At 42.3% G+C, this 288,358-nt stretch overlaps 1 protein-coding gene and 1 pseudogene across 1 annotated transcript; both read left to right on the top strand.

Annotated features, from left to right (window-relative positions):
* Positions 1-4,322: 4,322 nt before the first annotated feature.
* Positions 4,323-4,430, top strand: LOC143640668 (small nucleolar RNA U13; annotated as a pseudogene).
* A 119,766-nt stretch (positions 4,431-124,196) lies between these two features.
* On the top strand, positions 124,197-269,552 carry LOC143388916 (arf-GAP with SH3 domain, ANK repeat and PH domain-containing protein 1-like). Its single transcript, XM_076842341.1, is given in 30 exon segments — positions 124,197-124,322; positions 124,954-125,011; positions 152,097-152,242; positions 178,939-179,013; positions 179,529-179,578; positions 181,544-181,673; positions 183,134-183,219; positions 191,779-191,854; positions 193,218-193,304; positions 198,141-198,149; positions 198,696-198,796; positions 202,856-202,925; positions 218,242-218,356; positions 220,423-220,471; positions 226,893-227,056; positions 228,465-228,598; positions 230,468-230,559; positions 236,315-236,501; positions 236,735-236,820; positions 238,363-238,478; positions 238,625-238,692; positions 240,185-240,292; positions 241,348-241,576; positions 250,181-250,351; positions 259,184-259,253; positions 261,321-261,379; positions 264,361-264,645; positions 264,648-264,863; positions 266,870-267,006; positions 269,478-269,552. Coding segments are annotated over 30 exon segments (3,375 nt in total).
* The last annotated feature ends 18,806 nt before the right edge of the window (positions 269,553-288,358 follow it).

Here is a 288,358-nt window from a genome sequence, read left to right as displayed (position 1 = left end):
CTAGACCTAATAGTCAAGGGATGTAGGAGATGGGGTAGAGAGAGGTGTGACCTCTTTCTCTGAGTCTAATGTCCTCCTTGTTACCTATCAGATTTTGTGTTGCCCTTACATGTATTTTCTGTGTGATTATGCATCTTGATTTGGGATATTATTACTATTTTTTATTTCTTTTTTGCTTTTGCTTCTCTGCATCCATACTTATGTTTATCCTTCTGTCCATCTTCATTTTCTGCCCTTGCCTCCTGCTTGCCTGTCCCCTCCTGGACCCAGCTGGTAGTCACGCTCCCCCAACCCTCTTCCCCCTAGAGGGTGTCATGTCCTTGGCCTTGCCTAATGGGTTCCCTTACCAGCTATGTCTATGATCCCTTGGTATTATTGAGTGAGATCAGTAAGTCAGTCAATCTGTGGCTATCATCCTTCCAGATTCTTCCAGGAGGCCATGGGGGTAAGTGAGGACTGTGGGAGGAGGGATGGCACTGGCCCTCCCATCAGCAAGGTGGTGGACCGTAGGCTTGCTTCCTGCAGCCAGCTGGGTCCCACTCCTTCTTCACTCTGTCTATGACCTTGCTCCCAAGATATTTGGAAGGGGAGGAAGGTGGACTTGAATCTTCAGGAGTGTGCAGCGCCTGGAAGCTTCAGCTTCAGAATCCCAGACTCAACCCTCTCTTTCCTTTGCAGACTGTGGCTTCAGAGGATTTTAGCCACTTGCCCCTGGAGCAGCAGAGAAAGCGGCTCCAGTATCAGTTAGAAGAACACAACCAGGAGCTGCAGAAGAGGTGAATCAGAGAAAGGGCCTGGCAGAGGGGCCAGGCAGGGGACTGAAGAGTGCCATTGGGTTATATTTAAAAGAATGGTGTGCTCAGCAGTAGAGTGCTTGCCTAGCACAGACAAAAAGTAACCATAAAATATTTACACTCAAATGCACCCAAAAATGTCACAGAGACACCAGCAGGGAGGTTTTATAGGTGATTCTTCATGCGCCTGGAGGAAACTTGCTTTCGCTCCCATGCAAGGATTTCTAGCAAACAGAGTGAAAGCTGCCAGCTTATTTAGAAGGCTGGGAAACCTGGGTTCCCAAATCAGTGAGCAAGAATTCAAGTCAATGAAATTATGGTCTCATTTTTTCTCATTTCTGGTTTTAGATACAAAATCCTGACAAGAAAATTTAATGATGTACTACAAAACAATACATGGCATGGTGGTGTTAGTTGGGTGCCACAGAACGGTATGCTTCATAGTAATCACAAGAGGAAATTTTGTGTTATGTCTCCTTCACCAGAATAGGAAAAGGTTATTTTTTAAAGAAAAAAATACATAATTAATTGGGCATTATCCCAACAATGCAAACATGGTTCAATATCAAGAAGCCTTACAGTCTAATCCATCACATTAGAGAGCTAAAAGGAAATAAAAGCATATGGCTAACTATTTAATAATTCAAACATTTAAATATTAAAAATAAAAATCTGCCAGGTTAAAAAGAAAATCTATCTATTTTGGATATTGAGAAACTATCTATTTAGATAGAAAAACTATCTATTTTGGATATTGATTATATCAGTATAATTTCAAGGACTATAACACACACACTCATAACAAATATTAATATATTATTAGTGGCACAGAATGTTAACTTGAGGCAGCTCTGCTCATGTGGGGCAAGGAGTATATAAAAAGTCTCTGTAACTTCCCTCAATTTTTCTCTGAATCTAATTTTTTCTCTTAAAATTAAAAAAGAGAGATCCATATATCTCAAGACATAAAATAAATAGTATCTACATCTTGCTCAGAAAATCTTTAAATATATGAATACTCTAAATTTATGTATACAAAATTAATACTTAAATGAAAATTTAGATCATTGAATTATTCTGACTATAAATGAAGTTAAATGTAATATATCCTTTGTTCCAGTTATTTTACTCATAGATTTAAGTTTAGAGCAATTCTTGAAAAAGTTTGGAAAAAAACATAGACATGATTGCTTTATTTTGGCATTGTTCACAGAAATGCCAGAATTAGAGATAATCAGGAGAAGTTGGAGACAATGTTAAGATAATTATACTGGATTTGTACAATTTCAAATGTATAAAATTGAATTATAGCTATATGAATTAAGCACAGTAGACTTATTTAGTGAGACACATTTATATTTATCCAAGTACATACATAAAACTCATTAGAAATCTGCATAAACAGAGAAGTGGGCATTAGGGATGAAGGATAAGAAAAAGGTGAGTTAGGAGAATAGCATGAGACAAAATGCAGAAATTCATGAGATGACCCCTGTGCACCTGAGATGAACACAAAAGAGAAACAACTACAAATTTATTTACCTAAATAAAAATCATTTCACCATTTATTAATCATTTTATCCTATTAGGAAAATAAAGTATATACATTTATTTGTTTATTATTATTGTTGTACTTAAGATGGAGAAAGAAAAGAATGAAAAGACTCTTTCTCAAGGTAACTCAGAGAGTGGGAAAGCAGAAATAAAGCAATGATCATGGATGACTTCTTGAGTAATGGTTCATCACCATTTTCTCTCATTAGAGTAAATATAAGAGGGAAAATGTTAGGAAATTAATAAAAGTATAAAATCACCCCAGAGGAATAATACACAGTGAAAATAATTCTTCTATTTATCTCTAGTGGCAAATGTCAAGGAATTATTTTACAAAGAAGCAAAAAGGAGGAGAAATATCTGAATTTTTTTGACGGATTTCTATTTCTATTTTAACTTGATTATGCAGCAGAAATGGATTTCTCATTTTGAAACCAACAAAGGGTGGCATTTTGGCCTTCTCACTCTGATCTTGTGTGAATTTTCTATTTGCATATTCCATCTCAAGTGCAGTATTTCTCAGTATCAAGGACTAGATACACAGCAGAGCTGTGCTGCTTAATGTATCATCTGTTCACAATGGTTTTGCATAATGGCTCTATGTTGCTTGGAGATGTGCACTTAATTGCAGCAATCCATACAATACTCTGTAATGCTCCACACATTAATTAGCTCTTCCACATATTGAGGGGATGCAAGGAGAGGGAAAATTCATCTAGATGTTAAAGGAGAATTCACATAGTTTTTCCTCAACTGATATGTCATAAAATATTAAATGACATTTCCTTTACTCTTAAGAACTTTTTGAAGAGTAAAGTATGAATAAATTCTACACATCTTTTGCCACAGTGGGAGGGGATTAGTTTATTTAAAACAAGGGCAAGCTGATGAAAAATTATCCTATCCTAATGTCAAATTTAATGCATGTGCTCTTTACCTTGGCTTTCAAAATCGAAAATTAGCATAGATATCTGGACATACTATCTTAATAAGAACATCATTAATTATAATATTCTTTAAAGATCACTGTAGAGCCACAGTTGGTTTTAATTTCATATTTAGAAATATCAATTTTAACTGTTTAATTTGATAAGGTAAACCATATAGAGAAAAAAAACCTATGATGATAACACAGAAATTCTTATTAAAAATTTCAAATTTATTAAAATTTTTCTATGCTCAATCTTTGTCAGTGCTAGATTTTTTTCTATTTTATAAAAATAAATTTTAAAACATATTTCTGATAGGATTTAAAATGCAAACAAGTAATATTAAAGATACACCAAGATATTATTGACATATAGTGTTAGCATCTCTTTGAGGCACTATATATTCTAAATAATTTTTTATTTTATCTAAGTCTCAAAACTATTTTATGATGTAAATATTTTAAGCAGAATTTATAGAAGGAATCTATGGCCTCAAAAAGGTTAAGAAACTTGATAGGGCATAAATACTAAATGGCACAAATACTAAATCTGGCACTGACAAAGACTGAGCAGAGATATTTAGTTTGATTCTGAGTACTGAAAGGAGAATAGCAATAAGGATGGTCAGAATCAAGAAGGACATAGATAAGTTTATATAACTTCCTGTTTTACACTAAAGTGCATACTTCAAGTGAACTTTTCAAGTACATTTAGTTTGAAATATATGTTAGAACTTCATACATGTCCATTGATAAATGAAATTGATAACTGAATTATAACAGAATGAAAGGTTCAGAAAAAATGGAAAAAATAGCAGAAAAGAAGTATTCAGACCATTCTTTTAGTTATTTTCCTGACATCCAATTTCTTTGTATATCATGAAGTTATGATATGATTATGATTAAAATTATGATATGATTCAATTTGTTATACTAACCAAGATATAATTGCATGGATTTTATGACCTATATAAAAAAGCATTAAACTTTAATCATTTATTTCATCATGACAACAATCTTTATTATAACATAAAAATAGAATAAATATACTTTTGGTTCATAAGTGTGATGATTATTGGGTGTTCATGTGGCTGGTGTGGGAGATGTGCCTTGCTCTACATCTTGTCACTCATCTGCACATTACTTAACTGTTGTCAAAAAAAGGCTAAGGAAGGTATTTTATTAGGTAAATTTAAACTCCTTCCTTCTCTCTTGAGTTCTTATTTCTTTTTAATAAGTGATATAATTCCACCTTACTCTGATCTCTCCTCCTGAGGCCCATGAGCCACCCTAGAAATTGTCTAAAAAGAACAAAAAGAATTATCTTTCTTATTACCTTCCAATACATATCACATACTGTCCTGTTCAATTTTCAATTTAACATACTGTCTTGTTCAATTTTCAATTTTTTTATTTTTTATTTTTTTTTTACAATTCTATACCAACTAAAGGATGAAGTCTAACTCTAAATAATGACAGATCTGACCTTTCTTGATCTCTTTACCCTCTTCACATAATTCCAGTATATTATATTTTCACTTCCCTGAACACAGTTGCTTCAAAATATGTTCAGGCCTCATCTCCTGGATGATAATTTACAGAATAGCCCTGAAAAACTACCCTAAATTGTTTAAGTATTGTATTTTGCACATAAAAGTGAACACAAATTTTTTATTATGTGGATTCACCATTTACAGAATGTTAATAGAATTTGTATGAATGTCAATGTTAATTTTTTCTTACAAGCATAAATACCAAAAGAAATTGATAAAAAATTCTTTAAAATTATTAAGGTACCAACTAATTATAACAAAACTAATGTTTCATTTACACTATTTTTATTAAACAGATGGAAGTCTGATGGCTTTGACAAATAGATAACATAGAAATCAAGATTCAGTGAGGGAAGGAGAGAAAGAGAGAAGCACACAGGCAACTTCACAAAAAAAGTAACTTTGAGGGCTGGGATTTGCTCACCTAGTGTGGGTGGAACCTGAGTTCGATCCTCAGCACCACATAAAAATAAAGGCATTGTGTTCTGTCAATGTACACTTACAAATTATATATTAAAAAAAGAGTAGCTTTGAGTACTAAAAAGTTAATTTTTAACCAATAAATCTCTAAGACAACATGGATCTGAAAATTTTTATAATTCTTACACTTTTTTTAAATTCTAAGTCAAGAACTTTCACACACACAAAAAGAATTCTGAGCTAGATCAACCACCAAAAAAAAAAAAAACTTTAAAAAAATGTTTAGGAAAACTGAGAGCTACCAAAGGCTTTTATATTGCACCAGAGCCAGTACAAATGTGTTTAGGACAGCAAATATTTTAGTATATGAGAAGATAAATCTATACACAACATACAGAATGAACTTCAGTTTCACATAATTCACATATTGTTATTGTTTGTTGTGAAGCTTTTAAGAAATACAAATATCTTAAAAGAAACAACTGAACCTTGCCAATATAGTAAGAATTCTTGCCAAAAATGGATGTATGTAGTTCTAATTCTTTAAGTATATTCTTTGCCAAAAAGAAAAGATGTATACTAAATAAGATTTATTTAAGATTTCTAAAGTTAAATAGCAAAAATGCAATTGAATAAGTGATATTCTAAAATTGTTGGCTCTTGAAATATGCATCTTTTTTAACAAATTGAATTAGGAATGATGAGATTTTAGAAAAATCTTATCAATTTTAAGGAAGCTAGCTACTTTAATTTAAGTGCCTTTTAACTCAAAAACTTGGCAACTCAGAGATGTCACATGACTCAATTATATGCATGTTTAAGAACTGTATCAATTCAACACACACTCATTCAAATGCACATTTTACTGAGCACTATACCAATATCAATGGAGGTCATAAAAGCATTAAAATACTGTTGCTATCATGGAGGATTTAATAGTCTAGTTGGAAATTCAAGACCCTAGAAATAACAGCAAACAAAAGGAAGTGCATAAAAATGTAGCTTAAAAGAGAGTCACAATATTGGTGGGTGCTTAAACAACATTTTTGGCTATGAATTAGCTTGAGTATGGCTTCATTATTGCATTAGCATTCTTCAAATATAATACCATGCATAAAAAGAGCATAATTTCATTTGGAAAAACAACAACAATAACAAAATAATGGAAAATAACTTTATTCCCAGAGAGTGTTATTAAGGTCAAAACACTGAATAAATGAATCTATACAAAGTATTCTTTCATGTAAATGCTAAAATTAATTAAAACAAAATAGTCATGTTTAGTAAGGGGAAAGACACCAGTAAGTTGTAAAAACATTAAAACTAACATGAATAGAGAAAATCATCAAAGAGCAGCATTTGTTTTCATAAAAAAAAAAAAAAAAACAGTTTCTCCGATTAATAATTATTTTGAGTTTTGGTGAGTGGGAAAAAGTTCCAAATATCAGAGCTAAGGAGGAACTTTTTGAAAGCGTCATCATTAGAGAGAAATGAGGAAATCACAATATGCGACTCTTTCGTTAGAAAGGTGTGGGGACTCATCTGCGACTCTTTCGTTAGAAAGGCCTGGGGACTCATCCAACCTGAAGGCAATGGAGGAGCCTCTGCCCTGCTAAATGAAACTCTCACAGCATTCAGATCTCACAGATCTTCTCTTTTCATTTTCATCCATTTTGCATCTTCTTTTTCTTTCTAATCTCATTTCCACTAGAATTTTAGCTTTTCCAATGAATTGTCTTACTCTTTCCATCTTACATATATGGTTTGGTTTCTTCACTGGAATTTTGGTTTTGCTTTTATTCTAAGATGCATTTCACTCGAATTTATTTCTTAGCTCTAAATACTACTCTCAGATTTTAAGCCCAGTTGAGCTAATTTTCTTTTTCTTTTTTCGCTTTTGATTTCTATATCTCCTATCAATATTTTTCTTCTGAATTTAAGGTCAGAAAAGTTAGGGGGTAGCCTCCATTCTGCTTAGTCTGAAATATTGACATTTCTTCTTGCAAGCTTGTGTTTTACTAGTGATCAATACAAAAGAGAAAAAAACAGCAGAAATAATAAATTGATAACTCATTGCTATAAAATTTAAGTTCAGTCTTAAAACCAGTTCCAAAATAAAAATATAGTGACAAAATATGTACAAAAGATTTGATTTAATTATCATATTTTAACTGACTCATGTTTTCATCTAAAATATTTTGAGAGGTTTCCAAAAAAATCAATCAAAGTTTACATTTATATTAACATCAGAAAACTCTTTCTCTCTATTTAAAAAGATGTCATCCACTCAAACTCATTTCTACCTCTAGTGTGGTGCCTTAAAGCCATCACATTCGATAGTCCTAAGAATAAATTTGGAATGCTTTCTTGGGAACTTTTAAATACTAGATATATATAGAAATAATTTTGGCTTTGAGCAAAGAAGCCTATTCTTTATTTTACTCTTTAGAGAGTACAATTAGTCTACATTGCTTTTCCCCTAGGATACTATAATTTTGGCAACTCTTCCATTCATTGTTCTTACCCAAGGTACACGTGGGCCACAGACTTTGAAATAGAAACACATGCTCCATTTGAAGGAAAAAGGTTTGTCTTAGTCTAGCCTCAGTGAAACTTACAAATGTGGGGGCTGCATCAAGAAAATTGGGCAAAAAACTTGAAAGAAAATAAAAACCATTCTCAGCTCACTAATGGAATGAAGAAATATATTTTTGTGTTTTATTTTTAAAATGGGGACTATCTCATAATCTCTGAAAACCAGCACAATGTCAGAAAAAATTATTGCTTGATAAAACCACAGCAACAATCACAGCTTACCAACAATAACTCTGAGGTTTATTTTTGCCCTTCTCTAATCCAAAGAGTCTCTCTTATTTTTGGAGCATAGTGCTGTCTCTGGCTAATACAAGTTTCCCTAGCCAGTGTCTCTCACAGGCAGGTAATCTAAGAATAGCAGAAGGCATGAAGACTGTCATTGTAGGTTCTTTGCATGGCTTCCCATTATACAGGAAAGTACCTCTTATCTTCTCTGGGACTCATTTTTTTTTCTCCTCTTAAATTACAATAATAATTAAACTTACTTTCTAGGGTTTCTTGGGAAATTAAAATAACTAATAGAAAGAGTGATGAATGCACTTGTTAAATTAGTTTTCTTACTTCCCTCTATTCTCTCTGTATTAGTCAAGGTTCATTAGTAAAACAGATTCAATAGATTGTTTGCATGTGTGTGTGTGTGTGTGTGTGTGTGTGTGTGTGTGTGTGTGTGAGAGAGAGAGAGAGAGAGAAGAAGAAGAAGAAGAAGAAGAAGAAGAAGAAGAAGAAGGAGGAGGAGGAGGAGGAGGAGGAGGAGGAGGAGAGGAGGGGTAGCGGGAGGAGAGGGGATACAGCTTTAGTTTTAGGCATTTGCTGAGATTGATAATTCTAAAATCTGCAGAGCACTTCTGTGGGATAGAAAAGAGATGATGATGTAGTTTCAATCTAAAGGAAGTCTGGCAGCTGAATCATGCTTCTTTAGAAGAACTCAGTCTTTTCTCATAAAGCCTTCAGATGATTGGATCAAATTATGACAGGTATTTTGTCTTACTGAAAATCTATTTAAATATCAGCCACATCTAAATAAATCTTCATAGCAACCTCTGTAAGGGAATTTCATTAAAATTTTGAGACTTATTCAAGCCAAGTTGACACATAATGTTAAGCATCACACTTCAATGTAGCAAGCAGTAACCACATTTCAAGGCAAATGCAATCCATATATTCTATACACTTGTATAGCAGAAAGTCTATTCCATTTTCTCAAAAGTAGGTGGGAAAATTCAAATCATAGGATAATGAAACCACCTTATCTTAATGTAACTAAATTTGATTAAACATTTTTATTGAACATTTTGGTAGATATTCCCCTCCTAAAATTAATTGGTGCATCCTTTATTACCAGAAAATAGGAGGAAGTATGTGTTACAATAATTTTCCTTATTTCTGTAATAAGCTTTCTTTATCTTAACAGAACCAGATAAAGTTTGGGAAGTCAGGAAATGTCTCACTCAGAAGATCCTATTTAAGATTGGGAATCACATAGGGCTATATGTTCATTACACTTTGGAGGTGGGTTGACAGAAACTAATATCCTAGTAAAGGAAAAGCTTATACATAGAATCTGAGGCAATTGTGAACCAGCAGGAGATGGGGATAAAGAGAAAAAAAAGAGCCTTTCCACCACTCCAATATTAAGAAAAGGAGTCAGAGCAGTGGGAGGTGCTCTGGGAAAAGCTACGAAAACCTGGATTTTCGTGAGGTTTCCTTCTTTGAGGAACCAAATGTCTTTTAGGACCTGTCTGCTTTGAGCACCACTTCAGTGACTTCAGATCATTACCCCTGCCCCAGGGTTTACAATTGTTACCTGCAGATAATATCATTACTAGAATTACAATGAACAACGTTCCTTTTTTGAGAGAGAGAGAGAGAGAGAGGGAGAGAGAGAGAGAGAGAGAGAGAGAGAGAGAGAGAGAGAATTGAGAGAATTTTTAATATTTATTTTGAGATTTTGGTGGAAATAACATCATTATTTTATTTTTATGTGGTGCTGAGGATCAAACCCAGCACCCTGTGCATGCCAGGGGAGTGCTCTACCACTTGAGCCACATCCCCAGCCCACCAATATACTTTTTTTACATTTTTAAATATAAAATGTTTAAATAATTGGAAAAGTAGGAATAATATGACTACAAATACCTGTGTTTCTGCTTCTTGGCATTTAGGATCTTAAAATTTAGGACAACATTGCTTCTAAGCCCTTTCATTAGGCAGAACAAGGAAATACATTTGAAAAGTCATGAATTCTTAGAATGTCAATTCAAAAAAATTTTTTATATTTTTATTTTGTCTCTAACAATGAAATCTGGGTTTATAATAACAATAACATGTAACATGATATATTCCAACAGGTTTGACTTTGATTCTGTTTCTTTAAATTTATTCTCTGTTCCATTATAGGTAATAGTTTATATTTATTTTGTTTTTTTATCATTACTTCTTTTTTAATATGAGTATAATATACATGTATTCCTACTTACTTTTCCTTTTTTAAAAAAATGTTAAAATATAGCTGTGACCCCTGCTTGTAAATATAATTATGGATATTTTCAAAATATGGAGATAAAAGGCATCCCTGCAGATCATTGAAAATGACTTACTTATTGCTGCTTATACAATTTAGTATTTACCTTTGGTCTAACAATTTAAGACAAAATTACTTGTTAAGAATTTGTTTGCTCACTTATATTAAAAGTAGTTATCATGATTGTAAGGTTTATAATTTTATGGTTCTACTTTTAAATTATGCATTGTTTATCTGTCTTTTAAAAATTTTACAGATTGTAAATCCAGGTTGCTTCTGGATTATTATTAAACAAAGTGAATTGGACTATTCATAATGAAATACTGCAGTGAAAGACTTTTATAACAGCATGTGTCTAGATACAGAAATAAAGCCATGCATACTGGAAGAGGGGCATTTATATTTTATATGTGTTTATTCACTGTGTCTTGGAACACTACTCACAATGTAGAATACTTTGTCACCTAAGGTGTTAGGATTTTCAGCACAAGGTAGAAGATAGCCATACAAAGACTGGTTGTGTAAGATCAATTTTGGGAAATTGGAAATGGCAAAACATCCAAATCCAGGCATTAGAGTCATAGTCTAGGATATTGGAATGAGAAAATTATTTTAAATCCTCAGTCGGTGTAGACACTTCAGCAGAGGGCTTGGAGTTCTCAGTCTAGTGCTGACACCTCCCTTTTGGTTGCTTTAGACTTAGGCCCAATTCATGCTTCTGTATTTTGCTTACACCATGTTATGGCCTGCCTCTTTTTGACTTCTTGCAATATCAGTGCCCATTGTCCATTGTGTGGTGCCACAACCAGCATAGCCAAACTAGTAGGTTCCAGTGAGGGACAAAGAGGGATGAGAAAAATAAACACACACACACACACACACACACACACACACACACACACATGATTTTTAGGCTTTGAATTATCTGTTGAGTATGATGATCCTGTGTTTCAGTCAGGATGTTGAGGAATGTCACTTAAGTGGAAGTGGTTCCCCTTAAGAGAAGCTGCAAGTATTTCTTCATTCAGCCCCTCAATAAGTAGTTTTTGAAGACTTACTATGTGCCAGACACTGTGGTGGGTCCTGGAAATATGGCAGTAAGCAAAACAAATAAAAATACACATCTTCATAGAGCCAAAATCCATTTGTGACAGGATGTAAACAAACTTAGAGGGTGGAAAAAGCCGTGCAAGTGAATGGAGAGGATAACCGTGTGGTTGCAGTTTTATATCAGTCTCACACATGACATGACTGACAATCATTTGTAAGCTTTCTGATTTCAGAAGTTAAAGCAATGCATTTTTAAATTTTTACTTTCTAAAAATTTTCCTTAGTTAAGGAGTCACAATGATTTTATAGTACTCCCCTTAACCTGTGGGTGATATGTTCTAAAACCCCAAGTGAAAACCTCTGAATATAGGTTGGTTATTTCCATGTACATTAATATTTATGATACTTTAATTTATAGATTAGTCACAGTAAAAGATTAATAATAATATGTAAAATAATAATAATAATAATACACTTTAATAGTTTGCACTTTGGGGCCATTAATGGTTACTTGAACATAAGCACCTGCAATATCAATTCTGTAATGGATATGGTTACTGAGTGACTAATGGGTAGGTGGCACATGCAGCATGGGTATACTATACAAAGGAATACTTCATGTTCTGGTCTTGCTGGAACGAGATGGAAGGAGATGGTGAGATTTCATCAAAATACTCAGAATGGAGCATAACATAAAACTTGTGAATTGTTTATTTCTGGAATTTCCTATTAATATGTTCAAGTTTTATTTAACCAGTGAGCACTGAAACTGTGGATGAGGGGACTACTGTAGTAAGAAAAACAGTGAAAAAGAATCTGGGAGACCTGTATTCCTCCTGAAATTCTTTAACTTGGAGACTGTGTTTAGCTTAGCAGGTCCAGAGGGTGACATCTCTCCTCTTCTGTAAGGTAAAATGTATCCTGAGATGGTTTCCAGAGGGAACTTTTGGTTCAATTATGTGACTAGAGATTCTTGACATCAAACATAAAAACCAAATCTTCCTTTTCTTTTGTAGGTTTGTGTGGTATATTTCCAGGAGCCAAAGTGGTGGTGCAGGGCAGCCTCTCTCTTCTCCACCTTCCTTCCTGGAAAGGGCATATGGGTTTGGGCACTTTGCTTTGCATCTCCTGGAGCCTTCACCAGCTGTTCTCTGTTGTATTCCCTCAGTTTGCTCCTGTGATGGAGCAAGTCCATTTGGGAAGGGTGGCTGCAAGAAAGACAGTAACAGGAGTAGAGAGGAACACTTATCTTCCCAGAAGGGTAGGTTGCTGGTCCAGCCTCAGGTTGCAGAGATCAGATTGTGTGCTCAAGTGTGTGTTCCTTATTCTCCCGCTTATCAAAGTGGCTTAAGGTAGAGAGAGAAATCGTAATGAGCTGGTAACTGGGTGGTGACTGGGTAGTCTTCACTGACTCTGGGGTCACATGTCACATTTACTAGAAAACATGAGCAACAAGTCAGTCTCAGCGTATTGTGATAATGTTTCTAGTTTCCTTCTCAGAGTAAGAGATTGTCAGTTTAATAAATAACTATGAGTATTCTTCTATTGAAGGAGGAGCAATACCAAGTAAACTTCAGTTGCAATAGGAGGTTCTCCTGAATTGAAAGAACAATGTGACAGCAGGAATTTCTATATATTGGGGATTTATAGGTACTTAAGAAAAAAGTAGATCCTTCTCCAGCTTGTAATTTTGCATGTTTATAACCACAATTGTTATTAAAATAACTTGTTTTGAGCTCTTGGGGACTTTCTTTTTGTATTTGGTATTTTGATCTAGGTGTATTGAGACAGGAGAATAAGATGATGAAATTAGGCAATCACCTTTTCCTAAACTTTATGAGACAAAAGATGATGTACATATAGGCATGATGAGGATCCAGGGAAGAGACTAGTTCACATTGAAATAATCTGGTAAAGTGGGCTGTCATTTGCCTTAATCTGAAGAAAAAACATTGTACTTTTTTGGTACTGGTTTTGTTTTGTAGTATTGACCCCATACATGCTATCCTCACCCATGCATGCACTCTATCACTGAGCTGCATACCCACCCCCAGCCTGATATTGAACTTATTATCCAATCTCAGTATTTTATTTCTTCGTGCAAAATTGGCAAATACTAATTATTGCAAAATCCATCTATTTACAGAAACTTTCATGTAATTCTGGTCTTATACCACTGTTGATATTTAAAGATCATAAAATAGAATTTCTTCACAGATTTGTTCATTATGTCTCAACCATCAAATCCTCATTGAAACACTTTTTTAAAAAAAAATTTGGGCTTCTTTGTTGAAATTTTCATACCAACATATGCTCACCATCAATTTATGTACTATATGTATATTTGTGCTTTTTACATAAAAATAAGGATTTTTTTGTCATTCTTCAAGAAAGAGCTTTTGCCTTGCCTGTAGTAGTGCCATTAGAAAAGAATTTTTGTATGTGTTTTGTTTTACATTAAGCATAATAATTATATAGGTATGTTTTAAATGAGTATATTATTCAAAATTTTTGTTTGTAATGGAACTATCTCTGTTTCACTTTTAAGAATCCGGGTTGATGTAGAATATTTTATGCAGCTTCCCTAAAGAGCAAAATAATTCAGACAGTATTGCACAAAACTATTCTGTGAAGACAATGCTGAAATTGTGTAAGTACAGCTTCTTCAATAGTTTGAATCATTAAAAAGTCTTAAATTAAGTGTTTATTTGAAATCTATTCCTTGTCAGGAATGCTAAGAAATTCAGAGGTCTCTGCTCTGCAAAAAGTGGCTTCTGAGTCACTGCCAAAACTGGCTGTGCAGCAGAGTCCCCTGGGCAGCCCCATCTCCAGAGGCTTAAGTTGGGGTCAGGGAATGAAGAGAGGGCCTATGCTGCTTGCCCTTTCTAGTATTTTTTAACTTATAAATAGTAAGAAGTTATCTATGAAGAAAATATACAACACAATCATGGCCATGAAAGGTTTATTAACCAGGCATGGTGCTGCATGCCTGTTGTTCCAGCTGCTTGGGAGGCTGAGGTAAAAGGATCAGTTGAGCCCATGAGTTCAAGGCCAGCCTGGGCAACATAAATCTTGTCTCAACTAAGCAAAAACCAAATATTTGCGGTATTCTTCTCCAGACCTGTGTCCTTCCTCCTATGAGGACTTGCGGTCTATTAAGCATCTCAGTAAAAAGATTTATAATTTTCTTCTAGATCAATAAAAATTTTTAATGTATTATAAATTTGCTGTAGCTATTATGAAGGCAATGTTTTTACCTATATTTTTTTCCTAACTGGTTATGATTAATACATACATAAAAAACATTTATTTCTATATGTTTATTTCTTATTCAGCTACTTATTAGTGCTTCTGTTTATCACTTGCTTGCTGACTGGAAATTTCCAGTCCTGCCTAAAGCCCACAGGTCTCACATGTTAATGTTTTAATTTCTCTGATTGTCTAGCTTACATGATTATCAGCAAGTCACTAAGTTGTAGGTTTTATGCTTATATTCTTCTCGGATGAACCAGGAAGCTGCTGTCCTCCTACAGAGGTTGAGTCTCTATGGTGGGTGACAGTCCCTGGCAAGGTAAATAAAACTCTCGTTTGATTTCAAATTCAAACTTACAGTGTTTCCTGGAGTGCCTCTCCATAACACTTACATTCCAGCAAATGCCACAATTTCATTCTTCTTTATGGCTGAGTAATAAGGAATATATATTTTTGTTACAATGTATTTTTACATATTAATTTATACAGCTTCATACATGTTCTTTTAAAATCCCAACATGATTTGTTTAAAAATTGAGCACTTTGTGTAAAAACTATAAAGTTTTTAGATTAATAAAATTCTAAAAATATATAAGAAGTAAGAATAACAGAAGTTCAGAGTAGACTAGAAGTTACCAAAAGCTGCAGAAAGAAGGGGGAAGAGATGGGAAAGGTTGGGAAAAAATAAAATAATAAACATCCCAAAGTCATTTTTAAATGAAGAAACTTCACCAAGTGAAGCAAAGCAATTTATTGAATAACTTTTTAAAAAAAAAAAAAAGAACAATTCACAATCCAGCATCACAAAAGTAGAAGAATAGGGCCACAGGATCAGGAGGCATTTACAAACAGAAAAGAGATGTGAGGTACAAAAACAACTCCACTAGTTACAAAGTCAGCTTTTCAGGTTGCAAATGGTGTTTGTCTCATTTGGTCAGTTCAGACCTCCCTACTATGGTTGGCTGGGACTCTCTGTTAAAAAACAATACTCTTAATTTCATTTCAATCCTCTAAATACTAAAATAGATTGCAAATGAAGGTTCATTTCACAGTAGCTTTGGGGGTAAGAGAGCAAGAGAAGGATGATGTGTACACAGAAGACATGGAGCCACACTATCCCTCAAAGACTCTCTGTTTACACAGGGAATTGTAACCAACAGATGCATATATAGCTGGTTCTTGTTGTGGTTCCCTGCTTAGATTTTGGGGAATCTCCAAACTGTTTTCCAGAGTTATTGTACTAGTATGTAGTCCCACCAGCAGTGTTACAAGTGTGCCCTTCCCCACATTCTTACCAGTATGTATCACTGTTTGTATTCTTGATCATTACCATTATGCTGGAGTAAGATAAAGTCTTAGTGTAGTTATTATTCATATTAACCTAATGGCTAGAGATGTAGAAGAGTTTTTCATATATATTTTGGATATTTGTATTTCTTTCAAGAAATTTCTGTTTAGTTCTTTTGCCCAGTTATTGACTTGGTGTTTTTTGTTTGTTTTGTTTTGTTGTTGTTTCTTTGTTTTTTTTAATATTTATATTTTAGTTGTAGCTGGACATGATAACTTTATTTTATTTATGTTATGTGGTTCTATGGATCAACCCCAGGGCCTCACATGTGCTAGGTGAATGCTCTCCTGTTGAGCTACAACCCCAGCTTGGTGTTGATTTTTTTGAGTTGGTTATTTCTCTTTGTTAACCCCTATCAGTGAATTAGCTGTCATTTTTTTCTCCAATTGTGTAAGAATAATATATTTTTGTATTGAGATTTCTGACATGTAAGATAAATATCTTTCATCTTATAATAAGAGAAGACACAGGGACCAATTATATACATATATATATATATATATATATATATATATATATATATATATATATATATGTATATAAAAGTAGTTTACTCTGAGTCTCTCAGTTTTAAGCAGGAATGCCTGACATTGGTATCTGGGATTCTGATTCCATAAATAGAAAAGAATCAAGAGGACTTGTATAACATGGAGGAAACTTTCATGTCATTGGAAAGCTCTCAGACAGAACTCTATTCCTTCAACTTGAATTCTTCACATGTGAATATCTACTGTGAGAAATCAATGTAAAATAGGTGTTAAGCAATGGTAAAGCTATTTCTGTAATACTGGACATACAATGCACAATTCTGTACATTTTATCTGAGTAAAACAAGAAATCTTTCTGATGAGGGCTGGTATTTCTGGAAAAGTAGACATTTTTAAAAAAATGATTGATTCTCCCTACTAGTGAGTTGAAAATTTAGCTTGTTAATTAAATATAATACTTACATCCTTTACTAATATGTGTTAGGTAATGGGGCTAATGAGATAGAAGGTATAGTTCATGTCCTCTAGACACTCTTGGTGGAGGTGGGTGCAGATTACTTAATTCCAAGATGCCATGATGAATGCTGTGTCAGAGGCAAAGATCTGTGGAAACAGTAAATGTTTGAAGCAGTTTTAGAAATGATTGGAGTTCATGTGTCCAGTCTAGAAGCATTTCAGAGTGAAAGAGCAGCACATATGGAAGCAGAATGGAAAGAGAAGGGAGTGGCTACTCTTAATTTGCATTAATATTATATGCTTTCATTCATACAGTATTTTGTGAGGTTAAGTTCAGTTGGGAAGTAGTAATTTTGTGAATAAACTATTTTTGTTGTTTTTCAGAGTGGCCAAAAACCACTTTTACTCTCCATAAAGAAAAACAGACACATGATGGTAGAATTTTTAATTAATAATAAAGCAAACATACATGCAGTTGATGATAATGAAAGGTATAGTACTATATTTTTTAAAAAGAAAATCTTAATATTGTAGTAAAAATTACTCAATTTAAAAATAGTAAATGAGAATGATATAATAATTGGAATAGAGTGAAATATATGAACATGAACTACAATTAGGGAGAAAAAAAGCTATTCATACTGAGCAAAAAAATGAGGGAGTGTAGCCCTTATAATTATTGGCTGATGTTTATTAATTATTATATAATTTTGTCCAGCCCAGAAGTAGTGATGAAAATTTGATTTGGCAAAGAGGAGGGAGGGCAGAGAGCATGGTGTCAGGAAACATGGTGAAATGAGATTGACATTATTACCTTGGTACATGTATGACTGCACATATGGTGCAATGATACATCATGTACGATCAGAAATGAAAAGTTGTGCTGCAATTTTGTGCCAGGAATCAAAATGCATTCTGATGTCATACATTCACAATTAAAATAAATTTTATTGATCATATGATCTTGTGTTAGCTAGAGTTTTTATATTAGTTTTGCAAAATTTGCACTTTTAGTGTTCTTTTTTATTCAGTTCACTTTAAAAGTTCACTTTTTAAACTTTCTGTTATATTTTATCTTCGCCTGGTATAGTTTTCTTTTAGAAATATTGTATGGAGCATAAATAGACATTGAAAATAATTTTGTTCTTTGGATGACTGTTTTCTTTAAATTACTTTCTTTGTAGAATGTTTATTTTAGATTTTTCGTATGTTACGGTTAATTGCTATTGACAGTTTTTATCCATTTCTAATGAAAAAGAGAATAACATATTATTAAAGGCTGGTGGCAAGATAATACACATGGAATTAATTTTAATGCCTGGCAAAAGCTTCTCAGAGTGAATTACTGAAGCAACAATGAGTATTATTATCACCAGTTATTATGTTATGGCTGCAAATAGCTATTTTGCTTCTTGACCTTTGGGTGACTGTGAGTTACAATATATTACATTGCCCTAGGAAGAAAATGGAATTTTATTCATTGAAATCTTTGAAATCTCCAGATGAATGACCTCATCGTAGTTACTGTTCATTGAAGGATTTTAATTTGGTAACTCTCCCCTTTTGGGACAAGAAATTTCTTTTTTTTTTCCTTTTAGACTTAAAATGATTTACAAAGATGAAGATTTGATCTTCTAAAATGTTTATGTCTGTTAGTGTATGTAAAGCTAGATATCAAATTGGTAAAATGTAATAAATTGGCTGTTTAAATAAATTTATTAAAATACCTAAGTTTGAAGTTATCTCTTTTGTTTTAGAACAGCCCTCATGTTTGCTGTGGAACATAAATCAACACAAATAGTATAGCTGCTTCTTCAATGTGGTTTTAATGTGTCTGCTTCAGATAAGTGTGGACAGATTCCTCATGCCACTGCTAGTGGTAATACTGCATGAGTATTTACATTACAGTACTAATCAACATTAGATTTAGGGCCACAATAGATATACCTGTTGCATTTTAAAAATGATGTAAGATTTTATATTACAAATATATATATAGAACAGTAGTGAGTTAGGAAAGTTCATAAGTCAGAAACCCTTCAAAAGTCTAGCCCAGAAGTAGAGATGAAAGTTTGATTGGGTAAAGAGGAGGGAAGGGAGGGCAGGGGACATGGTGTCAGGAAACATAGTAAAATGAGATAGACATTATTACCTTGGAACAAGTATGAATGCATATATGGTGCAATGCTACATTGTGTACAATCAGAAATGAAAAGTTGTGCTGCAATTTTGTTCAAGGAATCAAAATTCATTCTGATGTCATAATACACAATTAAAATAAATTAATTTTAAAAGTAGTGATGTGTGCATGAGTCACCTCCAAGATTTGTTCTCTCTTCTCTTCTCCCCTCTCCTTTCCTTTTCTTCTCAAGCATGCTAGATTTTTCTACCACTGAGATATATCACTAACCAATATCTTAGAACTTTGTAAACTTTATCCTTAGGGTTTTCAGCATTATCCATTTCATTTCTAGCATAACCCCTAATCGCAGGTATAAATAATGTCACACCTATGATTTTTTTAATTTGCTCTTTGAATCTTAAAATTCCCAGTTTAGCAGAATTTAGCTATTTTACCATTTTCTTTTAATTTATCAAGACCTAATGATATCCTTGAAGCCCCAGGAAGATAATTCTAGTGAGATGGGGGGGGGATAAATAGATTTTTAAATTGTTCCTTTTTCTCTTGTCTGTTCTGTTCATTTTTTTTTCTGCCAGAACTGGCCTAGCAGTCTGGTAGTGAATAGCTTTTATTACAACATGTCCTGACTAATCCCAATCCCTGAGTCTTCATGTACCATGACGATTCAATATTTACAACACTCTTTTTAGTTCTAATTCACTCATGCTTGTTTATTCAAAAGTTGTTCCCAAGAAGCAGCACTCTGCTTTGACAGCTTGGTCTCTAGCTTTGGTCAACAAATATGAAGCATTGTGACCCTGTCCCCTTTTAGGAACCTTATGTGAAATTCTCATATTAGCCTCACCCTTTATGGTGCATTATCCTTTGAGGATTTTGTCTTTTCTGCCATAAAATTAAAATCAGTCAAAGCTATTAGAGAGCTTCAAGTGAAGTCACTGGAAGATATCAGAGTTTTCTGTCATCGTGACTAACAGATCTGTGCCCTGAATCTTTCCATCCCTTGAAATAGGTTTCCTTTGACTGCATGAGGCCCCCTGTTGTCCAGGGTGGGTGCCAACTTTTGATTGGCACTTCTAGTGCTTTTTCTGAGTAATGAAAAATTTGCAAGCTGTTGGAATCATTGCCTACAGTTTTCAGCATTTATCATTTCTACCTCAAAAGGAAGAGATTAAGCAGATTTATTGAATCTAAGAGAGCTAAGCCCCCTCATGACTCCTCAGTATTCATTGTGTTAAAGAGGATTTTGAGTTCCATGTCAGTTGGAGATCAACATGGAAATGTAGCTACTCTTACAAAGGTCTGCTGATTCTGTTCAACTAGGTAGAGAAGAAATAGTAGTAGTCCAAACCAGTTTGGGGCATTTGTTAATTTCTTGCTTTGTTTTTATTGTCTCACAGAAGGGATGATTATATTCTCTAATTTAAGGAGATATTTATAAAATAGAAGTTATAAATTAATTGCTGATTTGCTCTGAGTTATAAAGCACAAGAAGAGCCCAAATTATAATAGGACTTGATCATTTTTAAAATAATTTTAACATTTAAATAATAGAACCTGTGAAAATTACACATTAGTTCTAGTTGAGATTATAAGTAACTTGGGATCATGAGACAGGACAATTGCTTGAATTCAGGAATTTAAGATCAGCCTGGCCATTATCATGAAATGCCTTCTCAAAAACAGAACAGAACAAACATGGTTCAAATAATTTTCAAGTTAATAAAATGTTTATAGGGCATACAAATTTGGAGAGTATATGAAAAAGTTCTGATACAAGATCTAAAACATTATTAAGTATGGAATTATATTTTATCAGTGTTTTTATATGAGTATGAAAATACCAATTTCATTACATTTTTTTTCAAACATAGCAACAGGAATCTAATTCTTCGATATATGAAAGCACAATCTAGAACATCAGTAAATTTCAGTCCAGGTAATACTTACAAAAATGAGTTACTCTTGGTGTTCATGCCCTGTGTAAATAAGAGTAAGAAGGTTTGATCACAAAAGAACAGTGGAAAAAAATAAATGTTCAAATTCCATTCATATTTTTCTTAATGTCTTTCTTGATCATATAGAATACAGGCTAACTTAGTAATTAATTATAGAAAATTTATCATCTAAATTATATTGTTTGAAGAAATTTTATATTAATTTTGAACCTCAAATTTTATGTCTTTGCAGAAGTAAGAATAATATTTTTAAATTAGTACATTGTGTTTTATATATGGTCACATGATAGCAAATTGGACTTGTTATAAAAACAGGTGTTCTTGTCAACTATTAATATCAACTCCTATTGTGTGCCCAAATTAGTGAATTGCACAGTGTTATTTCTATGCACTCATATAAAATACTTGAATCCTGACTGCTCTGCTTACTTTCATTTCTCTCCTCCCCTCTCTTTTTCATCCCCAGTTACCTTCCCTCTTCTTTAATATTCCCTCCATCATTTTGTAGTCATTCGTATTTTCTTCCCAGATTCCACATATTAGGGAAAGAATGTGATAAATTTATTTTTGTTTCTGATTTTTTCATGTTAACATAATGACCACCCTTTCCATTCATTTCACAGATTTTTGTCTTTGCTTTTTTTTAACCTTTTTATTTGGGGTTTTAAATATACCATTTCCTACTATATTGGGCCTTAAAATTTCTACTCAAAATCTAATATTTTTCTGATGTGTTTATGATTGCTTTGGCCTTTATTATGGATTTCAGTTTGCCTTTGGTAATTTTATATACTATGATTTGGGACAGGTTCTTTTCTGGCCATGTCCACTTGGTATTCTAAAATCTTATACCTGGATGCCCATAACTTTCAAAAGACATAAGAAATTGTTTCTTTTATTCACTGAGAAAGCTTGCATTGCCTGTAGCCTGTACCTCTTCTCCACTGTGTGTACCAGTGATTCATATAAGATGAATTGTGTCTAGTGGGTTTGGAAGTTGTTTACAATCATTTTAATTTTTGTTGATAGTGTCTAAATGTGATATTTCATGATCAACTTAAAGCTCAGATATTTTTTCTTTCACTTGATCTAGTCTATCGGTCTGACTTCAACTGGATATTTTTATTTGAGGAATTGGGCTCTTTATTTTCAAGATTTCTAATTGATTCTTTTCCAGAATATGTACTGAATTGTTCTTTCATGCCCTGCTTCGTTTTCCTTAATTTACTCAGTTTTTCTTTGCTTTATCTTTGAATTAATTCACTATTTTAACGATTTTTAAAAATTTTTTTCTGGCATTTTTGTCTATTGCATTATCTTTGCAAACAGTTTCTAGAGTTATAAACTATGAAACAGTCATGCTACATTGCTTTTTTTTTTCTTATATTTCTATATTGAAATTTGTACATCTTCTGGGATATATATCTTTTCCACATTTATGTGAGTGACTGCTTAGGAAATAGGTTTCCCTGGATGATGTGTACTATGCTATTGGCTAAATGTATAATGTTGAATTATTTTCCAAATGGTGTTTGTATTGTAGTTTCCTATTTCTTATCTGTGATTCATGAGTTGTGATAGTTTGCACTGTCAAGTAACAACTTTCTGTCAGTGTTGTGAGAGTAAAGTCATGTTGGTAGAATAGTAAATAGGGATATAGGCAGTATAGTATCTGAAATGCATTTTCTGTGGTGGTTCCTCCAAACTTGTCCATAATGTGCTGTCTGTAAATATGTCTGTAAAAAGAAAGGCTTTTTATCTCTGTTCTTATTTTTTATTTTTTTCAGCACCAGGTTTTCTTTTTTCTTTTTTTATTTGTTTTAATTAGTTACACATGATAGTACAATGATCTTGAGATATCATACATTTGAATCAGATGGGACATAATTTCTCAATGTAATGGCAGAATTACATTGGTTGTGCAGTCATGTATGTACCCCCGGGAATATTATTGTCTATTTTATTCTGCTGTCCTTCATTGCCCCTTCCCCTCCCATTTCCTTTCATCACTTCTCTCTTCCGAAACTAATGTGACCCACTTCGTCTTCTTTTTTCCCCTCACATCGTCATACTTGTATTCTGTATAACAAAGGGCGTGTCCTTCCCTCTTCTATGCAATTCCCATTTTTCCTCCTTTTCCCTCCCAGCTCTCTTCCCTATCTAGTGGTAATTTTCTTCTCATACTCTTCCTCCCTACCCCATTTTGAATCACCTCCCTTATATCAGAGAATGGAATTTGTTTATTGGGAATTGGCTAACTTCACTTAGCATAAATTGCTCTAATGCCATCCATTTCCCTGCAAATGCCATGATCTTGTTATTTTTTAGTGCCGAGTAATATTACACTGTGTATAAATGCCACTTTTTTTTTACTTATTCTTTTTTTATTATTATTAGTTGTTCAAAACATTAAAAAGCTCTTGACATATCATATTTCATACATTTGATTCAAGCAGATTATGAACTCCCATTTTTACCCTTTTTACATATTACAGATTCACATTGGTTACACATCCACTTCTTTACATACTGCCATAGTAGTGTTTGTTGTATTCTGCTCCCCTTCCTATCCTCTACTACCCCCCTCCCCTTTCCTCCCCTCCCCTCCCATCTTCTATCTCTACCCCATCTACTGTAATTCATTTAACTCTCTTGTTTTTTTCCCTTTTCCCCTCACTTCCTCTTATGTGTAATTTTGTATAACAATGAGGGTCTCCTTCCTTTACCATGCAATTTCCCTTCTCTCTCTCTTTCCCTCCCCCCTTCTGGACCCTGTTTAATGGTGATCTTCTTCTCATGCTCTTCCTCCCTATTCTGTTCTTAGTTCCTCTCCTTATATCAAAGATGACATTTGGCATTTGTTTTTTAGGAATTGGCTAGCTTCACTTAGCATAATCTACTCTACTGCCATCCATTTGCCTGAAAATTCCATGATTTTGTCATTTTTTAGTGCAGAGTAATACTCAATTGTGTATAAATGCCACATTTTTTATCCATTCATCTATTGAAGGGCATCTGGGTTGGTTCCACAGTCTAGCTATTGTGAATTGTGCTGCTTTGAACATCGATGCAGCAGTATCCCTATAGTATGCTCTTTTAAGGTCTTCAGGGAATAGTCCGAAAAGGGCAATAGCTGGGTCAAATGGTGGTCCCATTCCCAACTTTCCCAGGAATCTCCATACTGCTTTCCAAATTGGCTGCACACATTTTTTATCCATTCATCCATTGAAGGGCATCTAGGTTGGCTCCATGGTCTAGCTATTGTGAATTGTGCTGCTATAAACATTGATGTGGCTGTATCCCTGTAGTATGCCATTTTTAGGTCTTTTGAGTATAGTCTGAGAAGAGGAATAGCTGGGTCAAATGGTGGTTCATTTCCCAGTTTTCCAAGGAATCTCCATACTGCTTTCCAAATTGGCTGTATCAATTTTCAGTCCCACCAGCAATGTATGAGTATACCCTTTTCCCCACCTCCTTGCCAATACTTGTTGTTGTTTGACCTCATAATTTCTGCCATTCTTACTGGAGTGAGATGGTATCTTAGAATACTTTTAATTTGCAATTCTCACATTGCTAGAGATAGCATTTTTCTTGTATTTGTTGATTGATTGTGTATCCTATTCTGAGAAGTGTCTGTTCAGGTCCTTAGCCTATTTGTTGATTGGGTTATTTGGGTTTTTTTATGTTGTTGTTGTTGAACTTTTTGAGTACTTTGTATATCCTAGAGATTAGATCTCTATCTGATATGTGAGGAGTCAAGATTTGTTCCCAGAATGTAGGCTCCTTATTCACTTCACATATTATTTCTCTTGCTGATAAAAAGCTTTTTAGTTTGATATTGTCCCATTTGTTGATGCTTGATTTTAATTCTGGTGCTATAGGCATCTTATTAAGGAACTTGGGGCCTAACCCCAAGTGATGGAGATTAGGGCCTACTTTTTCTTCTATTAGTTGCAGAGTCTCTTGTTTGATTCCTAGATCCTTGATCCATTTTAAGTTAACTTTTGTGCATGGTGAGAGATAGGGATTCAATTTCATTTTGTTGCATATAGATTTCCAGTTCTCCCAGCACCATTTTTTGAAGATGCTATCCTTTCTCCATTGCATGCTTTTAGCACCTTTGTCTAATATAAGGTAGTTGCAATTTTGTGGGTTGGTTTCTGTGTCCTCTATTCTGTACCATTGGTCTACCAACCTGTTTTGGTGCCAGTACCATGCTGTTTTTGTTACTATAGCTCTGTAGTATAGTTTAAGATCTGGTATAGCTCTACCACCTGTTGCACTCTTCTGCTTAGAATTGCTTTAGCTCTTCTGAGTCTCTTATTTTTCCAGATGAAATTCATAATTGCTTTTTCTATTTCTGTGAGGAATGCCATTGGGATTTTGATCAGAATCGTTTGAATATGTAGAGTGCTTTGGGTCATATGGCCATTTTAAAAATGTTAACTCTGCCTATCCAGGTTTTATTTTTTTTAGATATATATGACAGAAAAGTGCATTTCGTACATACATGGACTATAACTTATTGTATTTACTATCAGAGAGAACATTTGGCTTTTTTTTTTTTGGTATTGGCTTATTTCACTTAATATAATAGTCTCAAGTTCCATCAATCTACCAGCAAATGCCATAAATTTTAGTCTTCTTTATGGATGAGAAATACTCTATTGTGTATATGTACTACATTTTTTTTAACCTTTCATCTGTTGAAGGGCACCTGGGTTGTTTCCATAGCTTAACTATTGTGAATTGTGCTGCTATAGATATTGATGTGGCTGTATCACTTTAGTATGTTGATTTTAAGTTATTTGGTTATATATGTAGGCCTGACTCTCCATCATGTTAGCCTAGGAACTGACTTCCTTAACAATACTTCTAAATTGCAACAAATAAAATAAAACATCAACTGAGTTGATAACTGGTTGAATGGCGTTTCCATTCCAAATTTTCTGAGCAATCTCCTTACTGTTTTCCAGAGTGCTTGCACCAATTTGCAACATCACTATCAAATTTTGAGTGTAACTTTCTTCTCACATCCTCTCCAGCATTTATTGATACTTGTATTCTTGATAATTGCCACTCTGACTAGACCAAGAATGGAATATTAATGTAGTTTTAATTTGCATTTTTCTAATTTCTAGAGATGTTGAGCATTTTAAAAATGTATTTGTTGATCAATTATATTTCTTTTTCTGTGAACTACCAGTTCAGATCCTTTGCACATTTATTGACATCTTGTGCCCACTAGGAGAGACTATAGGATTCAACTCAGGGGCATTCAACCCCTATCCTATCCCTGCACAAAACTCAACTCAAAGTACCCACTAGAAGAAAATATAGGCCAAACTCTCCACCATCTTGGCTTAGGAACTGACTTCCTCAACAAGACTTCTAAATTCCAACAAATAAAATCAAGAATCAATAAATGGGAACGTAACAAAGTAAAAAGCTTTCTCACAGAAAAAAATTAAAAGAAAAGGAACAGAAACCCTAAAAATGTAGGAAAATCTTTATTAACTGCACCTCAGAACATTAGTTTTCTATATGTAAAAAGAACTCAAAAAATTCCAGCTCAGGAGGTGAAAAAAGGAGGATCAAGAGTTCAAAGGCAGCTTCAGCTTCAGGAATGGTGAGGCACCAAGCAACTCTGTCTCTAAATAAAATGCAAAACAGTGCTTCGACTGTGGCTCAGTGTTAGAGAACTTGCCTTGCAGGTGTGAGACCCTGAGTTTGATCCTCAGCACTACATTAAAATAAATATATAAATAATAAATAAATAAATAAATAAATAAATAAATAAATAAATAAATAAATAAATTGTGAATATCATACATTCATAAAGTATAACTACCTATTCTTGTGGTGGTAAATTTTGTGGAGTTACACTGGTTGTGTATTTATATATAAACATAAGAAAGTTATTTCCAATTTATTCTACTATTTTTAAAATATTTATTTTTTAGTTGGACACAATATCTTTATTTACATATTTTCATTTATTTATTTTTTTAGTGTGGTGCTGAGGATCAAACCCAGGGCCTCACATGTGCTAGGTGAGCACTCTACTGCTGAGTCAAAACCCCAGCCTGTATTCTACTGTTTTTAATTACTTTTATATAATTTCAAAGCAATGACAAAATAGACATAGAAGATAATAAAAGAAATAAGGAGGATAAAAAATCACCATAAAAATCTATTAACTACAAATTAAGGGTTTTTTAATATTTGAAAAAAAATATAAGAAATCAACAAAAGTTGAAAAATAAGGTAGTAAGTTCTTTTTCATCAGTAATTTAAGTTCAAATAAACTATTTTGAAAAACTAATAAGAACCCAAAGTGTGACTAACAAGATTAAACCTAAAAATATATTAACTATTTCAGATGTAAGTCTACAGAAGATTCTCTTCAAATATAAGCTCACAAATAGACTAAAAACAAAAGGATAAAACAAATGTTACATTCAAAATTGTAAAGATGATAATAATTATGCAAATAAGAGACAAAGTATAATATTATATAAATAATATTATATAACATAATAATTTGGAAATCAAAAGGAAAGTGAAATCCAAAAATTTATGCATATGAGTTTAAAGCCAGATGAGCAATTAAGTAAGGCCCTAAGCAACTTAGCTACACACTGTCACAAAGTAAAATAAAACCCAGTTGCTGGTCAGGCGCAGTAACACATGCCTGTAATTGAAGCAGCTTTGAAGGCTGAGACAGCCACATTGTGAGTTCAAAGCCAGCCACATCAAAAGCAAGATATAAGGAACTCTAGAAGGCCATGTCTCTAAATAATATACAAAATGGGGCTTGGGATGTAGCTCAGTAGGTGAGTGCTCCTGAATTGAGTCCCCAGTACCCTTTCCCCAAAAATGGCTGTCAATGTGTCTCATTGGTTAACCATGTCTGTTATCAAAAAAAAAAAAAAAAAAAAGCAGCCTATACCACCCAAAGCAATCTAAGAATTTCATGTAATACCAATCAAACAATCAAAATTAGTTTTTCATAAACAAAATAGGTTATTTTAAAAATTCTATAGAATATTCTGGGTACATAAATAACTACACATATTAAAAATTTTAAAAAATGCTTCCTGATATAAAAATGATAAAAAGCTAAAATATTCAATCGATTTATGTAAACTTGGGGTTAAATAAGAAAGCCATAAGTAATAAAATTGAGATTACATCAATTAGCCCTCAACTTTATGGTCAAATGAAAAATATACTTACAGATGTATGATCATTACAACAACAATCAAGAGAGGAAATATGAAAATCCAATCAAATGTCATTTCCCATGATTGCTTGAAGGCAATTTGGAAGAAATTATATTTTTTAAATCTTTACAAAGAAAAGAAATTATGTAATATCTAAATTGATCAACTTTTAGTATAGTATGGAAAGTGAAACAGTCATTCACACACACACACACACACATACACACACACACACACACACACACACAAATACCAGTTAACTCTACTTATGAGAGTTGTCTACTGCAGCAAACTATACAGACCAAAAGAAATGGCATAAGGAATAAAAAAGTGAAACAAAGGAGCACTTGTTTGGAGGACAAATAAACTTACTTTTTATGTGATAAAAATTTTCTTCAAAAAATGTTACAAAACAATTTGAATGTACACTATTGACCAGGAAAATTAAAATATATAAAACAGTAAGTTCAATAAAGTTATACAGTTGTGATCACAATTACAAATTTGGCAAATATATAAAAGATAAACAGAATTGTGAAAATCTTTATGGTACATTTAAAACGCTAACATCTTACTTCTAGAAAAAGAGCACATTTATCTATATAGAGATGATGAATATGTCATTAATTCTAGCTATTTGGAAGGCTAAGGCATAGAAATACAATTTCAGCTTCATCCACTTAGTAATGAGTCTATTTCAAACTAAAAGTCAAAAGGGGCTGGAGATGTAGCTCAGTATTATAATAACTTCTGATATATGTGTGTGTGTATACACACACACACACACACACACACACACACACACACACATATACACATACATATACACTGAAAAGCAGTTATTCAAACTGAGGGACACAAGTAAGTATATGTAATATGATTCACATGACCTTATAATTCTTGGCTGTTTGTTATTTGATTTTATTCATCAGATGATCTTGTGTTAGCTAAAGATTTTTCATATTAATTATATAAAAATGGTCTTTTAATTTGCTTTTTAAATTCAGTAATGAACTCTTTAAATTTCTGGATATTTTATCCTCTTCAGGTATAGTTTTCTCTTGGAAATGCTATGTGGAGCATAAATAGACATTGAAAATAATTTTGTCCTTTGGATGACTGTTACCAAATTGCCTTCTTTATAGAACATGGATTTTAGATTATTCCTAAGGGAGTGTTAATTGCTATTGACAGATGCTGTCCATTTCTAATATATGTTGATGATTTGTTCTTAATTGGCATGGGCATAGGAAATAAAATAGCTTTAAAGAAAAAATGTTTTCTTTAATGAAGATAAGATATAGGTAGGTGGGTGATAAAGAAAAAAATAAGCTTTAAGATTCACACATGACTAGATTGCATTTCTAGATTTTCTAGTTGCAAAGTGTGTGATCTTAGAAACAATCCTTTTGATCAAATAAGTTTCCTGATACGAAAAAGAGAATAAATAAAATAAATAAAAATTTAAAAAATTAAAAAGAAAAATATGAGCAATAATATATTCGAATTGTTAGATAAATGTGCATATTAAATACATAGTAAGAAAAAAAGAAAGGTATTAAGTGGTGTATCATATTAAGAAATATCCAAATACAGATTATATCACAGTGTCACTATTAGTTCCAGCTTAATATATGCATAAATCACACAAGATATGCAAAGAAGAAATAGGAGAGGAGAGAGGGAATGAAGAATGGGAATGGCAGAGAGTACATGGAGTAAGAGAAGGAAAACCAAGCAGGCATATATAGATTGGGGAGGAAAGTTAAGTCATATACTAGAAGGAAAAGCAGCAGTGTACTCAAAATGGAAAAATTTGTGAGTTCCCACTTTCAAATTGAATGGGGATAGTGTAAAACTTCATCACTTTTTTCTGCATCAGTCACTGTTGGAAAAGAATTGAGGAGTGCATACCTGACAATGCAGAATTAAATTTTTATAGAACCATAAATGATTATAAAACCATACGGTTGGTCATGCACAAGTACAATAGTGAAACAGAAAATGTCACTACCTCCTAGAATGATTCATATATGGAAAACACAGCATGTGGAGAAGTAGAAAAGAGTACAAATGGTAAGAAGTGCTCTTCAAATCTGAAGCTTTCTAAGATGTCCTTTGAAATACCATGTCTCCTTCTAAGACCAGGATGTCAGAGGGAAGGATTTGGGGTTATATTCTTACAAGAAAATTTAAGGCAGAAAATTTGGCAAAAGCCTACATATACACAAAACTCTAAAACTTTAATAAATCATCAGGTAGGAACCCTATTTGAAAAGCACATTCTGAATCAGGTATTGTTTCGACATTTCCATTATTATCTAAGTTATTCCTATGATTCTTGTCAACAGAACACATTTTAAGTAGAAAGTAAAAGAATTTCCTTTTAGCAAAACTAAACACAAACCATTAGAACCTAGAGTTTAGGACATAACTAAAATGAAAGCTTACATCTTCTGATCAGGTCAGAAGATGGGAAGGGCTCAAAAGTTGAACATTTTCTAAATTTGGAGTAAAGAAGAAGTTGGAATCATCTGTACACAGAATGTAAAATAGAAAGAATCAAGATCACAGATTTAGAGATTACTTTTGAAAAGATTCAGGGTAGGGGAAATGAGACAGAAACAAAAGAAGTTAGCTAGGAAATAGTCTTTGAAATAATGAATCTGAGACAATGTAATTCATCTACTTTTAGCAGATCTGCCATCAAGAAATGGTGAAATGATTATTGGTTCAGAGATGATTAGAACCAGGAAGAACTGGTAGAATTGGGGAAATCTTAGACACAAATTTCTCTTTTCCATAACTATCAGTCATAGCAATCCATAAGGCATTGAGAGAATCATTCAGATGAGAAACAGCATTTCAAAATCATTGCATTTTTAAAAAGTCTGCTACTGTTTCTTTCTTTTTTTTTTTTCTTGTGTTGATGCCTAGAAATCAAATCATGATCTAGGGCTTTCTAGGAATGTACTCCTCACTGAGCTACACCTTCATCCTTAGCAATTTTTTATAAACAACACTTGAATAAAAATATTTGAAAAACTGCAAGATATATCAAAAAAAGCCTCAATTTAAAAGACTATTCTATAGTTTGTTGCTTGAAGACCAAATATTTTATTCTTATTTTTCATAGGAATGACTATGAACTATAAAAGGTTATGGATATCTGATAATTCTGTGCCTTTTCATTTTCATCCTTTGCCTTTGAAGACCCTTATCTGAATATTTATGTTCATTGTATCTTATTTCTTAGGTGTGGGACTTATGTCTTCTCCCATTAGTGGATTGAGAAATTTTAAGCTGGCTAAACCCAAGGATAAAGTAAAAGGTGATGCAGCAGTTTCCCACATGTTTATAAAAATCCAATAGTTAACTGTTATTGTATAAGTATGTATTTAAGCTGACTAGTTCAGATATTTTTCTTTGTTTAGAAATGTATCTGACCTTCTGCATCTTCATAATTTAATAAATTAAATAATTCTGATAGGTTTCATTTAAGAAATGTGGTGTTACTTTTTTTTCACGTTAGCCTTGAAATTGAATCTTTCAGTGCCCTTCTTTGCTCCTTTAATTAGAGATCACTGATCTCTCTGTCATTGTGCTGCTTTCCCTTAGTATGTATTTCCTTGACTGATACATTTATTGTAATCAAACACATAAACTCAGTTTTATAAAATAAACTCTATATTTTATTAAAGCATTATTTACAATTTTTGTTTAGTGCATCCCAATCATGTGACTGTAGTCAACAAAAACAAGCATGCACATAAACCCACAAGTAAAATAAGTTTTGATTAAAGCTAAAGCATGAAAAGTATATGTATATCAAATAAAGTATACTTTATATTGATTGGCAAGAATGTATGAGTGGTTTTGTCATGTTCATCTTATGTTGAATATATATCCCATTTACTTTTCAGTATCTTGGGATGTATATGACCCATGGAAGATAATAAATATTCTATGTTTATGTTAAACTATTATCTTCATTTTGAATAAAATATAAGATATTAATTTATTATCTTTTTTCCAAGCACATTGTTCCCTCCATCAAAATAATAGATTCCTTTCCACATGAATCACAAGGGAAGATGGAAGCAAGGACATTCAAACCAGGTAAATTTTATATGACACCTTCTCTGGAAATAACTACATTAAAAAATAGATACATTACCATCCTCCAATACTCAAATGTTTTCCCAATGTGATGGGAGGATTTGACCCACAATGTCAATGTACATGTTTCTATTCATGTTTTAGAAAATTTTTGAAGCATAAGAAAAAAATATTTCTTAAATAAATAACTTTAGATGATCCTACAATTAAAATTCCCCCATTTGAATTACTAAACATGTTAGTTGGGAGTGTTTTTTCTCCCCAAGAATAAAAAATACTAAGAGAGTGCTAGGCCATAGAACCAGATATTTGGTAGACTGAGGAAAATGTTTTCTTGAAGAGAGGACTTTAAGGTCAGTCTGAATCCACAACTCATCTCAACATAAATTTCAGTTCCATTATGACACACATTTCTTAGAATCAGTCTACCAAATCTGTGTTGTACATTAGGCACATATATATTTCAACTCTTTAAATAAATAGTGCTGTATTCTTATATATACATTTGCCATATTTTTTTTTTCTGGTAGGGGTGTATCAGATATCTTCAATAGCAAAATAGATTGCACAAATGGATAGAAGCTGCTCAAATTCCATCTTTCCTTCATGATAATGAATTCATTTAACAGGTTTATCTATAGTCTTTAATTAGGGGCATATTATGTGATTTTATTTTAATTAACTAATTCTTAATGATGTTGAGTTTTTTATGATTACTGAACTCTTAGATATCTAATACAAGTTCCTTGTATGCATTTTCTTTGCAATCCCCCCCACACACGCACAGAGTTTGTTTAATTATATGTGAGGAAATTATTTTCTTTCATTCTTTCACCTTGCACCCCTTAATGGTATTTGATGAACAAAATTTTGATTTTAATATTATAAAATTATGAATTTAAAAATATTTTGTGTTACTTTGAAAAGAAATAACTAATTTTTGGTTTTGTTGTTCTTTTTCCCCTTTTGTAATATTGGGAATTTAAACCAGGATTTCCTACTACTGAGCTACATCTCACCCTTTTATTACCCTTTTTAAATTTTATTTTGAGAAAGGGTTTTGCTCATTTGCTGTGATCCCTCGAATAATTATGATCCTCCTGCCTTAGCCTCCAGAGTACTGGATATTCAGTTTTGCACTACCACATTGATCTTATTCCTCTCCCTCTTTATTACATTAACTTTTGAATGCTTTATGTTTTCTTTCATATTTTTGTATTACTTATTCATAATTTATATATTCAATATTTATTATATGAAAGTGAATTGTTATGTGATATAAATGATGGTACAATACCATTATGGAAGGGGTCAGGGATTAAATCCAGGGGTGCTTAGCCACTGGGCCACACTATCAGCTATTTTTTTTTTGTATTTTATTTAGAGAGAGGGTGTCCCTGAATAGCTTAGGGCCTCATTCCTGAGGCTGGCATGAAACTATTTTTTAATACTTTATATTTTATTTTATATTTTAATATCTTTTATTAATAATTTTTATACTCACTACTTAGTATGTGAAAATGAGGTATTATGTAGTGATTGAAGAGTACTATTGCATATTTATTGGCACACAGATGTTTCTTTATTCCAACATCTTTTTTTGGAAAGATTGCCATTTTTCTTTCCTGCATTGCAATCTCTATGATTTATGATCATCTAAATAGCAAGGGACTCATTAAGAGTTTTATCTTGAGTTCCACAGTTTATGCATTTTATTTTGAGGGATTAACTGGTTGTCACAATTCACAGCATCAGTTGTTGGTTTCATCATGGTGTTTTGTTCAGTGGTAGACTTCATGTACACCAATGCCTATAGCAAATAACTTGGGTGTGTATTAGTCTGAGTGTAAAGGCAAGTCGAGATTCTTGTCATTGCACTAAGTTGTTTGAAAAACGGCAGAATCATCTTCATATAAACTTTACAGAATATATTCCCATCAAGTGAAACATTATGCCATATATACATACATGTTTCATTATATGGTATATAATTTACATGATTTTTAATTTCAAATTTTCCAGTGCTCTTTCAATTTCATTTGCTTTTTAAAAACTCCAACATTGACACTGATGATTCTTTATGTGGTATGTACTTTTTCAGTATTTGCTAAATTTGCTCTTTTGCATAGAATTTTCTTTCTCTTATATTTATAATATACTTTTTCCAAACTATTAAGATAAACAATTTGCTTATAATTTCTTAGTTATTTCATGGATTACTAATTTAGGTATATGTTTCTTTTTTAATCTCATCTTTAGATGTATCCCACTCTTTTACAGCCTAATGGAGGTTTAATTGGCACATATTAACCTGTACAGTTCTTAGGAATATACTTTTATCTTTTGACATATGTTCATACCTAAGAAACCAGAACCACAATAAAAAATATCATATACATTACTACAAAGTATTCCATAGCATATTTTTACATCTCTCTTTTTTGACCTTTCTCACAATCTTTTACATAATAAATTTGGTCTTATTGAGACCCTCAAGAACAGGACATTGAAATTATATAGATTCTTGAATTACCACAAAGATGAATACCATTATCTATTTGTTGCCAACATGAAGAAACAGAACAATAATGGTGCCCTGACAACCTCTTCGTGCTCTCCTTTTCTTACTACTCCTCCATAATCCTCAATGGTAAGTACTATTATTTTCCATCTAATACTATTAAAGCATTTTTAAAAAGCAAGCAATAAAAGAAGTTTGGCTCCCTCTTGACTCAATAATTTAAAAAGCCCCCTTCTTGTCTTCCTCTTCAACTTGGTCATTTTTCTCTTTCTTGCTTAACTTTCCTCCCATTTTTTTCTTATTCTTAAGGTCCTTATCAGTAAGTAGACCACTGCCTCATGATCTTTTCTGATGTGGAGCTTGGGCCATGTTTTGACTGATGTGAAAAATGGGGCCCAGTATTCTTACTGAAAAGTCCTGCACTGTAGAGTATCATGGCATTTGAGGGAAATTTTCCAAGTGGTAAGTTTTGCAATGTTATGACCAGTTTTTTCTAGGGGTAGAATTAATGGTTCATGGTGTATGCCTGAGTAGATAGCTCCACACTGTTCCAATGTGGACCTACCATTTACCTTTCCAAGCAGGCTTGGCAATTTCTGTCAAGTAACATCTCTGAGACCATTAGTCTTTTTTGTGTATGTGTATTTTTTCTACCATTCTGGTGAGTATAAAATAGTCTCTGTTGGCTTGAATTTTAACTTCTTTAAATAGTATAGCTTTATACTCACATATTTATTTATTTACATATTTATTTGTCATTTGACTCTTTTCTCTTTTTGGTATCTTTTAAAAAAACTTCTAATCTGTGTTATACTCAACTGGGACATTTTTTTCTCCCCCAAAATGTATAGTACTTCATATATTATGCACTATAAGCACTTTATTATAAAAGTTAACTAGTATATCTTCAAATATAGCTCTTACCTTTGGACCTTGGAGACACACTTAAAATGACAAAAGTAGAATTTTTTTGTACTAAGGATTAAAATCAGGGGCACTTGACTACTGAGCACATCCAGAGCTCTATATTGTATTTTATTTAGAGACAGGTTTTCACTGAGTTGCTCTGTTCCTCACCATTTTTAGGCTGGTTTTGAACTCATGATCCTCATGTCTCAGTCTCCCAAGTTTCTGGGATTACAGGCAGGTGCTAATACGACTGACAGAAAATTAAGGTTCACAGAGGCAAAGCCCTAGAAATTTACAGAGTGGAATCTGGGAAAGAATAAAGTAACTAAATCAAATATCTGTAATGCATATGAACCACCAGAGATTTTAGTTAAAACAAGGGCCCACACACACCATGATTTTATTAGCAGGGACATGCCCATAGGATGAAAATGATAGAGGTTGGGTGATCTAGTATACGTGCATTGGGGAAAGTTTTCCATATAGCCCATAGTGCTATCTGAACATGGCTTTATCCTTTGCTCTGCTTCAAAGTTTGGCAATGTCCAATGAGCATATTTAGTATTGGTGATCTCTATATTTTCTATGTATTTTGGAGGTAGTGTTCTAAGCATCTCTCTTTTCATTCCATGGTTTTATACAGGTGGATAAAGATAAAATTTAGGTTTTGTATATCTGTCTCTTGAATTGCTTCAGTTTGCAGGCCCAGGATGCCCTTCCTTTCTTCCTTTTATTGTCCTTGGAGCTGCATTTTCTGAAATTCTGGCAATTACTGTGAGCAATAACAAAATCATTGGGTATCTGCCATGTCCTATGCTAGGAGCCTAGACTATGTCAGTTTTAAAGGTAGCTGTTTTTGTACCACCATGTAATCTTGTGTTATTTTTTGTTGTCAGAAACAGCAATAGCTTGGTCACAAAACTTCTTTAATCTGAAGTACTAAGCTTTGTTGGAATAGAAACTATGTGTTATGGCCTAAAGAACTTTGCCCTCTTTGCTTAAACTACTTCTCATGATTTATACCTTAATAAAATATCCTAAAGCTAAACATGACTTTCTTTATTTGTATTGAACAGTTCTGAAGTATATAAGGGGTAATTTGATGCTGACATAAATGTGTTAATAATGATATTTTTAGTTTTTTAGATTGATGGGTTACTTTCTCGATTCTATCCTACTACATTGAAAGCAGAAAGTTTTGCTGGTTAGTGTGTCCATCATCTCTTGTGCCTGGAAATGTGTGCTTTTGGCAGCTTATTTTTTTATTCTGACACATAGGCAACAGATGGCTGAAGACTTCACCAATATTTTTGTCTTTGTCAAAATAATGGGCATTAAGACTTGCATCTGTCTCTTACTTCCTCAATTAGGTCATTTTTCCAAATCAGATAGACATATTTTTTAAAGTAGATATTTCAAAAGTATGGATTCATTAAGAATTATTAGTAGCTACAAGTGTGCTCAGAAAAGTAACAAGATTAAATCAATCAATTGCTTATGTACATAAGAAAATATATATTCATATTGAAATTAAAAACACCTCTAGTGACAATCATATAAAAAACAAAATATATAGGATAATTTTGAGAAAGTTCTGAAAAGTTAAAAATTGAAAATTAGAACACAAGGCTTGCTTCTAGAATATCTAGTAACATCTCTAAGCCCACCCCTCCTTTTTTTAGATGGCCTTACCTTTATAAAAAGACAACAGATATTGTGTTGTATCACTGTGGCACTGAGGATTTGGCCTATGTATGTTTTACCAGTGAGCTATATCACCAGCCCTTTTTGTTATTATTATTGTAGATGAGGTCTTGATAAGTTATTGAGATTATACTCAAAGTTGTGATACTCTTGACTCAGCCTCCCAAGTAACTGGGATTACATCTGTGTGCCACAACCCTAGAAGGGTTTGTATTCTTGATTTTTAAATTATTATAGTTGGATAAAGATAAAATTTAGGATTACAAATGTATAGTACTTTTACCATTTTGTGGGAGAATATGAAGGACACAGAGAGAGGATACAGCTCTCTACATCTTAGGATGTGGAACACCAATTATTAATTCACCTGCAAATTATTCAGCATTTAAAGGTTTCCAGAGGTTTGAGAGACATGGATGCAAGGGCTGTGAGAAAAGGCAACGAGGTATTTCAAAGTGTAAAGAAGAGGACTCTAAGAAAATCAGTGCTGAAGTACCAGGGTATGAAGAATAGAGTGCCTGAGGATTAATTGTAGAATTGTAGAAGACATATAAGAATGTAAACAATAGTGGATGCATTTTTAAAAAGATTTTCATGGATAGGACTTGGTCAAATGTTCTAACTCTCACACACCACCCACATGTCCACAAACATTATGCTCCTTCCACCTTGCCTTCATTCTACCACTCAAGCCCACACCAATTCTCCTTAATATTCACCTTCCTTGAAGAGAAACGTGTGTGCTGGTTGTATTCTGGGGATCAACTTAGGAAGAACTCCCTACCTAGTCTGTTGTAGAAATCAGATTGAAATGAAAAAGTTCAGGGCCATCTTTTTCTTTGTGTCTGTTTCTTGTGCATGCATTTGTGCACACATACAAATAACTAAAGTTTTCAATTATAGATATAATGGATTATGTAAACTTGGGAGTATTGAGCCAAATAATGGTAACCCTGAAGATATACATGTTCAAAAAGTGTATGGATCATACATTTCCTATCACACTGGTGTTTTACTTCATTGTTTACACCAGAGAAGTTTTTCTGTTTAATGTAGTATAATCTACTGAACACACCAAAATGAGTTTGTGTGTGACAGGCACAAAGAAAATTAACATATTGATATCTTGTTTACTAATAAATTTAAAGTAACATAGGTTTTTTTATCTTTTAACTTGCTTATTTTCAGTTTGATACAATTAGGCAAAAAAATAGATTCCTATATTATTTTGTTACTGTTTTTTATTTCTTTTGTTATATAAATTTAAGTTGTATTACTGGGCTTAGCAATATATGTAAAGAGAAAAATCAATTATTTAGCTGAACAACTTAATATATCTTACAGAAAGTGTATAATGTAGTTATAATGGAGTACCCAGACATGAATAAAACTAAAATCATATAATGTAAAGGAAAATATATGGGATTGTATGATGTGATACTAAGTGATGAAAGACACAAAAATAATTACATCTCTTATATATGATAACTAAAATAAAATTTTGTGAAAACAGAATATTGATTACTATATCTAGGGAGAGTTCTGAGAAATCAAGAATGGAATAAGAACATATGGATATTAGTAATATCTTTAAATGTATGTATTAAAATATTGCACTGAGTCCCACTAGTTTGTACACTTGATGTGTTAATAAAATCCATCATCTCACATAATTACTTCATTCTGTATTAAGAAAACTAAAATTCTACTGTCTTTGGGATTCTCAGAATGTTGTGTAATACTGTTAAGTGTAATATTTTAATACACACCATTATTTTTTATGCATTCATCTTATGTTTTCCTTTTTTTTTTGTTTTGTCTGTTTGTTTGTTTTGGTAAGGGTTTAATACACAGAATATACAATGTATTTTTTATGTGTCTTGATAATTTGACTTAGTGTGAGCTTTTGCAGCTTCATCTATATTATTTCAAATAAATAAATAATAAAGTTTGAATTCAGGATTTCACTTTCACTAAGGTACATCCTCAGTAAATTTTACTATTCATTTTTAAGACAGCATCTTGAAAAACTACTGAGGGTGGCCTTGAAAAAATTGCCATAATTTCCATTACAACATTCTTATTTGAAAATCCAGGTGAGGTGGTCAGCCTCAGCATCTTATTGACATCCTCTGGAGCATAGAAGATCCTGTCTCAAGAGAATTTTTTTAAGAAAACAAGAAGTTATACCTGTTTATATATTTGTATGTATATATACATACATCAAACTTATGGATTTACTTATACATATGTAAATATATATGGTAATTATATTTGTTCAATATTATTTATATTGTATATATACTGAGTTTTTTATATTCAGGGTTTTTAAAAAAATAATACTACAAAGACTAATATTTTTAATACTTTAATTAATTTATTTATTTTTGTGCTGAGGTTTGAACCCAGGGCCTCTCTTATACTAGGCAAGCACTCTATCAGTGAGCCACAACCCCAGACTCCACAATATCTTTTTATTTTTATTTATTTTTTTATATGGTGCTCAGGATCAATGCCAGTGCCTCACATGTGTGAGGTTAGCACTTTATCACTAATCCACAGCCTGAGCCCCAGCTTGTTTTTTTCTTTATAATGGAAATTTTGTTTTTATGAAATGACTATTGTGGAGAGCATTGTAGTTAATTTAGGAGTGTAGATCTTCATAAAGGTAAATTTCATTTCCTTTCATTATTGTAATGATTACTTTGGTTCATTAACCTGAGCAGATTGAGGTATTCCTAGAAAATTGACACAGAATACATCTGGGTGTGTCTGAGTATGTTTTCAGATAGTTGGGTCAGAAAGCAGTGGTGATGAGATGTCATGAGTGTTCATAGGACCATCCAGTAGATACCATTTGAATAAATGCAGAGGGGAAAACTGACATTGGCTTGTGCTCCAATCTTCTTAAATGAGTTTTTTCCTCTGGTGATGTCACCTGTGGACATCTGACATCAGATTCTTCAGTGTTTGAATGTGCACTTGCTCCATTGCCTCTACAGGGGTCTTTTAAGCCTTGTATCTTATATCATAGCTGCTTCATTGACTTCCTTGGTTAATGAAGCTTCCAATTTCTTGGCCTGGGTTGTTATGAGTTCCCCTGTTTTCGAATACTATAGGCAATAGTTTGGGGGAATATTCATCTCATGATCATTTAAGTTGATCTATTAAGTCTCCTTCTCTGTGCACATATGCTTTTATATATTCTATTAATTCTGAATTTTTGAGGATCTGTATAATACAGGCATATGCTCAGAAAAATATCTGAGTCATAAGATATTTTTAGTTTTAGTTGTTTGAAAAAACCCATATATTTTCATAATGTCAGTAATAATTCATATTTCAAGCAAAAGTGTCCAAGTGTTTTCTGAAAAAATTTATTTGCAATAACATCAAAACAATAAAAGGTTATCTGCCCATTGTATCACATGCTATAACTCCCAGCTACTTGAGAAGTTAATTTCAGAGAATCTCTTGAGCCCATTTGTTTAAGACGAGACTGTGCAACATAGAGAGAGGTCCATCTAAAATATAATAAAATGTTTAAGAGTAAATTTAATGAAACAAGTGAAAAAGTTACATGATAAAAAATTTAAAACTTTTTTTAAAAAAATAAAGATCTGCAGAAATGTGAAAAAAATCTCATGTTCATGGATTGGGAAGTCAAATATTGTTAAGATGACAAACATCAACTTACTAACCTAAAATGTCAATGGAATCACTATCTGAATCTCAGATGTTTTCTTTATGTAAATTAAAAGTCTAATTCAAAATTCAGATGGAATAACAAGGGCCCCCAAATAACTAAAACAATCTTGAAAGAAAACAAATAAATTAAAAAAAACCCTAAAACTTATAACAAAAACAAAAAAATCCTAGGAGGGTTTATTCTTTTTCTTTATTCCAAACTTGCTATAAATTATCAGTAATCAATACAGTATGGGGGTTGGGGATGTGGCTGAAGTGGTAGCATGCTCACCTTGCATGCGGGTGGCTTGGGTTCGATCCTCAGCACCACATACAAACAAAGATGTTGTGTCCACTGAAAACTAAAAAATAAATATTAAAAAATTCTCTCTCTCTCTCTCTCTCTCTCTCTCTCTCTCTCTCTCTCTCTTTCTCTCTCTCCCTCTTTAAAAAAATACAGTATGGTAGGGGCATAAAGAAAGATGTGTGGAATGAAAAAATAGAGCTGAGTATCTACAAATTTACCTCTTGGCAAATTAATATGAATGAATATCTGTTAAACAAGTGGTGCTAGACTATTAGTTATCTACATGCAAATAATTAACTTAGAACTCCATTCCATTCCATTTACAGAAGCCCAAAATGGATTAAAGACATAAATGTAAGAAATAATATTAGAAAACTCAAAATAAATATAAACTCAATTTCAGAGGATATGGGGACAGAGATAGTCAGTGATTCCTGATCTATCCATAGCACCCAAATGAGTCAGTGAAGAAAGAACTAATCTGAGAGGTGAGTGACAAAACCAATAGGAGATGTCATTTGCTTGGAAATATGGCAAGACATGAGTAAATTGAAAGTTAATTAGGAAGAATCCTAAGTATGACATGTGGTTGGTGGTTTGGGCTCTGGAGGCAGATATGGGTTTGAATTTCTAATCATGCCATTTAAGAGAACTATGGTCTTGGGAAAGTCACATAAATTGTTGACCCTCAGTTTCCTGGTTGGTACAGTGGTGATGATAATAATATGTACTATATAGAATAAAAATTAAGTGTGGATATATAAAGGGCTTATTGCACTGGCTGATACATTCAGTGACACATTCCAGTATGTGTTCAATATAATTATTTCTGGTTATAAGGGTTGCTCCTTTCTTTCATAATATCTCTTGCCCCTCTTTGTTGATTTAATGCCTCTATGTTACTTGAAGTTTCGTGCTCTGTTCTCAGCATGTACCAAGATGTCTTGCACTCTTGTACTCTCAAAGAACTCAGATTATATTTACTTAATCAGTCAGTAAATCATGCAGCCACCCATTATACAATTCAGTTTTGTAAAAAACTGAAATTTGAAGAATGTCATACTGAAATATGCATAAAACAAAGTTAGATATAAATGAAAAAAATATTGTCTAGACAATGTGTACAGCTATCAAATTTGTGCTTTAATATGGATGTACACTAAAAAGTAAAAAAGAAAAATTAACATTTATAAGGTACAAGTATTTTGAGTGATTTTAAATAGTGCTACTACTCTATAACTCTCTCTGAACACTTAATATGTGACTTTCATCATAAAAGGAGCACTGTTACCTATTTCAACATGGATCACATACAGGCTTGTTGAGTCGTTGTATAGCTCCTTGATTATTATATTCAAATCCCAGTATTGATCTTCAAGTTTGAAGAGAAAAACATGCTTCTATCAGTGCCAAGTATTATTCTGTCATATAATAAAAATACCCAGGCATGGAAAATAGTTCATTTTATTTATTTATTTTTTATTTTACAATTTCTTTATAAAACTGAGAGAATAAAAGAAAAAAAAGCCTCATAAAATTAACATGAATGCATTTATTTCCACATTACAACTTAATACTTATTTAAGGTAATTTGATATCTTATGGTTCACTAAATTAGAGAATTTTAATAGAGTATAATTAAAACATTCGTATATGAGATATTATATGTACATATGTGTATATATATACATTATGTGTATATATGTGTGTTTATGAGTGTGTGTGTATATGTGTGTGTGTGTGTGTGTGTGTGTATTATGAATATTATGCTAGGAATTCTTCAAAGGTCAAAAAACTGGATCTGAAAGCTTTAGAAGAGTCAATCTGTGCCAACAAAATGAATGAAGCTCAACTAGAAAAAGAGAAATGACCACTGGGCCCTGTTCACAGTGGACAGAAACCACATGTAAGTACATAAAGGGTAAGTTATGGGGTTATATCATATTCATCTCTGTATTCTCAGAGCTAGGATCATTGTTGCATTAAAAACAAAACAAACAAACAAATACAACTGTTCATTAGATGTGTGTGGTGGCACACAACTGTAATTCCAGCAGCTCTGTGGGCTGAGGCAGGAGGATTACAAGTTCAAAGTAAGCCTAAGAAATTTAGCAAGATCCTAAGAAACTCAGTGCAACCCTATATCTAAGAAAATATATAAAAATGGCTGAGATGTGGCTCAGTGGTTAAACATCCCTAGGTTCAATACCCGTGAAACCTGACCCCTTACCTCATTTGAATGGTTTCTCTCCAATGAAAGTGTTCAGCACGGGCTCTTCACTCTATTTTCCCGCAGAACCCTAAAGTCAGAGGAGCCATCACAGGACACAAATAATAAGGTATTTTTCTCTATCTCTCTTTGATTATTTCATGCCAGTCATGTTCACCTGGAGTGACCTTAAGTGTTTAGTCATGGGATGTGATAATTACACTGGTTGTGATCCATCAATGCATATCAGAAAGTTACTTTCAGTTAATTTTCCATTTTAAGTGCTTTTCGTATAATGCCAATGTAATGACAAAGTAGATATAGAAGATAAAAACAGAAATAGAGAAGAATCAAAATATCACAATAAAAATCTTTGAATCACAAATCAAGATATGCTATTAAAGAGTAGACAAAAGTATAATGATCAACAAAAACTTGCAAAGTTACAGTAGTAGTTTCTTTCTCATCAGTAATTTAAATAGAAATAAACTATTATGAAACACTAATCAGAACACAAACATGATGAGAAAGATTAAATGTAAAAATATGTTAATTATGTTAGATCTAAATCTATAGAAGATTCTCTTTAGATTTAATGTCACAAATAGGCTAAAAAACTAATAGATGAATGAAATATTCAAAATCACAAAGATGGTAATAATAATATAAAAATAATCAAAGAAAATAGAATTTTATATAAAAATAAATATTGCCATTCACTGGAATACAATAGTAGTAAATATCTGCTTAACTCAAATCATATTTTTCAAATACAAAAAGCAAACACTAAAATAACTCAACACCATTGAAAGCAAAAAAAAGTAATAGTAGGAGACATTCATCCCCAATTAATGCAAATGAACAAAATAGCATTAGAATAGTACTCAGGAATTAGAACATTTCAAAAACTATTATCAACCAATTAGAGTTAAAGAAGCAATCTTCCAATAGTATAGGAAATATTATCTCAAGAAGACCAAGTTCAAAGTGCAAAACAAATGATAGTAGTTATTAAAATATTAAAATTGCTTTCTAACATAATGTAATTAGTTAGAAATCAAAAGTGAATGTGGTAACCAAAAATTCATAAATATGAGTTCAAAGCCGGTTACAGTAATTTAGCAAGGCCCTAAGCAAATTAGAAAGAAGCAGTCTCAAAATAAATTATAACAAGGATTGTAGAGCAGGGACAGTAGTAAACTCCTGTAATCTCAGCTCTGTGATAGGCTGAGAGAGGAAGATTGGGAGTTCAATGGCAGTCTAAGCAAAACTGAGGTGCTAAGCAACTCTAAATTAGACAATGTCTCTAAGGTAAATACAAAATAACATTTGGGATGTTTTTCTGAGGGCAGATGACCCTTAGGTCAATTTCCAGTACCCAAAAAATAAGGGCTGTGGATGTGGCTCAGCTGATACAAAAAAAAACCAAAAAAACCACCCAAAGCAATCTAAGAATTCTATCTATCCAGTTTGCTGCTGGGCCTTCACCCTAGTGATCTTGCTATGGTTGTCTGGTTCATTCTTTGTAGTAGAGTATGCTGTGAGTTACAGGACTAATAACATTTTTATGTCTGCATGCATTTCTGCATAGCTCAAAATCATTTAATTGTATTTTCAACATTAAATCAACAAAAATATAATCACTTCTACTTGCATGCCTTCTTCTATTCAGTTAACTTGAAATCACCATATTTTGAATTTTGGCATCCTGTTTGCATTAGATGAATTTGTTGATTAGCTATCAAGTATTACAAACTTCTCCCAAACTGATTCATTAATTATTAAAATGATCAGTTTAAAAGTGCCCTATTTAGACTGGATTTAGCTGCATTATTCTAATTTCAGCAGAGATCCTTCAAGCACATGTTCAGCTATTTGACATGGTAACATTGTTTCTGGAAGAGAGATGGCTGTCCAATGTGGTCTTTTAATTCTCATCCACATGATCTCTTCTCCTTCAAAAGCCTAATATGAGCTTCTTCACCTTGATATGGTGGGGTGTACAAAGACAAAAACAGAAAGGATTCAATACATTTCAGACAAAGGCATAATACCTGTACATTTTCATAATCACTATATTCTACTGGCTGTAGTATATAAGCCACTTTTTATTTATGTCATGGCAAACACATTCTGCCTGTTAATAATAACAGCTATAAAAGAACATTGGAATGGCCTGCACACAGAAAAATAAATGAATAATTGTTTAACAATAATTTTACAATTTATATCTTTTTTTCTGTCAGATGACACTTGTCTGACTACTATAATTCATAAAATTTTCCCAAACTACAGAGGCAAATCAGGTTTGGGATCAGAATCTCTATTGCCTGCCTCAAATTCTCAAAAAATTTGGTAGGCCACAACAATCATGCATTTTTTTTAGGAATTTAAGAAACTGAAGAATGACATCTCTGCAATAGAAACACAATTCTTTTTAGCTATATATCCCTTCACTACTTTTTACTATTAAAATGTTTTTAAGAGAACACTCAAGTGTTTTGGTTTTTGTTTTTTTGTTTTATTGCTTGTTTGTTTAAGTAGGGAATTAATTGAGTAAATAGACTCAGGATATGTTTAAAAAATGAAGGCTAAATGATTTTTTAAAATTTCTCATCACGGCATAATAGTAAAAATATGCACAACACACAGTATATCTGCATATTCTTTCATTAATTCATTAATTTATCTTGGGTATTTGTAGTCTACTTATGATTTTTAACTTAAACCTAGACCTTTTTTTTTTGAACACAGTATCTTTATTTTATTTATTTATTTTTTATGTGGTGCTGAGGATTGAACCCGTGCCTCCAACATGCTAGGCAAAGTGCTCTTCCAATGAGCCACAACCCCAACCTCAAGACCATCAGTTCTTTTTTTTTTTTTTTTTTGATCTTAGATTAGCACTTTCTATTATTAGTTGTTCAAAACATTACAAAGCTCTTGACATATCATATTTCATACATTTGATTCAAGCAGATTATGAACTCCCATTTTTACCCCGTATACATATTGCAGATTCACATCGGTTCCACATTCACTTTTAATGAAACAGTTTCTTAACTTGAAACAAAAATAAGATAGATATAATGAGAAGACATTTCCTCCACCAACAGTTTGTCTGAACACCTGAGTAAATAAAAAAAATTATCCTTTTATTTTCTTCTCAACATGGCAAAACTGTTTTCCATAAACTCCCAACAGAAAGGCTAAAGTGGACAGATCCACTCAGCACCATATAAATGTAAAATAAAGATGTTGTGTCCACCTAAAACTAAAAAATAAATATTAAAAATTTTGAAAATTAATTATCATGTGATACAAAACTAAAAACCACTGCTTTACAGAAACATGATAAATGAGTTGCAAAGACACATAAGATATGTGCTTTGACTTTGGCCATTTAGGTTAACCAAATTTGTCATTTAGGATTTTTTAAACTATGAAAAGTACCTGTGGTAATAATCTAACAAACAGAAAAATCTTATTTTGAATAAAAGTTCTGGAGATTCTTGTTTGTAAGTGATTGATATTACAGCTTTATGCTTGAGGTGTATGAGCACATTATGGCAGGAGCACATGGCAACAGAAAATTAAAATAAGCACCGGGTATCAAAAATTCATTTCAAGTACAGACTGTACAATGAAATAAACAATTCTCACTATGCCTTACCTTGTAAAGATTTCACTGAATACAACACCTTGAGGACCAAGCGTTTAATACATGGACCATTACAGGATATTTATCCAAACCAGAGCATCTGCATTGTACCATTGATATGCTTTGGATAAAATAATCTTTGATAGGCATTTATGGCCATTCAACTCAGTTTAAAATTTTCAGAATACATCAGGTACTGGGCAGAGCTCTAAGTTCCTTGTTCATGAATAACAGACTTGAAACAAAGAATATAATTAGAGAAACTTATTACAGGAAATGTGTTAAGCAATGTGTTGTGGTGCATGCCATTAATCCTGGCAATGAAGGAGTCTGATACAGCTTGATTGCAAGTTCAATGACAGGCCTGGTAATATAGTAAAATGCTGTAATATATATATGTAATATATATACACACACACACACACACACACACACACACGCGTGTGTGTGTGTGTGTGTGTGTGTGTATGTGTATAATTTCCATGGTAAATTGATAGTTGCTTCCATCCCCAGCATTGAGAAAAAATAAAATAAACCAAAAAAAATTAGTGTTTACCAAGTTGTGGCTAAAGTGAAAAAATCCTTATGTCCAAGTGTTAGAACATAGATGAATGCCTGAGAATATTAAAATCCAAAGTGAACTAATTTGAGATTTCAACCAAATTACTAATGTTGCTAGTATTCTGAATACTTATTTCACAAATACAATTTTTAAAGTTTACATTGAAGTACAATGCACATATAAAAACACACGAAGCATATATATAAAGGTTCAGAAATTATCCAAAAGTGAACATAATTTGAATCAGCCTTGCTCAGGACAGACTAAATCATTTTCTCTATCTATGATCCCCAAAAGTATAGAGGTTCTTAACAACTAGCATAAAAATGCTTCAATATATAAATATAAAATGTATATAAATAAAGTGAATATTAAACCAGTCATCCAGATTTAATATCTGCTTATTACATGCCATTTTTACTTTTTCTACACTTCTAACCATACTGCTACATAGGCCAACCTCCCCTGCTATATATTTCTTTTTTGGTGAGGTCATATATACATCTGTTGAATGTCACAGATATTAATTATACAGTTTGACAAATAGAATGATAAAAACCTTTACTGCTTTTAAGCACTGAATATTTATCATTCCAAGAAAACTATTTTCTTTTACATGCAACTTTTTTGTTCCCAGAGGGATGGATATTGATCCATAATTTTATTTTGCCTGACTTTATGCAATATAATTTTAAATACAGCTGCTGAACTAAACAGTATCTGTGAGAGTCAGTAAGCATGTGTGTGTGTCAGTAATATTGACGAATGCTTTGTATTTTAAGGGTGTACTACAAATTGTTCATTTCAACATTCAGAAACATTTGAGTTATTTCCTATTTTGGACCATTAAAACTACTGGGACCATCAATATTCATAAGCAAATAACTATTCCATTCATCTTATTCTTTCTCAGTATTTCAATGACACAGTATTCCACTTTTACTGGTTGCTTTGAAGATTATAATTTTTATCTTGCCATATCTATTTAATCAGTGTAAATATTATATGAGTTTACTAAATATGAAATAAAAAACATATAACAGACTATTTATTTTCTTGTATCCCTTTTGCAACTACTATAAATATTTATCTACACATTGTAGACTTTCAAATACCTGTATCATTTTTGTAAAATAATCATAGATTTTCATAAAACAAACAGGAAAAATTAATAATTATAAGATTGCTAATATATGCCAGCCATAGTGGAATATACATTTAATTCTGGTAACTTTGGAGGATAAAGCAGGTGGACCACAAGTATAAATACTCCCTCTGCTACAAAGCAAGGCTCTAAACCAATCAGCAAATCCTTGGCTCTAATAAAAACAATATTAAAATGGCTGAGGAAGTCAGGATGTGGCTAAGTGCTTAAGTGTCCCTAGATTCAAAAAATGGTTATATATATATAAACTTACACACTGAGGTAAAACTTGACAATGATATAACATGTACAGAATTTAATAGGTAGTACTGAGAAATTATAATGTTATTATTGACATTTTCACTACAATATTAGTAAATATTTTGTTTTTGGTAAATTTTCATTCCTATGTGCCACATAATCATAAGTATAATTTTCAATTTCATTATTTATAGGCTTAGAAACCATTTAAAGAACAGGATGTATTATTTGTTATACTGATTGTTGTATATCATAGAGGATACTTTGCTCTCAGTTTTTTAAAGTATTAGAAAGTGAACTAAAGAATGATTTTAATGTTATTGAACACTACACAATAAGGAATATAGAGATTCCTTAATACCCCAGTGAGAATTCTAAGACCCATTCAAAATGAAAAACAGTTCTATATGGACATACTGAATTTAAGTCTTGACTCTCAGTTTATTATCTAAAACTGAAAATATACTTTAGAGAATATTCAAGCTGAAATTCATAACATTATACACATTTATCAGAAGCCCATGTTGGCTTTTCCATTTCATCTATTTTTTCCTTCTTTTGCACATTTCATTTTTAGTGACCTTAAAAATATCTACTTTTCAAGGTCTGTTATTTCTCATTTGGGGAAAGAACAAAATTAAAAAGTAAAAAGTAAAAGGAAGCTACATTTTAAATATCTTACTTTGACCATATTTAAAACATTGGTGGGAATCTCACAAACCTACAATTTAGAAAGAAAAAAAAACAAGACCACCAAACAGACACAAATACATCTACTCAACACAAGAAGTGAAAGAAATATGAACCAGCAAATTCCCTGTTCTCAATTAAGTAGAAGACAGAAGCAACAAAGAAATCTGCCAATCTTCAAAAATTAAAACATGTCTAATCAGGAAATTTTTCAGAATTAGCCCTATAGTTCTGAACATTGCAAATAATAAAATTTATTCAAATGTATTTTAGAACAAAATATTTTATAAAGAATAAGTAATGAGAAGTCAATTAAAGAATAGAGAGCATACTTCCTGAAGTCAAATTTTCAGGAATTTTGGCAAATTTTCATTCCTATGTGCCACATAGGTCACATTCTCAATAAGCAGCATTTTGTAAAATAAAATAAAATACTTATGAATTTGCCTGACCAAGCTGTTGCTGTTTGTGACTATACAGTAGGCAGGTTTCAATTATAATTTGCAAATATGTAGACAACTTAGAAAACCACTATTTATATTTGATACCTACTACATAAGCAGGATTCACTTTGGTCACATATCAATTTAACTTGCAAAAAATCCCTAGAGATTCATATTTCTACTTAAGGCAATAATCACAAATACAGCAGCTTAAAATAATAGAAACTCATTTTTTAAATAATTATAGATGTTTTCATTATCATAACACAGGATTAATATCAAAGTGTTAGCAAAGCCACACTCCTTCCAAAAGCTCTAGAAGCTCATTCTAGCTTTTAGTGGCTACTGGTATATTTTTCTGTGGTTGCAAATGTTTCCCTTCTCCTTGTGGTGATGCAGCCTTCAAAAGCATAAAGAGAAAGAAACTATCTTTATATATATATAGAATATGGTGCTGTCAGAAAAGGTTATGACATTCAAATTGTTTAGAATTTGAAAACCATAGCAACATATATGGCAGATCCTTCATTGAGTTTATTCTTATTTTTGCACAGTGTATTTGACAGAATTACACAAAAGAAAATTTCATGCACAGTGGATGAAGAAACAGAGGGGAAACTAAGCCAGCAGAATAAAGCTAGACAGGTTCACATTCCACAAAAGTGAGAGAGATGGATAAAAAAAGAGAGGAATCACACACTGTCTCAAAATGAAGAGCAGAGGACAGAACCATGTGCACAGTGCAGGTCTTATTTTCCTTTTTTCTTTGAATGCTAGAAACTCTCCCAATACCATGGATTTTTTTTATTATTCCAATGAATAATCTATTTTTACTTTCTGTCTGTTATTGATCAGCCTCTTGCATTAAATGTGCACAGTACTTATTTGAAAACTGGGAAGGGCAGAACTACATACATTTGTTATCTCTGTTACTCAAATTTTAAGACATTTTCCTTTATACTTCTATGGATTTATATATCTGAAGGTCATTTTTAAAATTTTTAAGTCAAAGAACACCCAGTCATCAAAATAAAACATAAAGAGGGAGTAAATACTTGCAGAATACATATGTAGCAAAAAGTTGACATGACAGAATGAATGACATGGTTATATTTGTGAGGGAAAAAAGACATACCAAAAAAATTAAAGCAGTATCAAAAATATTTCTAAATGCACTTAACAAAGAAGGAAATATTCAACTGTTACATGAATATACAAAAAGGAGTGTACATAACTACTAATAAAACAAGTTAATAATAATGCCAATTCACTATTTCATACTCACTAAGAAGAAAAACATGAACAAAAAAGCAAAAGATCAAATAAGACTAAAATTACAAACATGTTAAATAATTGGAATTGTCATCTTCTGTTTGCCATGCCAAATTTTAGAACGAGGTTGATGATTTATTCGGTACTATCTACATAAATGTGATAATATCTACATAGGCATAACATATAAGTCATCAATTATACTTTTTCACACCAAAATATTCTTAGAATGTTCCAACAGGGAGATGCACCACTGCTTTCACCACCAAAGAAGACTGCATTTTTTACCATCTTCCACTGTCCATGTCCCTTGAGTCAGGGCCCTACTAACCAAGACTCCCATACACCTGTGCCCAGTACCATAACAATGTCAGAAAATAGCATAGAGAATGTGGCATAGTTGAGAATCAGGGATCTGAAAGAGGAGACAGTGGAAGAAAAGGCAAACTGTACAGAGCAGAAAAAAATGGTTGCAAAAGACTAGGCAAATGGATCTTAGGAGGAAGAAGAAACTGCTGAGGATGAATTAGATGAGAAAAAGTGTATCCCAAGTAGGGGAAAACAGGTAGTATTATGACAGAATAAATTCTTATGCCAGTGGCCTCATATACAAAAATTTCAAAAACCAGGATGTAGTGGTATAATGATTTAATAAAACAAGTATGCCACACACCTGGCTCCCTGCTCATAGAGCTCTACTAGAGATTTAATACTCTTTCTTTTCTCTCAAGCCTTGAAATTTCTTTCCCTCAGACACTACTCATCAAACATACATTTGCTTGCTACACTTCCTGACCTGTTCCATCTGAATTCCCTCAGATTTTCTGTATTAACACATACCTACTGTTTTTTCTTCAGTCTATCCCACCAATCCTTATACCCAGGTAACCTCTCATAAATGAACTTTTAATGCTGCAACCCTGACATTTTGAGATATACCTCTTTATCCTGACTCCTGGATCACCCTCCAATTTGCTCCTCCAACAAAATATCAAGCATGATTGGTGTCTGATTTGGTTTCCTATATAATGAGTTACATATTCTACCCATTTTCTTATAAATAAATAAACAAATGGTCCCATTCGTGTTTTTTGTTTTGTTGTAAAAAAGAATAATGCTTTAAAAGAACTAGTTAAATCAAAACCACTAGGGAGACTAGAGGGTATGGTGAATGCAAGAAGATATGAAACTATTCTATGTAGCACAATTAATGTTCTATTTCTTAATACAAATAGTAGTTATGTAGTGTGTTCCCTTTGTAAAGCTTAATTAATCTGCATAGGTTTGATAGTGGTCCAGTATTTGCCTTGTTAAATAAGATCAAATTCATTTCATGAAAGGTGGTAGGAAAGAGCATAAGAAAGAGACTTTAAAAGAGTAGTAGAAAATGCCTTGGGGTAATGGATAAATTAATTGATTGTTAAGCTGGTTTTATGGATGTGTTTGTATACCAAAAGATGAATTTATACACCTTAAATGTGTACAAAAATTAGGGATGGGGATATAGCTTAGTTGGAAGAGCTCTTGCCTCATATGCACAATGCCCTCGGTTCAATCCCCAGAAAGACAGAAAAAAATGTGTATAGTAAATATATCAATAAACCTGAAAAAGTTGTCTTAAGTTGAGGTTAAAAACAAATCACAGTAGGGCCAGTGTTGTGTCTCAGTGGTAGAACACTTACCTAGTACATCCAAGGCCCTGGGCTCAATTCTCAGCATCACGTAAAAAGAATAAAATAAACGTAATGTGTCCAACCAAAACTAAAAAATTAAAAAATAATACTATTATTATGTGACAAATATAAAATTACTAAAGAAGAATATATATGTATTTATAACTACATCCTCAAAATTCCTTCAATTTGAAGCCTCCAGCAGATCTTAATTCATAATGATAATATTTTATTTTTGAGAGTTAGGTCTCCTCTGACCTTGGGTAGTCAAAAAGCCTGGACAAGAGGTGTGTGAATATACATTTTAATCAAATCCTGAAACTCTCTTCCTTTTTATGCTGTTTGACATCAGGGGAAAAAAATATGCATCCAGCATCAGATGGGAAACAATCATCTTCTTTTAGGCCCTTTCATGTTTGGTCTTCTTTCTCTTTATGAGGGCAGTGCCACTCCTGCTAATTGGTTTTGTGATTGAACCCAGTGCCTCATACATGCTAGGCAAGAGCACTACCGCTGAGCCACAACCCCTATTATTTCCATTTTTATAGCCAGGAAGATGAGGCTCAAAACTATAAGTTACTAGATGAAATCACATCACTAGTGGGTGGTGGAGCCAGCATTTAAACCCAGGCTCTGCAGTGCAGTTTGGGTTTGGTTTGTTTTTGGTGCTAGGGATCAAACCCAGGGTCATGCTAGGCAATCTTCTATCACTGAGTTGTATCCTCAGCCCCTTTTTTTATTTCATTTTGAGACAGGGTCTTGCTAATTTGCCAAGACTGACCTGGAGTTTGAGATCCTCCTGCCTCAGCCTCCTGAGTATCTGGGATTATAAGGTGTCACCATCACCACACCTCACTGCCAGTGAAGGCTCACTTGTCTCTGAGGTCCGTGCACATTGATTCCATGTTATTCTTCCCTCTCCTCCTCTCCTCAACTCCCCCAGAGGTTTTGTTCTCTGCGCCAAGGATCTCCAGATGGCCTAAAGTGGAACCTCTTGTAGTGGACATTTGTTATGTTTTGGTGTCTGGCAATCATTTCATCTTCCTCAAAGTTCCTGATTCCCATGGAATTCTGTTCCCCGTTGACTCTTGTCATGTGAGACAGAAATCAGGGTCCTTGCCTTCTCCTGATTAAGGGAAAGGGAGTGACCCAGGCTGGAATTTGAGTTCTTAGCAGCAAGGTCAACAGGCTGAAAGAATTTGGCACTCTGATCTATCCCAGTGGCGCCAACAAACTCAGGAATCAAGATTTCAAAAAGAATTTTCAGTCCAATTTTGAAAAGAAAAATCCACATGACAAATCAAAGATGAACAAAAAACTAAAAGTTTAAATGAAGATGGGGTCAGTGTGACTGATTTCCTTTTACCTTGGGCTCCAACATGGCTGGCCATAGCCCTGCTGGACACACCTCCCTGTGCACATTCTTTGTAGTTCAGGGCCACTGTCTTCCCTCACATTGTCCTCTCTTTGTGGTCTTCTGTCCTTCCATCCTTCCTTGCTGATGAACTCACCACTGTACTCCTCTCTGCATCCATTTCTTCATTACACAAAGGGGATCATCAGTAGTCCCTAAGTCCCCGTATTCTTGTGGGTGTTACATGAGCATTAATATGTGAACAGAACCTGACTCAGGTGACAGCCAACTCCAGCATCAACATCACCATCATTGCATAAGAGGACACCCAGCTGCCATGCTTCCCAACCACCACCCAAAGATTGGGGGTGGTGCTTACAGTTGGCTGGATGACAACTCATACTTACCTCCTCATTGTGGTAGCTCTCATCGTGGTGACTGAAACACCGAACAGAGACAGCAGGGAGGAGGAAAGGATTATTTTGGCTCATGATTTCAGTCTGTGGTCGGTCAGCTCCTTTGCTTTCGGCCTGAGGTGAGACAGAGTACATCATGGCTAAGGATGTGGTAGAGGGAAGCTGCTCAACCCATGGCATCCAGGAAGCAGAAAGAGAAAGAGAACACAGAAGGGGCCACACCGCCAGTGACCTGCTTCCTCCAGCCATGCCTGGCCTGCCTACAGTTCCCACCTCCTCCCAGTAGTCCATTCCAATTATTAATCCATCAACTAGATTAATCCATTGGGGAGGTCAGAGCCTTCATGATCCAATCACTTCCCCCAAAGTCCCACCTCTGAACACTGCTGCTCTGGAGGCTGAGTTTTTAACACTTGAGTTTTGGTGGAACATTGCACATCTATACCAGAACACTCATCCACATTTCTGACCACTCAAATCTCAACTGCAGACAGATTCCTGTCCCTCCACCTGCTTGATAAATATATATGTTCCCTGAGATTCTTGCTTAAACCTCCTTTCTTTTCTTTCTTTCTTTCTTTCTTTCTTTCTTTTTTTTTTTTTGTACCAGGGATTGAACTCAGGAGCACTCTCGACCACTGAGCGACATCCTCAGCTCTATTTTGTATTTTATTTAGAGACAGGGTCTCATTGAGTTGCTTAGCAACTCACTTTTGCTGAGGCTGGCTTTGAACTCATGATTCTCCTGCCTTTTCCCCCCGACCCAGAGCCTCTGGGATGACAGGTGTGCACCACCACACCTGGATAAAACTTCTTTCTTTCTATCTGCTCTCTCTCCAATCCATGTGTAGATATCCACAGCCTCAAAAGGTGTCCTCTTATTCCTGATATGTCTGTGAAGTGCATATCTTGTAGCCCAATTTCCAAATGTGTTGAATGTCTCACCAGTGCCTGACCCCTACTGTGAATATTACCAATAGTAGCAAGCAGCAACTGAATGCCAACCTTTGAGCTCACCACTTCACATGGACTTCTTCATTCCATCTTCTCAAAAACCCCATTTTACACATAAACACAAAACAGTGAAACAAACCAAGATAAGAGAAGAAAATTACTGTTATAGTTTGGATCTGGAATGTCTTTGTGTGTTGAAGGCTTGATCCCCAAGGCAGAGGTGGCACCTTCTGGAATGGATCTGACCTCATGAATAGATCAGTCTATTGGTGGATTCATAATTGAATGGACTACTGAGAGGTGGTAGACACTGTAGGAGGTGGGCCCTTGTTAAAGGAATAGGTCCTTAGTGGTGTGCACTTGGGAACTTTATGTTGTCCCCAACCTCAGCCCCTTTCTCTCTCTTCTTCCTGGCTTCCATAAAGTGAGCATCTTTGCTCTACCACGCAACTCCCCAACATGATGTTCTGTTGCCAAAGGCCCAAACAGAGCCAGCTGACCATGGACTAAAGCCTCTGAAACCATGAGCTGAAATAAAATTTTCTTCCTTTAAATTGTTTTTCTCAGGAATTTTGTCATAGTAATGGAAAGCTAACTAGCACAGTCACACAAGGTCATGAACTAGGGAACTGGCAGAGCCAAGATTTGAAACTGGAGCAGGTACTTCTGCTAAAAAAAAGGCAATCCAAAGGTCTACTTGTTAATCCACAATTCTGAAGTGATTTGAGGAAGAGTTGGCAGAACAGTGGTCCTTTGCTACTCGGTGACATTGTGTAATGCCTGGAGACATTTTTGATGGTTTCAACTGGTAAGTGTTGCTGGCATTTAGTGGGTAGAGTTCAGAGATGTTACTAAATGTCCCACAGTACCCAAGAAGCCCCCCACAGCAAGGAACGAACTGGTCCAACATGTTGATAGCATCAGGAGTGAGAACAGCTGCATTGGAGAACTCATTGTAAAGCGAGACAGTGAGTTGCCAGTGAAGAGTGCTGCCTTCTTAGGTGCCAACTCCCCCTCTCACCAACTGTGCAGGTCCCTATGCCTCCTGCTCCCTCCATCCTCAAGCCCAAGCCCCAGCCCAGCAAAGCTTCAGACACCTCCCTACAACCCACACTGCCTGCTCCTCCGCATAAAGTACAAACAGGAACTCATTATCTCCTTGCTCAGAACCTTCCCCTCCCTGCTCTTTATCATAGTTAAAAATACTGCCCTCCTCCTCCTCACAGGTGAGCACCATTGTCCCTCCTTGCGCATGCCCCCCCCCACCAGCCAACACACTGTGCCTGCTGACTGCCAAGACTCAGCTCAGCCTCGCCTTTCGGCCCAAAGAGCTTCTTCTACATTTCTTTTCTAGGCATGAGGCTGAAGTTGCTTTATACTCATCCATATTTGATTGTCCAGAAAATGAGTTTAATGAGGAATTAGACTAGGGAACCCTTAAGTACCTACTAACTCTTAGTCCATGAATCCAGGAAAATCTCATGACAGAACTTCAGATTCTCTACTTTTCCCTTAGCCCTCCTCTCCAGTGGCCAAGGTGGCTCTCCTCCAATCCATGGTTCCCTCCCCTCTCCTCCTTAGGACTTGTTCCATCTATGGCCCAGCCTTCCCTCAGCAACCACCCCACTCTGCTGGGACCTTCCCATCACCCACAGATGCTTGGTGCCTGCCCATCTTTAGTGAAGCCTCCACTCTTGCCTCCCACTTGCTAGACAGCCACATTTCTGAAAAGGGTTGTCTACACTTGTAGTCTCCCACTCACTCCTCAACCCACTGCAATCTGGCTTCCAATCCCTTCACTTCATCAACACAGCTCTGGTAAAAGCAACCAGCCTGTAGTTATCAAATGCAATGGACACTTGCTTTCCAATCCTTACTGGCTTGAATTTTCTGGGATCTTTGTGAGTGCTGGCCATTCCCTCCTTTTAGAATCATTGCTTCCCTTAACTCCAGGTTTTCCTTCTGCTTCTCTTGATGCTCCTCCCATTACCCAAGGGTGAAATTCACCCCTCAGCCCACGTCCAGAGCTTTAGCTCCTAGGAAAGGAAATACAGGGTGGTAAAGAGTCTGGACTCCAAAACTCTTCCACTCTCTAAGTGTTTGGCCTTGGGCAAGTTATTAAATGCTCCTGTGCCTCAGTTTCCTTGGCTGTATAATGGTACAAGCACTTTTTAATCTCATTGCTTTCCACTCTGAATATGTACCATTCCTTCAGATCATGCTGAACTTTACAGAATTACCTGACCATATTATCTGCTCATGCTCAGGGTCAACTCAGGCACACAGGGTGCCCAAGTGGGATCTGGCAATAGGTGAGTGGATGTTTCTCTGAGCTGCATTTCCCCAGAAGCAAATCCTGAGACAAGAAGTTAAGCACAGTTACTTTATTTGGAAGAACAAAAGACTGGTGGGAAGGTGAGTCAGGGGAGGGAGAAGAAGAGCAAAAGAAAGAACAAGTTAATGAAGAGGTTACTGCTGGGGGAATGGACTTAATACCACTAGGCATCCTCCAAGGAACTGTTTTGAGAGCATTTTAGAATTATTCCCTCTGCGGAAAGGGAAGCTGAGCATTCATCCACTGATTGGTTGGGTTTGGCCCTAGGCTGTTGGGCATTTCCAGGTGGGCAATATTCCACAGGCCTGAAGAAAGCCTCAGGCAGAGAAGGAAGGTTCATGTTTCAAGTGGACAATTCCTCTGAATAGAGGGCATCCAACTGCAGCCGCAGGTGAGTTCAGAGATGGGTCCAGGTGACACGGAACCAACCATCACCCATGCATGTGCTTGTTGCTCTGCCTAAGGGGCCTGTGCCCCTCATCTACCAGACAGGTCCTTGACACGTCATTCAAGAACACTTCTTGAAAGTGTTTTCCAGTCTCCTTCTAAACCCTACCACCATGTTTTGTGCAGCCACATGACACCCCAGACGTGCCTTTATGAATACTTAGCTCTGCTTTCTAAATGGAGTTTTCTTACTTGTCTTTCTTGGAGAACAAGCAGTTCTTTTTCATTTTTTGCAGTAATGTCCAGAAAAATTTTAAGCACTCTGTATGCAATTAACCAGTACTAAATGAATTCAAATTCAACTTGCTCTCAGGGTTCTACTCAGAGCAAATGGTCAATAAATGTGGTCCCTTTCCTTCCCTCTACCTCAAAGAGTTTGTCATTGGACTTAGGAAAGCACCCTGTGAACATTTGATGTGATAAATAAGGTCTTTAATGAACAGAAATGCTGGGGAAGCACAAAGGAGGGAATAATTAACTGGGACTGTACCAATGAGACTACAGTTACCTTGTCTGACAGGCTTAATTACTTATAGTTTTAACTTTCCAGGACCATTAATAGAGCCGTCTGGCTTTTCTTCCATCACACTGAGCATTCCCATTGAGTCTATCTGTGAAAGATCTAGACAGCTGAGGGACTGAGTCAATTGCCCTGATTCGGATGGGGGTGGAATCAGCAATTCTAGTCTTGTTTGCCTCTTTCATTCATTTGACATTTCTTTATTGAGGGTACTCTATGGGCCAGCACTGTTCTTGGCTTTGGGAATAGGCATGTACCTGCTGTAATGCACCTTCCCCATAGGGGAATGATAAATAAGCAGCCAAATAAATAAACTAGTGACAAGAGCTAGGAAGCAATAAAATAGGATATGAAAAGTGTGGAAGGTGGAGATAGGGATGTAGGTGCCAGAAACAAGATCAAATGGTTGAGAAAAGCTTCTCAGAGAAGCTAAATTATGAGTTCTGAGCTGCCTCCAAGAAAACCTCCTAGAGATTCTTCCAGAGGGAGCAGTGTCTGCAAATGACTGGGGCAGGACCCTGGGCTCCTGGTGCCCAACCTCGAGTGTGTCCTACCACTTCTGACCACTGAAAGAAAGTCTGCAGACAAGGGATAAAACTCGATCTAAAGCTAATGTCTATTCTTCACTCGGAGAAGAGTGTTCATTTCAGTTTTCACTCATCTGCATGTTGTTCCCTTTTCAAAGTGTGGCTTTCAAAGGAATCTGAAACACTTACAGCAAAACCACCAAGCTGCATCCTCCAGTTTATAAACCCCCCCAAATGTGGCATTTTCGTGGGAAACCACAATGAATCACTCCCGCTAGCTACCCAGGCTGGGATTGACTTTGGTTTTTCCAAACTTTGTGAAGCACCTCAAGGCTTATTAACACCCCTTCCTCAAGGTCCTGACCCTTAGGTTAAGAACAAAATCCCAAATTAAGTGAGGTTTGCTGAGTTTCAGATTTCACCAGAAAGGGGTCTGCTGCAGCCACTAACCTTTTCCTCTGCAGAAAGCATGTTTTAAAACGCTGCAAAGAAAAATGATCACTCAGTGAGTAGCAGGGATATGGTGCTCTAAGGAAAGACTATGGTCCCTGGCTTAATAATTAGGCACAGGTATGCACAATGCACACCCCACAAGCTAAAATCCTCCTTTCTCTGATATCTCTTAATGGCATTAAGAAGGAAAAAGCATGGCTACCCTTTATTTGTTCATTTCCAATGTGCCAGGCACTGATTTGGCTTCCAAATCAAACCTATGAAGACAGTATTAACCATTTCAGATTTGAGGAAACCAAAGCTCAGGAAACTGAAGTTAAGTGATTTACTCAAGAGGTCTCATTGGTAGAAAAAGGGAAAGGCCATATTCCAACCCAGGTCAGAGATCAAAGTCCACCCTATACTATCCACAATATTAGGGCACCATCCTGGCCCCAAAGGTCCTGCCTCCCAGTCCTGGGCAAAAATGAGGAACGGAGCAAAGAGGAAGCAGTGAAACCTGTGAGCGAGGTGATGCTACTTCTTTTAATGAAAACAGAGGAAACGGCCAGAGCGTGCAGGTCCATCCTCTGCAGGACAGGAGAGGGGTCGAGGTCCTTTCCTGGTGGCCCAGCCTTAGCCCGCCCGCAAGGCCAAGGTTTTCTGTGAATAAATCCCACCCTTCCCACCTCTGGAGGAGGAGGCAGCCGGCGGGGGTGTGGGCCCACGACCAGGACTCCAGGCCCCAGCTGAAGTCCGAGACCCGCCTGTGCGCGGGTGTCCAGCGCGCCGCGCCCCCGCCAGTGTGCAGGCCGGCCAAGGGTTAAGCGCGGCAGGAGCCCCTGGCGCAGAGCCGCAGCCAGGCCGGGAATGCTTAGTCAGGATTCCGATTTCCTGTTGAAGTGTTTGGATTTCCTGAAACCCGCGCCCTCCGCGCCTAGCGGGATAGTGCGAGCAGCTCGCGTCGCCGGCCTCCTCCCCCCCACCCCCCTTCCTGCCCGCACTCGGCTCCCGCGCCTTGCCTGGCCTCGCCGCCGCCGCCGCTGCCGCCGCCGCCGCCGCCGCCCGGCACTCTGCGCTCGGGCACCGGCCGCGCCTCCAGCCAGCTGGCTGTTCCCGGCCGCAGTCCGGTTTCCGACCCGAGAGCCGCCGCCGCGGGGCCCAGGGGTGCCGGGGCGCGGGTGTCTGTGCTGCCACCGGGAGCCGGCGCCGAGCCCCCGATGGAATAATGCCCAGCGGCCCGCCCGGTCCCGGTGAGTTGCTCACTCCATTTTAAGGTTAACTGATTAGCAAACTTAATTCCATCTGCCATGTTAGTGCCCCTTTGCCAGGTAATGGAACATGTTCACAGGTCTTGGGGATTAGGATGTGGACATCTTGAGGGCGGGTAAAGGAGGGTGCTATAGGGCCTCTAGGGAGAGGCTCCTGACCCAGTGGGTTCTGCCAGAGCTCTCTGTGCCAGGCTTTCCACAGGGAGTTGGAGTTGAGGATTCACTGCCCTGGGCATTCTTCAGGAGCAGGCCCAGTTGTTCACTTTCACTGGGGACACTGTCTTGTCTCATTCTGGTTGAAGGGTGAATTGAATTTATCAGTCATGCAAATCTTCCACCAGCTCACCTGCTCTCACATCCTCTCCCAGGAGGGATGGGGACGGTAGGGGGGTGGTCCCTCTTTTAAAGTCTGCTGGTGGTTCATTTTCTGGCACAGTGTGAAGCCCAACAATTGTGCCTTTTGTACAGCTAAACTCTTGGTTCCAAAACCATAGTTAGGTTGTTCTAACCTAAGCCAGCCCTGTTCCCAAACAGGCTACTGGCCACAAGAGAGATGAGTGAGTATGTAGTTCCATGAGACAGATCTGTCTAAATCTCTTGGGGGAAAATAACTGAGAGCCTGGCCTGCTGGAGGCGCTTGGTAGGGGCGTCCTGTACTCTGAGGGTGAGGGAGCAGCTATGGTGCTTTGTATAGCCACATTGTTGCAAAGGGGTAATTAAGACCAGATTTCTGAAGTCTCAGTTATTTAGAGAAAATGGGCTTCTGTTCCTGATGCTCCTAAGAAATAGTTTCTGGAGACTTTAAGCGCTTTGAAGAGCCACATTGGCTCTGGTGGCCTCCAACACACTGGCTTGAAGAGAGACAAGGTTCTTTACTGCCTGAGGTTCCCCTGCCAGCCTCTCCAGCTCCTGTCCCTTGAAAATGCCACAAACCAAGTCCCTCTTGTAGTATTTCTGGCATTTCTTCTTCCTCCACCACCCTAACTCAGGAAGCACAAAGGTGCATGGAGTTAGAAAAACAGAAGAGCAGCCAGAACCCTAGTGCTGCAGGACCCAGCTGGAGTCTGGTTTGGGATAAGGAAGAGTGCCTTTCAGGACTTCCCCAAGCTGTGGCAGGAGGGAGTTCTGTAGAAGCAGGCTGCAGGCATGGGCCGTGGGCAGAACAGGAAGGAGGGTACCAGGACGCGCCTGCCTGGGGTTCTGGGGGATGCTCCTGCTTCCCTCTTCGAAGATGATGGTGACTTTTTGGTCAGGGATTCTGTCTTCATAAAACCACTGGAATGTGACAATGTCGTGGACCTATTTCCTTGTAGTTTTAATTCTCCTTAGGAGTAGAAATGTACTCAGAGGACTCAACCAGTCCTTGATACTTCTTCTCCCCTGAGTTATGGAACTCAGGGGAGAAGAAGTATCATGGAAACAGGAAGGCTTCAATGAACCAGAAGATTCTGGGCTCCACTGCTGACCCCGCCTTTTCTTTTCCTCTGCACTATCCATGTCATCTTACCTGAGACAACGTAGGAAGATCCTACACGAGGATAATGTCACTTGGTACCATTGTGATTCTGATCTTGCAGGGAAACATGTTTGCTCATTGGTGGCCTCTCCTGTGAGATGGATACCTTGAAGGGTGCTACAGGATGGGGGCTGAGACTCTAGATTATTCCTTCATGCCCCTGTGCCCAGGACAGTGCCCGGCAAAGGGCAGGCACTGAGCAGGGGCTGAGTCGGGTGTAGGTTGCTTGGCCATGTTGTTGGGTTTTCCTTTCTTGAGTTTTAAGTTTTAATGCCTATCCATTCTACTTCTAGAAATTCTGTTTTGTTCTCTTTCAGATCAGTCCAGCCTTTAGTCCTTGGGTGATCTTTCTTGGTTTCTGTTCCAGACTTTTGTCTTTGTTTTAAACATACTGATGTTCACTTCCAGAGTGTCCCGTTGTGTTCATTGTAGGGGGGCTCACACCTCCCATTCGTGGTGTCTTCTGTGGTTCGGGGCTTTCATGGTGCTCTGTGCCTACCCTGGGAAGCAGAGTTGTCTTTGCTGAGCAGTTTTGTGCTTCAGCAGAGGCCCTGAGGATTTCCTGGGTCCTCACTGTTTGAGGGGCCCCACACTCACACCTTGGGGTTTCACTATTAACTCTGAGCCTTTTTTCTGCTCTCAAACCCCAAGGCAGAGCCCAGCTTTTTTGCCATTTCTCTGGACTGATGGGTGGAACAGTTTGGGCCTCTTTTCAGAGAAGACTTTGACGCCTGTGGGTCCTGGCTTTGTAAAAAGGTCTTAATTTCCCTTTCCTTCCAAGAGGCACCAAGTTGGAGTCAGACAGCTTAATCCATTCAGCCTTCTTTTAGAGACAGGACGAGAAAGAACATTCATAAAAATATAAGAATTGCCATTTTTGGAAAAGAACCAGGATATATGTGAGAACGCTGGCAATAAGAAGGCGGGACTCAGAAGAGCTTCCTGAGCGTGCCTGTGCCCGCTGCTAGAGGAGGCTGCTTCAGCTACAAGGGGCCAGGGCAAGCCTGTTCACCTCTGAAGCCCTGCGTCTAGCGTTGTGCCAGGAGAGAGGCAAGAAATGTTTCTGACTGAGGGAGGGAAGGAAATTTATGTAGTCCAAATAAGACAGATAGTGATACAAAGGACATAATAAGGTAAAGAAAAATGGCACCAAATTGAGACTCAGAAGTTCTAAGTTCCAGCCTAGGGACGACAGTGACTAGTTATGTGACCTTGAGTTGCAGCCCTGCATCCTCTTTGCACCTCATTTCCTCATCTGCCCAAAGGGGATGATAGTTTTATCCCAACTCATCCTCCCAGCCAGGTTTCCATGAGGGTGTGGACCATTGGACCCTCAGAGGGAAATGGGTCTTTCTTGTCTGCAAGGCCACTGGAATGAGATATCTTCAGGTGAGCATTTTGCTTTGAAGATTCCCTCTGCAGGGCCTGGGTTTTCAGGGAATAGCTGCAAGCGTTTGGAGTTCTCTAGCAAAGGGGCCGTTCTCTGGTGTATGGGCCAGTAGCTGGGCCCTGGGGAGCTGAGTTGGCTTCTGGCTCCTGTGATGTTCTTTCCCCTGTGAATTGCTCCAGCATCACACCAATGAGGGCTGAGCTGCTGCTGAGAGCTGTTGCATGGGGAATTACGCAGTCATAGTCCTCATGGTCTTTGACCTGCTGTTCCATGAGCTGCTTCTCTAGACAGCAGTTCTCATGCTCTCTCTGGTGGACTGTCCTTTGGTCAGCTTACTCTTTCTTGCCAAAGGAGATTTGGTGGATGGAAAACATTCATCAAAACACCATGGGAAAACGGGGGGCCTTGCGGTCAATAACAACAGCTAATATTTACTGTGCATCCATATGTGTCAGGCACCACCCTGAGCAGTTTCCCTCTGTGAACTCATCCAGTGCCCACCAAAACCCATCAAATAGGTGTGGTGTTTAGCCCTGTTTGAAATGACAGGAAACCAAGATGGCTACTAAGTGACAAGATTTTAAGCAAGGTGGTATGAATTCAGTATCCACACTCTTGACCATGATGCAGTATCGGCTCTGAAGACTTGAATGTGAATTTCATGCCCTAATTCCTTGGGTGGCTTGGTAGTCTCTGTCATGAGCTTCTCTCTTAACTACCCTGAGCTCCAATTTGCTCTTCTGTAAATAGTGAAAACATCTCACTTTTCTTTAAAGGTGTCAAATAAAATAATATATAAGAAAAGCAGCTTAGCAAGGGCCTGGCATGTAATTGGTATCAAACAAAAGTCAGTGTGCTCCAAAATGAGATCAGCACTCCCATTTGCGTGATCAATAGGGAGAAGAAGCACAGAAGAGCTAATTCAGTTTAAAGAGTTTTCACTGCACAAACTTTCTGCATGTCTTACTGTGTGCCAAGCACTTAGGATTGGGAGATGAACAAAATCAAAGTCCGTGCACTTGAATACCTTGCAATTGAGCAGAAGAGAAAGGTAACCGTTGGATACCTGGAATTGTTGGATGGATGTCAGCCAACTTACTCCACAGGAGAGCAGCCCTGGGTGTTCAGGGAGTGGGGAGTCATCCCAGTCATGTGGTGAGAGAATGTTGGGGCACCCAGGGCAGGAGTTCTGTAGGCAGCAGTGGGGAAGGGTGCCCAAGTCTGAGAAGAGCTCTCATGAAATCCTTGTGGTAGGAATGTGCTGCTTATTTGTTGGGATCTAGGAAAAGGTTTATTCAAGGAGAAAGCTCAAACTCTTGGCTGAAATAAAACAGCATTGGGGGTTTCTCTGGAGTACAGTCTCCCTGTGATTTCCTGTCCATCACTAGCACACAGCAGGTTTTTTATACCTAAAATAGAGCAGCAGCCGGGTGGAGGTGTAGGGTATTTGCAGATTGCACTCTGCTCTGGTTTGGATGTAGTGTCATTGGTCCCCCCAAGACTCATGTTCTGGAGATTGGTCCCCACGGTGACACTATTGGATAGTGGTGGAACCATAAAGAGTGGGGGCTGTTGAGATTTTTGTTTAGTCCCTTGGGGGTGTGCTGCAGGAAGGCAGTTCCGGAATCTCTTAAGTTCTCCCAAAAGGGTTGTTATAAAGGGAGCAAAAGCCTGTCCCACCCAGTTCTTGCTGCTTCCTGACACAAGATGTGCCTACTTGCTCTGGTATGCCCTCCCAATATTGCTGGCTACCATCTGCCATGAGACCCTCACCAGAACTGAGCTGATGCAGGCTTCATGCCCATGAACCTCCAAAACTATGAGCTTAATGAACCTCTTTTTCTTCATAAGTAACCTATGTCAGGTATTTTGTTCTAGTGACAAAATCTGACTAATACTCTATGGAGGGGAGTCGAGGAGGGAAGGTAGAGAGGGAAATCAGGATTGCTGGTCTGGAGATTGATGGATGTTGGCATGAGGAGGAGGGAGAGCCAGGACACCAGGCTTTTTGGCCTTAATTAAGGCTGCCTGAGGTCTGTGTCTCACCAGACTGTGGCCTTCTAGGCCCCCTGGCCCTACCAGTCTCTGCCTCCCCTAGAGTGTTGTTCCTGCCTCAGTGGAAGCGGGATGAGGAAGAACCAAGTTTGTGTCCTCTTCTTTCTTGTCTTCCCCTCCCACAACTGCAGCTCTTTGGTTTTCCTATATATGGGGAACAGGAAGTGGACAGGGTTTTCCTGGTGTCCTTCTCTCTTAGATCTGAGCTCCGGAAGAGAGAACTTTCTTCATGCCTGTCACTCATCGCCTTTCTTTGTTGCTCTTTTCTCCAAACCAAACCAGTCTGAGGAACTCCACCCCAGCCTCTCTAGCTCAGCCTCTTCTGTCCACTCCCCAGATCGTCTAGCCCTTTCCCAACTCACTGCCCTCCCCTCAGTCCATCTTCTAAGCCATGGCTAGAAGAAGCTTCTTAAAACTCCAGGTGGGCTCACCTTCCAGCTGAACAAGCTTCCATCTCCTTCTCCATGCCCAGGGCGGGCAGGTGAGGAGGAAAGCCCCTGGCCTTCCCAGTCACTCCTCTGAGGTCAGCCCTGGCCCTCTACTTACTCCCTCAGACAAGTCACCTAACTGCTGAACTCTGTTCTCAGGCTGTGAAATGGGCATGGACCACCTTGCGGAGAGATGGTCAAAGTGCCCGTTTTTGCCTACCTCCCTCCTCTCTCTCTCACACAGTTTCTTTCTCCTCTACAGGCTTATTCATCATGGTGAGTCCTTAATATTCACTTAGCCAAGTGTTGACCCTCTGATTAAGATGCTTAATTCATCTTTGATGAATTATTCCTTTATTCCTCTTTAGCTTAGGGTTGGAAAATCTGATTTTTGCTACATTTGAAAAAAACTCTTTCAAATTGTCCATAAGGACAAGGAGAAGTTGGGCCCTGGCCCTGAGGTTAGTTCACGTGGAGGAGGAAAGAAAAGACAAGATACGGCTTCCAGGCTTCCTGACACCAAGCCCAGCGCTCTTCCCGCTGGCCATCCTGCAACTTCCTGGGCAGGTTGCCTGGGTTCTGGGTTTATCATCCTGAAGCAGGGTGCAGGCTGTGCGGGCAGTGTTTATAGAGGATCATGAACTAAGGAGTTTGCATGAGCAGGGCCTTATGAATTAGTAAAGTAGACATGCAGTCCTCTTTAAAATTTATTTTTCTGGAAGAGTCTTAATGGCATAACATGAATGGGTGGGGTTTTCCCATCCTGGAACAAGTTGAGAGTTGGTTGGGGTAAGTTGATTCAGCAATGGTATTTTAAACTTGCAGTTTAAAGAAGGAAACCGTGTGGAGTGTCTGCAGATGGTAATTGTGTAGACCCAGGATTTGAGTCTGCAAAATGATCACGTCTTCAGGAGCAACTCTTTGGTGGTGTAGGTGATTGGCCAGGAGTTTGGCTCCTGGACTTGTGTGACTCCACTTGGCCTTTTATTTGCTATTAACTGACCTTGGGCAAGTTACAGGACTCTCTGAGCCTCAGTTTTGTTATCCATCAGATGGAGAGAATTAAGACTTCTGCTTTTAGGGGTGTGGAGAGAGCTGGATGAGTTGATGCCCAGAGAGCCATAGTATGGCTCCTGGCACACGGAGTTGGGCAGTGGAAACATTAGCTGTCCTGGGGATGGTGACTGCTTAGGGGTTGAGTCATGTCTTCTCCAAAATACAACTTGAAGGCCCCATTCCCCAAATTGTGTCAGATTGTGTCCTTATGTAGAAATAAAATTTCTCCAACAGAAATAAAATGAACATGGGGTCAGTGGTGTCCTGATAAAAGGGGAAGTTGGTACACTTGAGAAGATGGCCATGTGGGTGGAGTGACGCATCTAAAGTCTGGATTGCTGGCATCCACAAACCAGGAAGAGGCAAACAGGGAGTGTCCCCACAAAGCATCAGAGAGCTTGCCCCTGCTAATGTTTTGGTTTTGGAATTCTAGGCTCTAGAATTTGAGGGAATATGTTTCTGCTGTTTTCAGCCACCCAATTTTGGATGCTGTGATGGTGGACCTAGGAAACTCATATGGCAGCAATGACAGTGATGATTGTGATGATAATGACTTGGCCTCTCGTCTAAACTCTGGCCAAGAAGATAATCCCATGTATACATGTCTGACTGTAGCCAGGCCTGGGGCACCATTCTGCCAGTCTGGTGTGAACAGACCTTCCAGTTCTGTCTTCTTGACACATCTCCAGGGCATTTATTGAGGATTTCCTTGGCTGTGTTCTAGGAGCGGGCTGTTGGATGTCAATGCTCCCAGTCTAGAGGGTGAGATGGACACTGAAGGAAACATTGCTCAAAAGGTGAAGTGGCTTTTGACCTGCTCTGTGAGCATTGTAAAGGATGGGAAAGTAACAATGTGAGTCCTTTGTGTCTCAGGACAACATGGTGTGGTAGAAAGAAGGTGAGCCTGGCCATGCTGCCATCCAGGTGGGAATCTGGGTCTCTCTTAAGGGTATCTTTGGGCAGCTTCCTTTCTCTGGGGCTCAGTTTCAGTCACCCGTGCTGCTAATATCCACTGGAGCTTGAAATGAGATCTCACAGGATGAGTATGAGGCACCAGAGAGGCCCTGAGTAGAAGTGGCTGTTGTCCACTTTGCCCTGTCCAGACACTGGGCTCTAGACAGGTGCTCATCAGTGCTTGTGAAGCCTCATTATCAGCTCAAGGTCAACCCCAGCAACTTAGCAAGGCCCTAAACAATTTAGCAAGACCCTGTCTCAAAATAAAAAAAATAAAAATAAAAAGGACTGGGGATGTGGCTCAGTGGTTAAGTATCCCTAGGTCCAATCTCTGTTACCAAAAAAATTCCCCAAAAGGTAATGTTCTCAACCCCAGGCCATCACCCTCTTCCCTCATCCAGAACTGTCATCACACATTGTACCCCAGCCACACTAGCCTCCTTGAGGTTCCTTTAATACAACTTTCCATACGTGGCTACCCCAGAACACCTGCACTAACAAGACCCTCTGCCTGGGACACGTTTTGTCCTCAATTATCTATGTGTTCACTCCCTCAGTTCACTCTGCTCAAGCATCTGCTCCAGGAGAGCTTCCGTGAACACCCCATTTGCCAGTGTACACCCCCCAGCCTCAGCATCCTCATCTTCCTTAGCAAGTTTTTCTACAGAAGCTTCTTTCATCATCACATATGCCAGCCATTTACTAGTTGTTTGAGTCTGTTTCTCACCACCAGAATGCAAAATCCCTGAGGATAGGTACTTTTTTCTGTTATGATCACAATAGTTGCCCATATCTTGGAATAATACTGGTATGCAACAGAAACTCAAGTAAATACCTGCGTGAGGAATAAACACTGAAGTTCTGAGCTGGGAGGTGTGGGTAGGCATCCCTGGGCAGCAGAGAGCAGAGCAGGAGTGGGTTGGGAAGGGGCCCTTCAGCTGACCAGGGCAAAGGGAAAGGGCTGCTCTGCTCATGAGCTATTTTTAAGATGCAGAGGAGTTCTGCTTTTTTTCTTTTTACTCATTTTTCTGTGACATTTTCAGTAACTGGAAGGCAACAGGGACTTTAGAATTCCCTCTCCAATGAGTTATTGAGGCCTCTGGAAGCCCTAGCTTCTCACCGTCCTCCAGGGACCCAGGCCCTCTTCATATTGACAATGCATTATTCCCATCAAGTGCCACCTATTCAATTTCAGCATGCTCTTTCTGCCCCTGATAATGAGGCTTCACAAGCACTGATAAGCACCTGCACTTTCTGATGTTTTGTTTATGCCCATCTCTTACTATTTTGTGGCTTCCTAAGGGCAGATACTGTTATAATTTTATTCAAAATACACAGGATCTAGCACAGGATCTGTGATATAGTCGTATTCATCTTTAGATTTGGGGGTGTGAATTCATTAAATAATTCAGCTCAATAGAAATTTCATATGGAGATGAGGATTGTGTCTTAATTAGAATACAGTGGAAATAGCTGCAGTAACAAATAGTCCCCACACATTTGATGGATCACATGACAGATGTTTCTTTTTTACTCATGTGAAATTCTAAAATGGTCATTTCTAATTCATGGGTGACTGCCAGCGTTCACACTCAGACCTGGGCCTCTTCTATTGTTGGTAGTTCTACTCTACCCAGCACTTTGTCACTGTCTACATCCACAGGCAGAGGGAGACAGAGCTGGTGAAGGCACACTCACTTCTCAAAAGTGTGGGCCTTTGAGCCCACCCTCATTTCGGGCTAGAAGTCTGACACATGGTCATACCCAGTTGCAAAGGAGTCTGGGAAATGTCACCTGGCTGCATGCCCAGGAAGATGAGGAAACAATTTTGGGGAACAGCTATCAGTCTACTCCCCAGGTAGTGAGTGGGGGTTGAAACCCTGTCACATGTAGCTTGGTTGAGGAATAAGGATGTTTGGTTTGGAGAAGCAAAACTCCTGGCAGATGACATTTGTGACCAGGGCCATAGTTTGTCACGCCTAGAGACATGACACTGTGATTGCATTTATTATGCAATTGGTGTATGCAGAACACTCTAAGTGTGATTGTTGGTAGGAGGGGAGGAAGACGGAGGCAGAAGACCAAACAAACTTGAACTCTCTGTTGTACCAGTTACAGGCCCTATATTTGTGCTCTTGCTGTGCACCAAGAACTGTGCTGGTGCTTGAAGCTTAATCCTTACTTACAATTATTCCTATTTCATAAATCTCAGAGAAGGAATTTCTGGAGGACACACATCTAAGAGACAGAGCTAAAGTTTGGACTATGGCAATCTGGTGACAGAGTCTTCCTGTTTACCTGCCACACTGCATGTTCCCCATGTGAGCCTGATACCAGTTCTACCAGGTGGATATCACTATTGCCATCAAGGGAGTCATAACTAGAGTTAAAAGGATTGGATGAAGTGACCTTTTGAGCTCCAGCTAGTGTTCTAAATGCACTCTATAATTTCTCCTATGTTGCTGTCACAGTAATCCTAAACCAACCTAATGAAGTTGGTTTTATTAGCTGTATTTTAAAAGATGTGGAAACTAAGACTCAGAGAAGCTGAGACACTTGTCTGAAGTTGCCCAGAGGGTAGATGGTAAAGTGGCTATGTCAATTAGGAACTTCCAGCTGCGAGGAGTAAGACTGGCTTTCAGGACACAGCGAGGAGGTGCACTGACTCACACCATTGCAGGTCTGCCGGTGTGTGGAGGGTGTCAGTCATTCCAGTAGGAAACACATAGCACCTATGACTAGGATAATTCGAGGAGAATTTTATGGGTGGATTTTTTAAAATCTTGAGGTAAAATTGACATATAAGTGAGCCATGTGGAAGTATGTAATTCAGTGGCATGGAGTACATTCACAATGTTTTGCAACTCTCATCTCTTGTAGAGTTCTAAGTTGTTTTCATCACCCCAAGATGGAACCCTGTGTCCAGTAAGCAGCCCCCCTGGTCACCGCACTCCCAGCCCCTGCTAACCACCATTCTGCTTTCTGCCCTATGGATTGACCTATTCTGGGAGTTTCATACATATGTAAGATTTGGGGTCTGGCTTACACTTAGCATGTTTAAGCACAATGCTTAACATGGGTTCACCCATGGCGTGGCAGGTATCAGAGCTTCATTCCTTTTATAGCTAAAAAATTCCACTGTGTGTGTAGAGCCTATGTTGATCCATTCTCCAGTTGGTGGACATTTGGGTTCTTTCTGCCTATAATCTGCTGTGAGCCTTCATTTACAAGTATTTATTTGAATACATGTTTTCTATTCTTTGGGGCATATACCTGGGTGTAGAATTGTCAGGTCATCTGGTCACTATATTTACTTTCTGATGAACTGCCAAACTTTTCTAAAGTAGCTGAACCATTTTACGTTCCCATCAGTGATATGCGAGGCTTCCAGATTTTCCACATCCTTGCTGAGACTTGTTGTTTGCCATTTTCGTGATGGTGGCTGACCTCGTGAGTGTAAAACAGTGTCTCACTCTGGTGGGATTAGCATTTCCCTAGAAACTCATGCCTCTGAGCAGCTTCTCATGTGCTTATTGGCTCCACAGGGATCTTTGTGAAGGTGTGGGCAGGTGTAGGGAAGCTCCAGAGCTGGAGCATCATCCAGAGAGAGCGCGCTGGGGCTCCTATGTCACGCCAGTTTTGAGGGTCAGGGAGGACATGGTTCTTAGAACCTGCAGACAGCGAGGACTTGGTGGAGGGGCTTGGCTGGAGCTGGGATCTGGGTTGGGGACAAGTTTGCACTAACCTCCAGAGAGGCTCTGGGGCAGAAGAGTTGATGCTTATCCTCCCTCCCATCTCCTGTGGGTTCCTGCTAAAGCCAGAGGGTTGGGAAACCCTCACCGTGGTCCCTGAGGTCAATTGGGGTACAGAGTGGGGAGAAGAATGGGGGACAAGTGGAGTGAGATGGGCACAGTAGGATTCAGACTTAGTTTCAGTTCTTGGAGCCCTGGCTCTGTTTGCTTGGGATTCTTTGGGTCTGTCCTGGTTTGGTGGTCTCTCTGGATAGTGAGATTGGCTACAAGTGTTGGAGTTCTGAATCTTTATCACAACATCCAGAGAAAGAGAGAAACAATTATTTCTGAAACTTTTACCCCATCGAGAAGGAACTTTTCCAGAAACCTCCAGCCTTACGCATCATTGCCCTAAGTTGGGTCACATTATCCTTCTAAATGAATCAGTGGAGATGATGGGATGGTCTTGTGCACTGCCAGGCCCACAGCTGGGGAGTGCAGGAACTTGTTCTTCATGGGAGATGAGGGGAATCCCAACGAAACTGGGAATGAGGAGGATTGCTGGTCAGAAAACCCACAGTGCCACCTCCCTGGAAAGATCCTGCCATGTGACTCCAGGCCAGGCCTTCTCTTCTCCACCATGCCCCCTGGGGTGAGACACTGCAAGCAGGACCCAGGCCTTCTGGAAGCCTCTGCACTCTTTGCTGATCCTCAGGAGGGCTCCCAGCCTGCGTTGTCCTCTGGCCCACCTCAAGGAAGGCATGAACCAAAGCCCCTTCCATAGGAATGGAGAGCCTTGGAGACTGAGTTCAACCAGGAGCTTGGCTAAAGGGGCCTTTTTGTAGTTTGTGCAAAAGAAAGAATGGAATAAAAGGAAACTGTTATATTATTCCATTTATATATATGAAATGCCCAGAATGGGTAAATCTAAAAAGGGAGGAAGTTACCCTGTTATTTTGTGAGGGGTGATAGAGGGTAGAATGGAGAGTGACTGCTGACAGGTATGGGGTTTCTTTTAAGGGGATGAAAGTGTTCTAAAACAATAGTCATGGTTGCACAACTCTGAATTATATCAAAACCCATTGAAATGTACACTTTAAATGGATGGATTGTTTGGTATATGAATTACATCTCAGCAAAGTTGTTGTAAACCAGAGAAAAAGACTTGTAAGAGTCACTCTGAGCCAGGGACGGTGATGTGTGCCTGCAGTCCCACCTATTCAGGGGGCTGAGACCAGGGATGGCTTGAGCCCTCGAGTTTGAGATCTGCTTGGACCATCTAGCAAGATCCCCCTCTCAACACAACCAGACTCAATCTGCTCTCGTTTTCTTGCTTATATTTAAAGTTGAAGTTCATGCTCCTTTATTCCCTAATTAAACATTATTGTCATAGAGTTCTTTCCTTCCTCACCTCCCCTTTCCCCTTTCCTTTCCTTTCTTTTTTCTTCCTTCTTTCCTCCCTCCCTCTTCCTCTCCCCCTTCCTCCTGTTGCCTGGGTGCTCTGAGAGGTTCCAGGATGGATTTACAGCCAGTCAGTCCTGAAGCTTTAACTAGAACCGCCAGCTGAGCCAGGCTCTCCCTCCAAGGAAGTGGCTGCCCAGTGTCATGATGTCATCCTGAAGGCCGTGGCCCGCTAGGGCAAGCCTACCTGAAACCGCCTCCCTGGCCCTCTCTCCTTTCTGGCCCTCCCATGCAGAGCCTACAGGTGGAGAATCATTCCTCCCCAGACCACATCCTGTGAACCCCAAATCTAGCTAAGCCTGGAATTCGGTACTTCCCTGCCTGCAGCCCAAGCCCATCCCACCACCACCCCATTCCGCCTTCTTTTCTTCTGGTTGGGTTTTCTGATCCTGAGAAGCCTGGGTGTGGCTGTTGCAAACTCGGGCCCTCCAGCTTGTCCCGTGCAGCCGACTGCTTTCCTCTTCGTGTAGAAGAGGGGACTGCTCTTCCTGCCCACATCTCCCATGTCAGAATGAGCCAAGAAAACTGCTGCCACAGAGGAAACAGGCTGACGCTGGAATGTCCCAGCCCAGCACATGATGTCCTTTGTCAGGATCCCTGGAGGGGCATCTGGAAGCCAGCCAGCCTCCTTTCTGTGGGCCACAGCTGCACGCCTTCTGTTGCACTTCTGCAAGCCTAAGTGTGTGGTTATGGGCACGTGTGTGTACACAACTGCACATGCATGCTTGTACTGGGAGCTGTGGCCTTTGTTTTGGCTGGGGGGTCCCTCTTTCTTAGCTTCCCCCATTTTGACTGTGTACTGACCCGTTTGGGTTGTGGTCACTAAAGATTTTGTGTGTGATTACAGCCAGGGAAGAGGCCCATCAGCTCGGGCTGCCTTAATACCAGAAAGGGAATCTCTGATGCTCTCCGTGTCCTCAGGAAACCTCCTTGAAATTGTGGAATGTGGGTTTTATGACTCTTGTTTGGCTGCTGTGGCACCCGAGGCCCCAGGGAACCAAGGCAGGTAGCCAAGGCCAAATCTGCCCCTTGGGACAATGACACATCTACCTCAGACTAGGTCTTCAGGGTTCTTTGACATGTGGGGGGAAGAGGTTGGAGAAGGTGGGGAGACTTGGTTGACTTCTAAGAACTTTGGTTTCAGAAGGCTCCAGAAGATGGCGGGCCATCAGGGTAACCCCCACTGGAGATAATTGTCAGGCCAGAGTCTCATTGGGACCTCTGACACTGATTTGATGGTGTTGATCTTTTGGCACCTGGTGATGAGGACTCTGGTGGGAAATGTGGGTGGCTGGGCAGCCTTGGCATGAGGTTGTTTGTCTAGGCCTTCACTCATTCACTCACTCACTCACTCATTTGTTCATTCATTTACCACAGGTTTACTGGGCTAGGCACTGTGCCAGCCTCAGGGCTTCTTGTTCCCCAAAATCTCCCTCAGAGAAGAAGGGGTGAATGTCACATGGCTTTGCTTACAACTCTGTTGTGCCTGTCTGAGTGATTTCCAAGGGCCTTCCATTCTGGTGGGCACCCGCTGGCAGCCGCTCCTGTGCTGGTGGTGACGTTGAGTAGAACAGGGAGTGACCTCGAAACTTCAGTGCATCAGCGGCTCGCAGGCTCAGCATCCTTCCCAGGTGTTGCTTCCCACTGTACTTGGAGAAAAACAGCAAAGAGACGATATTTAAAACATGATTAAAAGGAACGCATCTGGGTTCTAGAGGAACTCTAAAAGAAGTCTTGTAGAGATTGGCTGATCCTTCCACATTGACAGGTGGTAACGTTTCTAAGAAACAGAGATGAATTTTCAGAAAGAAGTTTGGGCATTGGAACTGCCCAGCAGTGGTGTCCCAGGTTACAGGACTTCCTGTCCCACTCTGGGAAATAGAGTGACAGGGCCAGTATTAGGTCTTATGAATATTTCCCCATAGTGTAAAGGGCATCCCCAGTTCCCAATTTTTGCTAAATCATTTAGAAGTCTTCCTGCTGATCCCCTGGTTTGTTTTTATCTGATTCAGATAATGTATTCTGGCACCAAGGTATTTGTTGAGCACCTGGTATGCACCAAACCTTCTAAAAGCTACAGAAGTGAACACAACACTTTTCCACCCTTGAAATGGAACATTCTGATTTATTATCAAAGGAGAAAGGAAACTTCATTGTTAAATAAGATAATGTACTTTGGCTTGTTCCAGGAGGCAAAGGTTGCAACATTTTGAGACTTAGAGGCCCAAGGAAAAGCCAAGAGAAGCCCGAGTTTCTGTATTTCCAAATAGAAATCACAAGGTTTAGCTTAGAGCAGGCCTCTGAGGCTATTTTGATTATGCCAGTTTTACAGATGAGGAAACTGAGGTTCCAAGAGGTTAGGTGGCCTTCCCAAGCCTGGTTGGGGGATGGGAGGAGTCGGGACTTTAACCCCAGTTCTCAGATGCCAAAGCCCTGTCCTTTTCCTTCTGCTCCACTGCACCCTTCAAGTTCAGGATCCCCCCCCCCACACACACACACACATACCCCAATGCAAATCTGCACATTGGCATGGGTGGTAACATGCTCTTCGACAGAAGCACTAACTTAGTCTCTTGAAATAACACACATTTATCTTCTTATGGTTCTGGAAGTATCCTCACTGGGCCTTGGATATAGCAGACATTTGCCCCATGTGAGGTCTCACTGCCTGTCCACTGAGGGCTTCATCTTTCTGCCCTTTCTATCTGGTCTCCCATTCATCTTCAAAACCAGATGCTACGGTCCCCTCCCCAGTGAAGCCACCCTGCCCAGTCCTCTGCATTATTCTCTACTTTGTAGCATCCTCTGTCTTTGCAGATACCACCAATTATTGATTTACCTGTGTCCCTTGCACCAGAGGAAGGTGCCCAACTCACCTTGGCACTTCCTAAGCATCTGTGGAATTTCCTTAGGAATGAATGCATGTGTGAGTGAATGAACCTGGCAAAACAGAAGCTATTTTGTTTCACATTTTACAGTATAATGACTACTCATTAGATGTTGTTATCTCTGGACGAACAAATGAGGAATTCACTTCCTTTCTTATTAGAAATGCAAATATTTAGGGATTACAAGCCTGGGATTTCTGAGTCACAGATAAATCAGAGACTGTGTGGGTGAAACCTCATGCAGGTCCAGGTGTGCTTAGGAGACCCGAAGAGAGGATGTAGGCTCCTAATCTCTCAAATTTATAGACCTCTGAGGACTGCATTGGGCTTCCACCAGATGACATTTGAATGTTGCTTAGACATACTTTACTTCTTTGGATTCTGAGATGCCTTTGAGTACAAGATACATTATGGAGATCATAACAGGGTCAGGACAGAAAACACAAGCTGAATTCCATTGATAGGGAAACACATTCTGTTTTAGACGTGTTAAAATGTGGAAAAACTACCATCACATAACAGAGGAAATGAGGCAATCACAAAGAGTGTAGTCAAGTCCCCTCCCTGGGTGGTGGCTGCTGATTGGACCCACTCCTGGGAGGTCGGAATGAGCAAGGCTGGTGTGATTGGCTTGTCCAAGGTCCTTTTTTAGTTCTAACACTGGAGGAATCACATATGGCGGAGACCTCTCTGCTGAGGGTACCCCTACTTGGAAAGGCTGGTGGAATCTTAAAGAAAGAAGGGGCTTTGTGATTAGACCTCATGTCCATTTATTAGCTATAAGAACACTAGCAAGATGCTCATCCATGTCTTCGACCATCCCCTTCTCTGTGAAATGGAATGATAATCATTTCTGTCTCCAGGGTTGTCAGGAGATTACAGAAGTTATTGCTCATGTAGTGTCTCATACGCATAGTAACTATGATAGCTTGGTTATTTTAAAAAACTTGTTGCTTACTCTGTTAGGAATGTTGTGTCCTCGGTTGTAGGGAGTAATGGCTGCACCTGTGGGGGCCTGTGTGGACCAGGAAGCACTCAGCAATGAGGCGGCCTCCAGGGGGACCAGTCTTCCTGTGTCCTCCATCCCAGTGCTCTAATCCTTGGACAAGTGAAGGCCAGACACCAAAGTGTTCCTCCTAGAAGGTAACTCCCAGGCCTTGATCATTGTAACCTATTTGACAGTGACTGGGGCGGTGCTCAGTGGATACCAACAGGGTGGCCAACTCCGTGAAACATGGCCATGCTGCTGGCCTTGCCAACAGGCTGGTGAGTGCTGCTGCAGGTGTCCTTGCTAGTTTGGGTTTTCACCATACTAGCCGTTGCTCATCCCACAAGTGCCCTGTGCTTCTCACACGTACACAACCTCCATTTCCCTTCCCAGCAGGTCTGCATCAAAAGTGTCATCATCCCCATCTTGGGGTGGGTTTCCCCAAAGCCAGCCCTGAGGAAAGTCAAGAGCACTGGTAGATTATTTGGGAGGTGATCTGAGGAAAGAGGTAGAGGTGTGAGGAAGCGAGGCTGAGAAGAGAAGGCAGCCAGCGAAGGGTGTCCTGGCCAGCAGAGAGCAGACTGCATTCCTCTTGGGGCCTCTCAGTGTAGTTACCAACCACCCTGTGTGAGGGCTGCACCTGGGACCATTAGTGCCCTTCAACCCTGCCTACCTCTTGGTGTCTAAGAGCAGAGACTGGCAGGTGTAGCTGAAATCGGGACATACTGGCCTTTAATGACCTGTGCATCTCCAGGCAATATGTATGGGCACCATCTCAGTCTGCTGCCAGCAACATCTTCCAGAGGAGGACAAAGTTTCAGAGAACTGGTCCTCACTGGAGACCACCCAGCAGTCACAGGGGAGAGCGGGCATGGCAATACCTCTGCCCACATGCTCTCCTGCTGGCGCTGCCTGCCATTCCCCCCTCCCACATGGTGAACACAGGGAGCAGCCACACTGATGGCCCAGCATGCACACTGCTGGTGAACAGAACACATGATGGTTTGAAAGGACAGGCTATTAACATTGGGCAGCCCAGCAAAGCTGGGGCACCCCCGGATTTCACTTTGCATGCTCACAGCTTTTCCTGGGGACCCTATGGTGACATAGGCTGAGAGAAGCCTGCCCCTGGTGGTGTAAGGAGCAGATCGTGGGGCTAGTGGGCGAGCCTCACCTACTGCCCAGCCCGTAGCTCTCACTTATTCTAGGATCCTCTCTCTTCAAGTCCCTGACACTTTTTCTTTCGTATTCACTTACTTCTCCAAATTCTCAAAATGTGAAATTCAAAATGCTGAGGGTTCACTAAGCACCTGTGGTATGCAGGCTCTTGTGGCACCTGGACTTTGCCTAGTTCTCATCACCTGAGTTTATTTGGTTTAAGTCTGATTCCTTAAGCAAAGACTGTCTCTTTGTTAACCACTACATCCTTGACATTTCATTTAATAAACACTTTTTCCAATAAATAAATGGATGGATGGGGCTGCCTTGGGATGGATGATTCTCATTGTGGAAAGCTTTAGTGAATGAAAAATAGCATGAAATAGGCACTTAAGAAGTGTTCATGAGCAGGTCATGTGATGTGTTCACACCCAGGTTATACCACTCACAGCAGTTCATCCTGCTGTGTCTCTGTGCCTGGCCTCTGTGCACACTAGACTGAGAGCTCTCTGTGGCAGTGACCTGAGATTATTGCTCAGCCTCACTGTCTGGCCCGGTGCCTCCAGGAGTAGGAACAAAGAAAAGTAGTCACCATCATCATCAATTTATAATCCAACAAGACATTAGTTCTGGTCTTTGCAGCATGGGTCCTTTGCAAGGATCTCTTCTTTGGAGAGGGGAGACCCAAATTGTCTCTGAGTGTGACCATTTTAAACAGTCAGGAGGCTGTGGGGCCAGGCCAGGCTAAGGACCAGCAGCTCCAGCATTGTTAGGGACAGTGCCTCAACCCTCCTTGCCTTTCTTGGGGTGGGCTACTATAGGGTCTTCTCAGTATCCCTCTGTACATTAGTGTTCTGGGCAATTCTGGGCACTAGACAGCCACAGTGGCCCATCCCGAACACTAGCATGGTGGTGGGGCAGAGGGATTAGGAGAAATAGCCAGCATCCACAGTTACCTGGCCAAAGGTCACAATGCCTGACAGGCTGCATGGGTCAGGAAGCAGGGTTTATTGCTTGCTAATAGACAAGGAAAGTTAAGCACCAAGTAACTGGTACAAAATCACAGTGACCAACAGAGATAGCCCCAGTATTTACCATGCAAGCGTGGTCACAGGAGAGGAGGTTTGGCTCACCTATCCAGAATAATCAGAGAACAAAACCAAATGGGGTGCATCAATCAGAATCCATATTGCTTTGCTGAGCATAGCAGGTAAAGGTCTCAGCTTTGAAATCAAGCTGCCCCAAGTCTGCATATTGAGTCTGTCACCACCAAGCAGCTATTTAACTTCAGAAATGTTACATAATTGTCTGAGCCTCAGTTTCCTTGACTGTAACAATCAGACAATCATAGTTCTGGGTTATGAGAATTGAAAAAGATCATGATTATGGCTAGGATGGGGTGGTTATACAAAGAAATAGAACACACACACACACACACACACACAGAGAGAGAGAGAAATAGAACCTGTGTGTGTGTATAAGTTCTAAAATATATAGGTTATATTCTTCATTTATATATGAAGAGAAAGGTGGAAGGAGAGTAGAAGTTTTTTAATTAGGAATTGACTCATTCCTATAATACTTAAAAATGATGAGAGAGACTAACAGGTCCCATGATTTGTCATCTGCAAGCTGGAGAACTAGACCAGCTAGTGAGGTGGTTAAGAACCAGGGGAACCAATGACATCATTCCCAGTCAGTCTCTGAAGGGCCAAGAACCAGGAGCACCAGTGTCTAAAGGCAGGAGAAGATGGATGAACCAGCTCAAGCAGAGCAGATTCACCCTTCCTCTGTCGTTCTGTTCAAGCCCTGAGACAGACTGGATGATGCCCACTCACATTGTAGAGGCAGTTTCTTTAATCAATCTTCCAGAAACACCTTCCAAGAAAACCCCAGAAACAACATATTACAGGCTGCATGGGTACCCCTTAGCCCAGTCAGGCTGACCCATAAAATAAATCATCACAGGACTCAATAAGGGGTACTTTTGTATTAGTCCCACAGGAGTTCAGAAATAGATAGATAGATTGTTGGGCTAAGAAAATTAGAGAAAGTTTCTTGTAAGGGGTGGAATTTCAGTGGATCTGAGTTTGTTGGGCAGGGTAGAGTAAAAGGAAAATGCGTAAAAGTGTTTGGGGTGTTTTCTTCAGGCCTCTGCTTTTGTAAGCACAGCATCCACAGAACAGGAAAGAACCACACTGGTAAATAGGAAAAGTGTTTGACATTATCTGGAGGAAAAGGTTGTCTAAGCTGTAACCAGCTGCAGACAGATGACTCACAGGTTCATGGCATCCTCTATAATAGGATACAGTCCCAACATCCATGAGCCTTGGTGAATAAAACTCAGCACCTAGTGAGGATTGGCAGGAAAGGTGGGTTTATGTGCCAAAATATTTATGCCCCTATTCCTGCCAGGCACCAGTAATGGCTGTCCTGATGGATGCCCTGTAGGTCACAGAATAGAATCACAGAGGGAAAGCAGAAACATGGATGGTAACAAAAGTGAAGCCCTCAGGCAACTGATTCTAATTCATTCCAAAAGGTAGTTGCTTTAAACCTTCTATCCTGGGGCAGCAGGCAATGAGAGGTCATGGTGAGGAGCCTGTCACTCGCTTCTTTGATAGTATTTATTGAGCACCTAATCCCAATGCCAACAGTGCCCTGCCCAAGCCCCCGAGCATTGCCAGCGCCTCTTCACTGAGCTTTCTGCATCTCTGAGACCGTCCCCTGGCTGTGATTGGCTGGTGAGGGATGGAAGTTGGTGGGTCAGTGTCCACTTCCTTTCCCATTTGAGGTGTGTTCTGCTCTGTCTTTCAGAAGGTGCCAGGTGTGAGGGAGCCCAAGTGGTAACCTGTGTTTGCCTCTGAGCTTCACCTTGTACATGGTTGTGAGGATTAAATGAGGCAGTGGTATCTCCACTGCTGCTTGTCACCACATATCCATCAGTGCCTGGGAACCAAGCTTTGTGCTCAGGCTTCTGCCACATTATCTTGTTGATTCTCATAGTGACTGTACTGAGGTAGGTACCTTAATGATCCGAGTTTTAAGGTGAGAGCACTGAAGTATAGGCCTTTGTGAAATCCTGCCATGAGAATTCAGGTTAGCAAAGGAAGTACCGTCTTCACTGTTGCCATCATCACCATTATCTAGTTGGTGCCCAATGTTTATTTATTTATTCTAAAAAGGAATAAATGAATGTAAACTTTTTTGAGCTTGTGAACTTTCTGTTGTTCTTGGCTCTGTCTTCAGACAGCAAAGAGCCCCAGGCATGTGGCAGGTGCAACTTAAGAATTGGTTGAATGAAGGCATGAGGGCAAAGTGGAATTCTTTTTTCACTTACTGGTAATCTTCTGGTTCTAAGAGGCTCGTGTTGATCAAGATGTGTTATTGGTCTCACGGTTACAAAAAACAGTCTTAGAAATGAAAAGGCTTCAAACCCCCAAGCAGTATTTATCTTCAGGTGTTATGATCATGAATGATTTTCATTTTTTTTTTGCAATAACAGTTTTTCTGATGTTCTTGGATTACTTTCACAATAGTAAAGAAAGAATCCCGGTTTAGAAAACAAGCTCAGTCTTTACCCAGGTGCTCACTATGGAGGCCTGTGGGAGAGACCCTGGCACAGGGTGGATGCCCACCTGGCTGGTGTGGGCTGAATCAGGCAGCAGGGTATGAGTGGCTTTGGAGTCACATCTCACACAGCTCTTTCACACTGCATCTCTCTGGAGGGTCGCAGCAGTGTTTCGATGTGGGCTGGGCTTGTGGCCTCATTTCACAAATAAGGTGCCTGGAAGCCAAAGAGGGTCACCTGTGAAGGTGAGGTATTGACACTTATTTGAGTTCAGACCCAATGATAGTATTTATTGAGCATCTATTCTGGATACCAACACTGCCATGCCCAGCAGCCTATCTCTCACATGCACACACACACACACACACACACACACACACACACACACACCAAAACAAACCATTAAAGGAGTGGGAAAGAGGTGGAGGCGGCCCTGTGGACCAGGGATTCCCACAGTAGCACCCATAGGACCTTCTTTTGGAGAGGAAGCTGGTTTGGAGTTTATGAGTCAGATGACCTGCGTCAGAATGTCAGTTCTGCCACACACTGTCTTGGACATTTTATTTCTATTTCTGAGCTTTGGTTTTTTCTCTATAAAGCTGGCCCATTATCTGTCTTGCAGGACCTTTGTGAGGGTCAGCTTAGCATCAAGTGGGTGGACGTTCTGCAAGACTCACTGTGTCACTTGCCGGTGTAGCTGTGCTGGCCTGTACACAGCTCTCATTTCTTCTGAACTCTGTTCCTACTCATCGGTGTTCATTAATAATATTCCTGTGAGTATCAGTCAATAGTAAAAGCCTCAGCATCACAGTGGCTTGCTTGACTGCAGATATTTATTTCATGGTCACAGATCTGTGGGGTCATTATGGGTTAGCATGGCTGCGTCTTGCTGGTTCGGAGGTGCTCCACGTCTCCAATCTGGGGTCCAAACTAAAAGGTAGCAAGTGATAGGTGCAAAGGAGATGTGGGCAGACTTGGGGAACCACATGCCATTGTCTCTTCCATGTACATTCCATTGGTCAAGGTGAGTCAGTGGTCCAGTTCAGGATGCAGTGGGGTAGGGAAGTAAAGGACACCCGTCCCAGTGGGAAAACTAGACATCACATAACAGAGGGCAAAAATGTGTAACACAGGTTTGTGTTGGGACAGATCTGGCTGGAGGGATCTGGCCTGCCACACTGTCTCAGAGGTCCACTGGGGTGAAGCAAGCTGAGAGGTGGGCTGGGAGAGGCGTTGACCGTCCATGCAAGTGACAGCTCTTACCTGTAAGCGATGTGTGCTTGGTACAGTGAGGATCTGAGATCTTTGTTCTAGGAGGATTCTGTAAAAGCGGTACCACCCTCTACTTATACACCGGGCTGTACCGCACTGTGGCTTTGTCGCCAATTGTGAAGTCAGGAAATGGACATCCTCCAATGTTGTTCCTCTTCTGGCTCTCCTGAATCCAGCACATCTCCATATGGAATTTAGGATAAGCTTGTCCATTCCCCACCTAATTAAATGGTTTAGGTTCAAGAATATTCAGTCAATTACCATGAACATCAAGAGTTGAGGGAAGAGTATTTATTACTTATCCAACAAATGTTTATTAATGTCCTTTTGCCAGGTATTGTGTGAGCAAACAAAACAAATAGTCTATGTACTCAAATAGTTAATCATCAAGCCAGATCAATAAATATTAATCAGTCTTCATGTTAAAGAATACATAGATAGTCCCTGACTTACCGTGACTTTTTAATGTTGAAAAAATGTACCCATACAACTGTTCTGTTTTTATTAAATAAATTTCATGAGATATTTAACTTGTTTTTATAAAATAGACTTTGGGTTAGGAGATTTTGTCCAACTATGGTTAATGTGAGTGTTCTGAATTTGTGTAAACTAGGCAGGCTAACCCGTGATGTTCAGCATTAGGTGTATTCAAAATGCATTTGACTTAGGATATTTTATCTTAATTGCATTTATTGGGAAATAATCCCACTGAAGTCAAGGAGCATCTGTAACATTAAAATCTGAGGAAAATGCCATAATCTGATCTGGAAGGGCAGAGACAGTTTCTCTGAGGATATCACATTTAAGAAAGTGCAGGTGTTAGCTAGACGAAGAGGCAAAGAGGATGGGAGAGGAAGCCCTCGAGGCAGAGGGAACAGCGTGGGTGAGGGACCCGTGACACAGGAAGACCTGCAGCATGTTCCAGGATCTAAAAAAAATGTCCTGTGGCTGCAGCCTGAGCCTGGTGGTCAAAATGAGAACAGAGAGGGGCACAAAAGTCCAGGCATGTGAAATGATTTACATTTTTATCCTAAAGCATCATCGAGAAGCCACTGGAGAATGTTCAGCGTGGGGAGGAGAGACGGGAAGTGACACCATTGGATTTATGTTTTAAACATTTCATTCTGCATATCAATCAGTTGTAAGATGTGGGTCTTAATTGGATATGGGTTTTGAAAAACAAATGCCATTTTTTGACATTTATGAAACTAGTAGGAATGTGAATATTGTGTGAAAAATTGATGATATCAAGGAATCATCTAATCATCTTTTTTTTTTTTTTTTAGTGTGGTAATGGTATTGCAGTTGGCTTTTTATGGAAGACCTTATCTTAGAGATGCACACTGTGAAATTGATGTCTGAAATGATGTCCAGAATTTCCTTCAGAATTACAATGGGCCAGGGGAAAGGCTGAGGTGTGGTCAGGGTAGGATTGACTAGGGGCTGCTGAAGGTCAAGGTGCTGTCAGTGATGGCTGATGGTGATTGGGGCGGGGTGGTGGGATTTTGTGGTGCTCTTCTCTGTTTTTGTGTTAGTAGAAACTTTTCATGGGAGAACTGGTTGAGGGGGAGCAATGGCTGAGGGAGATCAGGTGGGAGGCAGTTGTAGTGGCCCAGGTAAGAATGACGGTGGCTTGGTCCAGGCTGTGGGTGGAAATGGAGAGAGTGAGCTTGAGAGATCTTTAGGAAGCAAAGCAGAGAGGTGACTTGGATGGATCGGATACAGGGATGCTGGAGAAGGTGGACCAAGAGCTTCTGGCCTCAAATGGAGATGCTATTCTGAGCACAGGATCTTGGACCTAAGCAGGTCCCTGGGCTCCTGATTTCTCATTGCCACCTCTCTTTCCCCTTCATTCCTCAACTACTGAAGCTCTTTGCTTATGTAACAGCTTTTATCCCAGACTTCCTGCACTCTGTGCGCTCAGCAATTAATTAAGCTTTGGTGTGCCTGCACTAATTACAGTCCTCTCCCGGGTTCAGAGGGGCTGTCCTGAGCCACACACGTTCTCCCGAATCTACTTCCTTCCTGGGGCTGGTTCTCTTTGCCGCGGGGGGAGCCCGTCTGCCTTCCCGTGGGCACACCGCTGCAGGAGTCTGTCTGTGGCATATGCCAGCACACTTTAATTTCATGTTAGGAGCCTAGGTCTAGAGAAGTTAATGACTTGTAAATTGTTCTCCAACGTAGAGCTAGGAATAGAATCCAGGAAGGATCCCTGAGCACTTCCTTGCACAGAGACAGCCATGGAGCTACCAGCCCCAAAGTTCTCCCTCCTGCGCCCGGACAGCCACCCAATGTGCAAAGACGTTCCCAGCAAGGGCACTGGCTCCAGGTGAAATCAAGGGCGGGCTGAGGCAGTGTCTTCTGCACAGGCCACTGGATGACCCTTGTTGCCTTTTCTTCCTGCCCCCCTCCAGGTGATTTCTGATGTGACGGCTGAGACATGAGATCTTCAGCCTCCAGGCTCTCCAGTTTTTCGTCGAGAGATTCACTATGGAATCGGTGAGTGCTCTCCAGCCCGTCCCACCCAGGAAACCCAGCCTGGGACACGCAGAGGGAGTCCTTTGGGGGGTTGAAATGAGAACTGAAACACTGGGACCTGACAGGAGATCTCTGGTGGGTAGGGCTGTGGGCTTCTCAGTGTTTTCGGTCATGTCAGTGTTGCCTCCTTTATTTGGAAGGAAAGGTGGGGCAGGGCAGAAAGGGTCAGGAAGGGCAACAGTCTCGCCAAGCTCTGGGTGCCATCCCTTCCTGGGAAACATTGTTTCATTCATTTGCAGCCATCCTGCCACCTTAGAATTGCTACATTCATTTCCCAGATAAAGAATGGGCTCCATTGCACTTAGAGTGGATTGCCCCTGATCCCAGGTACCCTGCCTTTCTATCTGCCCATTGCCTCCACTTTGCAACTAGGAACAGTGAGGCCTGATGTAGGCGCAGGCCTTGGAAACGGAGGACTCTGACCTCAGTGGACGGAGGTCTGTGTCAGAGGTAGTAAGACAGCAGGCTGGACAGGAAGAGCTGTGAGGCAGAGAACACTTGTAAACTCAGCCTCTCAAAATGGTCAGGGTGACATGACAAGGGCTTGGCTTGTTGTGGCTGGTGTTTCCAAGAAGTCATCATGGAATGAGGAAAGAGCTTGCTCAGTGTCTTCTGTTTCCTTATCTATAAAAAGGAGGTAATAATTGTGTCTTAGATTTTTTTTTGTGTGCAGGTTAGAGAAAAAAGTACATAGTAAAGAATCTTACATAAAACAGGCACATAGAGCACTGTAATTAGTTCAACTCTTAAGATGAAAATAGTTTTTAAGGGTGATTAGACAAGCAACCCCGTATCCTGAATGGGTGAGAGAGGTAAGAGGCTGGGGGGTAGGGAGTTAAGACTGAGGCTTTTGAGGTGACATAGCCATGAGGTGACACAGTCACAAGGTGACAAGGACCTGCTCTGGCTTTCCAGGAAAAAAAGAGGCTTTTCCTGCTTATTTTCATAGTTGGTCTATTCCAGGATTACACAAAATCATGTTTTGTCCATTTTGTTTGTTAAGTCAAAAGCTGAACACCAAATGGCATTAATTTTGCATGTTGGATTTTTAGGTGACATTAATTATGCTGTAATTGCAAGAATTCAGGGCATTACTGGAATTAGGTTTTGCTGTGAATAATGTAAAATATAAATGAAAATTGTCTTTAAAAATATAGAAAGTATATATTGTCTCTTGTCTTAAAAGTTCAGACATAAATGGTGCAGAGCTGCTCTAGAAATCTGTGAGACACCCAGGGTTTTTCTCTCTTATTTCTCTGCCCCATGGTTCTCTATTTCCAAGACAACCTCATGGTCCCATTCTAGCTGCTTTTGCTCTAGACATTTTATCTGCCAGCAAAAGGAAAGAACAAGAAGAAAGGTAGTCCTCCTCCTTTAAGGATGCTTCCTGGATATTACACCTGCTGTTTCTTCTTATATTCTGTTGGCCAGAATTTAGTCCTGTGGCTTTGCTTAGATGAAAAGAAGGCTTGGGAAATATAATGTTTATTCTGCGAGACTATGTGCTTACTGAATTGAGTGTTTTTATCATAGAAGATGAAAACAGATAACAGAGGCCAGATCTTTCTTGGCCTTGCTAATAGTTACTGAAAGTTAGCTACTGAGAGGACAACCTCTAGGGCCAGACTGCTGGAGTCCTGTGTCCTGGATCCGTGGCTCCACAGTCAGGTCACCTCAGAGAAGTTCCTTGACTTCTGGGTGCCTCTGCGTTTTCACCATTAAAAATCCTGTGGTGGGGCTGGGGATGTGGCTCAAGCAGTAGCACGCTCGTCTGGCATGCGCGGGGTTTTGGGTTCGATCCTCAGCACCACATAAAAATAAAAAATAAAGATGTTTTGTTCACCGAAAACTAAAAATTAAAAAAAAATCCTGTGGTGTAAGTTCTTCGTAAATTCTTCTGAACACTTGATGAATTTAGCAAAAGCACTCAGGAACGGTGCCAGGCCTATAGTAAATGCCACATCGGGGCAGCTATTACCCCTGCTTCTGTGACCTCTTCCCCTACTCCTGCTGTTCCTGTTACTATTGTTACCACTTCCCCTGTTACCGCTGCTTCTGTTACTCCAGCTGCGGCTATTAGTGCTGCAGCTGCTACCGCCCCACCCCGCCCCATTTGAAGATCAGCATCAGGAGAGGACCCTTGCGTGGGTATAGACACAGTGACTGGAAGGGACACGAGGTGAGTGTCTGGGTTCTGCTGATATTCCGTTTCTGACCTGGGTGCTGGTTTCTTGGGTGTCAACATTCCTTGAATGTTTTACTTGAGATGTGGACAATTTAGTGTATTTATCTCGTACTTCATGACAACCGGCTGTGCCGCTGGTAAGTGGTGAGCATGGGTGAAACCTTCACCTGCCCAATTCTGAAGCCTGTGCTGTCATTTCTGTTGATTGGCTGATTCATTCATTCATCTAACATACATTAATCAATTGCATATTACTTAGGTGCCAGGAACTGGGCCAGGTCACATAGGATACAGGTGTGTGTATGCAGTAGCCCTTTGTGGGGCTTTCTGTCTGCAATAAAAGAGGTGAATACCAAACAGATTGACAGCCACCAGGTTAGTTCCATGGGGGACACACTGGAGCCACAGAGGGGCACGTACACTAACCCAGCCCTGCAATCCCAGGTCTGCAAAAGTCACAGAGATGCCCCTCCCCTCTGGCTCCTTTGATGGAGAAAAATTTCCCCAATAGTGGGCAAGCTGACCAATGAGGGTTACATCACGGCAGTTTTCTGTGCCCGCTTGCCAGCACTGAGAAGGGTCAGCTCTGCTTTACGTGTGTCTCACTATTGCAGGTGTGAACCTACCTGGCATTCCATGGAGCAGGCCAGGGTGGGGCTTTGGCCATTCCTCAGTAGAAGAGAAAAGGAACCACAGCACTGGAGACTTCCCACGTTAGTCAGCAGGAGTGCAGGCCCTCTTGATGAAGATGACCTGCGACTGAATGAACAGTGGGATCACAACCCCTCGCAATGCTGTCGCCTGCCCTGGGATAACCAAGTCCGGGGGAGTAAGGGAATAAAGCTATTTCTATTTTTCACCCTCAAACCCAGAAAAGGCAAGCCTGTAAAGAATGGAAGCGGAGTTGAATTCCTAGCCCATGGTGGAAATGTTGGCCTTATTCTTGGAGTTTCTCTTCATACGCACAAATCCCTGTTGACCCTCCCAAGCCAAGCCCATGGGAAGCTCCTCTGTGCCTGCCCCACCTCCCCCCTTGCCTTTCCAAATGTCAAGGCAGACACCCTGTCATTACCATGCCGCCAGCTGTCAGCCCAAATTGAATTTCCCTGAGCCCAGCTGATGTCCCTGTTTGGCTGCAGGGCTGGGGTCAGGAATGCATGCGGCACATGGACAGGAAACGTGTCCCTGGAGCTGAACACAGAAGGCTGACCTCTCAACTCTGCATTTCTAGCATAGTTGGAAGGGTAAGGAAGCGTTAGCATTTCTGGATGTAAAAGAAAAAGATAATGCATTTTAGAAAAACAGCATTCAAGTTCCACAGCGAGAGCCTTTCAATGTAATTGAAGCTGTGTCAAATTCAACTGGACATGGCCCAGCTTTGACCAGTCCTCAGTTGGCTATGTTCAGGAAGGAACTCCTCCTAAACCGAGAGTGGGGAAACTGACCCTGGCCTTGTCTCCCTCTTCCTTCTTCCCTTCCCTCCTTCAGGAAGTGTCAAGCAGCTACTATGTGCCAGGTCTTGAGGGTAACCTGGGCCTGAAGGAGTCTTGCTGCAAAGCCTCCTCAAACTTACCATCCACTCATTTTTATTTTATTTTATTTTAGTTCATTTACTTACTTTATTTATTTATTTTGGTACCAGGGACTGATCCCAGGGTGCTTACCCACTGAGACACATCCCCAGACCCTTTTATGTTTTATTTTGAGACAGAGTCTCCCTGAGTTGCCCAGGGCCTTGGTAAGTTTCTGAGGCTGGCTTTGAACTTGCAGTCCTCCTGCCTCAGCCTCCTGAGCTTCTTGGATTATAGGCATGTGCCCCAGCACCCAGCCCATTCATTTTTAGAAAACTACACTCACAGATGTCTGTGGAGCACCTCACTTGCTCAAGTGTCTTAGACACAAAAGACACGTTTCCTCCTCTTTCTGGTTTTTGTTTTGTTTTGCTTCTGTGGTGCTGGTGAGGGAACCCAGGGCTCCATGCCTGCTAAGCAGAGGGCTCTTGCACTGAGCTGCACCCGCAGCCCATCCTCTTAATTAGTTTATACTTGATTTTTCTGAACTTGCTCACACAGCAGACACTTTCTGAGACCTACTTTGTGCCAGAGAGTGCCTCAGCTTCTGGGATCCAAGGTGTGCAAAACAGCTTCCTCTGTTATGGCACCAAAGGCCTGGACAATATTGTGAGTTCCCCAGGGCTACTGTCACAAGTGCCACACACTTGGTGGTTCAGAACAGCAGAGTTCACTGTCTCATTCTCCTGAAGGCATGAAGTTTGCAATCAACATGTCAGCAGCGCTCTGGTGTCTCTGAAATAGTAGAGGACACCCCTCCTTGCCACTTCCTAGCCTCTGGCATTTACCAGCAATCAGTGTGTTCTTGGCTGACAACCACATCACCCGTTGTCACATGGTGTTCTCTCGTCTCCTTTTCTATAAGGCCATGAATTGTGCTGGATTAAGGGACTGCCCTGCACTCTATTACCCCATCTATTTTCGGGGGATGTTACTGAGGTTGAACCTACAGGTGCCTTACCACTGAGCTACATCCCAGCCCTTTTTTAAAATTTTAAGTCAGGGTCTTGCTAAGTTGCCCAGATGGCCTTACACTTGTGATCTTCTTGCCTCAGCCTCCTGATTATAGGCTTATAATTATAGCTGTGATTACAGGCAGGCGCAAGTCCATATGACCTCATCTTAATTTGTATCTTATCTTGTACAAAGACCCTATTTTCAAAAAAAGGTCACACTTATGGGTACAGGGACTAGGACTTTCACGTTTTTGTGGGGCAGCATAGTTAATTACAGGCATGTACCATCTCTTGGTGGGTCACCTGCACCTTCTTTCCACTTACCTCAGCCCAAGGTAAATGCCTGGAGGGCAGCCACTCCCCCTTACTCTGAATGCTTCAGGTTTCCTGCCGGGGAAGTGAGACAGCTGTTTCTCATGTGCTTTGGCTGGGAGATACTTGTGTGGTCCTAGTAATGGGGAGAGCTCCTTCTTCCTCCTCTCCTTAGTCTGTTTCTTGGCTGGTGGGTGAGGGAGTCCTGGGGGAGGGGGAGCAGGTCTAGTGGTTAGGACAGTCCTGGCTGTGGTGCTTGCTGGCTGGGGGAGCCTGGGTACACTTCTATATCTCTGCTCTGGGCATTTCATCTATACTTACTCTTAGGGGTCTTGTGAGGACCAGGTGGAATCAAATTCAGTATTTGGAAGAGCACTTGTTCTGCAGTCAATGTTAGGTGCCCCATGGGCGAGTGTGCTGGACATACCAGGCCTCCCTGGGAGAGGGGCCTGCCCGCCTGGTCAGTATCATTCACTTGTGGTCAGCTACGTGGAGGACCACTCACTGGTGAGGACTTTAAGAGGCAGTGCAATCCAAAACTCAGGAGACCAGAGGGGCCCTCTATGCCAGGATCTTCGCAGAAACCCCTTCCAAAGAGGTGACATGGCATTCAGACATGTGAGAGTGCCTCTATGTCTTACAGCAGCTTTGCCTTCCCCTGCCCCAGTGCCTACCTACAGTGCAACAGGGTAGATTCAGAATAAAGTTTTCCCAAAGCCATTTTCTCAAGTGCAGGAGGCCTGATATATTTCCACTGGCTAGTACTTGTGAGTGCTTATTTTTAAAAAGAAATTATTTAAAAATTTTTAATTGTGAAATGCACATAACATAAAAATTATCATGTTAGCTATTTTTAAGTACAGGTCTGTAGTCTTAAGTAAATTCTCATTATTATGAAACCATCACTAACTGAAACTCTGGGTCTGTTTGTAGCTCAGTGGTAGATGCTTACTTTGCAGGTGAGAGGCCCCGAGTTCCATCCCTAGCACTGCACATATACCAATAAACAAATCCATGCAAATCAATAATTAATAAATAAAAAACAGAAACCTGAAAAAGAACCCCTTGAAACTGTCCATTAAACTCTGACTCCTGTTTCCTTCCCCCTCCAGCCCTGGATGATCACCATTATACTTCCTACCTCAAAAAATTGGCTATTCTAGCTACCTCATATCAGTGGAATCACACAGTTTTTGTTCTTCTGTGACCAGTTTCACTTAGAATGCTGCCTTCAGGTTGATCCAGGTTGTAGCATTGTCAGAATTTTCCTTGCAAGACAAAATGATATTCCATGGAATGTTTCTGTACCGCATTTTGTTTGTCCATTAATTCATTCATGGACACTTGTGTTGCCCTCACCTATTGTCAGTAATACTGCTATTCACATGGGTATATATAAACATTCATTTTCGTCCTGCTTTGAATTCCTTTGGGTTATACACTCCAATATAGATAATATTGCTGGATCATATGATAATCCTATGTATTTAATTTTAAAGAAAGCATTCTATCGTTTTTTTGTAGCAGCTACACCAATTTTCATACCCACTAATAATAGGCAAGGATTCCTATGTTTCCACATTTTCACCAATATTTATTGTTTTCTGTTGGTGTGGTAGTACCATTAGCCAATTGATTCCTAAACATTTATTTAAGCCCCACACATGCAGAATAACAGACATAAACAATTGTTGCCTGGATTCTGCTTTCCAGGCACTTAGAGTGTATTTTGGGAAATAGATAGGCAAACAGGTAACCTCAGCCCAGTGGGCTAAGTATGATAATATAGCCTTAGGAGTGTATTATGCCTTAATTACAGATAAAAGTGGTAGGAAATGTTGACTGCATTTTATGTCTTGGTGTGAAACATATGAGACACATCATTTAAGCAAACTTATAGCTTAGAGCCCTGGAATATTCGGGCCGGAAGGGGCTTTCCAGTACTTCCCAAAATAATTTTCTGTGATGATGGAAAAATTCTTTGTTTATAGTGTCCACTGGCCACATCTGGCTTGTGAGCACTTAAACTGGGCCTCATGAAACAGAAACACTGAATTTTAAAAAATTATTTTAATGCATTTACATTTATATTGAAATGAGCCATATGTAATGGCTACTGTGTTGTACAGTTTATTCTCTTTTTTTTCTCAGACTTGAATCTGCAGCAGAGCCACCTGGGAAGCTGGTTGGAAATCAGATTCCCAGGCCCCACCTCCAGTGTTTCCAGGACCTTAAGTTTGTGGTGGGAAGTGGGGGGTGGGGCAGGAAGGTGATCACCACAGGTGATTCCAATGCAGACGCAGTTGGGGAAATGCCAAGTCTTGTGGCTTTCAAACTTTTGTATCTGCGGAATATTTTCTTTGAATGGAAGCTTAGAGGAAAGCTCAGGGTATAGAACAGAGGAGGGGACAGCTGTTCTACTATAGGCTGGGCTGGAAGCCAGAGATCCACACCCTGCTCCTGACCTGTGGTTTCTAGTAGCACAGTTCATTCAATCTTGATCTACCACAACCTCATCACAGTCTTAAATCCTGTGAAATGCAAAATAAGATTTGGTTTTTCTAAGAAATACAGTCACATGCTGCATAATGATGTTTTGGTCTATGATGGAGTGCAAACACAACAGTGTTCCCATAAGAGCTGAACAATTCCTGTTGTGTCATAGCCCAGGGCATTACTCATATGCTTGTGGTGATGCTGGTGTAAACAGACCTATTGTGCTGTCAGTCATATAGAACGATGGCACATATAATGATGTCTAGTGCATAATATTTAATGGTGATACTGGATTAGGTATTTATTATATTTTTATTGTTATTTTCGAATGTCCTCTTCCTTATAAGAAAAAGAATTTCTTGGAAAACAGTATGACGTTATACCCGCAGTAGCCTCCTCTATCTTGTGTTTACCGCATTTCTTGATTGCATCAAGAGGCCACACCCCCAGTGATTATTGACCTATACCATTTAGGTTTGTGTAAGTTCACTCTATGATGTTTGCACAACAGTGAAATCGTATAATGACACATTTCTCAGAACTATCCCTATCGTTAAGTAAAGCATGACTTTCTAAGCATGCCAGCACCAATTCAAAAGCAACAATTACCTGTGGAAATGCAAATTGAAGCAGAAGCACAATTAGTGGCATTACTCAGCCATTTTTTTCTCTTGCATTGGATGTTAACCAGCCATCTCGGCATCACATGACGGAACCATAGGGTAGTAATTAAGAGCACAGGTCGTCTGACCTGGATGTGAATGCAGCCTCCACCCAAGAACTTATTGCATGGTCCAAGGCAAGTTTTCTCATCTGTGAAGTGAGTATAAAATGGGTATAGATTCCCACCCGGGACAATACATGTGAAATCCAGCTCTTGGTACTTAGCATTAATTATTATAACAGCAACAGAAAAAATAATGATGGCTAACACTGATCTTTTAACATAAGCCAGGAACACTCTTTCTTCTAAGCACTTGCTATTTATTAAGTCATTTGATCCATACTGCACCCCTGTGAGTAGAAAGAATCATTATTTCCTTGGTAAAGACAAGCTGAGGCTGATGGAGGTTTGGGAAATTGTTCAAGACTACATTGCTATAAATGGCAGACATGGAACTGAGTTGTAGATGGTTTGGCCCCAGAGCTTATGTTTTTTTTTTGTTTGTTTGTTTTGTTTTTGACTCATTGTGTTGTTATCCCAAGCTTTAAGGAGAACTTTTTAGGGTATGTGCCTCACTATTCCTTCCCTGGCTAAATAGCCATAGGTTTAAATCTCATAGCTTCAGATTTAATGTACAAATCAGCTCAGCTTCCATGCATTTGACTCAACTACCCACTCCCTCTAAAATTGCTGTTTTCCTTGGACTTTAGTGGCCCAGGCCCATCTGGATTTCTTCTTTGGACTCTGCCTTCTTTCATAGTCTTTCAGTGGGGCACATCTTGCTCCAACCAGCCCTAAAATGTGTTTGAAGATTTCTGTATGCTGATAACTTACAAATTATGTCTCCATCTGAAACTGTCCTCCAAGTTCACATCTTGATGATCTCAAATGACAAATTGGTGTATACATTTGGAAGTCTAGCAGGCCCTTCCAACTTAATAAAGGTTGAACATCCCTAATCCAAAAATGCTTCAAAATCAGAAATTCATTGAGCACCAACATGATACCACAAGGCAGATTCCATTCCACACAATGAAACTTGGTCTTATGTACAAAATAATTAAAAATACCCTGTGAAATAACTTCTGGCTATGTGTATAAGGTGTCTATAAGATATAATAAATTCCATGTTATGACTTGAGTGCCATCTTAAAGATATCTCATTATGTATATGCAAATATTCCAAATCTGAGAATATCTGAAACCCCAAACCTTCTGGTCCAAATCATGTTAGATAAGGAAGACTCAGCCTGAATGTCCAACATGGGTTGTTCCTCCATTCCCTCCCCTGCATGACATGGGGCTGTTTCCTTGTTTAAATCTGTCACTGGCTCAACATCTTCTGCTCATTGTCTGTAGCATGAAATTCAGATTTCTCTCATTGTCTGAGAAAGCCCTGCCTGATCCCACCTCTGCCTGCCTCTGTGCCCCCACCTTTGTTTGCCTCACCCTGTCTTCTAGAAGGGACACTGGCCTCCTCTCTGTTCCTTACTTGGCAAGCCCTGTCAAATACCAAGGCTTTGCTTCATGTTTGGGTTAGTCAGCTTTATGTTGCTGTGACTGAAATACCTGACAAGAACAACTTCCTAGAGGAGGAGAAGTTTATTTTTTCTTATGGTTTCAGAGGTGCATTTCTTCTTGGGCTGACTCTTTTGCTCTAGGCTCAAGGTGAGACAGAACATCATGGTGGAAGGGCATGGTGGAGAGAAGCTGCTCTATTCATGGCAGCCAGGAAGCAGAGAGAGAGAAAGAGGGGAAAGGGACATAGGGAAGATGACGCCTTCTACCTGAACCCACCAGGACAAACATTTTCTTTAGTTTCACCTCCAACATCTGGGGCACATGGTGGCAAGATGTTTTCTCCAAAGGGCTTGGGCAGTGGCTCCCCTTTGGCCTTGCTGGTTGCAGCATTCACTGGTCTCTGAGCCTGGCTCTCTCCACAGTCAGCATCTCTCCTTAGCAGACAGTCCACGTCACTGGCATCTCTTAATTCCTTGGGTGTCCACTCCAGCTTTGACTTCACCTTCACAGCTTCATGCATTGCCTTCTCAGGGGCCATGCACAGGGATGCTGACCCTACTACACTTTGCGTGGCCTCCCAGGCCTTCCTTTGAAAAGTTGTTGGACACCTCCATGACCTGCAAACTGTATTACAGAACCTGCACCACATGGGTGGCACCAAGTTCTTCTGCCAGTTCTAACAGCAACTGGGCCTCCTGGCATTATTATGGCTGCAGCAGCCTCTGGGTGCCTGGGCAGCTGAGCACAGTGACCAAATTCCTCGGTCCCCTGTCCAAGCAAGCAGGGTATTCCCATGATCTTTTCTCAAAGGAATTTTTTACTTTTACTCTTTTCAGCTTATGATTGCGTGTGGTCTTGCCAATTCCTGAGATGCCCTCAAGCCATCTTTCCTTTTGTTTCTTTTTATAAATATTTTTTAGATGTTAATGAACATTTATTTTACTCATTTATTTATATGTGGTGCTGGGAGTCAACCCAGTGTCTCACACATGCTAGGCAAGTACTCTACCACTGAGCCAAATCCCTAGCCCCTCCTATTTCATAAAGTATTTAGTATCTTTTGTGTGGCTGTAATCTCTTCAACAACCACACTTTTTTGGCCCCAATTTTACATTTTCTGGTAAATTTTCAAGTTTTTAAAATCTTTCTGCTTTGCTTTCTGTTTGTAATTTTCAAAGGAAACCTGGCTGATGGCTGCCAGTAAAACCCCTGCCTCTGCCTGAATGCTGTGCTGCTGTGAAATTACCTTCACTAGATTAATTAGTTTATCGCCTTAAATTTGGCCCCACACAAAGTCTCAGGGCAAAATGTAGACAAGTTCTTTGCCAGAATGTAATGTGAATGGCTTCTAGTCCGATTTCCAGTAAAGTTCCAATTTCTATCTGAAACCTCATGAGCATAGTCTTTACAGTTCACAGTCTTATTGGCATTCTGGTCTGAGCTCACACCAGAATCAATTAAGCTCAGCTTACAATATTCTGAGGCTTCTCCATTTTGCACCTCCAAACTTTTCCAAACTCTTTCCACAAATCAGTTCTAAAGACTCTGAACCACATGGTTATGGTAGTCACAGTCAAGATCGTCCCACTTATTGGTGTCAATTTTTGTGTTAGTCAGCTTTGCATCACTGTGACCAAAATATTTGAGAAGTACATCTTAGAGAAGGAAAAGGGTTTTTTTGGTGGGCTAACTCCATTGTTCTGGGATAAGAGGAAGGCAGAATATTGTAGCAGAATTGTTATTTTTAGATATATATGACAGTAGAGTATATTTTTGACATATTATACATACATGGAATATAACTTATTCAAATTAAGATCCTATTCTTATGGTTGTACATGATGTAGAGTTTCAGTGGTCTTGTATTCATATATGAACTTAGGAAAGTTATATCCAATTCATTCTACTATCTTTTATATTCTCATCCCCCTCCCTTCCTTTCACTTTTCTTTGTCTAATCCACTGAACTTCTATTCTTCACTCCCCACTGCTTATTATGAATTAGCATCCACATAGAGAGAGAACATTTGGCCTTTGTTTTTTGGGGATTGGCTTATTTCACTTAGCATGATAGACTCCAGTTACCTTCATTTACTGGCAAATGTCATAATGTCATTCTTCTTTGGCTGAGTAATATTCCTTTGTGTATATGTACCACATTTTCTTTATCCATTTAACTGTTGAAGGGCACTTAGGTTTGGAGCCTAAACCTTTTTTTGTGGATTTTGGTCTCTGTTTTTGCATTTTTCTTTGGATTATCCATAATGTTAGACCTTAGCCAGATACTCTTAAGAAAATCAGCAGTCTTAATAATCAGTCTGTGTTGAAGTTGATTTAATTTAGGTTTAAAATGAAAATGATAAGTTAATGCATTTTTCAGATTGGAAGAGAGAGCAGTTTTCTCTTTCTCTCTTTAAGAATGAAATATGGAATACTTTATATGCTCCTGAAAGGGGTTCTCTGCAAATATTTGGGGTTTGGTGCTCATAAACAGATATACAGATTTTTTTGAGAATTGATAGCCTGGCAACAGTGAGGTCCCTCCCACATGAAAACGTGCTCACAAAGCTCAAGTGATTCTGGCTGAGCCATGAACTGAAAGCAGAGGTTTAGAGTTGCTGCAGAGAGGTCATTAACATTACTGGCTTAAGTGAGCTTGGCCACAGCTTCTCGTTGCTTTGCCTGTTCACAAGCAGCAAGGTAATTGACTGCTAGCCTCTGGAGCTGCAGACCATGGCTGAGGTGAGTTGGCTTCTAGCTGCTTCTGCTGGGGGAGGCTCTGTTGCTGGAAGTTTCCACATGGTGGAAATGGAGTTTTCATTCTTGGGGTGCCAAGTGGAGATTTTGTGTCCCCCTGTTCCAGGCACAGCTCTTGGCTAGGGGTCCTAGAGTATGTGGGCCGAGGCTACTCACTGTTTTAATTCCTGTGTGCCCAGTCCATTCTCCTGAGGACAGGATGTTGGGTTGGAGCAGGTAGAGACTCTGTGCTGTGGATAGGTTATGAGGAACAGCATCAATGAAGTTTTAGTTTTAGTTAGAAAACTAATTCAGTAAGGCTTAAGCAATCAAGGGATTTCCTTGCTTATGTCAGAGATGGGCCCAGAGGTCAAGCTTGGCCCAGGATAATTGAATTAAAAGGTTTGGGCTCTTGTTTTCCTCTCTGCATCACCACTGAACATCTGCCTCCATCTCTGAGCTGCTCACTCCCCTGGGCTGGCTTTCTTCTCATATTCTCCATGTTGCAACTTGCGGAAGCACAGTTCTTGTGCTAAAACCACCAATTTAATGATCCCAAAAGATAATTTTAGTTCCTGTAAATTCTCACATAATCTCTGAATCCATTCCTATTGGTTTAGCTTGGGTCCCGTGCCCATCTTGGACCAATCACTGTGGACCAGGCATGGAATATTTTGATAGGAAAAGTCTATGTCATCTGATCATCCCCTGAATTCAAAGGAGATTGAAGATCAGCTCCGCAGCAAACAGAGGAAGGGGTGGCTTCCCCAACAGGAACTTGGAATACAGTCACCAAGAGGGGGCACTGGCTGCTGGGGTGTGGAAACACAAATGCCATGTTCCAAACACCTCCCCTGCATGACATTCAGGAGTCTCTGTTCTGCTTTGGCTGTTTTAAATGAGCCTCACACACACCCCCATCAGCCAGCAGCACCCTGCTCCCCTCTGGAAGTGCCGGGGCCCTGTCTGTGTGGCACAAGGCCCACAGTATTTTCCTTGCCTCTAGTTCTTTTGTTCAGCTCATCCCATTGGATCAAAGACAGAGTGTGGACCTAGTTCCCCTGCCTTTGATCACCCTCCTCCTCTGAACCATGGGTTGGGGTCTCTGCTCTCTCCAGTCTGGCACTCTAGCAGCCTCCTCCTGGCAGCAGGAATTTTATAGGCCCAGCGGCTGATCAAGGGCTGGAGCAGGTGGAAGCAGGAGTGGTTGGGAAGCCGCAGAGGCTGCCAGGTCCAGTGAGCACCCAGGAGCCCTTCCTGGCTACTTGTCAGCCCCCACCACAGTGTGACCAGCCTGGACTTCCCAGTGTCTCTTCCATACACCCTTGCTTGTGTGTTTCAGCCAGAGTAGAGATTGCTTGAAAAACTATTCTCTCTGTTCCCAGGGCCTTCCTGGATGCTGCCCCTTGCAAGAACACCCAGTGGTTAACTTCTTACCCCATGCCCCCCCACGGAGTCTCAATGCAATGCCCATGGTGTGTGTGTGTGTGTGTGTGTGACCAGCTTTCTTTTACTGTTGTTCAATCTTTCTTTCTCGCTACATTATCAGTGACTGGAGAGTGGGCCACCTGCCCAGGCAGTGAGGGGCACCTGCTTCTCTGAAGCCCACATTTTCTCTCAATGACCTGTTCACATCATCCCCTCTGCCCAGTGGGGCCCTGAGAGTAGTACCATTAGGAAGGCAACATAACCCAGAGTGAATGCTCATCTGCAGACCAGGCTGTAAATCACATAGCAGTGCTGACAGCTTCAGTGTCCCACCTGAACAGGTGTGATCACCTCTTCCTTCAAGCAGGCCTGTCATATGCATGGAGGGGACATTGGTTTGTTGTTCACTTTAATCAGGCAAGCCATTTCCTGCTGGTAACTTGAGGTCATTCCACCTCGCCTCTGTGTCCGGTCCAGTTTGGGGCTCTGATCACCCTTGGACTGCTTGCTGTACTCTCACTTAGTTGTAAGTGAAGCATGGGGTGTTGACTTACCATTATTAGCAGATTTAATCTTAGAGGACTCTGGTTTCCCTTGCTTGGGAGTTCTAATAAGAGTTCAGGTGAGTGTTACAAAGGGCAGTCTTCACTGTGAGCTGTAAGAAGGGCAGCTGGCCAGCTCTGGAAGGGACTAGGAGATGTCCTTGTGGCACCTAGACTGCGGAGGAAATCTGGGCAGGTTCTTTTACCCCCCTGGGAGAAACGGGGTGGCACTGTTCTGACCAGTTGGACATTTGTCAAAGCAGAGCACATGCTGCAGGCTCTCCTGGATCAGGGGATGGATGTCACTGGGGTTGTCAGGCCTGGGTCCTTTCTTCTGTTGTGATACTGTGTATGCATCAAGGCTCCTCCATGGAACGTGTGACCTTGAATAAGCTACCAACCCCTGTGAGCCCTGATTGCCCATGTGGGCATAATAATCCCACCTGTAGTTAGGAATTGGTCACCTCATGAAAATGCCTGGCCTGGGGCCTGGCACTTAGTAGATCTTCAGGGCTCTGCTGTCCTCTGTGCCAGCTCCCCTGAAGACTGAGGTCTTACAACCACTGGCTCCCAGTGCACGGTGAGAGGATGTGGACAGGAGTCTGCAGCTTGCTGGCTGCTGGCACATGCTCTTCCCAGGAGCTGGAGTTTGGGTGACCCCTTGAGGGGAGAGGTCCCAGAAGTGAGCAGGTTGCCTGCTGGACTGGGCGGGAAGGGAGCTGGGACCAGACTGAAGGCAAGACATTATTTCCAGGTGAAAGGTTGAGCAAGGAGCCTTGCAAGCCCTTGCTGGGTGAGGAGGTGCCAGTAGAGAAGGGAGGCTGTGAACGTGTGTTGGCCATGAATGAGGTGCTCTCCTGTGCCTCTGTGCCTTTGCACATGCCGTCCCCTGTGCCACCGAGGGCTGCCTCACCCTCCCTGAACACACCCAGTCATCCCTGGTCCAAGCTCCTCTGTGAAGTTCTCTCTGGGTAAAGTAGCTGCCACCTTCCCCCATGGCCCTATTTTCCTATTCATTGCTTTTCCATTTGAACAATCATCCACTGGGTGACAGTGCTGGGAATATAAATGAGGATATATCATGGCTCTTGGGTCAGACTTAGATCGATCTCGACTCTCTGCTTGGTTTCTTTTCTACCAGAGCCGTGACTTGTTTATTCCTGTATTCAACATGTACTTACCGGCTTGCCTGCTGTTTTTCCAGGCCTCGTGGTAGAAACTGGGGATTAAGTGGATGATGGGAGAGACAAGGAAATCAATAAATGTCATTAAAGAACAAGATAACTTCTGACGTGCATAATTTAAGAAAGTAAACCAGAGTAGAGAGCAAGGGGTCTGTGGTGGAGTGGGAGGAGGAGGATCCTGTGAAGTGAGACCCACATGATGACAAGGCAAGTCTGGGTGCAGGGGGCTCCAGGCGAGGGGGACAGCCCATGCAAAGGCCCTGAGGGGGCAAGTTCCAGGAATGGCAAGTGCAGTGCTGGGTGTGGGAGAGGACAAGGGTTTGAAGAGTGAGAGTGGGAGGTGGCAGCCACTGATCATGTCGGGAGGGCCTTTAGACCTTGTGCAAAGCTTAGTTGTCACTCTAGGTACTTTGGGAAGCTACTGTCACCATGCATTGTTGGCTTGAGTAAGCACTCCTCAGTGCTCGAACACTGTGTCTTCCAACACTGGCCACCAGCCACAATTGGCTACCAAGGACTTGAAATGTGGCGTGTCCAAGTTGAGCTGTCCTGTGAGCATAAAAGATGCCTGTTTTCAAAGACTTTGAGAAAAAAACGAGGCAGATGGTCTCATTAATAATGTTTCCATTGATGACATGTGGAAATGATATTATTTTGGATATATCAGCTTATATTATTAAAATTAATTTCATCTGTTTCTTTTTACTTTTCTCCTGTGCTGCTGATGATTTGAAGCCACATGCATGGCTTGGCCTGGATTCTCTGCGGGTGGACGGCACAGCCGTGGGAACAGCTTGAGCCATGGCTTCTGCCTGGTGGGGTTACGGTCGCTCCTCCTTGCCCACACTTGCTCACAAGGACTGGGACTGCATCTGGGTGATGGGGTCCTTGAACACAGCAGTGGTGCTGTACCCGCGTGGCCTGGGCACATGCTGGTCTCTTGTTCCCTGAGCAGCCTGGGCTGCTGCTCCCAAGGGTGTCCTCTGGTGCAGTGCGGCTGCATGTGGCTCTCCTAGGGGTGCTGGGAGTTAATTCCCAGGCAGCAGCCCTCAGCCAGTGAGGAGGGTTGGAGGATCAATGCTCCTGCTTCCTAGTCCTTTAGCTGCACAGTTCTGGGGCATGTTCTGTAGCCTTTCCCAAGGTCCCCAGTGGGCCACACCCGCTGCTTTCAATGTCATCTGCTCTTTCATCTCCCAGCACTGGCTTCCTTCCCATCCCTGTCTTATTCCCCCAGCCATCTACTTGGGGTCACTCCCCAAATAAACTGCTTGCATTCAGATCCCTGCCTCAGGCTGTGCTTCTGGGGGAACGTGGTGCCCAACATAGATGCTCATTAGAGGAGGAGAGGGACCAGGTCTGCAGCTCATCTCTGGATGCATGCTGGCTGCTCACCCCCAGGGGTAGGGGTTGGGGTGGTGGAGGGAGTAGATTTCCTGGCTAGTCTTCTAGTTTTTGGACCTCTGAGCTGAGGACAAGGAACAGGGACACTGGGTGTGCCAGGCTCAGGGTGTGGCATTTTGCTGGTCCCAATTGCCTCCAGCTGCCACACCCAGGGGGACAGTTGAGTCTGCAGCTGAGTCAGTAGGGCAACACCGCCCAGAAGAGTGTTGTTCTCTTGGTCAGCCTGCTGGCGTGACCCAGGATTGTCTCACAGCAGGCACAGGGCAGCAGTGTTCTGCATACACTGTCAAGTAGTATTTATGTGTGACACATCTTTTTTTCTGGTACCACTTATAACTCCAGATGTATGGAGTTTTTCCATACCCAGCAATTCCTTGATTTTCCAAAATCAACTGGTGTCCAATGATTTGGTTTAGTGTCAGTCACAAGTCCCAGGGGCCACCTGTACTTCTGACCAATCAACTGTACATTCAGGGATTCCCATGACTCCTGTCTTAGATCCCATGATTTGCTACAACAACTCAGATAACTTAGCAAAAATACTTTAGTTACCATTACTGTTTTCTTAATAAAGAATACAACTCAGGGCCAGGGTTGTGGCTCAGTGGTAGAGTGCTTGCCTAGCATGTGTGAGGCACTGGGTTCGATCCCCGGCACCATGTAAAAAAAATGATCAAATAAAATAAAGGTATTGTGTCCATCTACAACTAAAAAAATATTTAAAAAAAGAATACAACTCAGGGAGAACCAAATGGAGTAGACACACTGAAGGCAATATGTAGGGAAGGGGAGGTGCCTGAGCTGCACACCCTCCCTAGATGCTGCCTGCCCAGCACATGGCTGTGCTCACCAACCTGGAAACTCCCTCTCCCTATTCCTGTAGTTTAGGCAGTTATATAAGTTTTCATTATGTAGGCATGATTGATTAAGTCTTTGGCCACTGGTGACTGAATTCTGCCTTCAGCCCCTCTTTGTTTCCTAAAGGTCTCTCTGGAGACCATCCTGAAATTATGTAGCCCCCCAAATCATCTCATCAGCATGCAAAAGACACCCTGATGGGGATGGAGGTGTAGCTCAGTGGCAGAGCAGTGACAGGAGCTCCTGGTTCAGTTCCCAGCACTGCAGGGGAAAAAAAGAGAGATACTTATCACTCAGGAGACTGCAAGGATTTTAGGAGATCTGTGTCAGTAGCCAGGGACAAATACCAGACAGATATTTTTATTATACTTTAGCAATATTAATTACTATTAATTAGATTCAACAAGAAAACATGTGAAAAGACCTGTGACTGTAAGATTCCTGGACCATGGCATGTTTTATGTTGCACGTCTGTTGGACGGAGTAGGGAGGTGGGGAGGTGGCAGATTTTGCTGTATGGAACTGCTGGTGTGCATTCCACTGTGTGCAAAGCACCCACTATGTGCTCATGCTGTGCCCTTCTCAGAGCCAGCATCATGGCCAGACTGAACCTTCTTAGCATCAAATCTGCTCATGTCCTCAGCCAGCTTAGAAGCTCTTTGTGGCTTTTAGAACAAAGACCCAGCTCTTTGGCTTGAACTTCCAAGACCCTCACTGGCTGCCCCTACCTACGTTTCCAACGATAGTGCTCATTTCACAGAGGCATATGTTGTGCACTGAGCAGCCCACAGCACCCACCTCTGCTGGGTGTCAGGCCTCTGTGCCCTCTGCCTAGAGCTTCGTGGCCAGCTGTCCTGCCAGCTAACTTCTCCAGGAGGCAGCCCAGCATCGCTTTCTCTGGGCAGTCCTTCCCAATTCCCTTTCTCTGTGTCCTCTGTTCCCAATTTCCCTGGCAACACTTGACACTCTGTGGAAGGAACTGCATGGTTGACTAAGAATTCCTGCTAGTATCTATCAGCCTTGACAAAGTGTCTAAAACTCATATTATCTCATTTAATCCTCCCCCTCCCATTAGTCTTAAGCTCATTTTTATTTTATTAATAGTATTAAGCTCATCTTTTAGAGGTGTAAACTGAGGATTCAAGAGGTAAACAGGGAGAGTAAGTAGTGGAGCTGGAATGCGTACCCCAAGCAATCTGACTGCAGCGCTCTTGCAGCTTGCTGGGAAACAATATTATCTTTTATTGTTCTGCATTATACTGTAATTGTCTGTTTGGATGGTTGCCTCCCTGTATCAGTCTGTGCAAGAAACAGATGGTATGCCCCAAATAGGGGTAGACTCGGGAGAACTGAATTCAGGACAAGTGTAGGCAGTGGGCACAGAAATCATAAGGGATAGTGGGGCACCCCAGTCCCATCTGAAGATCTGAAGGGATAAGGAAGGAGATACCTCTGGGAAGCTGGAGCCAGATGCTTTGTGTTGAGGGTCTTCAGACAGGGCTGAGAGGGCTGGAACCTGGAGAGCACGCCCCTGGCCACGTGTCTGCCTGCAGTCACATTGCAGTAACCCATTGCCTGAAATAGACTGGAAGTGGAGGGCCAAGGGGCTCTGAGACATGTCCAGCGTGGAAGGGAAGGCTACAGGGTGGGCCTGGAGGCCATGTGCACACTCAGTCTAGAGCTGTGGCCTTGCTCATTGTGTTGACTCTCCTTGCACAGAGCCTGCAGCTAAGAGGTGCTCCGGCAGGGCCAGTCGCATAAATAGTGAGGGTCTGCACTCTCTACTGGTCACTCACACCTGGGCTGGGGAATTCTAAGTGTGTGCAGGTGTGTGCGTGTGTGTGTTGGGATGCGGGCTGTCCTTGCCATTTGGGAGGTTAATGGTTGTGGAAGATGGTGGCACAGTCCCTGCGATTCTGTGCCAGTCTGATTCATTTCAGTGGTTCTTAGAAAACTTTTCATACCTCTTGCCCTACTTCAACTTGGATGTCAACATTTTTTTTTAATTGAAGAAGTAAAGGCCAGGCTCATCTCACACCAGCTACCTGCAGCCACAATCACTGAGATCACTGGGCCTTGTGGCTCAGCCTTTGCCTGAATTCCTCAAATAAGCCCAGGAGAAGCAGCCCCAGTGCAAAGTCCATTGGGCCCGGCAGACACACCAGCGCTCAGGGCACCTGGCCCAGCCCAGCTGTGTGGTCCTGTCTCCGGCTTCATGGGTAGGAGACCTTTTCTTCCAAATTGAAATATTCTGAAGAAGATCTCCCAGCCACAGAGAGAGAAAAAGAGCCTGAATTACTGTGGTGTGCACATCTGGAAGCCCACATTTGCTGATTTGAAGAAGCAGAAAGGCAAAGTATAATCCCAAATGGCTGATAATTCCTTTTTTTTTCCTTTTTAAGTGTGAATGCATGCAGTACATGAATATGTGTTTGTGTCTCTGATGAGGCAGGGGTGAGGGTAGATAGTCTCCCTGTCAGATAAGTGGAAGTGTGTGTTCCCACTTGGCTGTTTCTCAGGTACATCAGCAAACATCATGTTGGAGACAAAGGACAGAGAAAAACAGCTTTGAAATCACATAGACTTACTTGTCAGGACATAGGCAGAGTATTTAGCTTTTCTGTCACGATGGGCAAAAGTGCAACATCTGCAGTTGAGGGGAGAGTTAAAGAATGTCCACGTGCTTCTGCCCATTTCAGTGTTTTATTTGCTCAAATCACTTAATACAATTTCACTCTATAGGTTCTTAATCAAGGAATGACAATCCTTAATGCTGGTTATTGCAATAGACACAATCAATTCAAAGCAAACAATTCTAAGTTAATTCTAAGCACTGCAAACACACTTAATCATGACAGATCTATTATAGACATTCCCTCAGCATGCAGCATGCTAAGCTTAAGTGCTAGGTTTAAAGTCTTAAGTCTTAGATCCTAAGTCCAGCAGATGCACACTCACTCAGACCGCAGTGACCAGGTCAGGGATCGGGGCCGGCTTCTCCTGACAGCCAGTTGAGGAGAGGGTCATGCAGTTCTCACTAGGGTCAAGATGTGGCTGTAGAGTTTGAAAGCGTTAGGAAAATGCAGAGGATCAGGCAAATGATGAGAAGAGTTGGGGTGTCAGTCCAGGTCCTCATCAGGCTCTCTGGCATGTGGGTATCTGTGTAGGCTGGCTGAATGTCTGTTCATTTGCTCCATCATTTATACTAGATTTTGGGGCTTCTGACCGCCCTTCCAAACCCTATCAGCTCTTACCAGGTTTCTCATGACATCTTTTGTTCTGCTGGTCACTCACACCTGGGCTGGGGAATTCTAAGTGTGTGCGGGTGTGTGCGTGTGGTCTCTACCCTGATCTCTTGTCTTTTGCCTTTATCAGGGCAAAGTTAAATGACAGAGACTTACTCTGAGTTTTATCAGGGTTGTGTAAAGTGACTAGTTTTATCAGGCTGTGCCTGATGACCATATTGGAGGGCTCCCTAGGCGTGTCTGGTGGGACTGCAATTTTATTTCAAAATGGAGTTTCAGAGGCCAAGGCCCCTCTTAGATTAAGACTATTCTTACAGTACCTCAGTTTCCTCATCTGATGTCATTCACATTGTGTGAGAAGTAACGGAGCCTCAATAGAGGTAAAGCACTGGGTAGTGGCCCATGGACAGGAGGGGCAGTGTCTTTTTGTCTTCCCTTTCTTGACCCGGAGGAGCCCACGTGCCTACACTTGCTGTTACACCTTTCAAAACCCTTCCCTGCGAAATGAGAGGGAGGAGACCTCACTTTCTTTTCTTTCTTGCTTGCTTTTATTTTTGCTTTCATTACTTTTTATTTATTTATTTATTTTTTAAATTTCTCATCTGCTTCTCCCATCTCCAGCCATAGCCAGACCCTCTGGGAACCTCCTTTCCCAGCCAGTTCTCAGGGTCTCCTTCTTCATGGTCCATTCCTGCAGTGACCCATAGAATATTGACCAGGGAGGCTGAATTGTGGCCCAAGGACTATAGATTCAAGGGTTTAGATCCCTGAGACTAAATATAAGTCAGTAACCATAAACCACCCCTGACATCCATCCAGTTCCTTGCTGCATGTCCATCAAATGATCACCAGGAAAGATGGCTGTCTAAGCCGAGACCAGTTATACAGAGCGGTAGGAAATGGGTAGCAAACATGCAGGTGGGGGAGGTAAGGCAGCTGATGATGGGTTCAGTGAGGCTCAGATCCCAGAGCTGTCTCCACTGAGGGACGAAGTGCTGGGGCTGAGGAGCAGGGACACAGGAGTTTTTATGGTGCCAGACTCTTTCACATTTCACTTTGAGGGTGTCCTGGATGCCTTGTAGGTGGGGGCTCTGAAAAGTTACACCACTATCCTTCAGGGCTGGTCATTGTAGTTTCTTATCCTCTTTGTATGAAAAGAAGCCAAGATGTATTCAGCTCCTGCCATTTTCCAGGGCTGGGAGGCCGGGCACCAGGCAGCATGGGGAGGGCTGGGATTCAGCTCCGGTCAGCCCAACTTTAATATCCGTTCAGTTTCCTCTCCACGAACCAAGTGACAGTGGGCCAGTTCACTGAGTGGCACAAAACCTGCAATTCACTAAGTCCAACAGGCCTATAAGTGGTTGAGAAGCAATTACTCAAAATAGTAGAGCCACTCCAGACCAGAAGTGTCACTGTAGCTAACTGCCTTTTTGCATTTTGAAGAGGAGACTGTATTAAATGGGAACTTGATTCCAGAACTTGGTGGTTTTAGGGTTGGTAATGGGAAGATCTGGGGTTTAAACATTAGCACACAAAACTTCTGTCCAGATCAAATCCATTCCAGATCCATGCTGAATGGATGTCTCCTCTGCCTGATGGCCTTCAATGTGGTGCGGTTGAAGGAGAATTGAACTTGGCATCTGAACTGGATTCATATGCAGACATACACACTTGGTAACTCTGTGATGCTGGACATGATCCTTCAGCCCCGTGCAATTATTCTTTCTTTACAGGGCTGGGTTGAGCATGAAATGAGATCAATATCAGAAAGCACACAGGCTCTTGCCTGCTGTAAGAGATAGATATATTCATTTCCTTTCTATTTTAACTCTTTAGCTTTTCCCCACTTAAGACTGGATATAGTCAGCCTCTGTTATGAATGTTGGATCCAGCCTTGGCAAAAGTCAGAAGGCTCAGGGCACAGAGGTGCCATGGATTTCTGAGGACAGGACTGTTTTCTGGCTAGAGCAGTTGGCCCCTGTTTAGAGTCAAAGAATGGAAAAGAGGCCTGGACCATATCTTCTGTGTGGTTTATAATTACACTTTTGTTTTGGGTTTCAGAGAATAGGGCAGATTACAATATTAAAAATATAGTGGGAAGACATTCCTACAATCTAGGACCACAGGCATCTGTAATATGAAGACTAGGGATAGAAGTGGGTCTTTATAGGGTCTTCACAATAGCAGAATTGTTATTTTGAAAAGCAGGTTTTTTTCAGTGCCTTTGTACATATTATATTAATTATATAATATTTCCATGAACATTGTCATACGTGTCTCTTGGCAAACATATGTGCACCTTCTGTTGGGCATAAACCTTGGAGTGAAATTGCTAGCTTACATTTTTCTTTGATTTTAGTTGCCAGCATCAGAGTAAATAACACTTAGAATAATAGTTTTATTGAAAGCCTGAAGGTTTATGCCATAGTAAGATCTCACTTCTTTGGACTGAACGGACATTTATGGGACACACATGTTGCACTCTCACATATCTTAGCTGATTTAATCCCCTAAGTTGCTATCATTCATTAGCTCCATTTTGGAGATGAGGGATGTGCGTCTGAACTAGTTGAGTCTTTGGCCAGTGTCATGCAGCTTGCAAGTAGCAGTGCGAGGATTGGATCCCAGGTCTTTGGACTTTTAAGTGTTGTGTTCAGCGTGGCCATTCAGCGTGGCCTCTTCTAAAAGAGCTGCATTTTCTGCAAGGGCTTTGAACACCAAGAATTCTTTATTTTATGTTATTCTTGCTGTTTTGATTGGAAACCCTTCTACAAAGACCTGCATGTAGCATGGCATCTAGACTATTGCCTCATGCCTCAAACCCTTTCTTGAATACAGAGGTCCATCATTTTGAAATACTGCTTATTATTGAGTCTGGAATCAGATAAGTAGAATGGTCTGCCCTCATCAGTGTACCTGTGTGTTTAGAATTTCTTTTTTTGTGGGGCAGTGTGCTAGCAAAATTCTAGTATGTGGTTGGTACTTTCCCCCCACTTTCCTTGTGGGTCCTTTTCAATATTCCCAGCTCAGTGCTCTGTTTAGTTTGCGGCAAGCCTAAAATCAGCTCACCAAAATTGTTAGAATTATATGTAAGAGGAAACAAGGGCCAGGTGCAGGTTGAGGGGTACATCTGTGATGATTGCATAGGTTTTAGTGCATAGACTTTGTAGAAATGAATTTGCTGCCTGGGGATCTAAATTGCTTACTTCCTGGCTCCTGTGTTCTAGAAAAGACAAAACTGTGTATGTGTGCACACATGCACTCTTAGAAAAGACCGGGGTAAAAATTTCACACAGGGTCTGGAGAAAGGTCTGTAATCAGTTTTCATTTGAATTCTCTCAGATGATTGCACATAATAGCAAATAAAGCCAGAATTTTGCCCTCATAAAGAATACTTGGGGCTCAGCAGTAGCACACTTGTCTGGCATGGGTGAGGCACTGGGTTTGATTCTCAGCACTACATATAAATAATAATAAAAAAGGTCTATAAACAACTGAAAAATAAAAGAATACTTGGGTTACCAGCTGTAGCCATTCACAATATGTGCAAAATTAGATATATCAAGCTACAGACAAAAAACTGTGGAAAAATCTTTCCTTCCCTCATATGTTCCATCCTCACTTACGTCATTGTGGTTTGAATCCTAAAGAGCCCTAGAGAAAGAAGGATGATCAAAGAAAAGCCGTATTGATCCAACAATACTGTATCAACATGCCATCAGATTACACATAATACACCGACTGACCAATACAACATCAATCTCATGGAAGCAGATAAATAACAAAACTGGGCTTCTATTTCTGTCATGGAAAGGGTGTTGCCATTCGTCTTTCTGGCCAGGAAAATAATTCTGGAATTTTAAGTGATTGCACTGGAAATATCGGGTAGAACGTTGATTTTAAAGCAAAGATGTCTCTGAGCTTAATCATCTTACTTTGTGTTTGGAATCTTCTCTGTTTCCTCTTCCTTAACCAAATTGTGCAAAGGTTGTGTAAGTAAACTTGCTTCTTCAGAAATCTATCCACTCTGTGGGAGCCTGTTGGCTCCTCTGTGGCTGATTTTCTCAAGCAATTTCTGAGATGAAATTTAAGCGCATACAAGATGTAATGTCTGTGTTTGGTGAATTGAGACCAGTCTTTTCAATGATTCTATAGCTGCACAAAATAGGCCTCGACGATTGTCTTTAGAATAATTCAATGGAATCCCTAAGCTTCTAAGTATAGAATCTAAAACATAGAGGACAAGTTAGGAAAAATGACTCTGTTAGAATAATTTTAATTTGACCACTTCTGAGATTAGCTGTTTTCATAATTCTTAGTTGGATCAGCATTTTTACAGGCCCAGCATATAAATTAGGATTACATTTCAACTGCATCTAAATAGAAACCCAAATAACATTAGCAATTAGATTTTTTTTCCTTTTCTTCTCAGACCAGAGAAGTCTGGATAGAATTTAAAACCAGATGTTAGATGGTACCTCTGGTTATCAGGAATCCAAACCTTTTCTGTGTCTCTGATTCTGCCCTCCTTAGCAATTGCCTCATGATCCAAAATGGCTACCGACATGTCAGCCATCACCTCTAAATTACAGGCAGCAGAATGAAGGAAAGTGGGGAAGGACAATAAGAGTCCTCCTTTAGTCAGGTTAGCTCTTTTTAAAATGTACTCTCCCAAAAACTCTAAATGGTACCTCTGTTTACATGTCACAGGCTAGATTTAGCCACTCAGCCACATTAGCTACAATAGAGTCTAGAAGATGGGTCTTTTAGCTGTATCTATTGTTGCCCTGAATTAAATGGGGGCTTTGTTACTGAGTGAAGGGAGACCAGATAGAGGGTATAACAGCAGTTCCGGCCACATCCAGCAGATAGTAGTTTTGGTACCAAGAGTGTGGTAGAGTGGAAGGGGAGTGAACTTTGAAATCAGATAGACTGTTTGAATTACTACATACTAATTGCAGAACCCTGGACCCACATTAACTTCTCTGAACCTCAATTTCCTATCCATTAAACATGAGGAAAGTAATAGCTACTTTGTAGGGTTGTTGTGAGGGCTAAACAAAATCACTGTTTCGATTGCTTTGTACACAGTAGATGCTAAATCCTAGAATTAGAGTTATCACTAACGGGCAAATTGTGCCTTCTACTTGTATCATTGCAGTGGTTATTTTTAAAATTGATATTATAATTTACATAATATGAAATTTTCTCCTTTGAGGTGTGCTCTTGAAGTTGTATAGCTATTGTCATGATCTAATTCCAGAGCTTTTTCCTCACTCCTCAAAAGAAACCCTGTAACCATTGGTCACCATCGCCCACTATCCCCTCCCCTGAGCCCCTGGCAACCACTAATCAGCTTTCTGTCTCTACAGGTTTGCCTCTCCTGGATAGTTAATATAAGGGATCATCCAATTTGTGACTCTTTTCTTTCACTTGCATAATGTTTTCAAGTTTCATCTATATTGTAGGCACCTCTCAGTACTTCCTTTCTTTTCATGACTGAATAATATTCCATTGTATAGATAGACCAAATTTTTGTTCATCCATTCCTAGACATGTGGTTTGCTTCTACTTTTTGACTATTAAGAATAATGCTATAACATTCGTGTATAGTTTTTGTGTGGACATGTTTTCTTTTCTCTTGTGTATATCCCTGGGAGTATGTCTTCGTTCAGGCTGCTACAACAAATCACCATTGTTGGGGTGGCTAATGAACCACAGGACTTTATTTCTTCATTCTAGAGGCTAAAAGTCCACTGTGAGGGTGCCAGTATGGTTGGATTCTGGGGAGTCCCTCTTCCTGATTACAGCTCCTCATTGTACCCTTATCTGGCTGAAAAAGAGCTAGAGAGCTCCCTCATAAGGCAGGATTCCCAGTCAGGAGGGTTCACCCTCATGACCTAATTCCTCTCAAAATCTGTACTAATACTATCAGCTTGGGGATTAGGATTTCAAATGTGGATTCTGACCCAGAGTGGAACCGCTTGGTCATCTGGTAACACTGTATCTAGCCTTCCGAGGATTTCCAGATTAATTCCTGAAGCTGCTGTACCATCTTACATCACCACCAGAAACATGGGGCAGTTCCAACTGATGCCCATGCTCAGCAACACTTTTAATTTTTTATCTTTCTGATGATCACCAGCCTGGTGGGTGTGAAGTGTTGTTTTGTTGTGACTCTGATTTGCATTCCCCTAATCATTAATAATGTCGAGCATCTTTTCATGTGCTTATTATCTGTTGGTATATCTTTGCAGAAATGTTTATTCAAATCCTTTGACTATTTCTAAAATTAGTTATTTATCTTTTTCTTCTGGAATTGTACATTTTAGACACTCTTTCCTTATCAGATATATGATTTGCAAATATTTTCTCCCATTATTTTATGTGTATTATCTAACTTATGCTTTGTAATGATCCTTCGAGGTGGATATTATTATCCCCCTTTTCTAGTGAAGAGCCAAGGATCTCAGGCAGGGAATATTTGTTCAAGATCACACTTTGACTAACTGTTGAAGATGGTACTGGAGCCCAGGAAAAGATTAGCCAGGGCATTTTTAGTTGAAGTGGTAGAAATCCAAATTAGACCTGCTTACACTAAAAAAGAAGCATAAGTTTTCACATAACTGGGAATTCCAAAGAATTGCTGGATTAACAGCAAGGCATAGGACAGATCCTATGGACCAGGGGTTCAAATGATGTCACCAGAAATATATTCCCCACCCCATCTCTTCCCATCTTCTCATTATGATCATTCTTAGGCAATAGCTCTACCAGATGGGAAAGATGTTCACCAGCAGCTGAAGGCCTACTATGTTCTTTGAGCTGAGTCTTGTAGAAAAAAAGTCACTTCCCTCTTTACCTGGCATCTACAGCAATCCTCCACAAGGGATTCTGCTTGCTCTTCTCAAGTTGAAGGCTGAGTGTGAGTGAGCCAGACAGGGCTGTTTCCAGGAGTCTGGAACACTCTGATGGACAGCCTGGGTCTAGCCCTTTGGTTACGAAGGTGGAAACATATGATTGACAGTTTCTTGAGACTCACAAGGACTCAAAGAGGGGTAGTTCCCAGAAGAAGGGGATGTAGGGCAGTCAGAAAATGTGGTCAATGACCTAAAGTTTTGTCAGATCTGCTGAAGTTTCAATATGTTAAAAATAATTGAGGATAAATGCAAGTTAATTTTTAAACCCAAATATTAGGGGGAAAGTTTATTCACATAATAAAACTCCCAAATATATTGAAAATAATGTCCAGAGCCAATCAACTGTAAGTTCTCTGGTATCCACTAAAACAAAGAAATTGTATAAATTAGGGTGCATCATACTTTTGAACCTCTAAGGCCAGAGCAAAACTGATAATTTTTCATAAGCAAACAAAAAACAGGAAAAAAAAAGAGAATAGAAGTTAGGTATATCTGTCAGAAGGTTTGTTAGCAGTTGTAGAGATGATGATAATGATTATTATTAGTTGTTGATAGACCTTTATTTTATTTATTTATATGTGGTGCTGAGAATCAAACCCAGTACCTTACACATGCTAGGCAAGTGTACTACTGCTGAGCCCCAGTCCCAGCCCCAAGATTTTTTTTTTTTTAATGAGAGCTCCTATTTGGAGTGTTCACATTTGAGATAGATGTTAACCAATAGCATATGACAAGAAGAAAACTGTAGTGGGTGGGCAGTTTCCTTTTTCAAGTGGAGCAGTACCCTACATTTGACAAAATTACAGTACGATTCTTTCATCATATGGCTCATTATTCAAATACTTTGCAGGTGAAATTCTATATTTGAAAAAACAACAATGGGTTACCATGACAAATTCATGTATTTTGGGTATCCATCCCTAAGAGCAGCACTCACCCGGAACTGATAACCTCCGACAGCTCTTGGCTTGTCAGTACACTTTGAAGCAGAGCTGGGAGCCTGTTGGTGTGTGGGATTGGTTGTTACACTGCTGTCAAAAAATAATTCATTGAGTAATGGGATGTTATTGCCCAAGGGACCTCAGAAAGCATTGCCCCAGGCTGCTGGTTTTAACCATAAGGAGAATGCGCAAGGAGAATGAGGCCATTGAGGTGGTGAAATGCTTTGGCTGAGAAAAAGAAGCCAGCCTCCTTCCCATTCTTTCTGAGGTACACCTCATTGCTGACAGCGGCCATCTATCTTGTTTTTTTTTTCATTGAGTAGTATTTCAGTATTTCAACTTTGTGCTTACAGAAATAGGCCTAGCTGGACTTTGGGCAAATCAAAGAGAGAGAGCATGACCCACGAAATCACCTTTCCTTGAACTTTACATTCATAGGTCACTTTTCCCTCTTCTGTTTGAATACTTTGAACATTTAATCCACTGTGCTGAAATCTGGCATCTCTGCCTACTTATGAGCTCCTTGATGACAGGGACTGAATATTATCTTTTTTTTTTAATTTGGATTCTAGAAATAGTACTTGTTCAGAATTCAAATAATGATATTAGTAGTTAATATTTATAAGTCACTCACTATATACCAGTTACATCGCTAAGCTTCTTGCACAGATCACCTCATTTAAATCTTACCACAACCTTACCATATCATTATCTCCCTTTTAAAAATGAACTGAGACTAAGTTACTCACCTAAGGTAACAAACCCTGTTAAGTGGCTGTGTTGGGACGGAACCTGGGGTAATCGGAATCCAGGTTGTCAGGCTGATTAAAAACTGGAACAGAACTGAGAAGACTGGGCTTTATCCTAATACCTCTGCTCCCATTAGAGAATGTCCCCAGAGAGTCAGAAGGCAATGATCTCATCTCTGAAAATGACCAGAAAGAACAATGTCAGTCACAACTGTGGACTTGGCAAAGGAGAAATTTGACCTGCATCCTGTGTGTGTTGTAGGGCTGTACTGGTTTGGGGTAAGACGTGGTTTGCTTACAAAAATAACACAGCTGACTTTCCGTTACTAAGGTCACAAAAACGTCTGTACTGTTATAGAATAGCTCTTGAGGAAAGGAAGGGATGAAATGGGAGGATTTATAATTTATTGGCTTTGGGAAGCAGGACAGGAAAAGGAGAGAGTGAGATGGAGAAGAGAGAAGAAAAGCAGGAGGCAAGTACCATAGGATGAGGTCTTGCTTTCTTAAAATTAAGGGTGTCTGTTTAGTGATGGTGTGCCAAATTTTATCCTGTTACAATTTTTAAATAGTAGATAAGAGTCCGGTAGCATTCCTTGATGCTTTGATGCAAAGACCAACATAATCTGAGTGGGTGGGAGTTGTCTAAAGATAGGGTCTTTACTATGAGCTTTGAAATGTAGCTGGGAAAGATGAAGAATTGGGAAACCCTTGGGAATCAGGATGCCTGATCCAAATCACAGGCAGATCACCTGACGGCCTGGGAACCAGTTGCCTCATCAAAAAAACGGAAGGATTGGAAAGCCCGTTATCCATGAAATTCTCTCTGGCTCCTGTTGTTCATGATACAAGATAATAGAAGCAGCTCTAAGAACCAGGACTCATGCCTCTCTATGGCTCTCCTTCCCCAATTGCTCTTCACCCTTCCCGCATACAGAATTGCCTGTCATTCACTCATTCTCCCATCTATCCCATAAGTACCTCTTAAGCACCCAGGACTCTGGGGCTATCCCAGTGAATGCCCCCGCCCCCCAGGTCTCAAAGAGTTCATAGAATAAGTGGAGAAATATAAGTATTTAGAAAATGGTGCCATGGAAAAGGGCCCTAACAGAGGCACATCTTGGTTTTGAGAGAGCATAGAAGAGGTCACTGTTACATGTGATTAGCTCAACTTAAATTCATCAAAGAAAGAGAAGCCTGGCTGTTCTGTATGTTCTCATTTTTCAGGTGAATGTTTCTTTTTCAGACATACAGTAAGACTTGGATTCCTTCACTTCTATAGATTGCACATTTTTAGGAATCCTATAAAACACCACCATTTTTCTTCACTTGGAGGTTGTTTTACTTCTATTAGAAATGATGGAGCTCATAAAAGGGAGCCAGTTCAATTCAAAACACATTTATGGAGGCCTGGGGGGGGGGATGAAAGGGCCTGCAGGGTCAGCTTCAGGCCGCTGTGAAGAGCTTTCTCTTACTAACTGGTGACCTTGAGCATAACCTGTCCCCAGATTCTCTCAGCAAAAAACAGGCCACCTCACCCTGTTCCTGGGAAGATTTCAGAAGAGGGTGCTTGTAAAATGTCAAGCCTGGGGCTTCAGGAACCTTCTGTCTTTCTGTCCTTCCTTTAATTCCTGGGGGACATAGGTGATCCAGGACTTAGCCTCGGAGTGCCCCCAGGGATTGACAATCTGGGAACTTTGCAGGCAACACAGTAGGAAGATGAGTTCTCAGCCAAGCCCTGACATTAACAGAGTTGCTTGGCACAGGGGAGGTTCTCAGTTTGCCATGTGTACCTGACTCTGAGGTTCCTCCAAACTGTGCCAACGTCCTTCAGCAGCTGACCAGAAAGGGAGAAAGGCTGTGTGGAGAATATCCCCAAAGATTAATCCCCAAGGAGTGGGGCCAGGGAAGTGCTCCCCAGGCCAGTCAAGCTCGCATTTGAATCAAGCTCAAAGAAGGAAGAAAAAGATAACAGACTGCAGCAGAAAATTATCCTGGGGTACTGACCCATTAATTGTCTTTGCTGAGCCACAGAGCACTGTGGTTAATCACCTGAGCTGTGGCATCAGACTGTCCACTCCTGCTTCAATACTGCCCTACATGACCTCTAACCTTCAGGTTTCCCCTGTTATAAAACAGGAATAATATACCTGCTGACTAATATGCACAGAAACTATTAGCTGAAATTATTGGAATGATTACATGGTGTTGAGGATCAAACCCAGTGCCTCACTCATGTTAAGCAAGCATTCTACCACTGAGCCCCAGCCCCAAGGAATGATATTTCTTACTGAACAGAAATATATTCCCAAGTTCATTCACTTGATAGTCACACTACATGCCTTGTGGGTTCCCAGTATACTCTCTGTATCTTTTGCTCTTACCTCCATCAGAAGGAACAGTCAGGGACCAGAGATTTTTGTCTCCAAACAAACCATGTTCTCCTCTTTACTTACTGAGAACACTCTAGTGGTTTTATGTGAAACGTTTAAATTAAATTAAGTACATTTGGGAGTTAAGAGTAGGCTTTTTAAAAATATTACATGAAATTTCATGAGTGCCCTTGAGAAGCACTCATACAAGAACATGAAGAAAACAGTCTTTAGCTCATAGAATATGGCAACTTGAGCCTGATGGCACATCACACAGAATCAGATTCACTCCTCTCTGCTCCTGCCCCAAAGAACTTTCCTTTCCTCTACTACTCCTTTTAGTTGGTAGAAGAAGTAGTTCATGAGTTATCAGGTGAAATAGGGAAACCACTTTCTTTGGTGGTCTGGGCTGGAAAACACTGTATAGTGAAAATACTGTATCATACAATGTGAAGGGAACCATTTTTCAGGCAGTAGAAAAAACACTGGATGCAGAGTTGACTGGGGACATTAACTTGCAGTGAGATCTCATCATGTTTCAGGTCCCTTTACTCTCATACTTGCATCTCAGGACTGTTAGGTGAATGAGTGAAAACACTGGCTGGCCCAGGAAAGGAGGTCAGAAAGTAGTATCCTGTAGTATACCTGATGATTCATGTTCCTTTCTGGTAAATATGAACAATTATACTTAATTTTTAAAGTTGCATAAGGTTTAAAGAAGGGAATGTGTGTTCAGAACTCCATACTTAGCAATGTATGTGCCTTAGCTCATTGTATTCTCAAAACACTAAGAAATACATAGGTACATATTACTTTAACGAGGTCTCATAGCTGCTGCATGGCAGAAATGTGAGTCTAAGTCTTTCCAACTCATGTTCCAGCAAATTTAATGCCCTGTTTTTGCTCCCAGAAGTTGCTTCAGCAGAATATCCTTAAGAAGCTGTGTTTTGTGAAAATGGGGCTATTTTTTTATGATCTCAATTTACTTCTGATTGGCATTCATCTTATGACTCTAGATACTGTTTAGTTACTTCCAAAATCCAAACTATCACTAATGGATCTGGCCTCACAGAGGACACTGAAAGGATTAAGTGAGGTCTCTGAAAACTCTTCACACATCTGAGATCCTAGTCTCTGTAATTACCATGCAGCTTTCTCCTCCCTTTATTCTTCCTTCCTCTAAGTGACTAATTTAGAGATATGAGTTGGGAATGAACAGAGATGTATTTATAGTTATACTTCACATAAAAAGAGTTCAAAGGGAATTCACATTGGTTGATTATTCACTATGTGTTAACATCTTTATCCATATCTTCTCATTTCATTTCACATAAAAACTTGAAACACAGCTTTATTGTTATCCATTACGCTAATTTTGCAGGTGAAAAAGCAAGGCTAACAAGTCACAGAATAGCGATTCAAACCCAGGTTTACATAACATGAAGCCTTTTCTCTCCCCATTGCCCTCTGTTCCAGGAGGGAACTGGGGAGACTTTGATGAATTCTGTCACTGGCTGGTACTGTGGCTCAGAGCACCAGTGGCTCCTCTTGGTTTCTTGGGCCCAGAGAGCACCCCTGACTCTCCATCTTGGTTCACTGTCAGTCATCTTGCAAATGCTTCCCCTTGGTTATAAGGCAGCTGGGAGAGTGAGGCCTGCAACTGGATATGCGAACTCAAGAGTTAATTCTCTGGTGACAGTGGGATCATAGCACCATTACTATCTAGAATAAGCCACCACCATTCTTGCTTCCTGTGTTTAAGGAGGCAAAGATCATCTTGCTAAGACCACTGTCTTGCCCTGGTGAGCAGCACTCGGTAGGATGAAATGTACAAAGGTGCTGGACAGTCTTGGAGGGGGATTATAATGATGACAACAAAGATATTGCCTGCTTCATATAAAGCTGGGTGCACACGAGCATAAGAGTGAGTGCATATATGTGTTTCCTGCATTTGACAAGGATGGCATATATTTCTGGGCAGCTCCAGGCAAAGAAATACAGCATTTAAATTTTGCCCACATCACACTCTATTTGCTTTCATAAATCCAGAAATGGATTGCAGGGTATTTGAGAAAATGTTAGGTGCAGATGGTTCGCACTGGGCAGTTTCAAATTTAAAGAGGATGCTGGTCCATGAACATCAGAAATGGTGGGTTGAGGTGTAAACCTTTGAAATTTCTAATTGCAGACCAGTCTGAGGGATACATACTTACCAAAGCACAACATCTCATTGTTTGCATATTCCTTTCTTGGCCAAAGGAAGTAGGGGAAGAGCAGAAAAATAACATAATCTTCAAATGAAAATGAAACAGCAATTGATGACAGCAGTTTGGGCTCTAGTGAATTCAATCAATTCAATCAAGAAAGAAATCTCTGGCTTTTTACTATCGCAATTAGCTTAACCTGCTATAATATCTTTATTCCTTGCAATATATACACCAATCAGCTTCAGGTGAGAGGACTTTGTGTGGTCATTTTGACACATTCTCCTCTTTATTTTACAAGTGATAGCACCCAGGCCCAAGGTGACAGCATCAGTTATTAGAAGAGAAAACTCTGGAACCCAAGACCTCCTGGAACTGAGGCAATTATTCACCAGCTCTTGGCTTTTAATAACAGCCCATATTTGTTTACTATCTGCCAGATATAGAGGCTGGAAAGAGCTACCAGCTTAGTGGAGGTGACAGGTGCTGGATGACAATTTGGAATACAGAGAAGAAGAATTCAAAGTCTGAATTTATTTCTATCCTGGAGGAAATAAGGTATTCTCAGAGAGGAGGGAAGTCTAAGTGTTCCATGTAATGTTCACTGTTTCCATGGGGGAGCACAGGATTACTGAGGCTCAAGGTAATAGCAGCCATATTTTGCTCCAAGTTATAGAACTTTCCAGATGCAGTGGACGAAGAAGTAGGATTTCCTCCTAGGTGGCTCATACTTCAAAAGCTATATTCTGCAACCACTTGACCCCCAGGTACCATTTTTAACTACCTCCTATTGCCACCTGGCTATTTTCCCAGAACCTCCAGCTTTTAAAGTACTAATGGGAGAAAGTACTTCCGTTTATTGGGTATCTGTTTATTTATTTACTAATTTTTTTAAAAATAATGCCTCTCAAAGTGCATTTCTCAACACTTCACTTTGCAGGGAAGGTGATGTGTGTGTGTTCTCTTAGAAAATTCTTCCTTTAGTTGGTGGATGCACTTTCCTACATGAAACATGGTCCCTTGGAGGGCACTGATGAGCACCTGGCTGGGGGCCTAGTGCAGGTTCCAGCCTGGCCAATAAGGGGAGATAAACATCACACTTTCATAATGGCTTCCGATACACAAAGCAGATCTCATGCATTATGAGAACTCATAATAGCCTCCTGGAGTTGGTGTCCTTAACTTTTGCCTTCATGAGAGGCAAATGAGGGTCTAAGATCCTATAGCCAACAGGGTAGCCTGTGGGTCACTCCCTCATTCTTTTCCATTCACCTTGTCAGAGAGGCCTTCTCTGAACATTCTTCACACTCAACGCCATTGCTGGGCTCCTGTATATTTACTCCACTTTTGTTGTGTATTTACTAGTTTTACTAGTTTTCTGTTGCTCTACCATAAGATAAGCTCCATGACATCAGGAGCATTGTCACCGGGTGACTCTCCAGAGCACTTTATAGGCTCTGATAAATATTTGATCATTAATGAGGTGATGCATTTCCATTTGACAAGAATCCTCTTAGTGCCAGGCCCAATAGGAGCAGAGAACAGACCCCTAACCATAGAAAATGGCAGGAGCACGGACTGAGGAGAGGCCACAGGGCCAGCCTTCAGCCCTATCTAAGATGCTCATAGGAAGATCAGCTACAAGGCCACTATCAAAGGCTCCTAAAGGCTCCAATTACTGGAGCCAATTATGAGGCACCCCACGGGCCTAGGTTTTTTTTTCTTCTTTGTAAAATCAATTTCATCTAGAGTCAATGGTGAGGAATTACATTCTTTGCGTTAACAACAGTAAACTGAGCTAGTTTAAAAAATAGCCATCTGCTGGGGCGAGGAATGAGCTCTCAATTGGTACTTTTGCAGCTGAAATTTGACCTTCGCTTAGCATTGGACACCATCTGCACCTGGGAAATGCCTCTACACTCCCTGATCATCATCTTTTCTCCGGGTTGGGGGGGGCGGAGAAAATGCAAATGAAAAGATTAGGAAATTATAAAAACAAAATCCTTTCACTGCTCTTCGCTCAGCATTTTTAGCGACCAAACCAAAACCACAAGACCAGCCTCCAGCGGCAGCGGGGAGCGCTCGCCCTCCAGCCCGGGAGCTGGGGGCTGCCCCAGGCCGCCCCTGCGCCACGCCCTGCGCCACGCCCTGCGCCACGCCCTGCGCCACGCCCTGCGCCACGCCCTGCGCCACGCCCTGCGCCACGCCCTGCGCCACGCCCTGCGCCACGCCCTGCGCCACGCCCTGCGCCACGCCCTGCGCCACGCCCTGCGCCACGCCCTGCGCCACGCCCTGCGCCACGCCCTGCGCCACGCCCTGCGCCACGCCCTGCGCCACGCCCTGCGCCACGCCCTGCGCCACGCCCTGCGCCACGCCCTGCGCCACGCCCTGCGCCACGCCCTGCGCCACGCCCAGCGCCCCCTCCCACGGCCGGCGGCCTTCGCAGAGGGAGGCGGCTCTCCCGGCCTCGCTTCCTGCACCCACACAGGACTGAAAAAGAACGCATACAACTTTTTTTGGTCCTCCTCTTGCAAAACGCTCTCATAACCAGCTCGCCGAAGTAACCGCTGGGGGCTGCCCGGGGACTCGCGCTTCCGGCGCCAGGCAAGCCGCGCGGCCCCCGCCCGCCCCGGGCGCCCGCGACGGAGCAGGGCCGGGCCGGGGCGGCGCGGGGGCGCGCGGAGGGGGGGGAGGGGACGCGGGGGGGGAGGGGACGCGGGGGGGGGGAGGGGACGCGGGGGAGGAGGGGACGCGGGGGGGAGGGGACGCGGGGGGGGGAGGGGGCGGCGCGTGCGCAGAGCACTTCCTTGTTTGTCCCCGTGACTGCAGCGGGAGTGCCGCCCGCCCACCCGCGGGAGTGTGTGCTCAGTCGGTCGCGCCCGCGCCGCTGCCCGTCAGCATTGAGCAGCCTCTGGAGCTGGCCGGCCCTCCCCGACCCGAGCCGCCGAACAGCTGCGGCGCTGCCGGCATGAGCACAGGGAGGCGGACCCCCGGAGCCCACGGCCTCGCGCGCGACTCGGAGTTTGAAGGTCCCTGCGCGGAGCACCGCCCTTGCCCGCCTTCGCCCGCCGTCGCAGGTGGGAGCGCGCCAGGCCAGGCGCAGGGCTGCGCGCAGGGCGTTCATGAGTCCCGGGCGGCCCGCGGCCCTGGGAGCCTGCGCCGTGACTCACCCCCTGCCCCCGCTTGTGTCTCGTCCCCCATGGCAGGATGCCGGACCAGATCTCCGTGTCCCAGTTCATCGCCAAGACCACCGAGGATTACAACTCGCCCACCACGTCCAGCTTCACCATGCGGCTGCACAACTGCAGGAACACCGTCACGCTGCTGGAGGAGGTAGGTCGCGGCCCAGGACCCTGGCCTGGCCACGGGGACCCTGGCTCGCTGCCCCCCCGCGCCGCCGCCGCTTCGCAGTGGGATGCTATTGCTTTCTGAACTGGGGAGGACCGCGATGTCGGGGGGCAGGGGGAGCCACACCCCCTCAAGGACCCACCCCCACGCCCACTCTTGGGTGAATGGGGAACTTTAAACTTGCAGACCCCTTCCCCATATGTCAGCGGTTTCCTGGGTCCTACACGTTTAAAGGCTCGGGGACCAGAGGTGGGGAAGAGCTGAGCGAGCTTTCTCCACACTCTGAGGAGGCAGAAGAGGGAAGTCCCTTGTGTATCTTGCATCCAACCTGGAAGTCAGGCAGGTCTGCTCTGCGTTTCCACATCATTGTGACCCTTTGCTAACCCGGGAAGTAGGTGGCGTCGCGCCACCAACGGCTGAAGTGGGAAGGCCAAGGTCACCAGTAAGGGACGGAGAGATGGGCAGTGAGCGCACTTCTCTGAGGCCAGGCAGGCATAGCTGCAGAGATTAGAGCTGATGGAAAAATTGCAAAATAAGAAGAAGTCAGGCTGGGACTGTCTCCATCTCAAGACTCCTCCCAGCTAATGCCTGGTGCCTGACTTCCCCGAAAGCCCAGGGGAAGAAGATCTGTGCAAACAACTCTCCAGCCGGCTCCTCTATCAGCTTTGGCTGTGGTAGGGCTCAGGGCTGCTGTGCCAGGTCTGCAGGGGACTCTTAGATTGTAAAGGGAGATATGAAGCCGATGCAGCCTGCAGTGTTGACCAGAGAGGGGAGACCAAGGCTGCAGAAAAACAGCTCCAGTTATCTGGACCCTCCAGGAAAGCGTTGAGGGTGTCCAGGGGCAGGGTCAAGGGCAAATCGATTTCTTCAAAAATTTGAGTTAGTGATAAGGTGGGATGGATAAGGAGGAACTTACAAGCCCAGAAGATACAGAAGCCTCTGAAACCTCAAATAAAAAAAAAAAATAGGACATTTGCTTTGGAATTCAGTACCATATCTAAGTGCCATAAAGCACCACTTCTTAAATCAAGCCAAGCCTATTCCAACTAGAAAGGCAATATTAGGTGGAAGTTAGGAAGAGAGGTTTTCTCAGAGGGGATAGCTCCTTAAGGTTTAGGGCCACCTAATTTTGGGAAGCTTGAGTTTTTTGGCTAAACTGTTATTTGCCTGCAATCCCAGGTATTTGGGAAGCTTAGGAGAATTTCAAAGTGGAGACCAGTGTGGGAAACTTAGACCCTTTTTTAAAAATAAGGGCTGGGATGCCGTTAAGTGGTAGAATGCTCCTGGGTTCAATCCTACCAAAATAACAATAAAACTGCTCTTGATACATCAGCTTTGATACTTGTACTTTCATATAGACCTGGTATTCTGAAGCACAGGTCTTATAGATTTTAGGAGGTAAGAGACTTCTCTTAGTGCTAGGTTCCACAATGCCTAGTACCCTCGTAGGAGTCTAGTCTCTGCTTTTGTTTTAATAATACACACATTTAGATTATATTATCCATAAGGTCTCCTCAACTCTGTGATATACTGAAATGAGATGAGCTTTGCCATTGAGAGCAGAAAAGTGTCGGATTCAGCCAAGATCCGTGGTTGGCACAGAGATTGGTTGAACTGCAGGGCATGTGAGAGGAGATGGCCCACTCCTGTTGGCACAAAGCTCGAGGACTGGCAGCCCAGAGAGGGGCTCCACCAGACTGATGGTGAGAAGGTGCCCTGCAGTAAACCCTCCTCAGGTTCTACTCAGACCTGATGATTTCATTACACGCCTTGTAGTGGGAAGACCTCATGGTGTCAGAATCAATGGGACACATTCAGAGTACCTACTGAAGGGAAAGAAGAAAATAGATCCTTAGTGTCTTTTAACTTCCCTGATTGGACAGTGTATAAGTGTGTTATTGTTCTTTTTCCTTTTCAGAAGGCGGCGGGGTGGGGTGGGGAGGGTTCGGTATCTTCTATCAGTTATCCCACAGCTATTTTTTTTTAACACGATAACTTTATTTTCTGTGTTTGTTTATTTATTTATGTGGCACTGGGGATTGAACCCAGTGCCTCATACATGCTATGCAAACACTCTACCACTGAGCCACAACCCCAGGCCCCGCAGCTATTTTTGAAGAGAGAGGATCACTTGTAGCTGTTGTAATCCATAGGGTAACCATTGTGGATGGATCAATGCAGTTAATTTGAAAGCCTGAATATTTCTTTATCTTCACAAGAAGCATCCAAAAATCATACAATTTGCCTATATATGTGCGATTGGTTGCCCTGAGGTCTAATCCAATATTCTATCATTTCTTTCTGAGTGACAACATCATGGAAATGCAAAGACCCCGGCCCCCATCCATTGTAAGAAACTCCAACCTGTAGCCATCACAGTGAGCGCACACTGCATAGCTAATCAGCCAGCAAGCGTGACTCCGTGGTGATGATTCGCTGGGTTGGATATTAAAAACAGCACTTCTAATCGGCATTGATGTCGTTTGAAGGTTTGTGTAGTCATAACACCCACAAGGGCATCGTGGAGTGGCGCCCTGCTTTCTGCTTTGTGCGTCCGTGTCTTCCCCAGGGGTGGGTTGCAGCCTTGAGAGGCCTTGCCTTCTGCCAGTCCAGTGTCATTTCACCAAAGAGGACTGGCAGGGGTTTAAAGTGAATTTTAAGCACTTAAGTGTCTACTTTGAGGTTTTCTTTCCACAGCAGTAACTCATGAGAAATTACTTCAGTTTATTAGCTGAAATGAAAGGGGACAGATTTAAAAGGAGTGGAAAGTAGGAGAATGTTTGAAGCTTGTTGGGAGCAAATAAAAACTTTGGGGGGAAATCCCGTGGGAGATTCTCTCATACTTGGTAATCCCAGGGCATGAAGTGGAAAGTCCTGCCCATCTAGCACTGAGTCAACACTCGAGTTCCCTGAATCATAGGCAGATTGTTACTTCTTAAATCAGCTCGGGTCATGAATTCTGTAAACCATACTCTGGGGATATTTTTTTTCTTACTTTTAGAGAGGTCCCTTCCTATTCCCAGCCCTCAAAATATTAAAAAAAAATATGTGTGTGTGTGTGTGTGTGTGTGTGTGTGTGTGTATTAAAAATTATATATTATATTTAAATTTTATATATATATTAAAAATTAATTTTAAGCAGAGATACAAATGCCCTTCTGGAATTTATATTTGGAATTGACCAGGAAGGAGGAGAGGAGAGATATAGGAACTGAGGCAAGGACATTTCTTAATGTTTTGGTAGAAATCAGCAGGTCAGTCAGCAACACATGTATAAATACAAACCACTGCATTGGAAATATAAAAGAACTACAAGTCAGATAGTTATGTGTGGAGATGAATTCTGAGAACTAGTGAGTGCTACTTACTGAGCACCTACTATGTACCCAGCATTTGCTGCATCTCTGATCCTCCCACTCACCCTGTTAAATAGTAGACTGAAGATTCCTAACCCTAGAGGGATTAAGAGATGTGAACCTACTCACACAGCCATTCAGAGGCAGATTGAATCATATGAACATGTGAACATGGTCTGTGACCTCGGAGCTCTGGTCTCTGTCTTGTTTCCAAGTGCTGACATGAAACAACTGGAAAGGAGTGAAGGGTGGGATCTTGTGTTCAGATTCATCTTTGGGACTTGAGCCCAGTGGAGGTGAGGAACTGGCAGCTGGGGTGTTCGTACAGCTCATTGGAGCAGACAAGAGTATGGCTGGCTGTTATTAAATATGCCAGGGTAGTGGGTAAAGTCAGGGACTGTCCTTGGCACAACTTCCTGGGCCCCACACTTCACAGAGGAGGTAGATGCTGGAGTGACTGATGGACATTGACTTCCTCCACCAGCCAAGTGTATTACAGGCCCTAATAGTCCATCTTGGAACTCTTGCCCTTGAACAGCTGCCCAGGTAGATGACAGAGGACCTTGTGAGACTGGGCCAGGCATCAGGGACTAACATGGACCCTGGGCAACTGGAGTACCTAAAATAGTATCCACTTAGGCCCTGCTGATCGGTCCTATCCTTTTTATTGGGGAAAGGTGAGTTTGGCTCAGTTGGGACATTTGAAAGGAAAAGCGAGACTCTAAATTGTTATTTTAAATCTCCCAACTTTTTAAATGTTTGTAAGCCAATAAAAATTTATAAACGGTACCATGCAAACAAGAGAATTTGAACAGTGGACATTCATTCACATTCTCCGATGGAAATAATAGATTCTTTTTTTTCTTCCAGCCTTTTTGTTTGTTTGTTTGTTTTTGGTACTAGGGATTCAACCCAAGGGCACTTACCAACAGAGCCTCATCCATAGCCCTTCTTATTTTTTTATTTTGAGACAGGGTTTCACTAGATTTATCAGGGCCACACTAAGTTGCTTAGACTGGCCTTGAACTTTATTCTCCTGCCTCAGCCAACTGAGCCCTGGGATTGCAGGCACGTGCCACCACACATGGCTAATAACAGATTTTCTTGAATGTCATGATCCAGGTTTGTATTATCCAAAGTGTATTACATAAAGGACTGGCTTTAAGATTACTAGGCACTTCTAAAAAGGATAGAGATGAACAACTGGTGCTTTTGAGGTCAAATAAATTTGTGAAATAGTGTGATACATAGTTTCAGGCTTTTGAATCTCTCAGGCTTTTAATACTTGAATGCCCTATGAGTCTTTCATTGGGGATATAGTGTGGAGCATTTTCCAAAGTTATTGGAAACAGGAATTTTTGCAACATTCATTCAGCTAGTTGCACTCAGATTTTGGGAAATACTAATCTAAGTTAATACAGTGCCCTCTGCATTCTCAGGTTCTGTGTACATGGATTGAAAATGTTACAGTAAAAACCTATCCTGAAAATGTACACTTTTTAGGTCATTATTCCCTAAATAGTACAGCATTACAACTGTTTACATAGCATGTACATTGTGTTATGTATTATAAGCAATCTAGAGATGACTTGGGATGTGCACAGGTTTTATTCAAGTACTCCATCATTTGAGTATCCTCAGGGTGTTCCCCCATGGCTACCAAAAGATGACTGTTGTTCTCAAAATTAAGGGTATTCTAATTATATGAAAGGCTTAACACTAGCCTTACGAGAGCTACCAGACAAAAGCCTGTGGAATGAAATATTGATCACAAAGTAATGCTCCTCATGCCCAATCCTCCGGAGTAGTACCTTGTGAAACCTTATCTAGATTCTCTGTCACTCATTGTAGCTGGACTGTGACTGTCTTGAACCTCTTGGTATTCTTAGTGGGCCTGGTCATTGGACAGTTGGAGGCTATTTGTTCATGTACAAGAGGTGGAGTGATTTGGAGGATCCCTGGGACATGTCACTTGACATTGTTCTAGGTGGTACCAGAATAGCTCAGTAGAGGGGAAGAATCTTTCCCAAATGTGCACATTGTGGCTACTGCACTGGGCCCTCCTGGATCTCCTCAAGTGTCATGCTATGAAGAAGCATTCATGTATATGAGCATTTTGTGTCCAGCTACCTAATGTGGTTAGGTGACTGTCACTGAGGCTAGGGATCTCTCTGCATTTCTCAGCTCTGGGATAGAGTACTCCCAGGATATTTATTAAATGCATGAATTTGTAAAGTTAGGGTAGAAGTTTTCCACATGGTCTGTCAGTGCACACCCCTTTCAAGTTAGTTTAGGATACCAGGAACCTGATTTCATGAGCCAGGGGCCTAGAGAGGAACCCTGCCCTTTACTAAATGACTTGTACACAAAACCTAGAATCTTGGGAAGAAAACCTCTCCCAAGTGCTCAGGTGCATCTTGAAGAACCAGAGTATAATTTCAGAGATTGGATTTGTTTAAAAAAAAAAAAACAAACTTGAAACCACGAAGATTTACCTTTATGGAGACAACACTCAGTGGGTATTAATAATGTTTGTGGGCAGATACCTCATTCCCTGTTCTCTTATATTCCTGAGGTCTGGGGACTTTTCCTTCTGCTCAGGTGTTCTGTCTGAATTGGCCATCCTCAGAGAGTTTTATTTGAAGGGGTGCATGTTAAGAACTGGTGTGTGTATGTCTGGCTAGCTGGCTGGCTTAGGGCAGGGGCAGTCCACATCAGCCATTGAACCCTTTTAAGATCCTATACTTGGAGTTAGCCATTATCCTAAATTGCTCTGAAATGTAATTTGCAGGAGAATTAGTTAGATCTTTGTGACATTTACTTAAGACTTTTTGTCAGTATTAGGACTTAGGAACATCATGAATTATTAATACACTAAAAAAAAAATTTCGGTGGCTACTACTACTTTATAATCATGTTTAAAAGCACATATATGCAAATTGAAAGCATCTTTATTAAAAGCAACTTTTTTGTTACTTGACATCCATTCTGAAAATTAGGTTTTCACAATAAATGCTTTTAGTTATAAAAGCAGAAAAACTGCCTGCTAAGCTGATTTTCAACAACAGGCATGTGTAAGAAGCAGATCAGAATGATGTAATGCTGTGCAGAGGCTGATGTGTGCTCATATAGAATAAAATGTGCAGGATGATTTGCAGCCTGATATTAAGTGAAAAAGATAAAGTACAGACTGCATGTAAAACTTTGATTAATTACATAAAGGACCTGTACATGAACAAACATAAATCAACAAAAGGATCCACTCCAGGGCCTAAAGCATGCTAGGCAGTGCTCTACCACAGAGCTTACCCCAGTCCCAAATTGTTTTAGTTTTCTTTTAGTATTGTATTATCTGTAAGGTTGTAGGACACCTGTGAATGAAATCAGTTTTAAAAAATTACATTTTGATTCAGGAGATAAATGTCAAGACAACATTTATTACCCTTGTGGGCTTTAAAAAAAAATGTTGCTTCACCTTTCTAGAGAGCCTTAATTTCCTTGGAAAACAAAGATGGTGGTAATATTTGGGCAGCTGGGAAAATCAGAAGTGATTTTTTTTAAAGGTGACAAGAAAATATAAAAAATTGTTCTACTTTTGAATAATGTTAATGCCATTTATGTCACCTGTTTTCTAAATTTAAGGTTAGTAGACTGGTTGCTACTGCTAAGAAAAACTGTTGGCATCCTTTTAAACACTGAACAGTGCTCTTGTCTGCTTGGCCTGCAGACAGCTTCTGGGCTGTTTTGCCAAAGTCTTAGTCCACCTTCATATTGTACTGAGCTGGAGGATAGTCAGAAACTATTCTTTGAATTACTCTGCATATATGGAGCCAGATGTTTAATCTTCAGGATTTTTCTCTGAAATATGTAACAATAAATATTGAAGAAAAGTAAAACTTACAGGACTGGGATTATAGGACAGTGGTATAGCAGCTGCCTAGCAGATGCAAGGCTCCAGGTTCAATTTGCACCAAAAGGAAAATTAAAGTAAAATTTCATATTTGTTAACAGAACAGTGATTTTCAAACTTTTGAGCTGCATGTCATTTGGAACCCTTTTAAGCATGCATTCCATCTTCCCTCTCTCTCACACACATTCTCTGTGCTAATACTGTTTGTTTACGTAACATAAAGACTACAAACAGAAGTCATGACATCTTCTGCCTGCACTGCAGTGGACCTACACCTTGTGTGCATTCTAGGAAGATCACTAAATCTAAAGAGCTAGTCAGAATGAACGATTTATACCTGTATCTCCCTTTTCTTTATGTTCTGATAACTGCATGTCCATATAAAAATTGTTCTTGCTAGCTATTCAACTCTTGGAAAGCTTGAAAAAAAGGAAGTCTGCACCTGCAAAGTCTAGCTAACATTTGTTGATGGCTTGCTCTGATCTAAGTACCATTGGAACCATTTTATTTAAATGGATTTCTTCACTTAATCCATATAATTCAGATTGGTTGCTGTAAATATCCCTGCTTCACAGATGAGGAAACTGAGGCACAGCTGAATTGTGTAACTGAGCCCAGGTCATGTAAGTTACTAAGTTGTGGCACTGGAGTTTGACACAGGCAGTCTGGCTCCAGATTCTGTGCTCCGCATCTCCATAGTGAGCTCCCAGCCCCTCTCTGGCAGTTCTGATTCTTCATCTTACGTAAAATGGTGTGAGTAAGCTTACTTGAGTATGAACCATCAGCCACATGTTCTGAGTCATCAGGTCAAGACCCAGACTTAGGTCATTGTAGGACCTTAGAACCAGCAGGAAGAAGCTGAATGTCCAGCTAGCCGGGGGTTTCCAGTGTGTCCACCAGCACACCAGCAAAAACTCCTGTTATCTTCTGCCTGGGCTCCTGATAAGTTCTTATGTTCCTAGAAAGATCTGACTCAGGGACCTCTTTCCAGTCTAGATTTTAATTTTCCAAAGAACTCTTGGGGTATTATAACATGGAAATGGTGTTTTCGTGACTTTTTTCTTTTTTGTCTTTAAATACCTTGCTGTACCTATAATTATTATTTTCCCAAGAATGGAGCTGAAAGTGCTTCTAGATGAAAGAGCCATGGTGTTCGTGGGTGGGTGTACTACTCGAACTTTAGAACTACAACAGAAATTAGAGGTTCACAAGGTAATTGCTGTGATTACAGTTTTCTTCTTGGCCTCAGACAGGAGCTCTTGAAACACAATATTCTACTAATTTTTTAAATGTACAATTTGCAAGGCGGCACAGAAATTACTGAGGGTATGTACTATTTCTTCCCTACTATCTATGAAAGTTAAAATATCTCATTGGATCTTTTGAAATTGCTGAGGGAAAAGTAAGCATTGTGTGAATTATAAGACACTTCAAAGCCTTCAAAATTTTAGGTACTAAGTTAACTTTGTATTTTAAAAGGAAGTTTTTTTTTTCTAATCACAACACAGTAACAGCTTTGAAACATCTATACTTACAAATTTTTCATTTCTAGATAATTCACACTGTCATAATACATGTAATGTGTATTCTGAATGATGGTGTTTCATAAGGTGTGCATGTACCACATAGTAGATATTCAGTAAATTTTTCCCCTGTGCTGGGGAGTGAACCAAGGACCCATTTATTGCTGAGCTACATCCCCACCCATTTTTTTATTTTATCTTAAGACTGAGTCTGGCTTAGTTGCTGAGGCTGATCTCAAATTTGCAATGCTCCTGCCTCAGCCTCCCAAGTAGCTAGAATTACAGGTGTGCACCACCATGCTCAGCTATGTCTTTAATTCTAATACACAATTTTGAAGTCAGCTCTCTTATGTTTGTGTTATATTTTACCATTTCACTGTTGCTGGATATTTTAGTCAGCTTTTTCCCATCTATGACTAATAGACCTGACAAGAACAATCAAAGGGGGAAAAGTTTATTTGTGGACTCTTGTTTCAGAGGTCTCAGTCCATAGATAGCCGAGGTCTCAGTCCATAGATAGCCGACTCCATTCCTCAGAGCAGAACATCATGGTGGAAGAGTGTGGTGGAGGAAAGAGGCTCAAGCCACGATGATCAGGAAGTAGAGAGAGACTACACTCACCAGATACAAAATATACCCCTAAAGCCATGCCCTGCAATGACTGCGTCCTCCAGCCACACCCTACCTGCCTTCAGTTACCATTCAGTTAATTCCATCAGGGGATTAATTCACTGATTGGGTTATGGCTCTCATAAACCTCTGAATGTTCTTGCATTGTCTCACACGTTAGCTTGTGAGGGATACCTCCCATCCAAACCATAAGTGGATTAGTTTATTTCTGATCTTCATGTAAAACATTGCTAACATATAGGGCATGCAATAAGTCGTTTTTCTCTCTTTCTTTGTTACCAAGAAGTGTTAGGAATTTTCAGTAGGATTTCTGTGTCAAATGTAAGCAAATTTCATAACTTAAAATATAGTTCATTTGCCCTCTGTATGAATTCTGGCCCATTTTTCTGAATATTCTATATTGTTTTGTCATTTTCCCTATTTTTTTTTCTGCTTTATAAATGTAAAAAGGCATTTTGTTATTATTTTACTTAGAATTTTCCAGTTATTTCCCTAATAGCATTTGTTTGCTATTTTCAGTTTTTTGTATTAATATATTATTCCTCTACTGAGTATCTATAGCAGCAGCAGAATTCCAAGCAGTAATTATGTTTTAGAGGTGTCAACATCTTCCATAATTTTTTTTGCCTTTATTTCTGCCTTTTAGTTTTCTTATCTTGGTTTTATTTGTTCTGTAAAAGTTGATTGCACTCGTTTATCTTTTTCCTGATATTATCTGTTGTTGATCTCAGAAATCTCAAGACTTCTCTAGTATCTAGTACAGTTTGGTGGTTTTTGCAGGGTTTTCTTGTTTTTTGATTTTTGTTTTGCATTGGGGATTAAACTCAGGCACTTTATCACTGAGCTCCATCCCCATTCCATTTTAAGTTTATTTTTTATTTTGAGACGGAGGCTCCCTAAGTTGTTTAGGGTCTCACTAAGTTGCTGAGACTGGCCTCAACCTTGCAATTCCCCTGCCTCAGCCTCCTAAGTCACTGGGATTACAGGCAGGCCTGTGTCACTATTCCTGGCTTTTAGTTAGTTTTTGAGACCTAACTTTGTTAGATCTTTTTTTTTTTTTTTTTAATCTGAGTTTTCTACATTGATGTTCCAACAAATATTGTTCCCTGGGTATGCAAAAATAAAAACAAAAGGTATTCTAGCTTTAATTGTTTTATTGGAAATTGCTGGATTATAGATATAAGCATGTTTTGTTTTTGTGGTGGTACTGGGGATTGAACCTAGGGCCTTGTGTTTGTTAAGCAAGCACTCTATCACTGAGCAAAGCTGCATCTCCACCTCCAACATGTTTCTGTAAAGCACCCCATTCTCTGATGTTCCTCTGTGCATTGAGTATCTCCAGCAGGGAAACAGTTTGGATGTAGTGTTTTCCAAACTCTTTTCCCTGAATACTTCCAGCATCTCTGTTTTCCAGATCACAGTATGGAAGCTGCTGCTTCAATCCATTTGCTTGGTTTTTTAATACCATCATTTCTACCCCACTCCCCAGAGAAACAGTTCTTCATTTTTAGTGATCATCTTCATGCAAATGTGTGAATGGAGTTTCTTGGTCTCCTGTGCCAAATTAGTTCTGTGTGTCTGTAAAAGACATTACTCAACGTCGACCACATAAGCAGCTCAGAGGCTTCTTGGTGAAAAAATGATGGGTCTGAACTCCTAATCAGGAGAAGCCACACAGCTTGTAGCTCTGTTCCCTTCTGACTGCTATCCCAGAAGCTGGAGAGGGAGATGAGCCAGCTTTGGGAAGTTCTATGGCAGCATACTGGGATGTGATAGTAAGGGAAGTAAGACGTGTTATTAATTGGAGAGGTAATTGCAACATGGCAGAAGGAGCAGGCTTTGGAATTAAACACGCAAGAGTTAAAGCATTTGTTGTGTTGTTTTCTAGGTTTTTTTTTTTTTTTTGGCCTTACACCCCTAATTTCAGACTCAGTATCTGTACCTATAAAAAGGTCTTAGTAAGGCCAGTTTTATTAGATTAATAAGGTCTTTGTGAAATTCAATGTGGACCTTCCAGAAAAATTCTTAGAATAACAGGTGCAAAAACAGGACACAGAAATGAATTAGTGCCCGAGATTAAAGCTCTGTTTATTCTTTGAATCGCATGTAAATCTTATGTAAAACCCTTCCCCAGGGCTTCGATGCTGATCATGTCACTTTTTAAAATTAAAATTTCTTTGATTTAAAACAGAAGGATAACATTCCCAGGACTTGAAAATATTTGATTTTCAGAAAATCAAAGCCAGAAGAGATTGCAGATTGGACTAACCTTATGAATTTCCAGATCAGGAAGCAGAGAATCAAACAGATCTGAGGGGCAATTGGATTTAGGTGCCTGCCATTGCCAATCCTGTAGCCGGTTCTTTCTCCGCGCTGATGTAAACCTCAGATCTCCCCGTTACACATAGCTGCTGTTTGATTGGAGAGAGAAATGTAAAGACAAGTCATTGTAACCTACTTAGTGCTCTCCTGGCACTAGGGAGTGGAGAGATCATTTCTTAGTGGGGGGATGGGGACGTTTCAAAGAAAGTGCCAAATAAAACCCCCTTGTAGAGGTTGAGCATTGGTTTGTAAGATTGTTAATAACATGGTACAGAGGAAGAAGTATTATTCAGAAAGAAGAGAAATGTATCTCTTCTCTCCAGAGTCACAGAATCCAAAAAGGGCGCAGTGTGTTTGGACGCCATTAATTTGTAGTGCCATTAAATACATAGTGAGATCCAGAGTGGCACAGGGATCTGCGTGTGTAGTTTGAGGTGAGCTGGAGCCACCATCAGGGTTTCCACTTCACTGTCCTAGGCTTTCAAGCTATGGAATTGATATGGTCATGTTTATATTTTAGAAACACCTGGCTTTGGTATAGAAGAGGTATGGTCAGGGGATGGAGGAGGGGACTCCTGGGTGGCTGTTGCAGGACCTGTTGTACAGTAAGGCAGGCATTGCTGGAGTGGTTAAAGAAGTGCTACAGGGGGACTTGGCAGCATTCCGTCTGTCGGGCACAGAGGGCGATACAGGGGGAATGTGACTCTGGTTCCAGGTGAGCATCTTGAGCATCCACTAAAATACTGCTGGAGGAGCAGGAGGGATAAGAAGATTTGGAAGAAGCTTTGGTTGCTGAGAAAGTAGATCGAACCACAGCAGAAATACTTCCGAGGGGTGTATACGTAATAACCTGGCTCGTTGCTCTTCTTCCCCTTAGTCTTTCTCTTGTTCTTCCTCCATTCTCAACACAACAGCCACAATAGAGTCATTTTTCTGAGGACAAAACTAATCGATTTGTTCTTCTATAACCCCACTGACTCCATCCTTGACAAACCCGTGCCGTCGGGTTAAAATCCAGATGCCTTGCCGAGGCCTTTTCCTCCCACAGCCTCTGGTTTGCAGCTCTCTGTCCTCTGCATAGTCACTTGCTTCAGCTGCCTGATCTCCGTGCCTCTTAACACTAAGCCTGTCTCTTCTTAGAAATGTGGGCACTCGCTTGTTTACTGCTCCCCACTTGAGGACTTAAGGAAGCGGACTGTCTAGTCCTCAGCAGGTATCCCCACGTGGATGGACCCCGGTGTCTACAGGCGCAGACCCTCCTGGTGGAGGAGCCTCAACTCCGAATGTTACCGTCCATTCCCCCAGCATTCTTCAGCACTTGAGTGCCCTGTATGGGCCACAGGTGGCTTAGAAATGCCAGTTAGAGAAGCTATTCCTCCTTTACAAACAAGCTCCTGTTTTTGTTTTTGTTTTTGTTTTTTTTTTTTTTGCTTATCCCAAAGGTAAGCCCACCAATTTTTTAAAGAATTTTTCTACCAGCCATTCTCAGTGGTGTTCTTCAGTAAGCCACTGATATTTTAAAGGGCACCCAGAAGCTTCTGTAAGCCTCCCCATCTCCAGGTACTGTTGTGGCTGGTTTCCAATGTTAAACCTATTTTTTGTGTCCAGCAATCAACTCTAGTGCAAGTGGTGAAAACCAGGAAGACTGCAGGAAGCTCCGTGGCAAACCCTGCTGAGGTTCTGAACCACACTCACTCTGTGGAGCAGTGGCCTGTGTGAGGTGGCTAGTGGCCGCGTGGACCCGACTGCTCAGGTGGCACAGCCCAGCAAGCTGCAGGGTGACTCCTTCCTACTCTGCTGTGGTACCCCACGCCAGCCCCCACCTTGCTGAGCTGCTTGGTTGGTGTTTTCCAACTGCAATTCCTCCGACTCCTTCACAGAGAGCTCCCAGAAGAGGAAGGAGAAGGTTTGTGGAGCCCTTTGTCTAGCATCCTGATAACTGAATCCTTGCTGATTTTTGTAAAGATTCTCTATTACTCTGGATCCCACTGTCAGGTCAGAAGAATAGAGAGCAACATGTTTTTAGATAGGCTTTAGGGTCAGGAGGATCTGGTTTCCAGTCTTGGCTTTATTGTTTGGAAAAGCTGTGTGATCTAGGATCATCAGAGCTTCCGTTCCCTTATCCGAAGAAAAACCATATTAGTTACTAAGAGGATTAAATGAGGTAATATATAAAAATACTCATTGCCATTTGTATCATCATCAATATGAGAGAGAAAGAAGGCAAGACTTTTTTGAGGACTATCAGGGAAAGGAGAAGCAACACTCTCTGATGTGGTGTGGCATGAGGAAGGCATTACCAGAACTGTTAGTGTCACAGAGTGACCAACTTGACCACAGTCACATAGCCAAGGAGGAAGCATATGGGTCTCCTGGGCCTCAGAGCCTGTGTTCAGTGTCACACTTCTTAGGATGGAGCCTAATTCCACAACTAGGCTCCGTCTTCTAAGAGGCAAAGGCTGGACGGTTAACAAGTGATTGTTGATTGTTAGAACACTACTGATGATCCCACTGGGCAGCCCTGCTGGTGATATGTGCAGATGGTATGGGCCCCCAGGGGTTCTGGTGATTAGCCGCAGATAATGAGCTTCCTGGTGAAAAGCAAGACTGGGCTTAGCCTATGGATGTGTGGAACCCCCAAGCTTTGTGGCGAGAGATTTGGCTTTAAGGGTCTTGATGAGCATCCGGTGTTCTTGTTTGTTTTATTTTGTTTTGTTTTGGTAATACTGGGGTGAAACCCAGGTTTGCTCTACCACTGAGCTACACCACCAGCCCTTGCTATTTTTTATTTTGAGTCAGGCTCTTACCAAGTTGACCAAGTGGGCCTCCAACTTGCAATCGTCCTGCCTCAACCTCCCAAATCTCTGGGATTGCAGGCCTGTGCCACCAAGCCTAGTTTTGACAGGGATCTGTCCTTCCACTTTCTCTGCTGCATTACTGGCATCTGCCATCGGTACAAAAGGCAGGGTGGTTTAGTGAGAAGAATATTGGCTGTGACAGCTGACCCAGGCCTGACCCTTGCTCCTCTCTGGGCTGCTTTTCTCATCTGTGGAAGGGGAGGCCAGGGAGGGAAGAAGTCGGGCCCTCCCCCCACCCCCCCCACCCCCGAGCAGTTTTCTCAGTTAAGGGTAGAGCTTCCTGAGGCTTCCTTTGAACTTGGACTAGTGCATGGAGGAGGATGTTGTTCATCCAGGCCCTAGGCCTTCACTAGGAAAAACAGACTAATTTCATCATGGATGCATCGTAGCTGTGACTGACTTGAAAGACAGGATGAGGCTTGGGGGCCATTATAGTCACACTGAGCTCTGGAGAGATATGGAGGTATGTGCTCAGGCTAGGCACCTCACTTACCAGGACAAGACCCCAGAGAGGTTTTATTTTATCTCTAAGTCTTTTATACATAATTTACAAACCAAGACGCCAAAGCTCAGAAGAATTTGGAGGCATTTCCAAGACCACAGAGCTAATAACCTAAATTGCCTTTGGATCACAGGGTAGGTGCTTGATGGAAGTTCATTTATTGCTAGTAAAATTGGGGGGCCACGGATTTTGAACAACCCTGTCTATAAGACGACTTGCCTACATTGCATAGTCACACTGCAGAGGCTGCCACAGGGGAGGAATTGGTTGTTGCCTTGCTAGCTTGTCTTGGGGGCCAGATCTCCAAGCGCTGCCATTACCTGCACAGCAGTCAGCAAAACAGCATGATGTATTTTTCCTGGCAACTAAGAAGCCTGAGTGACAAAATCCCAAGAGAACACATCTCTGCCACTGCTTGAGGGAAGCAATGTCCAGGTGCTGTTTGAAAGCTGAGTAACAGCCCCGTGGGACACTGCAGATATCTTTCTTGGCACTCTGTTAGCTGATGGATTTGACAGGGCCGAAAAATTGGGAGTGTACATGCTGAGCTTCTAGGTAACACACCATGGTCTGGGGCAAGTTCTTGCTAAGACTTGGCTGGAACTGTGAAAGAACAACCCAATTTTAGAATGGCCTTGAGAAATTAAAGGAATGAATCATCCAGAATGGCATGAAAAGAGGCCTTTTAAAAAAATATATCCTCGGGGCTTTCTGCCTCCAAGGCCTTCTTTTAATCTTACCAGAAGACCTGTACAGTGAGCAGTGGTGGGAAGAGATGAGGAATCTGAGGCTTAGGGAAGTGCAATAACTCACTCATCTTGTTTTCAAACTAGTCAATGTCGTATGCAAGTAAATAAATCCAGCCCTCACTCCCCAGTTACATGTTTATAGTTATTATGGAGTGACTGCGTAAAAATTGAAACAAAGCATTTTCAGGGTCATGGTTGAGTGGTGCTGGTTTTATGGATGTTACATCAAAAAGGATCCTAGCCTCAGTCTGATGAAAAGAATAGAGCACAGCACTTTTTAATACCTCAACCTACCTAGTTCTAGATCATGCATGGTGAGATAGAGAAACCAAGATCCCATGTCAGTTTGTCTGTGTCTCTGTTGCTCAGGCAAACGCTAGCTCTTTTACTCCTGGGTGCTTTGCATACATGTATGTTACACCATTAGCTTTTACCGTGAATGTTCTACCCCAGGAGTGCTTTTTAGACAGCTGTTAATGGTTCAGGCTTTTATTCCATCACCTTCTCTTGTGAAACCTGACCTGCTCCCTCTGGGTTTTGTCACATGTTCATTTTTTCAGTCAAAACTAAATGGATGATTTCTATAAACCATGTTAAATTCCAATATATATTTATGTAGAAGAAAGAGAATAAGGCTAGAACTATTTCTCATGTCATAAATAAATCCATTGCAGATGGATTAACTATTTCAGTATTGAAAACAGAATAAAAGTAATTATTATAAAGATTAAGAACATGCTTTAAATAATATTACCCAGCTGGGAAAACAGCCTAGTGGTACAGGGCTTGACTAGCATGCAAGAGACCCTGAGTTTGATCCCCAGCAGCAAAAAAATAAATAACTTTAGAACCTATGTTGCAAACAAATATATTGCTTTGAATTTGAAGGTTAAATTTTTTTTGAGAATTTTTTAATATTTATTTTTCAGTTCTTGGCAGACACAACATCTTTGTTTGTATGTGGTGCTGAGGATCGAACCCGGGCCGCACGCATGCCAGGCGAGCACGCTACCGCTTGAGCCACATCCCCAGCCCTTAAATTTTTTTTTTTAAAAAAGGAAAGATTAAAAGGTTTACGAACATAAGGCAAAAGAACACAAAAATCTTTGGCAATAATATATATTTAGCTAATGAAATTTAACAGTTTTTGTATGGTGAAACCCACTGTAAATAAATTAAAAGGCAAATTAAAAAATATATTTGCCTGATCTTAAACAAGGAAAAACCAATTCAAGCTCAGTTTTTGTATTGTATGCTTCCAACCCATATTTCTATGACTTTAAAAGGTTTGGGGAGCCCAGTGTGGTGGGCTATAATCCCAGAAATTCAGGAAGCTGACAGGAGGATCAAAAATTGGAGGCCAGCCTCAGCAACTTAGCAAGATCCTGTCTTAAATAATAAAGGGGCTGGGACATACCTTGGTGGTAGAGTGTCCCTTGATTCAATCCTGAATACTAGGTAAAAAAGTGGGTTTTCTCACCAACAAGCAAGCAGCTAATTCTGCAGCAGACAGTAGCTGAGTACTGTTTAATTCCATTCAGTTCTGATACTGTCTACCTGGAGATACTGTCAGATTCCAAGCACACACAGTCTTCCCCCCTCTGATGCTAGTCACAAGACCCAACTTGTTTTATCTGTGCCTCTGACCTGCCAGCTATAAATTGGGGTTCGCACCACCCCTTCCTTGGACTTGATTAATTTGCTCAAGCAGCTCACAGAACTCAACACATTTAACACTTTGTTATAAAGGATATTACAAAGAATAATGGAGAAATGTATAGAATTGTGGTATGATGGAAGGGCACAGAGCATCTATTTCTCTCCTGTTGTGCCAGTTTCCAGGAACTTCTGTGTGTTCAGCAACCCAGAAGCTCTCCAAACCCTGTCCTTTCAGTTTTTATGGAGACTTCTATTGCTTAGGTATGATTGAAGCATAGGCAACTGTGTTAAAATGTGATTGGATAGAAAGGGTATGATGCGATGTTAACAGACAAGGTGGGGAACCCCAGTACTATCTATTCAGATTCTTCTCACCCCCTCTGGAGTAAGGAGGATCTTATGGTCCTATCAAGTCTAGCTCAGAGAAGTTCTCTACGGCCACCTGTGACAGAAAGGGAAAGATTCAAGTGTTTTTTGTTTTTTTTTTTTTTTTACCTGTGCCAAGGAAGAAAAATTGTACTTTTTATGATCCTTACTGAAGAAAGTTTTAAGCCAGGAATCCTGGACTAAAACCAAACTACATATCTCACTATATCATGGTTACATGTTAAAAAACATTGCTCTCTCTTACTCAAGGCATTCTTACAAGTTGATAAGAAAAAGACAACCAGTGGAAAGCTAGGTTTAGTGTATAAACAGAAAAGCAAATGTTAATATTTTATAAAATACAAAAAGTCTGATTTTCTTTAGTTAAGTTTTACATTAAAAAGCACAATAACAAAATCATGGCATTTGTAGGTAAATGGGTAGAGTTGGAGAATATAATGCTAAGTAAAATTAGCCAAACCCAAAAACTCAAATGTCAAATGTTTTCTCTAATATAAGGATGCTGATTCATAATGGGGTCAGGGGGCAGAGCATGGGAGGATTAGATGAACTCTAGATAGAGCAAAGGGGAGGGAGAGAAAAGAAGGGGGAGTGGGGTGGGAAACACAGTGGAATGAGATGGACATCATTACCCTAAGTACATGTATGAAGATACGAATGGTGTGACTGTACTTTGTGTACAACCAGATATGAAAAATTATGCTCTTTATGTGTACTATGAATTGAAATGTATTCTGCTATCAAACATAACAAATTAGATTTTAAAATAATAGTAAAAAGCACAATAACATCTGTGTCCTTATATACATTGCTGTTGAATATAATGAATAATTCCCAACAGTCCTGATTCTGTGAATATCTTTTCAGAGATAAAGTAACGGCATGTAAGAGTGTGTGTATAAGAATATATCTATTGCAGCAGGAAAAGCTGAAAGTTTCTTAATAGGGGGCTTGTTACATAAATTGTTGTAGCACTTATTGTGGAAAATAATCACAGTTAAAATGATTAGATTTATATTGAATTTCATGATTCTTATTCAGCAGGAAAAAAACAAGCCATGCAATCTCATTTTTAATAATGTCTCATTTCGTTTTTTAAAAACTGAGAGGAATGGAATGAAAACTATATTTATGTGTGTGTTTTAATTATGGGCAAAGTTTTGCTGAGACATATTCCAGGTTACTATCTCGGTTTCTTTTAAAGAAGCAGAATTGGAAAAGGGAAAATTGTAATTTTTATCTTTGTATCTCTATGATCATATATGAATTATCTTTGGTAATTTTAAAAACAAATAGAATTAACATTTTATAAGTGTGATTAGTGCTACAAAGAGTATATAGAATGGTATAAGAAGATTTATCACTTTCCTCTTTATGCCAACACTGTAATTTTTTACATACTGCATGGCTTTATTACTGCAGGGGTAGCTCACAGTGCCTGTCATTTTGCATGCCTGTCATGTAGCCCATGTGTTTTTTGAGAGAAGGAGAATGGCTTGTTCCAGGAGACTCCACTACCTGCAGTTTGTGCTTTATTGAGTCCTTCCTATGTGCCAGGCCCATGCCTGGGAGTAGGCTATATGCAAATTAGGTAGGGCTGAGACTCCCAGCATGGCAAGAGGTTTGCCATGCCCTTGAAAGAGGAAGGCCAAGGCCTGGAGGTCACAAACAAGAGTACTTGCTCATGCAAGCGAATATGAGCAAGCGAATCCTGGCTGTGCTCATGAAGAGAAGATGATGAGCACATGTGGCCCAGGGCTCTTGGCACAGAAGTCAACTTGAGTCCAGATCCTGGAAGAGCATCTAGGTTCCCAGGAAAGAGAAGGAAACTCACAAAGTAAAACTACCTTGGAGTGAGGAATGGTACTTGGCATTTCATAAATATCTACCATGCACCAGAGACGGATGAGGCAAATCATAGGCTCTTCTCATCCATTTCCCATAATAATAACCTGTCATGTAGGTATTATTACAGTTATGGAAGCAGAATCAGTGATAAATTGCCCTAGACCCACATCTGGTTAATGTAAGACCTGGGATTTGATCCATGCTTAACTTATCTGAATCCTCCCCAAAATACCATATTTAAATTTATACTTGATGTCCATTAGCATTAGAATACAGATCTCAATCTAACAAAAGTAAAGATATTTTTTAAAAGGCTTGCCGTGTATTTTATAGCCAGCACCTCATTTCCCTATGAAATGGAGGCTCAGGAAGGTTAAGTACATTTCCAAGGTCACACGTGGCCAGTTAGGACCCAAGTAGGGATTCAGACCCAGGTCCCTTTGCCCCTCAGGCTTATGCTCTTGTGTTCCTCCACAGAAGGATGCCTGCAGACATTGGGTTGTGCTTGGAGATGGATTTATGATGGTTGATCTGGAGGCCTTATTATACTTCCTGAATAGAGATCAGCCGTGAGGTTTTATAGTGTCTTTTGTTGTTTTCCAAAGGAGCTTTCATATTCATTGTGACACTTTCACCTCTTGGCAGTCAATGAGCCCAACATGTATTAAGCTTGTTTTATAGATGAGGAAATTGAGGTCCTTGAGAAGTTTAATCACTTGACCAGAGTTACATAGTAGAAGCTGGAGCTGAGACCTAGATTTTTCAAGTCCCCCCAATCACCCAGTCTCTGGTTCAAATTGGAAGTCTTCTCATGCTGCAGCCCGGCTGGCTGGGCAAAATAACCAGGGGGTGACGAATATCTTGTGTACGTTAATACAGCAGGAGTGGAAGCCATTTATTGTAGGATCTGAGCGATATTTATACATTTTACACAGCTTATCTAATTAGCATAAAATAGATACAGCAGTCAACCAATAAGGAATCTCCACACTTAATGGCTTGCTTTTGTTACTTCACAAACCACTCCCTCTGGCATTTTGCCAGGCACCATGCAGACTTGTTTACAGACTCTAACATTTCTCTGGCAAAATAACAGGTGCCAATCTGACTTGTTTACAGACCTTAACATTCTCATGGTCCCAGAACTTAACCAAAAGTATGGGTTAAGAGTGCAGGCTCAATAATCCGTGCCTGTCACCACTGCTTGTTAGCTGTATGACTTTGGGCAGCCTGTTTAGCCCCTCTAAACCATTTCAACTTCATAAAACTTGAGCTTTGATCAAGATAATGAAGGGAAAATATTCAGCACAATTCCTGGCATATAAAAGATTCAGAATTTTTAGTGTTACCCGTTTATGAACTGTTAGCATTGTGGCTGGCATGTCATGACAGGGCTGTCCTCTGCACTTTGTTCCAGCCCTTAACTGTGGATTCCGAGCAGGTGCCGTGGCATACGACACTCTCGCTTCCATGAGAGTCTCAGTCTCGTTTGCCAGTGGAAAAGATGTGCTACAGAATCAAGTGATGCTGGGTTCTAGTCCTCCTTTACCCCAAGTTTTACTCATCTGTAAGGTGCTTCCCTTGGGGGACCTTTGCATGAGCTTTAGGCTGTTCCCTGTGACAGGTCCAATGCAGTCAGTGCTTCATCAGTGGAAGCCATTATTACAGGACCTAAGAAGCAAAACTTGAGTCAGCAGTTGAGTGAGGAGGTTTTATGAAAAAGGCCTAATTTGGTGAAGGGTGACATGTAGGCAGTGAGTCCCAGAGAAAGGCCTGCTGAGCATTTGCTGTGGTTTGTAAATATTTGAAAGTTCTCACTGGATGACTGTACCAGGTGTGCTTAAAAAATGTTGGGTTTTAGTATTCTTGAGGCACTTGCCAACCTCTAGGAAAGGAAGCTCAGAATTTTACTGATTCCGCCACTGCTGCCAGCTGATCAGAGGTAAACGCCAGGCTTCACTGCGGAGGCCAAGGACAGGCAGCTAATGTTGTTGTCATTATAAATATGCTGTTAACACTTGGCATGTGGTTTCTCACTTAATCTTTATGACACTTCTGGGAGGTAAGTACTGTGGATATTTCTGTTTTGCAGATGGGAAGGTGAGGCTTAGAATGATCAATTATTTGACCAAGTACCACACAGACAGCAAGTGATAGAATGGGAATTTGAAATTAGGTGTGTCCCACTTTGTACTAGGGAGTGCAGGGAGGGGGAAACACCTCTCACCTCTTATATTCAGTGAGAGGGGCCTGTAGATTAAGCTATCAAAAGCCGGGAGAAAGGTTTATAGTATATCAATGGGAGCCTCACAGAAAAGAAGTGAAAAACCTTCCAGCCTGGGAGCTTATATACGATTTTAATAAAGGGCCATAGACTGTGGAGAATTAAGGAGAAAGGGAAAAGGAGGCTTGGGTTTCTAGGGCAGTGGATTGTAGGAAGGTAAATAGATAGGGACACAAATGGAAGGTGAGGATGGTTCTAGTGATGTTTGTTTATGCAGACATACCCCAGCATCTCCTCCCTGTTCACCCACCAGGGTTTTTCAGCTCCTCAGAGGGGAGAAGGAAAACACCTTCACAAAGGAGGAGGCCTGTGTTGTCTTTGGGCAGCAGGGGGTGGGCAGATTCCTGCCTGTCCACTGCTAATTACCTTCAGTTCCATTCAGTTTTTAGTGGTGGCATATTCTGATCCCCATCTGTGAAAAGTGCCCAGCTCTGAGATCATAAGGGCCTCGGTTTAAATTCTCTGGCTTATGAGTTCTGGATCTTGGGCATCCTCTGCACATAGGGTGGTGGTGGTTATTTCCATCTCAGCAGACTTGGTAGTAAGAGGAAATGGAGTCAAGTATATAAAGGCCGAGTGTGTGACTAGCAGCCACTGAATGACCCAGAAACCAGCTGCCGTCACTGTTTTGTCTTGACTAATTAGTCCCTGCTGATTGCCTGGTATGGACGTAGGGGTCACATGCTGGAGTGTAATGCGAAGACCCTGTTACAACACAGAGCATGTCAGGTGGTCAGTAAACGCTAGTCACCTCCCCAAAGATATGCTGGCAGTTGACATCCTGACAGAGTGACCCTTTCTGATTTACTTGGTAAAACTGTATTTGGGATTTTTTTTGAAGTCAAACAATTTACTCTCTGTCTTTCTTACAGTAAGTGTCATGAATGCCAGAAATCTCACAAATGTTGGGAAAGAGTGGGTCCTCTTACTGAATGGACCAGATTTCTCACTTTCCCTGTTCCATCCAGTCTCTCCCCTCTCCTGGTTACCCATGCCATGCTGCCCCACACTCTTGAAGGTTTTCTGTGAAGATCTTACAACAGAGCTTTCCGCTGCTGTCTTGGACCTCTTGAAGAATCCATCCATTTCCTGTTCCACTAGTCCATCTTCAGTCACACTCATCCCTGTTGTGCATCCCCAGAGCCTGCTACTTCCCTCCTCTTTCTGGACCCGGAGCTGGCATCCCCTCAGCTCCATTCCTCCACACCCTGTCCTGCCCCCCAGCTGTTTACTCCTCCAGAATCATGTCTTGCCTCTCACTCTGCATAGCTGTTGAAGATCTGCTTGATAAACTCTTAATTTTGTACAAAGATGTCTGTGTACATGCATGTAAGACCTTTTTAGTAAATTGTCACTGTTAGATTTATAATGCGTATGTTAAAAAACATTAAAACGTGAGGCCTGCATACCTATGCTATTTGATATTGCATATGCCTTGGTGTTATAACAGTCACAGGTAACAATGGCTGACATTTGGGGGGCTGTGCTACATGCCAGGCACTATTTTAAGCACTTGATATTTAATTTTCATAATTTTTATTCTTGTAGGATTGTTATTATTCCCAAGATATATTTTTCTAAACTGCTGTATCTTAAAATGTGTATGTACATGAGAAAATTATGTGTGTGTACATATAACATATACATTACTATATGGGGACACAGATACACACATATAGACTACCTAGTTATTCAGTTATGCAGTTAACAAAACATACAGGATCTAGCCTGCACTTACTCATCTGGTCTTATCTTCAGCCTCTCTCACATCAGATTTTATGTTTTAGTTATTTAATAAGCATAATTCTTCCCTTACAGTGTCCTGGTGTGGGTGAAATAGGAGATTAGGGGAGGCAGTTGGGTCAGAGGAAATCCTCAACACGTGCTGGCTCCCTTCCCATGGCCCCTCTCTTCTTAACTGAGTCCATCTTGGTTTTCGACGAATCCGTCATCACGAGTAGATTGTGGTGCTTGCAGTTCCTCCTAACCTCTGACTGAGACTCCAGTTCAGGACAGTGTCTGTGGCTAGGGGACAGAGAGAGATTGGAATAGGGTAGGGGACTGGGGAACCATTCCGTCATATTTTATTTCTTAAGCTTCATGGTGAGTACATGGATATAGTGTTAATCTAAACATTTCCTCTTACTTCATTTGGAATATTTTATAATTTTAAGCAAACAGACAACCTGTGTGCGAGTGTTCACCCCTGAGATGCTTCCCTTGGAAATAGTTGAAATGCACATATTTTTTCACTGTCCTCCTAAAGCAGAAAAAGAGAGTGTGTGTGGTGAACTTCTCAATGGTAAGTGAGGCCTCTCAGGCCCAGAAAGAAGGTATCAGGGACAGCTGTAGTAGGGAGGGTGATCAGACGTGTGTGCACCGTCTGTTGAGCTGCTGTGCCCTTCCGTGGGTGTTTTTCTGAGTCACTTTTCTGTATAAACTTAGGCAGGAACCAGAAACTGCATTTATTTCTTTTTTCTTAATATCTCAGCCAGAAACGCTGTCATCTGGTGCAGGCATCGTGAATTTTTAATGTGCTGATGAATAGAAGGCTGCTGGGGCCTCGTTTGATTTCTTTGGCCTACTCTGACACTTCCTTCCCAAGTTATTTCCCATCCAAACTCATGTGCTTTTTCCTAAGTGCCCATTGCTCCTGTGCTGTTTGGAGGGTGTTTGAAAGTAAAAATTTAAAATAATTCATCTCAGTTGTGGAACAGCCTAAGAAATTCAGAACAGAATGCTCTTAACTTTGTGAAAATGAGTTTGGTGAATCCAAGTCAAGAAGGACTTACCAAGCCCTAGCTTTGTAAGTCCAGCTCACTGGAAGATCCAGATCACAGTGCCTGTTGGGTGGGGATTCAGAGGTGAACTTCCTCTTGTGGTCTGGTGCCAGGGAAAGATTTTATGTGTAAAAAAAGCAGTAGGCCGTGGAAAGTAGTGCAGTAGAAGTACAGAGAATGGTGGGTAAGGGACGAGCATTCCCAGCTTAAAGGAGGGCTTTACAGAGAGGAAGTGGTGTTTTGGATTAAGCCTTTAAACTTCTGACTTTGACAGACACATATCTGCTCATTTGTTCATTCATTAAGTACTGTGCATCCACCGAGGGCTTCTGTGCAAATGTACGATTCTCTGCACCACTGGAGGGAAGAGGGGAGAGGGAACTGAACGTGGGACATCTGAAGTGCTTCCATGTAAAGGCAGTTCGGTTGCCTCCACTCAGATTGCAGTGCAAGCCATCTTCCATGCCTTTACTTCAGGGGTGTGGGGAAACGCGCTACTCCTTTCTGTTCCACAAGCCTACAAGGATTGGGAACCTGCACATCCACGATGAATGGTAATGTCTGCCACCAGAGTTAAAAGATCTGCACAATTTGACAGAGTCACACAGGGTGCTGTGTTGATAACATAGCAAGAACAGCAACAGAGAGACCAAAGCCAAGAGATGAGATACCATAAGGCTATTGGCATGGGGATAAGAAATTGTCAGTTTTAGGATGGACTTTAAAGGTAGATGCAGCAGGGTTTGCCCATGGACTGCATCTCAGGTGTGAGAAAGAGAAAAAACAGCTATGTCTTGGTGGATTTTGTCATTATGCCATTAAGAAGTCACTATGATGGGGTTGTGGCTCAGTGGTAGAACACTTGCCTAGCAAGTGTGAGGCACTGAGTTCTGTTCTCAGCACCACATATAAATAAATAAAATAAAGGTTCATTGGCAACTCAAAAAATATTGAAAAAGAACAAAGAACTTGGGGCTGGGGATGTGGCTCAAGCAGTAGTTCGCTCGCCTGGCATGCGTTCGGCCCGGTTTCGATCCTCAGCACCACATACAAAGATGTTGTGTCCACCAAAAACTAAAAAATAAAAATAAATATTAAAAAAAAAGAACAAAGAACTTAAGTCAGTTGTTTGCCATTGACTGACTGAGATAAGGAAGCATGGAAAAGGAGGTTGGGGAAGATCAAGTGTTTGTTTTAGACATGTTAACATTAAACACAGTTATTGGACCTCTAAGTGGTGATAGTAAAGAGATGGGTTGAAAATACAAGTCTGTATTTTAGGGCAGGAATATCAATTTGGTAGTACTTGAAACCTTCAGTCTGAGATCTCGAAGGGAATAGGCATAGGTGAAGAAGAATAAAGTCCCAAAGACAAAACTGGGGCTTTCTAACATGGAGAGGTTAGACAAATGAGGAACTGACAAAGACAGTGAAAACAAAGGAGTGCCATAAGGTGAGGACAGTCAAATGAGTGACATCCCAGAAGCCACACAGAGGAAGAGTTGTGCAGGTGGGAGTTAGTTATGGAGCATTCGTCCTAGTGTCTACTCCACAGCACTGCAGTACCGTGAGGGAGACATCAGCCCCACTTTATAGTTTGGAAAACAAGAGCTCAGGGATTCATAAGACTTATGCCTATTGTGTGCCAGCTAGGGTAGTAAGCGTGGAAGTTAAAACAGACCAGGCTCATAGGTGGCGAAACCAGACGTCAAGCACAGGTGCACCTAGTCCTGCACGTTTCACACTAAGAAAAGGGACGTGCAAAGCCTCAGACAGTATTGCTCCTCCTACCTGGGGTGTGACAAGATTAAAGGAAACTAAGATTAGCTGCAGGGAAAGAAATGTGACACAACAAATTCATTTTACTTTTGCATTCCAAGATTGGTTTTCTAAAAATTTTATGCATGATTTCTTTTTTTAATATGTAAATAATTCAGTTTATTGTTCTAAATAAATTTTTTTTCATTTTTTTAGATTGATTTTTATTTATTTTTTAGCCATATGATTTATTTTTTTTAGTCATACATGACAGCAGAATTATGTATTTTGACATATAATACATACATGGAATGTACATACATCAATCATAATGTATTTTATTCTGCTGCCCTTCCTATCCCCCCTACTCCTCCCCTCCTCTCCCATCCTTTCTCTCTTTCCAATCTAATGTGACACACTTTTTTTTCTTTTTCTTCTCCAACATCACATATGTTTTCTGTATAACAATTAGGTTCTCCTTCCATCTTCCGTGCAACTCCCCTTCTCCCTCTTTTTCCCTCCCATCTCTCTTCCCTATTTAGTGGTAGTCTTCTCATACTCTTCCTCCCTACCCCCCCTTATATCAGCGAAGACATTTGGCATTTGTTTTTTAGGGATTGGCTAACTTCACTTAGCATAATCTGCTCTAATGCCATCCATTTCCCTGCAAATGCCATGATCTTGTTATTTTTTAGTGCTGAGTAATATTCCGTTGTGTATAAATGCCACATTTTTTAATCCATTCATCTATTGAAGGGCATCTAGTTTGGTTCCACATTCTAGCTATTGTGAATTGTGCTGCTATAAACAATGATGTGGCTGTGTCCCTGTAGTATGCTCTTTTTAGGTCTTTTGGGTATAGTCCGAGAAGGGGAATAGCTGGGTCAAATGGTGGTTCCATTCCCAGCTTTCCAAGGAAATGATTTCTTAATCACTCAAAAATATGAGACCTATGTGACTGACTATACAGGAGCTAGTGGATCAATCAGGATATAAATGAGCTAAATAATGTGCAAGAAAAAGGGGAAGCTTCCTTTAGGAGAGTGAGAACATTTAGTGTCCTGCGACCCACTTTCTGTTCAATAAGTAACTGATGCTGTTGCTCTGCTTCTCTTTCTAGAGTTTTCAGTCATCGGTGTACAGAAAAACTCTTCACTGTATCAAATGATAACTTGGTTCCTTTTCTTTTTTAGACCATGTACAAAATGAAGAAAACTATGCACAAGTTCTTGATATGTTTGGGAGTAATTTTTTAAGTCGAGACAACCCCGATCTTGGCACCACTTTTGTCAAGTTTTCTACTCTTACAAAGGAACTGTACACACTGCTGAAAAATCTGGTAAGTCATTTCTTGTGTGATTAAAAAGAATTGTAGTCTAACAAAGCATAAGATCATAGATAGAGAACAGTTCCCTATTCTTTTCCCCAACCCTTGGGCCTGGGGGTGAAAAAGAATAAAATTTAAAAGCTGTTTTCTCCTAGATATGGAGGTCATTTTTTTTTAATTCCATTGTGACATTACTAGGATTTGAACCCAAGGCCCAGATGATAGCAGGGTCCTTTTGTCAAAACCAAGAGAAACTACTTAATTTGAACTCTTCTCTATTCTACTGATTTTTGAAGATAATCTTTAGCAACTTTTGCCTTCTAACTAGTTAAGAGTGATAAGATTTCTTTATCTGATATGAATTGCAAGTATTGTACCTCACTTGTGTGAAGATGGTCGTGTGTTTTGTTCCTGATTTACAAATAACAAACCTCGCTCAGCTCCCCCACATCCTTGACCCCGTCTCCCCTATAAGAGAGAGTTTCAGAATTTGATGACAGGAAGAATACCTGCGAATCAGGGATACTAAAGATGGTGATGGAGGAGGTGGACACAGATGGGGTGGAGTGCCAGGCAGTAGTGTCACGGGCCGTGCTCTAACCCTCCTCGACCCACTCACAATTCACACATGGAAAGGCTAGTGGCCCATCATGTGGGCTCTCCATGTGGATTGATGGATTGTTTTGGTGAAAATATTCTTAGAGAGCCATCACACTTCCCCATGAATTAATTTAATCAAGTCTCTCTTGTGTCTTGAGTACAAGGAGGTCACAGATGCCGGAGGAAAAGGATTTCTGTTGTTAGCCGGCTGAAGAGTAGCTGTTCCACCCCCCTCCTACCCCCAATCCCCAGCATTCACTTTTGCCCAGTTGGGGATCCAGGTCCTGAGCTCAAGATGTCCTCATGCTGGGTCAGTGGCTCATACGCCACCTAGGCTTCTGTGGCCTTCAGTGATAATCGTGTCATAAAGCCACCTGATACAAAAGAGCTGACACATGAAGACAACCTGTTTGAAACACGACAACTGCCCTTCTTCAGCCTGTTGGCCTGCATATTGGACCAATAACAATAGTCTTTTTAAATACATGTGTATGTGTCTGACTTCCTGCCATTCTAATTGGTGGTTTGTACTGTCGAATTAGCCTTACACTGACAATCAGCTAAACTGAAGGAAAATAAATGCCAATTATAAAAATGTTTATTCTTTTCAAAAACTTGAGAAGGATAATTTTGAGCACAGGAACTAATGTTTTACACCTTTAACAAGACCACAGTATTGTTGCAAATCTTAGACTGGCAGAATTTCTTTAATTCAAAAGAGGGCCCACTCCTGTCCTTGCTTCTGGGTGTTACCTGCCTTTTTGCTGGTCATGTTGCACAGAAGGTGGTGTGGTGGGAAGAAAGGTGGTAAACAAGACTGACAGAGTTCACTTTGACAGAGAAGGACTCAGGAAGGTAGTTGTTTTCCCTGATATCTTGCTCCCTTTGTTTCTAGGAGAGCAAATGTATTTGACCTAAGTTAAGAGTCATTCCCTTCAAGGTTCCTGCACCAGTCCCTGCTACTTAGCTACCACGTAGATTGCTTCTAAACTTTGTGCATGTGTATACATGTGTATGCACCAGCCAGTTAAGCAAGGGTCCATTGGCAGTGTTTGCGTATCTAATAACTCTGCTTATCTTCATGTAAAAACAAGAGATCTTCATTGAATACCTTTGATGAACCTGGCCGTGTGGTGGGTGCTTTTTTGTGGATGATCTCCATTTAACACGTTCCAGCAGGCCAGTGTTTATTATCCCTGCAGGCCAGATGAGGACCCGGAGCACACTGAGATTGTGTACTTGGCTCATTCAGGCTGTTAGCAGATGCGAACCCAGCTTTCTGTCTCTGAGGCTACAGTCTGAACCTCGCTATAGATGCTGCCTGTCACCTTATGCTCTCTGGTTGTCCTGCCTTCCTAGCTAGAAGTGCTGCTCTAGCTATGCCCTCAGATCAGATTCACTCTAAGCTGCAGGCCTGTTTCCACAGCCACTCCCTGTAGAATAAAAGTCTAGGAAAACCTTAAAGAAATGGCTGGAAGACCTACTTCGTTTCAAAAAGAAAATAAAGGCATACTTGGGAGCCTGAGGCAGGAAGATCACAAGCTCTAGGCCAGCTTAAGCAACTTAGCAAGACTGTCTTAAAATAAAAAGGACAAGGGATGTAGCTCAGTGGTAGAGCATCCCTAGGTTCAACCTCCAGTTCCACAAAACATAAATAGTATATAAAATAAAAGCAAACATTTTCCCTTTGAAGGTGGCAGTGGCAGACCTGGTGATGGGGCAGGTAGAATGGGTTTGTGCTCTGGTTGGTTGTTGAGACAGTCCCAGAGGTGCTGCAGCCTGAGAGCAGCAGTGGCTTGCCACTTCCCTTTCTGTGCTTGACCAGGAGAACCTGATCTGCCCAGATTGATGGGGCACACCTTGAAGCTCAGGGCTCAGGGGAACCAGAGAGGGGTTTCCTGGTCTGCTTGCAGTACCTACAGTCCACACTGAGGAACACTCCCATCCGACAGTGTTCCTCAGAGGAGTCTTGAACATCCTATTTCCTTAGACTAGTGAAGACTGGAAGCAGGAAGCAAAAATTAATGAGTCAAAACAGAGAAAGGTAAAAGAAAATACTTGGATATTATTTAGACCTTCAAAATTATATCTTAAAAGATACCAGTGTCTCTGTTCCAAGTCTAAGTGCTAAATACTGAAAAGCCTCATTTTCTAATTAAGATATTGCTTATAAAGGGTATTTTAATAGTTCATACTAAAACATTACTTGTTTTTATGGAAGAAAAGGAAAGGACAACTTTTGGGTTAGGTCTTGTAATAGCTTTTTGCTTTTGACTAACCCTAGGTGGGGAAAGGCTTTCAACGCCTGTGTTAATTCTGAGCAGTTGGAATTTCGAGTGCATTTTGTCCAGGCGTTCTTGCAAGAGTGGTTCTGAGAAAGACGAGCACACTAAGCAACGGTGGCTTTCTTACCTGCCATGCAGATGTTTTGTTCTGTTTTTCCTTTTTCTGAACTTTGAATGATTGCAAAAGGCATGACAATCAAGTGGAATGTTGTTGAAAACTCAAAAGACCTACAAAGATGTTGATATTATGTTACATACGGCTGAGACTGCTTTTGGTTAACCAGCTTCTAAGTTTTAACTGATGTCTGAGGATGGGCAGAGGATTGCAATTTTCACTGAGTCCTGTGAACTCATCCCGGAGTTAACACATGAAGTTGGTTTTAAAGTAACTTGCTTTTCCTACTCCCACTTTCCCCCAAGTTATTTAAAATGCTTCTTTTAAAAAGTTACTCTACCTTGTAATGTAGGATCCAAGAGTCTGTGAATTGCAGGTGGAGAGAGGAATCAGAGTTTGGTCTTAATCACACGTGAAATCCTACAATCAGCCCCAGTAGCCTTAGGCAAATCTCTTAGTTTCTCTAAGGCAACTTCCTACCTGTGAAAGGATTAGCAGTGCTGTTTCTTCCCAATGTGGTCAGGGAAGTAAATCACTGAATGTAACACCTGACCCATGGGACGTGCTTAAAAAATGGAAGCTTTCATTATTATTCACATCTTCCCTTTGATCGTTGTGGTAACTCCAGTGTCAAAGCAGGCATTATTGTTTTATAGATAAGTACACTAATTTCCCAAAAAACACTATACCTAGAAAGTGACAGATAGGGCTGTGAGCATAAGTTCTCTGATACAGGTAGTGCTGTTTCAGCAGAACCAAAGCAACCACGGCTGTGGGAATCCCACAGGACTCCACACTCACTAGCTCTTGAGATCCCATAGGAAGGATTTAAGGCTAATCACACAGGATGACAAGCAGACATCTAGGGGGGTATGGCCCTCACACATTTGGGGGGTGCTAAGTATTTTGGACCTCTTTCTTCTTATTCTGTTCTCTTATACCCCCTTGTACAGTTTCCCCCCCCCCTTTATTTAGCCCCCCAGCAAATTTTGTTTGTGAGGGTCATGATCACCTGCTCACAAGGCGTGGGTGTGAGCAGGTCAAGACCTGCTCACAGTAGTCCCCTGGTGGGTTAGGAATAACTGTGACTAGGAGAGGTTTTGCATACCAGTTCCCATTTTCCAGATGTGTGTCTGTTTGGATAAGGCTCCTGTGATTTCCAGTCCTATGACCTGTGGACTCCGATGGATAGGACATTGGTCCTCCCTTTAAACTACCACCCTATATTTTCCTTCCCTCATTGCTCATGGCTGATGAGCTACCTGACGCTGTGGCCACTGAGAGCTGTACTAAAATAGTTTGTGTTGGGTTAGCTTGAAAACTGTTTGGAGGGGAGGGGTCTATTTCTGTCTTTTTCCTTTATCAGTTTTAGCACATTGGAAATAGTGAAAGTATTAGATGGTAGTTCTCAAACTTTTGGGTCTTGGGGCCCCGATCTCAAAAATGATTTAGGATATGAAAGACTTTTTGTGTATATTATTTCTGTCCACATTTACTGTCTTAGAAATGAAAACCAAGAAAATTTTATGTATTAATTTCTTAAGATAATGAACTTATGTTCCCTTAGAAGCCTGTTTTTTATGAGAACCCCATCTCCCAGAAAACAAGAAGCATGGTGGTGGTTTACATTTTTGCACATGCTTTCAACCTGACTTGCTAGAAAGTGGCTGACTTCTCGCATGTACCTCCGTGTTGGGTGGTGTTGAGATGAAGGTCTGTATGGGCAAAGAAAGTATTCAAGGTAATTATGGTAATTATTGTTTTTGATACAACACCAGAATTTGACAAGTGATATCTTATATTAGCCATGGAAATTAAAAAAGAAAACAAAAATAGAAGAAGTTACCCATGTAAACCAAACTATATAATGGAGCTTTAACTATTCAGATGCTGTCAAGCCTGTGGTAACAGATACAAGTGTTTCAAAATTTTGGCTTTCTCTGAAAGCTCTCGTTTTATCATTACCAATAGATTCTGTCAGTTGTTGACCTTGAAGTGACAGCCTCCCCTCACTGATTTTAGAGATAAGTTTAACATATGATACCCAGATCTGAATAACCACAGTTTGCCAGTTTTTCTTTCAAGGAAAAAAAAATGGTGTTTATTTTGCCAACTTTTTGCCTCTGTGACAAAGCACTACAGATAATTAACTTTAAAAGGATTTATTTTGGCTCACGGTATTGGAGCTCTTTGTCTGCAGTCGGTTGGTTGGCCTGTTGCTCTGGCCTGTGACAAGAGTGAGTGGCAGAGCAAAATTGTTCACCTCAAGGCCAGGAAGCCAAAAGTGTGGGGATAAGAAGCACTTTGGATCCTGGGTCCCCGAATCCCCTTCAAGGGTGTGTCCACAGTGACCCCAGGCCCTCCTCACAAAGGTTTTCTCACCTCTGGATAACACTACCCCATGGGAGAAAGAAATTGGGGACACAGAGAAAAACATCCTAAATCTCAATAGAATCACCTATGAACTGTTGGAATGCAGCTCAGGAGCAGTCCAGCTTGCATGCTTGCTCTCCTGTCCTTGGCAGCAGGAAGTACCAAGGTGTGAGGGCAGTGTGCAGATACCAAGAACACTGTGCAAACTGTGACCACCCCCACCTCCAGTGCAGCCCCTACTGTCCATCGATATTTATTAAAACCCTCAGACCAAGGTGTTCCTTCCCATGTCTAGATAGCCTGCATTGTCTGCTTTCCTAAGTACATCTCTGTGCCTCAGTATCTGACACATGCTGAAATTCTTTTCCATCATGTATGTCAAGGACCCTGTCATCCTTAGTTCAGATCTTCTTCTCTGGGACCTTCTTGCTTTCCCCCTCCCCCACCCAGTGACATGGGGACTAAGCCTTAACACATGGACCTCTGAAAGACATTTAAGATCCAGGTTTTAACACTCCACTCCTGGCCTTCAGACACTCATGTCCACCTCACAGCGCAAAAAGACAGTGAACCCATCCCCAGGAGTCTCAAAATATTAACTGTTCCACTGATGTTCAAAACACTCCTAGTCCAAAGTTTCCTCCAGGACTCAAACGCAGCTGTGAACCCCTGTAAAAATAAAAAAAATTGATGTATTTTTAAGATACAGTGGTGGATAAAACATGCAGGCATAGGGTAAACATTTCTATTCCAGAAGGAAGAATAGGAAATAGGAGGGTTCAGCCCAAGTCAGATGGATACCCAGCAGGGCAGACATGAAATACTAAAGCTCCATGTCTGGTGTCCAGGGCACACTTTGTAATGTGGGCTCCTAAAGGGTTGGGCAGCCCTGCCCCTATGGTCTCGTTGGCAGCAGTGCACATGGGCACTCTCCTGGGCTGGCTTTGCATGGCGCCTGTAGCTTCGCCTGACAAGTGTGGCATGTTGCTGGCACCTCTACTTCCTTGGGTCTCCCTTGTAGGTTTAGCTTGACTCCCACAGCTTCACTACCCTTTGTCCTGTTGGGGGCTACTCACATCCACTCTGATCCTGCCCGGATTCCTGGGTTTTTCTGAAATTTTGGTGGAAGCTGCCCTGACCCCAGAACTCTGGTAGTCTATATACCTGTGTTTTAAACAGCTTTTTCTCTGCTATCACTGAAAGACCCAGAAAGAATGGTATAGAAGAGGGAGAGTTTATTTGAGGGTTCACAGTTTCAGAGGTTTCTGTCCATAGACCTCTGGCTCCATTCCTTGAGGTTCAAGGTGAGGCAGAACATCATGGTGGAAGGGTGTGGTGGAGGAAAGCAGGTCATATGATGATCAGAAAGCAGAAACTAAGTTCAGCTTATCCAATATATTACCCCAAAGGCATTCCCCTCAGTGGCCCACCTCCTCCCGCCACACCCTACTTGCCCAGAGGTACCACCAAGTTAATTCCTATCTGGTGATTGATGTACTGATTAGAGTAAACCTCTTAAAACCCAATCATTTCATCTCTACACCTTCTAGCATTATCTCACACAAGGGCTTTTGGGGGACACTCATACCCAGACCATAATAACTTGCATCATGTGGATGATGCCAAGGTCTACCACCAGCACAAGCTGTACTTAGGCCCATGGGGACCCTGATGGATTGTAGCAGCCTTTGGGTGCCTTGCTGGATGAGCATAGGACAGTGATTCCCTAGGCAGTATCATCTGGCTTTTTTAAAATTTTTTTATTCTAATTTGTTACATACGACAGTAGAATACATTACAATTCATATTACACATATGGAGCACAAGTTTTCATGTCTCTGGTTTTATACAAAGTAGAGTCACACCAATTCATGTCTTCATACATATACTTAGGGTAATGATGTCCATCTCATTTGACTGTCTTTTCTACCCCTATGTCCCCTCCCTTCCCCTCCCACCCCTTTGCCCAATCTAGAGTTTATCTAATCCTCCCATGTTCCCCCTCCCAACTCCACTATGAATCAGCCTCCTTAAATCACAGAAAACATTTGGCATTTGTTTTTGGGGGATTGGTTTACTTCACTCAGACTCCCAGAATAGCTAAAGCAGTCCTTAGCAAGAAGAGTGAAGCAGGTGGCATCACTCACTATTCCAGAATTTAAACTATACTACAGAGCAATAGGAACAAAAACAGCATGGTATTCACACAAAAATAGACTATACCAAATAGAGGACACAGAAACTAACCCACATAATTACAGATACCTTATATTAGACAAAGGTACTGAAAACATAATTAGAGAAAAGATAAACTTTTCAACAAATGGTGCTGGGAAAACTGGAAATCCATATTAAACAAAATGAAATTAAACCCCTATCTCTCACCATACACAAAACTCAACTCAAAGTGGATCAAGGACCTAGGAATTAAACCAGAGACCCTGCACCTAATAGAAGAAAAAGTAGGCCCAAATTTCCATCATATCGGATTAGGCTCCTACTATCTTAATGAGACTCCTATAGCACAAGAATTAAGAATTAATAAATGGGATGGTTTCAAACTAAAAAGCTTCTCAGCAAAAGACACAATCAGTGAAGTCAATAGAGAGAGCCTACAGCTTGGGAGCAAATTTTTACCACTTGCACATCAAATAGAACATTAATCTTAGGATATATAAAGAACTCAGAAAGCTAAACACCAAAAAAACCAAATAAGCCAATCAAAAAATGGGCCAAGGAATTGAACAGATACTTCTCAGAAGGTGGTATACAATCATCTGCCTCTTTACTCAAATGAAAGTCTTGGATGCAATTTGCATTTCTACACCTTTGAGCCTGTGGTAGGTGTTAAGACTTTGCTGATACTGAGATACCCCAAGGCTTGTTTTCTACTGTGCCTGTGCTAAGCACTTGGCTTTGTAGGTGCTAATAACCATATCCTCCTTTGAACTGTGTACAAAGAAATATTTTAAAAGAAAGAGCACTTGGAAAGACTGGTGGAATCAAGTAAAGTCAGTAGGGATTGTCCAGGGTATTGCACCAGTATCAATTTCTTGGTTCTCATAACTTTCTGTATAAGATTCTGCTGTGGGGAAAGCAGGTTGATGGGTACTCTGTGCAATTTTTTCCAACGTTTTGTGAGTCTCTGACTTCAAAATAAAAAGTATTAGCTATCGAATTTTAGTTTGTGGGGATTTAGGGGAAAGGGTTTAATACATAGTTATGTAAAGATTTTCATATAAAACAAATATTCAGAGAAAAAATAAGAGACTCACTTCTTTGATATTCCTTTAGACAACTATCTGCAACCTTCAGCCACTTCCTTTGTGCTTCAAATTTTGTAAACCAGTGTTTCTCCTCCTGATGAATTTCTTCCCTTGGTTAAAGTCCTGTATGTAGTCACTGTTCTGAAAAGATAGAGCGTTCATTTCCACAAGTGAATATTTCTCATGTGTGATTATGTCAAGGAAGTGCTGCCTCCCAGTGGTGAGAAGCCAGAGAAATGTGGGTACACTCTGTTGTTCTTTTAATACATCTGTGTTGTGATTTTACGTACATGGACTTTAAATTCCTAGAGACCCAGGTAAAAGTAATTACTGAGCATCTTCTTACTTTGTGGCCTTGCTGGGTTACTTGGGTTTTCTGGGTCTTTTTTTTTGTGTGTGTGTGTGTTTTGTAAAGTCGGATTAACCATACCTCCTTGCCATATTCACTACCAATTCATTCAAGTGTTTATTGAAATTCTCCACATGCACTGTGTTCCCACAGGAGGGATACAGCAGGGATAACACAGGTCAGGGCCTCTCACTCTTCAAGTTTTTCTTCTAGTGGCATTTTTAAAAATAAGGTATGTGAATTACCTCTCCTAGCTTTTGGTTTGCTGTATATGCTAAGTGGATAGTGATGTTTTTTAAAAAAAGGTTTGAGAACCATTGTTTTAGTTGACCTGCCAGACCCCTTGAACTTGTCCTTCCCCTGGTTAAAGGTGCTTCCCATCAGAGCCAGCTCCAGACAGAGCAAGCTATCTGCTGTGCCTGGAGTGTACACTGTCCCACGCATCCACACCCTCATATATCCCCTTTTCTCTACTCTGGGGCCCCTTTAGCAGTTAGTGTATTAGCAAGAAGACCTTTCTTTACATAGCAGCTTTCTTTTTTGGAAAAAAAAAGATGATGCTAGTTGGCTGTTTCTTAGTGCTTTTGTTGTTCATTTGATTAAATATAAAGTACCAAAAGTATGTTCAGTTTTTTGTTGTTTAGGCCATTGAGAGGAAAGCAGTAAAACCATTGCTTGCTAAATAGTGCCAACTGGGCCGATTCTACTCCCAGCTCAGGCTGTCACTGCTTGTGTACTTGGCAAAGAAGTTAAGGAGTCAACAACAGAGAGTTGCATCCAGTTAATTTTCCCACACCATAAAATAGGACAAGGAAGGAGTAACTGGATTGAAACAGATTCTCAACAGGAAAAGAAAAAAACATTTAAATGTCATGCCCAAGGAGAATCTCAGTGTGGCAGTGGTTTTAGAAAAAGCTTTTTAAAAATAGGAGGTGCCCAGAAGGATACTAGTTCAGCCAAGATGTTCCATATTCCTGGTCCCTTCTCTGTTCTAAGCCTCTGGACAGTTCTGTATCTTGCCCAAGAGCCAAAGTGTCATTTAACAGTTGGAAGGCAGTTATTGCTTCAGAGCTGTTGAAGCAAAGATTTCTCTAGCTGTGGAGCATTTCCTATTGCAGTGTCTGACTGCAAAGTATTGTGGTTTGGGTTAAAGGTTTTATTTTTATTTTTTTTTACTTGTAGATGGATATAATGCCTTTATTTTATTTATTTTGATGTGGTGCTAAGGATCAAACCCAGTACCTCACACATGCTAAGCAAGTGCTCTAGCAGTGAGCTACAACCTTAGCCTCAAGACCTTTTTTTTTTTTTAAAGATTCTTCTTTTCTTCATGCTCAAATGAGAGTAGCTGGAAATGTGCATATTAGATCTAGAATTCTATCGGATTATTTCTCAAGTTCTTCTTAAAATATTGAGAAGTATAAAGGTGATGGGAGTGCTCAATGGTAAATGGGTAGCCCCTGTGCCCGGAGCCATCCAATTTTGTAAAACCTCACCTTTTTACAAAATAATCATTCATAATTGGAAGGTTTGGATTTTTGATCCATCAGACATCTCTTCATGTCCTAACAGGCTTTAGTATAGTATTGTGGGATGTTTTGTGAAGTGAGACCTATTCATGTGGATGGGCGGGCGATTAAGAGGGAAGGGTCCCCCACCTCATTATGAAAGTCTTACGTGTTTACTCCATTTCAGAAATGTGAAAAATAAGAATTATTATATAATGCTAAATTCTGTTAATATTTAAAAGTATAGTATTCCTCTGAAAACATTTGATAAATTTATACAAAGAGATACTGATAATTTAGATATTTTAATGTGTCTGTCTATACTTTATGTAGACAAGAGAGAGGAATTGAGGGGTGCAGAAAAAGATATACTGAATCTGAAAAGGGAGGTGTCCATGAAAGGTTGGAATGTAGGAAGCCCTTGAATCTTTGAAATGGAAAACACGCAACTCTGAGCAATCCAGCCCTCTTCCTTGCCACAGAAAACAGCCTGATGCAGGGAGTGGGCAAGTGCAAGCACAGGGAAGATGTACCTTCAGATGGCCTGTGTCCTCCCTTGAATGTCTGCTTCCTAAGTCAATCTGTCTGGTTGGTGCATGCTGAAATTCCTTCCCATTACATTGTATGTTACGAACCCCAATTTTCTTGAGTTGAGGTGCCCTCTCCAGGAACTCTTCCAATGACAGACATAGACACAGTTAACCATCTCATCCAGGTTGAACTCGGCAAAATCCTTGAGGTTAGTTGTATTTTAAAGTTCAGAGATTTGTATATTTTTCTAAAAATAGTTGCAACAGGTGTTACTGACCGTGTATTAATACCTTTCCAGTGACTTCTCTGGCTTATAATTAAACACAGTTTTATCTTAGCATTAAGAATGTGAATATTTACATGAAGTAGGATAAATACAAAACTATGAAGAGTCCCACCTCAAGTCAGAGCTTCCAGCCAAATGGACTGAGGTCAGGACAGGTTTTGCCACCAAGTAAATTTAAAAAAATGAAAAATATACATTATGCGTGTATTTTGCAAGCTTTTCTTTTGTTGCTCAATAGCTCTTGGTAGTCATATAAACAAAACTGAAAAATATTTTAGCAGTCTATATAGCATTTCTTGAATAAGTAGACCATAATTAATAATGTGGATTTCGCTTTCATCAATACTGCTATACCTGGTGTTAAATTCATTCAGTACACAGAAATTTTAGATTACTTCAGGCTGAATTTAATCCATTGATTTTTTTTTTTTTTGTAACCTTGGTTTTCTGTTAAGATTTACATTAGAAGTGTTTCAGATAGACATTCAGATCATGCATTTTAAACAGGATTAAATTCTCAGGCTGTGGATTTTGCATGCAGTGAATAAGACTTTTCACCTAAAGTTTGTGTTTGTGGAATGTGTATGTGATTGCCAAGTGTTATTCAACCTGAGACAGACTCACAAAACAGCATTTTAGTATTAGGAGATGCCTGTTTTAGACTCTGAGGTCTGAAAGGGGAAGGCAAGAAAAGGAGGAAAGGAAGAAGGGAGGGAGAAATCAGTCACTTTCTGATGGAGAGTTTCATTAACCTCAAGAGAGGGCTGAATTTCAACAGGAATGGTCCTGGATGATTTATGGTGCCCCTAACATTTGCTAATCCATATTTTCTTTACAGAAAGATAGGCTCTAGTCCAAGCTATTTGGAAGAAAAGGTGGGGGCAGCATGGCAAGACCATGTCTCCACTAAATAAAAGTAAAAGAGGCTGTCTTACCCTCAAAGCCTGCAGGCAGGTAAGGTTAGCAGTTGTTGTTATTGTTGTTAATATTTTTTTTAGTTGTAGATGATGGACACAATACCTTTATTTTATTTTTATGAGGTGCTGAGGATCAAACCCAGTACCTTCCACATGCTAGGTGAGCACTCTACCACTGAGCTACAACCCCAGCCCAGATTAGCAGTTTTTTATGTGTAACTTTTACTTACACAAATAATGATAACAATAGCATGTATTTATAGAGTGTTATCTGTATGCCAAGCACCATTTCAAGCACTTTACATGCTGTTTTGGTTAGGATGTGCTGCAGTAGTCAATTAACCCCCAGTTCTCCTGTCCCAGGTTTACTGAGGGGTCTGTTTCTCATGGTAATGCTCAGAAAGGCACATGGAAGCTCCTCCTCAACAGGATTTGCAATGGCAGGAGAAGAGAGTAGGCAGACATAAAAAAATCACAAGTTTTCCCAGATGTTTTAGGTGTGGTTCCACCTTCCTATTTAGGGACCAGGAAGTGGAAAGGAAATCATGGAGTCTTTAGTGATCATTACTGTCTGCTGCCTGTCTCTCAAACCAACACTTCCAGGTAGTAACCGTAGTTATCCTTGTTTGACAGCTGAAAGAACCAAGTCATGGGATGTTAAATAGGTAGAAGAGCCAGCATTCAAACGTGGGTGTCTACTCCAGAGAGCACTGGACTGCCCCTCAAAAGATATGGACATCCTCTTCTGGAATAGGTTTACTATTTAAAGTTGTGTTGCTTTGGCTGGATGTCCTGGGGCACACCTGTATACCCAGCTACTCAGGAGTCTGAGGCAGGTTGATCATAAGATCAAGGCCAGCCTGGGCAATGTAGTAAGACCCTGACTCAGAGGGCTGGAAATGCCCAGGGGAAAAGTGCTTGCCTAGCATAATCCCCAGTGAGACTTGCACACACACACTCTCTCACTCACACATACTCTCACATTGATTTAAAGAACAACAATTAAAGCAATGGCACAGTTGGTGGGAGGACAAGGCCAGCACTGTTTGTGATGATTAGCTTTCTGTCTGCATGATTTCAGTCCAGGAGCCTCCAGAGTTCTCTTTCCAGGCATCAGTCAGGAGGTGCATTGTGAAAAGCAAATGTCGATACTCTTTGACTCAGAATTCTGTCAAACTGCCCCACATTTACTCTTCCCTAATTTCCTATTTTCCATCTCTAGGAAGTCTTATCTAGATTCTGTCACTCTTCCTCACTGCTTCAGATTAAAGGTCTTGTCCTGAACTGGTTTTGATTTCCTCTGCAAAATGTTGCCTCTGAGTTTCTCCTCACTTCCACTGACCATTGCCCTCAGACAGGGCCACTTGCTCCAGAACTGACTGTTGCGAGGTACTCCAGCCCAGCTGTGGCACCTTCTTCTGGGCTGCTGTCAGCATTGGAAACAGATAAGCAAGGGTAGCGTGGCCGAGTTTCATACTCCACTCGAACACACCAGATGGGTGCTTTGAGCTGTATACAGCCTGCACAGGTGTGCACAGAGGCTACGTCCAGTGCCCCTGACTCCTCCTTGCCTGGAAGAAGAGTATCAGAGTGTGAGACTGAAACAGTGATACTAATCCCCTGCCTTGTCCTTTGATAAGAGTTTTACATTGAGCAGCTGTACATGTTTTCTATGGAGATTTACAGTGCATATTATATAATAAACTTGTCCAATACAGTGCTTCCTAATTTGAGCAAAATCTTTCCCATTGTGTAAGAAACATTAACATCCCATTGATCTACACTGAGAAATGCTGATTTAGATATTCCCCTGGATCAACTAATCCATTTCATTTGTTCCTTGTTTTTTAATTGTATTTAATTTTACTCTTCTTCTAAAATTTATTTGTTTATATTTCAGTATGTAATTTCTGATGATTTTTTCAGCTGGTGGGTTTTTACACTTTACCACTTCTTTTTATTTAGATTGAGACTTTTGTTTTCTTTGGTACCTATAGATTAAAACATGAGGAAGTGGCTGCCTAATTCAGCTTTGAACTTGTATCTCACTACATCAATTATTAAAAATGACTGGACCTTTTTACTGACTTACGACTCCAACTGTGTTAAGTAGTTGAAAAGATTGAAAGTTCAGAGAGTTGGCAGAAGGAGGGCCACTTTGAAGCCAGATACGGCTGAGTTCAGATCTCTACTCCACTGCTTCGCAAGCTGGGTAGCAGACAGGTTGGTTTGTTCACTCACTTGCCCCTTCATCCAGAGAGCCGAGTATCCATGTCTTCAAAGAAGACGGACCTAATCTTAGCCATATTTAGGAAACTTTATTTTCTTAAGCTAACAGGCTGTTTTCCTTAAATAGAAATACTAACTAGCACTAAGCAATGGTTGATACACTTTATGGAGAATGAGTGGAAATTAAGGTCATCATTTTAAAAGAGGACTTTAAAGGGTACCTTTGACTCAACTGGCATTAACCAAGTGCCCTCTCCATCCCAGGCTCTGCTAAGAATGAATGTCACTTCTGAGTAAGAGATTGCTTGTGGAAAATATTTTAATAGTCTGCTTTTGCAGGGAAAGGTGGGCATGGGTATAGCCCTAGACTTTTGAAACTTCCTACTTTGAGTGCCCACAAGTAGGGGAAACTTTTATTTGCTTTCCTGGCAGCAATTGGTATTGCAGGCGTAAATCTAAGAAGATTCTTCCTTTTCTGCAAAGTGGCCTTGAGATACATCAGCCAACTGATGATGACCATCACAGTCACCATTTAGATGGCTTCTTTGAATTCTGAAGATTTCAGTGAAAATCAAATGAAATCAGTCTCAAAACATGAAGACCAAGCAGATAGAGCAGGGCAGTTCAGGCTGCTGTCTTAGCAGCTAAGTGATGCCCGCTGGGCACATCACTGTGTCCTCCTAGGACATGGTAACCCCTTGTGGGCCTGTATATTTATTTTATTAAGGATTCTTCAGTTGTGTTAACATGCTTTCTGCATAAAAATCAGTTGTTGCAAAACTTATATAACAATGTATGATAGAGACATTCATTGAAGACAAGGAGAATATGCCTTGATATCACTTACAGTATGGATTTGTTTTACTTTAAACAGCAAATTATAGATGACATGCATGGAAATGAAATTAAAGGTTTGAAACTTGATCATGAAGTGATTTTAATTTCAAGCACACTGCAGAAATCCTTAGGGTTGGTACCACTTTTTCAAACCAGGGCCTTGGTACATAAGCTCTTTCCTTTTGCTTTCTCATTTATCTTGGTCTTGCAGATCTTAGCTTCTCCCCCTTTCTATATAATTATCCTCAAAGAAATCAAATGCTGCACATAGTGCAAAGGAAAATAGTGCTTTTGTTTTCACTCCATGTAGGAGATGATGTTAAATCTAACACACCATTTACCTAAATTGTATTAGACAAAATATGATTGCATGATTTTTAAGTTAAGGAATTCTTACATTCCCCTGTACTCCTACACCTACCCAGTTTTCTCTGTAGCACTCAGTAAGGCTGTACTTTCTAATAAGTTCACCTTGTCAGTCCCCAGTGCTGTAGCACATGGTGTGATTTCATTCTTACTTGGGGCTTTCCCAGGTCCTCCCGAGCATTCACTCACCTCTGCACTTCTTGATAATTATGTCTCAGACTTTGGGCAAGTGATTTCCTTTCTCTGGCTGTCAGTCCTTCCTTCTGTACAGGAATTTTGAACTTTCTTCTACTTTGGACAACCCTTAGTCTAAGGCTAGTGCTTCTCAGACTTGGCCTTGATTCATTTCACTTGGAGAGTTTGTTGAAACTTAGGTCATTGAGTGCCACCTTCAGAGTGGCACTTAATTAGGCTTGGCATTGCATTCATTACTAGTGAGTTTCCAGGTGGTCCTTGAACACTGGTCCCGGGACCATGCTTTGAGAAACACTAGGAAACATGCCATCCTGGACAGAGACAAATTCTCATGTTATAGAAGAGCTGCGACTTCTTTCCTTCAGATTCACTACCTTATTATTTTTTCTATGTGTGCAATCTGATGTGTATCTTGTGTTAAATGGTCAAAGAAGGAGTTGAATGAGAAGTGGGCCTCCCATCAATTGTATCAACTGCATCAACTGCTTGTGTTTGTGTCATATATCTACTTGGTAAGAGAATCAAAAAATAGCACCATTTGCTTACTAGAAACTTGAAAAATACTGTTCAATGTTAGGGGTTGATTATATTTATATAAATATATATTACATATATCTTTGTAACCTTTTTATACATTTTTATCGTGTATTTTGAAGTCATGTGATCCATACTACAGGGGTTTACCACCTGTTTATCTATTTTGAAAATGTCTTCCTTTACTGTAAACTACTACAGCCAAAGACTTTTTGCTCAGGAAGAAACATGCAGCCCCCTGAAGCAAAGCTGCCATGCTTGAGGCCAGGAAGGGAGCCGGGTTCCTCTTCCTTCATTATCACCTGAAGTCCCCAAAAAGGGACCTGTAGAATCCAGAGGCACTTCTTCATACCCATCTTTTATTTGTATTTTAAGTTTTCTGATGTATTTTAAATATTTCCAGTTTTTACTGACTAAAATAGAATAGTTGAGGGCCTCACTTGGAGTCTATATCGTTTAGATCCTGTCTTCAGTACTGTGGGATTCAGTTCAGTACTTTCAGTTCCCTCGTCACTGGCACTAGAGAGTCAGGAAATGGCGAAAGCTGCCTGAAGCCCAGGGCCCCAACAGTGGTCAGTCCGTTTCTCTAGTCAAATTAAGAAGCTCGTGTTCTTGAGATGGATGGGAATTTTTCAGAAAAGTATGTTTATACTGTGCCCAAGGTTTCATACTGGACATTGTAGACCATACCAAAAAATTCAGAATTTTACTGGGAGTTATGAGTTGCCCTTCTGACTCTTCAGCTTTACTTTTAAACTCTGCTGTTTTTGTGGGTGGTTTACTGGTGAGGACAAGTGCTGCCTGCTCTTGTGCAGGGTGAGCACCCCTGGCGTTGTTTGACCCACTGGGCCTGGGTTTTTGTCTTCTGTGTTCAGTTGTTCCTCCAGAGCTCATTTTAGACGGTAGGAGTATTATAACTGGAAAATAAAGACCTCTGACTTTTTAAGTAGAGAAGAGAACTGGCCTGCCTCACCTTCCACAGCCAGGTGCAGGCAGCTTCTGGTTTGGCATAGACAGACCTCTGACCTCTGATACCCCCACCCCACATTGTGAGACAAAGCCTGACCCCTCTTGGATGGAGGGTACCCTTGGTCTATCACCCCTGATCATATCCTAGGAGGACTCAACCCTCCAATTCCTCCTGAGTCCTAACTCTCCTCCAATTTTGGTGCTGAGCACCCAGGGAAGATTCTGTAACACTTCAGGTCTTGGCATAGCTCTCCTGGTTTGGAGAATTCATCTATTCAGCCATTTACTCAATCAACAAGCCTTTTCTTTAGTATATATAACATGTCCTCTGTGCCAGGAGCTTGGTTGGGCAAGTCTTGCCTAGACTCTGCCTTCCAGGAGCTTTGCTCTATATGGGAAACAAACAGGTGTTCCAGAAAGACTGGCAGAGCATGTGCAAAGAAGGAGAGAGATCACCAGGTCAAGAAGCTGACAAAGGGTTATGTCATAGTGGAAATGGGTAGAGGGGACTGGGACAGGTTGGCAGTGCCAGACCTAAACTGGAAATTTGCATTTGAATCCAGTTCTCTGGGAATCAGTGATGAGTGTGAAGCAGGAGAGTGATGTAATCTGATAATCACTTTAAAAAAAAGATAATACCATGACAGTAAATGTAATTTACCACAGAATTAAGGACAAGAATGAAATGATCATCTCAGTAGATGCAGAAAAAGCCTTTGATAAAAATCCAGCTCCTTTTTTAAAATCCTGAAGAAACTAGTTATAGAAGGAGTTTTTTTTCTTTCTTTCTTTCTTTTTTTTTTAACCTCAGCATTACAAAGGGTATATTTGACAAACTAAAGGCAAACGTCATACTGAATGGAGAAAAATAAGGCATTACCTCTAAAATCAGGAACAGGACAAAGATATCCCCTCTAACCACTCATATTCACTACAGTTCTTGGAACTCTAGCCAGAGCAATTAGGCAAAGAAGGAAATTAAAGGAGTGCAAATAGGAAAAGAAGAGCTCAAATTATCTGTTTGCCGATGACATGATCTTTTATCTAGAAGACCCAAACAACTTCACCAGAAGACTTCCAGAGCTGATAAACAAATTCAGTGAAGTACCAGGATATGAGATCAACATGCAAAAACCAATAGCTTTCTTATACTCCAATAATGAACCTGCTGAGAGAAATCAGAAAAACTATTCCACTCATAATAACCTTTATAAAAAAAAAGAAGAAGAAATGAGGAATAACTCTAATCAAGGCAGTAAAATACCTCTAAAATGAAAACTCTGGAACACTGAATGAAATATTGAAATCAACCTTGGAAAATGGAAAGACTGAGGCGGTGGTGGTGGTTCAGTAGTAGAGCGCTTGCCTAGCACGTGCGAGGCCCTGGGTTCGATCCTCAGCACCACATAAAAATATATAAAGTTATTGTGTCCAACTACAACTAAAAAGAATAAATATTTTTTAAAAAGAAAGAAAATGGAAAGACCTCCCATGTTCTTGGATAGACAGAATTAATATTGTTAAAATGCCTGCACTACCAAAAACATTATACAGATTCAGTGCAATCCCCATCAAAATACCAACAGTATTCTTCAGACCTAGGGAAAAAAACAGTCCTAGAATTCATTTGGGAGAGAAAAGGACCCAGAATATACAAAGCAATTCTGAGAAAAATTTAAAAAAAATGTTAGAGGAATCACAACACCTGATTTTAAGTTATACTACAGAGCTATAGGAACAAAACCAGCATGGTATTGGCATCAAAGCAGTCTTGAAGTTGGGTGTGGTGTCACACGCCTGTAATCCCAGCAACTCAGGAGGCTGAGGCTGGAGGATCAAAAGTTCAAAGCCATCCTCAACAGCTTGGCAAGGCCTTAAGCAACTTGGCAAGACCCTGACTCAGTATTGCTGGGAATGTGGCTTAGGGGTTGAGCACCCCTTGGTTCAGTCCCTGGTATAAGAAAATAACAGACTTAATGACCAATGGAATGAAATAGAAGACACAGAGTCAAACCCATATACTTAAAGTCATCTGATACTTCTCAAAGTTTCTAAAAAAGACATGTTGGAGAAAAGATGCCTTTTCTAACAAAATGATGCTGGGGAAAACTGGATATCTATATGTAAAAGACTGAAACTAGATCCCTATCTTTCACCCTGCACAAAAGTCAACTCAAAGTAGATCAGGACTTAAAAATTAGATCAGAAACTTTCCAACTGCTGCCCCAAAATAAATAAATAAACGGGATTCACACTCCTACATGTTGCTGCAGGCACCAACCTCCTTAACAAGACACCCAAATAGCTCAAGAAATAAAACCAAGAATCAGTAAGAGAGATAAACATCAAATTTAAAAGCTGCATAGCAAAAGAAACAAGTATAAACCTACAGAGTGGGAGAAATTCTTTGCCAGCTATTCCCCTGACAGGGATTAATATTCACAGTATATAAAGAATTCAAAAAACTTAACACTAAAAAACAACCCAATCAATAAATGGGCAAAAGAACTAAACAGTCATTTCTTGAAAGAAGAAATATGTATATGGCCAATCCAAGTGTCCAACACTCCTAGCAATCAAGACAGTGCAAATCAAAACTATATTGAGATTTCATCTCACTCCAGTCAAATGGCAGTCATCAGGAATACAAATAATAAATGCTGGTGAGGATGTGGGGAAAAGGGTACAATCACTTTGTTGGTGGGACTGAAAATTAGTACAGCGACTCTGGAAAGTAGTATGAAGATTCCTCAAAAAGACTAGAATAGAACCACTGTCTGCCCCAGGCATCCCTCTCCTTCGTATTTATCCAAAAGAACTAAAGTCAGCACACCACAGTGATAAAGGCACATCAGTGTTTCTAGCAACACAGCTCACAATAGCTGAGTTATGGGACCAGCCTAGGTACCCATCAACAGATGAATGGATAAAGAAAATGTGGTTTATGTACCCAGTGGAGTTTTACTCAGTTATAAAGAAGAATGAAATTATGGCCTTTGCTGAAAAATGGATGAAACTGGAGAACATCATCCTAAATAAAATAAGCCTGACTCAGAAAGTCGAGGGTCAAATGTTTTCTCTCATATGCAGAAGCTGGAGCAAAATAAGGAGGAAAAGGGTTGGTGGAGACCCCATGAAAATGGAAGGGAGATGAGTGGAGGAGGGGAGGTTAAGGGTGGTGGGGGAAAGGGAAGGAACATGGGAATGAGGTTGACCAAATTATGCTGTGTGCATGTACCACAGTGAATTCCACCTTTGTGTATACCTGTAAAGTACCAATTTGTAAAACCAGTAAATAGATGGGTGAAGGCCAGGGGAGTAGAGGGATCATGCAGAGGGGAGAAGGGGAGGGAGGAAGTAAGTACTGGGGACTGAAATGGAGCAAATTATATTCTACGCAGGTGTGATTATGTCAAAATGAACCTCACTATTCTATATAGCTATAATGAACTAATAAAAAAAAATTTCAAAAAGATTTTGCAGGAAAAGAGACTCGACTTTGGAGAACAGATCTTCATTATTAACTTGACCATCTATTCTGCTCACTGTTTGATTTTAGGCAAGTTTCTAATCTCTCTGAACCTGTTTTCCTCATTTGTTTAGTGAGACTAAGACCCATTCAATAGAATTATTTTGAATAGTAACTTTAGATAATATGTTAAACACAGTACCTACTGTCATTTTAAAAAACAATGTAATTCAGGCTGCTCTGCTTAAATGAAACAGGGTATAATGGGATCTTTCATTTTATAGTGACTGTCTTGCAGAATGAGGCCAGGAAACAAGAACTAGGAGACAGAAATGGAGAGAATATGGTGTGATAAGTATAAAGAGTGTTTTATAGCCTTAAAAGTACCTGAAATATTATTATAGTTTGCCGGTTTACTTAGCCTTTAAGGTGTAAAGAAATCTATGAAAATAGCCTAGTTACATTTTATTGAGTGTGTCTTGTTTCTGACATTTTGCATTCATTTATATCTATGGACTCTGTCTCACAATCCCTTTGGTAGCATATGGAGTGGGTTTTATATTCCCACTTCACATTCTAGGAGGTCAATTCCCAAAAGGTTGAGTAATTTGCCCAGGTGCACATCTAGCTGTGTGTGAACCGTCACTCTGGCAGCTGAGCAATATACTCTTCAAATCCCTGAGCAGCAGATCAGGTGGTAGCAGTAACCCACTCTTGGATGTGGAAGTGCCCTCTATTTGTTAGCAAATATCCCTATTTTCCCTCAATGCCTGTGCACCCAAATAAAATCAGTCTTAGCTTAATAGGTCAGTAATGACTGGTAATAATTGTCCATTCCATGTATATGGTATATTTTTGTCTTTAGAATATTCTGATATCTCTAAGAAGATAGTGTTAATGAACAGTTCATTGACTGTGGAGCTATACCTGGTTTATTGATTGATCCTTCCACTTAACTGGATGTGTGGGTTTGAGCAAGTTTCTTAATAATACCTTGTGGGGTCATCAGGAGCCAGTGAGGAGAGGGTGCTAATAAAAGCATCCAGCTCTGGGGCCTCATGTAAAGAACTCTCGTTAAATTTTATTACTGAAGACAAACGGTTTGGAAGTTGAGTAAATGGAAATAGAATAGTCGACAGAATTTTTAGCAATGTGGATGGGAGTGAAGTGGTGCTTCCCTGGTGTCAGTTCTGCCTTGGTCCAGCCCACTTGTGGGGGCCAGTTGAAGAAAGTGCTGAGACACCAGCAAGGTCAAACAGTTTGCCAGAATCACTCCAGGAGTGTTGAGTGGCCAGGTACCTCTGGGTTTCTTTGTTCTATATCACAATATCCTAGAAAGTGGCATACCGACGAGGCACAGTTTTAGATATTCAAGGTAGAAAGTACATAGAGCTGTCCAGGGCACGAAAGAGTTAACACATAGACAGAATACCTAATTTATACCAGGGAATTGCAGGCTTAGGCACTGAGAAATGGCTCATTATTTTAATTGGATTTTCCAGCATGTTAAGCAAGTCAGCAGATTTGCATTAGCTTTACTTGCAGAGAAACTGTTTCTATGTGTCGAACGGAAGAAGAGGGAGAACCAGTGGACAGCAGAGAGAGACTGCCAGTTAGCGCAGGGTGACAAAGCAGATTGCGTCCTCACTAATTAATAAAGTCTTCCATGCACGTAGGTGTGGTGGAAGTCCCCTTTGTGGGGCTGTGCGGCTCTCGCCTCTTCTCAGAGGCAAGAAATGGAGGCATTGCTGGCTCCTGGCTTTCCCGCAACAGCAGCAGGGCCACTCAGGCGCCAACCAGCTGGCCCACGGAGGGACTCGGAGCCTGGCCGTGGCCTGCCACTGCTTTGGGACTCCTGCAAAGGATGAGCACTCATGGAACAAAAAGACCAGGGCCCTCCCTGCCCTCTGAGGAGAAAGGCAGTGTATCAGTAAGCCAACAGGATTGTTCCAAATGTGGTAAAGCTGAATAAGAGGGTGAAGAACTAAATCAAGGCAGACTATATTTTAAGTTTGTGTACTTAGAGGAAAATTTTCATGAAGTCTTTTTCAGTGGCTGGGATTGTGGGGGCTATTTGTATAATATCTGTCAGCATTGAGCAGTTCTGAGAAGAAAATGGTTATTTTTATTACCACTAATTTTAATTACAATTATTTCTTAAACAGGTTCCTTCTTGCATAATGAAGGATAGACCTCAGCCTCCCTTTGTCTGATTTATTCCCGTTTTCTAGTTGGGCTGGCTGTATTGGCAGAGGAAAGAAATTTAAATAGTAATTTTTGGGGGAAAGGAAACATATTTACCATACCTAAACATCATTCCTGAAATTGTTTTTAAAATGTTGTTTGATTAATAAACTGGAAAAAGTGGTACTCCTTTAAGACTTCTTTCAGACTTGAATCCTGCACAGAACTTGTTACTTCAGCATTATTGTTATAGGAAAGGAGTTGATTTGGAAGTTAAGTGAATGGGAATAGAAGAATCAGTAGAATTTTATTAACATGAATGGTGAATAATTCCACAGTGGATTTGAAAGGCTTTTAAAGTCTGTTGAGATTGGTCTGCTTCCTCTTTGTCTTTGTGTTTTTATAATGGCACGCAGGGGGTTGCTAGTACTTGTCATAGAAGACAACCTTCTTTGTCAGTTTTTAAAAATAAACGTATTTTTTCCTGAGATGTAAGGTGGAAAAAGTTTGTAAGTTTTTAAATATTTTCCTGTGGCTTTTTAATAGGGTAGTCAATCACTGAGAATATTCTGAGTTATAATACATAAAAAAGTGGGTTTTTTTAATTAGTCCCCAAGAATATGTGTATATATGCCAACAAAAGAATACCAAGAATTCCGCCAAGAATTCTTAATTCTTGAGCTTTTCAATCAGTGCAACTACATCCACACCCCATGCCTGACCACAGTGGTGACATAAAAGGTTGCTATTGTAGTCAGTACCGGACTTTGAAGGGACTTTTTCTTTAGAACAACTATCACATTCAGCACTAATTTCTTTGTTGGTTTGTAATACAGCTTTCATTTTAAGATAGCAATAGCAATGTATTTTTTTCTTCATTTCACAAGGTATTTGAGGCATGGATGAAAACCATAATTTAGGATAATAAGTTTAAAAACATTTGTAGTTGTATTCTTTTCATATTTTTAAAATTTTACCTTTTTTTAAACTAACAATATGTTACATTGCAAACAGTTTTCTTTTTTTTTTTAATGCAAAAGTCCCCTCTCCCACTCTGTACCTTTGCCCAGTTTTAATTCCTGGGAGGAACTTATATCAGCAGATAACTGATTTCATTTTACTAAAATTCTACTATTCTCATTTATTCAACTTCCAAACCAGTTCCTTTCCTGTAATGATAAAGTTGTAGTAACAAGCTCTTCTTGGGAAGCTGAGGCAGGAGGATCTCGAGTTCAAAGCCATTCTCAGCAAAAGTGAGGTGCTAAGCAATTCAGGCCCTGTCTCTAAATAAAAATACGAAATAGGGCCAGGTATGTGGCTCGGTGGTCAAGTGTCCCTGAGTTTCATCCCTGGTACCAAAAAATAAAAATAAAATAAAATTCTGTGCATGATTCAAAAATAAGTTAAGCACAGACATTTCCTTCTCTTATAAAAATCCTTGGGGCTGAGGTTGTGGCTCAGTGGCAGTACTTGCCTTGCACATGTGAGGCACTGGGTTTGATCATCAGCACCACATAAAAATGAATAAACAAAATAAAGATATTGCATCCATCTATAACTAAAATTTTTTTAAAAATCTGTATGCACCTTAAGAACTGTTTTATACCTTCCTTTTAGTAATAATGGACAGATTTCCAAAGTTAATTATAAAGAACTCTCTTATTTTTATGGCTGTTTAAAAGTTCCATAATGTGTTAGCCAGCGCTCATTGGTGGGCCCTTCACTTTCTATCAGAATTAACAGCCCTGTCGAAAAGATCCTGGTGCCCACATGATATGTGTTACCTGCCTTCTGCAAGTCCTTCTCGTCTGACCCCTCAGTACTAGGCAGTGTTCTGAAAACGGGGGCGATAGCCAACAGGTGAAGCATTCATACACAAGTGTTTAAGGAAGAGTACTTTGAAGAAAAATCACATGGGGATCTTCTTGAATGGGGAAAAGGTAGATTCTGGCTTGAGTAGTGGAGGGCAGGGCAAGCCCCAGCCTCACTGACCCACCATCCACACAAATTTCTACAGTCTGTGGGATGGTGGGCTGGGGACTTACACCCCAGGAATGGAATTGAGAACTCGGAACAAGTTGCCCATCTCCGGTAGAAGACAAGTCCTGTTAATCTTTATTTCTTCCCTCTGACGCTGAAGGCAATGTTTTTCAACTTCATTTATTTATTTTTTAACATCATTACCTGTACCCTTCGTCTTTTTCCCCAAAAAGCCTTTTTGGAAGTTTCCCCCCTCATTGTTCTCCACATGTAATACCATTTATATACTGTGGCCATTTGGAGGGCCACAAACGATTATAAAATCTAAGTGGGCTTTTTGCCCTACTTCCCAAAAACCAATGCCCTGAACCCTCACAGAACACGTGGACTCAGCTTAGCCTGTAGCCCTCAGGCTGTTCTCTGCACACACGGTGGCAGAAGCACTTGGACAGAATTGTCTCGGTAGGACTGTTTGTCTTTGCACTAAGAGAAGGAAAAGTGGTCATTTCCACCATTTGCACTTGTGTGTAAAACTAGTCGGGGTCAGGGAGAGTGAAGGGTTAGAGTGACTTAGGAGCTGCAGGAAGCCTAGGCTGAGAACAACAGGAAAGCATCAGGGGGAAGTTCAGAGCCAAAGGAAATGTCTTCTCTTTCCCAGCCCTGCTGTGTTCCCACGTTGCCTTACTCATTTAGCATCCCCATGACATTTAAAAAATAAACACATTCAGCACTTCCTGGGTTACCAGGGCGTGAACAGCACTTCTCACTGCCTCGGTTGACACATCTGCTCAGTCAGATCTCACACCCCACGCAGTGGATGTGGTTCAGAGGGTCTGCACAGAGCCCCTTCGGGTCAGAGTTAGTCCTTCTCCCACCACATTCCCCACGTCTTGCCACATGCATGGCAGTGTGTGTCGGCCTTGGCTCCGCCCACCCCCTGCCCTTGGAGCACAGATCCCTTAAAGGCAGGAACAACATCCAGCTGATCATCTTACTCATCAAGCACTTGGGCCCAGCAAAGTGCCTGGGCTCAATCCCCAGGACCACCTAGTTTCTAGTGTAATGTGTGGCCGAGAGTCGGTGTTCAGTGAGTGATGGACAGGCAGGTGAACAGACAGGTAGACAGACTGATGAGCACAGATTGAGTGGGAATGTTTCTTGAGTGAGGAGATCCATAGGCCTTTCCTTCAGTAATCTGGTCCTGCGGATCCCCGCAGCCTCATTTCTAGGTCACTAAAACTGATGTCGTCAGGGTACTAGGAGGCTTCTTAAAGAGACCAGGTCATAAGCTCTTCTCTGTCCTTGTACTGCTGCTTCTTTCACTGTCCCCCCCCCCCCCCCCCGTTCTTCTGTTGCTCTTCTCTTCAGCTGAGCAGCAGCACCGTCTCCTTTCAGACTCTCCCTGTACCTTTAAAGGAAAGAGCCCCAGGCCACTGCCTCAGAGCAGTGGGAAAAACCTGCTCCCCTGTGGGGGCTGCACTTTCACCAACACGCCACCTCCATCCCCATTTCTCAGTGCCAAGTGGCAGTGGTTGTGCCACCTCCCCAGGGAGACATCCTCTAGGTTCTGTGAGGTGATACACACGCCACAGCCTTCCAGAGCCTTCCAGAACCCGTGTGTGAGAAATGCTCGGTCAGCAAGAGCTGGTTTTATTGTCTTACGTGCTGCTTTTTTTTTTTAACTGTCTTCCATCTTTCTTTGTTTTGATTTTCAGCTCCAGGGTCAGAGCCACAATGTGATCTTCACCTTGGATTCCTTGTTAAAAGGAGACCTAAAGGGAGTCAAAGTAGTAAGTGTCCAGAATTCCAAACTTTTGATTTTCACTTTAACTGGAAGGATTGATAGTTTTTTTTCCTGTTAAGATCATAATAGTACTTGTACTTGAGAGGTACTCTGAACATTTTTAGCATTAAAATAATGTTCTTCAAAAAACGATCGTTGGAAAAGATGTGCTGCTTGATACAGGGTCGAGAGAGAGAGGAACGAGAGTAGGCACTTTCAGGAGATCTGTGAGTGCCTCAGTCGGTGGGCCTGTGTTGGCTCCTCCAGTGTGTCCACCACTGACCAACCTCTTGGAATCTCTGGGTCCTGCTCTGGGGCAGCATAATCAGGAACACCCACCTTGCCTCCCTGTCAGGCTTCTGTGTGTAATAAGTGGTATAATGTGCACCCAGCCTCTTGGGAAAAGTTTCAAATGGCCCATAAAGGAGGTCATTTTTGCTAAAATGTTATTTCAAAATTATTTGTTTTTTTAAGCAGAAATAAATAGAATTCAGGGTTTTTTTTCTCTCTCTCTTTTCTAAGGATCTCAAGAAGCCATTTGACAAAGCCTGGAAAGATTATGAGACAAAGTTGTAAGTGTTTTTTGTTTTGTTTTGTTTTTGTTTTGGGTATTGGTACTTTTTGTTTGTTTGTTTGTTTTCATAAGAAAGTAACTGGGAAAAGGCTACAGCCCCTAATATCTTCTTAACAAAACACTTAGTATGCCCTTGGAAGACCTAAATTGGGGGTGCTGACCTAGTTTAAAAGTAGTTATGGCCAGGCCCAGTGGTGCACCCTGTAATCCCAGCAACTCCAGAGGCTGAGGCAGGAGAATTGCAAGTTTGAAACCAGCCTCAACAACTTAGCAAGATCCTGCCTCAAAATAAAAAATTTACCAAAAGGCTAGAGATACAGCTCAGTGGTAAAGTACCCACGTTCAATGCCGAGCACCACCAAAAAGAAAAAAAGAAAGCAAAAGAAAAACACAATCTGGTAACCATCAAGCTGGCATTCACTCCAGGTCTGTCTACCCCAGAGCCTAAGCAGCAGAACATGGGCATTGGGGTGAGACCAGAAGGAGGGATTAGGGAAGTGAGCACTTTGCATGCTGCCTGGCTGGTGTTTATACCATAGGTATTGCACCATGGCCCTTTGTTACTACTCTGGGAAATTTGTAATATCAGGCAGTAGAGTAGGGTGGGAGATGTGTGTATTTTAAAGCTTTTAATAAATTTCTTGGCTGTAAAGTTGGGTAACTGTAAACATAAGAGAATAAAGACATTTCTGGAAGGCAGCAATAGCAGCGGAATGAAAAGAGAAGCAAAAGAAGAACAAGTTCAGGACTAAGCCTGTTTCCCAAGCTGCTTTTGTAATTGATTATGTAACAAGTGTGTTGGGCACTTGCCATCCTAGGGATGCTTCTGTGCATGAACAGCTAAAAATGCAACTGGGAACCAAAAGACTGTAACAATGGTTGACCAATGCTATGGGCCATTTCTTTATGTATGAAAAGTGGGTCATGGACACTCACAAAAATTCAAATAGTGAGTTCAGTGGGTTTCAGTTATACGACCTTGAGGAAGGTTTTTGTTTTTATAATTTAAATAAATTATTTTCTTTCTTTCTATTTATTTTTTTAACTTATTTATTTTGCACTGGTGATTGAACATGGACACTTACTCCTGAGCTCCATCTCCAGTCCTTTTTGTTTTGAGAGAAGCTCTTGCTAAGTTGCTGAGGCTAGCCTTGAACTTGAAATCCTCTGCCTCCACCTTCCGAGTCACCAGGATTATAGGTGTGCACCACCACACCCAGCTAAATAAATTCTTTTCAAATAATTACTTTCCCAGATAGGTCGATTTCTTTCTTGTGGTGCAGGAAGGAAAAAAAAAACAAATTGTCTCTTTTGTGTAATAGGTCTCATTTGTTTACATCACAGAAAACAAAATGACTTTTACGTACACACAGAGAATCTATTATTACCTTCCAAATAACCAAAAAAGCCTGGACATTTTCTATTGTCTCCCCCCGCCATCCTCACTAGGGATTGAAACCAGGGTGCTTTACCGCTAAGCTACATCCCCAGTCCTTTTTCTCGTTATTTGTGTTCTGTTTTGTTTTTGAAACGGTGTCTCCCTAAGTTGCTGAGGCTGGCCTCAAGCTTGCCTTCCTAGTGCCTCAGCCTCCTGAGTCACTGGAACTATAGGTGTATGCCACTATCCCCAGTTCACAGTCTTCTATTTAGCACCCAGGAGGCAGTGAAACACAATGGTTAGATCACAGACTTTAGTATTTTTTTTTAGGTTGTGATCTTGAGCTAGAATAGTAAAGTATGTTTTAATGATCCTCGCTTGTTAAATAATATGAAAATTACCTACTTCTTAAGGTACCGAGAGTTCCAATATATTCTCTGCCCGACTCCACACACACAGCCACCCCTGTTATCACCAACCCCCATCAGACTGGTACATTTGATAGAATTAATAAACCAGAAGGATTCACTCTTGGTTTTGTGCATGAATGTGTTTGGAAAAAAATTATATCTGCTTTTATTATAGTACAAAAATTGAAAAGGAAAAAAGAGAGCATGCAAAACAGCACAGGATGATCCGCACCGAGATAACAGGAGCCGAGATTGCCGAAGAAATGGAGAAGGAAAGGTGCCTGTTTCAGCTCCAAATGTGTGAGGTAGGAACGGACTTTTCCATCTCTGGCCTGGAGCTTGGTAACTAGCATCCTGCCAGTCAGCAGGCTGTTGGGGCATTAGAGGAGGGGACTCTTTCCTAAGGATTCTAATCTCCGTTTTTCTCCAAGCCTTTTGGGATCCATCATTGCCCTGTTGTCTCATATTTTGAGCCTTGGTCCTATGGGTCTCTTTAAGCCAAAACAGGATTCTTTGGTGAGAACCTTAATGTTGCTTTTGAGTGAGTGATTCGGGGGATAAATTTTGGTGAGAGGTAACAATGATGACATTAAAAATTTAGAGCATGCTTTTCTTAACCATGAATTCAGTTGGAATGAAGGAAAGACTGAAATGAAGGAGTCATTGAGGAAGTCTGAGTTTATGAAAAACATGCAGTCAAAAGCATGCTGCCTAAGCTTACAGCAGTGATTCTCCAACTGAGTCCCCACCAGACACTAGCTCTGCTTGACCTCAGCCTGTTCTAACCTGTTCTAATGCTGGCTGCTTCGGGGTAATAGAGATGCTTTTGCAGTTTTTGGAAAATATTTAGAATGGAAAAATTTCTCATTTCAAGTTTTTCTCTCCTGAATTTTCTTTTGTGTTTTCTTCCTTGTAAACATTTGACTCCTTAAATTTGTTTGATCATGAAATCTTTTCTATGATAAAACAAAGTAAGCAAGAAACAATGTCAATAGAAAAATCTTGGCTGGTAATGAAAATCAGAACCAGTGCTGTTTAGTTAACTACATGAATTAATAACAGATTATTATTATTATTTTTATTTTTTTCATTTTTAAGTTACAAGAATTCTTTTTGATTCATGTCTTTGGATTATAAGTTTTGGTATCTTATCGCATGTTTCTTTTCTCTCTCTCTTTTTTTTAAGCAGATGTCAGGGGTAATATTAGGGATTGAACCCAGGGCCTCGAACATCCTGGGCAAGTACTCTAGCACTGAACAAGACTCCAGCTTTTTAAAATTTTTATTATTTATTTTGAGACAGGATCTCACTAAGTTTCCCAGTCTGGCCTTGAACTTGTGATCCTCCTGCCTCAACTTCCCAAGTAGCTAGGATTACAGGTGTGCGCCACTGCACCCAGTGTCACTTTTCTTGAAGGGACTCCTGTTTTCTGCACAGAGCTGTCTTTCAGGAGCACGTGAACTATAAGTCTGAAATGCATTGCACCGAGGGGGAATGCTCAGCTGTTCTAGAATGTTTTGCTGTGTTTTATTTCCACTTGTCTAGTAAACTAATTGTGAAAATTTATAAAATGCTAATGCTCTAATCTGTTTTACACTCTCTGTGACTGTGCCAAATCCGCATTCCCCAAATCAAGCTCACCTTGTCTGAAGCCACTGAGGCTCTTTGACTTGTGTAGCCCAGTGTGGTGGTTTGCCACCTGAACCCATGATTTAAGAACCCTGCCTGAAATTAGCAACATAAAATTCTGTTTTATCTCCACAGTATCTCATTAAAGTCAACGAAATCAAGACCAAAAAGGGTGTAGATCTGCTGCAAAATCTTATAAAGTATTATCACGCACAGTGCAAGTAACTAGATCATTGCAGTCATAGCCTTAGCCTGTAACCCAGGGAAGGCCGCTTTGCTTCATTGGTTTTCTTGGCTTTTTTTTCCTTCATTTAGGGCTGTATATTACTATATAATGATATTCCACAGCTCAGTGGACAAGAAATGGTGTTGTGTTCTATCTTCAGAGTTTTATATAAATTAATAGCTCAAAATGGAACAACTGACTGGTCACTTGACACACTGTCTTCCATTGACAAGCTGAACTTGCAGGCCAGCCTTTGTAGCCTGTGTCAGAGACACACGAGTCCTGTCCCAATGGGGGCCTTTCGATGACCCCTTTTCCTCCCATACTTGTCATTTTACTGTCAGTGGGTCATTTACACCATGTATTCCCACCTGGATTTGTTTTGGGTGTTTTCTCATCATCTAAATAAGTGAAATCGAGTGCTTTGGGCATGAAGATACTTTTCATTTGAACATGGATTTCTATGAAATGGTGTTATGTTCTGAGAGACATCCACTGTTGTATGCTGGCTCTACTTTTGTTTGTCTGCATTGTAGGGCTGCCTTTTTATTCTTCTCACGATTCTCTGGCAGCACATCTGTTTACTTTCTCTTTACTTGTTGGGTTAAATTGCATGAGTTTTCAGGAAGAGTGTTATGTGAAAATGTGCCAGTTACTATTAAAGTCTGGTATTAATTTTTAAAAATTATAGAGAAGATAGGGCAAGGACCTTTCCAAAGTGGTCCAGATGGCTCTGATATAAATTTATGAGTAGAATAATGTCAAGGTCATTTGGACTAGGTTACAATGCCTACTCTCCAAAACATTAAATACATAATTCCCTTTGATCTCTTATTCCTTTTAATAGTAGCATTATCTAGACAGATCTTTATATACAATTGAAACATTTAGGGAGGTCAGCATTAATCTTATGATAACAGCATAAGGCTCAAGTCATGTAGTAGATTAGATCAAGTTCTGACCCTGTGGCCGGGGACACGTGATTAGGTCCTTCACTATCAGGTTCTTCACCAAACCTCAGTGTCCTCATCTGTCAAGTTGGGGTAAGGTTTGTAGTACCACTCAGGGTTCTTTTGAGGATGTGTAATATATTTGTTGTTGGGATGTCTCTCTTTTGGAAAAGTTTTTTAATGATCACATTGTTATTTACATAAATTTAACTTGGTAACTTTTTTTCTTTTTTCAAAAAATTCTACCCTCGTATAAATGTGTATCAAAAATAAAAAGCATATATTTAAGTGAAAATAGCTTCCACATTTATAGGATATTGTTTGACTTGACCGATGAAGGCTCTTACTAAAGACTAGGAACTTCCTTTTGACTTAGTAGTGGAGTAGGACAATTATGAAACTTGGAAGGATATTGTGGTGATCCCTGATTTTAGTTTTGGGTGGAATTATTCATCTCTCATCAATTTCAATTTTATTAAGAAACATTGATTTGAAACTTTTGCCAAAATAAGCGAATCTCTAGATCTTCTGAATTGCAACCCTTTGGTAGCAAATCTGATTTAACCTGATTTTAGAAATCTTTTTTGATCTCAGATTTTCTAAGTCTGAATGAGAGTTTGAGCTACACAAACATGAGTTTTCCAAATATAAGAGGCTTTGTAAAATACACACATTATAGCCTTATTAGCAAAGATGAGAAGAGCAACCCTAACTTGTATTAGCTAATGTGTCCTCCCTTTACTCTTTTATTCTTTGCTTCTCCCTGCTCAGAAATATTAATCAATCTCCTACCAAAGGCCAGCTACTTTGCTGGGTTCTGGGGAAGAAATTAAATAAGGGTTCTCTTCTTGGAACTTAATTGTCTGGTACAGGAATTAGGTCATGCACATCAGAAATAGCAGTGATTCTAAACAGTAACTGGTGACATAGACATAAAAGGAGACAAAAAGGAGACATTTTTGGCCAGGAAGGCTGAGAAGGTGGGTCACTGTACCCTGGAGGAGGTAGTGGTACTCACTATTGGACTAGGATGGCTGACTTTTTCTGGTGAGAAAGTCTCCCCCTAGGACAGAGAAGTATGAGCAGAATAAGAACTCTGCACGTGAAGAACCTTGTGTGCAGTTCTAAGACCTCATGGTAGAACTGGGTTATACTGAAATTCAACTATAAGTTATCCCATGATTGGACCTAGAGTTCCATCATAGCAAGATGCCAGGGTGGGGGTTCTCTTTCAAGGAGCATTTTATTTTTTTCCTACTTTAGCCAGTCCCTCAGAACTCCTAATAGGCATGTTGTGGATCTATAAAGCATTCTCTACTCAGATTTTTGTTTTAAAACTTTCTTCTTCTGAGCATTTATTCCAGTTCCCAAATCATTTTCAATACAGCATCAGCCGGTATTCAAGAGTGAATTTGCAAGGCAATACCTCATGTATCATGACACCATAATGTGGATGCAGCTACAACAGTGAAGAAATAAAGGGAGCAGGAAAGAGCTCTTGACTTTTTCTTACCCATTTCAGCTCACCCACTCTAATTACTCCTTACTTCAAACACGAGCATGGTTGGTAATGTGCTGCTCTCAAAACAAACACATCCTCTTGCTCACCTACTCCCTTTACCACCTGGGTTATCACTACAATCTGCACAGTCAAGAGCTTTTACAAACATTGCTCTATTATCCTTCATCTTACAAACAGTAATAAAACCTGACATTTGCCAAGAGCTTATATAGCCTTTCCAGAATTCTTTACATGCATTTTCTCATTTCCTATTCAGAGCAGTCAGAAAATATAGCACAAAAAGGATAAAGAACTCACTGGAAGTCTTGTACATTCATTTGATAGATATCCAAAAAAATGTGTCAATATAGACATAGCAAGCACAGAAAACCAAAGAAAGAACTGGACTCCCAAATTTATAACTTTGGCTTATGAAAGGATGTTGTCAAGAAAATGAGAAGACAGCTTAGAGAATGGGAGAAGATATTTGCAAACCACTATTTGATAAGGATCCAGTATACAGAATGTAGAAAGAATTCAACAAGACAACTCAATTTTTTAAATGTGCAAAGATTATGAATAGCCATTTTTTTAAAAGAGATACACAGATAACCTGGAGCAAGCCAGCTCCCCACTGCTGGGCTCCAGCAGCCCTGCCCATCACAAGCACTCAAAGGCATCTGGAGAGCAAGAGTCTGCTCTGAAGGAAGCCCTTGAGCCCATCCATGGGACAAGGGTAGGAGACACTCCCCACCAGGCCTGGAGGACCTGCTGCTCCCAGGGGGCAGAGCGAGGCCAAGGCAGCAGAAGGCTTGGAATTCTGCTTTGCCCATTTCTCTCACCAGACGCTATGCCTGCACACTCTGGTTCAGAACTCAGTGCCCCAGCTAGGAGGTGAGCAGGAGCCCCATAATAGGCTGGGGGCTGCCTCCTCAGGCAGTGTGTGACTTGCCTCTGCCTCTAGTCTTTGATGGGGCCTGTGACTGGAGTATGTGTGTTCTGGGCAGGAGGATGTGTTGGCCCAAAGATGGGTCAACACCTGGGAAACTATAAGGACTTGGCACTCTTCTAGAGAGCCCCAGCAGACATTTGGGGGTGCCAGAAGAATGTGACTTGTGATCTTACCATGGACATGTTATGGAGCTTGTTTGATCTTAGAATCTTGTGCCTGGAAAAATAGCCCAACATGGTTCAGGAAACAGAGAAAGGGTGCCAGACCATCTTATGGCAAAGACCAGGTCTAAAGGCCCCAGGATTGGGAGGAGACCAAGGAGGCAGCTTTCCTGAGGGACACCAGTGCTGTTTGACCCATTTTCCCCTGTGCCATCCATGTTTTCCCACCAGCCTCTGTGGCCAGAGTTGCTGCTCCAGCTATCAATATCGACTTCTTCCAGAGAAATAAAGTTAATTTCTATTTTATGTTTAAAAAGAGAGAGAAAAAAACAGCCCAAAAGTACATGAAAAGATGCTTGACATCATTGGTCATTAGGGAAATGCAGATCAAAATCACAGTGAGGGGCTGGGGCTATAGATCAGTGGCAGAGCACTTGCCTAGCATGTGTGAGGCACTGGGTTTGATCCTCTGCACCATAAATAAAAAATAAATAAGGAGGTTCGTTCACAACTAACATAAATAAAGAACATATTTTAAAAACCACAGTGAGACACCACACCCACTACAGCCCTGTAATTAAAGTAATAAAAATAGAAAGACTTTATATATATCCATCAGCTGATGAATGGTTCAACAAATTTGGTGTCACCACACAAGGGAGTTGTATTCAGCCGTACAAAAGAATGAAGTACCAATGCATGCTACAACAGAGATGGATCTTTGAAACGTGCTTAAGACACACAAGACCACATATTGTACGATTCGGTGTAAAATGTCTAGAAAAGGTAGATCTATAGAGACAAACAGCAGATCTCATGGTTGCTAGGGCAGAGGAGAAGGGAGGAAGTGGTGGACACTGCTGTGCACAGGACATTGGAGGGTGATGGAAGTCCTGGAATTTGTGGCGATGGTTACGTAATGTTGCACATATACTAAAAACTACTGAATAGGGCACTTTAAAACTGAAATTTATTATATGAATTTTATCTCGAGGGGAAAAATGAAATTAAAAAAACTATAAAACAAATTACCCTCACAAAACTTATAGCTAGAAAGTAATGGAACCAAATCTTAAACCCAGGTCTCCAGCTTCAGAGTACATGCTCCTAGACAGCATGCCAGAAAACCTTGATTTGGTAAGCTTGGGATTGGGCCTAGACATCCACGTTTTTAAGGCTTGATTTCCAGGAGTGGGTTCAGGAGTGCCACTTGGATCTGAGTTAGTGCTGTATGTTCAAGCTCATTGGTGTCGCAGATGTGCGGAGTATGTCTGGAAGGAAGTCACCCTATTACCTGGAAGGCAGGGAATTAGTTCTTGACTCAGAGCCTGAGGCTGGGAGACCAGGCTTTCAGAAGGTGTGAGGGCTAGTCACTTCATTGTTTAATTTGTTTGGTAGGTTGGAAAATAGGTGTTCTCAGCCTTTAGTCAAACAGCATCTCTTTCTAGGCCAACTCAAACAGAATCTGACCAGGAGGATCAGGGAGACACTCTTGTTTTGCTTGGTTTTCCTTCCCCATTGCTGTTTGGACACAATTAAGTAGGCTAAAAATGAAGGACATAGGGACTCTGGATGCTAAGGCTCTGATTTGTTTTCTGGAGATTGTTCTACCAGTGGACAGATATCCCTATTAGATGAACATGGCTTTGCACTTTGGGCTGTGGGTGTGTTATAGCCTGTCAGTGTAAATATGAGGTCCCTCTGCCCATCAGCTGGCAACTTGAATTTTCTTAGCATCCTGTATCATTAAAATGTGGTGACATGTATCTCAAGCTGCTTGATTAAGTTGTGAAGCCAGTCTTGCCTTCTCTAAGGTCAGAAAACTAATGAAGCTCATATTGGCCTGGGACTGTCACGTGTTGAACTACATGTCTCTGCCTGTTGTGATAAGCACATTATCTCTAGGGCTCTCCAGAACTCTCCCAGGCCAAGTGATCATCTCCATTTCCTATATAAGGACTAGTGATGATTACCTATTGTGTTGAGTTGCAGTGAAATTTTGTTTTTTTAACTTACTGACTTATTATAAAAGACACAAGTGACCAGGGTAGATGAGAGGCACATAGGGTGAGATCCAAAAGGGTCCTGAGTTTCTGTCCCCATGGAATTGGGTATGCTGCTCTCCTACACTAACCCAGAAGTTCTCTGAATACATCTATTTAGGGAATTTTCTGGAAGCCCCAATACATGACATGCTTGATTAAATTATTGGCCACTGGTAATAAACTCAATCTCCAGCCCCACTCCCCTCCCCATAGGTGGGAGGAGAAGAAGGATTGAATGTTCCTCTGCTCTAATCACATGGTTGGTTCTATAATAAAACTTTTAAAAAGAGATATTCCCTGCATGGTGCAAAATAGTGACAGACACAGAGAAAATCTCAGTTCATGCCAGCTGCTGTTGTGACTGTTGTCATCATTCTCAATTTTCTGAAGATTTCATCATATTTCAGTAAATATGGACAGAGAACATGGCTGAGACAAGTGCCAGACAGGTGATTTCCTTCCATTTGGAGGATTTGCACGTCAAATTCCGTGATAGGTAATCAGAGCTCACACTTGTGCTTCACTTCGCAGTTGATAGAACACTTTTTGTCTGTAGTAAGTAGCTTGTCTAGTGCTCCTCAAAGTTAATGTGCACTTGCGGAGGTAAGCATGCCACTCTTCATGTAGGGCCACTACCCTGCCCCAGGACTCACATCTACCAAGGTTTAGAGCTAGGACATCATGCTTCTGATTTCCCAAGCCCATGCATTTCCTTGGAACTGCAGCCAACTGCAGTGGAGAGGAAGAGGGGAAGAGAGATGCTGCTGCCCTCTGAAATTTTACAGGTAGTGGCTCTGTGTCTTCTCAAGGAGAGAGAATCAAGCATGCAAAGAAAGGAATCACCAGAGGGACAGTGTTGTTGGCAGCATGTTGGCATTTGCTCTTTATGGCTTTTCTCATGACCCTCTTGGTCATTTTGTTCTCTCTGCAACCCATCCTTCATTTCTGCTCCTGTTTCCAAAACTAGAAATTGGCGCTAAGATGACTTTTTCCAAGGAACTTGCTTCAACATGTCCTCCTAGACTAAACATCAATTATTTAATCTTTTTTGCTTCAGTAATATACCATGTTTTAGGGGAAAGTTTTTAGAAAATGAAGCTGAAGGGGAAAAAACCACATTTTTCTCACTCAAAAGATGACTGAACTTAGGTATCCCTGGTATGCACATCAATGGGATCACACTGTAGATATAGCACTTTCTTTGCATCAGGCTCAGATCTGTTTGCTTGTTCATAGAGCAGCACCATCCAGTGGAGCTTCCTGCAGTAATGGACATGTTCGTATTCCTCGCCGTCAGCCATGGGTTGAGAAGAAACAAGCAACTGGAAATAGTGTGGCATGGCTGCAGGACAACAATTTCTGTTGTTAATTTTGTTTTTTTATTTTATTGCTTTTTGATTTTATTGGTGGTGCTTTTGTTTTGTAATAGAGATGAAACTCAGGGGTGCTTTATCCAACTGAGCTGCATTCCCAGTCCTTTAGGGTTTTGTTTTGAGACAAAATCTCACTAAGTTGCCGAGACAGGCCTTGGAGTCACAGTTCTCCTGCCTCAACCTCTCAAGTCTCTGGAATCACAGATGTGTGCCCCTGCACCTGGCTTGGAGCCTAAAGTTTTTAAGGGAAAATATTAGAAGTTAAAATCAGAAAAGTATTCAAGGAACATAGCATAGAAGTTCTTTAATTCTGTATGAAGAAGTGTCACTTGCATCCCTGTAGAATGTGGTGAAAACCTGAAAATGAGGACTTGGATATGTTTTCCAGTTAAATAGTTGACCAAAAAGGTGTCATTCCCTCTGTCCCTTTTGCTGGAAGACTTTATAAAATAGTGTTTCTCTTAATTTGGTAAAATTTTTCCACCAAAAGATTTCAGCCTTAAAAAATGCTGGTACTTGTAGAACTTGAGAAACCACTGTGAAGGCCAGTTCTGATAGGTCGTCTTATTGGCAATGAACGTAGAGAGGAAGTGTAAAATGTACCCTAAAATATCTTGCTGTTGCTTCATTTGTAGGCACTTGTGGAGTATCTGCATTGTGTAGGGCTGGCTGTGATATGGAGATAAGATAGTCCTCATTGTCTGTAGGGTGACAGAAAAACAGATACAGTCCACGGAGAAATAATGGACAGCAGGGGCATGATTAGAGAAGCTTCCTGTAGAGCAGTGGAATTCGTAAATACCAGTGTCCTGCAGCTTATTGTACTAAGCTGATGTTCCACACTGGGCCCCTGAGGGGAGTGTGCTCTGCCTGCAGTTGGAAGTCTCCCTCTGGTAGTTGACAGGCAAGGGTGCCGAATCAGGGAGGCCTGAGACTCAGTCGTCTGTCTCTTTGTGAACAACCTGAGCAAGTCCTGTGCTCTCTCTCCTCCATGTATGCTTCTTAACAACAGGGATGAGATTGAAGTGCTTTATTCATTCTGCTGGCGTTAGCTCTTGTTAGGATTCAGGCCTTTCTACTTACGTGCTGACATTCTGTTTTCCAGGTCCATTATACTGTTGCTTTGAAGTCCTCTGTTTTAAGCATGTGTTGGAATACAGATCCCTCTGGGGGACTGAAAGAACTCTGACCTCCCTCCTGCCTGTCCCTCTAGTCCAGTCACATCTCTGTTCGTGGTGGCCACTTTGACTTCATGGATGCCAGTAGTGAAGATGTTTTTCTTTCTTATATTTAAATGTGGCTCAACCAGGAGGAATTGTTCTACATGTAGATGGGTGGACACATTATGAAATCATCACGTGAGGACTGCAACAGTAATTTGCAGTGACTATGATATCAGATGTGAAATACTAGCCATAATTTGTTGGTGGTGTGCATCTTTACAAAATACTGAAATTTGTTTTATACTTGTTTTGTGAAGGTAAATAAAAGGGTCTGAGTTTTCAGATTTTTCAGGTAATTATAGTTCTTTTTTTTACATTGCTGATAAACTGCCAATGTTTTGTATTATAGTTTCTTCCAAGATGGCTTGAAAACAGCTGATAAATTGAAATAGTACATTGAAAAACTGGCTGCTGATTTATATAATGTAAGTTCTCCCTGCAATACATGCATTTCAACTGGTGGCAAACATCAGTAAATTTGAAATCTGTTCGAGAATGGTATCAAAAGCGTAAGTGATCCTTCTGTTTAGCTCAGAGCAATTACCACTGGTCAGATACTCCTCCTATGCATCTTTGGGATGCATAGGAGGAGCAGGAAGGGGAGTATATAACCTTTGGTTCTAGATGCTTCTCTGTTCAGGTCTACGTAGCTTCAAATTTCAATGCTGGTTCGTCAGGAACAATTTTTGGCCATGGAAGGGATATAAATTACATAACTGTCTGAGTAAGCAGAGTCATGGATTTATTTTGCTTTTTTTTTTTTCCTTCAAAATATCAGTGTTTCACTTTCTTAAACCAAAAGGAAAACTTTTCTGGGGAAAAAAGCTAAATATAAACATATAAATGGCAAATTCATTACAAGCTCTTTGTAAGCAGTATTAAAAGAATGTATTTTATGAATCTGAGGAAATATCTTCAGATAAGATTTTGGCATTGTAAATAATGCCTTAAATAGGTTGAACATCCCGCATCCAGACATCCAGAATCCAAAATCTGAAACTTTTGGGGCATTGACTGACATGACCCTGTGACAGGTCACAGTCAAAATGTAGGTGTGCTAAAAATACTGTAGAAAATTACCTTCAGCCTATGTTTATAAGGTATATGTGAAATAAAAGTGAATTTCATGTTTAGATTTGTGTCCCATCTTCAAAGTATCTCATTATATTGTGCATATATTCCAAAATTCTAAAAACAAACAAAAAAAAACACTCTGGTCTTAGATAAGGAATTTTCTACCTATGTTTTTAATATAACTTTGAAAGCACATAGTATTTATTTTGTAATTTTCTTTTAATAGTTTATGTGGTTCAGATTACAGTTAAATTCCAAGTGAGTTTTTAAAAAGCAGGAGTCTCTTGTCCTCACATGGTATGGCATGAACCTTCATTGTACACTGGCCCATGGGATTCCTGGCTGTCCGTGTGCTTCTCTTCCGGCCCATCTAATCCCATCATGGTATTCCTACCTCCACGCTTTGAAAAGCTAGAAGCAATGATCTCAGTGTTATATCAGTTTACTTTCCTGCTTCAGGGTTTTGCCTCGCCTGGGTGTATTATTTAATAAGACAGCATGGTGCATTGTTCATGAATTCCAGAACTCACTGGTACTGCCTTAGGATGAGAAGACCATGCCTCTCATATCAAAAATAAGACTTTAGGAAGGACTAATAAGAAAATCTACTATGTCATTGAATTGTTTGATGAGTGCTATATTTGGATAAAATAAAACTCTGCTCATAAAAGTATAAAATGATAAGTAACAGAAGGTGATTTTTTTCTTTCATAGATAAAACAGACCCAGGATGAAGAAAAGAAACAGCTCACTGCACTTCGAGATTTAATAAAATCCTCTCTTCAGCTTGATCAGAAAGAAGTAGGTGGTTTATATGTTCCCAGCAGGGCTAACTGTGTAGGTTGAGGCTGCTTATGCTGCCGATACCCTTTCTGTTTCTTGCTCTGCAAAACAGGCACATTTATGGCTTCCTTCCAGGGTGGTTGTGGGGACAAAGAGATGTGAGGGACCAGTGTGCACCTACAGTGATGCCCAGTGTAGAAACTCTATTTTAATTTTCTTTCCATTATATAAAAAGATACCCTGATCTATAATTCTGTGACTCTATAGAGTTCTAATTCTGCCCTTGAAGGAAAGGCAGTACACCCCATGTTGCTAAACCTTATATCCAGCCAAAGGGGCATGTCTCATTTTGCCAGGGAAATAAGGAAATATTGTGAGGCAGAATCCTACAGAAGCTTTGCCCCATAAATAGAAAAATTTGGGTAAAATGTTCCTTGGATATTGAAACAAAGTATACAGTGCATGGTAAATGTTAGATGACTGCAGTAACCTTAATTATAAAGGTCATTTGTTCAACCATTCAATTAATACCTACTGTGGGCCAAGCACTGTTTGAGGTATTAAGCTGCAGTCCCTTCCTTCAAGGAACTCATTATCTAAATCAGTATCAGTGCTATTCAGGATTTATTGGGAGGTAGATTGCAGCCAGAGAGAAACTCAGAGGTAGGAGACTGCAAACAGTTTGAGGCAGGGTAGGTGGAAGAATAAGCAGTGGGTTTCTGAGATAAAAACTCAGTTCTGATTATGAAGGACCTTGAATGTTGGATTTCATAATAAGGGAAAATTGAAAAATAAGTACCATTTGTTACATGGAAGAAAGTCAAATGTGCCTGTTTATGTTATGAGATTATTATGGATTGAATTTAAGTATTCAAATGCAATATTAATAGTCATTTTTTATATTGTCAATTTCTCATGGTATCTCACAACAGTAGCATTCTCACATTTTCTAATTCCTAAAATTTCTGAAAGGAATTTCTGAGTCCAGAACAAAGATGAAGCAACCATCCTTAAAATGTGGGAAGCCCTGCACCAGCCACACGGGGCCTATGTAGCAACCCTGGAGGTTTTCCTTACTGAGTGAATGTAACTTGCTGTTCTTCTGCTTTTCCAATGCAGTTTTTATATGCTTTGGGGTTTTCTCAGGTGAAAATACCTGCTCACCTGTGGAGAAGGCATGGTGGCCAGGAAGATCCGTGTGTTCTGAGGCAATATCTATACTCAGCAGTCTCAGGCACTTCATGCACCTGTGATCTGAGGCCTTCCTGAGCATCAGATTGAAAATCATTCCCACCACACACTTTCTTAGAGAAGATGTCTCCTCCCTGAGTGATTTCTCAGTATAAAATCTGTTGAAGGACTCAAGTGGAAGGAGGCCTTGGGTAGATTGTATCTTTGAGAAAAGTGAGAATTCTTACTGGTATGCACTTAACCACTTGCTATCTTTGTTTTTTCTACAGGATTACCTCTTCCTATATATGGATACTTTGTTGAAAAAAAAAGTCCCTTTTTTGTTTTGCATAGAGACTAATGTATTCTGCTTAAGCTAACTAAAGAAAAAGTTTTCTCCAAACAAAAGGAATATGTACATGATGCAAAGCAGATGTTTTGATTTGTTTTAATTCTACCCTAAATTAATAAGTTTCCATTAGCAGCATATCCAGAGTGTTTTACAAGAAAAATTGATCTTTTACAACATACCTGTCCCTTTCACATAGCTCTTTATTATCTCTTGTTGCAAACTATGTTTAGAAGCTAATGATTTTTAACAACTTAGATTAAATGTGAGAGGAGAGTATCCACCAGAGAGTTCTCATCATTGCACTACTTTCTGAACAGTGTAAAGTAATATAAAACGTTACCTGAGAAATTAAAAACACCCAACAAATCTTTTAGCCTGTCTCCCCTACCATGTTCTAACATGGCTCCATTGAAGGAAACTTTGAAATTTTTAATTGTGAATAATATTCCCAGATTTTTGGAAGGCTTTTTTTTCCTTGTCAAAATCAAATTAAGTCTTTATTGTCTTTTGGCAGGTGTTCTATGAAATTAATTATCTTAACCTCTTACAATAGAATAGCCTAACCTCCCAAAAGAACTATTTGTTCCCTAACTATCTTTAGGGTTATGAATATTCTATTTTCAGTGGTGATGTCTGTCAGTCATATTCAGAGTGTACTGAATCATTTCAAAAATTCCAGCCTTTTGTTTGAGTCACTGATAGGCGCTGAATCGCCATCACAGTGTGATTTGCAAATTTGGGGGATTCCATGCATTGCTCTTCTCTGTCTACTTTGCAATATCTGGCACATTGCTGGGCACCCCAGAACTGCTTAATAAGCATTTAGTAAGACAAAACAGAAGGGATCTTTGCCCACCCATCCACACACTTAATTGAAAATTGAAGCAGTAGAAGTTTGGTTTTGAATTGAATAACAGAAACATTTATAACCCCCCATTAAATCAGTGAGTATAGTGTAATTGCTTGCAGTTTAAAGAGATTGAGATTTTAGTCCTTAATAATAGATTTTATGTTAATACGGTTTCAGATAAGAAAGTGATTTGTCTGCACTACTAATAAGAGGATAGGAAATTGAGCTAAAAATAATAGGGCAGTTTCATTCTATAGTTTACATTTCCTGCCTCACATCATGAAATTTCCCCAAGGATTTAAGTTCATTTTTTATTTTTAATATTACATATATTTGCCTAAATGAGTTTTCCATTTGCACTTCTCTTTTCTGAATACATACTTAACTTCTGTTATGCTATGAATGAATTCGGGCTCCATTTCTTCATTTGTGTTTTTATATGATTGTGTTGATGATTTTCCAATACCTACTTTCTCAGAAGAGAAAATTCTTTTCATTTATTTATAGTACTCTGCTAAGCCACCTGAAAGGCCATCATTTCTCCACGTGCACAAATGATAATTGATAGAACTTTGTTAAGCCATGAAACTCACTAATAGTCATTTTGGTATTACTGATGCTTGACTTTTGCCACATATTGCTTCTTTCTGTTCAGTTTAATAAAATCAAAGCCTAGAATAAGGCATTTTGTTTACCCTTAGAAATATGTTTGCCTGATGTACAACAAACCCATTCAACTCAAGCACTTGTTATTTAGAATTTAAAGTTTATGTGGGCAAATAATAAATTATATGTAAGGAATATTTTCACACCAAGTTTAAAGAGTATAATAATTTTCATACATCATTCATCTGAATCCATGTTTAGAAAAATGTATGAGTACTTTTATTTTTAAAACTTAGACTTGTATTTTAAAGGCTATCAAATGAGTCAAGTTTAGAGACGGTTTTAGGAAGATATTCAAGGAGATTTTAGATTTTGTTTTAATGTTTCTGGAAGACAGGGGAGGTCCCTGACTTTAAATCAGTAGTTGTAATTCTCATGTGATTTCACTGGAGTAGAGCAGAGAGTTTTGTGGATTTCACTAATCCCTGCCCTTATTTTGTCCCGGGCCTCAGTTCCCTGCTACCTGAGCTGATTTTCAGTCCTAATTTTTCTTTGTCAGGTTATAATGCCTCCCTCATGAAAATTGTCCCAGGGCTGGGGTTGTGGCTCAGTGGTAGAGCACTCACCTAGCATGTGTGAGGTATTGGGTTTGATCCTCAGCACCACATAAAAATAAATGAATAAAATGAAGGTCCATCAACGCTAAAAAAATATATTTTTAAAAAAGAAGAGGAAATTGCCCCAACTGTTCCTAGGGACTGTAGCCGGAGGCACTGGGAGGGCAGGGTCTCTCCTCTGCCTGTCTGGCATGTAGTCCAGTCCCTCAGTCCTGTCTCCATCCAGAAAGCATGGGAATGCCTACCAGGGAGGAGTCCATGAGCTCAGTTACTATGCAATTCAAGGCTCTGACCCTGTTTAAAGGTAAACATTTAGGAGAGTTTCACAAGAGATTGCCAGATTTCACTCCATGCCTCACCCTTGCCCATGTTAAAATTGTCTAGTTACATGAAAGGAATCTGGATTGTTAGAGAAATTACTCAAGAGTAAGAAAGTGACTTGAATCTGTGACCTCTTTAACATCAGTCAGCTTGCCTGGTGTATATAGTTGGCTCTAGCTACTTGACGAGAGAGCAGGACAGCAATGTGGTCAGAGTGTGAGCGTCCACCTGCACGTCAGGCTGCATCCTCTGTTGGCCCTCAAGACCTCTGTCCAGGCTCTTAGTTTTGAACACAGAATTTATCACAACTGGAATAGCCTCACAAAAGCGCACTGTCATAGAAATTTTCCTCCCACTAATTTGCCTCACTGATCACACACTGTTTGACCCAGAGGACTGAATGTCTGAAAGAAGCCACCCTGGCCTTGAGGTGTGTTGTGCACATCCATCAAGAGATAACCAGTGTGGCTGGTTGAGCTTCCCACAGCACCACCACATTTTAGGTGTCTCTTATAAACTGGACGTATGCACTCAGCTCTCTTTATTTGAACTCTTACAATCTATGGCTCTTCTGAAGTTTAGTAAGTAAATAATTTTGAGTTTCACTGAGTTATTGATTCCCTGACCACACGCATTGAAGCTTGTCAACACTGCATCTTGGTAACCTGTACCTCATGTTCTTCCATTCTGCTATGTTTCTGCTGTCACTCAACACGGCCCAGCAGAACCCTATAGGTATAAGTTATTTACTGTCCCATCACCCAAGGGTTATCATGATTCCAAAGGTACACGTTCATGTTTTCTGGTATTATTCTTACAGCAATGTTCTCTTTGTGCATTATATGAAATGTTATGAGTGTCAACATTTTCAACAAAATCAACTGTATTTTCCAACATTCTGCCTTTTCTCTCTCTGCTTTTGCCCTTCCTGATCGAAGTCTAGGAGAGTAAGTCCATACTTCCTGTGAGAATGTATTGTCCTACTTTCATGTCTAGACACCCATGTTGTCATGCTACAGTCCAATATGGTTCACTTGTTTCTTAGGCTTTCACAACGTAGTGGCCACTTGGCCACATAGTCCTTAGAAACTGGGGTGAGGCACCAATGGCATGCCCCCATGGGTTGCACGGGTTTGTTTTGTGGTCCACCTGTCTTTCCATTGCTTCCTGTGCTTGCTTCTGCTGTTTGTGTAAACTGGGTTGAGTCATCTGATAGCCCACCAACACCCTGTGTGTGTTTGAACTCACTTCAGAGTAGAGCTGGGCTCTGAACTAGAAACAGGAGACCCAGGCCCAGCCCTTCCTCGGACTGGGTTTGTGACTGGCAAATGTTTTCCTGCCCTTTTCCTCCTCTAAAACCAAGGCAATGACTTCACAACTCTCAAAGCTTCATAATTCTTAGACCAATGGGCAAAGACTCAATGGCAGGACAGAGTCGAGGATTTGAAAATTGTCTCCAGCTTTAGCTTAATTAGTGGCTTCTATTTTTCTAGGATTCCCAGAGCTGGCAAGGAGCGTACAGCATGCATCAGCTCCAGGGCAATAAGGAATACGGCAGTGAGAAGAAGGGTTACCAGCTGAAGAAGAGCGACGGGTGTGTATGGGCCTGGTGTCCCAGGGTGTGATTGGCATATTTACTAAGGGCTGTTAATTAGCAATTTTTTCTAGACTCTCAAATTGGAAAACACACTTAAATGTTTTCTAATGCACTGACTTTCTTCACATAAGTCTGAGATTTAACTTGCTGTCTTTAAAAAAAAAAAAAAAAGCAGTAGTAGTTTTGTGGCCCCTCCAAATGGCATCTGTAACCTTTACTTTAGGAAGACAAGAAGTGAGAGGCCCTCCTCTCTACTTTTAGTTATTGCATTGTTCTCTGCCTGGGAGGTGAACCTGGGCATTCAAATCCCAACCTGGGGGGTCACCTTGACCTTTTCTGTTACAGCCAATCTGACAAAAGCCCTTCCATTCTAACTCTAAACATAATGCACCTCTAGCCGTCTCTGCTGCCCAGAGATGGTCCACTAACATCTCTCCTGGACTGTTGGTGCCACCTTCTAACTGGACTCTGTCACTGTCTTCTCCCTCGCCAACTCCCCTCTAACAGCTCTCAGAGTGGTCTGGTCTGATCTTTTTTTTTTTTTTTTGGTTGGTTGGTTTTGGTACAGGGAATTTATCCCAGGGCCAGTTTATCACTGAGCTATTTCCCCAGTCCTTCTTATTTTTGAGACAGGGTCTCACTAAGTTGCTGAGGCTGACCTCAAATGTGTCACCCTCCTGCCTCAGCCTTCCAGGTCACTGATATTAGAGTTGTGCACCACCACACCTAGCCCAGAATGGTCTTTTACACATCTAGCACACCATGTCATTCATTCACTTACATTGCTCCAGTGACTTCCCTTTGCATACAGAGTGTCTTGCCTGGTCTTTCTCATCAGGCTCCTTGTTCCACTTTGTCCCTGGTCTTGCCACACTGGCCTTTGTTGCTTGAACGAATGATCCTATTTAGCAGTAAGTGCTTAACTAGACTCTTAAATCATTTCCTTTACTAATTGGCATCCATTTTTAAAAGAAAGCTCCTTGTTTTCTGACTGTTTGTGGGTATATGTTCTTGGCCTTGTCTAAGCTATAGGTGTTTTATTGGTTTTTGTTTATTGAAATTGCAGCCATTTCTCTTACAAATTTCTGGTGTTGTTATCTTTATGCTCATTCTATTCATGTTTTCAACAAGTATCTTTTGAGAATCCTCTGTGTCTAGGACTCAAGGAACCTGAAATATATAACATTGAGCAAAAGAAAGTCCTTACATTCTAAAGAAAGAAAAAGGCAACAATATACTATTACATTTCTTTCAAAGCAGAAGTATAAAATAATCAAATTTTTAAGCACTGTCACCTGAAATCACCATGATTTTCTGGAAATTAGAGTTGCCTATTTCTGAGTGGTTAACATCTGCATGTCCCAGGAAGATCAGTCTTTTCATAAGCATTGTTTAGTCTAGACCCTAAAATGCTCTTTTGTGAGCATCTGCTGAGTGCCTACCCTACTGCCAGAGACCCGCAGTCATCTCTGTGATTGAGATCATACAGACAGCAATTATAAGGGCCAGATTTGAACCTGCTATCTGACTTCACATCAGGAGTCTCCCCTTCATATTTCAAAGTGGTCATTACTGCTGTCAACCACTCTTGGCACACCCAAAACAAACTAGCCTACTCACCCTTCCACGTACCTTCATACATTTCGTAGGCATACAGAAAGCACTCTAGTGTGTGAGGCAGTCTGCTGGTGCTGGGGGGTAAAAGGTAGGTGAGAGATGGCTTTCATTCTCACCCTGCTACAGTCTGTTGGCAAGAGATTTGGGAAGAGCTGTTGCATCTTAGAGTTGGGAGGTTGGAAGTCAAGTGGTCCGAACTCCTAATAATTGCTCCAACAGCCCAGGTGAATCGCAATAACCCAGAGTTCCTGGTGGTTACTTCTGTGGAAGAAGATACTGCAGTGCCTATACCTGAAGACAAATACATTTGCTAATAGTAACCACTGATATGTTGTGATTTTCTCCTAAGGGTCATTTGCATTAGTAATTTCTGACCCCAATTTCAAAATGTTTCTTGTTTCTTAAGGATTGTTACACAATTTGAAAAACAATCTAAAATGTCTAATAATTTAAAACTTTATGGTCTAGAGGCATTTATTAAGAGGCATGGGAGCAATTGTTTTACATATATTTTCTCAACATAATCCCAAAAGGAGGGCATAATTAATCTTCATGATACAGGCAAGGAAAATGAGTCCCTAAGAGGTGAATTAACATGAGTTAGGTGACAGCTTTGCTGGGATTATGCTAGCCAATTACATGGGATCCAAAGCCCAAATGATCCAGCACCAACATTGATACACAGTGAGCTGTGCAAGGCTACTTTTTAATAGAAAAGAGCTGTAGAAGATTTACAAAGATCAGGAGCTGCTATTCTCAGTTGTGCAGGGGCATATCTTAATACTCTCCTCCTGGCGATCTGCAATGCCTCATTAGCAGTCTCTCGGCCAGAAAGGTCAGTGCTTTTGTGTTACTTTCCTCAGCTTCATTAGCTGTGCAAGAGAATATGGATATTTATTTTATGATTCCTTAATACACATAAGAAAAACTGATGTATAAAAGCTTAACTAAATAAAATGAGTAAACTGAGCAGGGAGAGTTTACCCAAGGTTGAGTAGTTTGACGAGTTGGTGGTTTGGTATTTTGAAATGTGTTCCTAGGAAGGATGGTGCTGGCTTTGGCTTAATGTATAGGGACTGCTTCTCCCATCTTCACAAGCTTCTGTGAGAGTAAAACAAGATCAGAACCACTTATAGATAGCTGGAACCATAAACCAAATTCAGGCATTTTCATTTGATAGATATTAGCGCTAATATCCTAGTTAGTACTTGCAAAAGAAAGTTTGTGATTTAGCTGTGATTTGAGGATAGTTCTCAATTGGTGGTTCTAAACTATCTCCTGAGGAGACTAGCATTTTGAGCATTGTGTTCAGTTTACATCTAGTCAAATAGAGTCAAATTCTTATCAAGCTCTGGAACAAACTATACTTCTGGTAGTTACATATATAAGACGACAGTGTTATCTGTGTTGGTTTTCAATTTATGTTTTGGAAATTTCCTTAGAGTATTAATTTATGATGGAAAAGAAAATGCAAGTTACAATTTTAAAGACCTGGGAAAGTTAGAATGGTCCTCTCTGGTGTCATTTGTTTCCATGGCAACAGAAGGCCTGCACAACCCTCTTCCAGGCCAGGGAATCCTATTCCCTGCCCATTTCTGCCTCCCCTGGGGAAGTGGTCCCAAGCAGCAAAGCTGCACCTGCTGCACGTGCACAGCTCTGCCCAACACTCAGCCTCTTAATCTCACCTGGAGCTTCACAGGAAACTCCAAGTTGAAATTAGTTCTCTTTGGAGGTTTCCATCTTAAGCATCATCATTTTTTTTCCAAAATGTGTATCACAACTCCTTCAGATGGTTTGACCACAGTTGACTCCTGTATGAATCAGGAACAGTTCTCTTTCCAGGGGCTCTGGCATCATTTTAGCACTGGAAGACCCCTGAAGGGGAGGTGTACGAGACACCAAAACTAGATCATCTTGTGCCTTGGACCCTCAGCTCGTTTTCCTACATCTAAGGCAGCCTCACCCCTGTTCTTCTCCTGCATGACAGACTTCATAACTTTTTTAAAATTCATCTAATTGTAGAATTAATCAATTAATAGAGCCTTTTGGTAAAAGATTGACAGATATAGTTATAAGCATTACTAACATAATGCCTAATATAGGTCTGGGCCCCCTTTCCAGAGAATAGTATTTTTACCTATATTGTAACTATAATTAATTTTTAATTCTCCTGCTATTAAATTTCTGTAATTTCTATTTCTCATTTCACCATCAAAAACAGTGTTGTAATGAGCATCTTTGTTATGCCTACCTGTCTGAATTACCCTCTAGCTGGGGTATAAAAGGCAATCAGAATTTTCTGATTTATGTAACTTAAGGGGGTCAGGATTTTTTAATATTGGAGTGGGTTTTTTTGTAATTCTTGTTCATCATACCATATGACTGTATGTCCCAGATGACTCAGACACTATTTACAGTTCTGTTGGGCTTGCTTCCTAGGATCCGGAAAGTGTGGCAAAGGAGGAAGTGCACCGTCAAGAATGGAATTCTGACCATCTCACACGCAACTGTAAGTGTGTCTGTGGTTTTTCTGCCTGTTTCTTACACTTTCAGCCTCCTGAACCAGAAAGCTCCTCAGGTGATGTAACCACACTGAGGTTTTGCCCACATGTCGTTATGTGTGGATTTGGGTCAGATCATTTAGGATATTCTCTTATTATCTTGTCCTGTGGTAGCCTATGTCCTTCTGTGTCACCCCCAGAAACCTTTTTTTTTTTTTTTTTTTTTTTGGTTTCCTCAACCTGAATTGGGTATTGTTTGATCTTATAATTTTATCTTTGGAAATACCATCGGCTGCTCTAAAAAGCCTAGTTCCTGCATTATAAAGTTGATAGAGGATGTTCTTTGCATAGAAAAGTAATGTAGGAATGATGTGTTTAGAGATGTTCAGTCATGCTGGCCGCAAGAGTGCACAGTGAAACAAGTTCTGTTTTGCCTTTTTAAACTAGCAACAAAAAATGGGGTGGGGGGTTGTACCTGGGATTGAACTCAGGGACACTCAGCCACTGAGCCACTTCACCAGCCCTTTTTTGTATTTTATTTAGTGACAGGGTCTCACTGAGTTGCTTGGTGCCTTGCCATTGCTGAGGCTGGCTTTGAACTCACGATCCTCCTGTCTCAGCTTCCCGAGTCACTGGCATTATAGCTGTGTGCCACCATGCCCGGCTGCAAAAACTTATTTTTAATTCTCAAAGATGCAAGTGTCCTAATGGAAAATGTATCACTCCGGGGATGGCAAAGTTCATTCCAGGTGTGTTTAAAAATGTGTGTGGCATTTAACCCAGTAACGTCAGTTTGGGGGACAAATTCATGATTGAACTGCAGTAGCCTGTGCTGAGTGGGGCCCTTGAGTTAGGATAAGCAGTCTGTTGCTGACAGAATAGTAGAAACAAGGATGGGCATTTATGGCATTGGCAATTTTTCATTATAGCTGAGTTTATTTTTCTCTATCAAGGAAAGGAAGTACCACTTACCTTCAGCCCTTGTGGTATCAGAACCTTCCTGTTACAGATAAAGAAATCAGACCCTAGATCTGAACAATGCTAGTAACTGGTAGAATAAGAAATTCAAGCTTGGGTCTATCCAGCATTAGTCCATGTGGTCCTGCTATTGTCTCTCTTCCTGTAGAACCCAGCTGTTCTGCACTCTGAGCTCTCTACATCTCTCTGTCCATCTTTAGCCAGGTACTCAGACCTAAACACACAGAAAATGCTTGGTACCTCGTTTCGCCTAGTACATGATGGATGGCATGCTTCCTAAGGATTGTAGTTCTCTATGAAACTTGAGCAGTTCCCCTCCTCTCTGTCCCTTGACCCCTGAAGAACCCTGTGGTGAGTTCTGGCCGACAGCCCAGCTGAGATTTTTAACCATCATGCCCATTCTAGCCAGCCACCCATCCGATAGCAGAAATTCCGCCTGCAGAGTTGGACCCATTAGGGGTTGCCATTGAGACTGCCTAGCAGTTGTTCATATATTTAGCATTTGTTAACTAAGTTCCATTCACCCATGTGCTGGCCTAAGCATCAAGTTACATGGGTGGAAAATAGATAATTTGGACCTTCTCCTCTTTAATTCCATATAGTTTTTACTAGAGTGAAAGTTTCTGATCTATTTTGACTATTTAGATCATGAGTTTTTTTTTTTTTTTTTTTTTTTTTGTCAGATTTACAATGTGTCCCCTCATTTTCATGACCTTCTGCTGGAGAACTCTTCCCATGAATTTGCCTGGCTATGGCCCTCTCAGCAAGCATTTGAGAGCGACATGTGGCCTTACCTTGTTTTGTCCATTTACTTTTCTTGTGAACTTGCTGTTGAAAACAGCAAGTGTGTGGCAGGAGATGGCCCAGTGATGAAGTGCATCAGCAGCACTGCTTGACAGTTATACGACCTTGGGCACATTGCTAAATATAGGAAATAAATGAGTTCTCTCTCACTCCCTTTTTCTTTTCTGCCAAAAGACGTTATTGTGGCTAAGCCAACAGTTTATGTGCTTTCTTTCTAATTAACAACAGGTATCGCACTGACCACATTGTTTGATGGCTGAGAGAATGGACTGTGGCGTCCATCAGATGGGAGTCTGAATCCCAGCTCTGCCATTGACTGTATGACCTTGAGAAAAGTGTTTAACTCAAAGACGATGTGGGTATCGAGTGAGACAGCCCACTGTGTGTGCACAGAGTGGCCAGTCTCGCTGTTCTGTTAGCTCCTCACAGGTCACTGGCGAGTCTGAGCTCTGTTGATAATCCCCTCCTGATACAAACTGGGAGCTCTCCTGCCCCAGAGCAGCCCAGGGCAAACAGGCTCCACCCCAACTGCTGATTCCCTCCCTGTTCCCCACTTTCCATTGGCTTTAAGCCACTTTTTTAGCTGCCAGTTACATCACTTGTAATCATTCCTGCCTCCATGGGAAGATCTCTAGTCAGTTTTCCCCACTTTGCAGACACCATTGCTTACTTAGGATTAGCTTGAAAATCAGGGCCAGTAGTTCCTGGGATAGCAAAAAGATGTAGTGACTTTGAAAAAAGTGAGGGAAAGAGCCTTTGGTTCTTTATAATCATCAATACTTCCTAATTGTGCAGATTACTGGGATTCGCTGTGCTGTCTCCACACATGCAGGCATCGTGTGCTGATCACCCCTCCCCACTGCTACACCTGCTCTCTCGCCTCCCTGCTCTCCTCACTGTCCACTCCCCAGACCCTTTTCCAGTTCCTCACATTCCCTCTGCTGCTAGAGAAGAGTTTTTATTGTAAGAAAACCTGAGGCCTTAATTCAGGAGCCCTTAACCCCTGAAAATTCCTCCAGCTTGCAGGCCACGCCCACCCCCACCCCCCCAGTGAATGTCACCTTTGCAGATCCTTCTACAAACAATGTGACTCGGGAGACAACCAGGCTACCTTCAGATTAATGGCATACAGTGTCTTTTGACTTGACCACTTGAGTAATACCTGCTCCCGGAGAGATTCATCTCCCCAACTCAACTATTCCATGGAGAAATACTTTCTTATGTACACCTGAAAGAATTGCATACAGCCCATCCCTAGATTTCACCAACAGATACATTGTTTTTCATGTATTTATTCAAAGATGTGTTTTTATTTATTATTCAACGTAACAGCACTGTAGGAATCAAATTTAGTGGGAATCTCTGCATTTGCTTTCATCATCATCATCATCATCTTCTCAGCTTATTTGTGAATATCCAATACATTTTTCTACTCTTAACTGTTATTGTTTTCCTTTTTGGTACTGAAGACTGAACCCAAAGGTGTTCTGCCACCTAGCTGCATCCCTAGCCCTGTTTTACTTTTAATTTTGAGACAGGGTTTCACTAAGTTGCCCAGGCTGGCTTTGAACTTGCAATACTTTTGCCTCAGCCTCCCAGGTAGCTGGGATTAAGGCTTACACTAGCATACCTGGTTGATATTAATATTTAATCATTTTTCCCTTGCTCAAATCCAGGGTCTTATCCATGCTGTACAAGGGCTTTATCTCTGAGCTACACCCCAATCCCATCCAGTACTTTATAAACATAATATAAAATGCTTTTGTTTCAGAATTCCAACTATTAACAAATCTATGGAAAAAACTTAAGAATAAAGAAGCTTGTGTCAAGTCACTAAACCATTCTTAATAGATTTCTGTACTTTGGATTTCACTGTGGTGGGCCTCATACTAGGTTTGAAGTCTAAAGTCGTAATCCCCTGTTCATCCCCCAAGCAGGAGACCTGGGGCTGCTGCATGGAGTTGAGAGGAGGTGACTCTGCCAGTTCTTTCCTTCCTGGCTTCAGTGATCTTTTCTTTTTGTTATACTAAAGCCAGGCGCTGGGTCTCACTTGGCTCCCTTGGCCCTGGTGAAGGTGGTTGGTGTGAACTGCCGTTCCCACTGGGGTTGACAAGCCCCAAAGCAGCTTCAGCTGCCATCTTACTCCAGTCTGTACCTTTGAGTTATTTGCATTTCCTTTTTTTAACTAAAAGCAGTATAAACATAAACAGTATAAATATAATAAATCATCAAAGAGATGAAGTATTAGAATTATAGTCTGACTTCATTGTAGTAATCCTATATAAAAGCCTAGGCAGCTGTGCTTTTCAACACCCTCACTCCCTGAATTAATTGACCTCAATACAACATGCTTTTCAGATAATGGGTTGAAAAAAGAAAGAGAACTGCCTTTTATTGAGCACTTAGTGTTCCCTATATGTGGTCTTCAAGAGAGTCCTCAGGATAGGCGCTCCTGCCTTCATTTCTCATTAGGCTAAGGTTCCTTAGTGGGAACCTGGTCTTGCTCATATTGAATTCCTAATTCTAGCACATTGCCCAATATGTAGTTAGTGCTCAGTGAAGATTTTTTAAATGAAACTGCATTTTATGGATGAGTCTCAGAGATACCACGCTTGGGGCCATGTAATTTGTAAACTGCTGGACAAGTTCCAAAGCCCATGCTCTTTCTACTAGACTGTAGGCCTCTCCTCAGATGCCAGATTGTTGTTAGGTCTTTGAAACTTTCAAGACTAACAGCACTTTGGAACAAAGTCACTTCCCATGTCATTGAATCAGTCAGCGTCTTCAGATAGAGAAGGCTGCAAGGACTTTTAGGAGGGGAGGGGAGTGCTGGTCCTGGGGATATTGCGAGGGCTCTAGGAGTTTACTCTTGAATCTGAAGACTGCCTAAATGATATCTTACATTTTTAAATGCCTATACGTGCCCTGAGGATTAACAGCATAACAGCCATTAAATTCCTAGTCCCTTGGGACTGGGGTTATAGCTCAACAGTACAGCACTTGCCTCGGATGTATGAACCACATAAAAATAAACAAACAAAATACAGGTATTGTGTTCAACGACAACTGAAAAAAATTCTTAGTCACTTGTTTCTCGATATGATGATATTAAAAGTACTTCAGTGTCACATAGAAGTACAACAAAAAAGTTTGGTTATTTAGTCAAAAAGACTAGGCATCCCACTGGCCTAGACCAGGTCGAGCACCTGCAGATGATGTGAGGGGCCACCTGCCAGGAGGCCCATTGTCCTCAACAGGGAGATTCAAAGCACAGCCCTGGAATCCACCTGTGAGTAGTGTGTGCTCAGCTTCTTACAGGGCATGCTTCATTACTGAGCTTGTGCCCCGCTCTGTAAAACAGACTAACAGTAGTCCCTGGCTCTCAGTGTCTTGAGTATTAAATAAAATAATGGATTTAAAGGCTTTAGAGACCTTGAACCACAAAAAGTGTTTCCTGAGCTCAATGGTTGTCATCACCTCAGTGAGCTGAGCTGGGGGCCGCTGCTTCCAGAACCTGGGAGACAGGCTACTGAAGCTTGAGCTCTGTCTCTGATGCTGAACCCAGGGGAGGATTCCCCACCTAGATAAAAGGGAGCCCTTGACAGTGCCTGATTGATGGGCATTTGTAAAGGTGAAATGAGTTCATTGATTATGAGTAATGGTAGCAGAGGAGGGTCAGGACTGTGCTCAGTGCATGTTCCCTATCTGAACTGTTCGTCGTCTTCCCTAATGTGTTACTATCTCCATTTTAAATTGTGCTTTATTGGAATTCTTTTGTACCCTTACTCCCTTTACTCCTTGACACATTACAAAGCCAGTTCGGGGTAAGTATTTTCTCATAGAAATTTAATTTCTGCCCGTTAGGCTTAACTGCAGTTCCGTCACCTCCCAGGGCATTTCGCTAAGGCAGGGATTCGATGTGTCTCTGCTTGTCCTTGGGCTCTTCAAATCAGTGGACATCTCCCCAGGACTATTGCTTTTGGACCTATGCAGAGCTCTGGAGATAACAGTTAGCTGCTGGGGCATTGAAGGATGCACTGAAAGCGCTCCGGAAGCACAGGGGAGCCTGGCAAAGGACCGCTCCTGTCCCTGAGTGGATCAGAACTCACTCCTGCCCATGGCTGGCCTTTACAGCTCTGCGGCTGTTCTAGACTCTCTCTGAGCCCACCTCTTTGTCCCCATTGTCACTAGGAGAAGAGAATCTTTTCATCAGTGGATTAGAAAGCAACATTGTGACTTCAAAGAGGGCAAATTGTGGAGCCAGTTAGATCCAGGCTCCACCCTTGACAAGCTGTAGAGCCTTGGGTGAGCTCTTCAAGCTTTTGGAGGCTTTGGTTTGCTCAAATATAAAGAGGACACACTTTGTTCATTGAAATGTTTTTGTTCGTAGCTGTCTAAGCCAGGCACTGGGCTAGATCCTGTAAGCAGTGATGAATCCGTAGCCCTGCCCTCCCAGAGCTTGGAGTAAACAAAGGGTGGGGACTGTAGGGGCAGAATGCAGGAGGCCATGATAGAAGATGGTGCAGCGGCTGCAATAGTGTTGGCAGAGAGGCTTTCTGGGCATTTAATGTCAAAGCTGGGGAGCAGCCAGCCTTGCCAAGAGGAGAGAGGAGCCTCTGCTCCTGAGCTGAACAGCATGTTCAAGGAACTCAATGGAAAGTAGGACTCTGAAAGCTGTTACCATCTATCTGCTGGATAACAGAAAAGGAGAAGTCGAGGATAAACTTGAACTAATATTATTTCTTGAACCAGTATTATTTTAATCTATTTGAACTGTCTGCTCCCCTATTTTAATAATAATTTTCTGTTCTGTGTCTCTTCCACCAGCTTGAGGTAGTGCCAATTTTCTGTCACAGTATCAACCACCTCACCCTGCTGCCCTTGGGACCCGGGAACTCTCCCTTCTTTTTTTTATACAAAATACCAGAATTGACTTTCATGAATGAAGTTCAAATGCAGCTGGGCTAAGCTGTAGAGCACTTGCCTAGTAAATGCTAAGCCAAGGGTTCCATCCACAGCATGGTGGGGTGGGGTGGGGTGGGGGTAGCTGCAGGTGCAAAGGCACAGGTGCTGAACGTTCTTCACAGCTGTGTTCACTAGCAGGCGGAAAATGCTGTGTCAGTACCAGTAGAGGTATTTGGACATATGAAAAAAGCAAGTGTTTCCAAACTCAAGGTCACTGTGGAATATCCCTGTAGGCTTCTATTGCAAATGAAGACATTAACATTTACAAGAGAACTTCACAAATTCAAGTTCTATAAAATGTAAGTTTAAAAATGCATCTGCTTACACCTTATAGGTTATCTGTCCTTTTAAATAATACACCGAGTAGAGGTTTTCAATATTATGCATTCGAATGAAGGGTCTTCTCCTTTTCACTGTTTGAATCCCAAGATTATATATTAGCAGCATCAATATAATTTATTTCAGAGGAAAACCCATATCACTTGCACCTCAATAAACTAATACAAGTGATTGGAAGAGGCTGCCCCTGGCTAAGTGAGCTAGTAAGTCTCTACCCTGATAGCATATTAGACTGATCTGGAAATTGAGCCACCTTCCAAGACCCTGACTCAAAAGAAAATATTTAAAAGGACTGGATATATAACTTAATGGCACAGCATCCCTAGATTCAATCCCCTACCCGCTGTGCTGCTCTGTAGCTTCCTGTCTGACCATGAGATCCCCCTCTCACACACTGCCACCGCAATGGAATCTACCAGGAGGCAGTGTAGCCAGAAGCAGGGATTCACCAGAGCTGGCACCATGCAGTTTGAATTTTGGCCTCCAAAACTGTCAGGTGAATAAACCTTTTTTCTTCATAAGACACCTAGCTTCCAATATTTCAGATTAGTAATAAAACAGTCTGAGACATTTCCTGCATGCCAGCCCTTTACATACGCTTTCCATTTGCCTTTCATTACACCTTCACAAGGAGGTGGGTCATCTCCATTTTAATGGGAAGAAGTCTGAACATCCCGTAACCAATAAGTGCTGGAGCCAGATTTGAAGTCCAGATCCTGGGCCACCTCTCACAAGGAAGCAGAGCATTGGACACTTGTCCTGCATCCCTGAGTTCATTGCCACAGCAAAAACAGCTTTATTTTCTCTCTCCATGCTAAAGAGCTCAGAGGGGCTAAGGTGCTTGCTCCTGGCTCCATTTGTAACACCAGGTCTGATTGCCTCCATGTGAGGTTTTTTCCCTCCATTATCCTCGGTACCTTAATATATGAATAAATTGCTTTTTTAAATTAACAGAACATTGCTTTGCTTCAGACATACCGAACTTTCAGGAGCTCAGTTCCCAAAGTGTGACTCCATTAAAGCTAGGTATTGTGTAGTAGTCTCTCATGTGGGCATCAGAGAAGATCAAGCATTGCAGCCTTGATTTCTTCTTTTGGCAAAACCTCTGGAATAACAAGGGTGTCAGAGAGTTAATGCCTCCTAGGATTTAAGGACCTGCCAGATAAGTCTCTCCTGCTTTCATGTTGAACAGAGATTAGAGGAAACTCCAGCAAGAAACTTGTTTCATAAATGAAGAAGGGAGGATGAAATTGAAGATTTAAATTTAAAAAGAGCCTTCATATCAAAACCTCAGGCCTCGCAGCTTGTGAGGGTTGTGGTCTCAAAGCCCTGCCTTGGAGGTCCCACACACAGCGTGTCATTCTTAGTGCTTCCTGTGCAGCTCTGTAATTCTAGTAGAAAAGTCAGTAGAGAAGAACCTCATTAATGTAGAGCCCACAAATTAAGAAAGCATATCCATTTGGTTACAGTAGATGCAGTTGGTTGTTCAGGGATAAGAAGAAGAAAGAAAATCCTGATTTTACAATTTCAAAGGTAGAAAACAAAAGCCTTTCCATCTGAAATCAGCCTCCTTTCATGCTGCCCTGCACCCACCCTCCCTGGCACACAAAAGTAAGGTTATTTTAAAACACTCCGCCTTCATCAAATGCTCTGCTAGAGCTAGCTGTGACCTTAACATGAAGTTAGTTAACTCTCTGTGCCTTGGTTTCTCATCTGTTAAATGTGGGGCAATTTGATGGGGATGTTGTGCTAATTAAACGAACACGTGAAACCCTTGGCACAGTAAACGCCACACACCTGTCAAGAGACTGTGCCCTTGCTCTGAAGGACAGACGCTGTGTGAGGATGAGATGAGTCTGGTAGACATTCTCAGCCACTCACTGCCTGCTCTGTGGACAGTGTATCTGGGATCTGGAATGACTCCCCAAGCTTGTGTATTGAAAGCCGGGTTCTCACATGCAGCGAGGTTCAGAGGTGGGGCTTTTAGGCAGTGATTGGAAGGCTCTGCCCTCATTAGTGGCTGGATGGACTCCTTGGAGGCAAGAGCTGGTTGGAGGAGCTAGGCTGTTGGGAGTGTGATGCAGGACTCATGCTCTCCCCAGCCCCTTACTGTCTCTGCTTCCTGGCTGCCAGATTGAGCACCTCTTCTCTGCCAAGCCCTTTCACCCTGATGTTTCCCTTGGAGCCACCTGAATATAGACCAAGTCCTCTGAAAATATGAGCCAGAAAAATCTTTCAAGTTCTTATTGTCAGGCATTTGGGTCACAGAAACATTAATCTAACACAATTGACAAAATGTAATGAGAATATGTTCCTTAAAAAAACAGACCAGGGCTCAGATGTTTTATCATTGCATTTTTTTATAAATATGGGAGGTCAGGAGGTTTTTGGTGTCTAACTCCTATTAAAGAACAAGTCATGGATCAAAGAGGCTACCACAGTTAGGAAATGTGAATTTCAAAATTCTTCTTTTACTGACCCAAACTCTATACTGGCAAATAAGCCCTCAATAAATGTTTGTGGAAATGCTTTAAAGGATGAAGAGCACAGTTTTCAGATGCAATAACAGCATCAGCCCCACAAGAGCTTCTTACCTAGAGCCCTGATCCACTATTTCCCCCTATTTATAATATAGCACTGTTTAATGCTGATCCTGAGAGGAACTACATTCTCTCAAAGGTAGAGTAACCCAGCTACACCACTCCTAAAGAATTAAAGCCAGGATATTATAGTGATATGCACATACCATGTTTATAGCAGCACCATTCACAATAGCCAGACTATAGAACCAGCCGAGGCGTCCACCAATAGATGAATGGATATAGAAAATGTGGTGCCTGTACCCAGTGGAGTTTTATTCAGCCATTAAGAAGAATGAAGTAATGTCATTTGCAGGAAAATGGATGGAACTGAGAGCATTATGTTACGTGAAATAAGCCAAACTTAGCAGGTCAAGTGTCACGTGATTTCTCTAATATGTGGAAGCTAGAGAGGAAAAAAAGAAAAAGATGGAGAGGGATCTCATAAAAAGCAAAGAAAGATCAATCGGCTAGAGGAAGGGGACCAGAGAGTGAGATAAGGTGAGGGAGAAAAGAAGTGCTGGGGAGTGATACTGGCCAAATTGTGTTGTTATATTGTGAGCAGGTACAAATACGTAACAAATCCTATCATAGGTACCGCTATAACACACCAATTGAAAAGGGGGGGGTGGTAAAAAGGTAACAGTTCCTTACTGAAATGATAGAGAGTTTCTTGAAAACTGGAAATTAGTCCCATGGTTAAAGTGATTGGAAGGTTAGGGGGTTAGGGCCTTCATTATCTTCCATAGTGTACAGAAGTATGTTGGTTAGATCATCACCTGCTTCTCTCCTTAGCTGCAGGAAGGATCACTAAAGGGATAGGGAACTTTGGTTTGGCCACAAGAGTAGTAATTTTGGAATGTGGAGCTTGTCAGGAACAGGTTTCTGGCAGGCCTGTTATGTGATCCAGAGGGAAATGAAAGAACTGGCCAGTCAAGAGCAAGAAGAACCAGGAAAGGAGGAACAAAATATTTTCTACTTGGCAAATTTTCCACGTCTTACCTGGACAGAGAAACAGTGTGATGAGTGTCTAGAGACTTGTTCCACCCCAGCTTTGCCTCTTTTGTACATGTGTCAGTTTACCCCACCTTCCTGACCTTGATTGCTTTTTAGTCCACTCATGTATGTGAAAAGAATACATCTGTGCGTGTTAAGAAAACAAGCATTTATAAAACAGTAAATACAGGTTTAATCAATGGATGCAAAAAGGCCGGACACCTGGCATGCACCTTGTTAACATCAGGGTAATAACTGTGAGGATCATTGGGTGTAAAAGTGGTGTTAACAAGTGATGTTGAGTTTCCTCTTTCCTCCATCTGTCTCTTCATTTTTCTCCAGTGTCTCTGCATTATTTTAATGAAAACTAAAATCTGTCAAAGGACAGGCTCAGAAGAGAGCCTGGAACAGAGCCATAAAATCTTCAACTGACAGGTGTGACACTTATGTTTAGAGAAGAAGTTCTCAGAACCTTGGAAAGAGGTGCTACCCAGGAGCACCTGCAGGTGCACCTGCCCTTCCCCTGTTTGCTGTCAGGTCTGGGTAATTCGCACACCCTGACGCAGTTACTCTTGAGTCACTCATTTGAAATCCTGTTTAGCCATCCCCAGCCTCGGGCACCACTGCTTTAGCTCTGATTCAGACTCTTCTTGCCACTCTTCTGTCCTCCTCTCTGAGTTGCTATTGGCCTTCTCCACAGCCACGTCCTGCAAGGCAGGTCTGATTGGTCACTGCCTGCTCAGCTTCCTTCTGCAGGTTGCCACAGCTCTAGGAATGGAATCCCTCAGCACCCTGTGCAGTGCCTCACCTGCTTCTCTGCTCAGCACCACCTGGGGCCGCTTGTCCCTCCTTGCACTCCTGGCCTTTCTACCTGTACCTCCAAACTCTTCCCACACATCTGGCTTGGTCCTACTCCCTCCTCCCCAAGGTCCTCACTGGAAGGTCCAGGATGCCTCTAGCGTGTACCCAAGAGCTGGGGCTCCAGGACTCCCTGGGCACCAGGCATGTCTGGAACACATTCAGGTCTGTTTCTCAGAGCCGCTTGAGGATACAGACCTCATGTTTTTCAGATGTGCTAAGTATGTGGTAGAAACTTAACATCTGTCATATGAATGAGTAGTTATTTCATGTTCTAAAATTTATCAATTATGAAAGTAAATCCTTGGGTGAGAATCAAATAACCTGAAAAAATATTAAGATACAAGTTAATCTTGGAACTTCTGCTCTGTTGACTTGTAAGCTTTACTCTTCTCAGGAGCTCTAGTGCGGGGACATCCCGGCATTTCTAGGTCTGGGAAGGCCATGCTGCTGAGTCTCCAGGTGTGCTCCACAGAGGAAGCAGAAGAGCATCAGGGCCTCTGATCCACTCAAACCATTTCCTTTCTGAGAGATCTTAGGAATGTTGCTTCTGTGTGCCTTAATTTCTTTGTCTAGTAAAAGATACCTATAAGACTTCCCTCCCAGGGAAAATGTATTTAGGCACCTGAATTAGTCTTTTCATTTGATAACTTTGAATACCTGCTGTATGCCCGGCACATTTTAGTAGGGGGTGGGGGGAGTGTACCCTTGATGGGAAGAAAGACAAGAAGCAAAAAGGGGAGATAAGAGGCTGGAAGAAATACCGTAGGGTAAGAAGGATAGCCATGGGAAGAGGGGCCCAGGAACAGTCCCCTGTGGACATGCTGATTGGTGAGCCCTGAAGGGAGGGAGGCAGGAGTTGAGGGCATGTGGGCTGGCTTGGACAGCAGGAAGGGCCAGGCCCTCCACCATGGTAGGAGCTGAAGTCAGTCGAAGGGGCCTCTTGTGGTACCTGAAAGTCAGGGTACAGATTGGTTTGTATTCAGAGTAGGGCAAGAATGCTCAACAGCAAGGGACTCCGTGCACTGAACTGTCTGTGAGTTTTTCTTTTTTTTTTCTGCCTATACTTAAACAATATGAAAGTATTTCCTAAACTATCCCACCCTGATGTAGCCCAGAGCAAGTCATTTAGTTTTACTTTGATTTTACTCTATGCTGAAACCCCAGAGAAGATTACATCTTCTTTAATCAGTACACCTATAATTTAGTACTAAATGTCTAGAAAGTTCTCTGGAATTTTGGGAAGTTGGACAAACATCTGGAATGACTATTTTTACCACAGTGGTCTCCAAGCCTAACGCCTTGTCCCTGGGCTTTGGTTGATCCTCCACTTCCCTTGCTGGCGTTGGCAGGCTCAGCACTGCTGGGTCAGCTGCTGAAGACAGTCAAACGTTGTGTTCTTTGCTCCTGAAGAATCACATTTGAAGTGATAAGTCGCTTGTCTGATTCTTCCCTGGCAGCCCAGCTTGGGAAACACCCTGGATACAGGCTGTGTCCATGTCAAATAAGGTTCTAAAAATGGGCAAATGTCAGTCCTGTAGCCTTGAAGTGCTTCTGAGGGAAGAGAGATACTCCGTTGCCACTGAAGTTATAGCTCAATCATGAATGACTCCAACTGTAGCAGACCCTTTCATCCAAAGCTTTCCAGAAAACAAGTGCCGAGGAGTGAGAGGTGGGTGGTACTCTTTAACCTGCTTGAATGCAATTAATATTGAGCTGAAGGGTTTTTCCTTTAAAAAAGATATTGTATCTGTTGTTTGGTATATGGGGGGGGGAAACACACACACACACACACACACACCAGAGAACTCTAGATTTGGGAAGAATAAGAAATCACTGTGTTAACCCTCTGCCACATTCAGATCTGAAGAGTGTCAAAATTCTTAAAATTTTCCAAGACAAATTTCTCTACTTAAGAATCCTAAAACCTCTTGTTGTACTTTGTCACTTAAAGCTTGAGAAGTTCTTTAGCATGCCTGGCTCAAATTTTCTACAATTTTTTAAGTACATTTATTTTCATTTCTGCAAATGGAAAACAGCTGCCCAGCCTTCCAGTAACAACTTTTGTGAACTTGTAGGTGGTTATTAAGTCACCCCCAGCCACCTTCCTTTGGACTACGCAGTGCCTTTAACCCATCTTCAGAGTTTCCACTTCCTATTCCTTTAATCGTCTCTCCATCTCCCTAAGCTTTTCTACATCCTTCTTTAAATGTGGGTTTCAAAGTGGAACAAGATTTGCACCATTAACTGGGTCACTTCCTTTTCAGATCATTGTACATCGCTGTCATTCATGTGGGAAACCTGGCAATTTTATCAACATCCAGAGATGAGATTTAGGACTAGCAGTTTCTTTTGCCTTGGGCTGGGCTTGGTCTGTGGCTACAGATACCAGCTTTGGAGTCTGAGACCCTTAGCAAGCTAAACTCCAGTTCTCTTCTAAGACAGGGTGCAGGCCAGTGTCCCCTCCCCTCCTGCCTGAGTTCAGCAGCCAGTTCTGGAGCACAGGAACCATTTCCCAAGCACTGTGCCCTCCTAGGGAGGAATCACCCATTCTGCACTCCAAGTTCCATTTCTAAATCAAGGGTACATGCAGTGATCATGAAATTCCATGGGATCTCTCTCACCTCCTCTTCTGAGATGGTTTGCTTTGGAACCAATAGGGGATAAGGACATGGTTTTCTGTGTCTAGTGTCATTGAAATCACAGAGGGGGAGGATCTTGAATTTGGTCCAAGAGTACAGGAAGGTCAACACAATCGTTGAGGGCTGTTGTTTAGGAGAGATGCGGAATATCGCTGATTGTCTTGACTTTGTTCCATCTCTGTTTTTTGGGGTTTTTTGGACCTCTCTGTCCCTCTTCCCCTCTGTTTGCCTGAATACTTGGCATTCCTGGGGTGGAAACATGGGGATTTTTGGCGCTCAGCCAGAGCAGGCAGCAGGTCAGAGCAGACAGCTCCATTGCTTGCTCCCACAAGCTTCTGTATCCAAGCATAGCCCAACTCAGGCACTCAGGTGACTTATTCGTCAGCCCCTGCAGGAAGCAGCGTCCTTAAGTCAGCATTGGCCAGCAGGTGACCATGCACAATTGTAGGCAGGAGAGCTGGAATGTCTGTGTGGTGAGACTCCTAGGTAGCATGTTGGCTAATGTCAGGTCTGTTTTATATGTGTGGCCGAGAGGTGTGCTCATGAGTGAAGAGAAATCCTCAGAGTTCTCTCTGCAGATATGGGACTGATTAAGCAGTGACTCCCAGGTGGGACTCACTCCCATACTTTTGAGAGAAGTAATGTAATGTGGATTCCTGGGACATCAGGTTTGGGAAGTTTGATTACTGAGGTCATTCTGAATAAGTAAATGCACTGCGGCTCCGCTACATGTCACTGTAAGGTACCATCTTGATACTGCCAGCTGTGGGTTTTGAATATGTATAGGTTCTAGAAGGTGCATTTCTAGAGACTCTGCCCAGTCTTCACTGGAAGTGAAGTGAATCAGTCATTCCTGGTTCCCATAAGATGAATCACCAGGATCCCTGTGTGCAGTTAACAGACATTTATTTGGGCACCTAAATATTTTCCTTCTCGATGAGATTCAGAGCTCTAATGCAGTAAATCAAGACTTTACCTACCCACTTATATTTGAGGACAGAAACTTGCAGTACACTCAGCAGTACCCAGGTTTCTATTCTTCCTTGCTAAAAATGTGTCTTGCATCACTGAACAGGCCCTGTGAACTGCATGCTGTGCTGCGGGCACGGTCCGCAGGTGAAAGGGCAGTGCTGCACATAACATCTCTGCTTTCTTTTCTCCAGTCCAATAGACAGCCAGCCAAGTTGAACCTTCTTACCTGCCAGGTGAAACCAAACGCCGAGGACAAGAAGTCTTTTGACCTGATTTCACATGAGTCCTTTAGAACACTTTTGGTAGGTTGTTGTGGGTTCTGACACCTGCAGATGTCCATCATCTGGATCCTGAAGCAGCTTTTCCAAGCAGGGATCCAAGGTCACCATGGGGGAGCTTCTGGTCATTCCTGCACCTGCAACTTTAGATGGAGTCTTGCTCTGTTGCCCAAGCTGGCCTTGAATTCCTAGGCTCCAGCAGTCCTCCTGCCTCAGCCCCCAAGTAGCTGGCCTACAGAACATGTGCCACTGTACCTGGCTTTCTCAGGTCACTTAATTTGCACTTACAGTTGGGAAGGCATAGCAGTGTCAGATGTGACCGTGTTTAGGAATATGAAGAGTATGCATTTATATGTTGTCCTGGTGCAGTGAGTCCACAGCTGGATCTTCTCAGAGAGTTGTTTCCAAGTATGTTCCCATTTCTCTGGATTTCAAAGATTCTTTGGTGTGAGGTCCAGACATAGGGGTTTTAAAGCCTTCTGTGATTTTTAAAGTGCACCTGGGGGTCAAGAAGCTCTGATGTAGACTTGGGAATACATGTGTAGCACTATACCATATAGCTAATTTGACTGGAGTTATATCCCTGCAAAATCAGACTCTTCAAGGAAAAGTCGTCTTGCTTCCAAGCAGGACGGCCTTCAAACTTCATGAATTACTGTCACTGTATCCCCTCACTTCCTTATGCCATATGGTTCAGAGTTTACTTTTCCCTTGAGGTGACAGCATAATAACCTCCCCCACACACACCCTGTAGCCTGTACTGTCACGGTGAGGTGCAGCTGGGGAGTGCTGTTCTGCTAAGTTAGCTCCTGTGGGAGCACCTGCTGGCCACATTGCAGCTGAGCGGACACCTCCTTCTGCAGGGGGAGAGGCCAGCAAGGCCAATGAAGTGACTCACCACTGTCCCGAAATTCTGCAGTGCCAGCCTTAGGTTTTGTCCCTCCTCTGTCAGAGCCCAACAGAGCAGGCCAGGAGCTGAAGTGCATGATTGTGTGGAAGCACAAACATACCTTCCTGCCCTGCAGTTCCATGAATGCAGACTCAAAAACAGTCCGATCTAGGAGTTTGTCTGTCACGAGGCTCTTCAAGTGTAGTGTGAGCTGGGTTCTACAGCATCATGTAAAGTTTAGATTCCCATTATTTTCATGACTTGGAGATTTCTTGGGTTATTAATGAGAAGGAAATAGGAAAAGTTGAAATTATATGGTTTCAAAAAGCCAAGAACCCCTAGATATGAGAACCTATAGATTATTAATAATAGTTGTCAGTTATTGAGCATCTAAATGTGCCAGATACTTTTAATACATTATGGCTAACTCTCACAGAAGCCCTATCAGTTTTCCATTTTACAGAAGAGAAAAAACTAAGCTTAGGAGAGGTTCAGAGAATCGGATGAGGTCACACAGCCATAAGGTAGGGTATTTGGCCAGGGCCATGAAGCGCTCCTACCCATGTGTGTACTTGAACATACACATTGTCTTTTTCGTGAAGGACAAGGGCGCCCAGCCCGGAGCAGTCATGTAAGAAAGTGCTCAGTAAATGTTATTTCACCTTGAGTGTCTTAAAGCATCTTGCAAATCTTGGGTTTTAAAAAAGCACTTCTCTCATGGACATCTGTCCCAAATAGCCAATTTACACCTCATCCTCCCTTTCCTGAGTGGCAAAGTTGAGCCTTTCTTCCTGGAGAAGAAAGCAGGAGGCAGCCCAACACCTGGGGCAAAGTGGGCAGCAGCCACCCTGCTTTTAAGCCATGGAGAAGTGGCTGGTGAATCCTTGCTGCAAAGAAGATGCCACACTCTGAGCTTTGTCCCCAAAGCCCATCTGGCCAGATGGGACCTCTTCCCTTCTCACTTTTGTTTCAGAAGAGGTGGCTAATGTTTGCATGGTATTTGTGTTATTATATTCCTCTGGTACTTGAGAACAATAATATTGACAGAGCAAACTGTGCATCTGGCAAAGCATGGTGTAAAAAATAATCTTAGATTCCGACTCTTGCTGGATGGTTTTTTATTTTCCCCTAGAACTTTAAAGAGCTGCGTTACACCTGAATAATGATGCTTTCTGAGGTTTCACTTTCTTTTTCTTTTCTTTTAGATAATAGGACATATCATTTTCAGGCAGAAGATGAGCAGGATTATGTGGCGTAAGTAGTCTGTAGAGTTGTAGGAACCGCTCCTGGCTCTCCAAACTCCTTTCCCACACTTTGCTCCTTCTTGCATCTAGAGTTCTCAGTCCTATCTGCTCAGTAAACGTTGACACCTCCCACCATTTTGGGCCCAGGCCTCTCTGCCTCCGCGGTCATTGCTCCCTCCTCTGTGCCCTTGGCTGCTTCCCACCACTGTTGTCCTCTGGTGCTCACCCATGGCCCTCTGGAGACCAAGAGCTTCCTGAGGACAAGGGCTGCACCTTACTTGTCTTTTGATTATTTCACCCACACTTAGAAAGGCCTTGCTCAGTGTTTGGCCAAATGCATGAGCCAGTGTGCCTGGATGCTTGACTGTGCCTACGAGAGGGCAGGGGAGTCTGTCCTTGAGGAAGAACACTGGCAGGCGCCCTTTCCCTGGGTCACTGCATTGGGAAGAGCCAGGTTTGTGGTCACATGCTACTGGGAGCAGTCCCGAGCCACCTTCCTGTGGCTGCCCTGGGCTGCGGAAGGTGGTCTACAGCTATGATGTTCTCAGCTGCTCACAGCCCTGGTGCTAATGAGGGCAGTTGACCTTTATGCTGTTCAGATTTTTCTCATTTCTGGCAAGTCCCGGGGTAATGTGGGCTGAGTTTCACAAACTCTCAAAGTTCTGTCCCATCCATGGCAATCAGTATTGTCATTTTCCTTTTCTGATTCCTCCCAGAGGGCCACAGGTGCCCTTTACACCCAGTGTGCCTCACACACCTCTTCTCTTTCATTCACTTTCACACATGCTTCTCTGCAGCATTATTCTCATTATTCTCATTTATTTATGTATATAATGGATATAATTAATAGGAAATACAAATTGACATCTTGGTTACCGAAATATTTTTGGGAAGTTTTTGCCATTTTCTGTCCACTCTGAGGCATCTTGTGCAGGGCTGCCTACCTCCCAAAGACCAGTCTCTGACATTGTTTAGTGAACTGGGTGCAACATTTTTCTCTTTCCCTTTGGCAAAGGGGAAATGGTAAAGGGATCAGAAAGAGACTAGGAATGGGTAAAAGGCATGTGGAGTTGGGAAATACAGCCAAAGAGAATAAAGTGGAAAGGCAGGTTAGGGAGACAGAGAAGGAAGAGCCATCTCTGTGTACCCACTCATCCACCTGAATACTTATTAAATGCCACTGAGATACCAAGAACAGTGCAAAGCACTGAGAACACAACAAGAAATGTAGCGGAGCCCTGCCCCGAAGGAGATGAGCCATGTGACATTGGAGCAGGCGCTAAGCACAAGGGCTACTGGGGGGAAGCAGACTCGGGGTGCTCACCTTCTGAGGTTCTTGCGGAAGTGACATTCTTGAGGAAGATAAGCTGTGCTGGCTCTGGCAGGCACGGAAGGGTGTAAGCACTCTGCCCTGCAGGCATGGTCCTGACGGCAAGAAGCAACAGGCAGAGCGGGGAGAGGCCCCTGGGCTTGATGTTCCGAGCACAGAGTTGGCAGAGGAGAAGTATGACTCAGGAACCAGATGAGAAGGGGCCCTGTCAGGAGGGCTGCCTTCCACCCACAGATTCAAAAGCTGGTGTTTATTGAGGTTACTGTGCTTGGTAGGCCACAATCCCAGGAAGGAGGAACTTTGATCCCTAGTTTGCAGATGAGGAAACAGGCACAGTGTGCCTGTGGCCAGGGTCCTGGTAAACAAGGATTTCAATCCAGACAGAATTCCAAACCCACAGGGGAATATTGCTTCCTGAACTTCTCTGATTCCTCTCTTCCCTCTCTCCCCCTCCTCAGAGCTCTAACTGGAAAACAAATGAGAAATTCATGTAAGGTCAGGAGGGGTCCACCTCATCTTTGTGGCCTTCTGTCTAAACCCAGGCCTCCAGTGTCTTACTGATTCTCAGGGCTTAGAGGCAGTTCAGCCCCATTTTGTTAGATGACTGGTTTCCTGCCCGTGGGACTCAGCACTCTTCAGTAAAAATGTTGCTTTGTCCATCGTGAAATTGCCACACATTTTGCACTTCAGCCTCTTCAGGTAGAGGCGGGAGGCTTCATTTTGAGTGATGTAGGAGGTAACTGCACAAAGAAATCACGTGCCCAGAGGGAAGCCTCAGTTTTTTTTTTTTACCTCCAGGTTCACATAGAGGCAGTTTCACTGAATCATTGGGTTCCGACCCAGTGCAAAAAAAGTGTCCAGTGGAAGTAAATGAAAAAAATTCTTTCTGACCAAGGAAGGGGGTGGTGTCAAGCAGCAGTGGCCTTTGCTCCAAGTTCTGCTCACCAGCGCCTTTCTCCTAAGTTATGGGGCCATGGCCATCTCTTCAGTAAGCTGAGGAGAATGAGGATTTTGCGAGTGAGGACGAAATGTGTGAAGCTCCTCACAGGGTGGCAATTTATTTTTTTATCTTGTAAAACTCAAAGTTATTTTTAAGGTATTAAGATACAATTATGTATTGCTGCTTAGACTTTTTTATGTCTGTTACTTTAAAATAATTTAAAAGTTACATATTGTCAGAAGTAGTTACTTTGACTCTTGACCCTTTTGAAATATAGCCACTCCAATTCCATCAAATCTGAATTACTTCCCTGGAGACTTAATTGTCCTTTAAATCTATTTTTTTCTGATTATCCTGACAAACTTCTTTGTTTTTTTTATCCTGAGCCTTGGGGTGAAGAGACAAATGTGGCATAATGGGAGAAATTTTGAAAGGGGGCCAACAAAATGGCTTTCCTCCCAGCCTTCCCAGTCCAGCTGCAGGGCCCTGGGAAAGTCACATAACTGTTCTGGCTTCTGTTGCCTCATTTTCAAGGTTTTTTAAAGCCCAGCCTACAGGCTCACGGGGAATTTTGTTTCAAAATTATAAGTCCTTGGCCCATGGTAGAGACTGGTCCATATTAAGGAGCGGAACGTCATGGTGCCTGAGGAAAGCAAACTGGAAATGTCTGCAATCAGCAGGGAGACCAGTAACAGGAGTCCAGCCAGCCAGTTGCACAGTAGCTAGTCCTGTCATACCAGTTTCTTGAATTTTTTTTTAAGAAAACAGTTTGTTTTCTAACTTGAGACTAAATAATTAAAGATACTGTTTAATTTAAAATGTATCGAGTGCCCTGCCCATTCCTAGACATTGGTTCTGAAGTGGTGTTTTCTGCATCACAGTAGAAAAGGGAAGCTATTCAGGTGTGTCATGATGTCCTGAAGGTGAGCGCCACCTAGAGTCAACGGTGTGAGGTGCAAGCCAGTGCTCAAGCAGATAGTTTTAATTCTCAAACTTCGCTATTACTTAGTCAAACATTTTGTAGATGGTGCTTTGCTTTATATCAGCTTCATCCTACAATATATAGAACAAAATAACAAAAAAATACCCAACATACTCAGTTCTAAACCTCCATATGACGTTTTGAAGATAAGCTTTTATTTTGAAGCCTGTGGCTGGCATTGTTTTTCATTATCTTTTTTAAACTTTGGCTTTTTCTTTCTCATTTATTAAAGTAATACAGACTTATTTTAGATTAGGAAACTTACATAAAAGCAGAGACAAGCTATTTCTCATCAGTTTTTTCCTAAAGAAAATCACTCAGAGACAACCAGTGTTAGCATTTTGGTGAAATCCGTCCTTTTTAGTCATTACAATACCTGGCTTCAAATTATACAGCAAAGCTGTAGTAGCAGAAACTGGCATAATAACAGACACATACAAATGGTACAGAATAGAAGACACAGAGACAAGCCCATGCATGTACAGTATTCTGATTCTTGACAGGGATGCCAAAAACATAGACTGGGGGGGAAAGAGCCTTTTTAACAAATGGTGCTGGAAAAACTGGTTATCCACACGCACAAGAATGAGACTAGACCCCTATCTTTCACCCTGTACAAAACTCAACTTCAACTCAAAATGAATCAAAGACTTGGAAATAAAGCCAGAAACTATGCAACTCCTAGAAGAAAACATAGGGTCAACACTCCAGCATGTAGGCACAGCTAGGACCCCTAAAGCTCAGGAAATAATGCCAAGAGTTAATAAATGGGATGGCCTCAAGTTAAAAATCACAGCACAGGAAGCAAGAATGTGAAGAGAGAACCTATAGAACAGGAGAAAATCTTTGCTAACTATTCTATAACAGGATTAATAACCAGAATATATAAAGAATTCAAAGAAAATAATAAATGGACACATGAACTAAACAGACTCTTCTCAAAAGAAGAAATACAAGCAATTGACAAATACATGAAAAAAAATGTTCAACATCATTAGCAGTTAGGGAATCAAAACTGAGAAGATTTCATCTCACACAAGTTATGGCAGCCATCAAGAACACAAATAATAATGCTAGAGAGGATGTGGAGGAAAAAATACATACCCAACGTACTCAGTTCTAAACCTCCATATGACATTTTGAAGACAGTGGCTGGCAGTGTTTTTCAATATAACTTTTACATCATTGGTGGGATTATAATTAGGAAAACCCCCATGGAAGTCAGTATGGAGGTTCCTCAGGAGACTAGGAAGGGAACCACCATTTGACCCAGCTGTACCACTCCCTTGTATTTATTGTATTTAAAGAATTAAAGTTATACTGTACCAATCTACGCATACCCATGTTTATAGCAGGCCAGTTCACAATAGCCAAACTGTGGAACCAGCCTAGGTGTCCATCAACAGATGAATAGATACAGAAGATATGGTGTATATGCACAATGGAGTTTTATTCAGCCATAAAAAAATAATGACATTGTCATTTTCAGGAAAATGGATGGAGCTTGAGACCATTATGTTAAGTGAAATGAGCCAGACTTAAAACATAGGGTTGTATGTTTTCTCTCATGTGGGAGCTGGAGAGGAAGAAGGGGAGGGGTCTCATAAAAATCAAAGGGAGGGGGCTGGGGTCGTAGCTTGTGGGAGAGTGCTTGCCTCACACATATTGGGCATTGGGTTCAAAGGCACCACATTAAAAATAATAAAAGGTAAAGATATTGTGTCCATCTTTAAAAAAATCAAAGGGAGATCAGTAAAGTAGAGCACAGGGACCCAGGGAGGGAAGAGGAGAAATGCTGGGGACTAAATATTGGCCAAGTTATATTTTATATTGTGTGCATGTATAAATGTGGAACAAATTCCACTATGTACAATTATGATACACTGATAAAAGGAAGAAAATAAATTGATAAATGCAATCTTATATATTTATTATCACGTGATATTTTGTTGCCACCATTTAAAAAAATCGAAGTTTTTAGGTAATTACATAGTTATGTTTTTACAAGTTCTCTGAACTGCTCAAGGTAAATGAAATTACTTGCAAAATGTTTGTAAGGTAGGGGACATTGTCAGTTTGTGTCTCCTGTGTTCCCTCGGGCTTTCTGTGAATAGACTATGATTTAATTGATTAGGGTTCTGCTGTTGCACGTGAGATCTTCCAGCTCCCCCAGGTCAGAGCCTTGCTTGTTCCCCACATCCTTAATCACAGTTAATTTACTTCCTGAGTCTCAACTTCAAAAGTCAGAAGGGTCCAATGTCATCAACTAATGAAGTAGACCAGTGGGGACTGTGGCAAAATAATATTTCATGCCCCTTCCAAAAGGGGCAGCTGCCACCAGACCACTCCAGATCCCACCAAGTTTCCCACATTTTGCTTTGTTTTCTCCCAAAATTGAACTCTAGAATGGCTCTACCCCTGTGCTACATCCAGTCCTTTTTGTTTTTTATTTCAAGAAAGGGTCTCACTAGGTTACTGAGACTGGCCTAGAACTTGTCATCCTCCTGCCTCGGCCTCCTGAGTTGCTGGAATCACAGGATGTGCCTGAGAACTTGCTTGTTCACATTCCCCTTCGTGGTTATTTCATGCTTTATTAGGCAGCACCCTGTCTTTGGGCTTCTGTGGTTTTACACTTGGACTGGAGGCAGGGGGTTACTGGGTATAGGTGACGGTCCTACAGCATATGTTATCAGGGAGCCTTCACGCTCCATTGTTCATTGTAAACGTCACTGTTTGATGTTCCTTTTTCATAAGCATAAATGTTATGGCTGCTAACATGATATTCCTTCATTTTCACCTGTAAGCATCCTCACAGACGGGCTTCCACAGAAATGCCTCTGCTGAGCTCTGTCCCATTCCCTCCCCTTCTCCAGTGATCCCTCACTGGGCCCCTGCCCCCTGGCATCCCCTTGATTCTGCCTTCATAGAAACAAGGCACCACGCGTGTTCCTGCCGGTCCTTAGCTGCACAGGTTTCTACTTCTCTGTCTTCTCCTGTGTGGCTTTCCCCTCTTTAAGTCTTTCCTTCGCGTTTCCTTTCTCTCCTTTCCCTCATTTTATAGCTACTTGGGGTGGGGGGTCTCTTTTGGAAGCTCTTAATGAAAGAGGACTGTTTGCAGTGCAGGGAGAAAGCCACGGCCAACCCTCAAAGGCCTCCTGCCTCTGCTGTTCTGACCGCAGGTGGATATCGGTGCTGACCAACAGCAAAGAGGAGGCCCTGACCATGGCCTTCCCGGGCGAGCAGAGCACGGGGGAGAACAGCTTGGAAGATCTGACGAAAGCCATCATTGAAGAGGTCCAGCGGCTCCCCGGGAATGACGTGTGCTGTGACTGTGGCTCCTCAGGTATTTGTCCCCATGCTTGAACTGACCTGCTAAGCATCCACTCTAGATGTAGAATATAGAATAAGCTCATTACTTAAAAGCCTTGCCTCCTGTGGACACCATCGCACACGCACGCACAACATGTGTTCCCACCATGAACATCCCACCCTTTAGTTGCTCCTACCTACACCCTTTGCTCTGCCTGGAAAGCGCCCACCTGTTCTCCTTGATGGCCACCGTGCTCCCTTTCCTATGAGGGTCAGTTAAATAAGCACCAGGGACCTTAAGGGAAGAGCACAGACAGGGTGTCCCATTATAGATAACAAGTCTGCCCTCGGGGCCTGGGTGATGTCAGGTCAAGTCCCTTTACCATTCTGATCTGCAGCTTCCTCATCCTGCAGTCAGGATAACACACCCCATTATAAGGCATTAATAACTGTGTGTGTGAAATCGGCTGACACAAAATACCTGACCTTCCTTCCTGCCTGCCCATTGAAACTTCCCAGCCTCTGCTTCACACGATGTCACCCTCCCACAAACTTCTGCTTCCAGGTAGCACTGTGTCGCCGAGGTGTTGGCAACAGCTGGCAATGGCAGAGTGCTTCCCTGTACTGAGGATTGTGGTTGGGGTTTTACTTAAATTATCACACTGAAGCTTCAGAGAAGCTCTGTGAGAAAATGCTGATGTCCCCATTTGATAGATGAGGATACTGGGTCTCAGACAAGGTGATTTGCATTATGTCACCAAGACAGTAGAGGTGAGAACAGGGAGCCAAACCTGGTGATCTACTTATTGTTCTGCTTGTCACACTGGACTTCACAGGATGCCACAAGCACCTCAGAGAGGAGTCAGGTTTCCTGCCCTTTTCAGGTGTGTGTGATAGTGACTCACAGTGTGAGGAAGTGGCAGAATGAAGAGTAACTGCTCAGGTGCTGACCGATCAAAAAGAAATAACCGACTCTTGTGGTTGTGCATGATGTGGAGTTTCACTGGTCGTGTGTTCATATAGGAGGAAAGTTATGCCCGATTCACTCTACTGTCTTTCCCATTCCCCTCTCCCCACTGCTCCTGTCCAATCTGGTGACCCCCAAACCCCCACCCCACACTTATTGTGAGGCAGTATTCACATATCAGAGGGAACATTCAGCTGTTGGTCTTTTGGAGAGGGGATTGGCTCATTTCATCTAGCATGATAATCTCCGGTTCCATCCAACCACAAGAATGGGATCCTAGTTAGAATAAATTATACTCCATGTATGTATAATATGGCAAAATTCACTCTACTGTTATGTATATATAAAAAGAACGATTTTTTTAAATGATTAAAAAAAAAGAAACCAAGGAGCATCAAAGCAAGTTTTATACTATTTTAGCTTTCTCTGTAATTGCATGCTAAATTAGATATGTTTCATTAAATTGTTTCCACAGAACCCACTTGGCTTTCAACCAACTTGGGTATTTTGACCTGTATAGAATGTTCTGGCATCCATAGGGAAATGGGGGTTCATATTTCTCGCATTCAATCTTTGGAATTAGACAAATTAGGAACTTCTGAACTCTTGGTAAGTAATAACCTCTACTTTGAAAGAGAACTTAAAATTTATTTTTATGAATATATTTAATGTTTTGGGATTTTTGTCTCTGCTAGGTACAAAGAATTCTAATTTCCTAAATTTTTTATGAGTTTTAGGAAACAACTTTTTTTTTTTGATGCTGGGGATTGAACCCAGGGGCATTTAACTACTGAGCCACATCCCCAGACCTATTTTGTATTTTAGAGACAGGGTCTCACTGAGTGGCTTAGCACCTCGCTGTTGCTGAGGCTGGCTTTGAACTTGCAGTCCTTCTGCCTCAGCCTCCCAAGCCACTGTGATTACAGGTGTACACCACCTCACCTGGCTAGGAATTCATTTTTATAATAAGTTAAAATCACATGTTCACATTACCTAATGACTTATGTTATTAAAAATAATGACTAAAAAGTTCTTGATTTTATTTGTACTGTTTCTGTTTGTAAAAGTACATATGACTTAGAATTACTAAGTCACAATCACTGTCACAAAACCAGTTACTCCTTAATTCGTAACTTCTTTACCTCATAACAGAATAAACAGTGTGAACTTGTGTTGCTTAGCTTTGTAATGTGGAAAAAAAATGTTATGAACAGTTAAATTTTTCTTTAACCACTGCTCCTCCCATCATGATTCACCTGAATATTGAGCCCTCATCAGATCCAAGTTAAATTGGTGCTGCCATAAATATGTCAAGAAAGGAAACAGAAGGCCCAGGTGGCATTGGCATGATGCCTGGAGGCCCTGAGCCTTGTCTTGACAAGTTTAACGCTGGTGCACTAAGAGCAAGTCTTTGTATGTAAAGTGAAAATGTTTAAGTAAAATAGAACTCAGAAGGGTCTCCCTGGAGCAGCTCCTGAGTGAACACGAGCTGAGGACAAGCTGATGACCTTGCTTGTCACTAGCCTTGTCTGGAGAAAAGTACCAAAAGCTCAGGGCAGCCAGTCCCAGCCAGCGGCCTGCCCCAGCTGAGGGTCCACTGTGCAGTGATGACCCTCCTTGTGCTGTGTGAGCCTCTTCATTCAGAAAATAGGAAATCGTGCTGACAATGGGCTCCCCGTTTCCCTCGGGATTGCAGAGAAAGGCTCAGACCTGATACCTAAGCACTTTCTCCTTTAGTGCACAGTTGGTGCTACTGAATAAAGTGCATCTCCTTGACTTGTGGAAATGAAACCCAGTCTAACACCTAGAAATAGGAAAGCCCAGTCCTAAACACTCGATGTGCAGTAAGCCTAGGCCTTGTCTACTGAAGGATGAGTACTTCTTCAACTTCACCTTGCCCTCAAAATTATGTGAATAACCAAAGGCCCTCCAGGATAAATTTTCTTGGAAATATCTTGAATCCAGAAACAATATGTTCTGTAGGTCCTCAGTTACCTGTAGCATCTTAATCTGTACCCAAATATAAAAAGTAATCCTACTTTTCTGCCCACTAGGAGTAAATGTCATCATAAAGAGGAGATGGGCTGGGGTTGAAAAATCTTTTTCTGCCCATTAGGAATTCAGCCTAAACTCACAGATGGAGCTTTCTCTCTCTGATCTCAAAGGGTTTATCAGTGTGTCGGACCAGATCCTATTCTATTCTGGCATTATCACTTGATATAGTAGATGTGATTGATTTTCTTGTCAGCCTCCCTAGGGAAAAGAGAACATGATCTGCCCATTTCTCTCATTCAGAGTTTAGTGCCTGGCATGTAGTAAGTAGATGCTCAGTAAATTTTTGTTGACCAGTTGAATGGATGGTTTATATTCTGAGTCAAATGAAGGAAAATATACATTCAGAAATCGCAAAAGCAAATAATAGGAAGCTTTTAACTAATAGTAAAGAGCTTACTGTATTGTGTTTTGTTTATGTTGCAGCTGGCCAAGAATGTAGGAAACAATAGTTTTAATGATATTATGGAAGCAAATTTATCCAGCCCCTCACCAAAACCTACCCCTTCAAGTGATATGTAAGTATCTCTAATATGTTAAATTGTTCACAGTTCTATAATTGTTTTTCTATCCTCCCCCAAAATCTTCTTAGTTGTTAAGTTTTCCCATTACTGGGGCAAAGCACAGCAAAATGTATTTTTGGAATCCACAGATTCTTTCCACCATCAGCTTCCCCTAGGTAGGTGCAGCTGAGCACCTGCTCTGTGGAGCATAGAACTTCATGAGGATGAGGATAGTTTTCTACACTTGGAGCACGTTGTGACACATGAAAGACCTACAAAGACTACTGGAGCTGGGCACTGTGGTGCTCACCTATAATCCCAGAGACTCGGGAGGCAGGAGGATCACAAGTTCAAAGCCAGCGTGGACAGCTCAGCAAGACCCTGTTCAAAAAGCAAAAGAATGGGGGTTGTAGCTCAGTGGTAGAATGTTATTGGGTTCAATCATCCCTGGTACCAAAAAAAAAAAAAAGAGAGAGAAGAAAAGGACCATAGGAGATTCTGGTCAGACTGGCAAAACTCCCAATGCTTTCCACCCCAATGCTTTCACTCAGTAAGTCTGTGGGAAAGCAGACATTCTACTAATATGTTGCTGGTGGAAATACAAGATGGCACATTATAAAAATCAAATTAGTGGGATGGGGATTGTGGCTCAGCTGTAGAGTGCTTGCCTGGCATGTGCGAGGCACTGGGTTCAATCCTGAGCACCACATAAAAATAAATAAAATAAAGGTGTTTTGTCCAAATACAATTAATTTTTTTAAAAAAAAATTACCTATATTTACCAAAGCTATAAGTCTATTTACCGTTTGACTCAACTGTCCCACTTCTGTGAAGTTATTCCTCTTCTGTAGTAGCAAGAGTATAAACAAAGCAAGTATCCACTTATAGGCCTCTGAGTGAATGTTAGGGTACAGTCACACAGTTGAGCACTCTATAGATCATTGTTACATAAAAGAAAGCAAGACACAGAGCACCAAACAAAATGGACTGCCCTGGGGAAAGGAAGGGTGCCAGGGAGTCAGTAAAGTACACCTGTCCTTTCAATCCAGGCTAATGTTCAAACTTGGGAACTGAAATTTGACTCAATTTGTTGATAATTCCTCCTAGATCTCTCACTACCCACTGCCTAGGTCTTAGATTCTGATAGTAAAAGATGCATAAAGGTAGATGTTTATGAACCAAAATTCACTTGAGGGAACACTTGAAAGCACACAGGAAATCAATAAAATTGCATGCTTTGGGCAGGAGTGGGTGTGAGACTTCTAAGTATTCTTTGATACCACTTTTATGTTTGAGCCATGTAACTCTATTAATCTATTAAAAATGTTTTAATTGAATTAAACCCAGGATCTTACGCATGGCAATCACGCTCTATCACCAAGCTACACCCTCAGCCCCCACAATTCAAGTGTTCTCAGTGCTGTGTAGAGTAGGATAGAGACTGACTGCCCCAGTGGTCAGGGAAGGCCTTGGAGGAGGAAGGCTGGAAGCAGGACACCTCTCTTCCTTGGACACCAGATTTGAGAAACTACTCAAATTATTAGTGGGCACATTCAGTCTGAAATGTGAGATCAAGTCTCACAGAAGCCTCTTAGCAGTGGTCTTTTCTTGGATTCTGCAAATGCCTGCTGTGTGCTTCCTGTCTGCTGGGGAAACAGCAGGAGACAAACTGCATGCAGAGCCTATCAGCCATGATGCCTGGGGTCTGGAGGGTAGCATAGGTGTGACCCAGGGAGTGAGAGTTTGGGGTGCAGGGGGCTTGGATAGCTCCCCCACCTAACATGGAGACCATCTTGCTTGGTCTCCAATATATTGTCACAAAACTGCCGATGTCTTTTCCACACTAGTAAGAGCAGTTCACCCTGAGAGGTCAACTTGGGAAATCAACTCGATCATAAAGCTGCAGTAAACAAAGAAATTCTGAGTCCCCTCACCAGCCTTCTGGCAGCAAGGGCTTGAGCACACAGAGAGCCATCCTGCCCACGCCAGTGCTTCCAGAGTCTCTGCACACCCAGAACTCAGACCTTGCTAGGAGAGAGTATAACTAGGCTGCTGCACTTCAGATCCCTGCCCTCTGTGACTTGAGCTGTGTGACCTTAGGCTAGGCTTGAGCCTCAGTTTCCTCATCTGAAGACTGTGTCTACCTCTTGGGGTTATGCTAAGGCTTAAGGGACTTGAATTAAAAAATGACTGGGGACAGCACTCTGTATAAGTATTATTTCATTATTTGGACAGCTACCCAGAGAAATAAAGTGAACCTTCTGTAATATGCAGTTCATAATTTAGTCATTCAGCAAACAACTTTTTTTTTTGAGACAGTCTAAGCTCTTTTAGACTGGCCTTGAATTTGCAATCCTCCTGTCCCAGTCTCCCAAATAGCTGGGATTTCAGGCATGTGCCACCTGCCCTGTTCATTCAGTAAATTCTTATTAGGCCACCTCTATGCTCTGGGTATTGTGTTAAGTGCCAAAGATACAGTAACAACACAGAATTCCTGTCCTTACATTCTGACCATGGTGAGGAAAACAGAGAATTAAAAACTAGATAGTATAATTTCTCCTAGAATTAGGTGTTATAAAGGGAATACGAGAAGATGAGTAGGGTTTTGGTAGGAGGGGGTCGTTAGAGTGGAGAGCTGCAGTAGGTGGGCCTGAGAGTGGGCTAGGCTGATGGACAGTGGTGTGGGTGCAGGACAGGCGCAGCCATTCTAAGCTGTAAGACAAAGGCAGGTGTGACTGCGGGACAACAGGAGGCAGAGTGTAGGAGATGGTATGTGAGGTGGGGCCACATCACAGGTGGCCTGTAGGATGTGTGATGTTTGGGGTTTTATCCTAAGTGTGACTGAGAGGTTTTAAACAGAGAAGCTTGATGATCTAAGTTCTGTTTTTAATGTGTCATTTTAACACAGCAGTTCTCAACTAGGGGTGACCGTCCTTGGCCACCAGAGGACACTAAGCGGTGTCCAGACCTGGGCAGGTGTCACTGGCACCAGTGGGCAGAGGCCAATCATCCTGAGGTTAGAAGTCCTGCTGTAGCTGATTGTGAAGGACAGATGGTGGGCCAGATGGAAGCACAGCCAGGGAGAATCTGGTCTGCCAGATCCACTGCAGAATGGAAGCAGTGCAGCCAGAGGTGGCAGCAGGGGGACGAAGCAGAATAGTTGGACTTCAGTGTGTTCTGAGGGGAGTTGCTGGTGGCTAAGGCCTTGCTGGTGGGTCTAAGTGTGGGGCGTTTGAAGAGCTCCCTGAGAAGGTAACCCGTGGGCTTTCGCCCAAGCCCCCAGGTACATACAGGGACCACTGATCGGAATACGGTAGATGAGCAGGGCCAGGTTTGGGGGGAGCTGTCTTTTCCAGCCCTAGGAGGGGAGCTCTGTTGTCCAGAGCTTTAGACAACTGACCTTTCCCCTCCCCAGAACCCCAGTGTCACAAAACCTGTGATTGCCAGGGGACTACAAACCAAGAGCCCTGGAAGAATTGAACATATCCTGTCTAGTGAGAGGCCACACACTTCCTGTGGCCACAGATCGGGTGACCCAAGGGTGGAGATCTTCAGGGTGGCCCAGGTGGTACGACACCCGAGTGTCCTCTGCATCATTTCTGCCAGATGGTCACTTTTGTTGGTGTGTTCCTTCCAGCACCTGGATGCTACCTGCAGAACTTGCTGAAGGTTAGTTAAAACACCAGAGGTCTCCCTCCCACAGCTCTCCATCATTGGTCCTAGTTCTGCCTTCTGGTAGCAAAAGGAAGACAGCTTTCAAAATGAGGCTTTAACCCATGCATCACTCTGTTCTGTACCTACTCTCGCATCCCTGGGAGGGTACATAAGGCAGGGGGCGTTAGTCGTATTTTACAGATAAGAGAACAGGCACATCCAGAACTTGGTCTATCAAGTGGTATCAGATTAAAGCAATCTGTTCAGTTCTTCAGCCTGGTGCTCAACACAGTAGCTGCCTTCACACTTCATGTAAGTCACGAGGGGACCCAGAAGCCAGGCTTAGCCCATTCTTTCACCTTAGTGAAAGTTTTTGTTTGTTTGTTTCCAGTTTGTGTGTGTGTGCGTGCGCAAGCGCGCACTTGGGATGGAATCCACATTCTCACACATGCTGGGCAAGCACTCTACCACTGAGCTACCCTAGCCCTCTTTAGCAGTCTTCTAGCACATCACACTGTGGCCATCCAAAAAGGACTTGACCTAAGTATAAAGACACCCATGCGTGCTAGATCTTGGTTACTTAGCAGACGCTGCACAAAGTTGAGGAAGGGCCAATAGCTGTGTGCTGTCCTCACCCAGCTTAGCTCTTTTGACCGTCAACCCAGAATGAGAGAACTGTACAGTTCTGAACAGTGTAGAACGCAGGGGCCAGCAACAGTTACCGCAGGTGTGAGAGAGCCATCTCTGAAGCAAGAAAGCATCTGTTAGGTGCTGTACTTTCTTTCTTTTTTTTTAAAGAGAATATTTTTAATATTTATTAATTAGTTTTCAGTGGACACAACATCTTTGTTTGTATGTGGTGCTAAGGATTCAATCTGGGCCGCATGCATGCCAGGCGAGCGCGCTACCGCTTGAGCCACATCCCCAGCCCTGCTGTACTTTCTTGAATTCAAAATGTGCTAAGGAGTATTGTTCACCATTTTTAGATGAAAAAGCAGAAGCTCATAAAGATGAAGTAAGGGCACACAGCTAGCATGCTGCAGAACTAGGATATGAACTCAGACTCTGTTTGCTGTCTTTTTATTAAGTGGCTCGTGGAACGAGGAAAATGGTTCATTCAAATTAGGGACACACTGGTAGGAATGTAACACCAAACACAGGAGGTTGGTATCTGTTCAGGTACAGCTGGATCTGGAATGGCAGACATGATCTTCTGACCCCAGCTCTGTCTGCCTATCTCTTGTCTCCTTTCCTCTGAGCTGACTTCTGTTTCAGAATTATCCCAAAGGTGGCAAAGATGACCATTGTGCCACTTAGGTTGTATTTTCTTTTTCTTTCTTTTTTTTTTAGTGGTTGATGGACCTTTATTTTACTTATATGTATGTGGTGCTAAGAATCAAACCCAGTGCCTCACACATGCTAGGCAAGCACACTACCACCGAATCACAACCCCAGCCCTTAGGTTGTATTTTCCAGTGGCCAGGAGGTGGGTTTGGTCACACCAGGAGCAAGTGAACTGAAGTAGCAAGGGTGACTATTCAAGAAATGTCACACCCACTCAGACCTTGGGCTGGTTGTCCACAGTAGGCTACTGCTGCCAGCCTGAAACCTGTGCAGGGAAGAGAGTCGTTATCATCCTTTGGGGGTTACTGAAGACAGTTTTTCTGAGCCTCAGTAACATCAACTATAAAATGGGGTATTGTATCTGAAGACTAAAATCCTTTTCTCAAAGCTCTGAAAACTTTTAATTGGTCTTTAAGGAGTTTTAACTTCTTTGATTTTTCAACTTCTATAAATACTTACATGGATTTGAGTTTGAAATATTAATAAATTTCTTATGATCTCATGATGGGGAAAAATCAGTTATGGTCTATAAACCATTAATTTTGTAACTGCACATTACCTGCATATACTAGTAAATATATATCAATTTCTTTCTTTTGTCTCTCTTGTAATAACTTGGTCTAAAACCTGGTTTGTTTGAATATTGAAAAGAACCATAATTTAATGGCTCTTAAAAGCTCTTCTCAAAGAAGAATGTCTGTCAGAACAATGTGTGAACCTTTAGCTATTGAAAAATCAAGTTCTTGGGTCATTTTGTTTTGTTCTGTTGTAGGACTGTATGAAAAGAGTACATCACTGCGAAGTACGTCCACCACAGGTTCTCAAGGAAGACCTGCTCCTCCTCGTCAGCTAAGCTGAGTGAGTTGCTGGAGGCCATCAAATCCAGGGATCTACTTGCACTCATTCAAGTCTATGCAGAGGGGGTGGAGCTCATGGAACCACTGCTGGAACCTGGACAGGTAGGGCCTGTTAAAATTCCAGGGCAGAACATCACAGCTGCTCAGATGATGTTATGTTACTGTAGCGCAAGATGATGGATCCTGATACCTTGATTGTGTGGACATGTCTAAACAACGAGAATTCAAAGTGAAAGCGGTCCTCTTAATAATTGTTTAGTGCATGGATGCAGCTGAAGCTGCTGGAGGCAAGTGGGCCTGTTCTCATCCTGCCATCCTTACCCTTCCCTTCTCAGGAGCTCGGGGAGACCGCTCTTCATCTTGCCGTCCGAACTGCAGACCAGACATCTCTCCATTTAGTTGACTTCCTTGTACAAAACTGGTATGGCTTTTGCTTTCTCTGTTGAATTTATATGACTTACACAGTAGCACAAATGGGTCCTGTTAGTGGCCTGGATCAGGACTGAGCAAGCTTTTTCCTAAAAAGTCAGATAATAAAAATTTGAGGCTTTGCAAGCCATGAGGTCTCTATTGCAGCTGTTCGCTTCAGCCATTGTGGATTGAAAGCAGCTAGAGACAGCATGTAAATGAGCGAGCGTGGCTGTGTTCCAGGAAAATTTCATTTACAAAAACTGGGGATGGGCCAGATATGTTCCACAGGCTATAGTTTGCCAACCGCTGGCCTCGATAAATGTAAAATCCCATCTCTGTGTCCAGAAACCTGCTACACTAGGACAAGTCAAAAGAAGGCGTAACAGCAAGGCCAGCCATGTTTTGTGAATTTTCATTGTTCCTAAGCTCAGCGTAAGGCAGCAGTGTATGTGGCTGGATCATGGTTCATTCAAATTAGGAACACACTGGTAGGAGTGTAACACCAAACACAGGAGGTTGGTATCTGCTAAATTCTTTATTGCACTGCTCTGTAAGCAGCAGATGAGAGGAGGAGCTGGAGCTTATCCAGAGGGAGTCATCGAATGGGAAGAATGGTGCGTGGAAGGAGCCAAATGGCATAAATGCCCAGGCTTCCTCCTCAGAAGTAGCAGTGTAGTGGCAGAGAACGTGGTCTCCAGACAAGTCCCCCTGTCCACGTCCCCACTTGCCTGTCCCTGTCTTGGTAGTCATGAAAATAAGCACGTAGCCTCTGTATATACCTTGGTTTTTTCATCTGTGCACCTTGGTTTTTCATCTGTGCAATAGAAGCTATGAATAGTACTCATCAAGTGGGTATAAAGATTACATGTGCCATACCTAGAAAAGCTAAGAGAGTGTCTGTCCCACAGGAGGCACTCAGTAAGTGCCCACCATTCCTATCAGTATGTTGTGGACAAAGTTAGGTGTAATGTTAGGAACATGATTTTCCCTGTGAACAATAAGGGCTCATATTTGAGTCAGTTATTAACACAGAAATAAGTAATTATAAGGCTAAGCCTGGTGGCGTATGCCTCTTGTCCCAACTGCTCAAGAGTCTAAGGTTGGAAAATCACAAGTACCAGGCCAGCCTGCACAACATAAACAACATAGTTTGGCTCTGTATTTTAAAAAAAACCACAGAAATGAGGAATTACAGTATTAGTTTCCCCTTAATCTGCAGTTTTGCTTTCTGAGTTGTCAGTTACCCATGGTCATCCATGGTCTGAAAATTCTAAAAATAAATAATTCATAAGTTTTCAGTAACTTTCATTACAGTCTATTGTTGTTAATCTCTTTCTGTGCCTGATTTATAAATTACACTTTATCCACAGGCATATGTATATATGGAAAAAAACACAGTCTTTATAGGGTTTAGTACAGTTTGTAGTTCAGGAATCTGCAGAATTCATGAAATGCAGGTACATCTCTCCTGCAAAAGAGGGAGGAACTACCGTTGCACACAGTTTAAGTTGTAGAGGAAGTCAGTTCTTCCAACAATGTTGTAATTTTTCAGTGGGAACCTGGATAAGCAGACGTCCCTGGGAAATACGGTTCTGCACTATTGCAGCATGTACGGCAAGCCTGAGTGCCTGAAGCTGCTGCTGAGGAGCAAGCCCACCATAGTCATCGGTAAGCCTGCCTTGGTGTCTCTTGGTAACCATTCTCTGAACATTTCTCCAGCAGGACTGAGACTTACATGGTACTTCAGTTATTGTTCCTTGACTTTCAAGATGTATCCTAGATGATCATGTAATTTGTTTTTCCCCGTATTTCAGTTAACCAAGCTGGAGAAACTGCCTTGGACATAGCAAAGAGAATCAAAGCTTCCCAGTGTGAAGATCTGGTGAGCAAAAAATGGAATGGGAGATTTTTTTAGACATCAGCAGCCTTGAAAGTGTCATTTTGAGAAAGTGGAATTGGAGATAAAGGAAGCAGATTCATTCCTTTAAACATTTGCTAAAGAAATTCAGACAAGCACTAAGCTGCATTTGAAAAAGTGGTAAAATGACAAACTTGTCATCTGCATGTCTTTTGAATATAGTCGTGACGTGGGAGTGAGAGGCTTTGGAGAGGTGTCGATGCCAGCTAGGGTTGAGGATGAGGCCGTGTCCATTAGGCTTGCTCTGCAGCTAACAGTAAAGAATTGTAGGGAAGCCACTTTCAAAGCTGGCAGGTAAAGCCCAGTGTGCTGGTTCTCAGGCACTGAGCACACAGCTCTCCCAGCTCCCCAACCCACAGTGCATGCTCACCTTTGGACCCCACTAGCTCTTGCTTAATACCCTGGGCCTTCATGTCAGCATGCACTCCTGACCATAGTGACTCAGTCTGTGTCTCTGTTGCTAACAACACAGTACCACAGACTTGGTAGTTACAAAGAAAATAGATTTTTTTTCAGCTCTTGGATCTGGTTCAGGTACAGGGGCCATATCTTATGGTGGCCTTTTTGCTGGTATAACACATTACATGAGAGACTAAGAGCACGTGTGTCATCTCCCTCTTCTTCCAAAGCCATCAGTATTCAGTCTTAGGGCTCCACCTCGGTGAGCATCTTAATCCCAGTCACCTCCTGGAGTCCCCCACCTCTAAACATTATGATTGGATTCAGTCTCCACCCACTTAATACCTCACCATGTGGATTGGATTCTAGCATGAGTTCCAGAGGGGACAAACTGTATTCACACCATAGCTCATGGGAAAGGGAGAAAGAAGAAAGAAGAAGGCATATTCCCTCAAATTTTCTGCTGAGTGCCAGGTTCCAGGCCTCACAGTTGTATTTTTTTTATTCTTAAAAGGACCCTTTAAGACAGTTATCCTTACCCACATTTTATAAATAAGAAATGGCATGCCAATAATCCCAGTTACTCTGGACACTGAGGCAGGAGGGTTGCAAGTTTAAGGCCAACCTGGGTAACTTAGACCCCATCTGAATATTTAAAAAGAACTGTGATGTAGCTCATGGCAGAGCACTTGACTGGGTTCAGTCCCCAGTACCAAAAATAAATAAAGACCCTGGGCTGGGACTTTGTAAAGGGCTATCTCTTAAATTTGACATACTCCTGATTTTGTTTTCCAGCCAGGAATTTGCAGTTCTGAGGTTTATTTTAATAATGTTAAAAATGCTTTTAGTTTTGGAGAAAAGCTCTGCCTTCAGTTCTCTGCAATCCCCCAAGCCTGTCACATCTAGTCCAGCCTGTCCTATCAGAGTCGTGCCTACAGTGCAGCTACCCCTGATTCATTCGAAGCCAAGAATATGGTGTGGTTTGCTCAGTGTTTGTGTGACGTTAGCATGTTTTGGCCTTTCAATTGAAATGGTGTACACTTGCTGTTACTTCCAGCTTTCCCAGGCTAAATCTGGAAAGTTCAACCCACACGTCCACGTAGAGTACGAATGGAACCTTCGACAGGAGGAGATCAATGAAAGTGATGACTATCTGGATGACAAAGTAAGTGTCGAGGGTGTCCCTGAGCCCCACCTTCCCCTGGATTTTGAAACTGACTGACAGTGGCCTTGTTTTGTGAGTTAATTTTGTTAATTTTGGTCTTATGACCTGATGTACCAGATGTTTCTTGGTCTTGGATCCTCGTTGGTTGGGCACCACTTAACACCTATAATCAGTCAGGGTCCTGCTGGGAAACAGCCAGTAAGATGGAGAGAGAGATGTGCTTCAAGGAAGGGGTTCACATGATTATGGGAGCTGGCAGGGAAGCAGGCAGGAGACCCCAGAGGGATTTGATGCAGCAGCATTGAGGCTGAAGGCAGTTGGGAGGCAGAATTCCTTGTTCTTCAGGGACCAGTCTTGACTTTACCCCTCAAGTCACTGGTTGAGGCCCACTTGCCTTCTGGAGGGTAGTCCAAAACCTGTTGGCATAAACACATCTAAAAACTTACCTACACAGCAACATCTAGACTGGTGTTGGACCAAACATTGGGATACCATAGCCTAGCCAAGGTGACACATCAAATTAACCTTCAAAACAGCTAATGGGTGTGTACTAACAGTTGTCATTTATGAAATACTTAAATGAGCCTAGGCTATGTTAAGTATGTATATTGTTGTTGTCTCCATTTTACAGAAGAGAACACTGTTCACAAAGAAAACTGAGCACCTTGTCTGAATTCTTATAACTCACGAATATGGTCTCAGGATGAAACCAGTTCCCTGGGCCCTCGTGGGTAGTTCTTAACCAGCTCAGAAAGTTCATTCCTATATTTATTCATCAGACATATGCTGGGCACTCCCTCTGTGCAGGCAGGATACAAGGAATATCAAAGAGAGATCCTAAAGCCATTCACCACTTCAAGGGGAGATCAGTTATTACACAATGTGACAACTTTTAATGAGAGTTTGGGGAAATTCTGAAACTTGTTTATTCATTTACTCATTGTTGTGAGGCTGTCTTAGAGCACAGGAACCTGGTGACCACCTGCAGAGGTCCTCCCTGAGCCTTAAGGACAGCCCTTGGTTATCATCTCACCCACTATTGTTTCATCTACCAGCCGAGCCCCATCAAAAAAGAGCGCTCGCCCAGACCTCAGAGCTTCTGCCACTCCTCCAGCATCTCCCCACAGGACAAGCTGTCACTGCCAGGTTTCAGCACCCCGTGGGACAAGCATCGGCTCTCCTACGGGGCCTTCACCAACCAGATTTTTGCCTCCACGAGCACAGACTCACCCACGTCACCAACTACAGAAGCTCCACCTCTGCCTCCTAGGAATGCTGGAAAAGGTACGGCTTGAGAGGGCTTTGTGGCTCCATCCTCAGAGCTGGTAGTCTGCCCCACTTTGGTAAGAATTCAAGGTACATGTAAGGGGCCAAGGATGAATGTATTGTGAAAGACAGCTTGAAGTACGCACCTTGCCATCTGCCCAACGCCGTCAGCAGGACAGGCAGAGTGGTGGGACTGTACACACATTGTCTGAGGTTAGCCTCACAAGAGTCCTGTGAAGTATGTGCTTTTGTGCCTCTTTTACAGAAGAGGGAAATATAGCTCAAAGAGCTAGAGTGACTGAGTCTTAGGGTTAGGGTGACACAGCCAGTTAAGTGGTAAGATTGAGACTCAGTCTGAGATCTGCATGTCCTCAAAACCTGGGCTGTTTGTAACATGATATGAAATTTTGGTTTGCTTGATACTTCTCTCTACACTGAGCTTGTTCTGTGTGGAAGATGCTACTCTAATGTAGTAGTAATAGTGCTGGTTAACAGGATGCACTTTTCTTTGAAAAGCTCTCAGCCACACGTGCCTTGTCCCATGGTCTCAAGATAGGCACTGTAGACACTGACATTGTGCAGACAAGGGTGCTGAGGTTCAGAAATGCTGAGCAACTGTTCTGAGGTTCTCAGCTACTTGGATTCTAACCCAGGTTCTGTGTGACCAAAACCTATATTCCTGTACACTCTGAAGAGGATGTTTTCCCCCGGGGTGCTACCTGGAAAGGAATCTTCCCTGGAACAGTGTTTTTATACTCCTTATCAAGTACTCACAGGACTGGCATCTTGGGCTAATGGTCCAGTGTCCTACTCTGTAACAACGGAGTTCTCATCCTGTATTATCTGACCATGGAGTGTTCCCTGTTCAGAAAGTCAATGTGCCCACCTGCATAGGGACAAGTTGAAGCACAGAAATGCCAACAAAGAGTCACCTGAGCCAAGGGAATTGTTGAGAGGTACCCAGAGCTGCAATTCCCAGTTTGACCTCTGCCAAAACCACCAAATGCAGGATTTTCCCTGCACTCAGCCTGTGCTAGCACAGGTTTTGAGGGCTCTCGGTACACAATGCCCTGCCTATTTGAATCACACAGAGGCTGTTTTCTGGGAAATGTGAGCTTTATTCAAAACTGTTTTTCAGAGCTTATTCTTCATTGAAAGAGTATTATAAATGAGAGCTGTGTTCCTAGGGAGACCCCAAATGGCCTCATAGATCAGAAAATAATGGAGAAAAGTTAAAATAAGGCTTTGGAATGAATACTTCTCATCAAAGAGGACCAGTAGCCATAGCAGTAGTAGCACATGTAAGCCAAAGACGCAGGGGACAGAGTTCCCCGCAATGTGTACACTGTGCTGGAACACAGCCTTACACCCCCGCATCCAGCTGCAGGTGTGTAGGGCGAGTGCCCTGCCACTGCCTCCCTTGGGTAATGATGTGCCCCATCAGGGTACCATCTGACCATAGCAGAGACTCCCTCTCTGCAACCCAGAGGACACTGTGAAAACCTCCAAACCAAATAAAATGATGGGGGAAGTGAGTCTGACACAGTTCACGTCCCCTAGTTGTGGCTGCTGATGGCATGATGGCCTATCTGGACAGGTGGGACCTGTACCTACTCACACAGCATCTAGGTCACTGAGAATCTGGAATCTGGGCTACAGAACAAACTGACACCAGAGTCTTGGGGGCCCATAGACTCCCCCACCTTCTCCCACTCCCTTCTGTAATTTTGTCTCAAGGGCACAGAGAAATCCATAAAATACACTCTCTGGATTAGTGCCAAGCATCTCTTGCCTGCCTTGAATAAATTCTAACAAGCCCTCTACCAGCAACCCAGAAGACAAAGACTAAATTTATTTAGTGATTCAACTGCTGAAACAAGAGCTTAGAGACTTGGCCATAGCAACCGTGGTCAGCTAAGGACAGACTGCTCATCCCTCCCCCTCCAAAAAAGGCCCACAACTGAATGTGGAACCCCTTCCTGCTGTTCGGAGCACGTTCCTCTTGGCTGTGGGTAGCAGGACATGAGGTTTGGGCTGTCTGCTGGTAATTCGTGAGGAGTGCAGCTTTCTCATGTCTTCTATGAGGACCTGCAGCATGGCTCTCCTGTGGCTAGGAAACTGGTCGTGTCTAGAGTGGAGTTCCTAGGAGACGTGGGTAAAGACCAGATGGTGCTCTGTGTGCACATGGTTCTGTTTTGCGGCCCCGATGTGTCCTTCGCCTCGTCCTGCTCACTGATGGAAGCACTGACGAGGCTGTCTTGGACTGTTGTTCAGGCTGCTCACTCTCCATGGCAAGGAAGCTGTGGTCCTCTGCAGCACAGGTCACCTCCCTGTGAACTTAGGGATCGGAGGGGTAACAGCTTCCAGTGAAACAGAAACAGACACTGGTGACAAAGTCCCCACAAATGAGGGAAGTACATAGGGGAGCAGTAGAAAGAATTCTCCTGAACCCAGGTCAGGAATATTTTCAAGAAATTCCAGCTGCCTCAAAATTCAGAGAAGTTTGACCTAAACTACCACCAGGCAAAGGTCCCTTGTGCTTGAGCATGCTCCCATAAGTCTCAGAAGAACTCAGCCATTCAGAACCCCAAAATCACCTTCCTTAAGCCACCTGCAGCAGAGTTTTGCTACCTAACCCCTTTCACAGGTGAGGTCCAGAGAGAGTAGAGGAAAACTACAGAATGGTATGCACAGGTGTCTCCCGCTCCTGGTGAGCAGCTCTCTCCTGCCCCATGCCTTATGTTTAAAAACAATCCTTAAATTAAAATTATGTGTGGAATTTAGATTTTTTTTTTAGAGCTACAAGAATGCCTAAAGATTTACACAGTCGGCATCCTATTAGATAAGGAAACTGAGCCCTGGAATGGTTAAGGAATTCACCTCAGGTCACATGGAGGCTGGATAGGATAGAAAATTTAACTGGATCTGTCAGACCAGATCTTGCAGTTTCTCCTTTCCTGTATTGAGGAACATGGTCCATCTTTGTCTTACCTGCTTCACAGGGTTGTCATCAGACTCCAATTAGACAGGGCTGGAGTCGTAGCTCAGTGGTAGAGCACTGGTCTAGCACATGTCAGGCACTGGGTTCAATCCTCAGCAGCATATAAAAATAAATAAAATAAAGGTATTGTGTCCATCTATAACTGAAAAAAAATTTAAATCCCAAGGGCCTGGGGATACAGCTCAGTAGATAGAGTGCTTGCTTCACATGCACAAGGCCCTGGGGTTCAATCCCAAGCACGCACACACAAAAAAGCATAACCCTGCACTGCTCTGGGAAAACTTATATTCGGATTGTTGGGCTGTGGCAGTAGAGGTACCTGGTGTGGAAGGACGTCGGGGACAGCACAGTGCCACAGGACCCATCTGCACACCAGGGACTTGGAGATACATATTGCCTGCATATGTTTCGTTGATTTGTTGGTTGGGTTTAACTGTTTTTAATAACATGAAGCTTTAGAACTGTGGCTTTCTACGGTGGTTCAAGTTGGTGCCTTTTGTGTAGCACACGGAACCCCCCGCCCCACTCTAGATCCAGTGGAGATCAGACGAGACGTGTATGAAACATGTAGCTCAGTGCATGGCACCTGGGCTCCGAGAGGGGTTCCACTGCTGGCACTGGTACCTCTGCAACGCCACAGCTATTAGCAGGAAATCCTCACAGGTGCTCCAAGTAGTGAGACCCACACTGTGTAGGCACTTCCCCTCCAAGAAAGGATTTGTTAAGAAAATGAAAAAATCTGATCCCAAGAAACATAACATACTTTAAAGGATTAACCTTTCAAGCTGTGGAGAGGGGAACAATTGATGTGCGAATTACAGTTCCCGCCTGTCGGCTGACAACCACTCCTGGAGTCAGGCTCTGTGTTGCCTCTGGTGTGGCCTGTCAGTCAGCCCTGACAGCCAGCCCTGAATTGCTCACATGTTTTCTGCCTCAAGCAGGCTCTAGCCTCGGTCTGAAAAGCCAGCAGACCATCTGGCATGGTGCCCGGCATCATAGTAAAAGAATCGAGAGATAAACAAACCTCTGAGGCATCTCAGTCCATGTCAAGCCGGACACACTGCCTGGGCAGCTGTGAACGTGTGAGAAGCCTTCAGACTTCATCTTCTCTTCTTCCAAAAAGCTGCCTGTCCCTTGCCCCACAAAAAAAAAAAAAAAGACTGATCCTTGTCCACCAGGGCAGTCCTGCCTCTGTGTGTCTCATCTAGCCTGAGAGATCCTGCTGAGTGTCAGTGTTCATCTGAAAAATAAGGATTGGGTGTCCAGCCTGCAGGGCCACTGCAGAGAGCACATTGAGCACTCAATAAATGGGATTTTTATCTTTCTCGCCTCAATTGTTCATTCCAGGGGCCAGAACATTAGAGGAGTGCAGAAGCTGGCACTCCAGGGGAGAGAAACCCATGGAATATGCCATCGGGCCAGTAGGGGGTGCTGCTTGCAGTTCTGAAGAGGGGCAAGGAAGTCTTCATGCACTGTCCAGGTGAGGAGACATAGCTCCTCAATGACAGGCCACAGGATGCTGCCTTCACATGCAGAATACACAGCAGTTACCATTCATGTCCATGTTTAAAGCATGAATAACGAAGAATCAGTGAAGGCACGTCCCAAAAGTAGGTGGCCAGAGCAAGGAGAAGCTAAGCTTTCTGTCCCAGAGAGTCACCTTGCTGAAAGCCTGGGTGTGAAATGGCTGCAGCAGCTGTGCCCAGCAGCTGGGCTGGGATTCCCACAGTGCTTCTCCCACTTTTCTCAGAGTTTATAGCAGCAGTTTCAGAGGTCAGGGCCAGTGGAGCAGGCACACACCTCAGCTCCCTGCAGGGGCCCGCCATGAGGAGTGTACAGCCCTGGGAGCGCAGAGGCATTTGGGAAGTGTCCATCAGGAGCGTCAGTCCCGTGGTGGTGACTCCACAGTTTCCTGGGAATTTTAATCTCCTTACTGCTGCCCATGGGCCGTCGACTTGGATTCATATTGGATTTGTGTTTGGGGTTGTTTTGCTTTTGTCTTGGCCCTTGTCAGTTACCCCATCCTTTCTAAACTATTGCACACTAGTGACCTTGCCCCGGCTGAGAACATTGTGACTTTTGCCCTCAGCAGTGGCCACTGACTCAGGCCTTCTGAGTCTCCTGACCACCAGGGTATGTAGGGGATGCAGAGGAAATCCTGTTGTGCTTGCCTTTAGGAATGTGTGAGCAGTTGTTAAAAGAACCCACCCAAGGCCCCTCGAATCTGAGACTTTCTCTTATCACTGGAGTCAGGCATTGTGTTGCCTCTTGGTGGCCTGTCGGTCAGCTCCGGTTGTCAGTCCATCATAGACGGAGACTGAAAAACAAATGAGTACTGGTGCTGTTTTCTGTGTAGAGATGGGCCAGCAGTGGTGTGCTCTCAGGCACAGGCATCCCTCTGCCATGCTGGAACTGGCTGGCCCTGTCACTGACTTACTGACATGTCCCAGCACTCACCTTGCCGTGCCCACTTCCCCATCTGAACATGAACATGATAACCACATGTTCTACATAGTCCTTCTCTCCACAAATGCACAGTACTGTGTCTTTATCTACTTTATAAAGTATTGAACATAAATTTTAAGCTCTTTTAAACTCCATACTATGAAAGCCTTTATAGTTGGAGGAATAAGTTCAACAGATCTGTCGTACAGTGTGATTAACAATAACATTGCATTCTTTTTTATTTATTTTTTTAGTTGTAGTTGTACACAATACCTGTATTTTATTTATTCATTTTTATGTGGTGCTGAGGATCGAACCCAGGGCCTTGCACGTGGTAGGTGAGCTCTCTATCACTGAGCCACAACCCCAGCCCACGTATTGCATTCTTGAGAATTGCTGGGAGAGTTGGTTCTCACCACAAAGAAATGATGAGCATGTGAGGTCACACATGTAAATTAGTTCAATTTAGCCATTCCACAGTGTACACATATTTCCCACCAGTTTATTGTACACAAAAAAAAATATAATATTTATTTGTCAGTTAAAATAAAACCATTAGAAAAGATGATAAAATTTTTATTCACGTTACCCTGAGTTGTATAGATGTAACTTCTATCATCACCCCTCTTTGTGTGGCATGCTAAAATATGTAAATCATACTTCTACAGACAAGTTTTTGAAGAACTGTCAAGATGATTTTTCAAGCTGTCTTCTAGTGTTGACTTTTCTCTTAGAAATTTTAAAGACACACTTTATTTGGCCTCCCGGTGTGGAAGGCCTCAGGGTTCTCTGCCTTACTGAGAACTGGACGCACAAGATGTTGGAATAGCATCCTGCTCACTTGCACTTGAATATTTCCAGAGATGTGAGTTGTGCCCAGCGTGTGACAGGTACAATCACTGGGAGATGGGGAGACAGACAGAAGGGAAATGATCTCCAGTGTTAGGCAGAGAAAATCTAGTGTCTTTAAGGCTTGTGGAAGTTCAGAGATAGAAGTGCTCTAGGGGTTGGGTGGGTTAAAGAAAGACCCTAGATAGGGTCACATCTGAGCTGACCATTAAAAGATGAGGATAAGCAGTGAAGAGAGAGTGTAGTTATGTCTGAGTGTTCTAGCCAGAGAGGGCGTGGCGCCATTCAGAGAGGAACTGGCTGGCTGTCCTCAAGGCTGAGCACTCACCTTGAATCCAACAGAGCAGGGTTCTACCTGGAACTTACTGTGTCTGACTAAGTTTCTAGACTCTCTGAGGCTGGGTTCTGCTTGGCTTGTGGCGACTGGACAACTCTGGGGCGTGAATACCTCCTAAAGTCACGTACACAGCTGCATTAGTAATTTGTCTGGCAGTTTTTTCCCAGCCAGGATTTGAAATCTGATGAGTGACTTTTCAGATGCATTGCTTTTCAAAGTCCCTAGGTGGCGCTCAAGTTGAGATTACTCTAGAATCTCACCATTGTCTATTATCTATTATGCATTTTTTCCCAAGAGGAAAGTTACACTTCCTGATACTGAACACTTGTTGTTGTTGTTTTCCTCGTGTGCCAAGTGCAGAAATGCTGTCCTGGCTTTCGGGAACTGACAGCAGGATGGGGTAAGCACCTCACCAGTTCCAGACACCTGTGTTGTCCCAGTTCCAACCCTCATGCCAAGCCCCCATTTTCTTAGCTGCAAAATAGGAACAGTACTGGATCCACTTACCTCACAGGGTTATTATGAAAATTAAAAGGAAAAACAAGCATTTTTAAAACTACAGAGCACAACCTTAGTGACAGTTATTTTAGGGTTGTAAAATTAAAATAACCCGGCTGAGTGTGGTGGTGCACCCCTGTTATCCTGGTAATTCTGCAGACTGAGACAGGAGGATCACAAGTTCAAAGTCAGCTTGGGAAACTTATAGAGAGCCTATATCAAAATAAAAGTGAAAAGAATTGTAGTCATAGCTCAGTGGTAAAGTGCCAAAAAGAAAGTTTCAATCCCCAGTACCAAAAAGAAAGTTTCAATAACTTGATGCCATAGTAGGGCATTGATTTAGGGCAACCATAAGCCTTCCATCTTGTATTAGACCAGTAAGACAGAGAATGAATTACATAGTATGGGTATTTAATCCTAATGCAGATCATCATTTTATTGAGATAGCAGTATTTACTTCTAAGACTAGACTGTCTTCCTGTGAGTCAGTAATTTAGGTCAGTGTTAGTACTGACTAGGAATCAATAATGGGAAATTATCTAAATTTACCCAGGAGGGAGGCCAGAAGTAATTAAGCTTTTTTTTTTTTTTTTTGAATGCACAGAATGTAAAAAGCTCTTTCAGAGCCTTTCTGAATCACCAGGTATCTACTACCCTATGCTAAAGGTTTGATGTGGCAGTGTTCCTAGCTTTTTCTTTTATTCCTTTTCTTTCTTTCTTTCCCTGAATGTTTGCAGAAGCAGTTGTCCATGGACATGGTTAAACCATTCACCTGGTAATATTGTGTAAAAAGAAAAGAGAATTTGTCGAAGTGCCCGGCAGGAAATGCTGACACACAGCAGCCTCTTCAGTGTCACTCTGAACAAACAAAATTCAGGACATATGTACTCCCCCCACAACTACATTTAAAAATGAATCCACTACCTGTTGTTCGGGCTTCCAATATAATAAATGGTTTATGTTTTCTAAAACAATTAAGAATTGCAGCAAAAAATAAAAAGGAGTTTTGGGTTTTCAATCGTTGCCAGGTAACTTTACAACTTTTCATTTAGAAAAGGCCAAGGGTTTAGTTGATCCACTACTCTGCTCTTCCCCTGTTGATTTTGCTGGTAGTGCTGTGTGCCTTCCTCCTACGTAGATTTCGTGATGATTCCAGTGAGTTGTTGGTTTAAAATGTGTGTGTTTTATTTTTCCCCTTGTACCTAAATAATGATCTAAACCCCTTAGCGTCTGTGTTGACTAGCGTTTTGTTCCTTAAAAGCACACTCTCTCCTTTGTTGTAATTTTCTTTTTTTTTAACCAACAATTTCTTTTAAGTCCTGTTTTGAAATTGGATTTAAAGATGTTGGACTGACAAACATGGTCAGATCAGCGTTTTGCTCATCTTTGTGTGTCGCACCACATTTGGATGTGTGGGAATGATTGCATACTGGTGTCCTGTGTCTGTGAGCCTGGGATTAACCTTCCTGCCCCCATTCAATTTCCTTTCTAGGTCCAACTGGCCCACCTTCAACACTCCCTCTAAGCACCCAGACCTCTAGTGGCAGCTCCACCCTTTCCAAGAAGAGGCCTCCTCCCCCACCACCCGGACACAAGAGAACCCTGTCTGACCCTCCCAGCCCACTATCTCACGGGCCCCGAAACAAAGGCGCAGTTCCTTGGGGTAAGTTCTCCTGAAGTTAGGGCCAAAGCCGCCCAGAGCCAGGCAGAGCGTGGGGCTCCCCTGGCAATGGATAGCGCATTTAGAAAGTGGGCCATGTACTGGATGAGGGCTTGGATATGTGGGATTATTCCTGCCTCTAATGGCCGAGAAATACTTTGAAAATGTTTGGGGACCTTAAATACTGCTAATAGCAGTCAGTATAGTTGTTCCTTACTATCACTGGGATTTTGGTTCCTGGACACACCTCCCTCCCCCAGGGATACCAAAATCTGCAGATGCTCATGTTGCTTATATAAAATGGCATAGTATTTGAATATCACCTAAGCGTATATACTTTAAATCACTTCTAGATTACTTATAGTATCTAATACAATGTAATTTTAATTAAAAAAAAAGTCTGGACATGTTCAGAGCACTCAGGTTTTTCCTCGATATTTTTGGTCCACAGTTGTTTGCTTGAATCCAGGGAGCATTACTGCAGATGCAGAGGACCAACCGTGATAGTAATAAAGTGCCAAGCATATCCAAACTATCATTCAGTCATAACAATGACCTTGTGGTGTAGGTGTTATTAATCTCACTTACAGAAGAGGAAGTAAAGGGCCAGAAAAGTAAAGGAGTCCATTGCCTCAAAAGAGCCAGAATGTTTTTTTTTTTATAAAATGTGAATCAGATCATGGTCACTCTTTTCCTTAACACCTGTAAAGATTTCCTATTGAGCTTCTAATAAAGTTGGACTCCTTGCACCAAGGCCTCCAGGGCCCTTCATGCTGGGGCTCTCACCTCTGCTCTGCCACTGGCCTCCCTCCACATCCTGGCTGCACTCTGGTCTTCCCTCCTTAAGGCCCTTCCACTCCCTGGAGCTCTGTTCTGCTCCCTGAAAGCCCAGCTCTTTTCTCCCCGAGTTCTCAGCTTTCATGTTTGTCTCCGTGGTTCTCCTCTCTGAAGGAGCAGATTTCTTCCCAAGCACCTGATCATAGTAGAGAAATACTCTATTCACGTGTCTGTCTCCCCAATAGAATGTGTGCTCCACGGGAGCAGTGACCTTGTCTGTCTTGTTCTCACCTGTGTCTGCATAGCCTGGAATCATGCCTGGTACACAGTGGATAGCCAGCAATCTTTTGAAAATGAATAGCCCTACTCAGAGTCAGCAAGTATAATCAGTTGAGTGACACTGATTGCAAATGTTTCCACAAGAAACATAATTTCAGAGCTGGGAATGTAGCTCAGTGGTGGAGCCCTTGCTAGCATGCACAAGGGCCTGGGTTTGATCTGCAGTATGGGCAAAGAGGGAACAGGAGGAGGAAGCAGCAGGGTAGATTCCATCCTTTCCTGCTAGCCTGCCTGCGTTATAGGGTAGGCCCATCGCCCAGCAGGGTCCTGGCCCACCAGCAGTCAGGTGCTGCTGAATGAACATGCTACTCTACCTTACTTCTTCCTGCCAGTGACTTTCATTGTGGCGCTTTTTTTTTTTTTTTGCATTTTAATTGTTTTGCTAGCTAATAGGGAAGTCCTTTTAATGCTTTTAAAGCCTTTCTTAAAAGCTTACTTCAAGTGTTCTAGGTATTTGAATTTGGAGAAAGTCATACCATCCACTTAAATAGGTTGGCACACCCGACCACCGTCTGGCCCTGATGCCACAGAGAGGGGAGCGTGAGGGTGTGCAGCATGCCTGAATATGTCTGTGTATTATCATAGTAGAGAAATATTTTTGACACAGCGGGGTTATTTAGGACACCTGCTTGGTCTTTCTCAGTCCATACGCTCATGGAGCCCAAGGCCCAGTAAGGGACATCGAGGGGTGAACAGTTCTTGACTGTCAGGTACTCATGTACCAAACACTGTTGAAATGCTGAGAAACAGTGTGTCTGTGTTCTGTGAGGGAAAGCAGAGAAGGCTTCACAGAGGAGGAGACTGATGTTAACAGATCAGCTCCCAGGAGAAACGAGCAAGGCAGGAAGAGTGTGTGCAGGTGTGCAGGCCCCTATGCACGGAAATACTAAAGATGTCCTGGACAGGTTAAAGGTGGCACCCCAAGGCCTTCAGGACCCTCCAATTTGTCAAAGAGAATAACAAGTAACATTCCATCAGAAATCACACGTTTCCTGTGTAGACTTTCATATCACGTGTTGACCTTCTTTCTAAATTCCACCATACTTTATATACCTACATTCACTTTATAGGGACCCATGTGTTCCTCAAGAACATTAACCAGATTTGTTTTCTAGCTTGAAAAGCTGAACTTTGGTTTTTCCAGTGGCTCTTGGGATTGAGCCCAGGGAGACTGTACCCCTGAGCTCGCAGTCCTCCTGCCTCTGCCTCCCAGTCGCTGGGATTGGGAACCACTGCACGCACCACTGCTACCAGCTGGCGGTTCTTTTTTAGGATTCCTCCTCTGCTCTGAGCTCTCAGTGGCAGGACTAGGCACCTGGCCTTTCTTTTTCATCTCCAGCAGAGGTGGAATGGGAGCCTTTTTCACCAAGAAGCAAAGTTGCTGTGGCTGGATGAAAGTTATCAACTGCCTGGTAGTAAGCTGGGAGGTTCAGAGACCTGCAGATGGGCCTCTCTGCCATCCACTGGGAGCCCCTTGCCACCAGCCAGCCCCAGGACAAATCAGAGTCTGTCCTCAGGAAAAGAGATACTTCTCCACACAACACAGCTCTGGTGATGACTTACACTCTCGAATATTCCTTCCAGAATTACCAAGGCTGTTATTTATGCATGGCACATATGCACGTGTGGAAGACTTAGACAGGTGTGCAGTCACAGACCTGTCAGTAGCGGGTGTGTGTGCTCACAGACACAGCTGAACTGCTCGCAGGTTGAACTCGCTCCAGTCCTGGCATTTGTGCCTCATGTCATGTAACTACTGCTTGGTGATCCTAACACCTGTCTCCTGCTGATGCTGTGTTTCAGACGACAAGGGCAGGGTCAGGCTGGGGGACAGTGAGGCATGCAGGGTAGCAGCCTGCTAGGCACCTTCTCTCCCTGGAACCTGCATCGTCTTTCAGTGGGCCCATATTTCCTGGTCTTTTAGTTCCCCTGTGAATCTTTCTCAGCCCATGGAGGTGAGGGCCCTCGGACTGTCTGGGGAAGACATCAGTGGAAGATGTGGTGGAGGAGCGGCCTGTTGCTCTCGCAGCCTTGCACATCCACCCAGAGCAGGCCGTGTCTGCCATTCTGCAGCCGAGCAGGCTCCCAGACTGCATCCTTTCTCTCGGATCTGTGCCCTCAGCCTAGGATCTTCTTACCTCTGCTCCTTTGTGCTTCATCATCCCTTAAGCCCTGCTCTCCTGGGATCTGCTTAACGGGGCCCAGCCCAGCCACCCCACACGTGCCCACTCTTTGTACCTCAGGGACAGCAGCTTCCCATGGTTCTCTGTCTCTCCTCCTTTCCCAGGCATGAATGTCTTGTAAGGGTATGTGCTGCTGTGCTCAGTAGAGCCCCCCATGTGGATGCTAGGGTCATATTACCTACATCTAATGCCATCTCTGCCACCTAGTAACCATGTGGCTTCAGCAGGTGTCTTTGAATTATCCTGTGCCTCAGTTTTTTCATTCATTAACTGGGGCTAGTCATTATACCTATAGTTTACAGAATATTCTCATGAAATTTAAGTGAGAGACATATGAAGTAGAGGATCCAGGACATAGGAAGCTCTCAGTAAATGCTAGCTAATGTTACTCTCAGTAGCAACATTTTGTTACTGAGATGGCTAGTTGGGAGACTGTCACATGTATCAGAAACCTGTATTAACATCCTGAGGCTATTGTAGCACAAGCCACAAACTTGGTGTCTTACAGCACCAGATCTATCAGTTCTGTAGTCTACAAGTCTGAAATTCTGCACAACTGCATTTCCTCCAGAGGGTCTAGAGAAGATCCTCTTCCCTGCCCCTCTCAGCTGCAGGTGCCTCCCAGTGTTCCTGGATTATGACGCACACCGCTCCTCCCTCTGCCTCACATGGGCACCTTGCCCCTGCTCTGCTCTGAAAGCTCCCTTTGCCTGTCTTATAAGGATACCTGATACTGTGTTTAGGGCTTGCCTGAATTCCTGTGGTAGTCGCTTCTTCTCAAGAGCTTTAACTTAATGATTGTGACGTAGATGCTTTTTCCTAGTAGTTCATATCTGCAAGTTCCAAGAGTTAGGAGTTAATATGTTCAGGTGGCCATTTCAACCTACCCTCATTTATTCTTTGGACCCCAAAGATTCACATCCATCCCACGTGCAGATCACATTCCAGTGTGCCCAGAAGTCTCACCACCCTGTCGGCCCTCGTTCTTTTTAGTTCTCAGTGAACATGCCAGCCAGCGTTATGGTCAGCACTGATGCCACCCCTGCCTGCAGCACAGTGGTCTCTTCCCTCGGCCAAGAGCAAGTTTCCACCTGTCAATTTCTGAAGCTTGTACACTTAGTGGGTTCTCCTACCATAGTCCTGTTACAGGACTCAGGCATCTCTGGATTCTGACTCTGTGGAGCCCCTGTAGCTACCAGGCCCTGCCTCTACCGATGTCCTCATGCTTTGCCCAACCCACCATGCTGGACTTTAGACAGGAAGGAGAACAGGCACGGTGGCACACACCTGTAATTCCAGCTACTCAGGAGGTGGGGTAGGAGGATTGCAAGTCCATAGCCAGCCTGGACAACTTAGAGACCCTGTCTCAAAACAAAAAGGTGGGCTGGAACTGTCGCCCAGTAGCAGAGAGCTTGCCTTGCACTGTGAGGCACTGGGTCCAATCCTCAGCATCACATAAAAGTAAATAAAGGCATTCTGTCCATTGAGAACTACCAAAAAAATACACACAAAGGTCTGCTGGGCACCGTGGCACACGCCTATAATCCCAGCAGCTCAGGAGGTAGAGGCAAGAGAATCATGAGTTCAGAGCCAGCCTCAGCAAAAGCGAGGTGCTATACAAAATAGGGCTGGGGATATGGCTCAGTGGTTGAGTGCCCCTGAATTCAATTCCTGGTATCCCACAAAAAAATGGGAGGGGTCTGGGGATGTAGCTCAGTGGTAGAGCAGTTGTATAGCATGTGTAAGGCCCTGGGTTTAATCCCCAGTATTGCAACAAAGGGCTAAGGGCATAATTCAATTGTAGAGCACCCCAGAGTTCCATCCCCAGAACAAAAAAAAAAAAAAATAGAAGAGGAGGTGGTAGAGCTTGAGTTTGTGCTTGCAGGATGAGGGGAGTAGCCTGGAGGAGATAAGCAGGCATTTGATGTTCATATTGCAAGGGTGAGGGCCAAGAGAGTAGCCTTTAATTCATCTACTTCATGAAAGGCCCCTTACAGAGACACTGTCTTTCTACCCCTCAAAACCATTTTCTGCCTTCTTCAATTCTTAATGCAGGTGTATGGTGTCATTACCTAGATAAATAACTGCACATGTGTATTTTTAAAGCTGGCTCTTGCTCGTGGAGTGCCGGGCATTGTTGAGCATCCTGTATGCAGGAGGTTGTGCTGGTACCTGGGCTGTGAGGACAGGAGGCTCCGGAAGGTTACACAGCTTGCCCCAGTTCTCACAGCTGGTGCCTGAGGGCCAGGGGTGGTCTGAGCCTGAGTAGCTGAGAGCCCACATTCCTCACGCTCCCCACTCACTGCCTTCTGCACAGGACACCTCTGGGCTCAAAAAGCAGGTGAGTGAGACTCCTCACTGTCCCCCTTTCAATAGTCATTTCTGTACCTGTGAAGAGAAGGTGCTCCACTTAGCCCAGGAAGTCCAGCAAGCAGTGAGTGCTCTGTGGGCTGAGCCCCACTGTCTATCTGCAACAAGCGCAGCTCCAGCCTGGCCTCGGCAGGAAGGGCCACTCCAGGTGCTCTCTGCCAGACCTGCACCATCCACAGCCCCCAGAACAGTCCAGGCACTGCTTTGCAGAATCCCCACTTCTGTGATAAATGGGGCCATCTGTGTCCAGAGACGTCCAGGGCAGTCTTGATAAGGAAGCAATTAGAACAATGGGCAGTTTGAGTCTTGTGGGGGCTTTAGGATCTTTGAAGTGGCACTTCGTTATACCTCCTCCTGTTTTAAAGAACCTACTTTAAAACAGACCAGCTCATATTTTAACACAATTGAAAAAATAAGAAAATGAGAGGAAAGAGAAGGGAAAAAGATAGCAAAGTAAGATGTAGTACAGGAGGAGTGTGATCTCTAAAATCCCTAACATGAGGTCGCATACCATGGCTGAGAGTGGACCCCAGATTTTACTCTAGGGGTCTCACAGGAATAAACCCAGGAAAAATGCAACAAATCATCTGGTGTGTGATTGATAGGCATAGGATTAATCCTGTTCTTGCACTTGAGATTCCTAAAGTTAATATCTCAGGGCAGTTCCTCCTGGGACCTCAGCCCGTCAACATTTAGAGAAATGTCTACATTGTGGGTCATGGGAGGCCATCTGTGCAATGGATGAACATTCTGGAAGCCCAAGTTCTGATCTCGGTTCCACCATTCCACGCCTAAGTGACCTCTGGGAATCACTAACATTCCTCACCTTTGGCCACTGGGATTTAAAATTATCTGTTATTATTCTAAAAGATAAGGGACTCTTGTTGCCCCAGTTCACCAATGAGGAAATTGAAGCAGAGAAGTTGCTTAAAGTCACGAATCCAGAAACTTCAGAACTGGGATTTGAACCCCTTTCTGACTCCAGGCCTGTCTACTAGTCCATCATTTTAGAAGACTCCTGGGTCCTCCCTGGGCCAAGTCCTCCAGGCCATTCACTGCTGGGCTAATGTCCTCTGCCTTTCCCACAAATTCCCATCCTGCAGCTTCTGAGCTGTATAGTAAGTGACCAGGAGTCTTGGCTACAAGGTCTCCAGTTGTCCGGCCATGGCCTCCTCCAGGTCTCTCCTGCACACACCTGTGCAATTCACCCACAGCCTTTTCCAGGTTGCACGGAGAAAGAAAAAAGGACTGAACTGCTGCCATCATTTTTTCTCCTCTTCCTTTTAGTGCTGTCTTATTTTTAGGAATGTTTCTAAGCCAGGCTTTTTTTCTGGGCACAGCAGGTGGCCTTTGCCTAGCTGTGAGATTCAAGAGTGGAAGGGGACAGAAAGAAAAGAAAGAGCAGAGCTACAGAGGCATCAAAACAGTGTCTTTGAAGAGTGGCACATCATCTTGAGTGGCCAGAAAGGAAGATTAAATGCACGTGGGACCAGACCACAGCCATGATAACTCACCTATGTGACTTCAGAGAGAAGGACAGCAGTAGAGCCAAGGGGTTCAGTCTGCTGGTCTCCAAGTTACTCGTGCCTGTCACATGTAAAAAAGTGAATTAATAGCCATTGTTGGAAGTGTTTCCACCTGGAGAGGGAATCCATGGATGTGACTTTTTGATAGTTAGGGCTTATTTCAGTCTGAAAGGGTAGAATTTGATATCCAGGACTGTAGACTCAGTACTGAGCATGATGCTGGGGCGGTGGGGGAGGGGGCAGGGGAGAAAGCCTACCTTAAAGCAATCAGTTCAGATTTTACAAGAGATCCCAAAGAAGTTCTCCATTATCATGTTACAGGCTCATGGATACACTGATGGTTAGCAGTATGTTATCAAAGTTAAACAGCACTGGTTTGAAAGTCTTTGATGCTGGCAATGCAGTTGAACTTACGTCTTTGTGTATACATACCCTAGAATCGGGGACATTCCCTTCAAGAGGCCCCAGCACTGCCAAGCCCTCCTGATTGAACAGATTCTGTAAGCCTGGGAGGGTGGAGGGTGAGGTTTAGTGTCCAGACCTGGAGGTGGTCTCCCTGGCTCTGACCTGCTACTTCACCTTGGGCAATTTTGCTTCTCTTCATGGTTCACCAAGTGTAAAAGAGAGAGGGTGATTATATTACTTCTCATAGGCACGATTACCTTGAGACACTTGGTATATTGCCTTGCTCACAGTAAGTTCTCAATAAATGTAGTTTCTGTGATTAATGTTACCATTGGGGCATCATGAAGGGTGGCAAAGAGCACATAGATTTGTGTCAGGACTCCAGGGCATTTTGAGATAGGGTCTCATAAGTTGCTGATGCTGGCCTCAATCTTCGAATCCTCCTACCTCAGCCTCCTGAGTTGCTGGGGTTATAGATGTGCGCCAGCAAGCCACTTTTATTCTAACTGGTCTTTGACTTCCTCTGGGCAGAACCACACTTACATTCACCTGCAGGCCTCTGGTTTTGACACTCCCCATGAGGGAGTTCATGTGCCATGACCTCCAAGGCGGATAGTCCCTGCCCACCCCTGCCACTTAGGCTGCAGACACCCATTTCCTCTGGATTTTCACAGTAGCCAACCTGACTGTCTTTGTTTCATTTCGAATTAATAGTTGCCACCCATGAGGCTCCCAGGAACAGTGGCATTTCATGTGCCTCCGTGCCCACACTTCACACTCATGCTTTGCATATAGTAGGTGCTTAAGAAATGCTAAAATATGGATGAATGACGAGTCAGTGGCTCAGAGCCATGACTGTCATCATCACCCTCCTTATTGTGCCCACAGTGTGGGGGTCGAGTGTGTCATCTGAGTGTGGTTACCAGGGGCAACCTCTACATGAACTTGACACTTTACTGTTTTCTTCCTGTGCCCCCAGTCTGAGGCCAGGATCAGAGCCAATGGGACACCAGGTCCTGTGACCTTAGAAGCGTTGTCAAAAACCAGGCTGCTCCCCTGTGACGTGCTCCTCCACTCGTAATAAAAACACCAACCCCCAAACAATGCTTCGTTTTGTTTTAATGCCCCAAACACATACAGCCAAAAGGCTGAGGTCTCTTAAATACCTTTCTGGAACCTCAGGGATCCCACCTGTTTGCAGAAGCCGTACATTCCCTATCTGATTTCCCTCGTAGGTAACGATGTGGGTCCGTCATCTTCAAGTAAGACAGCGAACAAGTTTGAGGGGCTGTCTCAACAATCCAGGTAAGCCCTCTGAGCTCCTGGTTGGACTTGGAGTTGTGATGGGCAGGATTCTGCAGGTGGCTGCGGCTGTGTTCCCAGTGCCACTCAAGGTGTGGTCGTTGGCATTGTGGCTCACGAGGAGAGGCTGGGCATCCTGTCCTGCATGGGGCACTCCATCCATGGGCAGCGCAGCCTCGTGGCCCTGTGGTCAGAGTCAGAAGAGGGTCTGTGACGGCGCTCCTGCCAGACGAGCTTTACTGTTGCTTCTGATGTTTTAATTCTGTGATTTTGTTATGTCCCCTCCACCTGTTCACAGACTTGGAAATTGGAAAAGATTCTCCTCAGGGAAATCTGGAAGCCAGAGCTTTTCAAACACAAAACCTCTTTCTAGATTGGCTGTTTGTAAGATTTTTGTAGGTGGGGCTAACCCTGGTGTTCCTTTCTTACCTCCTTTCCCTGAAGGGGGACAGCTAAAAGCCATACTGTTTATCCAGCCCACCCCAAAGGGTTTTCTCTGTAGAGGTGCACCCCAAATATCAGACACAAAGAACCACTTCCAGACCCTCAGGAGAAAGAATCAGCTGGTGTGCCAGGGCCATTTTGTAGGGTTTAGCAAAGAAAAAAAACCCTTTTCTCTTAATGCTGCCGTCACATTTGACCCCTGTATCCCTGTGGGATGAACCCAATCACCATTATCCTCAGCTTCACAGATGAGGAGACTGAGGTTCACAGCAGCATGAATATCAGAGCTGGCTGGTTCCACACCCTGATCCCAACTTTATCCTCACTTGGTCCTCCTCCACCTCTGCTCAGGGGGCCAGAGACGGGAGGGTGACACAGAGAAAGCACTTGCAATGGCCAGGCTTGTTGTAAACCAGAGCCGGTTGGCAATCTCTGCGTTCTCAATCCTCCGCACACATGGCCACACACTTGTGCACACAGCACTGGCCCTGTGCTCACTTGTGATAGGAAGCTGAAGGTGCAGGCTGGGTGTTGGTCCAGAGTCTCCGTGGAAGGACCATCCATCTAGACCTTGGCCCTGGCCTTGGTGGCATGACCAGGAGGAACCATGGGTCGAGGTCCTTGAGAAGATGCCAAAGCAGAACATGAGAAAACACACTGCAGAATGTTGGAAGCAAAGCCCTCCAGCACTTACGCTCCTTGTTCAGTAGTGACCGTCTGGACAGGGTTGCCCTCCAGGCCGCAGGGGTGGGAGGATTGACAGGGAGCTACACAGGGGCAGTAGGACCCAGGTGTACAGGGGCCACATCAAAGGAACATGTGCCTCGTCCTCTTCTCCTTGACTCGGTTGCTTGGTTGGAAGACTTGGCCATTTTTTTTCCTTTCAATGCAGTTAGGACAGCAGGAAGAGAAAGCAGCTGGTCAGAGGCCAGGAAGGGGGCATGGGATCAGGAAAAGGTCCTCAGCAAGGGCTGCTTAGGCTGGTGGCTGCTGTTGCTTCTCGGGAGCGCAATGCCCCTGGGGTGCTCAGGGTCACCGCAGCGTCTCCTTAGAGGGAAACAGTAGCTGCCTGGCGCTACTGCGCGTGGAGCAGACTTCTGCTCCGGGCACTTGGGCATTTCCCCTGCATGTCCTCCGGAGGGCCAGCCTGAGGCTTGGAGGCCAGGCCATCTGGCGTGGAGGAGGAAGGGGCTGAATTTCCACTGTCCTCCACTGGCCCAGGGACCTTCTGCTAGCTAGTGACACTCCATGTACCTCAACGTCCTCATCTGAAGATGAGGTGACAAGGGCTGCTTCATGGGAGCTGATGAGGCAGGGTGCTGTGGTCAGTACGTGACGGTCACAGCTTGTGGTGGCCAAGTGCTTTCATGCACGTTATTCCTCGAACAATAAGAGCTCTGAGGCAGAGTGTGGCTTTATCAAACTCCTTGGCTTCGGGATCCCCAACCCTTTCCCATGCTTCTCAACCAGGCAAAAGGAAGTCCTGAAAATAGAGTAATATTTGGTTGAATTCTGAAAGAATCCTCTAGGTAATTCTGTAAATGCTTCGATTTCTTTGAATAATATTATAGAACTACTGATATTATAGAACTTCTAGATCCTAAATGGTTGTTATTTCTTGGTCAGCACCGGTTCTGCAAAGACTGCCCTTGGCCCAAGAGTTCTTCCTAAACTACCTCAGAAAGGTAAGGCTTTTCTCTTTTCTATGTTCACATGAAATTGAAGTGTCCCAGCACTTTCCCAAGGGACAGAGGTCTCATCTCTTGTTCATTGATCTGTCCAAAATGCCTAGAGCAACACCTTGCACATAGGAGGTGCCAGTAAATACTTGATTTTAAAAAGGTTATAAATTTATTTGTAAATTCAAAATCTGTGACTAGCAAAACACTGTAGTTTTTCATTTAAAAAAATACCTTTCCAGAAGACACCGTCATGATCTCCAAGTCTCTCCCCTCTGGGACACTTGAGCAGACAGACCTGGGGAGTAGTACTGGCTCTTCCACTTCCTAGCTGTGACCTCAGGCCAGTGACCTGGTAGCCTCACACACCTCAGCTCTAAAGTGGGGAATGATGCCTACTTCATGGAGTTTATAGGACAGAGTGCAGTCATGCTCAGAGGGCCCCCAGCAGGTGGGTGGCAACAGGACCCCCCCTAGGATGGTATCTGTCATGCCATAGAAAGGCACAAGCTCTGCACAGGACAGAAGGCAGGTCTGCCAATGCTGCTCTGCAGCAGAGACACTCCACTCTGACCAGGTCTTCTTCAGACCTAAACAGAGTTTTCCTCCACAAACCAAAATTTCAGACTTCTAGTGCAGCGCCAGCCTTGCCCTCAGACCTGCGGAGCCCATCAGACGTTTGCTTCCCTTTCCTGGGAGCCCAAGGCCAGCATCAGCATAGGTCCTGGCAGAGGCCCAGGGGAGCTGCTCTGGACTGCTGGTGCCTGGGGCCAACTTCTGACCCTGTCCCATGTTCTGCAGCCTAGTTAGAGTAGAAGTCAGTGTAGAGGAGTTAGAATTTGCCACTCTCTAAAGTTCTTCAGCCTAGTGGCCATTTGGAAGGACATCAGCAGAAGGGGCCGACTCCCTGTCAGGAGGGGGCGTCTCAAGTGGCTGCTGACTCATCATCCATGGAGCAGTGAGGGAGCTTTCCCAGAATTTGCTGAGTCTCTCTCTAGAGTTAGGTATTATTGGTGACAGTGTTCATTTTTATCCTGGTCTCAAGAGCTTGAGCCGAGTTTGCTAGGCACTGTCCTCCACCTTCAGGCTGCCCAGCTTCTGACCTGTGTCTCTCGCCTGTTACCCCTGAGTCCCCCTCCCTGCCTCCCAGCAGACTTTTCCTGCACCCAGACCAAATGTCCACCTAGGCTGCTGCTGCCTGCTCCCCGTCCCCACCCCTCCATGCCTCCCATCCCTCCTGTGCCGTTTTCTGCTCTCTCACCTGCACCTGTCCTGACAGCTAGACCAGGAATAGGGTAACGTAGCCTCCCAGACACTTGTCACTCATCTCCAGCACTTCCCAGTTTATACCTGATCCCATTCTGTATATATCCCTATCCACTGGCCCCTAGTAGTTCTGCAGCAGACCCCAAACATGTGATTTCATTCATATGCAATTCATCCTCGCATATAAAAGGTTAAAAATTCCTGAATATCATCAACTACACAGTGTTCACATGTCCAATTAACTAGCAAATTTTTTATGAATTATTTGAATAAGAATCAAGATGAAGTCTACACATTAGATTGATTGATCTGTCTTCTAAGTTTCTTGGACCAAAGTTTTCCCTCTTGGCCTATTTTGTTTCTGTAATAGGATACCTGGGGCTGAATACCTTTATAAAGAAAAAAAGTTATTTGGATCTGTAGTGCTCAAGGTGCAATGTTTGGCAGTGCATCTGGTGACGGTCTTCCTTCTGACAGAGTCCCAAGGTGATAAAGGCTCACAGGTCTAGAGTCAGGAAGCAGGCTTGTGAGAGCAGGCATCACGTCCTCAGCGACCTCTTCATTAGGATTAGTCACAGGGGCTCCACCCTGATGACTTTAACCCTGATCACCTCCTAGAGCCTCCATCTCCTAGCGCCACAGTCAGGGTAAGTCCCCACCCTCATAATATCTCCCAGTGGGAGTTATGTTTCAGCACAGAGAGCACTGGGGAATGCTCAAACCAAGATTTCTGTTTCCTATCTCTGGAGCCTGAACAGAAATGATATTATTACTCTCACAGAAGACTCACCGCCTGCCAGGTCCCATCAGTCAATTCTTTACACATATTAACTCATGTAATCTTCATGAACCCTTTGAACTAGGGTTTTAGAGATGAAGACACTGAGGCACAGAGATTGGGTGATTCTCCCAAGGTCACACAGCTAGTTAATGTTGAGCTTGACTTGAAGACGTGTCTGAATGCCGTAAGTGCTGCTCTGCAGAGCTGTGCAAGGCTGTGAGTGGCTCAGTAAGTTGTCCCCGCTGAGCCTTGCAGCATGTGCAGCTGGTGAGGGAATGGGGAGAAGCCCTTCCAGGCACATTGGGTAGGGAGACAGTTGCAGTGTTGGGATTCCAGTCCCCTATTATGTGTCAAATGACATCCTCAGTGTACGTGTGCACAGCGCGGGAGGAGGTCGGGTGGGCAGAGGGACCTCTCTCTTACCTACTGCATGAATCATATAAAAAAAAAATAGGAAGTAAATTATAACAGCCACAGAATTGATAGAATTCCCCTTCAAAATTACACCTGTGCTACCCGTAAAGGATTTTAATAGCTCAGCAAGTACTCTTGCTCAAACAGTATATTGATAAAAGTCTCGTTTGTAGAAAACACACAGAAAAATCAGAAGGACACATAATAAAATGGCTACCTGTAGAGGTAGTCTTATGGGGCAGTTTTCTTTTCAAGTGTGCTTTCCAATTTTCTGGGAATAGTATCCTTTTAAGGGGGTTTTAAATTCTGAATTAAGGTGGCCCTGTTGTCCTTGCATGATGGACTTTCCAGCTTCCTCCTCGCACCTGGCCAAGAACCGCAGCCCAGGCTTGGGCCTGGCCCTGGCTTGGTCCCTGCGAGTGCTCCCTGGAGATGACTCCACTGAGGTGCTTGTGCCTCCTGCTGATGACGCGATGCCTACCCCTTCAGTTCTGTTCAGTGACCTTGTTCTCTCTGTTCCCCACAGTGGCACTAAGGAAAACAGAAACAAGCCATCATCTCTCCCTAGACAAAGCCAACGTCCTGCCTGAGATTTTTCAGAAATCTTCACAGTTGGCCGAATTGCCACAAAAGCCACCACCTGGAGACCTGCCCCCAAAGCCCACAGAGCTGGCCCCCAAGCCCCAAGTCGGAGATTTGCCACCTAAGCCTGGAGAACTGCCCCCCAAGCCCTAGCTGGGCGACCTGCCCCCCAAGCCCCAGCTCTCAGACTTACCTCCCAAACCGCACATGAAGGACCTGCCCCCCAAGCCCAGCTGGGCGACCTGCTGGCAAAGTCTCAGATGAGTGACGTCTCACCCAAGTCTCAGCAGCCCTCCGAGGTCACACAGAATTCACACCCAGGGGATCTCTCCCCAAACCTGCAGTCCAGAGACGCTGTCCCGAAGCAGGCATCTGAGGACTCCAGTGACCTCACACCCACTCTGCCCAAGACGCCTGTACCACTGCCCAGAAAAATCAACACGGTGGGTGCCCCCTGTGCTCAGGCCACTCACCACACTGCCCCTGGAGGGCATCGGGATGGCTTTGTCCCATGCAGCAGGCTGCCCACCACGCCTCTGCCTGGCTGTGGGGCAGGTGCTGGGGCGGAGGCAGCCTGGTGGTCAGAGGCAGGCCGTGCGACCTGCCTCAGCTGCCACAGGACCTGGGGAAACTGCAGGGAAGTGGCAAGTTCCTCACCCTGAGGCGCTTTCCTCACATACAAAAGGGGGCCCATGGACACCCAGCTCACAGGTGGGTCATCGTGTGAGCCTTGGGAGCCCTCAGGCCACGCAGCACAAGCGCTGCTGCTCTCCGGAGAACCTGAGGGCAGCACTGCTGCTTTTCCCCAGGATCATGGGAGAGCAGTTTCCCTCTCGGGGTCCTGAGTAGCTCCTCAGCCAGTGCTGCTCATGCCTTCCTAGGGGGGGAAGTCTACCACCCTTCCACAGGTGGGCTTTGAGGAAGTGTCAGCCTTCTGCCATTCTGTCAGAGCCATATTCCTCCTCTGTAGTGCATCATCTTTATTTTACCACAACATGGCTTTCTCCACCATCTCTGTGGAAAGGTGATGCTCCAGGGAGATGTGCAGTACTCTGCCCTGTGCACGGCTGCACCCCACGGCCCTGCACCTCAGGTGAGGGGCACAGTTACTGTGGAAACCCAGAGTCCTCCCGCTGTGCAGATAGCCCCATCCACTCATTTTATTGTAAAACATGTTAGAGTAAAAGTGTATCCATGGTTTATACTGTAACCCCAGCAACTCAGGAGGCTGAGGAAGGAGGATCACATGTTTGAGGCCAGCCTGGGCAGCCTAGTGAGATTCTGTCTCAAAAGAATAAAGGTCTGAGGATGTTGCTCAGTGGTGCAGTGTCCCTGGGTTCAACCCCCAGTGCTATAAAAAAAAAAAAAAAAGTTTCACGTGAGTACCAAAGGAAAGGTAAGAAAAATAAATCATCCTCCCATGGATTTGAGACCAGCCTGGCGAGCATCATAGATGCTCTTCCTTGTCTTCAGGAGGACGCTACCCCTAGTCCAAAGCACTGCCGATGGCCTCACCAGCTTTTTGATTTGTGCAGTTCCAGTTGATGCTGGGAGCTTTGCAGTCGAGCCATCTCATTTAATCCTTTCCATTTTAAATGAGCACATCATGGGCCTTCTTGGTTGCTTCTCAGTTGCTTGCAGATTCTGCTGCCACCATAGTTCTGCCAGGTTTCCCAGACCCCACCATGGCCCTGGCAGGGAGCTCAGGCCTGGCTCATCCAGGGCAGAGCGAGGAGGCAGAGAGGGAGAGTCACCAGACCCAAACACTTCAGAGAGACAGCTTGCCCTTTTTATTACTGATTATTTTATTAGCTGGGTGCTAAAAGTTTTCTTTAGAAGGTAAGGTCTCTGTTTTCGTCTTTCTGTTTACAAAGAACTGGAAGCCCAGCCAACGAAAGCCTAAGTCAGAACTGGCCAGAAGTTATAATGGTGCATGAGCAAGAATCCACCCGGCCGGGCTGATCCTGCCGGGGGTAGCCCACATGTTCTGACCTGCTGTTTTGCATGAGGGGATGGTGAAATTTGTTGATGCTGCACATTCAGTGTGCAGAAGCTGCACATTTTGCTTTACATCATGTTTCCTAAAAACATTTTTAGACTCCGCTGTCATTTCTGCAAGATGCTGTTGCCAGTGGGGGAGGGCAGGGTGCTTCATGTGTTTTAGGGAAGTTGAATTTCGATTCCTGCCTACATGATGTGATTTTTAGTGAAAATAACTTGGCAGTGGCCAATCCCTAACTGGGCACTAGCCTGCTCCTGATGGAGGAAGGGCCCGTCATTCCTCAAGAGCACACGGTGGTATGCTGGGCGCCTGGCAGACACTCCCCTCCACGCACACACCCTTGAGAAAATCAAGGCTCGGTGAGGTCCAGTCGCTTGCCCCACATCACCCATCCACCTAAAGAGCACCATGCTCTTCACCCCTGTAGCCTGTTCTTCCAGCTAAAACCCAGTTTCTGTATTGAATGGGAAGAATAAAGTGAGGTGCGTGAAGACCATTTACAACTGCCAGGCAGACAATGACGATGAGCTCACCTTCATCGAGGGAGAAGTAATTATTGTCACAGGGGAAGAGGACCAGGAGTGGTGGGTATGTACATTTGGTCCCTCCATTCAGTCACCAACCACACCCTGGCAGATGACATGTGGGGACCTGCAGACCCTGCAGTCATAAAGCATCCCTCATGCACAGAGAGCCTGCCAGCTGCGACAATGGCCCGTGAGCCTTTTACACTTGATCCTTCCGCATGGTACCTCCCTTCAGAAGTGGGTCAAGGAAATGAACGCGTGTATGTGATTTCCCAAGGTACCATACAGCCCACTGTGCGCTGTAGGCATCTTTAAATATTCAGATGCAGAGCTCAAGCTCAGGAAAGTCAGGCACATTGCCGAGGCCAGGCGGATGATACACAGGCAGTCGGGTCTCCGAGTCGCTCCAGAGCTCAAAGCCTGTGCTTTGTTCCCCTTGCATGCTGTCCCCCAGCTGGGAGCCAGAAGGCGGAGGTGCAGGACATGCTCAACTGTTTGTGGTGCTTGGCCCTCGGGCTCAGTCTTTAGTCCTTTCTGGGGTTCCCAGTTTGTAAAGAGGACTTGCAGTAGCTTCATCACATAATTCTAGAACATAAAATGAAAATATCTGTGAAAACTCCCCTCACATTAAGACCTGCTGCTCAGGTATGTGTAAGGGAAGGCACCCTTGTCCTCTTCACCCAGCTCTTTGGAGGCCTATAGGCACCGTCGCACTGGTCGCTTCTCAGGCTGATCAGAAAGTGTCTCCCCAGGACAACTGCCAGGCCAAGGTGCAGCAGACGGTCACCTCAAACTTTTCTGGTTGACAGTTTCCCACCTTCAGCATGGAAATCCTCCTTCTTTGGCAGCATGAGTCCCCTCCTCCCAAGAGGGGCTCAGTTCTGTGGTTCACAGTTGGGCCAGCAAAACCTGTGGCTGCCCAGAACACCCCCTCACGTGTGTGCCTGGCCTGTGCAAGCCTGGCACATGCAAATGTGCACACTCACCTTGGCTCCTCCTCCCCTGGGCCTGTGGGCAGTGGTTTTGCTGGACTGGAACAATGGTTTTTACTGGGAGGTTTGCACGATCTGGAGAAACCTGGGAAAGATGCTTGCTGTGGGCATGTTGTGGGAAGAAGCCGAAGTGATGCCCACACCTTGCCATGCGCAGGGAGCCATGCAGCAGAGATGTCAGCACTGAGGTCAGGAAACCCTGGGCTGAGGTGGCAGGTGTCCTCTTCTCTCCTGGGACAGGATGAGCTGGGGCAGGCCCAGGGGCCTCCAGCCTCTGTTGGCAGAGGCAGGCCAACCCCCAGCATGCAGCCTGGAGAGCCAATGTGCACAAGGCCAAGGAGATGAACTCTGAGGTCTCCAGCAGGAGTCAGTCACCATCTCTGTGGCTTTAGGGGAAGCATGTCCCTCCTGTAAACCTATTTCCTCTGAAAACCGGGACCTGATTAATCCTCCCTCACAAGGATGTCACCAAACTCACTTTGCTGTAGTGTGATCAAGCAGCCATCGTAGTCTTTGCTAAGGACGGGTGACTCCAGCAGAGACGAGTCTGTGTTAGTGTGTTCAGCATTGTTCCTGGGAGAAGTTCTCTGAGCCAACAGCACATGTCCAGCCAGACATGAATGTCACCATGCATCCCCATGGTGACATGCCACCCACAGAACCCTCGTACTGTGTGGTTTCAGCTGAGCGCTCGTGGCGTAGGTAGGCCACATCTTAACAATTGACTGCATATCCAGGATAAGGGATCAGTAGTACCGATGGCCTCCACCGCCACAGGCCTGATTGGTAAAGGAGCTGGTTATAGGCTAGACAGTTCTTGGCTCCCACTCTCTGGGCAGTTGGTACTTCATGCAGAGAAAACGAGAGCTGGCCTGACTCATCCTGTCCCATGCTTCAACCACCCTGTGTATTTGCCATTTAAAGCCAGCATGAGTGGTCTTGTCTTTCCTGCTGTCGAGGACTCCCGATGTAGTTCTCTTTGATGTGATTAACACTGACCTAATAGAGGTGACGAGAAGATCTTTGCAGGCAGCCTGGCTTGCAGCCTTGTGTAGCAACAGTACGGTTGACCTCAGCCTCAGACTCCCACAATATCCTCCCCCAGAGTAGCCAGAGGACAAACAATGGGCACGTAGCAGCTTTTCCCATGTAGTTTGTGTTTTTTAAAGTAATCTCACAAGCCTGAGAAGGGCTTTTCTGGTGCCCTGTTTTACAGTTGAGAGGCTTAGCAAGGTGTGTCTGACCCCCACCTCCTCCCCATCTGGAAAGCAGAAGCACCCGCTCAGAACATGGATCGTCAAGTCTGGGCTGGAGGGAGGCCTTGGGCAGGCTGTTCCAACTCTCTGGGAACTCCATGGGGTCAGGCAGAAGTGCCCTTCTGTTGTTTTTTGCATAGTTTCTGTGGTTCACAAAGGATAGGGAAATGTGTCTGGGTCCACCCCAGGGCTCTGGGTTCTGGGGCTGGGCTCTTACCCCTTGGACTTGTCCCAGGGCAGCTTCCTGCTGCCTCCAGCCTGACCACTATCTTTTTCCTTTGCAGATTGGACACATCGAAGGACAGCGTGAAAGGAAGGGGGTCTTTCCAGTGTCCTTAGTTCACATCCTGTCTGGCTAGCAGAAAGCAGAACCTTATGGTTGTCTCCATCCTCCATTCCAGACTTCTGCTTCCATGCCACCCTGTGCACAGTGTGTGTATAGCTGCTGTTACAGAATAGGAAACTCCTCGAGGGCCACCTCAGGAGGGGAACAGAGTATGTATTGTAAATATCCTGTGGTCTTCTGCCTTTGCCAGTATGAGGGTAGCCTCGGGGCCTGGTGCGCCTTGCTGGTTTGCCAAAGCCGTCCTTGGCACCGAGCACTTACATCTCTCTCTATCTGTGCTGTTTTACAAGCAAGCAAAAATTTAAAAATAAATAAATAAATAAACCAACTACAACAAAAAACCAGGAGTGTAGGAATTGTTGGCTTTGAAAGTAGAGTGGTTTCTGTTCAGCATATTGAAGGGCCTAGAGTCGACTCTGCTCCTTACAGTGCAGTATTCTCAATCTTGTTACTGAAAATGCAGCATTAGCAAAGAGGTGGGTTCTGTTCTCCAGGTGAAACTTCTAGTTAGCTCCATGACAGACCAGCCTGTAGTTATCTGTGTACACAGTTTACAGCTACAAAAACCTACTTTGGTATTTATTACAGACAAGTGCTCAGTTAAATATGTTACTCCTTCAGCAAATGTTCACTGACACAAAACTCTTTTTTTGGCATTTTACAATGCACACAGCCTCATGCAAGTTGAGACAAGTGGATTTATACTGTCTTATGATGATGAGTGCCCACCCTTGAGATATTACCTCATTATGCAAAAATAACATATTCTTCATGCCTATTTTGACAAAGTTTAAAATATGTCTGATGAAGATTAACTTTCAGGAACCAAGGACTGCCAGAAAATATTAGCCTCTACATTATGCATGCATTTAGAAGCTTATACCTGAAATCTTGCCTTTTATAAAGAAATAAATAGTATGAATAAGTTGAACTGTAAATTTTTTAAACTTGATTGCTATTAAAGCAGAAATTATAAGGTTGCAACTATATCTGTTTGTAGTCAGTCATTCAACTCTCTCAAAGAGTGTGAATTTACATAATGTATTATGAATCAGCATCCCTCAATTATGTTGAAGCATCTAAAGTGTTGGTTTTAATTTATTTTCTTAGTTTTGTTCTTGGATAAATTTACTTTTAAAAGACTATTCCAAATGGAGAATTTAAAAGTCAGCCATTCACACAGTGTTTCCAGAGTAGGATCCAGGTGCTGAAACCAAGCTCTTCTGCTCTTCTTCATACACTAGTGTTCCCATCTGAAGCGCCAGCCACTAGGCAGTTCCCTTTGAAGTCAATTCATAACCAAGTTTTGGAAGCTGCTATGAATTGCACTGTGAAAAAGCTCTCCCTGCAAGGAGTCTGTCTCTGTTTCTCTGTCACTTGTGCTCTTTCTCTCTCTCTCATTTTGCTTTCATCCCAGCCTTGCTTATCAGACCATTAAGAACATTGTGTTTTGATCTTTGGCATCAGTCTGTATTTTGGAAAAGAATACAGCAGTCGTATTCCACAACCAGTGGGGCTGTCCTTGATTCTAAGGCTCGTGTCGTTCTGATGTTCCATTTGCTTAAACTGCTATTTTGGCAACAGCACAGAAAACTTAATATTTTTAAGCAGATAATCTTAGCCGTGAATGAGAAATGTTAATTTCACAGAAGCACAATTCCCAACCAAATCCATAGGAAAAATCCTCTTTCATAGTCACAGTGCTCAGTAAATATTTAGTTCTGCTTAAGTGGTTACTATGAAAACTTTGAGTAGCCACCTGAAGAATAAACCTTGCATGGCATACTTGAGAAATATTTTATCAGCTACTATTGGAAACTGATTTTAAGCAATTGCTTCCTCAGCATCAGGGCTCACGTGCATTCCCGCACCTAACCCAGAATGTGAGGGAGGCACCAGGCCACATGCTGATGTGTGACTGGCTGTGCCAGCAGCCTCAGCATTTAAGCCACACTGGTGTCAGGACAGGAAGTCAGCATCTGAGGCTGCCCTGGGTCCCAGCTCATTCATTCGCAATTTGAAGTTGCAGTAGAGAGCCGTTCTTCATTGTGGCCAGACTATTTGCAACTCATCTGAAAATAAACTAGTTATTTTAAATACACACACAAGCTCCGTCTAGAGTTATGTGGAGGCGATGTCTATTCTGTTTCCCCTATTGTAGAAACTCTCACAGATGCATTTTTCATACCTTTTTTTCTCTCCTCCTCCTCTCTGGTTTTGTTTTGTTTTCCATGAGGAATTTGAATTCTCTCTAATCCAGTTTACTGTGGGACATAGGAAAACTAGATAGAAAAACCATTGGCAATCTTGTTGAGTTTAAATCTGACCTCGTTCTTAAACTCAGTGAAGAGCCATGATCTGCCATTTTGTACATGATATAGTATTTTGAAGGAATGGGACCTTACCAAAAAAAAAAAAAAAAAAACAGCAAATTAGTTCTTTTTTTCCCCAGAGGAGAAAGTAATGTTCTGCAAGTAGTGTGTGTCTATTTGACTATTGAACAGCAATTGCTATTTATTTTGTATTGCCTAAAACTTCAACGTGTTGTATAGGAATCCCATAGTGCCACTAGTTAATTTCCGAATCCTCATCTGGATGTTACCATCAAACATCAGTACACTTTTCATTTCACATGTATTTAATGTGACCGTTTTTCAGTACTGTATGTGTTAATTTCTACTTTTTTAATATTTAAAATTGCTTTCAAATAAACATTCTCAGTTGACCCCAAACATCTGCAGTGAGACCATTTTGTGAATTGTCCACTCCTTCAGACTGGAGAAGATCAGGACTTCATCGGCTTTACTCTGGAGGAAAGAATGATACTGGTCATCTTACCTCCTGTGAACAGTGTGTGGCACTGTGAACAGGACAGGAAGGAGAGGGGGGCCCCTCTGTGTCCCGGGGTGACATGCTGATGCAGCCGCAGCTCTAGGTGCCCAGCAACGTGCCACACAGTGCTTCTGTCGGCAGCTGTCACTCCTAGTGCTGCCCTGAGGTGGGGTGGAGCAGCTCAGGCCCAGGTGCTCTGCCTACAGCGTCTGGCTAAGTCCCCAGTGACCCCCTACAGGGGCACTGACCTCTCACTTCACAAGCTTGGAAATGAAACTTGGAGAGATTCGTGGCTCCAAAATCACTGAGTCAGTGCATACAAGTGGTTCTGGCTACCATGGCAGAAATCTGATCCATGGTAGACCATGGAAGATGTCTGCTACACGAAGTTCTAGCCAGGGAGCGACCACAGCATCAAAGATTCTGAAGCGCTGGTCTCCACGTTCTTTCTCCTTCCTTCCTGAAAGTTGGTAACCTCAGGTCTGTCCACACAGCTAGTGTGGGAAACCCAACACACACTGTGTGGCTGGAGGAAGGGGCTTTGGCAGGGAATCGGTGAACTTGCATCAGGTGGTTTCTGGGAGACGCTGACACTGTTGGCCTGGATAAGTCAGGCAGAGCAGCAGCCTGTTTTCCATCTGGTTACAAAATGTCATTTCCCATTTGGTTATCTGTGGTTTTAACCCTGCTACAGGGCCTGTTTAAAACCAAGAACTCACCACCCCTTTAAGAGCAGCCCCTCTGGTGGCCCAATAGCTATCTCATTTCTCCAGGGATCACAGAATTTGGAGGCTGGCTCTGGCCTCTGCACCTCACTGGGTTGAGTGCCCTCTGAACACAGGCCCAGGCCTCCTACACCTGTTCAGCTGTGAGGCAGGTGTCATCTTGTTAGGCACATTTTCTGATGAAATTTTCTGACCTGGAGCAGCTGGAGAAAACTGCTCAATATCACACGGGAAGTGGTGGGTAGCGGGCAAGCCCACGTCGAGGACAACTGCTCTCCCTCCCCGCCCCAGCTTTTCCCCTCTGTCCTAACCCTGTGCTCTCCTCCCCTTGCATATGTGTAAGTCTTCCTCACCCCCAGAGTCTGCATGTGTGGCAGGGGGCTGGTGTGGATGACATTTTTTGGGATGGTTCAGCATCTCCTATGCTGCCCATTCCCCCTGTTTATCCATCTGTCCCAGATGCAAATCTCAATTTTGCATCATGCAGAGTGTTCAGAGCTAATGGCCTCGTGACTCTAGCTGGTGAGCCGAGGCTGAGCCCAAACCAGCCAAGAGACACACTGGGCCTGGCCTCTGCAGCCAGCTGCCTGGGATGGAGGCAAAGTCAACTAAATCATGTCACCTTCCTTTTCTGTGTCCGAGGCTCATGTGTCCCACACACATCCCCTTTGTGGCCAGATGATGCCAGGCCAGTGGTTGCACAGACCAGCTCCACGTCCTCTTCTAGAAGCTCCAGGCTGAGAAGGGGATGGATAGGTGAGGATGACTGTGGGGCTCAGCTGGGGGATGGCCTGGAGGAAGGTGGTGCCTGTCCCCAAGGACATGGGAAAGCTCTCACCAAGGCCAGTGAGTGAGAGGTGGCCCTCATGAAACAGCTGGAGCAGGCAGGAAGAGGAGAACAGCAGGCTCGAGATGGGCAGAGCCACCTGCAGGGTCTTCCATCAGTGCTGAGCTGGAGAGCAGGGTCGTCCCTACACCCAACCCTGACCTCCCATGGATCAGGGCCCAGTGCTAACAACGCCTGTGGGCTGGGCACTGTGTTGAGTGCTGGGTCACAGCTATAAGAAGGAGCTATATTGTCCCCATGAGCAGATGAGAAGACTGATGCTCAGGTTGATTTGTAACTAGTCAGAAGCCAAGTCACTCATGATTCAGGAACCCTGATTTGAACCCTAACACAGGGCCCACTGCAGCTCCTGCCTGGGAGCCTTCGCTGGCCTGCTCATCCCCTCTCCCAGCAGGTCGGCTGCCAGGAAAGTGCAAACCACAAAATCAAGTTTCCAATTCAGAGAAGTGCCAGCACTTGCCAGAAGAGCCCCATAGGAGGATTTCTTGGACTGCTACTGCACACTTGGGAACCAGAGGTGGCTAACCTGGTGCACATAGACTGCCGGAAGAAAACAGTGAGGGAGTGTGCGTATCTGTGAGCACAGCAGCCCACAGGCAGACGCTGAAACACATAAGCTCCCGAAAACAGCAATTAGAGCTCAGATAAACACAGATGTTTTGCAAAAATCTTACCACACAGCAAATCCTAGCTGAGGCCAAAACCTTGACCTTCTGCTAAATCATCGGGACAGAAGCCTTATTTGGCTTCACACTCGAACAGGCAGAGTGGAACTGTGCAGTTCCAGGCAGATTGGAGAGCAAGACACAGCAAGAAAACAGCACCCGGCTTTCAGATTTGGGAAGCAAATCTGTCCTGTCCTGGAGATTCTATATCATGGGAGGGACCCAGGAGTCTGCATTTAACCACGTCCCCCAGGTGATTCCCACACATTCGCCAAAAAAGCCAGGTCACTCCTGGAACACCACTCAGCTCCTGAAAATCTACTCTGTCACCATGAGGGAGAATTATCCAGAGTCCTGAACCTCCTTACAGACGCACCCTCTAATAGTGAGGAAACCTCTCATTGAGGGCTCAGCACTTAGGAAACTCCAACTGTCACTGTCTCACCATAGTAAGTGCCATGAAAAGGAAACAACTTTGGCAGACCTGGTTCAACACCGCCCTGGCCAGTTGCAAACAGACATGCGTAGCACATTGTTGGGCAGACAGTGCACGTGGCTGGGGCGCTCTCAGCCCTGAGCTTCCTCATACCATTACTCAGCTCAGGAGCTTGGAACTCAAATGTGCAACAGTGCTTGGAGCCTGTTGGTTCTACGTGTTCCTCTCTAAGACATGGGAGAACATTCTCCCAGATACACCCACTGGTCTCCTAGGTCTAGTGGGAACCAGTCGGAGGGCCTGGTGCCTCCTGTCACTTGCAGCACATCTGCCCACACTAAGAGCCTGGGCAACTTAGGGAGACCCTCTCATAGGAAATAAAAGCTCACAGGACTCCCGTGGCAGCTCTACCTCCGATTACTAGTCCCTGGCTTGCCTTTCCAACAATTTCCATGGCCTTGGCTTTATTTTCTCCCCAAAGCCTAGGAGGACCATTCTGGTGGGCAACAGAGATGCAGAGACCCGGCTAGCAAGGAGGGGATGTCAAAGGCAGTTGACTAGGAATCTGTCAACTATCTCTGAGTATGACGATGCCCAGGACCTAGGAACCCTGTACAGAAATGTGTACATATGTCAGCTCAAAGACATGGACCTGTGTCCTAAAAGAGCTACTTATAATAGGAAACACAGGAGATGGATGCATAAATGGGAAATGTTCACACATTGTATCTGAAATAAACTACAGCCTAACCACATGGACGAATCTCACGAATAACATTAATCACAAGAAGCCAGACTTGAAGGAATTCGCCTTGTAATTCCACTTAATGTACACAAATTGGCCATCGATGTGGTTATCTTTGGGTAACCACTAGGAGGGCACCCTGGAGGAAGGGGGTTTCGGGGTACAGATACTATTCTGTTTCTTTCTCTGAATATTGATCACAAGGGTTTGTTCAATTTGAACACTCATTGACCTATTCATTCTTGGCTTGTCTTTTTTTATATGTGTGCTGTTATTCTCAGTGGCCTGCTGGTTAATGTTTAAGCAACTCTTAAAAAATTAAAATTTAGAAGAAACCTTTATTTGTAGAATTTTCCGGTTCCTGGGTGTAAATATTTCTACTGTAGCTAATTACAAACAGCTCCTGTTCATAAAGGAAATCTTCAGATAGCAAAGGATGGGATGGTGAGAGCTGTAACCTGATCAGTCCATCCTGGTTTGAGTAGACTAGGAGGTAATTGGAAGCAGATGGGGCCTGGGTGGAGGAGGCGGGTCCTGTGGGTGCCCTGGAAGGGTGCATCTGCCCTGCAGCTCCCCTCTCTTCTTCTCTTTCTCCTCCCCTCCCTCCCTCCCTCTCCTCCTTTGCTGCCAAGAGGGGAACAACTTCCCTGTCCTGGCCCTTCCCTCACAATGTGCTGCCTCATCTTGGTCCTAGAGCAATGGAGTTGGTCATCCATGGACTGAGGCTTCTGAAACTATGAGCCCCAAATGAACTTTTCCTTCTCTGAGTTGTTCTTATCAGGTGGTTTGGTCACAGCAACGAAAAGCCAACCAAGACAAACCCTTTCTCAAAAGTCATATTGTGGCAACTTCAGCAGATCACTGGTTATACCTTAAAAACCACCTTTAAAACAAGTCTGACGCAGCAATACCACTCCTCAGTATTTATTTAAAAGAATTAAAGTGAGCCTGCTATAGCATTGTCATGCATAGCTGTATTTACAGAAGCTCAATTCAGAATAACCAAGTTATGGAACCAGCAGCCTCGGTGCCCATCAACAGATGAGTGAACAAAGAAAATGTGATATGTACACACAATGGAGTTTTATTCATCCATTAAAAAGAGCAAAATTATATCATTTGCAGGAAAATTAATGAACTTGACAGAATTATGTTAAGTGAAATATGCCAAACTCAGAAAGTCAAGGTTCGTATATTTTTCTCTCATATGTGAAAGCTAGAGAGGAAAAGTGGTAAAAAGCGGTTGGATCTCAGGAAATTAGAAGGAAGACCAAAAGGGTAGAGGTGAGGGACCAGGGGAGGGAGGAAGTAGGGTAGGTGTTGGGGAATGAAATTGACCAAATTATGTTATGTACATGTATGAATATGAATCCTGCCATTATGTACAACACACCAATGAAAAATTGTCTATTAAAATTTGAGGTGAGACTAGGGACTGAGTGGGGTAACCCCTGTCTTGCTTGGTCCCCTGCTAGAGATCACACACACCACACAAATAACTACACCCGTTTTTAAAAAATTGTAAGAGCATTATTGAGATATAATTCATATACCATGCAATTCATTCATTAAAGATATGCGTTGCAGTCAGTTTTGCTATATCCACAGAGCTACACAACCATCATCACAATTGAGTTTAGAACATTTTTCTCACCCTATAAAAAAACCCTATACCCATTTAACAGGTGTTCCTCATTTTCCTCCAACCCCTGAAAACCACTAATCTACTTCCTGTATTCATAGATTTATCTTCTTTGGAAATTTCATGTAAGTAGAAACATTCAATAAGCATTCTGCTCTGACTGGCTTCTTTCATTCACCACGATGGGTTCAAGGTGGGTCCCCCTTGTACTACCTGTCCCTGTTTCATCTCATTTCATTGCTTCTTTTCTTTTTTCCAAGTAATCTTCCACTGTATGATATACTTCATTTTCTTTATCCATTTGAGAGGACATTGAGTCATTTCCATCTTTTTTGATTATTATAAATAATGCTGCCATGGACTTTTGGGTACATGTTTTTTCATGGACATTGGTTTTCATTTCTTGTGTATATATACATCTAGGAGTGAAATTGCTAGATTATAGGAGCATCCTATATGTAGCCTTCTGAGGACCTGCCAGACTGTTTCCCAAAGCAGAGGCACCATTTTCCATTCTCACCTGCATGTGGGTCCCAATTTCTCCACATCCTCACCAGCACCACCCCTCCTCTTCCCCTCACTTCTCCTCTTCCTCCTCTTGTAACAGCTATCCTAATAAGGATAACGTGACCTCTCGTGGTGGTTCTGATTTGCATTTCCTGATGATTTGTGATGCTGAACACATCTTCATTTGCCCATTTTTAAATTGTGTTGTCCCTTATTTTGAGTTATTTATATTTTCTACATACAAGTCCTTTGTCACTATGTGGTTTGAATTTTCCTCCCCTCCGGTGGTTGTCTTTTTCTGCTGCTTTTCCTTTGATCATGACTCATTTCCCTCTTCCAGAAGATGAACATTCAGAGCCAAAATCTTCAAAGGCCAGACAAAATTACCGAGAGCTGTGAGGTGGCCTTCTGTTTTTCTCCTGTAACACTGTTGTTCAAGTCAAACTGAGCATTTCTGTGACCTCTGGGAGTATGAGTGTGGGCTTTGGATTCCCATGGGCCCAGTGTGAGTGGTGTGGTCATCCATTTTCTGTTGCTATCACTGAATATCTGAGACCAGGTCATTTATAAGGAAGACTGTTCAGCTCCCAGTTCTGGCGGTGGGAAGCCCATGAGCATGTGCCCGCACATGCAGCATCTGGGAGGGCCCTCCTGTGTTCAGGGCAAGCATGCCACAGAGAGCTGGCTTCCTTTAAGAAGCCGCTCCCTCATTAACCCACTAATCCTTGAAAGCATCGTTCCATTCCTGAGGGCAGAGCCTAGTCACCCAGTCCTCACCCTGTTGCCACCCCAAGGTCCCACCTTCAAATACCATTCACATGAGTTTGAGGATTAAGTTTCTAGCCCCTGAACTTCGGGAGGTACATTCAGATTTCAGCAAATGGTGATCTCCCTCTCAAAGCTGAGTGGACATGGGCACATTGCATGGCCCCAAGGAGCCCTCAATGTGCTTGTCAACGGAGTGTTACACTGCCACCACCCTCCAAAGACCCAGAGCAGGTAACCCAAAGTGTTTTACAATAGGTCTTCCTGAATAAATCTTAACTATGTGCACACTTTGTCTTCAGAGACCTTTTTAAAGTAAAATGTAAGCCTTATATCTCGCCTGAAGTAAATCAGGGGCTTAAAAAAATGAGTGACAATCTGCTCCCTCAACCCTGTACCCCTTCATTTTTAATTTCCCACGGCTACTTTTAGCAGGGGAAGCTTGAAACTGCTGTTTTTTAAGCCGGTGAGGAGGAGAAAGGGGGAAATAGCACAGCTTTTGCTTTCATTATTATTATGAAATCAATGACAAACACTTCCAATGAAGTTTTAAAACTGCAAAATTCTATATCCCTTTTGTGGATACATGGGGGTGACCAAGCTCGGGGAGGGTGGAGAGAGATGCACTGACTCAGAAGGGAACACTCAGGTTCCCCACCCAGCAAATAAACAAAGGAAAGAGAACAAAAATGATTGCATGCAAATATGGCAAACGGTAGCCGTACGCAGGACACGTGTGGGGTTGGGGGAGGCTGGAGATGACCTTCACAGATGTGAAGTCCTGAGCTGGGCTGAGAAAGGAGCCTCCCTAGAAGAGGGGCTATGGGACAGATGGAGGCCCTTTCTCTCATGCTGCAAGATGCTCATAACTTTGAAAAAAGCAAAGACCACACACAATATTTTGGTTCTTCTGGACATGAGCTAGAGGCAGGCCAGCCTATTGCTGTCCCCTCCACACTGACGCAAGCTTGCCTAATTCCATCCATTTGCCTTTTGTCCCCCTCCTTCCTGTGACGATGCAGCCTGGGGTGGGTAAGAATGTCCCGGGGTGTCCTGCCAAGCACCAACTGCTCCCCTGTGCCAACTGCTCACAGCTACGTGGGGAATGGAGTGGGGAGGAACCTTCCCATCCACCAAACCACACAAAATGCAGGACAATGACCAGTGCCACATTGAAGACCTGCCACAGGACGTTGGGGCAGAGATTACTGCCAGCAGGAGTCAGGGTCATCTGATGGATCTGGTGGCACTTGGAGCTGGGCTTTGAAGGATAGAAAGGATCCCAGATGAGGAGCAGAGGCTGGGGAGGCCTTGCTCACACTCCTCAGGACCACTCCCCTCACCGCCTGCGGCCCGCGGTCTGCAACAGCAGTTTTATATTTCTTTATTTGTTGTTCATTTTCAGTTGCTTAAGACTGGAGGACAAATCAGTTCCTGCTTACCCCATCTTGGCTGGAAGTGCCCCCAAATCAACTTATCCTGGTAAAATTTCATCTTACCGCTAGTCCCCGCTGTCTCATGGATGGGGATCTGCACTACCCTGGTTCCTGAGTGCTATGGTTTGCTGTGCCCCCCAAGGTCCACAGGCTGGAAGCTCAATTCCCCCATGCAACAGTGCCTAGAGGTGAGACCAGCGGCCATCGGGTCAGGAGGGTTCTGCCTTACAACAGGTTGGTGTGGGTTGGTTATCAAAGGAGTAAAGACCTCAAAGAAGCCAGTTGGACCCTGTCTTGTCACTCAAGCCCTCTTGCCCTTCACAGCACAAGGGCCCTCTCCAGGTGTAGACTCCTTGGCCTTGGACTTGCCAACCTTCAGCAATACAGGAATATATTTCCTTTCTTTTTCCACTCCCCATCTGTTCTGTTCCAACAACACAGAATGGACCGAGGTGCCAAGTGGCCAAGTGTAGAATTAGAATTCGAGAATCAGTTCTTGTCAGGAGACTGATTCCAGAGACAGTTTAAGCTTAGCTTCTGCCACTAAGTGACTGGCTTTGGGTGGGTCACGGCAGCTCTCTGGGCCTCCATTGTGTGTTCCATCAGATTGTGTCCATCTGCAACCTCTCCTGGAGAAGGCCCTGGGTTCACGAGGCCCTGGGTTCAATCCCCAGCACTGAAAAAAAAAAAGATGGTAGTTAATAGCATTTGCCTCATCTTCAAGGTGAAAGTGTAGTTGAGGATTAAAGAAGATGTGTGTAAAACCCCTACAGATTCCAGAGCCCTGTGATGGTGAGGGATTTTATCCAGCATTTTAATACCCCTTCCATCTAATCATCAAGTAAAGCTTCCACTCAAAAGGTAATTAGAGGGACTGGGTTTGTGGCTCAGTGGTAGAGCCCTTGCCTCGCATGTGTGAGGGACTGGGTTCGATCTTCAGCACCACATAAAAATAAATAAAGGTATTGTGTCCATCTGAAACTTAGTTTGATAGCAACTTAAGCAATCTATAATCACAGGTTGAAGTGAAAAGCAGTTACAATATTTTGAAAAACTCACAGTGTGCGTCAAAGAGGAATGTAAATTGTACAAATCTATGTGGGATTTATCTCTGGGCAGTTAATGTACCCTTTGCAACCTCTGGATCTTCATTTGTGTTCAGAACCACGGCTTCATCTGTACTTATATTTTCCATACACTCTTCAGAGGGCTTTTCTTTTGCATGAGTGTGACAGAAGAATATTTCTCACAAGCACCAAAAGTGATAATAAAAGTGACAATCACTGACGTGATTGGGGACTTCTCGTGTACTGTGCATGCACTAAGCACATGAGGTGCCTCGTCTGGTTGAATCATCATTACAGTCCAAAGACGGGGGGCTATGATCACTCCTGTTTTACTTATGAGTAAATTGTGGCTTGGAGAATTTGCAGCATAAAGTGGCAGGTCATATTTTTAAAACTGTTAACCACTAAAGCAAATCAAATAAAGATCCCAAATAGTGGCTGGGGTTGTGGCTCAGAGGTAGAGCACTCGCTTGACATGTGTGATGTCCTGGGTTCAATCCTCAGCACCACATAAAAATAAATAAAGGTGTTATGTCCAACAACAACTAAAAAATACATATTTTTTTAAAAAAAGATTCCAAATAGTCAGATTGCTTCCAACTCCAGCCTGCCATCAATTACCTCTGTGTGTGTGTGTTTCCAAGCCAATAGACTTCAATAAAAAGGAGGTCAATGACAATACTCACAACTTCCTTTCCTTTTTGTTTAACATTGTTTGACAAATTATGCTCCAGTTTACAGCTGTCACCTGTAAAATTTGTTTCGGTTGGTTCATTCAACTCATTTATTTAGCACCTACTGAGTTCCAGGTACTATGATTGGTACATTTAAAAAATAACATTTTAAAAATGACTTTTAGAAGAAGGTAGCTCTAGATTATGGCTAAGAGCACAGACTTAGACTTCAGTTTGCCTGCTGTGTCTCTTGGGTAAGTCATTAGACTCTAGATCTCAATTTATTCATTTATAAGGTAAGATAACAATAGCACTGACTATGAAATGAGATCATGAGTATGATGCCCAGCCAGGTGTGTGGCTCTTGGTAAGTGCTCTATAAATGTTACCTGTTTGCACCTGGCTAAGGCATAATCAGTAGACCAGGAACCTCTGATCTCCAGGAAGTCAATGCCTGAAGCACATGGTCTTGGGATTCCATCTGGATCACTCCCAATGGCCCAGGTCACCTCATCAGAGTCACTGCAGCTCTATCGGCTCAGAACTGGGTTTTCCCAGGTGCGTGGTTCGGCAAGGCGGTTGCGAGTCATGTGCAGCTTTTTCATTTCTGCCAACATTTAGCCTCTTTCACTGCAACCTTCACAGTAATGTGCCACCTTGAAGTTGGCAGCCACAGTGGGTGACCTTGCCCAGCTATGTGGGAGCTGCCTGCCACAGTGAATATTGGCTCATGAAAAGGGCAGAACTCTAGAGCCAAGTTCCTCGTGCTTGAGTGCATGTAAGAATCACTCCATGCTCTGGGCTTCCTAGTTGCCATGTCCTGAGCTGCTTTGCTCCACCACACCTTTCACCCTTGATGTTCTGTCTCACCTAAGACACAGAGCAATGGAGTTGGTCCTTCATGGACTGACACCTGAGCACAAAGGAAACTTTTCCTCATCTGTGTTGTTCTTTTCCAGATCTTTTGGTCATAGCAGTGAAAAAAAGCAACTAAAACAGAAATTGGTACCAAGAAGTGAGGTTGCTTCTGTGACTAACCTGACCATATAGTTCAGAAGCCTTTGAAGCTTGGTTGTAGAAGGAGAAATTTGGAAAAGTTTAGAGATTAAAGCTGGAAAAGTTTTAGAATATTGTAAGCAGAGCTCAATGGGCAATTCTTGTGGAGTTCAAGAGAGCAGAATCCCAGTAGGACTCAGGATAGTAAAGACTGGGCTCAGGAGGTTTCAGAGGGGAAAGCAAACTTTATTGGAAATTGGACTAGAGGCCTTTCACGTTACATTCTGGTAAAGAAATTGTCTACCTTTGTCCATGTCCTGAGACTTTCTGTGAGGCTGAATTTAAAGGTGATGGATTTATTAATCTGGCAGAGGAAATTTCAAGACAGGACCATATTCAGGGGGTGGCATGGATACTGTTGGCAGTTTTAGCCAGGTTTACTGTGATAATCGGGAACAGAAATATTTGAAAATCTTGCAGTTTTCCCAGAAAACTGTGAGTAAAACTGGGACTAAGGAAGTGTGGTTATTGAAGACATTAGAGCCACTAACAAGATGTTAAGTATTTAACCAAAATCATCAGAATAGATAGCTTGAGGTTATCTTAGGAATTGGAAAGACCACACCTATCCCAGGCTCAATGATATAAAAAGTAAAATTTCTATCAGAAAAGACCAATGGGGCACCCTGCTTGCACAGGTGTCCTACGAAGTTGTTTCCCCATCCTCAGCTGCCCAGGCACTCAGAGACTGCTGTCACCTTGATCCCAGGAGGTTTGGCCATTGCTTGAGATGGTAGACAGATTTGGTGGTAACCATGTGGTTCTGGTTCTGCAGGAATGAAGGATTCTGGAGTTAGGGAGTCACAGAGGATTCTACTGAGATTTCAAAAAAGGCCTGGAGGCTGAGATTGTAGCTCAGCGATAGAGCGCTCGCCTAACATGTGTGGGGCACTGGGTTTGATCCTCAGCACCACATAAAAATAAATAAATAAAATAAAGGTATTGTGTCCACCTACAACTAAAAATCTTTAAAAAAAAAAAAAAAGAAGGCCTAGGAGGACAGGCAAAGTGTGCCCCAGGGTCAGAGTCCCAGCCAAGATGGATTTTGGTCTTGTTTTCTATGCCCCTATTTCTCCCTTCTGGAATGAAAATATTTACTTTGTGTGTGTATACACACACACACACTCTTCCTTTTGATTTTTATAGGGGCTCACACTGAGAGTTTATCTTGAGTCTTAAAGAAGACTTAGGACTTACACTTTGGGATAATGCTAGAACTGTTAAGACTATGGGGACTTTTGAAAACAAACTAAATGTGTCTTGCCTTGTGAGGTGGTTATGAGCTACTGGGGGCCAACAGCAGAATGTTATGGTTTAGATATAAGCCATCCCCCAAAAGCTTATGAGTGAGAGGATGCAAGAAAGTTTTGAGATGAAATGATCGGGTTAGGAGAGTCTTAACGTAATCAGTGCATTCATCTACTGGATTACTGGGTGGTGACTGTAGGTAGGTGGGTGTGGCTGGAAGAAATGGGTCACTTGGGCATGTCTTTGGGGTTTACATTCTGTCCCTGGTGAGTAGATCTCTCTCTGCCTCCTTGTTGGCATGTTTTGAGCTGCTTCCCTCCTCAATGCCCTTCTGCCTTGATGTTCTGCCTCAGGTCAAGAGCAATGGAGTCAGCCATCTATGGACTGAGGTCTCTGAAACCAGGAGTGCCAAATAAACTTTTTCTCCCCTAAAAAAAAAACAAAACACTCACTAAAATGCAGATCCCTGGTCCCACCTAGACCCAGTGAACAAGAATGTCAGGGGAACGAGGACTACAAATTTTTAAAAAAAACTATTACTCTGGGAGGTTTTGATTTAAGTAGCTCTGGGATCACGTCATAGGCAAACTTAGTGTTCGCAAAATGGAAAAAACATTAAAACTACAAAGTGGTGTTATTAGCATTAAATGCAATTATTTTCATAATACAGTTTTCAAAAGAACATAGGATAATAAAGAGTATGGAGAGCTGAGCATTAGTCCTAAATTTGTCTCTAACACACTCTGTGACCTTCCGCAAGTCACTCAACCTTTCTGTGATTCAATTTCCTTATGTGCAAATGCAAGAGAATAGTTCTGCTTTATCTCCATCAAGGGATTGTTCGGGTGAACTCACCAGAGACAATGGCCATGGAAATCTGCTGAAATGTAGGAAGTGCTGAGCTTATGAAATACAATCCCATGGAAAGTGAACACAGAGCAGGCACTGAGTAGGAGATCAGGAAAGCCATGCAGAGGTAGCCAGCTGTCGGAGACAGCTGGATGCCAGCAGCTCCTTGGCGCTGCCAAGCAGAGAATCCCTGGGGTGGCAGAATATTCTTCGAAGGGTATAAGAAAATAGAAACTGACCAGTAAGGCTTCCCTCCAGCAGCAAGAGGGGGAATAGGTGAAGAGAGACTGGGAACAGGGTGCAGCTCTCCAGGATGGGCAGAGAACACCACACCACAGCTGGATCAGGGGGACCAGAGCAGCAAAAGCCTGGAGAGACTCCACAGTAGTTAAGTAGTAAACACAAGGAGCATCAGGCACTGCAAAACATGTCCTCGGAACCAACACACCCCAAGTTACAGAATACACCCAAGGAGACCATTTCTGTAAAGGTTTTCCTTTTTTCCCAGTACCAGGGATTAAACCTAGGGTATCCTGTGTCCTAGGTAAATGCTCTACCACTGAGCTACGTCCCAGCCTTTAAAAAAATATTCATATTTTTAGTTGTAGATGGACACAGCACCTTTATTTTATTTATTTTTACGTGGTGCTGAGACTCCCACAGATACCAAAGTCTGAGGGTGCTCATATCCCTAATACAAAATACTGTAGCATTTGCATAGAAATTATGAATATAATTTTTAAAGCCTCAAATACTTATACAATGTGAATGTTATGTACATGGCTGCTATACTATATCATTTGGGAACAATGACAAGAAATGTTCAGTATGTATTTGATATTTCTTCTGGATATTTCCAATATGTGGTTGATGGAATTTGCAGTTGCAGAACCCAAGGATATGGAAGATATAAAGGGGGAGATATGAAGAACCCAAGAGGAGTACAATGGGCACATACAGCCTCTCCACATGGCCACCTGCAAGGGTTCTCAGCCTTGGCTGCTCATGAAAACCACTTGAACCTTGAGATTTTCTGAAGGCTGAGCCTCACCCACGTCCAAATAACTCAGAATCCTGGGCTGGGGCTCAGGTACTGGAGATGTAGCAAGTTCCCTGGTGCTTTTGAGATGCATTCAGGGCTGAGAACCTCTGCTCAAAGTCAGTGGTGCTCAAATGGTGCTCAAAATCACAGGGGGCTTGTTACTACACAGGTTTGGTAGATGAGGAAGATTCCATACCGGCTGTACCGGAGAGGTTCTGAGTAAGTAGGTTTTGCTTTCCTAAGCAGTTTCCGGGTGATGATGGTGCAGTTGATTCTGGGGCACTGCTCTGATTGGTTGCAAATGTGGAGCCTGAAGGCAGAAACCTGTCCTTTGTGTGAAGGTTTGAATATGAAGGTCCAAGTGTTTCTCCTAGGGTCCCGCTGCTCCCTATTGATGAATTTGGGAGGGCACCGACCAGCTGGGCGCTGCAGCCCCGGCAGGTTTTGGGGTGGGGGCCGGCGCGGGGCGGTCCCGGGGCGCTGCACGCGCTGACGCCGGCCCCCGCGATGCGGCAGGGACGAGGCGCGGGGGGAGGCGCGTCGCGAGCCTCCTCCTTTTGTGCGAGCGCCGGCGGCTCGGCTTCTCCAAGGTAAACAGCGCTTCCTCTTCTTCCTCGCTGTGTCTGTTCCTTTTATAGTTATTTCTCACCTGGCACTCGCCAGGCCGCTGCTGCTGCTGCTGCCGCGGACGCCCCGGCAGGGCCGCTGGCAAACCTGTGGCGGTGACGTGAGACCTGCCAACCCGGAAACAGCGGCGGCGGCGGCTGCGCTCCCTCGCTCCCCTCTCCTGCCCGCAGGGGCCGCCAGATATGTGCCGGGGCTCCGCCGGCCGGCGCGCGCCATTGGAGCCGCCCTGCACCGGGCGAGGGCGCGGGAGCGGGGCGCGCCGTGATGGGGGCAGGCAGGGTGGGGTGAGCTTCAGGCGGCGCGGGAGGAGGCCGCGCGCCGCGGCGGAGGGGGCGTCAGGCCGGGCTGACTGGCGCGCGGGCACGCGGAGGGGGCGCTCGGGTGGGCTGGGGCCGCGGGGGCCGCGCTGGGAGCACGCCGCGGGACCGCCGCCCGGGTCCACCCAGCTGCGGGGAGCACCAAAGGCGTCCTGTGCAGCCGAGCCGTCGTCGTGCGCCCCAAGGCTGGGGGCGCCCGGGTCGCGGTGGCAGCCCTCCCCCCCGCCCCAGGTGGACCCTCCTGTGAGCCAGGTGAGGACGCAGGGCTGCCCTCTGGCTAACTTCATTGGGGGGCTGAAGGCCAGTCGTTTGGAATTGAGGAACTAGAGGGCTGAACAAAATCTCCATTGGTCTCAAGACTTCCTTCTGGGGTGGTCCCCCGCCTGTGTTTAACAAGCACTTCCTCTTTGCCCTTTATCTTTTCATCTTTTTTTAAAAATGGAAGTTCAGTGTCAATGGGTGGATGCCCTTGCAGTATGCAGAGCCTTGGGGCTTGTATGCGGTGGGTCTGGAAGGAACCTGTGTGTCCTTTGAACGTATGCCCTGTGTTGGGGTGGGAAGAAAGAGGAACCCAGGAGAGGACTTCCTTTGCCGGAACCCTGGTGGGGTGTCTTTGATCCCCACCTTGCAGCAAAAAATGGAGGCTTGGGGAGGAATTGAGTGGGAAGGAGGCACCTCTTGGACTTTGCACCTATGTTTAACTCCTGGCTCTGCCACCTATTAGTTTTGCGACCTTGGGTAAGTCGCTTACCCTGAGTCTTAGGCTCCTGGCTGTTAAACGGGCTAGAGAAAATGAGCAAATCTGGCCTGCAGCGGCCACAGTGATGGGAAGTGTTAGTCACCTTTCATTTCTGCAATCCTAAGGTCTAAGAGGGGGACCTGGAGCACAGGTCAGGCACTCTACAGATAGTTGTGAAATGAATGGGTGGATAGTGAATTTTGAGAAGTGAGCTGGTATGGTTCCTCATTTTGGATTCCTTGGCCTGCAACATCCATCCCACAGTCCCCCAGAGAGCCATATTTTGCCACCTGGGCTCTGGAATCCATCCTTTCTTTGAGAAGGATTGTCTTGGGGAGATATTGAGTCCTTGTGAAAAAAGAGCTTCAACTCTGACTTTGAGACGCTCCCATTCTTGGAAGATTGCATTTGGTGGTAATAAAGAGGAAGCATCGTTTTGATTGCCACTGCCAGATGACTGGCCGAGGTGGCTGCCAGGGTTGCCAGCTGGGATGATTTCCCAGGCCTGGGGCTTTCTGTAACTGTGGAGGAAGCTGGGGAATAGGTAGGTTTTCTCCTGTGGTTGGTTATGCAGAAGTGGTCATATGGCTTGTGCTTTCT

This window comes from Callospermophilus lateralis, unplaced genomic scaffold (genome assembly GCF_048772815.1).
Source record: "Callospermophilus lateralis isolate mCalLat2 unplaced genomic scaffold, mCalLat2.hap1 Scaffold_45, whole genome shotgun sequence".
NCBI lineage: Eukaryota > Metazoa > Chordata > Mammalia > Rodentia > Sciuridae > Callospermophilus > Callospermophilus lateralis.
The sequence above is the reverse complement of the archived record's forward strand: the minus strand, read 5'-3'. Positions and strand labels throughout refer to the sequence as shown.